At 42.8% G+C, this 247,641-nt stretch overlaps 1 protein-coding gene, 3 long non-coding RNA genes and 1 pseudogene across 5 annotated transcripts; 4 read left to right on the top strand and 1 right to left on the bottom strand.

The window, feature by feature from the left end:
- Nucleotides 1-41,429: 41,429 nt before the first annotated feature.
- On the top strand, nt 41,430-45,937 carry LOC309646614. Its single transcript, XR_014255470.1, has 3 exons — nt 41,430-42,788; nt 43,058-44,930; nt 45,242-45,937. It is a non-coding gene; the product is annotated as an uncharacterized lncRNA (long non-coding RNA).
- Nucleotides 45,938-62,435: 16,498 nt separating this feature from the next.
- On the top strand, nt 62,436-243,552 carry LOC309646605. The gene is made up of 3 exons (XR_014255460.1): nt 62,436-63,093; nt 79,090-80,843; nt 230,672-243,552. It is a non-coding gene; the product is annotated as an uncharacterized lncRNA (long non-coding RNA).
- On the bottom strand, nt 119,848-136,623 carry LOC309646517. The gene is made up of 3 exons (XR_014255415.1): nt 136,549-136,623; nt 135,683-135,907; nt 119,848-125,832 (listed from the first exon to the last, which is right to left on the bottom strand). It is a non-coding gene; the product is annotated as an uncharacterized lncRNA (long non-coding RNA).
- Nucleotides 136,846-172,616, top strand: OPRK1 (opioid receptor kappa 1). Its single transcript, XM_082433097.1, has 4 exons — nt 136,846-136,995; nt 137,315-137,617; nt 152,433-152,785; nt 157,516-172,616. The coding sequence occupies exons 2-4, from the start codon at nt 137,361-137,363 to the stop codon at nt 158,046-158,048; spliced, it is 1,143 nt and encodes a 380-aa protein (XP_082289223.1). The 5' UTR covers nt 136,846-136,995; nt 137,315-137,360; the 3' UTR covers nt 158,049-172,616.
- LOC309646584 (peroxiredoxin-1 pseudogene) lies at nt 184,960-188,796 on the top strand (annotated as a pseudogene). The gene has a single exon. The product of its transcript is annotated as a peroxiredoxin-1 pseudogene (transcript).
- Nucleotides 243,553-247,641: the final 4,089 nt, after the last annotated feature.

Genomic DNA, 247,641 nt, shown 5'->3' with positions numbered 1-247,641 from the left:
ACATATTCTCAGTTATGGAAATTCTTAACGTGATTCTCAACTCTAACATATAGTTTATAATTGATAAGTTTTACTTATAGCGTTATATTTTTAACTCTATAATAACCCCAGGGATGGTACAAATCCGAGAATAAAACATTATCAGAGAAAATGACTTGAAGTAGAGGTTACTACCCATATGAAAACAGAGAAGCGAGCAGAGATTGTTTTCCCTCCGGGGAGGCAGCTTTGCACCAGCATCAAACCATCCAGCCCTCCGGAGACCATATCGCTGCCCCTGTGCCCAGCCTGGTGCCTCAGGTTGCAGGGGGACCTTGCTGCTTTGACATCTCTGGGGCGCAGTACTTTTGTTCTTTCTCAGCTCAGCAAACTAGAAGTAGGTTTGAGTTTCTGTGTTCTCTGAGGTGTCAGCTTCTTCAAGGTAATAGGCATTTAAGCGGCTTATCAAGTTTAAAAATAAAAATTAAACTGTGCAGTTAAAAATAATTAAGATGGTAAATTTTACATTATATGTATTATCATAATAAGAAAAATATAGATTCTAATCCCTTCCTACACGATACAGTCAAGTCCTAGTTCTCTGTGTCAAGGCCGCAGAGCCCTGGTGTGGACTGCTCAATCTGTTTGTGAGGTTATAGCTCCTCCGCACTAGGAATAGTTGTGGCTCTGAGCCCAAAGGCCAGCAGCTGCAAGGGGTCCTGTAGGGCAGATAATCCACAGCATCAGAACTGAGCATGTGTCAGAATGGGCTTGACCGTAATGTAACTTTTGTTAATTAATTAATTAATTTTTGGCTGCGTTGGGTCTTTGTTGCTGCACGTGGGCTTTCTCTAGTTGTGGCGAGCGTGGGCTACTCTTCATTGTGGTGCACGGGCTTCTCATTGCGGTGGCTTCTCTTGTTGCGGAGCACGGGCTCTAGGCACGCAGGCTTCAGTAGTTATGGCTTGCGGGCTCAGTAGTTGTGGCACATGGGCTCAGTAGTTGTGGCTTGCGGGCTGTAGAGCGCAGGCTCAGTAGTTGTGGCTTGCGGGCTTCAGTAGTTGTGGCACATGGGCTCAGTAGTTGTGGCTTGCGGGCTCTACAGTGCAGGCTCAGTAGTTGTGGTACATGGGCTTAGTTGCTCCGCGGCATGTGGGATCTTCCCGGACCAGGACTCAAACCCGTATCCCCTGCATTGGCAGGCGGATTCTTAAGCACTGCACCACCCGGGAAGTCCCCGTAATGTAATTTCAGAAGCTCCAAATGAGGTCCCTTTGGGTCACTACGACAAAATGCCACATTTCTTATAAACAGTAGAAATGTATTGCTCACAGTTCTGGAGGCTGGCAGTCAAGGTCAGGGTGGCAGCATGGCCGGGTGAGAGCCCCCTTCTGGGTTGCCAACTCCTGATCTCTCGCTGTGTCCTCACCTGAAGGAAAGGGTGAGGGAGCTCTGTGGGGTCTCTTTTATAAGAACACTAATCCCGTTCATGGGGGCTCCACCCTCATGACCTAATAACCTCCCAAGGCCCCCCCTCCCAATATCATCGCCTCTGGGGCTTGGGATTCAACAGATGAATTTGGAGCAGGGGGGCACAAACATTCAGACCGTAGCAAGATGGAGCCCGGAGTGGGGCTTTCAGAAATAGACTGACCTGAGTCTCCCCGTGGCACCCCACAGGCTGTGTGACCTTGGGTTACGGAAATTTATTGGATATTTGTTTTCTCTCCTATAACTTGTGTCACGGTAATAGTACTTACCTCAGAGGGCGGTTGTGAGAATCAGTGTGCACGCTGCCGTAGTAAGTGGCCCACCACCATGACCTCAATACTGGAGCCCTTCTGACCGCTCTCTGGCATTTTGGAACTGCCACCACATTTGGAAATCAACCAGCTTGCAGTGTAGATTGACACTAAGATATCAGTGCCGTGTATGGGATTAAGGTCTGAGAAGAGGACAGTTATACTAAAGATAATATATGAAATGTATTCACTTATTCATTAAAACATTTAGTGAATGTCTGCTAAATGCCAGACTCTGATAGACAATCAAACCACAATCTGTAGATTGAACTTTTGTTAGGTTTTTGGTCTCGTTAACGATGCTGAGAGAAGCATGGTGTAATAAGGCGCATCTCTGAATGAGGAGATAGGATGTATTTGGCGTGCACCGGGGAGGGTATGAATTCTCTTGCAGAGAGCATGCGTTAGGCAATTATTTTTCCAGTTTTCTTGCTGTGTCATTAAACATACCTGGGGCAAATCATTTGACATTCTCAGGGTTCACCTTTCTCTCGCACGATGAGAAGCTGATTCAGATTTGGGTTGCTGATTGTTTAGCTGTGAGGATGGGATGGGGGTGGGTGGTAGGTGAAGAGCTGCACCACCTAAGGTCACTTGGAGGACACGAACTCAGGGTGCCAATTCTGCATTTTTGAAAGAACTTAGTTCCGGCTTGAGACCTTCTGCTGATGGCAGAAAGTTGAATGCAGGCTTAGTCAGTTGATTTAGGCTTTTCTCGGTCAGTTCCGGGTTTCTTTCCTCTTTTTCTCCTCGGAGCTGCAGCCGCCTGGGCAGAGCCCTGGTGTTGGTGTCGGCCCTTGGGCATCTCTGTCTGGCGTCTGCTGGAATGTCCTGTCTCTGTCCAGCATCTCAAACAGCCACGCCGTGTCCCCTTGGTCCTGATGAGAAGGCCGCCCCAGCCTCCGCCCTTGCTGAGTCCGGTGGTGGAGGCCCAGCTTTGGTGCTAATTTGTTCTTCACTGCTTCGCACACACCTCCCCTCTTGGGGTGAGAGGGGGGCTGTGAGAAGCTTAGGTGCTTTCCCTACCGCTCGGGGGCTGTGGACGTGGGGACAGGGACCCACTCTGGACTCAGCAGTGTCTCCCCTCTCCCCCCGCCCTGATTTTTCTTCCGCAAAGTATAGAATCTTTATTATTTAATCTCTCTTCATCTGTGATGCCTAAATCTGTTGTTTACCTGCCACACCTATTTAAGGCAAATCATCACATTTAGTAAAGACAAAGAATTTATGGCTCTAAATCAGAGCTTTTCAATGTTTTGTGGTTTCAGAGACCCCTGTAAGAATGTTATGAATTTCATGAATCTTCGGACCAGAAAAATGCAAAGAAAATGCACACACTCATGATTGGGTGTTTTGTGGACTTTCTGAAGCTGAGGTTTTCATGTCCTTGATGCCAGCTGCTGGCCTTGCATCAGGCAGAAATTCCATTACCCGAATTTCCAGAACAGACTCTCTGAAGTAGAATGTACTAAAAACAGTACATTAGAATCAGAGAGCTTAGAACAGAAAGTAATAGGAAAGCCTTCAGGTGCCTTTACTTCAACCATGAAGAAACCGGGGCCCCCAGACAATGGGCGATTGGCCCGGGTCACTCAGCCGCTGCGGGTGAGGATGCAGATGTGTGAGCTCCTGTCACTGTCACGTGTGCTGATGTGTGCTTCTGAGCCTCCAGTCGGGAGCAACCTGGTCTCTGGTCAGACAGTGGGGCTGGACTGTCACGAACTAGGTCACCTGGACTGGATATGAGCCTAGCCAGCCTGTAGGTTTTCTCTTCTGAGAGAAATACAACTGAAAACAAACTAACCAATCAACTAACCAACATAACTAACGAACCAAATAACTAGCCAACTAACCAACCAACCAACTAGCCAACCAGCTAACTAACTTCCTAACCAACCAAATAACTAGCCAACTAGCCAGCCAGCCAACTAACTAGCCAACTAGCCACCAGCTAACCAACCAACTAACCAAATAACTAGCCAACTAACCCACCAGCCAACTAACTAGCCAACCAACCAACCAAATAACTAGCCAACCAGCCAACTAACCAAATAACTAGCCAACCAGCCAACTAGCCACCAGCTAACTAACCAACCAACTAACCAAATAACTAGCCAATTAACCAACCAACTAGACAACTAACCAACCAACTAACCAAATAACTAGCCAACTAACCAACCAGCCAACTAGCCAGCTAGCCAACCAGCCAACTAACTAACTAACTGAGTCTTTCCTTTCCTCCCTCCTCCCTTTCTCTTAAGTCTCTCTTCCTGGTTTTCTTGCCCTCTTTTTGTTCCCTGCTTTCGGGTCTCCGCAGGCGGAGCGTGGCTCTGGCCGGGGTGATTTCCCACTGTTAGGGTGTCTGGGGGGAGGCAGAGTTGCTGAGACAGGCTTTGGGGTGAAGGACATTCACTATGAATCACCCGCTCTGGGAGCCGGCGGGAGGAGGCAGTTCGGGCGGAGACGGACGGCGAGCCGTGGCTCGGTGCCCCCAGGAGCCTGCAGCAAGCCTGCCCACGTGGCAGGGCCTCCTTCCTCCGCCTCGCCCTGTGTGTCCCGGGACGCTGTGACGCCGCTGGTCTCCGCAGCCCAGCCAGGCCCTGCAGGAGGACGTTGTCTGCCGAGCGCACTCCCCGAAGCCTGGCCGCGCACGGTCCCCAAAGGAGAACCGGGCAGGTCACCCTGCGCCCGCCGCAGGCTGCCCTGCGCCGCCCGGCTCCCCTGTCCCGCGCGTGTAGGGACCGGATTCCCCCGCTGGCTCTTGCCGAGCGGCGGCTGAACGAGGCGGGTCTCGGAGCACAGTTGTTACTTGTCACCCCCTCCTCAGTTACCCCTCCTAGAGGCTCCGCACGCTCGGAGGCCCCCTCTGCTGGCCTCAGCTGTGCGCCTGCTTACGTGGCTCAGACCCTCACCCGGGGGACCCCAGTCCCTCTCAGGTCCTTCTCCTGTCCGTTTGCGTCAAACCCCTCATCTGCCACTGAGAATAACGTGAGCTGGGCGGCGGCGGGTTTGCGGCCAGCGTATCGGGACGTTTTAGGACAAGATGAGGCCCGTGGACCAGTCGGCCTCAGAAACCTCTCCCCCCGTACCGTCTGTGCTGAGAACGGCTCCAGTGATGGGGGCGGGTGAGGGGCGCTCCTGGGAAGGCCCTCGCTGTTTGCGCAGGCGGGGCTGGTTTGGGACTTGGGCCGACTCCCGGGGTGCGGTGACGTCGTGCCCTGAGAGACTGTCCTGTAGGCCGTCAAGGGGCTACGGTGCTGGAGGGCTGGATGCAGGCTGCGCGGTGAGCGCTTTCAGCCACCCCAGAAACCACCGGCATCCCTGCCGCAGGGCACCTAATAATTGATTCCAGGGAGGTGCGGAGGGTTGGTGGGACGTCAGGAAAGAAGCCGAAGCCGGTGTGAGAAAAGGTAGCTAGATTTTACCACGTCTGAGCGCAGCTGTCAGGGGCCCTGGAAGGGGCAGACTGGCTGATCTGGACGCTGTTGGTATGGAGAGAGCAGTGCTGGCGAGCGATGGCGCCACTCAGGGTCCAGCTGGAGTAAAGAAAGCCTGAGACACAGGATGAAGAGCACGCCTCAGCCTTCTCAGGAACGGAAAGTGCTGGCCCGGCGGAGGAAGAAGCGAAGGCAAGAGGAAGGTGAACAGCTACTGACCGCCGGGGTGGGGTGGGGCTAATCAGTGACGCTTTTTAGAAGGCAGCGTAGCAATAAGTTTTCAAGATCTTTAAAAATACTCCCCTGGAGGCACAGTGGTTAAGCATCCGCCTGCCAATGCAGGGGACACGGGTTCAAGCCCTGGTCCGGGAAGATCCCACATGCCGCGGAGCAACTAAGCCCGTGCGCCACAACTACTGAGCCCACGAGCCACAACTTCTGAAGCCCACGCGCCTAGAGCCCGTGCTCCGCAACAAGAGAAGCCACCGCAATGAGAAGCCCGCACACTGCAACCAAGAGCAGCCCCCGCTCGCCGCAACTAGAGAAAGCCCGCATGCAGCAACAAAGACCCAACGCAGCCAAAAACAAACAAACAAGTAAATAAATATTTTTAAAAATACAGGGCTGAAAGTAAGATATAAAAGTAATACATATAATAATGTAAAAAAGAAGTATTAAAAAAAGAATACTGACACCCTTGGATTCTGTCACTCCATTTATAGGAGTCTATTTTAAGGAAATCATAACTGATGCTTGCAGAGATTCATCATAGCTATTCATGGAGTAGCTATTCTAATGGTTTAAAAAAATCTAAATCATTAATGGGGAAGTTAATACATCAGTCAGGAGACATCTATGCACTAGGATACCACATAGCCACTCATAACTTGTTGAAGAATTCTTAATGATACAAGGCAACTTTTCATGATATTTTAGGTAAAAAAATAAGAATAAAAATATAGATTATAATTTCAATTATGTGAGTTGATACATGCCTATATACATATATTTATTAAAAACAAGCTCAGATTTTGCATTGTATTTAAAATTTGGACCTGCTATGATCACAATTTATTTTTACTTATATAACTTATGTTACAAAGAAAGAAACCTTACAAATGATTTTTCATAACTCTAAGAAAGGTTTTACATTTTATACTGTTATTTGGGTCAATTAAAACAAAGCCCATTTTGTCAAAGTTGAATTAGCTACCACATGTTTGGTTAGAAACTTAAGTTTTGGTAACACCCATACAATAAATAAATAAAATTTCTCACAACAAGTAGAACAGTATTAGTCTCAGGACCAAAGGTTTTTATAACAATTAACCGTTTTGATTAGACTATAAGCTCACAGGAGTATTTATTGTCAGTGAGTTACTCTGTTTCATGGTAACTCAAAAATACAAAATAAACCTGGCTTCATAGAATCTTCACCTGTCTTGGCCCACCGTGGGAGGATCTACTGCTCTGTTCCCTGGAGTTCTTTCTCTCTTCTCTTTAAACCTGGTGGACTGCTCAGCCAGGAAATCCCTGAGGCTATAAAGCGCCCCCTTAATTGCTTCTGGAACTTGTGGCCCTTGGTTTGTTAAAACATAAACTGGGGCATAGTGGACGGGGAATTGGGCAGCACGGGGCAGGAGGTGCTGGAGGTCGGGGCCGGTAGAGCTGGGAGAGATGCACACGCAGGAGGTGGGAAAAGAGGCTGTTCATTGGCTGGGGCTCCACCTGCTTGGCGCTTTGTGGTGGGTGGTCCTTAGACGTTGAGGCGTTTACAGGCTGAGGTTTCGGTTCGCTTTCCTCTGCTGCTAAGGCGCTAGAGCCTCCTTAGTCCGCTGGCCTCCTTGTTGAGCTAATTTACAGCTTTTAATGACGGTTTTAATTAAGGCTGAAAAGAGTATTGGAGCGCACACCTCCCTCTGTAGACACATCTGCGTCCCTCCCAGCTTTACCTGCACACTGCCTCCTGGATCCGGGGCTTCTCTTGACGCCCGAGCCCACCGCCTCCGTCGCATGCAGGGTGAGGCCAGGTGGAGGGGCTGGGGCGCTCCCCCTGCACCTTAGGGTCCAGTCCCAAAGCCAACCTGGCCCCAGCCTGGCCCCCAGAGCTTCCTCCTGGTGCCCCTCTGGCTTCTCTCCAGGCACAATCCTGGTTCCCTCAGTTCTCCTACTAGACTCCTCAGAGCCGCAGCATTTCCTCCAAGAGGCCTCCCTGGCCCCAGTCTTGCTGGCCTCTCCCCAAGGCTGCGAGCTCTTGAAAGCAGAGAGGGTGTCTGACTCACTGCCCTGCACCCAGCCCCTCACGCAGCGCTGGGTAAACAGAGGTGCTCAATTTGCACATGAACGATTTACACCGGAAGTGGAATGACGGTCCCTAAAAGAAGCCTATGGACGAGTAGATGGCCACGTTCAACAGCATTTACTCTGTCGGTAGAGGGGGGAGGGATTCCTGGACCCAACTCCTGGCCGAACCTCAGGGAGGTCCTGGCGGGGGTGGTCCCTGTAGAGACGGGGGCTCCAATGTGCAGTGAGGGGCGCCAGGCTGTGCCGAGCTGCCTCGGTGGCCCCCAGCCCTTGGCCTTGGAGAACAGGCAGTGTTCAGCTGTCGAATGGCAGAGACTGAGCCATGAAAGGAAGGGACACTTGGGGATGAAATCGGCCTCGTTTTTAAGTGTCAAGAGGTCGGCAATGAATTGCTTTCTTCCTTCCTCAGGCAGGAGGGCTGGGAGGACCTGCGGTGGGTGAGCAGGAGACCTCCTACGAAGGATGATAATTGGCATTGTGCTTCCTGGGGCTGAACACTTTTTGGAGGTGCAGTTTTCCATCAATAGAATGGGGTCAATAATGCCTATTTGATAGCGTTGTTATGAAGATGAAATGAGATCGTGAATTTGGGTTATTACAGGTCCTGACACAGAGTTGGTGCTCAATTGCTAACTCCAATAAGCAATTGTCTTCTTGTAAGAGAGAGGCTCGCCAAGTTGGGTGACCCTTCACAACTATCACGTACAATTCAGTTTAGAATCAGGTTTGGGAACCATTATCTGAAGCACTCATGGGTCTGTAATTGTCCATCCTGTGCTTGCCCATGACCTACATTTTCAAGCCGAGTGACTGTTTTCCTAGCTACCTGCCAACATCCGCTTTTTCAATACCACTCGGCCATTACCGTGGCTACGCTAATTTAGGTGAATAAAACGTAGATGGATTCTTTTTAAAATTTCCATGAATGCAAATGGGTTTCTGGACTCGAATATCATGGCCTCGTTTTTGTCACTGATTTGTGGGTGGAGGTCGTGAGATGTCATTTCCAATAGCAGGTTTGTTTTTTTCTGGAACCTTTACCCCACAGACGAAGTCTCTGCTCTCCCTTTCAGGGAAGGGGACAATGGAAATGACACTCTGTACTCTTGCTTGCTGGCTTTTATGTGCGCATCTGGACAAATTGAAAGCAGAGCAGAAAGCAGCACTCTCTTACACGTTTCAAAGGTGTGGGGAAGATGAACATCATTTGAATTGTCAAGTCACTCTTCACAATAGAGGAAGAGAAATTGTGAGCAGCACAGAAGGAAAACTGGGGCAAACAGACAAAAGAGCGTGGTGAGGCTGAGTCGTGGCCCTGCCCTTCAGGTTTTCACGTGAGAGACGCGAGGACAGACAAAAGTGGAGGGAAAGGCCGCGGGTTCTGGGCTGAATTCTGTGGTTCTGGCTTGGGACTCTTGACTAATGATGACTCCCTGTTCTTCAGTTTCACAGATAAGCAAACTCATCAAGACAAATTATTTGTGCTGGTAAATTATACAGATAATTAAGGCCAATCAGTAAGCACACATTATATCTTAGTAATAATTTCTAGCGTAAATAAAATTGCGCCATCACACCCATGCTTGGCACTGGGGAGCGTTGATGGTGCATCACTGGTAGCTGGCGGTCCATTTACCGTCTCTCTTAAACAGGGGAAGGGGGTGACCCCAGGCCAGCGGTGGGAGGGCCGGAGGTGTGGATGGGTGTGTCCTACCCAGTTCGGTAGGTGCCACTGTAGTTAAGAGATTAGGTAAAGTTGGGGTGTGTGGGGGGCATGGGAGACGGATCACAAAAGCCAGGGAATGGAGTCTAAATGGATCTTAAAAAAAGGCCAGGGAACTGTGTAGAAAATTCAGCGTTTGAAGCTAAGAGTCTGAGAATCAGGGAAGAGAGACAGGACACCTGGGATCAGGAATTGCCCGTGGGGTTTGCTACGGGCTCCCAGCAGGGGGTGGTGAGTGGTTAAAAGGCCAGGATGGAGTCCGGGGCCCTTCCCAGGGCACAGCAGCCGGAAGGCCAAAAATTCTGCAGGCTCACGATCACGGTCTTCCTGGCCAGCTGAGTGAGGCTGACCGGCTGTGCCATCCGTGCCCTGTGTAGGGGTTTCCGTACTGGTAACCCGCCAGGGGGCACACTCTGGAGCATTCGTGGGCACCAGGGAGGCATTCTGCTCCCCCCTGCTCGTGGTCCTGCAGCGGCTGGCATTTTACTTGTATCAGCCCCAGTGACGTTGCCCAGAGAACTGGTTCCCCACCCTCCTCACCATGCATCATCACACTTTTTGTCCTTTGCCAAAGTGGGCTGTGGAGCAAGTCAGCTTGGGCCTGAGTCCTGGACCTGCCACTCGCGAGCTCTGTGACCTTGGGCAAGTGACTTAACATCACTGTGCCACTGTTTCTGCTTCTATAAAATGGTGAGAGTAAGGGTACCCAACTCATAGGGCTGTGATTAGGAACATGCGCCATAATATTTACATGACCTCGGATAAAGCTCGTGTTAAATAAATCCCATCCATTAGTGCTTGATGACTCTGCCAGTTTTCCGATTCTTTGAAGTGTAACCAAACACACAACATCCTCAGTAATCCGACACTTGCAGCGCGCATGGCGTGTGAGGGTCCAGGGCTGAAAAATCTGAGAACTTGAACTAGGAGGTAAGACTTTGTTCTTTTTTCATTCAGCCCCACATAACGCAGCGCTGAATTCCCATCAGCCATTGATTTGGTCCTCGGCTTTCTTTCTTTCTTTCTTTGTTTTTTTAAAGTAAGAAAACAATATTTATTCATTCATTCACTCACTCAATGAACATATAAGTGCCTACCATCTGAGGGATGGTATGATCTGGAATCTAAAATTAAATGATGTAGTCTGTGCCCTCAAGAGTTTTTAATATAGTCAATAAATAAGTGATTAAAATGCATTGTGGCAAAGGTTAGTACGAGGCACTACTAACCTTTGGCATGGAAGGGGTATAAGGCAGGGGATCGGAAGGGCCTCCGAGAGGAGATGCTGTCTGAATGGGATGCAGGAGAGGTACTGCAGGTACTTCACTATGGCTGCAGTGCCAGTGTGGAAAGATGGGGCGGAGCTGAGCATGGAGCATAGAGCAGAGGTCGTGTGAAAGAGCTCTGCCTCTGTTCTGAGACCCATGTCAACCTCCTGAAAGATTTAAGGAAGTTGGTCCCCTGCTTTCAAGCCCACAGCGACAATCTGTCTCCACGAGGGAGATGCCCTGCTTCCTCCCATGATCGTTCATTCTAATCTCATTGGCTGGCTTGGATTCTCCACTGCTAGGCAACACTTACTTTTCTGTGTCCTTTTTGTCCTTCCCATCCAGCGTGGTAAGGAGCTCAGGAGCTCCGCAGCCAGCAAAGTTCACAAAGGCAAATAAAAGAGAGAACAGGGAGGGCAAGGGGAGTGAGCTGTCCTGGCCCCTCTGGGAGGCCCTGAGCTTCTGGCCATCCAGGCAGCAACCCGCTGGGCCAGGCAGCTGCCCATGACCCTGGCGATGCCCAGGGCTGTCCAGAGCCCCGCTCTGTCCCCACTGCCACCTCCTCTCCTGTCCTGGGACTCACTGTGAGCCTTCCTGGTGGGGCAGCATGGGCTGGAAGTCCCTAGAATTTGCCCAGTAGAATGTGTGGTAAAGGTCATTTGAAGAGTGTGTAAAAAGCTTTTCGGCCCAGGAGCTGGTGTGGCCTCAGCTCAGATGCTTCGAGGCAATTGTTTTCTTCCAGTTCTGCCCAAGCTCTGAGCCAGCCCTGCTCCAGGCTGGGCTCCCCAGGCTTCTCCACCTGCAGGGGGGCCGGCTCCACCCACCTCCTTCCGCAGCATCCGTGGGACTGCTTTCTCTGCAGAAGGAGGCTGCTTGGAGGTTCTAATTGTTCTGACATTTGTCTTCTGTAAAGCACAGGGGAGGCCCCTCTCAGGAGCCACCCAAGGGCACTCACTCAGCACTGTGTTCCTGGCCAGATGGGTTTGCACCCCCAGGCTGACCTTGTTCACGGAGGGAGCACCGCCTGACCCATCCCACTCAGCTGTGAAGCCAGAGGCCGGAAAGGTCCACTGTCCCACAGCCAAGCGGAGGCACCGGTGTTCTCTGCCTTTCCAATCATGTGGCTGAAGTTCCGGGAACCAAGGGAGCCCCTGTACCTCCCTGGGTCTGGTGTCTGCCTCTCTGTCTCTCTCTTCTGTTTTTGAGCTGTAAACAGATTTGTTTCTCAAATATTAGATACTTAAAAAAAAACTTACACATACTTTAAAGATACAAGTACTATGGCAATAATGATAATAATCACACCACCCGGACCACCCGGCTACTCGCCACCCCCCCCCCCCACTTCCCCTCCAGCTAAGGAAGGTGCATCACCAGGCCCTTCCAGGACTCCTGAGTCTCCCCGTGGCCCCTCCCCTCCCTCGCCTTTGAGGTGACCAGGATCTTGAATAGTATGTTTAGCACCCCTTGCTTTTCTTCCTGGTTTACTTCAGGTGAATCCCTAATCGGTATATTCAGTTTTCCACGCTTTCACATTTTATATAAATAGAGTCACATGGTAAGAATTCTCCTGCAACGTATTTTTCAAATGTCAATCTTTTCCAAAGATTCACCCACGTTGATGGGTATAGCTGCTGCGTTCCTTCTTTTTTAGCCTCTGCTGTATAAGGACGCCCTGGGTGAGTGAACCACAATGTGCTTACCTTTTCTCATTGGTCTTTGGGTCTGGCTATGTTTTCTTGCCCCTTCAGCCAGTGTGGCCATAGACTTTACTTCCAGAACTCGGGTGCACAGGGCAGTAGTTTCCCCAAGGTGGCAGTTCTCAAACTTTCTGTTCTAGGACCCTTTACATTCTTAAAAACTGTTGATGAAAGGGCTTTTGTTTGGATGAGTTATATCTATCGATATTTAATATATCAAAAATTAACAGCGAGGACTTCCCTGGTGGTCCAGTGGTTAAGACTCCGCACTTCCACTGCAAGGGGGCACGGGTTCGATCCCTGGTTGGGGAACTAAGATCCCTCATGCCACATGGCGAGGCCAAAAAAAAAAAAAAAAACTTAACAGTAAATGATTTTTTAAAAAAATTTATTTATTTATTTATTTATTTTTGGCTGCGTTGGGTCTTTGTTGCTGCACGTGGGCTTTCTCTAGTTGCAGCGAGCGGGGGCTACTCTTCGTTGTGGTGCGCGGGCTTCTCATTGCGGTGGCTTCTCTTGTTGAGGAGCACGGCCTCTAGGTGCGCAGGCTTCAGTAGTTGTGGCTCGCGGGCTTCAGTAGTTGTGGCTTGCGGGCTTCAGTAGTTGTGGCTCGCGGGCTCAGTAGCTGTGGCTCGTGGGCTCTAGAGCGCAGGCTCAGTAGTTGTGGCATGCGGGCTTAGCTGCTCCACGGCATGTGGGATCTTCCCGGACCAGGGCTCGAACCCGTGTCCCCTGCATTGGCAGGCGGATTCTCAACCACTGCACCACCAGGGAAGCCCAGGAGGACAGTTTTTAAACAAGGGCTTGGGCCTTGACCACGTTTGTCTTAAACAGGGCAGACATGGATCTGGGGAAAACAGGAGAGCAGGAAACTTGGATATGATGTGAAGGGGCATCCAGCAGCAAATGAGAAAAACAGTGAAGCTGTCTCTTCCATTAAATCTGGGATCATTCATCCTCCAATACCTTGTCATGTCCTGTTTCAAAGACCTTCCCACATGAAGATTTATCACTTTTCTAGAAGCCGTATGAAGTGTTCCAAGTGATTGCATGGTAACACTGTGAGGAACATTTGCCTATTTACTCAGGCATGCAAGATATGCCCTCTGAAATGCAGGGTTTTGTTTCTAATCGTTTCTCTTTTTCTCTCCCTTTTCTGTACTTTCACACCCAGAACCTCCCAATTTAAAAGGACATTGGGTGAGCTGCCCATTATTTAAATCATCCTCTCCATGGCAAAGCCCTTGAGTGATTTGGGGTTGGGAGGAGATAAGACAAAGAGTCCATCAATTTCTTTGCACATAGTGTCTGGACACGTTAATAAACCAATCCAGAATGACTAATCATAATCTTTTCACGTTATAAAGTATATATCTCATAGCTGTAGTCATTAATGCCAAATGAAATGAAGGCTAAATGGGGATTTTAGCCGTAATCCCATTGTAGAGTTCCTCAGGGATATACATTATACTTTAATAAACCAGTAACTTATGAGAATTTGTCATTGTAGTCAATTTTGGTGTAGTATTATTTCTTTAGAGAAAATCCAATTCTAAAAATCTTATTTCCCATTCACACATCGGCAAATATGTTTAGACTTATTGCTTTTATTCTCAAATTTGGTTATCAGATTTTAATTATTACCTTTATTAGCCCTCTTGCTAAAAACATGTGCTTTATATGTATCTCAGTATCTCTGTCCTTGAATTCTTCAGCCCTTGGGAGTGACCTTCCCCTTTAATATCCAAACAAAATAATTGAGCCCTTATCTAACACGACTGCAGCAAGTTCCGTCCTCAGGTCCCAAAGTGTGTCTCTGAAGGTTCTGGGTTGTGGTTATGTTTTCTCCTGGTTGTTAGTTATTCCCTGTTACTGCAAGTGACTTCTAGCTGTTTGCCTTCCATCTCTGGCCACACGCCATGTCACTGTCTCTGTGAATCCCTCAATCCATTTTATCCCCGCCCCAAATGCTGAACTGGTCCCACCCCCTTAGTCCACAAAACAGAGCAGGTGAGTGTAAGGCTGGTGTGAAGGCTGGGAGGCGACAGAGCTCAGTTATAACCTGGAACAGGAGACGGTTTATACCTCTCAATCCCACAGTCATTTCCTCACCTCACAATCCTTCCCCACCAACTCCCCCTTCCCCCGAACACCTCCTCAGGGGTGGCAGGGGTGGGGGACAAGTCTCCTAACCATGTCATCACCCCACAGACCACCAGGACCCCAGACTCCCTGATCACGGGCCTGTCAGTGGGAACCCAAAATCTCTCACCTCATAGCCATCCCTGTGGAGATGCAGTCCACCACCACAGAGGTAATTTTTTCCATATTTAATCGTAATAAAATGAACACAGTTGGAAGCATCTGCATTTGGATTACTTCACCAACGTTCAAGACCAGCCTATACCTGTGTGAGCAAAACTGCTCATAAAAATGGTCCCTCTCGGGACAGAGATAAAGTCTCCCCAGGGATAAATTTCAGCTTCTAGCCTGGATACATAAATGACTGGTGTTTTAAAAGTAGCACATTTTGGAGGGTTATCTACCTGTTTATCTACCTACCTACCCGTCCACGTAGTGAAGCATAGCTGTATATAAGTAGTAAGGATATACCTATAATGGTAGACATCGTTGATGGCAGAGTGTCAGTATCCACTAAGTGTGGAATGTATCTTTTGCATATGCCAAGAAGTGTTGCATGAACTACATATGACTTGGGATTAAAGCTTAAATAGTGAACGTTGAAGTTAACTTGGATAGTAGTGATTTTTTTGATTAAATAAAAGTTTTGTTTTGTTTTTTTTAAATCTAAATCCTCCATTTTCTGCCTCTAAACTATGACTCATCTCACTACTAGACCTCAACAACCTAAAAGTTGACTTTCTTTTGGAGGCTATTTCTTAAGGAAATCAAATCTCCCTTCACAAGAGCTGCTAAATCTGGTGACTTGCAAAGAACAATGGGCCAACACTGAGGTGTCCTCATCTGCCAGGTCCATGCTCCCACCTGCTGAATGAACCCTGCAGCCTTGTGGCAATTTAAATCCATGCTTCAAGAAAGGTGACAGGTCTCCATTTTTGGATACTCAAGAAACTTTTTTTTTTTTAGTTAATTAATTAATTAATTAATTAATTTTTGGCTGTGTTGGGTCTTCGTTTCTGTGCGAGGGCTTTCTCCAGCTGCGGCGAGCAGGGGCCACTCTTCATCGCGGTGCGCGGGCCTCTCACTGTCGCGGCCTCTCCCGTTGCGGAGCACAGGCTCCAGACGCGCAGGCTCAGTAGATGTGGCTCATGGGCTTAGTTGCTCCGCGGCATGTGGGATCTTCCCAGACCAGGGCCCGAACCCGTGTCCCCTGCATTGGCAGGCAGATTCTTAACACTGCACCACCAGGGAAGCCCCGAAACTTTGTTAATAGTTACAGCTGCAAACTTTTCAAGGTGGAAGACCCTTAGTTATTTTTTTTTTTGCATATAAAATTTATATGAGAATAAAAGTGTAATTTGCTATTTTCTCTGGCTGCTTAGCACATTCTTCTAGAATCTTGGTGGGAGAATACGTATATACATACGTGTGTGTACACAGGGAGGAGAGAGAAAGAGAAAAACAAAGAGAGAGGGACGGAGAGTGAGAGGAAGTGACAGGGAGGTGGAGGGAGCCATTATTTTAAGGAATTGGCTCTGTGATTGCAGAGGTTGGCAAGCTCAAAATTCACAGACCGGCTAGAGATTCAGGTAAGAGTTGGTGTTACAGTCTGGAGCCCAAAGGCTACAAACTTCAGCAGGATTTCTCTGTTGCAGTCTGGAGACAGGATTCCCTCTTCCTTAGGGGACCGCTATCTTTTCGTTGAAGACCTTCAACTGATTGGATGAGGCGCACCGTTATGGAGGTTAATCTGCTTCACTCAACGTCTACTGATGTAAATGTTAATCACATCTAGGGACTTCCCTGGCGGTCCAGTGGTTAAGACTTCGCCTTCCAATGCAGGGGGCGTGGGTTCGATCCCTGGTTGGGGAGCTAAGATCCCACCTGCCTTGTGGCCAAAAAACCAAAACATAAAACAGAAGCAATGGGCTTCCCTGGTGGCGCAGTGGTTAAGAATCTGCCTGCCAATGCAGGGGACACGGGTTCGAGCCCTGGTCTGGGAAGATCCCACATGCCGCGGAGCAACTGGGCCCGTGAGCCACAATTACTGAGCCTGCGCGTCTGGAGCCTGTGCTCCGCAACAAGAGAGGCCGCGATAGTGAGAGGCCCGCGCACCGCGATGAAGAGCGGCCCCCGCTTGCCACAACTAGAGAAAGCCCTCGCACAGAAACGAAGATCCAACACAGCCATAAATAAATAAATTAATTAATTAAAAAAAAAAACAGAAGCAATATTGTAACAAATTCAATAAAGACTTTAAAAATGGTCCACATCAAAAAAAAATCTTTAAAAAAAATGTTAATCACATCTAAAAATACCTTCAAAGCAACAACTAGATTGACGTTTGACCAAACAACTTGGCACTGTTGCCTGGGCCAGGTTGACAAAATTAAGCATCACGATGACTTCAGCTCTCTCCATCACAAGCACATGGACCAATATTTGGTTCAGAATTTGGTGTCCCAAATAAGCAGGGTCAACAGGATCTCTTCCTGGTGAAGACAGCAGCATGGGCAGTGCCCACTGCCAAGGATAGACGTGGCGGGTTCCCAGCAGAGGGTCCCGAGCCTGTTGTGCAGATGGCAGCTGGGCAGGCAGTGGCCGTGGGGAGGTGTCCACAGGGACAGTTGGTGGCCTAATTTTGAACTGTTTAGCTGTGTAACCTCAGCCACTGGTTCTCCAGCCCCCAAGAGTAACTTTGAACAACTCAATATCATTTACTAAATTCCTGCTGAATTATCAAAGTTTATTTCTGTAATTTCCAACTGATTCAGGAGGTCATACAAAAGTGAGCCTGTAAATTGTGATGTACTGAATTTGCTTCTACGGGTGTCTCTGTATTGGGTAAGGAAGGCATTTCAGAGGCATTCTGGTGTCTTGGGGAAGAACGCATAGATAAAGACAGATGTGTGAGCTGACAGAGGTGTAGCCAGGGAGCCACACACGGGGGGTCTGTGCGCTCGGTCATGGGGCAGACAGCCCAGGCGCTGGGAGTGATTGATGATTGAAATGTAAAAGCAGGAGTCTGGTCTCTGATTGGAGGCACACTCGAGGGTTATACCTTCTCACGGCAACCTCTTCATGCGGACAGACCACCTCCTACCTTGAGAGTAAGTTTTGCATTTCAACAGAAGCAGTGGAGAGGAAATTCCAGCATGTAGCAGTTTATGTGGTACTGGCTTCTGCACAAAGCAGATGTGATTTCTGACTGAAAAATCCAGAGGGAGGGAGGGAGGGAGAGAGAGAAGGCTCTTTCAAAATCGATAAGCTGAATATTTTCAATGCCTTGAAGCATACAAGATCATCCTCTCTTCCTGCAGATATATTTTCTCTTTTGATTGCTCTAGTCACAATAGTCCTTTAGCTGCTTATCTTCAACTACTCACGTGGCCCTGATATTCTAGCTGTGAGCTTTTCCATCTTTTGTGAGTTTATCAGAGTTCACAAGGTTAATTATTTCTTCAGAGATCACAGAGAGGACAATGGGAGACGATAGCAGAAGAATAATTGTAATGCTCGCAACGGCTCGGTGCTTTGCATTTCATGTAACTCTGCAATAAATTTTGCTTGCTCTTCCTCCCAATTTCTGTAGTGAACTTCATTTTTCCCATGTGGAGTCAACCAGAGAAAGTGCTAGCTGTCTAGGTCTACGTGGTAACATAATCACATATTAAAATGAAAACTTGTCGACCCTGAGCTTGGCTGACGTGTGTCCTCTCTCACATAGGATTGATAATTGACTTAGACAGAATTTAGCTTGCTTCTGTTGGACACAGAAAACAGCAAGAAACAATAAACGCTGATAACCAGGTAAATCAAACTCTAAAGAATGAGAACAGGACTGAAACACAGTATATCAACAAGGAACCTCTGCGAGTAGATAACCAAGCCAGAGGACAGCGTTTGAACCAGTTACCATGAAAACAGCGGAATCATCACCGCCGTGCCAGGCCGTGTTTCAGGTCCAGGCGGGGCGGGAGGCCGGTGCTCTCCTGGCAGGTGGACGCAGGGGGCAGCTGTGCTTTTGCTGAGACGTGGTGAGGGATGGAAGGAGCGGGGGGCGCACAGCAGAGCGGCTGAAATAGGGACACAGAGGGATAAGAGGGAAGCAGAGCTGGGAGCGCATTCAGAGACTGGATTAAGTCAAGGGAAGGGGTCAGCAGCCTGGAGGTTGTAGTGAGGCAATCAAGTGGGCGGAGAGGAGATAACGGGAGGAATAGCGGTGCAGGTGAAGCCCACACACTCAGAGCCAGGTGTGGTCCAACTCAGGTTTCAAGCGGTGACAATCCTCAGGCATCTTCACGGGCGTGAGGGTGACGGGGAGGAAGGGCAAAGGGCGCGGGAAGTAGGAGGCTGGTGTTCTGAGGAGCAGCTTGTTGGGTGGCCGGCCTCATGCACACGTGCAGGGCAGCAGGATGACGGGTGGGGTAGGGCGTCTCAGCCTTTGGGGTGGAACCAGCAGTGGCATCGCCGAGGGGCAGGAACCTAAAAGAAACGGGGCTTTTCACTTGAGGGCAGGGAGCCAGAACCAGGAGAGGGATGGGGCCAGGAGGGACCCAGAGTCGCGCCTGCCCCTGAGGTTTACGGGGTCCTGGAGCCCAAGCAGGAGTGATTCAAGAGCTTCTCAGCTGGTGTGAAGCTCAGGATGGCTGGGTCCAGTAGAGACAAGGAGTGGGTGGGAGAATCTGGAGAACAGATTTGCTGGAGTTTATTTGCCATGGAGCAGGGAGAGGCTCAGTGGAAAGGTCTTGGAGAAAAGGGGGGAAGGCTGAGTTAAGAGCAAAAGATTCAGGATTTCCGAGACCTGTGGCAAACCGTAGGCCCAGCGAATGCCGCCAGGGATCACAGTGGTTGCTTACATCTGTACCACGCGGTGATGGTTAACTTTGTGTTTACTTAGCTAGGCTGTGGTTCCCAGTTCTTGGTCAAACATCAGTCTAGATGTCACGCGAACTTATTTTTGATGAGATTAACATTTAAAAAAAATTATTTATTTATTTATTTATGGCTGTGTTGGGTCTTCGTTTCTGTGCGAGGGCTTTCTCCAGTTGAGGAGAGCGGGGGCCACTCTTCATCGCGGTGCGCGGGCCTCTCACTATCGCGGCCTCTCTTGTTGCGGAGCACAGGCTCCAGACGCGCAGGCTCAGCAATTGTGGCTCACGGGCCCAGCTGCTCCGCGGCATGTGGGATCTTCCCAGACCAGGGCTCGAACCCGTGTCCCCTGCATTGGCAGGCGGATTCTCAACCACTGCGCCACCAGGGAAGCCCGAGATTAATATTTAAATCAGTAGCTTTTATGTAAAACGGATGACGCTGCATCGTGAGGGCAGGCGACATTCAGTCAGCTGAAGGCCTGAAGAGCCAAGACAGAGGTCCTGAGGAAGAGGGAGTTCTGCCAGCGAATGGCCTTCGGACTGAGCTGCAGCACCAACTCTTTCCTGCATCTCCAGCCAGCTGGCCTGCCTTACAGATTTCAGATTTAGATCTTGTGCTCTCCTGAATCAGTTCCTTAAAGCCTCTCTTGCTCTGTCTCTCTCTGTCCCTTTCTCTTCACACTCACACACACACACTCACCTCTCTCTACATGTAAACCTTTATTTATATATAAATACATCCTATAGTTTCTGTTTTTCTTTGAGACTAATACACATGCTTACTATTTTCCAGTCATTTTTTAAAAATAAACTTATTTTATTTATTTTTGGCTGCGTTGCGTCTTTGTTGCTGCACGTGGGCTTTCTCTAGTTGTGGCAAGCGGGGGCTACCCTTCGTTGCGGTGCACGGTCTTCTCATTGCAGTGGCTTCTCTTGTTGCGGAGCGCGGGCTCTAGGCACGGGCTTCAGTAGTTGTGGCGCGTGGGCTCAGTAGTTGTGGCTCGCAGGCTCTAGAGCACAGGCTCAGTAGTTGTGGTGCACGGGCTTAGCTGCTCCGCGGCATGTGGGATCTTCCTGGACTGGGGCTCCAACCCGTGTCCCCTGCATTGGCAGGCGGATTCTCAACCACTGCGCCACCAGGGAAGCCCTTTCCAGTCATTTTTCTAAGTGCTTTTCATTTACTAACTCATCTCACTTTCACAGGGACCTGAAATCTTCCGGGACGGGTGGTGAGTCGGAGGACACAGGCCTCCTTGGAAGGGGTTAGAGCATCCTGGGACAAGCTTGCCTCAGATGAAATCCTGGCCTGGCGTTTAGCCACTCAGATTAATCAGAGGTTCAAGTCCCTGGGCAAAAATCAGATTGTGCATCCAATTATCTGCATCTCCTTTCTCTTCTTTCAAAGAGCTGTGAGTCTGGCACTGTGATTAACATTTTATGTCTGAAGTCACAGAGGCTCAGAGTTTTCACATGGATGGATCCTGGTTTAGGTAACAAGGCAGACTGAACGGATGCTGATCAATTACGCTCTGCTCTCCTGCCCAGCTCCTTTTTTTCCCTTGTGGCAAACAACGCAAAATTTACCATTTTAACCATTTTTAAGTACACATTTCTCCATATGTACATATGGAGCGATATTGAATATATATATGGTGATGTTGAATTTTTTCTTTGGAAATATAAAAATGTCTCCTAACATTAAAAAGAACTTAATAACATAAAATAAGATTTGAAAGTCCAAGCAGTAATTGTATGAGAAATCAGTAATGTTCGGGACTATTATTAAGCAGTTAAACCAGATTATTAGTTAGAGCCTGTGTCTGGTGTTTAAACATTGCAGGTGAACATGTGACTATATTTATATTGTCTCTGCGTCTATAAATGTAATAAAGAGTTGATTTCCTCATGGCAAGCGAAATGAGGTAGACAAGCCACCTGCTCTTCTAGAAGACATTAATTCATCAGCATGTATACTATTCGGAAATACTTAAAAGACATGAATTCATGTCAGCCACAGTGAGTGTTGCCTTCTCGTTGACTTAGGCTTACTGATTGCTAGGTGGTGAAGAGATTTCAGCTCCTGCGTCAACTTTAATTGGTTGGTAAAGGCTGCCTGGAGTACTGTATTGAATGGGCCTTTGAGACTGGGACTGCCCATTCAACCTCACGTATTTAACTGAGCACCTACTGTGTGCAGACAGCGCGTTAGATACTGAGGATGGGACGGCAGATGAGACATCCCAGTTCCTGCCTCAGATAATTGAGGGCCTCGCAAGCAAGACAGTGAACCCAGTGGCTGCAATGGGGATGGCGAAACTGTGGGAGGACAGGTGTGGGCACAGGTGAAGCAGCCACCTGGGCGGGGGGTCTTGGGCAGCTCCCTGTAGGAGGCAGTGGTTGAAGGTTAGTGAGGGGTGGAGGGGAGACGGACAGAGGGTGTTTGCAGTGGGCAAGCAGGAGCAGGAATGTACCGTGTTCTCTACGTGGTTTAACTTCTTTAGAGGCAGCCTTCTAACCACTTAGGCGAGTTTTCAAGGTGTGTAACATGGTTTGGAGGCGTCTTGTAATGACCTCTATCAGTCAGCCCAAGTGGGAATCCGGGGTAATAAAAAATCAATAGCAGGAGAAACTGGATCACTCACACACTGCTGGTGGGAGTGTGAAATGGTGGAGCCCCCCCTGGAAAACACTTTGGCAGCTTCTTAACAAACTAAACATGCAACTGCCACCCGACCCAGCAATTGCACTCCTGGGCTTTTTTTGCAGAGACATGAAAACTTATTTTTACACCAGAGCCTGTACATAAATGTTTATAGCAGCTTTATTTGTAAGGGCCCGAACTGGAACTCGGCCTGGGTGCCCTTCAACAGGCGATTGGATAAAGGCACTGTGGTACAGTCACCCCGCGGAATACTACCCCGCGAGGAAAAGGAGCAAAGTACCGATGCACTCAGCACCCCGGAGGAACCTCCAGGGAATTACGGTGAGCGAAAAGTCCGATCTCCAAAGGTCACATACGGAACATTTTTGAAACGGCAGAATTTTAGAAATGGAAACCAGATTCGTGGTTGCCGCAGGAAGGGATTGTGGACGGCTAGAAAGGATAACATGAGGGTTGCTTGCAAAGTTGGAACCGTTTGGCATCTTGGCTATGGCAGTGGAAACACAAACTGACCTAGATGATACAGTTGTATGGGACTTCATACACACACAGCAAGCAGATAAAACTGGGGAAATCTGAATAAGGCTGCGGAGTCTATCAACGTCAAGATACTGGTTGTGATACTGTGCTGTAGTCTTATAAAATGTTACTGCTGAGGAAACGATAAGGGGGATGAAGGGTTCTGCATTATTGCTCACAACTGCACACAAATATATTCTCTAAAAAGAGGAAAGAAAAAGACACAAGACCTACAACTCAACAACACAACGTTCAGAAGTTAATAAATAGTATTCCACAAAGTCCAGACGGGTGAGAAAAATGTAGATGGAGCAAGGGAATCCACAAGGGGAGGGCTTGGAGGGAATCCCTCACGTGGTGAATAAAGGATCAGAGGGTTTGCTTCACAATTATTCTTTAAACTGTGATTCGGCTATGTGCTTGTCGGCATGTATGTCACATTCAACGACAAAAAGAAAAGGAAATAGAAGGGAAAGGTAGTCTTTCTTTTTGACTTATAGTTAGCAGTCAATATCTTCAGTATTGTCTTGCCCTGGTCTCTCCCCCTTCCTGTTAGGAGCATGGTATATTTAATTTCAATCCTCTCTTACTTTAAAGCCTGCTGGCGAATACAGAGAACGTGGGAGAAGACCATGCCGTGATCAGGCTAGTTTTAGAGGTGGTTAGTATTCTCATCAAGTTCTGGAACAATTGCGATGCCAGGTGAGTGCACGTTAAATTCAGAAATTGGCAAGCAGGCACATGGCCGTCTCACCGGACTTCTTGTCACAGCAAGTGTCACTTCTTGTCTCTGAACCCCACCGTTGCTACTGACAGTGGAGAGAATCAAGTGTCAAATAGCCTGGCGTCGCGGCCTGGGGCAGGACCGGTTCCGCACGGTCTGGGGTGTAGAATAGGAAACAGGCCTCCTTGGAGAAAGGTATGAGCCTCAGGTGTCTTCTCACATAGATTCCCTGGCTGTATGTTGTGTTTTAATTTTATTTTCCAAATTGATTACAAGTTCTTTCTATCTGATACCCAAATTTCATTCCCTCCAAATACGTAGCAAAAACACCAAATGCCACTGGTTCATTTATTTGATTAATAAATATGTGTTGAGTGCTCACTGTGCCGCGTAAGCAAAATAAACCTTTTGCTCAGTGGATACCCGGGCTTGACAGCAGGCGAGGAAACTGCTGGATGGGCAGGGAACTTTGGGACCATGGACGGATTCCCTGACATCTAAGGCTGCTTTGGGCGCTGAGCCTGCGTGGATGTACGTCCTGTTTCTTTATCTGGAACACTCTAGAACTAATGGCTCAGACCAATTTTTAACCCCCTCAGGAGCATCTGGGGCATCTTCCTGATGGCTGACTCTTCCGGGAACGGGGTAAGATAAAATCGCAGCAGCCCACGACAAACCGTTCCCACTTCTTCTCAGTGGCGCTCAGAGCCCCCCTCCTTCCTGGCTGTCCCCGCGACAGGCCCACCAAGCCTCAGCTAACCCGCCTTGAGCATCTTCTATGTCCCAGACTCCGTTCCAGCCACCTTCCACGTATCACAGTATTTAACGGACAGCGACCCAGTGAGGTAGGAATGTTAAGATTCCCGTTTCACGGATGGGGAAGCTGAGGCACACGGCTACACAGCCTCCCCAATGTCTGTAGCTGGTAAGGGACGAAGTGCGGACGCCTGGTTCCCTGGTGCCATCTGAGCCCGAGCAGGATCACTGCAGTCGTCTCGTCTTGGCGGTCAGCGGCCTGAGCAGCTTCTTGCTTGGACGTCGGGACTCTCTCCTGTTGCTCACCCGGCTGGCCCTGAGGCTTCTGTCGTGGCCCAGCTGGTATGGGTGGGTCCTGGGCTGGGGACTGGCTCTGTGTCGCTGGGGATCAGCAAGAGCCCGAGATTCCTCGTCCCTCACTGTCCGGGACACCTGGGGCTCCCAGGCCTTGAGGGGTTCAGTCTCGGGGGCCTTTTACTGTGAATGTTTCCAGAGCTGCAGTTGGGGGTTTGGGGGTTCAGGGTGGAGGTCCCCTCCCAGCTCCTTGGAGGTGGGGCCTGAGCTTCTCTCTGTGACACTAGGATTCTCCCTCAAGAGCAAATCGGTGATGTGTGCGTGTCACTGGTGCCGAGTCCCTTGGGGATGTACAGCAATGAGTGTCCACCACGTGCTAGAAACTTCTGGCACCCCCACTGCCCCATCCTTAAGCCCCCTCTTGTGTGGGTGATACCCAGGGCTGGCATCTCCTGATCTCCGGAGGGTTAGGAGTCTAGAGTCTGCTTGACTGGGCCCTTTCTTTGAATTCATACAATCGCATTTTACTAATTCTTGAGAAAAAACAATTCCAATTATTTGGAAGGACACAGCATTTCTGAAGAAAGGGCAAGCTTGTTTATTTCTTCCAGCCTGGAAGTGGGTATTATGCTTGTGTTTTCCAAGTCCTAACTGCCCGGAGGGAGTTAACCTCCAGCAAGTCACAAACGGTCTTATTTTTAAATGGTGAAATGGATTGAAAAGGATTGCAGAGGTTACTCAGTTTACCTGGTCTCCCAGCCTTCAAAGTCTGATTCTCTAGGAATTCCTTCCCCCATTGCTGGACCCCCAGGTTGGGAAGCCTGACACGGGGCTCAGAACCTTCACTCCAGTGGGTGGACTTACGTGGTGTAAGTGTTCTCTGGTTGGGAGTCACCCAGCCAGCAGTTATGGGATTTGATTTTATTGTGATTGCGCCCCTCCTGCCGTCTCCTTGCGGCTTCTCCTTTGTCTTGGATGTGGGGTGTCTTTTTTGCTGAGTTCCAGTGTCTTCCTGTCGATGATGGTTCAGCAGTTAGCTGTGATTCCGGTGCTCTCACAAGAGGGAGTTATCTGGTTAGATTTTATGCTTCCTTTTAAGTCATCTCAAATCCTTTCTGGCAAGGGATAATTTTTAAAATATACGTAGAGATCACCGTGTCCTGAATCATCACCTAATCTCTCTGTACTTGAATATCTTCTATTTCTTCTGTTTCTGAAGCTAATTTTATTGTCACACACTGTTGTTGCCATGGATATGTGTATCCCTCAGAGAGGGATTTCTGGTTTTATGAAGGCTCTTTCTAAGTTTCTTGGGGGGAAAAAAGATATTTCACTTGAGAAAAAGCTTGTTTCATGAAGACCATTTTTCCTTTGAGGTATACAGTATTTTAAAACACCTTACTCTAAACATATAATTTCTTTAGCCTCATCTTTTTTGACAGAAGCTATTGGCCATTCTCTTCCCCTGTTTATTTTCTGCTTGTAAGTTTTAAAAGTTTTTATTTGCAAAGCAGTTACCAGAGTAATTAGAATGCAGTGAACCCTTGGGCTTGAACACGTTTGAAGAGCTAAATGCTTTTTGAATGATTTTTTTTCCCCATGAGCCTTTTAAAATGTAACTTCAAATACCGCTGACTTGGAATGTCAGCCGGTGGAGCTGATGGGCTCTAACATTTTTACTGCTGTCAGGAAGCTGTGAGCTTCATCGGGAGAAAAGCATTTTCTGGAAGGAGAAGTTAATTGGGGAGTTAGCAGTTTAACAGAGATAAAAATAAGTTGTCATTCACAACTGACTGATTTTGGCTCTGAGTTACTTCCTGGACTCAATTTCCATCGGCCAGAAAAGTATGAACGCTGCCCTGGACATGGGAGCAGGGCCCCAGGGCACCGATGATCTTCCACGAATCTGGACAGTCTGCCTCCGGATGCCTAATCAGGTAAACCCAAAGTCAGAAAACACTCTCTCAGGAGGAGTGATTTTGTAAGTTCCTGTCACATATTTGAGAAAAATAAAGTAATATTCTGCTCCGTTGGAAGGAAAGGAAATCTGTAGAAATAAGTAACAACCCTCAGAAATTTCCCTGAGTCCAAGCTCCCCGACCCGAGGCTTGGATGAGCCTTGGGAAGAAGCAACCACAAGGCCAGAGGGGCTTCAGATGTTGGCTTGTCCGCCCAGGGCCAGGGGGGTGAGTGAGGCACTTACCTTGAGAGCAAAACCTAAGGAGACACCCCCCACCCCAAATGCTGTCATCAAGATAAATCCTATTTTAATGCAGTATTTAAAAAATCAAGTCAATGCAAAGAAACAGAACATTGAGTGTGCCAGTGGGGACTTACATGGACGAATGAATTGGTGAGGCCCCCCTGAGGTGGACTGCCACCTCATCACCCCCTGACTCGAGCCGGCAGAAGGGTGAGAGGAAATCCCCCACGTGACTGAGGTTTGTTTCTTTTGCCTATTTTGTAGGGATGGGGGTCAGAATAGAAATTAAATGCATTTATTGAAAAATGAATTTGTGTAATGTTTCCCACACACTTTAGTTTGTAAACTAAGGGTCTTAGTCATTAGGTTGCATAACTGTTATTTTGCCAATATAGAGTTTTACATAATTGTCTGTATTCTTTTTTAAAAAATTTATTTTGTTGAAGAATAGTTGATTTACAATGTTGTGTTAATTTCTGCTGGACAGCAAAGTGATTCAGTTATACATATATATATATTCTTTTTCATGTTCTTTTCCATTATGGTTAATTAGAGGATATTGAATATAGTCCCCTGTGCTATACAATAGGACCTTGTTGTTTATCCATTCTATATATACTAGTTTGCATCTCCTTAATTGTCTGTATTCTTATCACCAGAATACATGCTGTAGGTGGGCAGGGCTTTGTAGGTTTATGCACTGCTGTTCCCTCTTGCATCGAGTACCTGCTTAATCAATGACGTGAAAAACAAATAGCTCTATGTAAGGTAGAGGTTTAGACCCTTCTAAATAGCAGGAGAGATGGCAAGCTTCTGGTTTACATTTTTAAGAATTAAATAATGTCTAATATCAATATATTCCTCTATGTGTGCATATACCATAATTACAGTAATAATAGTATTTGCTATAATTTATTCAACGAGACAAGTTGCTGTGGACTGAATGTTCGTGTTCCCCCAAATTCATATGTTGAAGCCCCAGTGTGGTGGTGTTTGGAGGAGGGTGACAGGTCATGAGAATGGAGCCCCCCAGATGGGATTAGCATCCTTACAAGAAAAGGACAGGGGTGAGCCCTTTCTCTGTCTCTGGGCCATGTGAGGTGTCGGGCTGTACCCTGCAGGCCTGCAAGCCCTGTACTTGCCCAGCCCCAAGACCAAAGGAAGAGCCCAGAGTCAGTGACAGAGACATCAGTGGTTTAATGGGTGGGGCAGCTTACGTGTCTGAAACAAGGTCCTGGAGCGACACCCCATCGTGTGCGGCAGACAGCCGGCAGGACTTGGTGGCATACTTAGCTCCTGGGGGAAGGGGAAGGTTACCAGTTATAGGGGGAATTAACCTCAGGTTAGCCCATCGGTTACCAGGGAAACTAGCAGGGGGGCATGCCCCTCACCGCCCCTTTGATAAGCTATCATGGTGGAGATGTTCTGATCTAAAGAATAGACATGCCTTTATTGGATATAATACAATAACATTTTTCTTGAGTTTATACTGATATTTCCAACTCAGATTTAGAACTACACATTTTTATTCAACCTCATTGATCTTCAGTGTCTGTTTCTCTTCGCCTATACCAAAAATGTCAATTCCCAATGACGTTAATGGAATAGCACATTCGCTTTTTCTCACAATACACACAACACTGTCTCAGAAAAAGAATAACTTTATCACCAGCCATATGATTATCGGAAACAGTTGAAGATTTTGTTTGGCTAATCTTTTTTCTTTAGGATGTATCCTAAGGATAATGACTGTAAAGTCCCTTGAAATAAAATCTCTATGTGTGATTATGCCACTTACTTGCTACACAACTAGGTTCATTTATTTCATTTTAAGTTTTTAGGAATCCTCTTTTCCCCTTTAATTAAAAAAATCTTTTTATTTTGACATAATTATAGATTCACAGGAATTTACAAATATAGTATAAGGAGATTGCATATAGCCGTTACCCAGTTTCCTCCAGTGGTTTCGTCTTACATAATCATTGTACAATATCAAAGCCAAGAATATGACACTGGTAAAAAGTATGCATATAGGTTTATGTTATTCTATCTCATGGGTAGATTTGTGTAACCATCACCACAATCAAGATATAGAACTAGTCCATCCATAAAGATCTCCCTCACCCTACTCCTTTATAATTATACCCCTCCCCCTCCCCCTCCCACCATCCCTGGCAACCACTAATCTGCTTTCTACCTCTAGAAATTTTTTATTTTGAGAATGTTGTACAAACGGAATTAATTATACCTCTTACGACCTTTTGGATTAGCCTTTTTTCTTTAGCAACATAATGTTCTTGAAATACATCCAAATTGGGTATATCAGTAGTTGGTTTCTTTTTATTCCATGGTGTGGATATTCCTCAGTTTGTTTAACCATCCATTTACTGAGGGACATTTTGGTTATTTTCAGGTTTTGGTCACTACTAATAAAGCTTCTGTAAACAATTATGTACAGGTTTGTGTGGACCTAAGTTTCCGTTTCTCTGGGATAGATAACCAGGAGTGCAACTGACAGGTTGTCTGGTAAGCGTATTTTTAGTTTTTTAAGAAAGCAAAGTTGTTTTCCAGAATGTCTGTACCACTTTACATTGCCACCAGCAATTTGTGAGAAATCCAGTTTCTCTGCATCCTCCAGCATTTGGTATTGTCACTGCTTTTTATTTAACTGTTCTAATGTGTGTAGTGATAGTTCACTGTGGTCTTAATTTTCATTTCCCTAAGGGCTAGTGATGTTGAACATCTTTTTATGTGCCTATTTGCCATTTGTATACCATCTTTGGTGAGATGTCGTTTGCCCATTTTCTAATTGGATTATGGCTTTACTGTTGAGGTTTGAAGGTTCTAGATATGAGTCCTTTGTCAGCTACATAGTTTTCAAATATTTTTTCCCAGTAGCTAGCTTGGCTTTTCATGTTGTAACAGAACATTTCATAGAACAAATGTTTTTCAAGTCCAATTTACCAAGCTTTTGTTTTAGGGATCATGCTTTTGGTGTTATGTCTAAAAAACTCTTAACAAAGATCTAGGTCCTGAAGATTTTCTCCTATATTATCTTCTAAATTTTTTATAGTTTTATATACATTTAAATTTACGATCAATTTTGAGTTAATTTTTGTGTAAAGTGTGAAGTGTAGTTTGAAGTTCTTTTTTTTTTTTTTTTTGGTCTGTGGGTATCTAGTTACTCTAGCTCTGTTGGTTGAAAAGACTATCTTCTTCCATTGAATTGCTTTTACATCTTTGTCAAAAATTAGTTGATTGTATTTGTGTGGCTTTCTCTCTGGATTTTCTTTTCTATTCCGTTGATCTTTTTGTCTCCCCTCAGCCAGAACTACACTGTTTAATTTCCGTGGCTATACAAGTCTTGAAATCAAGGAGAGTGATTCCTCCAACTTTGTTTTCCAATTTTCAGAATTGTTTGAACGATTCTAGTTCAGTTGCCTTTCCATATAAGTTTGTCTACATCTCCATAAAAATCTTGCTGGCATTCTGAAAGAAAGGATGTTAAACCAGGATATCAATTTGGGGAAAATCGACATCTTTACTTTGTTGAGTCCTTCAATTAATCAATCTGGTAGGTCTCTCCATTTATTTAGATGTTCTCTTTCATTAGTTTTCAGCATAAAATCCCTGTTCGTGTTTTACTAGATTTCATTTTTCTTGAGCTATTATGAATGGTATTGTGCTTTTAATTTCCGTTCCCATATGGTCACTGATGGTGTATAGAGGTACAGTTGCTTTCAGTATATTGATGTTGTGTCCTCTGACACCGCCCTGCCTGGAGAGGGTGGGGAACCTCGTTCTCACTGGTGTGGCTTGAAGTCCAGGCTCCCCACCTGTCCTGCTCTAACGCCACCTGGAGGAGGGGGGACACGGGGCACTTTGCCTGCACTCAGCCTTGGCTGGGGGCGTGGGAGGCAGGTGGGTCTGCAGCTGTCTGTGGTGTTTGTCTGGAGTAGGGTGGTTATTGTCGAAACATTCTCTTTCTTGTTAGGCTGCCCTTTCCTGGTCCTCTGAGTTGAGAGAGCAGGTTTCTCTCGGGGATTTTTTTTTTTTTTTTGTCTGTGTCCATTGGCATTTCCGAGTAACCAGCTTTTCCAGTATTCATTCAGGGCATTTGAGGCAAAAAAGAAAACTCACCTTGTCATTCCTAAGGTCCTGAGGTCTCTTTCTAGTCTGTGTGCCTCTCTCTGTCTTTCAGAGTCTTTGTATGTTTGTTTTACATATACTGTCCGGGGTTTTCAGTTGCAGTTAGCAGGAGGAGTAGGGAAAAGCAGGTTTACTCTGTTTTCTTGGAAGCAGAATTCACTAATTCTGTTTTATAACTACATAAAACATTTACATATTTCTGAAGTTCAATCTTCAAAATATATTCAGAAATGTCTAGCCTTCATCCTAATTCTTTCATCCTCATGTCTCCTTCCCCTTTAGACAATGTTTTCAGTTTCTGGTTTATATTTTTGTTTTTAATGTAGGCAAATATAAATACATATTTTTCAAATATATACACACATATATATAAATATGTAAAGTATATATATTCATTGAGAGTGGAGATATATATATCTTCTATTTCTTGGAAAGTGATAGCCTACCATATGCACTTTTCTTCACCTTGCTTTTTTTCACCTCGTATACCCTGGGGGTAGCTTTATTTGAGTATATAAGGATATTCTTCATTCTTTTACAGCTGCCTGGTATACTCTGTATGGATGTGTAGAGTTTATTCAACTAGTCTCCTACTGATGGACTTTTGTGTGGTTTGCTGTCTTTTGCTAGTTTGGCACTTTTCCAAACTCAATAAATTGATTTAAAGAGAAAATAATATCACTATTATAAAATGGAAAACAAAGTATTCTTAATATGCAAATAAAGTAAATATACAAATGAAAGGGATAAAAACATAACATTTAAACTAAATTCTCTCCTGTTACTATTACCTGTTAATACTTTCACATATAGCTTGATCTTTGTTAAAAAAAGAGACCAACAAGTGATCGTGTTAAAAGTGAATGGTAACATTCTTTTTGGTCTGATTATATGAATGAAAAGATCATTAAAAGGGGACTAGCTCTTGCAGTTGTGATTCAGTGTTACTAACACTTGTCTTTGTACCATCAACATCCAACTTGTGTGCCACTAGTGACCCGAGCTTCCAATTTTGGGAGGCTCTGTTTTGCAGCAAAAAGAGTATATAAAATATTCGGTCACGTATATTGAGTCCCTTACTCTGTGCTTGGATGCTAGTGTATTATCTCATATGATGCTCCAAACAGTCCTGTAAGGTGGGTGCTTCTGTTTTTCTCATTTCACAGATGAGGAGTCTTAAGGCTTATCGCTCTAGATCCCATCACTCGTAAGTAGGGATTTGGGTCTTGATCAGAGTTTGTGCTGACACCAAAGTCCATCCGCATCACCACTCTGCTGCATGGCCTCTCTGAGCCAGGCTTTCTGATCTCTCTGTCTGCAATGCAGGACAATGGGATGCAGGGCAGACAGAACTGATTCTGGGGATAAAAGACCTGGTGTGACTCTCAAACCTACCAGTTACTAGTTGTTCTTAACTGTGTTGGCTTTTGAGGCTTGGTTTCCTCACCTGCAAAATTGGGGTGGTACTCCTTCTTTGTATATCCCAGGTGTGTTTTGAGAATTTCTATATTATATATTCCCACATAACTTTATCTTGCAAGCACTTTCTTATTCCTTCATTGATGCAATCAGACAGTATTCAGCTCCACTACTTGCTGGATACAGTACCCGTGGGTTGTGATACAAAGGTGGGTCACGCAGTTGCTCTACTTAAAGAGGCTTTCATCAGAGCTGTGATGAAAAAGTGTGAGCTCTGGAATCAGACAGGCATGAGTTCAAATCCTTATTCTACCACTTCTGGTGTTTGAACTTGGGGAAGTTCTCCAATCTCACTTGCCTTCCTTTTTATTTTCCATCTATAAAATGCAGATAATGACACTTAATCCTATAAGGGGTATTGCACGGTGATTAAGTGAAATAATGAATGTAGAACCTAACCAATAATAGTATAGTTATGTAGGGAGCAGATGAGACCTAAACAGCAACAAAAGGGAGCAGGGATATTTACGGAAATGTCTGCTATAGTCTTGAGGTGATGAATTTTAAGAAATCAGTATATGTACAACTGCCAAGTTAAGATTCATGGTAATTATAAATGCATTAGAAGTTCATAATTAAACAAACTCAGGAGAAAGTAAGCATCATGAAACTCACCCTGAATGATTAAGTGATAAACCCATCCAAAATTTAATTTGATGTTTCTGTAATAATCTGACTTCATGGAACAAATTCTTAATTTGTTAAAGCCCAGAATAATTTGTAAATGTCCTCCTATGAAGCAGACCTCCATAACATTCTTAATTAAATTCATTAAGTGATATATCTGAGAGGAAAAACACAGTCCTTACCCATACAATTAACAGTTCTTCATTAAATGTTGAACAATGAACTCTAGAAAGAAATAGATGTAAATGGAATAAAAGTAGAATATTTCCTATTCTAGAGGTCCAATATTATGGTAAAATAGTCAGTCTGTATAAGTAAATTTCTGACTCAAAGAAAATAGCTCTTTCAAAGTAAGCAGGCAGAATGAGTTGCATAACTTCAGAGCCCCAGGAAACCTTGTAATTTATATCCTCTCATAGAGTAGTTGACTTAAAAACTAGTTACTCACTGAGAGAATAACTACATTTTTAGAGAAGAAGCATGACGTGGTAGACTTGTTTTCAAAGGTGAGTTTTGATTATATCTATACATTTGCTGGAATAATAAGGCAAATGTCTTTATTACTGCATCAGATTCTAATCCTAGAAGATAGGCAAAATATTGCAGAGCTTAGAAACATTCTGAGAAAGTCTGATCATAAATTACTTTACTAAATAGAAAAGCTTGATGTCCATGTAAATGTAAGTACTTTTTACGAACTGGTTGCAGAAGGTTCCAGTAAGAAAGATGGGAAGGCAGATTTATGATGTGAGATTAAATGAGCTAACATAGTTAAAGCTCATACATAGCACAGTCACACAGCAAGTGGCAATAAATATTAGAGATGATCATGGTGTTCCCAGCGGTTCCATTCCTGGCTCGAAGCTCTCCTACTCACACAGACTCTCTTGGGATAATTCCAGTTGTTCTCATGGCTTGGAATTTCCTCTCACAAGTTAATGATTTCAAATCAGCCTGCTTCCCCAGGCCTAGCTCATATGTGTTCTGACTGCTAGATATCCCTTCCTGGCCATGAAGGATAATCCTCAAGTTCAACATGTCCACAAGTCACCTAAACTAGCTCCTTTTGTATTCTAGCTCTCAGATGGGTGGTTCCATCTTCTGTCTAGACAAGCCAACTAACAGCGTGGGGAATAGATTTGACGTTTTCATATAACAGTAATCAGTCGCTGAGTGGTGTTTACTTCATCTCTTAAATACATCTCAAAATAGTCCACTCTTCTCTATCTTCAGTACCAGGGTTTCTTATTTTGTCTGCCATCAGAGCAAATAACTGAAAACAAAAGTTAGCTTGTCACCATCCTACTTAAAACCTCTTTAGTGTTAAGTCTTGTTTCTGAAGCATCGTACACAAGACTTTGCATGACCTGATGGCGGCTTCATGTCTGTAACTCCATGCTGGACATTTATGTTCATTTATTTACTTATTACTGAACTACAGTTGATTTACAATGTTGTGTTAGTTTCAGGTATACAGCAAAGTGACTCAGTTATATCTATATCTATATCTATCTATCTACCTATCTATCTATATATTATTTTCCATTACAGGCTGTTACAAGATACTGAATAGGGTTTCCTGTGCTATACAGTAAATCCTTACTTATCTATTTCATATATAGTAGTGTGTATCTGTTAATCCCATACTCCTAATTTATTCCCTCTCCCCCCTTCCCCTTTGGTAACCATAAGTTTGGTTTCTGTGTCTGTGAGTCTGTTTCTGTTTTGTAAATAAGTTTATTTGTATTATTTTTTAGATTGCACATATTAGTGATACCATGTAGTATTTCTTTCTCTGTCTGGCTTGCTTCACTTAGTATGATAATCTCTAGGTCCAACCATGAAATTGCAAATGGCTAAATTTTCATCCTTTTTCATGGCTGAGTAATATTCCATTGCATATATATGTACCACATCTTCTTTATCCATTCATCTGTTGATGGACACTTAGGTTGCTTCCATGTCCTGGCTATTGTGAATAACGCTGCTGTGAACATTGGGGTGCACGTAACTTTTCAAATTAGAGTTTTCTTCTTTTTGGATGTATGTTCAGGGGAGGGACTGCTGGATCATATGGTAACTGTATTTTTAGTTTTTTAAGGAACCTCCATGCTGTTTTCCATAGTGGTCACATCCGTTTACATTCACGTTGGACATTTATTGCTTCCCAAATGCAGGCAATGCTTTTAGTCCCAGATATTCTCCAGGCTGATTTTCTTGTTCCTACCTCTGCTTATGCTCTTTCTACCTAAAATGGGCTCCTCACTCCCTCCCACCTCCACTGCTAACACAACGTAATAATCTCTCCAGACCCATCTCAGCGTAGACCTTCCCTAGACACTCCTCCAGGTGACGGTATAGACACTGGCACAAGTAGGACCAAGTGCTGCAAAGGATTAAACAGTGGTGGGTGGTTTAGGGGCCACTGCAGGTGGGATGAAGAGAAGGCTTCTCTGACAAATGGACATTTGAGCTAAGACTTGAACAATGAAAGGGGCAGAGTCAGGGGAAGAGTGTTCCAGGCAGAAGAAAATCAGATGCAAAAAAAAAAAGTGAGAATAAATTTGATCTATTGAATAATAGGAAGAAGACTCTTTTGTGGTTACAAAAGAGTGAACAAAGGGGAGTGTGGTGGGAGATGAGCTTTGAGGACCAGGGTGTGCCGTGCTTTATGGGCCAAGTGAGAGAGATCGGATTTTATTCTGAGTGTGATGGGATATCACTGTAGAGTTTATAAAACAGCCTTATTGAGGTATACTTGACATAAACAAACTGTACGTTTTTAGAGTTTACGAGGTGATATACCTTAACACGTGTATACACCTGTTATACCATCACCTTGATGCACAATCAAGATAGTGAACAAACCTACCACCCCCTCTGTAATCTCTTCCTCACCTGATTAGGTCAGGCCCACGCAGGATAATCTCCCTTTTTGATAACGTATTCAACGATCAGTGATTTTAAATATATCTGTGAAATCCCTTCACCTTTCCCATGCTCTTTTTTTTTTTAAATTAATTTATTTATTTATTTTTGGCTGTGTTGGGTCTTCGTTTCTGCGCGAGGGCTTTCTCTAGTTGCGGCAAGCGGGGGCCACTCTTCATCGCGTTGCGCGGGCCTCTCACTATCACGGCCTATCTTGTTGCGGAGCGCAGGCTCAGTAGTTGTGGCGTACAGGCGTAGTTGTGGCGTACAGGCTTAGTTGCTCCGCAGCATGGGGGATCTTCCCAGACCAGGGCTCGAACCCGTGTCCCCTGCATTGGCAGGCAGATTCTCAACCACTGCGCCACCAGGGAAGCCCCCCACCCCCATGCTCTATTTGTTAGAAGCAAGCTAAAGGCCCACCCCCCTCAACAACCTTAGATCTTTCTTGTGTGGAGTTCTCTGTGGATCAAAGGAACTTGGTTGTTCTCCATGTGGTGTTACACTGTAATCTTTTGTATTCTCTGCCAGTTCTCTTCCGGATCAATGACTCTACAAAGTATTGTCTTTTGTGCCCAGAGAGTTTAAAGCCTTTAGTCAAAACTTTTTCAGCTTTTTTTCTACTTTAGAAATGGACAGTGTATGTATATTTCTGTCTTACTTCTCTTGCTTTTTCTCTGTTCACGTTGGTCTCAGGAGAATGGCTTCATATGATACATTATCCAGAAGGCTTTGAGTTCATGAACTGATTGTAAAACAAATGATTAATCTACTATCTAATTACCTGGGCTTTCATCTTCACATCCGCCCAGTCGATTAACTCTATGCTATCAATTCAGAAGGATACATGATATCAAGAAGAAAGAAGTGTTTTATAATCAAATCAGATATTTCACTGGCGAAGGAGATTGTCCTAAGGAGGGTATCTGTATGTACAGACAAGGCGTATTTGAAGACCTGATAAATTGTGATGGACAAAGTGATGGGGAAAGACAAAACTACTCAGTAAGTGAAATATTGGAGAGACGATCTTTTGAACCATTTCATCAAGCAAATGCAAAATTTCAGAGGTAGCCAAGTTTGAGCTGTTAGAAGCACAAATTGAATCTTGTGGTTTTCCCTAAATTACCTTATATCACCTGTTTGTAAAGTTGACTTTATGAATTATTTGATTTTGATGGAAGGACGGTCATCTACAAATCATCAAAGACCTCTATCTTAAATTGGAAGAAGATATGAAAAATAAGTTACTGATGCCATGAAAATTCTCCCCAGATCTGTGCAGTGTGTTCTAGAGATGAAATCAGTAGCGAGGACGCTGCACTGTGGCAGAATTGTCACAGCACAGAGCGGACAACTCATCAGCAGGTGATGACATCCTTGGATGTCTCTCTGGGGTCTAGGGAGGGGAAAGCTGCCCTGAGCCTCTCAGTGTCTGGGCTGAACATTCCTGCTTGGTTACACAGATCCTCTAGCTGCACCAGAGCTACTGTTGTGATTACTGCAAAGTTCACGAGCAGGTCAAGAGACCGTGCACTTCGGGAATTCGCTCAAGATACTGTGGCAGGGGTGAGACGGCAAAACGAGTAATGGGAGGGCAATGCCTTTTATTTTATTTTTGTTTGAAAATAGTCAATACATTACTATACAGCTATTAAAAGAAAAGAATGATTTAAAGAGATATCAAGAATGTACCATTAAGCATGAAAAACATAGCAGGGTAATCCATTTATCATCATCTCTTTTTCTTTTTTCATAAAAGCAAATATCAAAAACAAAGCTTCCCTAAAATGTGACTCTAGGTGTGCATTGTTTGTGTAAACATGGACAAAGCCATGGAAGGGCTCCCACCTGGCTGTGTATTGTCACCTGGCTGGGGACATTGGGAAGGGTACTGTGTGCCACAGGTGTTGTACTAACCAGCAAGCATGTTCTATTCCCATAAGTTTTGAAGAGAAATGTAAAAAAGAAGAAAATTAAAAAGAAAAACCATTTATTGCTCAAATAGTACCAAAGCAACAGTCATGGACAATTTAAAAGAGCAAACAGGGGCTTCCCTGGTGGCACAGTGGTTAAGAATCCTCCTGCCAATGCAGAGGACACGGGTTCGAGCCCTGGTCCGGGAACATCCCACATGCTGCGGAGCAACTAAGCCCGAGTGCCACAACTGCTGAGCCCATGTGCCACAACTACTGAAGCCCGCGCACCTAGAGCCCGTGCTCCACAACAAGAGAAGCCACCGCAATGAGAAGCCCGTGCACCACAACAAAGAGTAGCGTCCACTCGCCGCAACTAGAGAAAGCCCACGCGCAGCAACGAAGACCCAACACAGCCAAAAATAAATAAATAAATTTATATATTAAAAAAAAAAGAGCAAACAGCATCATCAGAGTATCAGCCCCAGCCCTGTAACCATAGCCTCCTAGTTTTCTGTTTCTTCGCTACTTCTTGTCCTAACGGATATGTTATTTTTTCATACTTAAAATCATAGTAGAAGTAAAACTTTTATTCTGTTTTCCTGCCTTACCTTTGTATTAGGCATATTATTACATGTTTCTATATTCTTCATGCTTATAATTCTTGACATATTAATTAAAAAACCAGAGAGAGGCTACACCATAATTTACTTGGTCATCATTCAATTATGGGACATTTGTTTGCAATTTTTCTTGTTAAAAATATTAAAATAATATATAGGTACCTGTATAACACTTTTTCCACTTTTAAAATTAAGTAATCCCTTAAATTAAATCCCCAGATTTAGAGTTTTAGAAATGGATAAAAAAATTATGAATACCTTCACTGTAATACACTCTAAGGATTTCCTAATAATTTCTTTTACATATATATATATTTATTTATTTATTTTTGGCTGCATTGAGTCTTCATTGCTGTGTGCGGGCTTTCTCTAGTTGCGGCGAGCAGGGGCTACTCTTCGTTGCGATGCGTGGCCTTCTCATTGCGGTGGCTTCTCTTGTTGCGGAGCACAGGCTCTAGGCGCGCAGGCTTCAGTAGTTGTGGTGCACGGGCTCAGTAGTTGTGGCTCGCGGGCTCTAGAGCGCAGGCTCAGTAGTTGTGGTGCACGGGCTTAGTTGCTCTGCGGCATGTGGGATCTTCCCGGACCAGGGCTTGAACCCGTGTGCCCTGCATTGGCAGGCAGATTCTCAACCACTGCGCCACCAGGGAAGCCCCCTAATAATTTCTTACATTTCACATTCTCTGAAGCATTTGGCAGACTGTCTGAAGAAGATGCCACAGGGAAGTGCAGAGGTATCTCTTGGAAAAGTGTCTATTTATGGTGGAGTTAGTGGGCCCAGAGCCTTGACACTCCCAACTTGGGGAAGAATAATGGCGAATCACAGCCTCCCAGCACTTTGAGATACGGCCTAACAGTCATTGATTTTGCTTCCTGATGATGAATTAGCCCTTGAAATTCTGAGATCCAAACCTGTGAATGCAGTAGAAACAAATGTAGCTATTAAGAAATTGTCCTCAACTATGCATTAATTTTGGTACAAGCCATATTGTAACAAAAGACACATGAAAAAGTTGTTTCAATAATCTAGGAGTTTATTTCTCACTCGCATCCTAGTCCAGACCTAGCCAGATGGCCCTGCAAAAATGAAGTGGCATTGCTCCAGGAGGCCGTCTTGGTAGGCAGGCTCCTTAGGTAGCTCTGGCTTTTTTTAAAAAAAGCAGCAGTGATGAATTCAATGACGTCTGGTAGAGTTTGTTGTCGCTGCCTTGATTCATGCTAAGCACCAGCAATTTTACCCATCACTTTGCCCCATCACTGCCAATGTCCCTGCGGTGGGAAAGGTCTAAATGTTATCACGAAACATCTTGACCTTGCGCACACCTGGAAGGGCTCTGGGACCACTAAGTGTTTGTGAAGCATCTTTGAGAACCTCCACCCAGAGGAAGGGGTCCTGGGGGCAAGGAGCTGTGGGGAAGGTCAAGAGGAGGGCTCTGAACGCTGACCCAAGCCCAGGCACTGAACACACAAGCAGGCCGTGTGGTCCAGAGCCAGTGATACAGCTGAGGGGGGCCCCTGACAAGCTGATGCAAGAGGTTCCGGGAGAAAAACGGGAGGGTGTCAAGGAGGACAGAGGCCAGCGAGGAAGAGCTGGGTGGAGGCAGGCAGGATTAATTACGAAGCTGGCAAACGTCTGGCTTTACCAGGCTTAATTCAGATTGTGGACGGAGTGAGCCCGCGGCTAGAAGCAACAGGTCTGTACTGTGTTCCTGTTGATCTGTTGACCCCGATGCTCTTCCCTCCAGCTGGTAGCTTCTGGAGGGCAGGACCCATATCTACCCCGAGCCTGGCCCAAAGCAGCTGCTTGATCAATATTTTCAGAATGGATCAAGATAAATACAACATGGTTTATTATAAAACACGGCAAGACCAGAGTCCCAGGACTGGATATTAAAGAATAACGACATGGAGTAGGTTCAGGCAGAGATCAGAAACGTGACAACCTGCAAGGAGGTTGAGCAGAGCAGACTCCGTGTTCCTTTCCTTGGCCCTTTCCTTGGGCACCACCCTTAGTTTTCTCACCCTTTAGCTGACCTGGTATTTTACATGTGACCTTGGCAGTGAAAGGAGACTGTCAATACCAAATGAGGAGGCTGAGTTGATCCTTGTGGAACCAGAGGATGCTAGAAGACTTCGTGTTTGTGCTTCACATAGAAATCGGAAACTGAAAAATCCCATCGGCTCGCTTGGACAGGAGAACGGCATAGCCTCCGTGCAGGAACGTGTATCTGTAATCATACATTCAATCTCACAATCCGTTAGCCAAGGTAACGTTTATCGATAACCTATATGTGGCCTTTAGACATATCAATATTATCTCATAAATGCGCAGTATCCTGGTAAGATTGTTTTATTGATAAGAATAGAGGCTCAGAGAAGCTAGGAAGATCAAAGACGTACAAAGTCAAGCCCAGATGTTCTGAAAGTGCTGTGTGGGGAAGGAGATAAGGGAATTTGGGGGGACTACTTTAATTTGAAATATTGTCTTTGACACTAAAGAAACGGCAAGTTGTATTTAATCGCTGGGAAAGGTAAGGATTTCTCTCTGTAAATAATACTTAGCAATAACCTTAGGGCTTATTTCATGAGTCAATTGGGAAGAAACTAGCTGCCTTTTAGAGATGGATGAGTAGTCACAGAATATCAGGCTACTACTTAGCTGACTGCTTTTCTGATGTATTAAATGACAATTGATTCCCAAAGATGAGCAGCTCATTTCCTACAGACCAGTCAGATCAAACACGATATCTGAGATGATAATTACTATGAAATGTGTAGTCCTACTGGAGAGGGGCTTGTCCTGCTAGGAGGGTGAAAGGCAAGCGAGGATCACGAATAAGAGTGAACATCAGTCCTTTAGGAGACCCAGTGATTACATGGCAGAGGTAAGGGAGTTACTTAATGGATATTTTAATTTTTACAAGCTATGAGCTTGTAGCCTGAAAAATTATCTCCTGAATTAATAATGTGCACAGAATTGATGTGCTGAGTTACCATAGAAATCACTTTTAGTACGAGTAACACTGCTAATTATGTCACATCACCTTTAATGTGTTTCATAAGTAGAAATGTTTCCGAGCAGCTACATTAATCCATGTTGCTTCATAATTTGACTCTTTTTCTTCTTCGCGTGTTTGATAAAGTAAATTCTCTGAAAAACACTCAGCTTATACATTTAAGCGAACATAAAACAAAGCAGAACTCATGTATCCCAGTAGCAAATTTCAGATCAGAATTCTATTACTTGGGATCCATTTTTCATGTTTCTATCTTTTACCTCACATTTCTGAGACTGCTTGAAGCCGTCTGTTCGTCCATCCATCCATCCATCCATCCATCCATCCATCCATTCTTTAGCGCATTACATGAATTAAGCACCAACTACACACAAGGCTTTGTGCTAGATGGGTGCTATAAGAGCTTATAAAAATAAATTACACACCATATCTCCTGTCATCAAGTTTGCAATCTACCAATAAGAAGGAGATCACACATATACATTAAGTATAAATGAAAGTTTTTGGTAACTACCAGAAGGGTATGTGTATAAAATGTTATTGAGAGAAAGAAGTCACTTCTGGACAGAGGCCAGCAAGGCCACCTGGGTGTTTCATACTCAGTACTCAACAGTTTAAAGATACCTCGTTATATATTGTTAAAGCCGTCACAGCTGTCCTGCACTTAGTAACACGAGATAGCACTTCAGCAGGACACTTGGGGGACCATTTGAAACAGTGAAATCACCAATAAAAAACACAAAAATTTGAAAATATGGTACCAGACAGAGTGTGGAAAGGACACTTTTTACAGTGTGAGAGCTGAAATAGGAAGGCAGTGTCGCCTTGCTCATCCTCAGCTAGGTACCTGTACTTGCGGTGACACATTTTTCACCTCTCTGGGCGTGTCTGCAAACCACCATGAAGGCTCTGGGAGCACTGATGTTGGAGGGACAAATAAATGTTAGCAAGAAGGTGAATTTGCACATCCGGAATCCCTGAGTCTTGAGGGTCGACCATTTCTTGTAACTGTTTATGATGACTCCAAGTGTAGGTGGTGAATTTCGTGAAGCTATGTAGTTCAAAGCAGTCAAAATCTAATTAGAGCTGTGTGGCTCCTCGGATAAGCCCTTGACTATGACTCAGAGTCTAACCAAGTTCTGAGGCATTTCCAGCTTAAGTTAATATATATTTGTAGGAGGTAGTGAAGGACTCTGAATGTGACAGTTAACTAAACAAACTGAGGCATGGCGAGGTCGGCCAGCTGTTGGTCAACTTATGTCGTCTTGCACAGTAAGAGCAGCAGAAACATCCTGGGTTTCAAACCAACTCTGTCTCTTAATAGCTGTGTGACCTTTGGTGGAGAGATTAACCTCTCTGTGCATCAATTCACTTATCTGTAAAATTGGGACAGTAATGATACTGACATTATAGAGTCCTTGTAATAATTAAATGAATTACATATGTGAAGTACGTCTAAGTGATATAGTACAGACTATTAGTGTTGTTAATGTTAATATTACATGTGCAGCAACTTAATACATGAGTGCCAGAGATGTTTCTTGAGGAAATATGTATTCAGTGCTCATGTTCAGAGTCATGGAGTAGAAAACTTAGAAACTAACAGTTGAACTTTTTGTGCAGGCTATAGCAGCTCTGCCCCGTAGAACTTTCTGCACTGATGGAAATGTCCCACAGGTACACTGTCCAGTATGGTAGCCACTGGCCACATGCGGTCACTGAGCACTTGAAATGTGGTGAGTTGTGACTGAGGACCTGACTTTTAAATTTTACTTAATTTTAATTGACTTAAATTTCCTGTGATGGGAAAGGTGGGCAGATACAGAATTTGCTCACCGTGTGCTGTTCATTGGGGATTTTCTAGCTAGAGGACTTAATCGCTATGTCCTCAGCAGACATGGCCACATAATGAGTACGAGTGCATGAAGCAGTCAGAGCTGAGGACCATTCCAGCAGGCTCCTGCGATGTTCCTCTGTTCTGACTTTTAACGCCCTACAGGTCCTTCTTGTGGCCACTTTGGCTCTTCATGGAGCTTGACCGCAGGGCGAGTGTGCCCAGCAGGGACAGACCTCTACGTGTCCCAGGGCCTCTCCTGGTTTCTATACACCAGACTCTCTGAGCCCAGCCAACAGGGTCTGCTCCCGAGAGGGCTGCCCAGCCAGATTCTCAAGGTGACCAGGTGGGCAAGCCCTAGAACGTGTCTTGTGAAGGGGTCTGTCCCCTAGTCGCTCCTCTGGGGCAGGTAATGGGGGCCTCAGGACAGCCCGCCTCCCTCCACTGGTGAGGGGCTTTGTCACCACCCCCCAAGGAAGCCAAAACCCTGGGAGGCTAAGGGACTCGTCCAAGCTGACATCATAGTACGTGTCTGAGCTGGGACCAGACCCTCATCTTTTGAGTTTTAACCCCATTGCTCATGAACTATATATCATCCGTTACGGTGGCTGAATTGTGTCCCCCCATCCCCCAAATCCACGTTGAATCCCTAATCCCCAGTACCTCAGAATGTGGCTGTATTTGAAGATAGGACCTTTAAAGAGGTAGTTAAGTTAAAATGAGGTCATGAGGGTGGGCCCTAACCCAGTAGGACTGGTGTCCTTATAAGGGGAGGAACTAGGACACAGAGATACGCACAGAGGGAGGACCACATGGGGACACAGGGAGAAGATGGCCGTCTTCAAGCCAAAGGGAGAGGCCTCGGAAGAAACCAAGCCTGCCCGCTCTTGACCTCTGACTTCTAGCCTCCAGACTTGGGAGAAAATAAATATCTGCTGTTTAAACCACCCAGCCTGAGGTACTTAGTTGTGGCAGCCCTGAGAAACCAATACGACTTCCAACCTCCAAAAGGAATTGTAAGCTAAAGGAAATACTAAAATAATTCTGCTAAGTTGCTTATGGTTTTAATCGAATAGGTAGCGGCTGACATTTCAGTAGCGTGTATGGTGCTTACCAACGCTATGGAACAGATGGGAAGGTTGATCACACTTGTGGATCCATCTGAAATATTTTTACTTGAGAACGACAAGGAGTGACGAGGTGACGTCAGTGACCCTTCAAGAAACAGCAACGCTTTCAGATAAGCGAAGACCCGAAACATCGTTTTTGAGAGGGAAAGAAGGAAAATGACATAGATGGATGCATCCCAGTATTTGAAGTGATAGCCAAGTTTAGTCCTTTTTATAAATTGTACTTTAGAATATAGTGGTGTTATAACAATAAATTTGCAAAACCTATTGCATTTAAACTTGTGCTCTATTTTGCTAAGTCCTGGATTTCTTCATTCAAGTCTTCTTGAATGTAATAAGTTGGAATTTCTAAAATCCCATCAACTTGGTCACTTTCTAATTCTCTCTCCAGCAAACCCACCATGGTCCAAAGGACACAGAGGGGGTGATGGTGAGGTGATGCCCTTTATTCTAGTCTGAGACTACACAGATGGTGACAGCGCTTGGTCGGATTTTAGAACCAACAGATCACAGAGACAAATAGGAAACATCCTAAATGTGAATCAATAGGGGATTGGTTAAATAAGTAATAATTGACCTATACAAGGAAATGCTATGTGACTGTTAAAAGTGATGGTGTAAATTTATATTTACGGACCAATAAAGATGAAAGATGTCTGGGATACAGCTTTATTTAAAAGAAGACAGGCTAGCAAATAGCACAATAATTTTAAAAAGTCTTTTATATATATATATTATATTTACCTACCCACATGTGTATATACGCACATAGGAAATATGCAACAGGATATATCAATATATCAAAAGATTAACAGTGCTTATTTGCACGTGTGGGGAATTTTGCAGGTGCTTTTCACTTTATATCTTTTTTTTTTTAATTAATTAATTAATTAATTAATTTTTGGCTGTGTTGGGTCTTTGTTTCTGTGTGAGGGCTTTCTCTAGTTGTGGCAAGCGGGGGCCACTCTTCATTGCGGTGCGCGGGCTTCTCACTATCGCGGCCTCTCTTGTTGTGGAGCACAGGCTCCAGATGCGCAGGCTCAGTAGTTGTGGCTCACGGGCCCAGTTGCTCCGCGGCATGTGGGATCTTCCCAGACCAGGGCTCGAACCCGCGTCCCCTGCATTACCAGGCAGATTCGCAACCACTGCGCCACCAGGGAAGCCTCACTTTATATCTTTATGTATCTTTATGTATTATCTATAGCTTTGTCAAGATTCTGTTCTGCTTTCATTTCTAAAAAGAGAAGAGTCCAGGTGAGACCAGGAGCTGTCTTCCTGGTCTGTGCAGAGCGTGTGGGAATTGAGTCTCTGAGGGGGAGACCAGACAAGATGAGAACAAAGTTCTGCTGTTGTGATGAAAGGTTTAGCCCGAGATTCCAACCTTAAGTTTCCCAGGTCAGACTCAATTTTGAACAAAGGGCAGAGTTTTGTGACTAGAAACTATTTATTCCCTTTAGTATTCGTCAGTGTGTCTGGAAACCTCGGAGCTCCCAGCCTCAAGCTTTGAGGGCAGGGCGAAATTAGTTGGGGCTGAAACTTTGTGTGAGGCAGTTCTTGACATCCAGGGTTGGCAAAATTTTTCTGCTGATAAAAGGCATCATATGGCTTGTACGTTGTTAACCAATGAGCACAGAAGAGAGGGGAGAGAAACTATGGGTGAATTTGACATTGGAGAAGGCTTCCACCAGGGTATATGAAGTTATTTTACCCCAGATGAGTTGGAACCAGTTGCTTTTTCCTTTTAATCTTAAGAGAACAATTTTCTTTGTGTCCTCGTCATGACAGTCAAATCCTGAACTGCCAACTTTCAGTAGGTTTGTCTTAGGAATGACTATAAAGTAATCTATCTATCTATCTATCATCTATCTATCTATCTATCTATCTATCTATCTATCAATCATCTATTATCTATCTATCATCTATCTACACTTACGGATTTTTAACTTCTACCACCTACATAGTTTTACATTTTTATTTTAATTTAATGATAAATGATACATGCCTATGTAAAAAACTCAGACGAAATAGTGTAATTCAAGTAAGGAATAAAAGTTTTCTATTTTAATTTCATTTCCAATCTTTCACTCCCTGCAGGAAATCACAGTGAACTCATCTGTGTCTCTCCAGACACATATACCTACACCAGAATTTTTCTCCCACAAGATATTCAACATGATTAAAATAAAATCTCAATATTGTAGATATTCATGGCTGCATGAGATGGCCTAATGTGGGCACACCATCATTTATTTAGCCATTTCCATGACAACTGATGTTTAGGTTGTCTCCATCTTTTTCTGTCTTAATTAATACTTGAAGAACATTGTCCGCACTTGTATGCTTGTGTAAGTCTAGGATCCTGGGTGAAGAATTGTTGCACCTAAGATGTGGGTGTTTGCTAGACCCTAGTGATACTGTCAGGAATCAGCAGAATTTATGAGGGACTTTGGAGCACTTCACACACCTGGGGGAGAATGTTTCTTTCTCCTGACCACCCTCTTCTCTGCCTCTTCCAACATCTGGGGTCTGACAGATGAGGACATCAGGACCACATTTGTTTAAAACTGAGGTCTTGACAGAACTAGGAACATGCGGTGTGTATTCAGTCCCTCCCCAGGGAGTTCCCAGAGCACAGACAGGCCCTCCTGAGAGGCACCAATGTTCGTGTAAGGACTTGGGGATCTGGACAGTATTCAATAACTTATCATGAAACATCTAGACTCAAAGCGCTGCTAAAAACAGGAACAAAAGAACAATGAGCTTTATGGAACTGCCGCTTCCCCTAAAACTATTTGATACTTTAATTTCTGATATCTGTCTCAGAACGTCACATGAGAATTTTATTTTAAAATCCTGTGATAGAGAATCATTTGTCATTCAGGAGAAGTTCTCCTGGGTGTGGGCAGAGTTGAAATAGCAGTCCCCAAGTCGTGCAAACATCCGCCTAACGCAGAGTGTGTATTCCTGTCTTGATCACGCATCGGTGTTGGGGGTTTTGGGTAACAATCCCCTTTATGGCTTCGTCAAGATGAGCTGGGCTCCTCAGAGTTCAGTTTACAGTGTGTAGAGCTTCACAGACAATCTCACTTGCTGTACATAACGAGGACCTGTTCATTTCTGTTTTCCCTCTCCCTGGAATTGTCAACATCTTTTGGTGATGACAGTTTCAAAGCTCGGAAATGTGTTGAAACGGGATGGTGGATTCCAATTGTCTAACAAAGCCATGGATCGTGACATAGTTGTTTAATTTGTTCTGGAATAACAACATCATTGGGTAAAACCGAAAGTGCAGAAATTGTTAGAATCAGGCCATTTCAACACGGAGCCAGAGCGCTGAAGGCTGATGAGCAAATTCATTCATCTATAAATTTATTCACTCAAAAAAAAATATATATATATATCTAGTTCCCCAGCCAGGGATTGAACCCGGGCCATGGCAATGCAAGTGCCAAATCCTAACTGCTAGACCACCAGGGACCTCCCCAAAATATATTTACTGTGTACCTATTAGGCACTGCTCTACATGCTGGAGATAAGGAAACAAAGCCCCTGCTCTCGTGGATCTTCTGTTCCAGTGGATAGTGTGACAATTACACAAATACGTTTACATCAGAAGATAGAGAACCCCTCCTCTGCAGAGGTGCCTCTCTGATGATGTCTCTGGGAGGAGGTATGAATATTCAGGGCTGAGGCTGTGCATTTGTGCAGACCATGGAGGAGACTACAGGCATTCTAGGTACTTCCCTTGCTTTACAGGAAGATGAAACTTTTCTGACCTTTTTCAGAGTGAAAACGTGACAGTAGACAAGAAGCGGCATTTCTAGTTCCAGCTGTAGCTGAGATGTCAAAACTGGTGCCTCAAAAGGCACTGACCTTCCAGCGATGCTCTCACCGCCTTATTTCCCGAGAGGGCTATCAAGTGGCAGATGAGAATTCTTTTCTGGTCTCAGTGATTGAGATGTTTTCCTGTCCACACACTTTCCTGGTTTTTGCTGATAATGAAACTCATGGACACGGACGCTAGCTGGGCAATTTTATTCTTAAGTCTTAATTGTCTGGCTTCACTGGGGACCAAAACTCCCCTTGGATTTGCACAGAGGAACGCAAATCAGACATGGAGCTCTCACACCACAGCAGAGCATCTACACCGAATGGGAAATAATAGCTTCCAAACGGAAAGTGAACTGGATGCTCCTCAGGCCAAGGTAAATCAAAGACTTTTGGAAAATTAGTTTTCATCAGGTGCATGAAGCTTTTGTTTACCTACGTGTAAGTGTTGTTGCTACTTGGAAGAAGACATATTTTCCCCAAAATAAATTTCAGATTATTCCAAATAATAGATTAGAACTGGAACACAATAAATAAGTGTGTGTGTTAATTGATCCAACACACATCTATTGGCTCCACTGTGCTAGAGCTGGGATACAAGGAGAAAGATGGAAGAATCCCATATCAAGGGGTTTATCATCCAGTGTGATTAAAAAGCCTTGTTATAAGAAGACCTGCATGTGTCCCTGAGGAGTCCAGCTCCTAACTTAAGTCCTTCCTGCTCCAATCACATATGCTATCAATGGTGTCTTCATTTAAATTCAAAGCGGTCATAGATGAATGGTTAAAGAAGATGTGGTACAATGGAATATTACTCAGCCATAAAAAAGAATGAAATAATGCCATTTGCAGCAACATGGATGGACCTAGAGATTATCATACTAAGTGAAGTAAGTCAGTCAGAGAAAGACAAATACCATATGATATCATATATATGTGGAATCTAAAAAATGACACAAATGAACCTATTTACAAAACAGAAACAGACTCACAGATATAGAGAACAGGAGGGATAGGGATGGACTGGGAGTTTGGGGTTAGCAGATGCAAACTATTACATACAGGATGGGTAAACAACAAGGTCCTACTGTAGAGCACAGGGAACTATATTCAATGTACTGGGATAAACCGTAATGGAAAAGAACATAAAAAAGAATATATATATACACATATGTGTATATATATACACATATGTGTATATATATATATATATATATATATATATATATATATATATATATAAAACTGAGCCACTTTGCTGTACAGCAGAAGTTAACACAGCATTGTAAATCAACTATACTCCAATAAAAAAATTCAAAGCTGTCATGATAACTGATAGGAAAGGGCACTGGCCCAGGAATCACAAAATAAGCACCCAGACCTGGTACTGACTAGTCTGGTAACTGTATGAGTCAGGAGAGGCTAGCTGCTGTAACAAACAATCCCCAAATCTCACTGGCTCAACAATGCAAGATTTATTTTTTGTTCACACCGTAGTCCAGGGAGGGTCAGGTATGTACATGGTGAGGCTATGCTCTTTCACGCTCTGCCATCCTTTCAGGCCTTGAAGTTCACCCTGAATTCCCTGAATCCGGCAGGGGAAGATAAGGGAGAGTGTAGAGGACTAAGCAGGACTTTTATTGGCCAGCCCGGGGGACTTGAGTGTCTCTTGCCCACATTCTATGCAGAACTCAGTCACATTGTCACATCTAACTTCAAAGGAGTTGAGGAAGTATATGTGCTGTGTATCCAGGAAGAAAAAGAAATGGGTTTGTGGGCATATTGACAGCCATTGCTAGAGGAATCTTGGGTAAGTTGCCCGGATTCAGCACCTGACACCTGTGATAGCCTTTATGTTAGGTAGGTCCTATAAGGGTAACAAAAAGAATTTCACACTATTAATCCTATTGCCAAGTTTACAAACTAGTTAGAAGAATAAGACCCACACCGAGATCATCATAAAACCAGGCAGTATGTGTTAATTGCCTGAAGTGGGGAAATGGTATAAAAAGTATTTTAGGAATTGGTGGGAGAGAAAAACCCCTTCCAGATACAAGGGAGGCTGGCATCTCCAGCTGGAGGTGTCTAAGGTAGCTTGAATTTCACACGACCCAAGTGACACACTAACATCCCTCCACACTTGTCCCTCTCTGCTTCAATCACCATAGACAAGTGGCATCAAATCCCAGACCTCCGTGTTCTTAACTTTAGAACAGGGACGCTGTCTCAGAGGACTGTGGCAAGAATTCACTGAACACATTTATGGAGCACCTCCTCTTATGTTGGCTTCTGTTCTAGGCACTGGGGATTATAATATTGAAAAAAATAGATAAAAATTTCTGCCTGCATGGAGTTAATGGAGCTTGTGATGCTTTATGAGCTGTGAAATTCAATGCAAATGCTCATTTTCAGGTCTTCAGCAATACCCGTGTGGCCCTGGTGTGACGCTGCCACGCCAGCTGTCCTGGCTGGGTTGCTGGGAGATCATGGGCCGTCTGCCCACAGACAGGTGCCTCTGCTCCAAGGCAACGGAGCACGTCGCTGTGTGGTCAGTACGGAGAGCAAACTAACACCTGCAGCTCAGATCACCAGCTCTTGCGACTTTTGACTTGAGCTTTGTATTGAAAGCCACTGCGGCGTGTCTTGGCTGTAGCTTTTTAATCCATATGCCATGTTTCTCCTAATAGGTCTCACTTCTGCTGCTTTGGGGGGTAATGACCTCTCTGAGATGCCTCTGCCCCATCCACTTTGATGCAAAGGAACTCTCTGAATTTAGTTAAAAAATACCCACAAATCCCCAAAAACCATCTGGCTGTTTTTGTGTCTTGTAGTGATAGACAAACAGAAATTTCAGTTTATTTACATAGATGTCATTATCTTCTCACTTCAGGGTTGGGTTCTAAACTCTGCACATAAAGTTAGCCAAAGTCTCATGACGACAAAATTGCCCTTGAAAGTCCCTGAGGAAGGGCCATGTAGGGGACTGATGCTATCTCTCAGGGGGTCCAACCCTGCGGGTTTTTCTTTCTTCAGTGAGCATGTGATGGAACTGCCTCATGTTTATAGAGGATGCTGACCGAACGACGGGTCTTCAAGCAGTAGAACCACAGTGGAGCAGCTTAGGCTGTGAGAAGGGCTGGGGGTCTGTGTTCGTTGGGCAAGCAGGCAGCCCTTCTCTGGCACCGTTTCGCCGCCCCTACACCCAGGTGTGTGGTTGAACTTGTACCAGCTGCACCTGCACATAACCCAGTGCTCACCACTCCCCTCCGTCTCTACCTACTTGGAAGCTTCAGGGTTTTGTTGTTTGGCTCCCAGGACCCTTTCCAGAACTGAGTCTCAGTTCAGTCGCTGGGGTAAGGGGTGCAGATGCACATGGAGAAGCTCAGGCGGAACATGCGACTGACTTTATAAAGGGCAGGTATCGATTTTCATAAGAAAGCAGTGGACAGAGGACTGAACGTTTGTGGGGGTGATGAGAGACCTAGAAGCTGAGATTTAGAGAGCGAATCTGGTGAGGAGGATCTTAGGGTGCATTGCTCTGTGTCTTGCAATGGGAACAGCCCCTTTGATGTTGGTAGCAGATGGGACACTAGTTCCCATTTACTTGGGGTGGGGGGAGGGGGCCTATTGCAGTAGGGGGAGGGGCCTGTTGCAGTAGGGGGAGGGGGCCTGTTGCAGTAGGGGGAGGGGCCTGTTGCAGTAGGGGAGGGGCCTGTTGCAGTAGGGGGAGGGGCCTGTTGCAGTAGGGGGAGAAGGCCTGTTGCAGTAGGGGGAGAGGGCCTGTTGCAGTAGGGGGAGGGGGCCTGTTGCAGTAGGGGGAGGGGGCCTGTTGCAGTAGGGGGTGAGGACCTGTTGCAGTAGGGGGAGGGGCCTGTTGCAGTAGGGGGAGGGGGCCTATTGCAGTAGGGGGAGGGGGCCTGTTGCAGTAGGGGGAGGGGGCTGTTGCAGTAGGGGGAGGGGCCTGTTGCAGTAGGGGGAGGGGGCCTGTTGCAGTAGGGGGAGGGGGGCTGTTGCAGTAGGGGGAGAGGGTCTGTTACAGTAGGGGGAGGGGCCTGTTGCAGTAGGGGGAGGGGGCCTGTTGCAGTAGGGGGAGGGGGCCTGTTGCAGTAGGGGGTGAGGACCTGTTGCAGTAGGGGGAGGGGCCTGTTGCAGTAGGGGGAGGGGGCCTATTGCAGTAGGGGGAGGGGGCCTGTTGCAGTAGGGGGAGGGGGCTGTTGCAGTAGGGGGAGGGGGCCTGTTGCAGTAGGGGGAGGGGGCCTGTTGCAGTAGGGGGAGGGGGCCTGTTGCAGTAGGGGGTGAGGACCTGTTGCAGTAGGGGGAGGGGCCTGTTGCAGTAGGGGGAGGGGGCCTATTGCAGTAGGGGGAGGGGCCTGTTGCAGTAGGGGGAGGGGGCCTGTTGCAGTAGGGGGAGGGGCCTGTTGCAGTAGGGGGAGGGGGCCTGTTGCAGTAGGGGGAGGGGGCTGTTGCAGTAGGGGGAGGGGCCTGTTGCAGTAGGGGGAGGGGGCCTGTTGCAGTAGGGGGAGGGGGGCTGTTGCAGTAGGGGGAGAGGGCCTGTTGCAGTAGGGGGAGGGGCCTGTTGCAGTAGGGGGAGGGGGCCTGTTGCAGTAGGGGGAGAGGGGCTGTTGCAGTAGGGGGAGGGGGCCTGTTGCAGTAGGGGGAGGGGGGCTGTTGCAGTAGGGGGAGGGGGCCTATTGCAGTAGGGGGAGGGGGCCTGTTGCAGTAGGGGGAGGGGGCCTGTTGCAGTAGGGGGAGGGGGCCTGTTGCAGTAGGGGGTGAGGACCTGTTGCAGTAGGGGGAGGGGCCTGTTGCAGTAGGGGGAGGGGGCCTATTGCAGTAGGGGGAGGGGCCTGTTGCAGTAGGGGGAGGGGGCCTGTTGCAGTAGGGGGAGGGGCCTGTTGCAGTAGGGGGAGGGGGCCTGTTGCAGTAGGGGGAGGGGGCTGTTGCAGTAGGGGGAGGGGCCTGTTGCAGTAGGGGGAGGGGGCCTGTTGCAGTAGGGGGAGGGGGGCTGTTGCAGTAGGGGGAGAGGGCCTGTTGCAGTAGGGGGAGGGGCCTGTTGCAGTAGGGGGAGGGGGCCTGTTGCAGTAGGGGGAGAGGGGCTGTTGCAGTAGGGGGAGGGGGCCTGTTGCAGTAGGGGGAGGGGGGCTGTTGCAGTAGGGGGAGAGGGTCTGTTATAGTTGGGGGAGGGGCCTGTTGCAGTAGGGGGAGGGGCCTGTTGCAGTAGGGGGAGGGGCCTGTTGCAGTAGGGGGAGGGGACCTGCTGCAGTATCGAGAATGCTCTGAGCATGAGTTTGCAGGCGTCTCACGGTTTAGGCAGAAAGGATTTTTCCTTCCTAAGGAGAAGTAAACAAGGCTAGAATGAGCCAGTGGTGGGAAAAGTGGGATAAAGGGTGGCCTGGTTGGATAGGAGATTAGGGAAGGGCTTCTCTGGAGCCCAGCCGATTCTCATGGGGTCTGCCTGCGGCTCCAGCCGAGGATAAGCCAGAGTTCAGGGGAGAGGGTCTGAACCAAACTGTGGATAACAAGCTTTCGGTTCTGATTGATCAGGGAGGACAAACCTTCAGCTAATCATTTACGAGGCGGAGATGGGGACGTGCAGGGTCTGGTGTTGCCACAGGGAAACAAGGGCTGTGTCCGTGAATCCGTCTAAGTCACGTGGGGCGGGGTCTTGAGGGAAGCCTTTTCCCCAGGCCAAAAGACAGGTGTTCCTTAACTTTCTGTTTCCAGGATCCCAGGACTCAAGTAAAGTTCCACATTGTCATTAAAATATTTCCAGGCCTGAAAGGATTTTAGAATTTTGTTTAACCCCTTCATTTTACAAATGAAGAAACTGAGGCCCAGAAGGATTTTTTCCACCACATTCATACGAGTGGTTAAAGGCAAAAGGAAGCCCATGCTGGAGGGCTCCTGACACAGTACTATTCTTCGAAACTTTGTGAAGATACATACAGAGTTACTGCGAGATTCAAATGAGATACGTTTAAAGATTCTTTGGTAAGTTGAAAGCAAGACATGAAATAAGCCTGTAACATCTGACCTGGACACTCCCTCTCTATCTCGGCAACCGACCTCCCTCATTCTGCTTTTTCTTCCCGAGCGCTTATGTTCTAACATACTTTATTTACTTATTGTGTTAATTTATTGTCTGTCTCTCTGCACCAAAACACAAGTTCCATGAGAGAAGGGATTTTGCTTTTCTATTTTGTTTACTAACATATCTTTAGAGCCTAGAATGGTTCTTGGAGATTAGACACTCAATAAATATTTATTGAATAATCAATAAGCCCAGGGAGTCTTGAGATAAAAACCTCTTCAGCATCAGCTATTTGGTGGGTATATTCAATCATTCAGCAAATATTTCTGGGAAGGCTTCAGAGTTGCAGGTGTTCTTTCAGGAACTGGGAATCTAGTGACCCTGCTGACATTCCAGTGGGGAAGCTAGCTCACCAGCTAGTAACTGATGAACAAGTAAAATCTCTGAGAGTGACCCGAACGGTGCAGAGGATTAAATAAGGGGGTGTCCAGCTTGGATTGGGGGTCAGGGCAGAACCCTCTGCAGGTAACATTTAGGACAGGAAAGCAGCCACGTAAACCAGCAAGAGAAACACTCCAGGGAACAGCCCAGGAGAATTAGGTTTTCCTGGGATTTACATTTGCATAGTGCTTTGTCTATGCTCTTTCATCAATATCACCTTGATATTGAGCCTCTAAGGGTTAGGTTTTTGTTATACAGTGTCTGGCTTACTAGAAAGTTTGTCTCTAGTCTAGAGGCATTCTTTCTGTCTATCTGAGTAGGGAAGAGGGGAGGTAACCTTTGGAATTTCTGTTTTAAGTTTCATGAAAACCTAGGTTTCTAATGAATAACAATGAATGACAATGAACTGATAAAGGCAGACCTGATATATAAATGGTGTTTTCATTTATATATCTCTTCAGTATATGGTTAGAAAACATAACATATGATCTGTACTTACTGTGATGTTGGAGAGAGGTAGATTGGTCATATCTTATAGATTCAGAATAAACCTGGCTTAATGATGATATCTCTTTAAGTTTTTAAGTATATATTCTGTCTGTAGAGAAAGAAAGGGAGAATCGAAATTGGTTTTAATGACAATGTCAGGAAGAGGTTGAATCACTTGACACATAAATGAGACTGTCACTAAAAAAATGTTCAAAGGAACTTCAAGATAATAAAAATGTTCATTTTAAAAGCCTTTTTGTTTAGTGTCAAGATAGAACAGAATAATATCTTTTAAAAAGCTATACTTTATTTTCTGCCTGCATATTTGTCACATATAAACCTGGACCTTTTAATAAAACATAAATATATAAAACAGATTAATCGATACAGTGAAGCCTGATTCCTGTGGAATCCCTGAGTAGCCACTGACAGGTCTGAACAATGATTTTTTAAAATTTCATTTTATTTATGAATTAAAAAAATAAAATTTTTTTTACTTTAAAAATTTTTTGGCGACGCCCCACGGCATGGGCGATCTTAGTTCCCCGACTAGGATTCCTCTTGCGCAGTGGAATTCCTCTTGCGCAGTGGATTCCTCTTGCAGTGGAAGCGCAGAGTCTTAACCACTGGACCGCCAGGGAAGTCCCTGAACAATGATTTTTAAGTTAGGTTTGCAATGATGTATCTGAGACACTGTCAGAAAAATTCCTTTACCTGTTCATCAAGTATTTGTTGGGTGCCTACTGTGTACTGTACCTGGGGATACAGAAATCAAGGCTCCCATCCCTGGCCTAAGAAAGCTCACCTTTCTAGGTCAACAAATAACATGGGACTTGTTAAGTGCTATGCCATCATGAAAAGTAATCTGGAGTTATATTTGGTTGTATGCTTTACAAAGTGATGTGTGAGCATGTGATCCTATGAAAATGCCCAGCGGTGCTGCAAGCTGGACCTCTCTCTCCACACCGGGCGAAGCGCCAGGGCCCACCGACGGGGCCCGCGCTCAGCCCAAGACCTGGGCTATCCTCTCCCGCTGGTCCTGGGCTCACCTAGGACGAAAGCAATGGGATGCAGTGTGCGAAGACTTCTAACCATGTCAATGAAACAAGAAGAACTTGCAGGACTGCCAGAATTAATACAAACAATTAAAAATTGCATACACCTATTTATGGTTTTATTTATAATGAAAGTGTCTGTAGTTTTAAGAAGACACACAATCACTCTTTCCACCTCTCCTTTACCCTTTACCTCTTCCTCCATTACCCTTTTTTTCCCTGTATTTTTGCATAGTTCAGGCCTTTGTGGAGTTTGGATGACATTTGTTGTATGATTTTCATTCCACCCTACAATGAATTTTCTACATTTTGCAAAGAGTCAAAATCCGGATCCCTGGGAGTTTGCCTCTCCTGTTTCCTGTGGCCTCTTTCAGTGAATACTTGCTGGTGTTGAAAGCCTTAAATAAACAAAGCCAATCTTTTGAGATGAGCCCATTTCAGAAGATGTGCTTGCATATCTGTGACCTGCCCCTGGGCTCCGACAGACATCACTGGGTTCTTAAGGACATTTTCCAGCAGAAAGGAAACCAGTATTGAGTTGATCTACATCCTTTGTTTCATCAGATTAAAATGCAGTGCATGCTCACACAGCTTTAAACAAATTTGATGAATAAAAACCAAACTTCCCAAACAGATGTACTATGTTTGAATATTTCCTATACAGAGACTGCTCTAAAAGTTTGCATTTGCTTTCTCCTCCTTACGATCCGTGGCCCATATTATTCCTTGAAATGATCTTTCAAAACCCAGGTCTGATGCTTACAGTTCCCCAAGCCTCCCCTTTCGCTACCAACCGAACCTCTGAACTGGATCGGAAAGTTCCTTTCAGCCGAACCCCAGCTCAGTTCTTCAGTAGAATTCCTCTTTCCCCAGGTGACATCCACTCTTTCTGCCTCAGGAACCGGCCACGCCGGGTGGGTCACCCTCATCTCGCTGCAGCCCCTCCTCACTGAGTTTCCTGCGGGTCCTGCCCCAGGCTGCCTGTCTGGCTTGGTCAGGACCGGGCCGGGGACCGTGAGGTAAGGAGGGATCCCTGGGGGTCTGGGCAGCGAGTGCTCCCAGCACCTCTGGGGTGGGCCCAGCTAGAGCTGTGATGTTCACCCTGGCGTCGGCCTCACCTGGGGGCTGTCAGGGAAGCAACCCCGGGCCTGCGGCTCAGGAGCTCTGGGCTGGACCTGGGCCCGCGTTTTAACCTCCAGGCCGTTCTGGGGCCGGCTGTCTCAGGGAGGAAGGTGGGACCGTGTGCATCGTGCGGCTTACCGTCCTCCGCCGGGATTGCACGCACCCCGTCCGTGCTCGTGGAGCTGCCGAGTCCCTCTAGGTACGCAGGGCACGACCCTGACCAGAGTCCCTGTGTTCCTGGAGCCTGTATTCTAGGTGGGAGGCGGGGAGATGGGGGACCGGACACGAACATGTAAAAAAGCAGTTAAAACCGTTTCACAGTAATGCCAGTGCTCTGAATGAAATGAAACAGCATGAGAGCGACGGAGGAGGGAGAGGTGATGTGATTCTCTGAGGGGAAGCCTCTGAATGAACCTGAGGACCAGACCCCCTGCGTCCGCCTGCAGCAGCTGTCTCGCCTGGGGCTGCGGCTCAAGGTTGCTGGGTTTCCGACTCAGTAGGTCTGGGGTGGGACCCCAGCACGTGCTGCGTTGCTGACAAGTTCCCAGGAGGGGCGATTGCTGCCGGTTGGGGACATGTTTTGGAAACTTTTGGTCTAGAGAGAACATTCCAGAAAGAGGGCACCGCAGGCGTTAAGACTGGGACCTGGGGGGTGAGACAGGCCTAGCGGATGTGATGGTCGGGATAAAGGAAAGTTACTGGTGAGGCAGGGGAGGAACGTGGTCTCATCTGCACTCGTGAAATATCGGTTTGGTTGGGTTTGCTGTGGAGGAATGATCTGGGTGCAGAGGCGGAAGCAGGGAGGTGGTTCGGAGGCCAGGGTAGCGGCGGCCTGGACCGGGCGGCAGCGAAGGAGAGCGGAGAGCCGTGGGCGGATGGGTGATGCATTGGGCAGCGGCGCTGGCAGCACGTGCTGATGGGCTGGAGTGGGGACAGGTGACAGGAAGAGAGCAGCGAAGGTGACTCCTCGCTCAGCAGCTGGGCAGACGGTGACGTGACCTACTGACCCGGGAAGACTGGGGTTGCAGCAGGCCGGGGTGGGGTGCAGAACAGAGCGTCCTGTTCGGGGACATCATGGTCTAGAGGAGGCTGAGACGTGCCCGGCGGGGACGTCAAGGTGCCAGTGGGTAGGCGAGTCTGAAGCTCAGGGGGCTGGGCAGGGCTGAGGACACAGTCTGGGGAGTCATCAATCAAAAGGTGCTGTTTGGTTGAAATCCCCAAACTGGCTTGGATATCCGAGAAATCATTAGCGCTCCCGGGTGTGTCTCAGTTCCCAAATTCCCGGTCTCCTCCCTGCCCTGCTCTGGCTTCTTCCTCCCGAAGTGGGGCTGGGCTGCCCGCTCACCCGCTGCATCGCTGGCACCTGCTAGGAAAGAAGAAGCCCTCCGACACCTGCCTCCTTCTCTACCAGCTGCTGTGCTGGCCCGCCAAGGCCGGCAACCTCTCCTTCACCCCAGCCACTCTTCGGAACCCTCCATACTTGCCTGCTTGGGGTTTTGACCTGCCTGAGTATTGAACACTTGGCTTTTGGGCGTCTGTGCCCTCCTGGGTGCCCCACCGAGCTCTGGGCCACGCTCAGTCCTCCCCTCAGCACCAGGCGCCGGACAGGCCCCCGTGTCCCGCCCACTCCCATCCTGCCCAGCTCTCTTATCACCTGCTTTGACACTTTTCTAAAATAGTTGAGCTCGTCAGGATTTATAATAGGACGGGCCCTTTTTACTGAAAAAATACACTCTCTAAACGTAATTTTTAGATCAGCTCTTTCAACTTGATTTTCTTTTCCCTTTTGCTTCTCCATCCAGTTGGAGCTGTCTGCAGGCCTTTTGAGAACCGCTGTGTCATTGTGCTTGTTTTTTTCGGTCTGCACGTGACACCCCTCAGGACCGGTTTAGCCATTAGAGTCGCATTAAGATTGATGGGCCACGTGTTCCGCTCGCTGACTTTCTCTGGCAAACCAGAGCCTTCGAATTAGATGACTATCTGTGCTGTGCTGAAATATTCATTTGTAGGATTTGTGGTCCTGTCTTCCCTCAGAAGCACCTTGGATTTGATTTCACATTCTAGTTGTTCTTCCTATTTAATAAGATCAGTTCAATTCATCATAATCTGCTCCAGACAGCTGCAGATTTAACTGATGTCACCTGGTGAGTCACACCTGATGCGATGCCCAGTCGATCAACACGTTCTTTCTGCACAATCTACATTAAACTTTGGGGTCAGCTTGAACAGAGGAAATTCCGCCAGTGATGGAAATTTTAGAGACCAAGCTGTTCTTAGTTGATTGTACATAATAAAGCAAGTTATCCCAGCTCACAGGCAAATCCTGAAGAATGTCAGTGCCTTTTGGAAGCAGCACTGTGTTTCTCAGGGGCTGAGAAATACTCAGCAATGTAAAAGTTCTAAATAATATCTTAGTGGACTGAAAAAAATCAGACACTGTTTTTAGAGCATCTAAGAGATTATGCTCTCGAAGCGCCTGGTGCACTGGGAGACGTTTATTTTATGTTAATCAGGGAAAATATGGAACAAAGTCTGGCAGGGACAGTGGGACCTTGAACATTTCTAGGCTACATATGGTCAAATTACTAGCTGCCTTGTATAGGAATAATAAAGTGTTATTACTTGTGTTGGTGTCTTAGTGGAAACATAAGTTAGAGTTTACTGAGACAGCGATGATACCATTTCTGTTCAAGGTCCTTTTCCAAGATACCACTTTCCTCTTCTTTCAAGGCTCAGAAACAAATAATTGATTTTTTCCCCTTCATTTAATTAACGTTCATGGAGGGATTGCCACACAGAGGATGCTATTACAGACCCTGGAGGTACGAATGTGAGTAACACAATGCTCTCTGTCGACGAGAAGGTAAGAATTTGGAGGCAGAGATTGATGTGTAGTTAATGCAGTGTGATTAGTATAGGGGCACCTCGAATGCGGGTGAAGCCTGGGCAGTTCTGGGGCAGTGAGAATTCCTTGAAGCTGAGACTTTGAAAAGGGCGTCATCAAGAATGAGGCCAGAGATGTCGGTGGGTTGAGATGAGATGAGAAATTCCTTGTACGTTAGGCTGGAAGTTGGATTTGATCTTCTAGGCCATGGTTAGCCATTGAAAGATTTTAAGCAGAGGTGTAACAATCATCACATTTTGCTTTTGGGCTTCCCTGGTGGCGCACTGGCTGAGAATCTGCCTGCCGATGCAGGGAACACGGGTTCGAGCCCTGGTCTGGGAAGATCCCACATGCCGCGGAGCAACTGGGCCCGTGGGCCACAACTGCTGAGCCTGCACGTCTGGAGCCTGTGCTCCGCAACAAGAGAGGCCGCAACAGTGAGAGGCCCGCGCTCCGCGATGAAGAGTGGCCCCCGCTTGCCACAACTAGGAGAAAGCCCTCGCACAGAAACGAAGACCCAACACAGCCAAAAATACATAATAATAAATTAATTAATTTTTTAAAAAAGGGGATAAGTTTAAAAAAAAAATTTTTTTGCTTTTGAGAAATCATCCTGGCAGTAGTGTGGAGGATGGATTTAGGGCAGGGAGGAACTGCGGGTGGGAAGACCAGCAGGAAAGGTGCTGACAGACCCAGAAGAGAGACGGCGAGACTGTGGACGAGGCAGTGGTAGGGAGCAAGGGGGAGAGACTGGGGTCAAGGGTTAGAGGGAGTGTGAGAGCCGGTAGACACCTGGAGGGCAGAGTGCGTGTGAGGAGCGCCCTGGGCGCATCGAGTTGTTGGAAAGCCGTTAGAAGGGGTAGAGGTAAAATCTGAGGCCTCATCTGTGGAAGTGGATAGACTCTCCCTGGAAGAAAGCTTAGAGGAGGGAAGAGGAGCAGTAATAAGACAAGGGGATAAAGAGGGATTAAGAAACCATACTGAGAGCAGCAGAAACAGGAGAATAGAGCATTCAGATGCCCCCGATTTACCATGCTTTGACTCGGGATTTTTTGACATAGTGTGGAAGCGATGTGCATTTAGTAGAAACCATGCTTCGAATTTTTTTCTTAATAAAAATTATTCCATGGCTAGAGTCTAAAAGTGTGAAAACAATCCCAGGGCAGAAGCTGCAGCCCAGCAGGGCACAGGGACTTGCTGAAGTCCCAGGTGACCGAGTGGCCCAGCGAAGCCCGGACCCAAGTGCCCTTCACATCCTGGCTGCTCCTGGGCTGCGGCTTTCAGATGCGTGTCATCCTTTCTCTGTGACTTACCACAACGGTCTCTGGAAATAAACAGCGTTTTCACTCTCCACTTTCGTCTTGCTTTCTTTAAAAGTGTCAGTGCATGCTACTGTTTAAACTGTTTTGTGTGGTACGTGTGCAGAGTGAAGAACCAGCTTTGTGTACGGGTGCACCAGATCTTGGAGCCGGGGGGCACTTTGGGGCCCGCCTCCGTGCTGCGAAGGCAGGTGCCAGGGCTAATCCGTGAGACCTGCCAGGCGCAGAGCTTGCGCCACGCCCGGGAGCTCGTTTGGCTCTTATTTCTCTTTCTTGTAAGTCTCGGAGGTGGGAGGGGCGGGCCCCCGGCTCAAGGTCACGCAGGCGTGTGGCAAGGTGACCATTCCCGGTGACAGCCCATCTCCCTGGCCGGCTCCCTCCTTCCTTCCCCCACTGGCTCTGCTTCACTGCACTCACCGGCCTGCTCACGTGCACGTCCGTCCTGGGGCACCTGCGCGTGGCCGGTCCTTCCGGCACGCACCCACCTGCATTCCTGCCCCTCCTTTCACACGCCGCCTCCCATTCTCTCGGGTGACGGTGAAGCTGATTGTTCACCTCGGAGCGTCACGGCTCGGCTCGGCCCCGGCCCACAGCTGTCCGCAGAATGAGCGGGCCCGGAGCCCCCTCCCAGCACCCTGCTTTCCCGCTCCCCAGCGCTGCGATGGGAGAAAAACGTCCACACCTCAACCCTCGGGGTGGGGCGCCGCGCGGCTGCCCACCCTTCCCGCGGGGGCTGTCCTCCCCGCCTGGCGCCCTCTTCCCCTGCGCGTTCTGTGTTAGCGCCACGCGTGCCGATCATTCAGCCTCAACGAATGTGATGCGGGTTTTTCCAGATCCCAATACGAAAGTCACGAATCCTTTCTAACAACAACCAGGGCCCAGTGGTCCAGACGCATCCAGACCCTGTGATGACACCAGGTGACACTGAAGGCAAAGTGGATCCAGACCCAGGGTTTTCTGCTGCTAACTTCAGAGTCTTGTTGGTTTCCATGGTAACAGATGCTGGTTTGGCAAAAACATGATACACTAATTTTCTTTCTTTTTTTAATGGGAAAGATTGCTGAGCCCTGACACCAGGTGACACTGAAGGCAAAGTGGATCCAGACCCAGGGTTTTCTGCTACTAACTTCAGAGTCTTGTAGGTTTCCATGGTAACAGATGCTGGTTTGGCAAAAACATGATACACTAATTTTCTTTCTTTTTTTAATGGGAAAGATTGCTGAGCCCTGACACCAGGTGACACTGAAGGCAAAGTGGATCCAGACCCAGGGTTTTCTGCTACTAACTTCAGAGTCTTGTAGGTTTCCATGGTAACAGATGCTGGTTTGGCAAAAACATGATACACTAATTTTCTTTCTTTTTTTAATGCGAAAGATTGCTGAGCCCTGACCTGGACAGTTTTACTGGCGAAGGACACAAAAGAAGCTGCTGGCAGGCGAAGGAGCCGCCTGGGTTCTTCTTCTGGTGGGGCTTGCTCTGCTCTTCCAGCCTGCCCCCAGATTGCAGGTTGCTACCTTGTTTCCAAAAGCCAGTGGCAAGCAAGACTCACTTACAGAGAACAAACTAGTGGTTACCAGTGGTGGCGGGAGGGGCAATTTAGGGGAGGGGTGGGAGGAGCAAACTACTGGGTGTACGACCGGCTGCCAGGAGGTATTGTATAATACGGGGAGAAGCTCAAGCAGCAAACATGAAACAAAGCCCAAATAACGTAAGGAATCGCACACACTAAATTTTGTGATCCAGACTCCGGGTACTAAAAGCGTTTGAAGAAGGAAGAGATCTACAGGGGATATTAAAGAAGATGTACAGAAATTGTGACAAGCTGAGGCTGGATAAATGGGTACGATTTGGGAAATGGCTCAGGAGGAAGAAAGGTATTACCCGTGAAAGAAGTCACCTCAGAGAAAGCCCAGAAGTATAAATGAACATGGTGCACTTACGTGTGGGTAGAATATAGTTGGACCAGAAGGAAAGGCATATATTGGGGAATTTAGAAATTAAAGTGGGCAGTGGTGAAACAAAAAAAAGAGCTCATGAAACAAACAGTGGTTTAGTATGATGCTAGCTTTTATTTGGAGGAAATACTCTTTAAGGTTATAAAGCAAAGAAATGACTTGGTTAAAGGGATATTTATGAAAGAGTAGACTGACAGTAGCAAGGAGGTTGGATTTACACGGACATAGCCTAGAGTTAGGAAGGGCAGCTATTAGACAGCCCAGAAGATCCAGAATTGAGGGGATGAGGGCTTAGAGTAAGGCAGTGGCAGTGGTGATGGGCAGGAAGGGACACTAAGAGTGACATGGGTGGATGAGGTAACCAATTACATGGGGTAGAGTGGGAAATCTGCAGTGAAAATGATAAATTTTTGAGGGTTTCTGATGAAGGGCAGATGGTGTTTTTATGGTCAGAAGGCAGCTTGTTTGAGAAAAAGTTAATTTGAGGACATTAATTTTAAGGGGCTTAGCGTTCCCCTTCCTTGTTTAGTGATTTACGTCATAGAAGCAAAGAATTAATTTAGTACTTATTTTTGTGAGAAGCTATTCTAAGTGATAAGTTAAAATAACTGGCCCTTCTTCCCTAAAGGCTTACTTAAAGTTTGTATTATAATATATATATGCACAGAGATCATTAGTGAGAAGAGAGAATAATACAGAGGTAAAATACATAAATAAAATTTTATAACAAGTGCCAGTGAAGTTTTCAGTGTTTATATTGGGAGGGGAAGTGAGAAGACACTGAATTTCTGCTTCACATAGTATTATATCTAAATTTTGCCTAATTGTAAGCCTATTTTTTTTACTAATAGGTAATAAATATTCATTATAGAAACTTTAGAAAATACTTATGTATTTTATTTAATAAGGGATTATTCACTATACTATTTAGCAATCTAGTTTTCTGCTTGATAAAATGGAATTGATTATTTTTTAATTATTAAATAATCTTCTCTGGCATTTTTAGTGACTTTATAAGATCCTGTTATACTGATGCCTTATAATTTTTGCCAAGTATTGTATAGTTGGATGTTTAACTTACTGCTAATCTTTTGTCATTTCAAATAATGCAAAGAACATTCTGACAGCTTAATCTTTGAATATATGCATGAATATTCCCTTAGGATAAGTTTCTGGAAATGGAATGCTATACAAATTTTAAGAGTTATAGTGCCAAATTTCTCTCTTGAGAACTGGAATTATCTTTGCCAATGTAATAGGCAAAAATGTCATCTCATTTTTGAACTTGACTTTATCACATATTTAAAGGTACTTAGTATTTTTTTTTCTTTTTGAGTTATCTGTTCTTGTTTTTTGTCCATTTTGGGGGGATTTTTTTGTCCTTTTATTGTTTTGTAGAAGTTTTTTTTTTTTATCTATTAAGGGTATTAGGAGTATATATGTTGCAAACTTTTTTAAAAATTTTACCTCTAATTTTATTTTATTTTATTTTTTTCTAATTTTATTTTAAATATTTTTTTTTACCAAATTTCTCCACACAATAGTGCATGAGTTTCTGTGAATGAAAGGATAGAGGGAAGCAGGGATAGGAGACACGAAACTAAATGAGATTATTCTATATTTTTTTGGTAAAGGTTTTTATCTTGGTGGGAGAAAAGTTCCATGCAAATTGTGATAGGAAATCAACATGAGATGAAAATTTTACCTATTTCATTCACTAGCAAATATTGTTCTATTACACTTTAACAAGAAAATCACAAACATTTGTGATTCTGATGTTCCTAGTAGATTTCAGTCCCTTCTTAGTCTTTCCATGACATTTGTTTTTGCTTTTTTTCTTCAAAAGTATTTTGATCAATGTCTAGTCATGGGCTAGTTTAGTCTCACCTGAGTTTCATCTTTACTTGTTATATAATTTACCCTACTATCATTCATGCAAGATTAGTTAGCTATTCTAGGGTCTGTGGAAAGCGAAAGAAAAATGAGCTCATGAAATAAAATCTGGGAAATCCAAACTAACAATAATCAGTTGATGAGCAATACAAATTTAGCTAAATTTTACTTTTACTGTACATCAAAATAATATGAACAAAACTATACCCTTAATAATCAGAGATTAAAGTTTATCCCTAAACTTTCTTTCTTTTCTTCACTTCATTTTAATGAGATTAAACAAAATCTTCTTTAAACTTTAATCTTGCTCAGTTTAAGCCACTCCTGGTTAAGCAAATGTCATACATTTCATTTACAGGATTGCTTTTTCCCAGACACTTCACAGTTACACACTGAAATAGAAGCAGAAATGCTGTGTTGGTGCCTGCAATTTGTGTGCTGTCTGATGATCTTCTCTCCCTACTTTTAGTGGATTGTCTTTTTCCTAAACTCTTCTTAAAACCACTGTGGACTTATGTACCCCCAAACTCTTCCAGAAACAAGGAATGCTTCTAATAAAAACAAAATATGTGGTTTATAATCTCTTTTAAGAACATGAAATGCATAATCTTTGCCATAGGTTTATATTAAAGTTACGTGTTCAGAGTATTCCAACATCAAGTCCAAATACGGACTTGATTTTCCATACTCGGCCCTGAAGTGAGGGAAAATTGACCATTTCCTACTGTTCCACACTCACTGAGCCTTCTCCTGAACAACCTCTAAGCTAAGGTCACAAGAGGATGAGTTTTAGCAAAACTATTCTTTAGGATTGGATTGTTTGAGACTTGTGTGCGGTGTAAGAAAATATCTTTCCTTAGAACGATATACTCTCTTTGGTGGCCCTGGAAGTCCAGCTGCCCATGTAGGAATGAACAGGAACGAACAAATTTCATCTGGAGCAAATTATAGACACATTTATTTCTTAATTAGAAAATGCATAATTGCGACAAATCATGTGACTGTAGGCAGAGATTTTTTTTGCACCAGTAATTTTGCTTTAAATCATTCTTCAAATCTATTAGTCCAATAAATGTGACGAAAGTGTATGGAAATCCCAGGTGCTTAGACTGACTGTCAGCCCATTCCTCTCATGGAAAGGACGCTGCTTCCTAGCTCTACACATCAGAAGAACACATTTCCTGCAGAAGTTCAATATTCTAGTCTGAATACTGGCCCTTGTAATTTGACGAAAGATTATAAAACTAGATGTTGAGAGCTACTTAGAATGGTTCTCAGTGGTGTCTGGCTTTTAATCCTGTCTCCATGGATTCTATTCTGTGGTTATCCAAGGCACCCAATGTTATTGATAACTGGGATAATAGAGATAAAAGCTTGAAATTAAAAGACTGAAATCCAATTCTGTTACTAACTATGTAACCTTAAGCAAGTCCTTAATCTCTCAGAACTTCATTAATAAAATAAGGATAATTGTATTTAATTTTTAGATGGCTAGAATTGTTAGAAAAATTTTAAAGGTATTATCACACTTAGGGCAGTGTTTGATACCTAACAGAAATTCAGTCAATGCTTCACGAAGAAATTGGCTTCATTCATTCATTCAATAAATATTTATGGTGGGTCTACCTGGGGCCAGGATCTTATCTAATTATTTGGGATAAGTCAGTAAATAAAATAACAAAGTCCCTGCTCTGTTGAGGTTTATGTGTCTGAGTGTGTGTATGTGTGTTGTTTCCCTACATAATTAGCAAGTAAACATATGAGTAAGTTATTAGGTAGTGGTTTATGCTATTTTGAAAAAAACTGAAGAAATCTAAGAGAAGTAGAGAGTGACAAAAATAGGGTATATTTTTTAAGATACAGAGGAGTCCTCCAGGATAATGTGAGATTTTGGTAGAGGTCCAGATGAAATGAACCATATGTATATCGTAAGCGTGCTTGTTTGGGGAAAAGAAAGAGGCCAATGGGCCTGGGATGAAAAGACAAAGAAAGTCTCGGAAGGAAATGAGATCAAAGAGGATGTGGTGGGTAGGGTTAATACAGATTATAGAGTCTCACAGGTTGTTTTAAAGATTTTGGTTTTTACTTGAGCAATAATTTCAGGCAGTGGAGCGATGTGATATGATTTACGTTTTAAAAGGAACATTTTTGGGCTTCCCTGGTGGCGCAGTGGTTGGGAATTTGCCTGCCAATGCAGGGGACACGGGTTCGAGCCCTGGTCTGGGAAAATCCCACATGCCATGGAGCGGCTGGGCCCGTGAGCCACAATTACTGAGCCTGCGCGTCTGGAGCCTGTGCTCCGCAACAAGAGAGGCCGCGATAGTGAGAGGCCCGTGCACCGCGATGAAGAGTGGCCCCCGCTTGCCACAACTAGAGAAAGCCCTCACACAGAAACGAAGACCCAACACAGCCAAAAATAAATAAATAAATTAAAATTTAAAAAATAAATAAATAAAAGGAACATTTTTGCTGCTACATAGTAGACTGTACAAGAGTGGGAATTAAAATTCAACAGGTCAGTTAGGAGGCTGCTGTAATGGGGAAGGTAACATATAACTATGGCTTGGACCAGAATAGTAGCATTGTAGGTGGTGGTTAGTAATCAGATTCAGATATATTTCTAAAGGCGTGGTAAGGGTGACTCCTATGTTTTTAGCTTTGAGTAATTGTAAGAATGGGGATTCATATACTAATATGACAAAAACATAGTACGAACACATTTTGGAGGGAAAATAAATAATTTGATTTTATAATGTTACATTTGAAATGCCTTCATTAATTTGGCTAAGAGGAGGGTTCAGGACTAAAGATAGGAAATTGGGAGTAGTAAGCATATAGATGGATTGGGCAGACCAGAGAGGAGGTCGGAATTTTGAAGCCCTAAACTTCTCAGGATCTGGAAGATGAGAAAGAATCCAGCAAAGGAAGCAGAGACAGGATAAGAAATAAGAAATAGTCATGTCCTGGGTGCCAGGTGAAGATGTGTTTCAAGGAGAGAGTGGCTAAATGTATTGAACATTACTGATATGCCAAGTCAAATGAAGACTGATAATTGACCTCACCACCAACCAATCAGAATAATGTCCATGAGTTGATCATGCACCCTGAGACCCTGTCCCTCTCCTTGGCTTTAAAACCCCTTCCCCAAAAGCCATTGAGGAGTTTTGGGTCTTTCGAGCATTAGCTGCTGTAATCCTTGTTTGGTGCCTTGCAATAAATGCTGTACTTTCCTTCCCCACAATCTGGCATCAGTAGATTGGCTTTGCTGTGCATTGGTTGAGCAGACCCAGGTTTGTTCGGTAACGTAATGATGACTCGATATAAATGAAACATGGGTTTGTGTCCATAAACATGGAGACATTAACTTCTAAAACTCAACACCCGTCCTGAGACAGATAACAGAGACAGTCAGAACAGTAGTACGGCTTCTTACACAAAGCCAAGATTAAATGCAATGCTGCGTCCGTAGAGACCGTTAAAATTAGCATCAAATTAAGAAGGGTTGGTATCATCACTGTTTTTTAAACATTAGCTTGGATGTTCTGTCTTCTATAATAAGACATGGAACAGAAATAAGTACATATTGGCAAGGAAGAAAACTGACCACTTTGTAGTTAAAAGCATACTTAATTTTTTATGACTAAAATATCAAAGCAATCACTTGAAAATGAAAAAAATGAAACGTGAATAAAGTGATTAACATATAAAAATCAAAGGTATTATTGTATGTCAGGAATGACTAATGAGAAAATGTAACAAAAGTTTAAAAGATACACTTCAATGTAGCGACAACACATCAAGTATTTGCATATTGGTAACCACTTCCTGGATCCCTTGCAGAACACTGTGTGAGGTATATTGGAAAGTGATACCACTCTTTGCAATTTATATTGAGTCATTAAAATATTCATGCCCATTTATTATACTAATTCTACGTCTGGGAATTTGCCCTGAGGGAGTAATCCAAAATGTACGAAATGTTATATACAGAAAAGTTTCCAGTTCCCTAAGAATAAAGTAAGAAATTTTCAAAATTCTCAGAAGTCGGGGAATAATTAAGCAAATATGGTTCATTCTTATGATGGAATATAATCTGATTATTAAACACGATGCTTATAACGATTCTTGTGTAAAGTGAAAAAGCATGCTATATTTTTGTTACAGTTTTAGTAAAAGTATATAAAATATTATTGGGAAAGTATTGGAGGGGAAAAAAAGCTTTAGATGGGTAACTGATAATTCTATCATGCTAACACAATAAGCAGTTTTCTCCTAATTTCCAAAATGTCTATAATTGCTTTTATCTTAAAAAATGGAAACATACATATTTTTATTTATTTATCTGATTCATGTTTTAAAGTAACAGTACTGGAAATATTAACTTTTTTATTTTACTCTTTTTTATATCCTGCTACTACCTGAAAAATTTGGGTTAGAGTTTGTTATTTCTTTGTGTGTGTGTGTGTGTGTGTGTATGATATTTAAAAATATCTTCATTACGTTTTACACAAGTAATAGAGTAAAGCAATCTGCTTGTAAATATAGTGACCAGCACAGAAAATACAGTTTGTGAGGAGTGAGACCTCTCTTCATCATACCCTTCTCTTGCCTTTGGCAGTAGCATGTTTTGCCTCAGAAGTTAACCGATTAATGCATATCATTCCAAACATTTCTGTGAACTTATTTAAATTATTCCAGTGCATATAAAAATAAACTGCATTGTATTATGCTGTACGAATTTTTTCCCTCTCAATATTGCAATGTTTTCTGGATAGCTTTCTCTCTCAGCACCAGCCATTTGACCTCATTCCTCTAACTGCTAGACCTCGGGAGAAGCAACTTCAGCGAAACCCTGATTAATGAACTGGTGGCGAAGCAATTAAATTCTCCTTACCACTAGTGATTATGGTTAAATCTGCGGATTTCTTCCAGAATTTCTACCAGTTTTTCTGTCACGTATTGTTTCCTGACTCTCTTGTCTGCCTGATGGAGCGTGTCCTTTACTATGTGAAAGACCTCTTACAACTGCATTTCGCTGCTGTTTGATTTACCAGCCTTTCCTGGGTTCTGTGCCTTCCTCTCCTCCTCTTCCTCCTCTCTCTTGTCTATTCTTGATTTTGCACGTTCTAAACTGTTCAAATACTAGTTGAACTGAGCATACCTTTCTATTTTCAGAATGTTTTTCTTCTAACTTTTACTCATTCAACAAATCCTTACTGAGGCTTTAGTAAGTGCCTAGGTCATCATCAAACCCACTTTTGTTACTACAGTTACTCATCTTAAAGGAGTTCAGAGTTGCTGTTAGTAGGAAGGGCAATTAACCAGCATAGTATTTCTGGTTAGTTGAAATATATGCCTATTTTAGGATTAGGTGAAAACCAGTTTTTATTTCAAATTTTGCTATTGAAAAAAATTCCCTAAGTATGGTAGAGTTGGCATGGGTCTGGAATTATTGGAAGGCTTTGGATTCTGGCGAACTAAGGTTTATCATAAATAATAATTTCAAATCTTTTATTGTTAAGAGCCTCTTGAAACCACATAATTCAATACCTCTTCTTTCGTTCAGATATTCTTCTCTCATCTAGCAGTTGTGTTTACTGATACTGATGGTGAATTGTTTAACCTTTTGAAACCATTTTTTGTAATTCTAGGGTGATATTTGCACGTCCCTGGCTTTTTTAAAAAATAAACTATACAAAGCTTATTCCAGAATGTTAGTAAATGGGAAAAAGCAAGGAGCTGAGGGCAGACCAGCATTTTTACTAATTTGGGGGCCATTTAAAATTACAGTTTATACTGCAAACAGACTTCAAACCATTTGCTTATAAACACTGTAACATAAAAAAGTGAGCTTAACATTGCTTTAATATCTTATTTACTGCCATATTAGGAATGTCTTTCTAAAAGATCAATTTTACTGGCTTTGAACTAGACTAGAGACATTAAAGCCCATTGGGGAAAATAGCTTCCATTAAGAGCAACAAGAAAAACATCATGGAACACAGTGTAGTATAGAAATAATTCAGAAATTCGCAGCCAATTAAGATCCTTATGAGTTACTTCAAAGATTCAGTAGGGTTCCTGAAGAAGACAGATTTTAAACCTTTATTAGGAATCCTGGGCAGGTCTACTAGGGGGTTTATTATGTTTTCTAGTCTTCGGGGGAGTAGGAGAAAGAATATATCATTTACACGATTATGAAGTACTGACAGTGAAATCCATGCATCCTAACTCAAAATATCACCTTGAACAATTTGCTTCATTTTTCACTGTGGAGTTTTTTCTTCAGAAAGTAATGGGAAACGATGTGGTTTTGCCATAGAAAAGGAAAAGAATTGACGCAGCCTCTGCAAAGTCAGCACCACCTTTGAGCAGGCAGAGTGTGGAGAAGGCTCGGGCAGCAGCGGGGAAAGCTGCGCAGGCAGCTGGTCTTAGAGGAAGTAATTTCGGAAGTCTCTTCTGCCGCCGTGGTCCAGATGGGGTCCTCTGGCTACCTTTCACCAGAAAGAGGAGAAGGATACTTTTGGAGCATATGTTTGTTTGATTGCTGTGAAAAAGGCAAGACTCCCTTGAAATATTTCTTAACCGGTAACTGCGCATCTAGTTTCATAAAGGCCGTGTTGAAATGAGAAGAAAATGCTATTTAGAGCATCCACCAACTTGGCAATGAGGGGTGTGAAGTTGCTGCAGCCGTGGAGGGGAAGATGTGTCCCAGAGGCCCCAGCTCTGTCATGGGTGGTGCAGCACAGTTATTTATCCTAAGTCCACCATAGTTACCACATTGATAAAAGCCTGACAGTGTGAGCTGGTTTGGCCCCTTCATCAGAAACTGGGGTAAGAGTGCGACAGCAGAGCCATCAGTGTGTGAAGACTGCAGGAGGAGGGGACTGCCCTTTCGTGGACCTCCAGGGCCAGCACATGAGGACGTCGAGAGCTCAGGACTGGAGATGGGGATTTAGAAGTAGGTGGGACCCTGTTGGTTAGGGTCCCCATTTCACAGGTGAGAAAACTGAGGTTTATAACCTGCCCACTGTCACACAACCAGGAGGTGTCAGAAATAGATTCGTATTGTGACAGTCGGGTTGCAGGGCCTAAGCTCTTCACCAGTCTCAATGATTCCTGTCGGTCAAAGTATCCAGACTCTTGACAATACGAGGGCAGGAACTCTGTCATTTACTTTTTGTAAAGTACTAGTATACTGGGATGAACTATAGGATTCCTAAAGAGGTAATAAACATCTCTAACTGAAAAAAGATTAAGCTAACAGAAAGAAAAGAAAGAAAGAAAGGAAGGAAGGAAGGAAGAAAGGAGGAAAGGAAGGAAGGAAGGAAAGAAGGAAGGAAGGGAGAAAGGAAGGAAGGAAGGAAGGGAGGGAGGGAGAAAGGAAGAAAAAAAGAAAACAGAAAGGAGACAAAAGTCTGGTCAGTGCGCACGGTGGTGGAGAGACCACGCGCTTTGCTGAGTGCACGTGGGGTGCCGTGTCCTGCACCGCCTCCACCCATGGACCCCGAGGAAGGCGGACAGAGTCGAGCAGCTGTGAACTCTGACGGCTCCTGCCGGATAGGCTGGGTGAGCTGTAAAGCACATTGCGCGTTCGTGAGAGCCTTTCAAGCACAGGCTAAGCGGTTCCTAATCAAGAAAACAAATAATCATGCACATTATAAGTCCTAGCTTTTTAAAATAAAGAAGCCATTGCTAAAAGATGGCTTGGATGTGTTGGATACCAAAAGATGTATTGGATACAGATCCAATAAAACTCTGCTCAAATGATGTGAACAAGTCTTTTGTAGGAAGTCTGTGCCTACTTATATTTGTGAATCAGTTATCATGTGTCCCTCAGGAGACAAAACAATCATTCCGTGTGCTGAACGTCACCGTGGGGGGCCAGGTTTGCTGCCAGAGGCTGGTGTGTGCAGTTGATGGCACATTTGGCCATCCTCACAATCAAATAAAGATTCTCTGTTTCCAGGATCTCCTGATGCTCTGGGTAACCGTCTGAGGCATAATGACCGCTGAATGGTCACCTGTGATTTCAAGTAGACTCTGGGACCCTAAGTCCCACCTGATTTAGAGCAGGCATGGGACACACTTAACAAAAAAGCAAGTGAGCAGGAAACTCTTGGCACTTTTGCTTTAGGCAAAATTACAACCTCATTTTGATCCTGAGTCATTAAGCCAGTGGCATATGTCTTATTAAAATCATCCCTGTGGTTGCTTCCATGTCTTGGCTATTGTAAACAGTGCTTCAATGAACACTGGGGTGCACGTATACTTTTGGACCGTGTTTTTCTCCAGATATATGCCCAGGAGTGGGAGTGCTGGATCATACGGTAGTTCTACTTTTAGTTTTTTAAGGAGCCTCCATACTGTTCTCCATAGAGGCTGTACCAATTTACATTCCCACCCACAGTGTAGGAAGGTCCCCTTTTCTCCACACCCTCTCCAGCATTTATTGTTTGTGGAGTTTTTGATGATGGCCATTCTGACTGGTGTTCCCTACCCAGACCCTGGATTCAGAGGTATTTGAATGTGAAAACCCCAGGGCAGAAACATGCCTTTTTTGGTGTTTTGTACCCTCAGGACTAAGTGCTGTCTTGTTTCACCGTGGGTGTAAATGGAATGCAGATCCATGAATTTGAATGACTGGCTCACTCACTGGCAGAAGGAATGGATAGAACAGAGGGACATTGTTTCTGTCTCTAGCCATCCTTCCCACCTTCACAGCCCATTGGAGAGGAGCGGAGAAACTATTAATTCTCATGTAGGTCCCCAGAGAAAGGTAGCTAACAAAGAACCTTAGGCTTGTAGCGAAAGGAAGGTCTCATTTTCCACACTGTTTGCTGAAACAGTACAGTTTGTGAGAGTTCATTTTTCCCAGATGCCTCCCTTTACGCTGAAGCCAGCAATAGGAATATAAATGCCTTTCCCTAAGTCACTTAGCTTGTTAGGGGAGGGAGGGCCAAACCTCTCCCTGGGAGGAGAGCTCGAGGCTGCATTAGAGCAGAGCTAGAATTCAGCACCCAGGCTGCTCAGGTTAGAGGTCACAGACCGTGTTTCTTTCTTTTTCTTTTTCCTTTTTTTCAATTTTTATTGGGGTATAGTTGATTTACAACATTATATTAATTTCAGGTGTACAGCAAAGTGAATCAGTTATACATACATATATATCCACTTTTTTAGAGTCTTTCTCCAAATTGGGAGATTGGGATTGACATATACACACTACTATATATAAAATAGATAACTAATAAGGACCTACCGTATAGCACAGGGAACTCTACTCAATACTCTGTAATGGTCTATATGGGAACAGACCGTATTTCTTAGGATGGAAATCAAGTGTATCCATTTCACATTCTTAGCGTTTAAAATCAAGTCCTAATCTGGTGCTATCTCCACACTGCCAAAGTGAATTTAATATAACCCTTTTCTGTTTTTACTATACGCAACTGGTTAAATAGGGAAAAGTATATCTCCCCCATCCCCCAAATTACCTACAAACTGTTACCTTCTGTGGCCTCAGGACGGCACTAAGTACACGCCTGGATTATCGTCTTATGTTCCATACGTGACCCTCTTTGCTCCTCAACATGAGGAAATTAATTTACACTCGGTGAGCTAAGAATTGTGTCGTTGGCTTGGAATAATCCATTCCTAGCTCTCCCGTGTGCCATGGAGATCTAATTTCAATTAATCATTTCCTTATTTAGGGGAGTCTCATCTCTGGTTGAACTCATTCACTGAATTCTACATTTTGTTTGTTGTATTTTTCAATTTTAGTGTTTTTCTTTTCAAAATCTAGTGTGTCACTTTTTAGTTTCTGGTGCCATGTTAAATGTTCTGTTTTTAAAGTTTTTCTTTTAACATTTTGGCGTATCTGTTTTTTAGTCTGTGTATGGTAACTCCATATTTCAAGTATCGTGGATGTGTTTTTGTCTCTTGTTGCAGCTATTATGGTTCACGGTGCCTTGTTTATTTCTGGACCTGGTTGTCTTTGACTGTGGGCTGGTCCTTGTAATTTTAAAATGTTGTAGGGACAATTTTAGGTCAGGATTGTAGTATCTTCTTCCTGAAATTATTTTATTTGCTCTGCCATGCATTAGAGGTGCTACTATGTGAGATTCCAAATTTAAGGCTTGAGATTTTCTAGACCACAAAAGAGTTGACACGCTGCTCCCCAAATCCACAGTTTATCCTCCTATGAAGATGTAGCCCCTCCCTCAGGATTCCTGTTTAAATGCAGATTGCTTTATTAGCATCTTTATCTTTGGCAAAAGCCAGCCTTTGGCTTTTATCCCCTTATCTAATGAAGCCACTAAAATTGTGGTTCAGTTTCCTAATGGCTTCGTCAAATTGGCAAATTCTCCTAGGGCAAAACTGCCTAAGACAGCTGGACTCACCTTTGGGGGTTCTCACCTACTCTTCGATTTCTCAGATTAATTCCTCACTATCTTGTTAGTCTTCTGATGATTTTAAGAACATTTTTCATACTTCATTAATCATTTTTTGTTGTTTCCAGTGGGAGGGTTCATCCTAATTACTTACATTGCCATTTCTGAAATCAAAAGCCCAGGACTGAGTTTCTTAAAAGTACTTGAAAATGGAATGATTTACATTTTGAGCTAATTTTGAGCTACATTCGGTAGAATGATTTGATTATTTCTATAAGAAGATTTCTCCCTCTTTCCATTCTTTTTATTTTTCTCTTCTTTTGTATTTGTGACGGTGATTTCTGAAAATTAATGTTCACATTTAACTCCGTTACTTTCTTCATTTATTTTAAAGCTATACCCGTGTTTGTGTAATACCAAACAATTCTGCTTATTTTAACAAATAACAAAATGTGCATTTAAAAATAGCAACAAATGATCTTAAGTATCAGTATAACCTTTGAAAAAGAGCTCCTTCTTCCTAATGATGAGCACTTCATTCCAAAAGAATCTAAAACGAAGTATTAGGAAACAATTTATCTTAGTTTCAAAGAATTTCATATTTTCTTGTATCGACTTGACCCAACATTTATCATGGACATTTTCTTATTGCTGGTGTTGATCAATCTTTTTTGTTGCGGTTTAAAGACTTATTGCACCTGTCTGGTTGTGTTGCAATGTCTTCGCCACCATGTTCACTGTCTCTGTTGAGGTGTGTGAGCAGTTTGTTGTTTATGAGGAAACAAGACATAACTCTCTGCATTCTCTGGAAAAATACTTCTCTGGTCATGAGTTGAAGAGGAAAGTAAGACCAAAGGCTCTAGGCAGAGAGGAGACTGACATCAGAAAAAAGGGGCAGCAGTTTTAGTATAGGTGGAAATAGATGGAAATCACGAAGATCAGAAGATGTAAACTTCTTGGTCAGTTTTGATTAAGAACAGTTACTATTTGAACTAAAAAGCTAATGTAGTGTTCTTGGAAAAGCAAGTTGGGAAATAGCTCAGACTTACACACTAACCTGGTTAGATGTACAAACTGTTAAGTTCTGAATATGCTTTCTGTACTTGTAACCGCTTACCTGAATATAATTTTACCCTAATGATATATATTTTGTAAATTTGTTTCTGTTGCCTTCAAGATGGTTCAGCCATGTGTGTGTGTGTGTGTCTGTGTGTGTGTGTGTGTGTGTGTGTGTGTGTGTGTGTGTGTTACTTTCAGAAGGACTTATCACCAGGTGGAGTTAAGAAGATGAGCAGGAAGAAGCATGGTCCCAGAAGAGGCCCTAAACTCTGAAACATGTTCCCAAACCCCACTTCCCCAGAAATAATTGTGAACAGATAGATATAATATTCCTTTCTTTTCTTGCCCATTTTAAATGTGGGACAGTCTGGAAGTATCTGAACAGAACAAAATTTATCAAGAATAAATTGGAGCCTTATAACTGGAACAGAAATCATGTGGATAATACACAAAATAAGATGTGTGACGTATCAGCAGTATGTGTGAAAACACTGAGGGAAAAACTGAAGTCATTTAAATATCCACATAGTAGTAGTTAAATAAATCCTGGCATATACACACAGAGCAATACAAAGTGCACAAATAAGCATGTTTTCAAAGAATATGACGTGGGGACCTGAGAGCCTGTGCTAACACAGAACTCAGAAAATGTTCAGGATGGTCATCTTTATGAGGCTAGAGATGATTTTCATTTTCTTCATAATGCTTATGTTTACTAAGTTTTCTGTCATGATCATATACGTCTGTAATTATAGTGAATATTAAGCATTTGATATTGCTTATAAAGAACTTCCAGTGTTAACTGAGGGACCCACCCAGCTGTGGCAGAGGAGACAGCAGTGAGGGACAGATCCTGGGGCAGATGCCACTAACCATGATTCCGGCGCCCCATCCCAAATTCTTTCCACCTTCCTGTGGAGCCAAGAACTTCACTCTCTGCCTCCTGGGATTGTGCAGGGTTTCTGCCTTTTTTTTTTTTTTAACCATGCAGTGCCGTCCTGACTTGCTGTCTCTCCACCAAACTGCCCACTCTTAGCTTGTGCGTGTTGACCATGGCACACTTTGCTCTTCCCTCCCCAGGCTCCTAACCCGCACCGCCCGTATTTTCGGTCCTTGCTCACTTCTGCAACTTGTTCAAACCACCGAATGTGCACAGCACCCGCCTGAGTGTATTCAACCCCGCGCCCACCCTCCACCTGATGCTTGGCCAGCCTGCTTGGGTACAGACTCCACCATGCAGACGAAGGAAAAACAGACTGATGTGCGGGGAATTTTGTGGTCCTATTTAAACGGATAAGGGAAACTTACAAATAGCAGGCATGAACTGTCCAAGGCATAGAAGAAAGTCTCTTGAGAAACCACAGAGTGTAGCTGAGAAAATGCCGATCTGCTTTGGGTGAGCTGGCTTGGGCTTCGGAACTGTTGTGCAAGAGCCACGACATGTAAAAAAAGGTGCAGGAGAACTGACAGAGTTGGAGAAAACAAACTTATCATCAACCCCTCCTGACATTTGGGAGAAAATAAAAGAGCTAAGCGCGGAGCCTGCGGAGAGAAGGGACCACAGCTGCCGCTGATGTCTCTGCATCCCCTGCGCACGTTCCTGCTGGTCCCAGAAAAGCACTCTCTAGGGACTTCTGGGCACACGGGCCTTCTTCCCGTGGCCTCCTCAGGGCGGGGATTTTTACCTTTGAACATTTCTTTCATTTTTCCATGACATCGAAGCACAAGGATTGTCTTCAAGCCGGCACTTTAAATGCAAAACAAATTCTCATCCATCTTCAAAGGCCCAAAACCTTTGACGGGAGGTGACCATGGTCAAGTGCGAGGTTGCTCTGTGCAGGCCCCGGGCAGGAAGTCAGATGGCTGGGTTCTGTTGAAATGTCTACACCCACCACTAGCTTTGGTTATACCTCTTCAAATGCATTACATATGAATATATATATATATATATATATATATATATATATATATATATATAAAATGCAGATATATACATATAATATTTATGAATATATATTTACACTACATATATACCTGCATTATATATATCTACATTATATACTATATATTGATGTTATTATGAATTATTTTAAAAGGCACGCTATTGATAGGGGAGCGTAATATAGAACTGATTTTGGCAGTCTTTTTTTAATGACACAAGCTCTCTGAAGAAGATAAAAAGTTCACTAATGTTTCTTTGTGGATGAAAAATAAGCATTACAAATGGACATTAGTTGCATTGCCATTATAAACAAATTAAGGGCCGTAAATTAACTAGATAGTTTTCCTTGCACTGTGAAGCCTTCCACTCAATCTTTCTGCAAATCTCTTCATATTTAGCAAATACCATTACCTAATACAAACCTTTGCTGAGAGCTTGTTTGTTTGTTTGTTTTGAGTTCGTTTTAGAGTAATTAAGTGGATGAGCTGTATGGAACACTTCAGGGGGAAAAGCAGGCCAGTCAGGTTCTTAAGGATGCCCTCAAAGTAGAGCATCGTTTCAGTGCAGAATCCTAACGGGATTTTGTTTTCCTGTAGACGTACCGGAAGAAACCACCTGGAAATGACCCCTGGAGCGGTGCTCAGTTTTGACTTCCATTTGGTGAGTACCTAATTGATTATTAGATGCCAATTTCACTACCTGAAGGAAGTATAGAGCACGCAGTTTTTAAAAAAATTTAAATTGCAAAATATGTCACAATAAAGAAGAGTTTATAAACTGAAATAAAGCCAACACCTGGGTGCCCACTGCCCAGGGTAGATGTGGCAGCACCAGTGGCTCAGAAATCTCCTCTGGGTTCCTCCTCACTGCATTCCCATCTGGCCCCCCGGCACGTTAACCACTACCTGTCTCTGGTTTTAATGAATCCCTTGCTTTTTAAAACACATTTTAAACCCTATGTATGATCTCCAAACAACATGTTTGTAATAATCACAAATCTGGCTTTGTAAGCAAGAGGCAGTTTGGCCAGGATCAGATGCCAATGGGAGGAGAAATGAACTGTGGCAAGCACGTGGGGCCACAGGGCCTCCGTGTCTGGAGGGTGAGAGGGACGCTGGCCCAGGAAGCCCGCAGGCAGATCCTAGGTGTGTCCTGGGAGCTCTGGGCAGATCCTAGGTGTGTCCTGGGAGCTCTGGGCTCCTGCAGTGGAACAGCGTGCCCACTGCGGGGACGGGCAGCGGGCAGGACGCTGAGGAGGGGGGGCTGCTGGGTGTGTCCTGCTCGTCGTGGCCTCCTCCACCGATCTGGTGCCATCACAGCAGAGCCTGGGCGAGTAAAAGGAGGGCCGGCAGGTGCCCCGGCAGCCGGGCGTGACGGCAGAGCACCCGTGCCCCCTGGCGCCCCAGCCTCCATCAGGCTGGGTGGACTCTATGTCGGGCACAAGCTCCCATTCCGGACTTCCTCCCCGTCCTCCTGGGGATGCCTTGGCTTCTCTCCTGTGTTCAGTCTCCGGTTTCCTCCATCCCACATCTTTCTCTCTTGGTTTTTGCTCCCATTTTGTTGAACCACATCCTCTTTTCAAGAGAAGGTCCAAAGGTGAGGAAATGTTTGAGGGCTTGCAGGTTTGAAAATGTCTCTACTCAATCCTTATACTTCATTGATAGCTTGGATGTGGATTTCTAGGCTAGAATCTGTTCTCCTTCAGTGTTTTGATGGATCGCTCCACTGTATTCTTGTTTCCAGGCTTGCTGTTGGGGAATCCAAAGGGATTCTAACTCCTCATTCTTTCTGTATAAGTTGTTCCCCCAACCGCTGCTGGAAAATTGAAGAATTTTCTACTTGGCTCCAATATTGTGAAATTTCTTAATAATGTTTTTATGTGCTTGCTTTACCCATTTTGCTGGACATTTGGTTGGCCCTTTCAGTTACAGAAAAATTTCTTGAATTATTTCATCCATGATTTCTTCCAATGTATAGTCTCTGTTCTCTCTTTCTGGAACAACTCGTGTTTGAACATTGGACTGCCTGATCTGGTCCTCTGGTTTTCTCGTTTTTTCCTTTTTTTCAATTTTTCGTCTCTTTGTTCTACTTTATGGGAGAGTACTTCACGTTTATCCTCCAACTCTTTTATTGCCTTTTCATTTCGTGCTTTTACTTTTCAAGTGTTTTTCAAAATGCTCTTTACTGGTCTCTGAACAGTTCTCTGTATAATATCCTGGTCATGAGTGCTCTATCTTATTTTGCATCTCCGAGGATATCATCATTCTTTTCTTTTTTTTAATTAATTAATTTATTTTTATTTATTTTTGGCTGCGTTGGGTCTTCGTTGCTGTGCGTGGGCTTTTCTCTAGTTGCAGCGAGCTACTCTTGGTTGCGGTGTGCGGGCTTCTCATTGCGGTGGCTTCTCTTGTTGCGGAGCACGGGCTCTAGGCACACGGGCTTCAGTAGCTGTGGCACGTGGGCTCAGTAGTTGTGGCTCACAGGCCCTAGAGTGCAGGCTCAGTAGTTGTGGTGCACGGGCTTAGTTGCTCCGTGGCATGTGGGATGTTCCCGGACCAGGGCTCGAACCTATGTCCCCTGCATTGGCAGGCAGATTCCTAACCACTGCACCACCAGGGAAGCCCCGATATTCGTCATTCTTGGTGGTGTTTTCTTTCCCCTGCACCCTCTCTATTTCACCCAGCTGCTTTTCTCTGCTTGTTTCCATCTCCATTTTTCATGTAATAAGGTTTTTTTTTCTCATGAATTTGGTAGCTTTTGCCTTTCTGCTCGTGACTAAGAGGGAACTGAAAACTCACCAGCAGCTTTGCCTGTATGGCAGTGACTTACTAATTTTGAGCTGATTACAAGGCAATTTGGGTGGGCCATTGGCTAGATCTTTCCTGTTAAGAGTCTGCGGAAAAGACTCTTCAACTCTGGTGTCTAAAGCCTAAAAGCCTAGTGTCCTAGGAACCGAAGAGGGAAGAGAACTGGGCATTTTAATTCAGCTTTCAATACACAGATGATCCTTTAATCTCCTTGTTTCATCTGTTAGACTCAACCCGTTGTATTTGTGAAGCTTCACAATGTCAGATAGTCTTGGTTTAACCCTCGCTAGGGAATGAAGCTCTACAATCTTGCTTGGGTGAGGTTAGGGTGGTCTCCACAGGCACTGAGTGCTAGGCAATCCGGGGGCTGTCTGGACCACCTGGCACCAGAGAGCTGCACCCCCTACTCCTTATCCTAGTTCCAGAGGGAGCAGGTGTCATCAATTCCTGTATCTTTTCAGGGTTCTGATACATAAGTTGGATTCGATCTGGAGAGCTTGCATTAAGTTCTCCCGGGCTGCTAAGCCAGTTGCTGTGTGTCTATCTCTCTGTTGCTACCGGCTCTTACTGTGTCCTCCCCACCTTCACCATGCACGTCCTAAGTTGTGTGTGAATGTAGTTTAAAGGGGTTTCAGGAGGAAGCAAAATTGTGTGCATATGTTCAATTAACTATCTTAGCGTGGAAACTGCAGTCTTTATAATACCATTCACTTTATTTATGTCCTATATAAAATCATAGAATTTAGAGTAGGAAAACAATTTTAACTTTATATACTCTTTACAATGCCCTCATTTTATAGATGAGAACATTGCCTCTGACAAATGCCTAGCTTGTCCAAAACCATACGGCTGGTTTGTGTTAGGGCTCAGACTTAAAGAAGAAATCAAGCTGAAATGTTAGATACTCCTCAATATCCAAAGCTGCTAACATAGCAAAAGTTAGCAATTACTATAAATTGCCTGCACATAGTATTTAAAAGGTGATCTGCAGGTCATGAGTTACAGAGACCCAGCCTTGGTCCTACAGGAAATTATGATATTTGTGAGACCACAGTACTGTGAGCAGATGATAAGACCTCTCCAAAATCAAGCAACTATTGGCTGTAATCCAGGAACAAATAATTAGTTTGGATTATGAAAACATGGAAGTAAGTCTGTATCTAAATCAATGAGCAAAGAATCAGTGAGCAGGAAAAACAGGGTCTGTGTTCTTAAAATGTTGGCAAAAACATGGTGTGTGTGTGGAATACCTCTATCTGTTCTTTCCTGCTGTTCCTCTGAGTTTTGGGGCCTCCCTTGCCCGCCCTCCCAGGCCTCAGTATCCCTCTGTTCTTCAAGACTCCCTCCACTCTTAAGGTGCTGGGTTTCCTTTACCAGCTGCATCCTCTCCCCAGATGCCCTGCCTTTCATTCCATCAACAAAACAAAACCCAAACCAAAACACCTTACTTGTGCTGACTTGCCTCCCATTGTAGCAATTCTGCATGACTGACTCACTCTCTTTTGAAAAACTTGTTACAGTTCTCAGTGCCTGAAGGCCGGAGCACTGGATAAACAGGAAGGGAATAGGATTCTTGTTCTTGCCCATCAGGAGCTGTGGGACTTGGCCCAGCCATATCATGCCCCTTCCTTTCCTGATTTGCAAAAAGATTCTTGCATCAGAATTCCTCAATTATTTTAAACAAAAAATGACGGATGGTGTAGAACTCGTAACCAGAGTAACGCCTTTCTCAGTTGGAATTTCCGACTCCATTGTGGAGACGGGGTTTGATTTGGGACCATGCAAGAGGAACTACAGAAGCACACCATTTAGATGACCGTCTTTCCTCCAAAAATGGACACCATCTGAAAATTTGAGGTGCGAGGAAAAAAAGTGCGATTTTGTGGCTGGAAAACCCATGAGACGCAGTTTTAATCTTCACGTATTGGTGAAAGGTGTTTATTTCACAGCTGTACACCTGATGATCTAAAATTAAGCTTAGGCCCTCACTTGTTTTCTTTTGAATTCAGAATCTAAAAATGTACGTGGAAAATAACTTACAATTGAATTCTGTCTTCCAAAGGGAAATGCCATTTAAACTGTCATAGCTGACAAATATCTGTATGCGTATGTGTCTATAACTTCCCAACCAATGGGTAATAAATCAGTTATTTGTCTTTTACGGAGACTGCTTTGAAATTTACAGCCATTTGGTTTTGAATTAGCCTAATGGTTCATCATGCTAAGAAGGCATCACATAATTTAAAAAGAGGAACTTAAAAAATTTTCTTGTGCTGATAGGGTTTAATACCTGAGTTATGATTATTATCATTTTATGCTCGTTTGTCTTGTTTTGATGCGGGACGGGTGACTGGGAGTTTTATTCAAGCTTTGTTTTTGCTTTTTTTTTTACTTTTAGAACACTCATTTTCAATTATTATTGAATTGTTATTAAAAATAATTTATCATAAACATTGAAGTGAGTGAAAGAGACTCTAGAAGTCGTTTAAAAAATAAGTCTATTTCCCGGTCTGCTCCACGTGATTTTCCTTCTTGTTCACTGGGCCATCTTCTCTGTTTCCACTTCTCACAGCCTGAGCCCTCGCCCGCAGGTGAACTGTGGAAACACACGCGCTCACACACACACACGCGCGTGCACGGCTCCGAGCTCGCAAAGTGGCGGCTCACGTGACTGTCCCTGAGGACCTCCGACGGAAGCACTCAGGTGCGGGTTCAGTGGGGTGACGGGAAGGGGGAGACATGCGTTTTCCCATACATCTGCTAACCGTCAACGAAGCCCAGTATTTGTCGCGAAGACTTCTGTGGATTACCGGTATCAAGTCACGGTGTCCTGGTGACACTGGGCTGGGTACCTGCCCCCGGAAGTGGCCTTATCTCCCCACATCGGGTTCACACCATAACCATGTTCCTTCGTCAGCCTAATAGTAATGATGCTATTCACTGTGACTTTCTTGCCAGTCTCATAACCTCTGCTGTTGAAACCCAGAAGAAGGCGGGCAGGCAGGAAAATTGAAGACCAAGGAGAAGCAAGACTTCCCTGCACCACAAACAAAATTGGAGTAAATGATAGAAGATGTTAACAGGGACTCTTTAGCTTGCTGTGTCTCCTGTTGCAGATAAATGATTTAATTTCAAGAAGATAAAATGTGAAGTCGAGAAATAAATTTGAATACATGGAACATTTTATATATGGATTGATTATTTAAATGAAAACACTTTTGGACACTAACCGTGGTTTTATTGCGTGATTCATACATTGAAGTTCTTTATGTTTTGTCAGGTTGGATGATGTCTAATAAAATGGGAAGAGTTAGTTGTTTAACTTTGCTACTTAAATTGGCTTCAAAAATGCCAGTTCCCAAGGACAAAAGCATTTGCCAGTTTCTCTTTGGTGCTTTAATTTTCTAGCTATAAGCCATAGCTGCCAGATGTTTTTCTCCTGTGAATATAAATGATATAGGTTTACTTAGATTTCCCTGTGTCTTTTTAACTATTGGCCTTTTACATAACTGGATGATTGCAGACTTAACAATTGGGGCGTGAAAAGGAAAACCTTCTTTAGTGTTAATGTTAATCTTCCCCTTCACCGCTTTCTCCTCTTCCCTCTCCCTCCTCCTTCTCCTCCCCTTTCTCCTCCTTATTCTTCCTGATTATGGTCAGTCTTCTAGGTGTTCGTAGTATTCTCTAATAATACTCTTTATTTCTGGAAGGTCAGTAATAGTAGCGTCCCCAGTTTCTTTTCTGATTTTTAGTTATTTGCATCTTTTCTCTTTTTTCGTTTATCAGTCTAGCTAATGGTTTGCCAACTTCGCTGATTTTTTTTTCAAAGAACCAACTTCTGGTTTCACTGAGTCTTTTGTGCTCTATTCTTTATTTATTGATCTCTAATCTTTTTTTTTTTAAACATCTTTATTGGAGTATAATTGCTTTACAATGGTGTGTTAGTTTCTGCTTTATAACAAAGTGAACCAGTTATACATATACATATATCCCCATATCTCTTCCCTCTTGCATCTCCCTCCCTCCCACCCTCCCTATCCCACCCCTCTAGGTGGTCATAAAGCACCGAGCTGATCTCCCTGTGCTATGCGGCTGCTTCCCACTAGCTAGCTATTTTACATTTGGTAGTGTATATATGTCCATGCCACTCTCTTCTTTGTGCCAGCTTACCCTTCCCCCTCCCCATATCCTCAAGTCCATTCTCTAGTAGGTCTGCGTCTTTATTCCTGTCTTGCCCCTAGGTTCTTCATGACCATTTTTTTTGTTGTTTTTTAGATTCCATATATATGTGTTAGCATACAGTATTTGTTTTTCTCTTTCTGACTTACTTCACTCTGTATGACAGACTCTAGGTCCATCCACCTCACCACAAGTAACTCAATTTCGTTTCTTTTTATGGCTGAGTAATAGTCCATTGTATATATGTGCCACATCTTCTTTATCCATTCATCTGTCGATGGACACTTAGGTTGCTTCCATGTCCTGGCTATTGTAAATAGAGCTGCAATGAACATTGTGGTACATGACTCTTTTTGAATTATGGTTTTCTCAGGGTATATGCCCAGTAGTGGGATTGCTGGGTCGTATGGTAGTTCTATTTTTAGTTTTTTAAGGAACCTCCATACTGTTCTCCATAGTGGCTGTATCAATTTACATTCCCACCAACAGTGCAGGAGGGTTCCCTTTTCTCCACACCCTCTCCAGCATTTATTGTTTGTAGATTTTTTGATGATGACCATTCTGACCAGTGTGAGATGATATCTCATTGTAGTTTTGATTTGCATTTCTCTAATGATTAATGATGTTGAGCATTCTTTCATGTGTTTGTTGGCAATCTGTGTATCTTCTTTGGAGAAATGTCTGTTTAGGTCTTCTGCCCATTTTTGGATTGGGTTTTTTGTTTTTTTGTTATTGAGCTGCATGAGCTGCTTGTAAATCTTGGAGATTAATCCTTTGTCAGTTGCTTCACTTGCAAATATTTTCTCCAGGTCTGAGGGTTGTCTTTTCATCTTGTTTATGGTTTCCTTTGCTGTGCAAAAGCTTTTAAGTTTCATTAGGTCCCATTTGTTTATTTTTGTTTTTATTTCCATTTCTCTAGGAGGTGGGTCAGAAAGGATCTTGCTGTGATTTATGTCATAGAGTGCTCTGCCTATGTTTTCCTCTAAGAGTTTGATAGTGTCTGGCTTTACATTTAGGTCTTTAATCCATTTGGAGTTTATTTTTGTGTATGGTGTTAGGGAGTGTTCTAATTTCATTCTTTTACATGTAGTTGTCCAGTTTTCCCAGCACCACTTATTGAAGAGACTGTCTTTTCTCCACTGTATATTCTTGCCTCTTTTATCAAAGATAAGGTGACCATATGTGTGTGGGTTTACCTCTGGGCTTTCTATCTTGTTCCATTGATCTGTGTTTCTGTTTTTGCGCCAGTACCATATTGTCTTGATTACCGTACGTTTGTAGTATAATCTGAAGTCAGGGAGCCTGATTCCTCCAGCTCCGTTTTTCTTTATTAAGATTGCTTTGGCTATCGGGGTCTTTTGTGTTTCCATACAAATTGTGAAATTTTTTGTTATAGTTCTGTGAAAAATGCCAGTGGTCGTTTGATAGGGATTGCACTGAATCTGTAGATTGCTTTGGGTAGTATAGTCATTTTCCCAATGTTGATTCTTCCAATCCAAGAACATGGTATATCTCTCCATCTGTTTGTATCATCTTTAATTTCTTTATCAGTGTCTTATAATTTTCTGCATACAGGTCTTTTGTCTCCTTAGGTAGGTTTATTCCTAGATATTTTATTCTTTTTGTTGCAATGGTAAATGGGAGTGTTTTCTTAATTTCACTTTCAGATTTTTCATCATTACTGTATAGGAATGCAAGAGATTTCTGTGCATTAATGTTGTATCCTGCTACTTTACCAAATTCATTGATTAGCTCTAGTAGTTTTCTGGTAGCATCTTTAGGATTCTCTATGTATAGTATCATGTCATCTGCAAACAGTAACAGTTTTATTTCTTCTTTTCCGATTTGGATTCCTTTTATTTCTTTTTCTTCTCTGACTGCTGTGACTAAAACTTCCAAAACTATGTTGAATAATAGTGGTGAGAGTGGGCAACCTTGCCTTGCTCCTGACCTTAGTGGAAATGGTTTCAGTTTTTCACCATTGAGGATGGTGTTGGCTGTGGGTTTGTCATTTATGGCCTTTATTATGTTGAGGTAGGTTCCCTCTATGCCTACTTTCTGGAGGGTTTTTATCATAAATGGTGTTGAATTTTGTCGAAAGTTTTCTCTGCATCTATTGAGATGATCATATGGTTTTTCTCCTTCAATTTGTTAATATGGTGTATCACACTGATTGACTTGCGTATATTGAAGAATCCTTGCATTCCTGGGATAAACCCCACTTGATCATGGTGTATGTCAAATGATTATTCTTTGTACTATTTAAACATGTCTTATCTTGTAATTCTTTTGTAAATCTTTCTACCTAATGACAGGGTTATACTTGTTATTGTATTTATGTAATTATCCCACAACTTGATGTGTCTTCTGGGGATATTTAATACTATCCTGATTTTTTAAATTTCATAACTCGTTTTGACAAGACTTAAAGCACAATTATTGTTATCTTTCATTTCTGTAAATGCTCTCCCAAATCCCCAAATACAGAGTCCTAATTGCACCATGGTTACTTTCTACCATCAACGAGTCCTTTCAGATTTGAGTCTCATTTCCTGAACACCTATAATGGTTCAGTTGCTGTGATAAATGCTTTGTATGTGCTTAACCCTCACACAAACTCTGTGATGTTGTCTCATTTTGTTGGTAATATTAACTCGTTTTGGTGGTAACTTTATCTCATTTTGATGGGTGGAGAAACAAAGGTGCAAAGAATTTCTGTTTTCCATAATCAGATGCATAGTAAGCAGTAAGATTTAGACAAATTAAAGTGGACTTAAAGAAGTAGAATTTTAAAAAGCGTTTAACAATAAAAAATCAAACAGCCCAATTAAAAAATGGAAAAAAATTTGAATAGGTATTTTTCCAAAGAAGATATACAAATTGCCAATAAGCACATGAAAAGATGTTCAACATCAGTAGTCGTTAAGAAAGTGCAAATCAAAACCATAGGATATTAATCCACACTCACTAGGATGGCTAGAATCAGCCACTAAGATGGCTATAATCAACACTTGTTGGTGAAGATGTAGAGAAATTGGAATCCTTACACATTGCTGGTGGAAATGTAAAGTGGTACAGCTATTGTGGAAAAGAATTTGACAATTCCTCAAAAGTTAAATATAGCATTACCATATGACCCAGAACCTCCACTCCTAAGTATATACCCAAGGGAATTGAAAACGTACATCCACACAAAAACTGGTACACAAATGCTTATAGTAGCATTATTCATAATAGCCAAAAGGTGGAAAGAATCCAGTGCTTGTGAACTGATGAATAAATAAGCAAAATGTGGAACATCCAAGCAATGGAATATTGCTATTACTATAATGTTGAATAATATTATTCAGCAATAAACATGGATACATGGCTAGACCTTGAGAACTAAGCGAAAAAAGTTAGTCACAAGACCACATATTGTATGATTCCATTTACATGAAATGTCCAGAGTAGGGAAATAATTCACAGAGACAGTAGATTAGTGGTTGCAGGGGACAGGGGTATTAGAGAGGAAATAGGGAGTGACTTTTTTAAAAGGATGAGTTTGATGGTATGTGAATCATATCTTAATGAAAACATTTACAAATAATTAGGAGTCCTTAAACCATGTCATGTGAGAAACAATTGAAGCATTTGGAGTACCATTAGTTTAGGATGGCAAAGATTAAGTATCTCCCATTACTTGAAGGCAGTGCTGTTACTCAGTTTCACCCCATGAGTTTCACAGTATTGAAGCTTCTTTTGCAGAGTTGCATGACCAGATAACAGCTGTTCAAAAAACATTGAATTCCCAGTGGAAAAATTGTCGTTTTTAGGAACTTTAAGGTACCAGGCAGTCCTAGGCTGCCGGCCGTTGTTCTGAGTGCTGAAATGTTGCCTGGAACTACCCAGTACAAAAGCAGCAATGGGATTAGCTGATCCTTGCAGATTTGGTTGATATTCCCCAAAACCATCTGAGTCATATGCTTTTTCATATTATTTGTGTTTTGTAGAGTTTTAATCTCTCAGTTGGGGGTCTCTCAGTTACCACTTATGTGATTCAATTCTGCCTCTCATAGGAAAAACAATGTTTCCCCTGGTCCAGGGGACTCTACAGAAAACACAAAGAAAGATTATTGCTGGTTCACCATCAAGAATATCTGATCCTGGTAACCATCTTCCAGTGTTTTTTTTTCTCTATTGTTCTCTGGTCCTTTGACAGAATTCCTTTTCTGGACTCCAAGTGCCCAGTAAAAGGAGTTCCAACTCCCTGCTCCTATTTTTCAAGATTGCTTCCTTCCTTCTTGCCAACCTTCCAATTGACTTAAAGCCCTTACGTGCATGTTATTTTATGATAGATTTCTAAAAGTCTTGCATTGCATTACTCTTTAATCTCTGCTGCTTTATTGTGTGCTGCTTGGGTCTTCACCTAGCCCCTGACCTCTCTTTGTTTGACCAAGTGTCTTGTGTCCTAGAATCAGGTATCTTTACCTCATTAATTGATCTTCTGATTGCAGGCATGAAATAGGGAATTGTACTCACATTCCCATGTTTGCACCTCTAGGATAACTCATTTTAACTTTATATCCAGTTCTAGCCTCTGACTGACGCTACAAATTTGTTTCATCCTGAGTTTCCAAAGCCTTGCATATTCTGATGCCACTGAAGTGCTAATCCTGAAGAGCCTATGTAATTCAATGGCTGTGTAATTTACATACTGTAATTAATTTTATAAATTTTATTTCAATTGATTGCTTTCTTCAAAGGGTTTAATCTGAAGGTAACATGCTAGTAAAATATGTTGAAGTAACTACTAAGAACCTATCTTATTTTGGAATCTTACATTTCTTTGTAGCCATAGATTTTACAGCTCTGTCCACTAATTACACTCTCTTGCATAACTGTTAAGACGATTTTCAGGCTATTTTATTGTTATATTAATTCAAGTACCACTTCTTCATAAATAGTTGGAAGTCATTTATGTAGATACATGTGAGTTGTGTTACAGGTGAACATATTGTATATTCTAATTCAAAACTACTTCAAGCAACCCTACAGCTTTACTAGTAAGTACTAAATCTCTAGGGTCATATGAGTGAAGTTTTTCAGAAAATGTGGTTGATTCTATTTCTTCCAATTTACAGCTTGTGGAGTTGAAAACATAAACAGCATTTTTTGCCAAAATGTTCCATCAAAGTTATAGAATAATTTATTACTTCTATATCAAATATTTATTGAGTAGCTAACATGCACCCAAGTACTGTTCTATGGGCTTGGGAAATATCAGTGAACAAATAAAAATCTCATGAAAATAAAAATTTTCCTCATGACGCTAATGTTCTCATGGCAGAGAGAAAGGCAATAAACAGGCAATATAATACAACAAATAAATTATATGTGTCACTTAGAAAATGATCAAAATCATGGAACAAACCAAAAAAATACCGAAGGTGTATGAAAATTGTGGATGCTATGGGAAGGAGGAAGCCAGGTTGCAATTTTAAAAAGAGCGGTTGGGAATTCCCTGGCTGTCCAGTGGTTAGGACTCCATGCTTCCACTGTAGGGGGCCTGGGTTTGATCCCTGGTCAGGGAACGAAGATCCCACAAGCTGTGCAGCAGGGCAAAAGAAAAAACAAAAGAGTGGTCACAGTGGGCCTCATTGAGCAGGTGAAATACAAAGACTTGAAGGACGCAAGGGAGTTGGACCTTCAAATATCTGGAGAAAGGATATTCAGCCAGAAGAAAGAGCCAGTGAAGATGCCCTCGGGTGGGATTATCCGACTTATTCCAGGAACAGCAAGCAGGCAATGTGGTTGAACTGCAATGATCCAGAGGGCAGGAGTAGATGAAGTCAGAGAGGTGATGGCAGACCTGACACTGTCGGGTTTTGTAGGCAGTAGTGAGAACTCTCTCTTGTGTTCTAAAGGAAACTGGGGGATCCTGAACAGAGCGGTAATGTGGTAGGACATCCTGCAAGGGGATTACTCTGGGCGCTGTGTAGGGAAGTGAGGTCAGGGGTTGATTTCAGTTATTCAGCCTAGAGGTGGCGGTGGCTTGAATGAGGGGTGATTACCATGGACGGGTGGGCAGAGTCAGATCTGGATGTCCTTCGGAGGTAGAGCCGAGGGATTTGCTGAAGTAGCGGATGTGGAGTGTGAAAGAAAGTGTGGGATCTAGGATGATGCCCGAGTTTCAGCTGCAACTGGCAGAATAGAGTTGTCATCGACTGGAATGGGCTGGAGTAGGGCTTGGGAGAAAGATCAGTGTTCATCTTGAAATCATAAGTTTGAGATTGCTGTTACACACCCGAGGGCAGGTCTACTTGGACAGATGAGACTGGAGTTTTAGGGAGTGGTCTGGTTTAAAGACATAAATTTTGGAATTCTCAGTCCATGTATGATCCCTAGGCACAGTGCAATCCTGGCTGAGTTGAAGGAGGGCCCAGGCACGGAGACAATTTGCAAAGACTGGGAGAGCTCCCGTCAAAACATAAGCTGAACAAAATTGAAAGAATAGATACTTCATCGACCACATCAATATGGGATACAGTATTTTCAATAATAGTTTGGGAAAGTTACTAAACAATTGGACTACCACAGCTTTCAACAGCAACAACAAAAAGGCAAACTCTGGGGAAGGGGAGAATCTGATTTCCAGATTCACCACATTATAATAGTCAAGTGGTCAAATGTCCAGTTTAAAAAAGATAAAAAAATAAAAAACAAAAACAAAGCACAAAAAAACAAAAAAACTGGAAAGAATGGCTCAGTCAAAGGAACAAGATAAGATGACAGACACTATCCCTGAGGGAGGCCAGACATTGGACTTACCAGACAAAGACTTTATAACTACTCTCTTAAATATGCTCTAAGAGCTAATGGAAAAACAGACAAATAACAAATGAAGGAAATCAGGAAAACAATGTATGAACAAAATGAGACTATCACTGAAGAGACAGAAATTATACAAAGGAAATTTCCAACAGAAATTCTGGAGCTGAAAATTACAATAACAGGAATAAAAAATTTACTCTAGAGGGTTCAATATCAGATTTGAGCCGGCAAAAGAAAGAATCAATCAGTCAACTTGAAGACAGGAAAATTAAAATGATTGAATCTGAAGAATGGAAAGAAAGAAGAATGAAGAAAGTAAACAGGCCTAAGTGACCTGCGAGACACCATTAAGTAGACCAACATAAGCATTGTGAGTGTCTCAGAAGGAGAAGAGAGAGAGAAAGATGCAGTTGGAATATTTGAAGAAATAATGGCCAAAAGCTTCCCTAATTTGATTAAAGACATGAACCGACAATTCCAAACCTCAACAAACTTTGAGCAGGTTAAACTCAGAGAGAACAACATGGAGACATATTATAATTAAGCTGTTAAAAGCCAAAGACAAAGAGAAACTTGAAAGCAGCAAGAGTGAATACAATGGATCCTCAGTAAGATTAACAGAAAATTTCTTATCAGAGACCTTGTAGGCCAGAAGATGGTGGGATGACATAGCAAAACTGTCCTTCAAAAATGAGGGGTAAATTAAGACATTCCCTGGTAAGCAAAAGCAGGGGGAGTTTGTTACCACTAGAGCTGCCCTGTGAGAAATGCTGAGGGAAGTCCTTCAGGTTTAAATAAAAGGACAGTGAACTGTAACAAAGTGGTAAAAAAAATAAAAGTCTCTGTTAAAGGTAAATACATGGGCAAATGTAAAATCAAACATTATTGTATTTTTGGTTTTTTATGCCACTTTTTATTTTCAATAAGATTTAAAACACAAATATGTAAATGAATATAAATATGTACTTTGGACACACAGCCTAAAAATATATGTAATTTATTCAAGTCCTCAATTCCCTTCCTGATCTTCTGCCTATATATTCTACCCATTATTGAAAGTGGTGTATTGCAAACTCCGACTATTGTAGAATTGTCTATTTCTCCTAATTCTTTCAATACTTGCTTCGTATATTTTGTGGTTCTGTTGTTTGGTGTATATACATTTACAGATGTTATATCTTCTTGATGAATTGATCTCTTTATTAATATATAATGTCCTTCTTTGTCTCTTTTAGTGTCTTTTGATTTACAATTTGTCTGATATTAGTATAGCCACCCCAGCTCTCTTTTTGCTACTCCTTGTATAGACTGTCTTTTCCCATTCTTTCAATTTTAATCTATTTGTGTCTTTGGATCTAAAGTGAGTCTGTTGTAAAAAGCACATAATTGATTCCTTCTTAAAAAATCCATTCTGCCAATCTCTGTCTTTTGATTAAAGTGTTTAAGTAATTTAAATTTGAAGATAATTACTTAGAAGGATTTACTTCTACCATTTAGCTATTTGCTTTCTATATGTCTTACATATTTGTATCTCTCATTTTTTTCCATTACTGTCTCTTTTATGTTTAGTTAACTTTTTTGCAGTGGACCATTTTTATTCCTTTCCCATTTTCTTTTGTAACTCTTTTAAAGGTATTTTATTTGCGGTTATCATTGGGATTACATTTAACATTCTAAATTTGGAACAACCTATTGGAGGTGATACCAACTTATCTGGCAAGCATGCATCTCACTCTCTGTTTATGATAACATATATCTTCCTCTCACTATTTATGTAGTTATAACATAATATTATATCTTTATATGATTTAAATGACACTATAAACCAACTAGACCTGAAATATATAATTTATGTATATATACATACATACATATATAGTTCTGATAATGATAGTATTGATAATTATTGTCACTGAAGCAATCTACATCAAGAATTTCAGAAAGACCCGAGAAAGTGATTGCAATACTTTAAACTGCTTTTCTTAGAGGAAGAATTCAAATATTCATAAAATTTAATAATATTCATTTAAAATATTAGAGACCCTTGATTTTAAAATAATGAGTTTAGAAAACAACATATTAGATTTAAGCTACTTATAAGTCATCAAAAAGTCTTCAGAAGTAGCAACAAATTCCTCCAAAGGAAAATAATCCCCCTGCCCCCTTAGGAGCCCTAGGCAACCTCCCTCACTTAACGATTTTTGATTGTGGCATTCTTTAATCCGGCTCTGTTTCTTGCTTGATCTAACACATATGCTTGTAAAGGAGGAAAATGGGAGAGGCAAGTTAAAAATCTGTTTTAAATGTTAACAGAACTTTGCAATTTCTGTTAATAGTACATGTTCATTAGGGAAGATTGCTTAAAATCTTTATGTATTCATTCAAGAGCTGCTCTGTATTTCAAGCCAATGAAAAGGTACAGTAATTTCCTCTTAATGATATCACTGCTTGAGTATTTCAGCTTGTGTGTTCCCCGAATTAACTCACCTTCCATTTCTAGGGGTCTTTTCTTCATGAATCTGACTTGTACTGATGTTTAATGGACACACGGACACACACACAGGCACACATGTCACACAAACACACACACAGGTGGAAGTAGGGTTGAGCTTAGCTGATCTCCACCAGTTCAGTATGTCTGAGGTGGGAGCCGAGATTCTTCATTTCCAGCTATCCCTGGGTGATGCCTTTGCTGCTGGTTCCACAGAGCACACTTTGAGCCACAGGGAAATATTTGATGTTGCTTCTTTGCTGGCTACCTGGTATACCTGCCTGAGAGGTACCAATGTCACCAGGCCACCAATTAGTGGGGTCAGTGGAAACTGTAGGACATTATAGGGTAATTGTACATGAAATATGGCAGGAACGTAGAGACTGAACAGCCCTCAACAGTCTGAATAATGCTTGACACTCTTACCATGGTATGTAAATCTACAATTTATTTAATTGTTCAGCCATGCTTTTAAATGTTTAAGTAAGCTCTCTTGGTAGTAATGGGCTAAAAAATACTAATAAAAATCCATGTTGAAGGAAAAATGAAACAATGAATATGGAAGGTAGTGAGCATGTGAGACATTCAAACTGCATAACTGCTTTACCTTCCCCTATGGTGGGGTGGTGTCACAGACCACATGGAAACCAGAAGCTACACATCACAGAGGAGGCGCTGTCCCAAAGCTCAGTGCGCCAGTTAGGAAGGAGGTAACATGTGCAGCTGCAGAAGGCAAGCTGACATAGCACGCCGTAAAAGCAAGATTCATTTAGATGCATGTGTTCTAAGTCAATTTCATTTATTGTCTATTTCAAGCATTTTTTAATGAATGTACAAAAGTGCAACACAAACTGTTAACGTGTTGGCTCCATTAGCTGGAGAAGAACTTTGCAAGAGTCAAATGAAGCTAGTTTTGTATCAGTGTTGTAAGAAGCCTTGCAAAGAAAGTCAGTTAATTCTAAAGGTTTGATTTGTTTCATCCTATTAATGAAATCAGAGTAGAGCACTTGGAAATTCACTCTAGTGAAGGTTAAAAATGTGACTTTTTTTGTGAGAGAGAGCTGTTATAAATTCAGTTTAGAATTTCAACACAACAAGTTCTTGTCATGATAACACAAAGACAAGTTTTGGTGAAGCACAACTTCATGGTAAAGCAATATCCTTACTGGATTAAGACCTGTGGAACAGAAATTATACTTAGAATTGATAGCGGTGAACATATAATGTATAATTACATTCATAAAATATGAGATAGTCTACCTACTACAAAAGATATTGTAGTTGTCTAAGATTATAACTATTTTGTATGAGCAGCAAGCAGTCCAGCCACAACATTGCGATGACCTAGCTAATGCTGAACACAGGTAACACTTCAGGTTGGCGCTATGGGTTTTAACCTCTTCGCTGCCCTTGATCAGTCATAGTTTAGGAAAGTGAGTCACTGGAATACTACTTTGCACATTTACAAGGATGTCCTGCAATATGTCTTACTGGAAAAGTGAATTTATTGTGAGTGAGTCCTATAAATTATGGTTATAATATTTTTCAAAACGTCACAAAAATTTTAATCAACGTGTTCAACTCATGGAGCACCAAAAACTAAGCCTTTGAGGCTTTTAGCAATTTGCAGTTATTGAAAACAAAACCCGCAGACAGGAAGAGATTATGTATTTTCTGTACAAAAGCAAGGGAAGAATTTTAAAAATTAAACAATAAGTCCTCAAATGTATACAAAATTAACTTGGAGTCCTATAATTTGTGCTTAATATTTTAGCTTGTGGCAAGAAAAAAATTTTGATTTAACTTTTATTTCTAATTGGATAAGCTTATTAGCTCTACCAGAGTGAAATGAAATTAAGAAGTCTTACACTTTCACAGCATCTAAAATTGTCAGAATATTGAAAAGGGTCATAAGTAGAGAAAACTATTTGAAATGTTTAGTCTTACAAAACTTTTTTTGTCAAAGTAAGTCACTCTGAATGGAGGTAAAAAGGCAGCATCTATGAAAATTACTGGGCTGAAATATTTTTTACTCTTCAACAAGAAAGAAATAAAATTAGAAACTTTTTAAAATTTTTATTTATTTATTTAATTTATTTATCTTTGGCTGTGTTGGGTCTTCGTTGCTGCACACAGGCTTTCTCTAGTTGTAGCGAGCGGGGGCTACTCTTTGTTGTGGTGCACGGGCTTTTCATTGTGGTGGCTTCTCTTGTTGAGGAGCAGAGGCTCTAGTGTGCGGGCTTCTCTAGTTGTGGCAGTTGGGCTCAGTAGTTGTGGCGCACGGGCTTAGTTGCTCCGTGGCATGTGGGATCTTCCCGGACCAGGTCTCGAACCCATGTCCCCTGCATTGGCAGGCGGAGTCTTAACCACTGTGCCACCTGGGAAGCCTGAAACTTTCTTTTTTTAACAGACTTTGCTCTGAGCCTCGCATGTACCTCTACTCCTTGGTAAAGAGTATTTTCTCATTTAAAAATGTTCTGGGGCTTCCCTGGTAGCGCAGTGGTTAAGAATCCGCCTGCCAATGCAGGGCATACGGGTTCGAGCCCTGGTCCGGGAAGATCCCACATGCCGTGGAGCAACTAAGTCCGTGCGCCATAACTACTGAGCTTGCGCTTTAGAGCTGGTGAGCCACAACTACTGAGCCCACGTGCCACAACTATTGAAGCCCACGCGCCTAGAGCCCGTGTTCCACAGCAAGAGAAGCCACCGCAATGAGAAGCCTGTGCACCTCAACCAAGAGTAGCCCCTGATCACCACAACTAGAGAAAGCCCATGCACAGCAACGAAGACCCAACACAGCCAAAATAAATTTAAAAAATAAAATAAATAAATTAAAAAAAAAAAGTTCTGGTTTACAAACAGAGGAGAGATGGTATCAATGATGAGAAATTCCTTAACCGAAATATAACCTTAAAAATTGCAGTTAATTTTATGAAAAAGGTAAAAATATTAGGAGCATGCTGAAAAAATACCAGAGACACAGTGTTACAGGCAGATGATACCAAGAAACTGATGGACACACCTGAACATAACACAGGAATAGCTATTTTCCTTATATTACTTTTTGATATTTAGCTAATAAACATAAAGCTTTTGAAAATTTCCTTTATTGCATGCAGGTGTTATCTTTTTCAGAATTTTATTTTTGAGAGTAGATTCTGAATAGAATCACAGTTGTACTAGTAAACTAAACACTTGGCTCCTATACTTGGTGGAATTGTGTCTGTTGTCGTAGAAAAGGCAGGGCATTTATTACAGCAAAGAAACAGTCAGACCTTCTATATGTTAGACATAGGATGAAGCAGAGACTTGAAAACACTTCATGAACGTTTCATTTTCATAAGCCACCTTTGCAGCTATTATTTGTGTATTTCAAACAAGTATTTATATCTGAATGGTTTGATTAGAAACCTAAACTCCATGCCACCTACTGTGCAAGAATGTTACCTTAATGCCCAGAATTTTCCTCCGTAATCTGCCCCTCTTCCTATATACCTGGAATTTAAAAAATCTTATCATCCAACCATACAAATTAGACACCTTGACTTTTTTCTCTCATTTAACTCCAGGGTTTATTGAGTTTTTAAACCTATGACTATCTTCTAAATTCTTTACCTTATGTTAGCTGTGTGATTTTGGACAAGTTGAAAGTCTTCTAACTGACCTTTTTGTGACTACTTTCTTGTTTTAATCTGTTCTCTTCCTTGTGGTCAAAATTATTATCCCCTGTCGACTACAAAAAATATATTCACAAGCTAAAAGTTGACAGTTATGTTTTATTCAGCGGGAATTTTTAGGACCTCAAGCCCAGGAGGCAGCATCTCGAGTAACCCTGAGAAAACTGCTCCCAGGAGGCGAGGGGGGAGCCTGGTTTTATAGGAGTTTTGCAACAAAGGGAAGGTAGTCTGAACATCAAAAGAGTATTGTTAACTAAAGGAAACCAGATATCCCAAGTTAAGGTATTTAATGCCTTACCATACATGGGAAGATGCAAGATTCTGGGCTCACTGAAATCATTCCTTTGATATGCACCTCAGCTATCTGGGGCCAGTATCCCTCCCATGTTTTCACATCCTTTCCTTAGGGTTTTCACATCCTGAGTTCCCTCAGGGCTCACTGCGGGGAGTGGCTGCAGTCTGATGGTTGCTAGATGGCAGGTATTCTTTGTTTCCTTCCTGAGTTCCCTCAAGGCTCACCAGTTCACCATAATCACTGATGATTGTGAAGTCCTTTGTTTACTGCTATGGCAGGAAATATTCCATTCGCACCCCCAAATAGAAATATGATCATGCTTCTCCCTAAGCTTACGGCAGCCCCAAATGTCTAGGATGGTTCAGATAAGCAATTGTTACTTAAAAGCTACCTGTGCCATTCACTGAGCTGGTCACTAAGAATACAAAGGTGATTATGTCCAATTCTTGCCTTGAAACAGTCTTTAGAATAGTGGGGGTGATGGATCCATAAACAAAACCCTCCACATCCAATGAAAATGGTGCACGGAAGATACAGAAGTTGTGTGCAAGGGATTTGATGGGAAAATATCCTTTGGACCCAATCTTGTAGGCAGTGAGGGGTGACTGAAGGATGTGAAGAAGTGGCTTGTCATGTTCAGATTCTCATTTTGGAGAAGACACTTTGGTTTTGTGGAGGATGGATTTGAGGGGCCAGATAGTCAGGTTCACAGGGAGAATACACAGGAGAAAACCCAGGGAAAATGGCAGATGGTTGGTCCTCTTGATACCAAACAGGACCCTGTAGGCCTTCTGGGCACAAAAGCCTTTCTGTGTCCCCCGATTCCTGATTACAGGAAATAGGCTTCATTCAGCCTCCACGACCTTCCCTGAGTTCCAATGGGCAGGTTCAAACAGTTGCTAATCAGGGAAGGGAGGGGATGCGGAGACAAGGGAGGGGCCGTCAGGAAACAATAGTGCAGCCTGGGGGCAGGGGCCCGGACCCCCCTCGAGGGATACACATCACAGTATATTTGAGCTGTTCTGCAGACACTGAAACCCACACCGGGTGGGAGAAGTTAGCTGTGTGCTGACCGCAAGCACGGAGACCCAGACCAGCTGGAGCCAGGTTGGTGATGCCGACGCCCACTTACCTCACCACCAACCAATCAGAAGAACGGCCACGAGCTGACCACGCCCTCTTTGAACCATGACTATAAAACTCCTCACTACCCGCTCCAGGCAGGACACACAGTTTTGAGGGCATTAGCTTACTGTGCCCTCTTTACCTGGCAAAGTAATAAAGCTATTCTTTTGTACTTCACCCAAAACTCTGTCTCCAAGAATTAATTCAGGGTCGGGGGGACAGAGGCCGGATTCGGTTTCACTCTGGCTCCAAAGGGAGCAGACAGGGTGGCCTTGGTTTCTGACCAAGATGTGAACGTAGGTCTCTCCCCAGACCTCACCCCTCGGTGGCTCAGCTTGACCTTCTGGCCATTTCCTAATAAACTCCTTTTTTCTGGCCTCCCCTTTTGTTTGGATGGGCTCGACATCACCTAAAACGAAACCCAAAGCAAACAGCCTATTGAGAAAGAATGTACAGAAGACATACCCTGGGGAGCACTGAGCCTCCGGGCAGAACTAACATTTATTGAGCCGCGTAGCTCAAGCGGGGCCGCAGTCCTGTTGCCCACAAGGGCTCTGATGGCCTCATTTTAAGAGGAGCAAACTGCGGGTAGAGGTTGCGCTGGCAGTCAGTGGTGGTGTCAGGACTCGGGTCCCACTCAGCGGGGGATGCTCATAGCCACGCCTGCCCCCTGCTTACCACCTGCCCCTCTGCCTTCCTTCTACAGTAAAATCCTGCTCCCCGAACCCGCCATATTGCTTGGTCTCCCTGCAACTCTTTCCCCTGAATTTCCACTGGTAAAGCTCCCCTCGCCCTTTCAGACACGGCCTGAGTATCAACTCCTCTGAGGTCTCCGCCCTTCCCTCCTCCTAACCCCCTCCCGACACAGCAGGACGAACTTCTCCCCTTAGGTCCTCCCCTTAGGACCTTCTCCTTAGGTCCTGGGGACCCTCTTGCGTTCCTGCATTTTGATGCATGGTCTTCATTAGGTAACGTGTTTATTTCCCCACTACATGTTGATTTTTTGCCACGAAGCAGCATAGCGTCTGGCACATAGTAGGTGAATGCCTGGGATGAATAATCTTGCGAATAAATACTGAATAATGTGAATCAATAACGCTGGCAAGCATTGGAAGACTCTGCCTTGAGCCATGATTTTTCAGGAGCAGGATGGAGTGTTTTTCAGATACCCGCTGGACCCTAAATCTCAGGAAGAGAGGAACTTCAGCACTGCAAACAGGGACGATTTAAAGACATTTCTCTTATGCCATGTTCCCTATTTTCCAAGACACGTTTATTCTACTGCAGTGGATGGGCTATGATGATCTATTTATGATTTTCCACAAATCAGAGATGCCTCTCTACGCCTCTGATTTGCACAAAGGCGACAGCATCTGCCTGCCACTTCCTCTAGTTGCCTAGCAGACTGTTTGCATCCCAGAGCCCTCCCTCCTCTCCTGGGTGCACCGTGGCTTTCATGCCCATGTCTTTCCTGCAGCGAGCTGCCTGCGTGACACCTGTGCCCCCTGCCCCCCAATCTCGTCGCCGCGGTGTTGCTTCTGTGGCAGCATCACCGTGGACAGCCCTATACACTCTTGTTAAAGGGGGCAGCTTGGAGCACTGCTCTTTATCTAAAGCCTGGGTTCTCTGAGGCCAGGAAGTTGTGTGAGGTATAGCAGTGTGTATTGAATGTTTCTAACTAAAATGTTGTGAATAGATCAGCATTCTTGTATGTCTCTACATGCGCACACGGAATGAGAGAGAGAAATATGCTTTTTTTTAATCCTTAAATCGCTTTTCTTCTTTCCTGCTAATGAGTGATGGAATAGTGTCTCCGACCTGGTTGCCAAGAGGCTGATGGAAATGCCTTCTGTTCTGTTGCTTTTGGAAAGTAAGTGGTGTCATTACAGTAACAAATTTGATTTTCAGTTTAAGTTGTCATTTTAGCATCTTGGCATCTTTCTTGCCAAAGACCAATCCTTGTTTATTCTCTTGCATTACAATAAAAAATGGAGATCTACTCACCGGGGAAAAGATGCCAGCGAGGCAAGACTGGGGGCAGAAACGCTCAAGGATTAAGAGAGATTTCAGGAGCTTGTAGTGCTTGTACATGGTAGCGATTGATAAATGTATTGGATACAAAATAAGCTTGAAAAACCAAAGAGCACAACCGAGGGAACTGAGAAGAATCTAGACAGAGCTAGGATTTCCATGTGATACATGAAAGAATATACTGGCTTCCTAGTGAAGTTCAAGGCTCATGTCCCTCCAGCTCAATTCCCCTACGCACACAGCGAGGTTCAGCTCAGTGCCCTGGGACTGTTAACTGGCAGGACGCTGGGTGGGCAGCACGTGGGGGGTGGGTAAGTGGATGAGAAAATGGAGACAGACTCACGGTCCTCTGTTAGATGTCTTACGTGTACGTGGAAGCATGTACAAAATATCTTGTGCCTTAAAATATTTTATGTTACAATATGAACTATGGATGTATATGTGTAAACTGTTGGAATTAGCTGGCACGTGGATGTTATGGGGACATCTGTAAAGTAAGAAATGGCAACACTGTTGGAAAGATGTTTTCCCCGTCTTTGAAGGTAGCAGGGGGATGGCTTTTTAATGTGTCTGTTTTGTTTAATTGGGAGATTCATAGAAATCACGAGCAGGTCCATAAGATGAAGAAAGACACTGTCTCTTTCATGGGAAACATGCTACAGTAGTGAGGAAAAACTGTTTTTAAGGTGTGCTAAATAATCAGACTTCACTGTCTCAAAGGAAGGGTAAAGTCTTGGTTATCGTTAATTCAACCAGGGGAGGTCTGGTTGCTTTCTTTCATTTATTTATTTATTTATTTATTTATTTATTTATTTATTTATTTTTGGCTGCATTGGGTCTTCATTGCTGTGCGTGGGCTTTCTCTAGTTGTGGCGAGCGGGGGCTACTCTTGGTTGCGGTGTGTGGGCTTCTCACTGCGGTGGCTTCTCTTGTTGTGGAGCACAGGCTCTAGGCACCTGGGCTTCAGTAGCTGCAGCACACAGGCTCAGTAGTTGTGGCTCGCGGGCTCTAGAGCACAGGCTTAGTAGTTGTGGCGCACGGGCTTAGTTGCTCTGTGGCATGTGGGATCATCCGGACCAGGGTTTGAACCCATGTCCCCTGCATTAGCAGGTGGATTCTAAACCACTGCGCCACCAGGGAAGTCCCTGTCTGGTTGCTTTCAAGTGTCAAAGCTTTGCAGTTGTTGTATTTATTATAGGAGTTCTTAAGGCATTTAAAACACACACTTCACAGAGACTTGGATAAAATACTTATTTCTCATACATGCTGAAATGCGCAAAGGTTTATTTAAAAGTTGTGTCCATTCACTAGGGAGCGTGTACATGTATGAGAACTCGTGAGTAGGTGGAGGGCAGGGATCCAAGCCGGCGGAGGTTGGAAGTAGGACAGATCTACTGAGCAGAGGTACATGGAAGACAGAGATGAATTTTTTGGAGGTGGTAATAGAGCAATTTAAACAACCAAATAATCTCTTGCCTACACTTTGCAGAAAATAGCATAAAGATTCTTTTACCTGAGCGATACACACAATTTGCCTTTTCTCTCCTTCATTTGTTTTCATGAACGCAAATCAAGAGCTCAACTCAGCCACTCTAGACACATGCTAGAAAGAGAACATGGATTTAAAAGCAGTTTTTAAAAGTTAAAAAAGACTGTTCGACTGCAAAGCGTTTTCATTGCTCCCTCTCTGAGAAGAGCTCAGCTGCCATCCAACGTGGGATCGTACCCAAATGCTAAGCCCATCAGATTCCAGTGGGAGCAGCTCTAGGATAATGTGGCCCGAGCATCCTGGCCCAGCTTCGGCGCTCCTAGAGGTGCTGCAGAAGAGCAGGAGGACCGCCGCTACACTGACCAGCGTTTGCTCTTCCCGGACGCACCCCGTGTTCACAACCTTGGCTTTGAACGTGGTTTGAGCTCCTTGTTTTGGCCCTGCAAACTTCTTTCAAGGTCCACCTCAAATGTGACTTAGTCCCGGAAGGCTTCCTGGACCACCTGGTGAACTTGATCTCTCTCTGTTGTGTGTTCATAGCCCTCTGCTCACACTGTTTAAGCCTCTTATCAGTTCCCACCTTGGGGTCTCTCTCTACTCTGAGCACTGAGTCAAGAGCAGAGATGATGACTTGCTCCTAGTTGACATTCTCAGCCTTTATTCCAGTGCCTGGCAAGTACGACCTGCTCAGGGCTTCCTCACTAGCTGGACTTTTATATACCTTTGACTTCCAGTTTGCTTTGACAACCAGGACGAGACCATGCCAACTTTGACCTGGATGGTTTGAGTCAAGATAGCACAAATGACCTGAAAGAATGAAGGTTTGTCTTGAGAACACTGAGATTTTTCCTGCTCTATTTGTTATCCAAATCACCTACTTCTATCTATTTCACTCAAAAGATGTTATATTCTCTATAATAAATCATGTTTTGAGAAAAATGTCTAGACAGAACCTGCAGATTTATTCTGCGGGTTAATATATTCTTAATATATTGTGTCTTTTTTTCCCCCCCAAACACTACAAATTACTCCCTCTTCTAACCAAGCAGGACCCTATGGGGCCTTCCAGGGACAGACCCCTTCTGCTGTAACACCTCTCTGAAGTACCCGGATAACAGTATCTCATGCACATTTCCTGAGTTGTTTTACAGGTATCAAAACCCCCCAGCAAATGGAAGACGTTAATTACTTGACGACCATGAGCACATAGTCCCAGGTCTCCTGGAGCCTAAGGACTGATAATGTTAAAGCCTGTGACATCACCCTGTGACCTCACCATCAGCCAATCAGAGAACTGTGCACAAGCGATCTCGTACCCTGCGACGCTCCCTCCCTCACCTGGCTTTTAAAAGTGCTTTGCCGAAACGCTTCGGGGAGCTCAGGGCTTTTTAGGGCATGAGCCACCCATCTCCCTGCATGGGCTTGCAATAAACCTTTCTCTGCTCCAAACTCTGACGTTCCGGTTTGTTTGGCCTCGCCGTGCATTGGGCACACGGACTTGCGCTCACACTCTGATTCTTTGATGGTACACTTGGGTGTAAATGTGAACTGGAAACACACTTTCTGTAATTAGAGTCTAGAAATGAAGGGACACTACCTGAGTTATGGTATTTGCATTTCAAATAGCATTTATTTGGCTTCTTCAACACACAAACTGTGTGACCTTCGTATTGTTAATTACCTGAAAGGTCAGGAGGAAGAAGGATGGCTGTCATTCAACTTGACCAACATGTGGAGTCAAGAGGGCAGTTTGGGGTCCATAGTGGAGTTTTAGTCCGTAATTAAAAGAGAGTGAAGTCGGTCTTCACAGTATTAAGCAGTCAGATCAGACAGTTCAGGTCTGAAAATATCACACTGGGAACTGATTCAATGAGAGTGATTACTTCCTTAAATATAGAATCCGTCTTCAAATATGGCCATTGGTTTATGGTGTTCTGTAAAATGAAGATTTGAAAATCAAAGCAAATCACAGAATGCTTCCTTTCTATGTTACGCTCCATTCTTCCCTATTCATCCCCCTGTAGACAAAGCTGGTTTTTCATCTCTTTGCAGTTAATTTGGAATTTAAAGAATTAAACTCACGGTGCTTTAAGAAGACTCATCTTTTCCCTGTCCTAGGCCTTCACTTCTCCACCTGTACACAGCACACATCTGCACATGCACGCGCGCACGCACACACACATACACACACACACACTGCACTTTGATAGAACAGCATGGGATTTGAGTAAAATTTTTAGGGTTTATTTTAAGGTAGATTGTTTTAAAACATTTTAGAGAAGTTCACGCACTCAAACTTTCAGGGTTATATTTTATTCTGGTGCCACATTCTTGCAAAAATTAGGGTAAATTTGTAGCTCATTTTATATTCATCCCTAAATTATAGCAAACAGGGACTTGACCAAAAATACAAGCGAACCCGGGGGTGGGGTGAGGTGGGCGGGGTCGGCACCGTCCTGGGTACCCTTTCCCGCGCTCTCAGTCCAAGGTTCTCACTAGGCTTCTCTTTCCACATCGTTCCTACTAGAAACTATTTAATTAAAATCACACTCACTGCTTCTGATCCTGGTGGTTTTGTACTAGGTGGACATCCATTTTAGTTGTTAAAATAAGCAATTTTTACTTAGAACTGTTGTTTATGTATCGTTAATGTCACACATCGTAAAATTTTTCCATTGACTTATTTCCATCAGTAACTTCATTTCTAAAAGCAGAAGCAAATCACAGAGCGCTGCCTTTGCACTCAAGCAGGGTGCTGCTGTTCCACCCATTCTAAGGGATTTATGTCTTCTATGGCGTTAGATGCCTCAGCTTTACAATGTCCATCGGTCTTCATTACATTGACACTGTTTCAAGTTTAACAAAACGTTCTTTTTAAGAACTACAAAAGTCAATTTGATGAGCAGTTGAACCACCGAGGTAAAAAAAAAATCACAAACAATATGTAGATGGCACCTGTAGAATGTATACAGATGTGGGAAAAAGTGCACAGAATTGAGGCTCTCTGAAAGTAATAATAAAAAATGGAGGCTCCTTTTGATTTTATACCAACTTTATCTCTATTGCTTACTACTTATGTAAATGATCAGTTCTACAGAAGAAAAGGACTTCTTAGGAATTTTATTCAATTTGGGCAAAAATAGGAGACAATAAAACTGAAAAAGAGAACACACTGGAAACCAGGCTGGGGAATGTTAATTTGTTAAAAAGTGTCAGGTTACTCAAAACTGAAATAAAAATGGAAAAAGTCAAATGGGAGAAAAAAGCTTAGAAAAAAAATCCCAGTGTTCAATACATCATATGAAGAATGATTTTGTGTGTGTGTGTATATACTCAGGCACATTTTAATGCAGAACTGGATAAACTACTGGCGCTGTGGTTTGTTTGGGGTAAAATGTCAACTTGTCAAGTTTGTTTTCATTTCCAAGTAATTCATCTTCTCGTCTTGTGCTTTTTCTGTGGTGGCGTTCTCCCTAGAGACGTGTTAAAATGAAATGCCTTTAAATATTTATTAGAGAATCCTATACAATTTTGAAATTTCATTTCCTTTAAATCATCTTTGTTTCCTTTGGTGGAGTTTATGGTATTGTAACTTTAAAAATTCCCTTGTTATGATAGCTTTCACTTAGCAAAGAACTTGGATAAAGTCAACTTTATTATTTTTCATTTTTTAATTAGTTATGGTCAATAATTTCATTGTTTCCTCCTATAAATATTGCCATTATTTCCAGAGACATTTTTGTCTCTAGGGGAAGAAATACTGAGCTTAGAGAAGTTCTTTGTGGCATTTTGTATGCCTATAGGCTGTCCAGCCAGGTGGACTAAGCCACAGGTTATAATGGGTGAGCCTTGCCTTGGGATCACACGTGCAGAGGTTCTATCTATTATCAGAGCCTAGCAACTGGAATGAAGGTCAACTTCATACAAAATTCAGTTATTATCTCCAGGTCCTATAAAAATACTGGCTTCTCGATAAAGCATGCTCCATGTTCTGGACTTTCTGAACATCTTTGGCTAACTTCCTATGTTACTTTGCCTTTGTCACCTGGAATTTGGTATACAGTCATCCCTTGGTATCCACGGGAGATTTGTTCCAGGAATTCCAGCGGATACCAAAATCCACAGATGCTCAAGTCCCTTATGTAAAAGGGTGTAGTGTAGTCTGGCCCTCTGTACCCTCCGGTTCTGCATCCCCAGATCTGCGGATTCACGTATGCGGAACCCATGGGCACTGAGGACCGGGCAGTACTACAAAAGGATGTCATCACCATAGTTGTCAAAAGGATGTCATCACCATAGTTGTGAAAAATCAGTGTGTAACTTTGTCCAGTGCTTCGAAACAGAAGGGACAGCCAATAGGAGTTTTTGGAATGCCATGCTTTCTTTGGTTGAGTGAGACCTAACTTGTGTAGATATATCTTTGTAAGGTGAAGGTTAAGGGTGATGAAGGTATTCTGTATCCTGCACAAGAGGCCAGAGCAAAAGCCGAGTGCATTTTCATTTCACAATGGCAAAGATACCTCAAAAAGAAAAAAGAGTTTTCAAATCCACTCTGCACTGGCAAACTGTCCTCAAAGGTGCTGCTTTTGTGCATAATTTAGACATCAGGGACAGGTGCGTTCCAGAGACTTTCCTGGTGGGTGAAGTGACAAATCCCAGGGCAAAAGGAGATTTAAGAGGTTGTATGGAGATCTGAGGGGTGGAGGGTGGATTTAGGAGGGGTGGAGAGGAGGAAATACCCCAGTTCAGGAGACTAAAGCTAACAGTCAAGTTCATCCTTATGCAGATCCCGTGTGAAGGATGTAAGGTTTCTTTGTCTTTCCCTTGAACTCAGCACTCAGTCATATTAGGCATCTGGTTTAAAAGTTTTATTTTACATTGCAATTCTCCATAGATGTCTCTGAAACTCCAGTAAAATCTGTTCTCTTACACAGGCAGTGGGGTCACAGAGCTTTGAGCACAGGTACATAAAGGAAGGTGTGGCCTCCCTGCTGGAGCCTCTGTAAGACCCAGGATGGGGCAGCCAGATGGGGAAGGGGGAAGGATTACTCCCACTGCCCAGGCTGCTCTCTACAGGACCAGACGCTCAAGGCAGCGGGAAGAAGAGGGCAGAGAAGCTACCACAGGGAGAGACTCAGTGGACATGAGATAATCTTCCTCTGTTTCCCCAAACGTCAAAGGGATGCCAAGGAGGGAGGAGGGTACACTGAGGCGTAATGAGCAGGCAGGCACCTGGGAGACAGGCAGATGAAGAGACAGAGGTGTGTATAGGTAGATGAACATGGACGCGTATATACAGGCAGAGCTATGAATTTATGTGTGGTTACGTAAAGATGGATAGATAGCGATAAAGATACGTATAGATAGATATGGAGATGTATTTATAGATATGCATAGATAGGTACAGATAGATAGATGCCTTCCACACCAGTTGCGACGACACCAATGACTGATACCCTCCCACCGCCCTGGGAGAGCGGATACATGTGTAAGTATGGCCGGGTCGCTTTGCTGTGTACCTGAAACTATCACAACGTTGGTAATCGGCTCTACTCCAACATAAAATGAAAAGTTAAAAAAAAAAAACTTTCCCACTGCCTTTAATCTCCCATTCCCCAAAGCATCCCCTGGAGAAAGCAGAAGCAGAGGGAAAAAGGGAAGTGTTAAAGGACAAACCTGTCACAGGCTGGGCTTTCCGGAAGCAGACGCTGAGATGGAGTGTGGGAGGCAGGCTTTTTGGGGGGATCGTCCGCTCTGAAAAGAGGAGGAAGCAGCGCCAGGCAGAGCTCGAGGCCGGCCCAGGGAAGGCTCTGCCCACCTGAGGGGAGATCCCGCTGGCGCCGGCCGGGTTTGGGGCCGCTGGGCCTCTACGCCCTGGGCGGACCAGCGGCCTCCGGAAGGGCGAGGCCCCGGGCGGCCCCCTGCTGCCCACACCCCGCAGCTGGGCAGCGCGTCCCCCCATCCCGGCTTCCCTGCAGGTCTCGGGACCGAGAATCCTGACAACGGGGTACCTCCGAACCGGGTGTGAGACCGAAGTTTGCCTGTGGTTGTTCGGAACAGAGTCTTGCCTGAAAGTGAGACTTCATTACCCAAGTGAGATGTAGGTAGAACTAAAAGTAGAGATACGGGGAAGGGACGGGGGACGGAGATTCCACAGAACATATTTTAAGGTAATATTGGGAGAAAAATAAAACTGCTTCCTGTCTGGACTCTTCAAAAGTTTGACCCACGCGATAGATCGAATCAATGGCCTCAATTCCCTTCCCCACCGCCCTTCTTGCTCTTTTCCCTGTGACTTTCCATTCTTTCCATTGTAGATTTGGACTGTCTCTCTCCATCCTTTGCCCGCATGGCTTGCTTTGGGCACTAGAATGAGGCAGAGGTGACGGTGGGGTTCTTCCAACCTAGATCCTAGGAGTCCTCAAAGCTCCTGCTTGGCTTTGCCCGTTTGCCATCGCCGTGAGCAGGACCCACTGGTGTTTGCCCACTGGTCCCAGCAGGAAAATGGAGCAGAGGCTAAGCTGCCCCAGCCAATCCCAGCAAAGAATAATCTACAGTCCCTGCAGACACGTAACTGCAGGTAATTTCCACCAGTCTCTAGCCGACCCACAGATGCACAATCTATTATAATAAACTATTATTGTATTAAGCCACTTAGTTTTGGGGTGGTTTCTTATATAGTGACAGATAACTGGATACAGCTCATTAGAATAAATATATTCCTGTTATATTTCTATATAACACATCAGGGTTGGTGCTAGGAGTGGAAATGTTATTTACTCTTTTTTTGTTGTATTGAGTAGTTCATTCACATCTGTGAATTTGTTAGAGCTCTGTGTATGGAGATTGGCTTTGCATTTTGTAATGATAGGGAACAATCTCAAAGATACAGAATCCAAACATTAAGAAGCCCAGACATTTTCCACTTATTTTTACGTTGACTAATTTATTATTCCAATAAAATATTTACACAAATTTTAGTTATTCCCACAGTCATATCCACTTTGCACGACTTCCTGAAATAATCACAGAAATGTCAGTGTTAGAAGGGAAGTGGAGGGTCGTCTAGGTCAGTGATGATGAATATTTTCTTAGTTCCTTTGACAATTTAATGGAAGCTCTGCACTCTCTTCTCAGAAGGAAAATACATGCAGAAAATACTTTGCACACAATTTAAGGGGAAGGATTTCATGGAGCTCCTGAAGCTCGTATGTGCACCTGGGTTCAAACACTATGATGCCTGACCAAAAGCACAGAGCTCCTTTTTACAGATGGAGCCAACATTAGCCTGAAGTAAGGAGATTAAACTTAGGCTGTCTTAACAAGCAAAAAACCAGAGCAGGTGATGAATTTGAACTAAATAGATTATTGTTTTTTGATCACTTGGGCTAAACTCTTCTTTCAGTCTGAGCTGAGTATAATTTCTTCGACTCCCTACAGCACTTTGGTGGTGTAGATAGAGGTTCATTTTAATTCTCTTGGCAAAGGATCAGCTCATAAAATCAAGTGATTCTTCACTCTCTTCAGGACACTTTCTCTGGCCCAAATTTTTCTTTCTGACAATTTCCCGGGCAGCAACTTTACGAACACATAGGGCACCACAGACGTGAATGTGGGTGAGAATCCATGCATGGAAATCACCATTTGTGGCCAGAGGAACAAGCTCCAGAGGACCTGGAACATTCCAGGCATATTTTATTGAATTTTGTTTTCATAGTCCAACCTGACATAATAAAATATCAAAGATCTGTTATTTTAATAAAGCTTTTTACTTTGAGATCTTTGATAATATTGCCTTGAATGACTTTTACGTCTTCTTTTATATTTTTAATATCTTGTGGTAAAAAAAGAGCCTGTAAAAATAGAAATGTTCTTCTTAGAGGGGAAAAGACAATCTCTAGATAATCATTTCCCAGGGCCACAGCAGCGGTTCACAGATTTATTACGATTGTTCTCAACATTAGAATCACCTGGGAACATTGAGCCATATGTTCAAACTCAGCCCCACATAAACTAAGCTCTAAAGAGCGAGGAAAAAGACCCAGATACTCTTTCCAGAACATCGTGTTCTAGTTCAGAGGCAATAAAGTTAGCAGCCTGTGGTCCAATTTGGCCTTAAGATGAACAATATGTTTAGCCCATACAGAGTTGGTCTCCCAAATTCTAAATGGCAGCAAATGCTGCTATTCCATTTCACTCCATTACATTGAACTAATGTATACTATCCAGCATTAAAAAAACAGATATACAGCAACACTGAGCCCATATTACATATGACAACCGTGGGCTGGGCAATGCCGCTCCTTTAGAAGCTGCAGACTCTCAGCTACTTCCACCTGGTCTAGACATTCATGCTGCTTGTGGGACCTTGTCAGCACTTGAGTCTGAGACATGCAGTCAAGTTGAAGGAGAAAAAAGGTAGACCAAGTCAGTAAAGACGCCGTGTGAGAAAGGCTATGATAGATGCATGTGCATGAAGCCATGGAACGTGTGAGCCTTTGTGTGTGTGCGTGTGTGTGTGTGTGTGTGTGTGTGTGAGTGTGGTGTGCTTTAGAGGAGTATTTCTGAAAATTTTTTATTAATATCATACGTTAAGTGACATTTGTTATGAGACTGACTTGTTGGTCATCAAACAACACCTCAAGAACAAAGCCTCACCGCACACTGTGAAGTTGATCAAGCCTGACTTAGGCACCTGCCCCTTCACGTTGTCAGGCTACAATTCCACTCGCTGCCCAGAGTTCCTGCCATGTGCCATGCACTCCTGCACACGTTGGGGGTTTGAGGTATCCCAGGGACTGGCCGCAGTGCCAGTCTCTTCCTAGCCCAGGTATCTCTCCAGTTCTCCCATTGATAGCCTTGCTCAGCTAGGCTCACGCTTAAAGTGCTGGTAATGATGTTAGCTGTTGTTACCATCTCAGAGGTCTATGGATTTTACTAGGGGATCCTTCAAGACTGAAACCCCTATGCAACTGACAAGAATGAAGTCCTAACCATAAGATTCTCTTTATTATGACAAGTCAGGGTTTGAAAGCAGGTGCCCATCAAATTATGTCCTATAGACTTGCATATCCATCTAACTTTTGAGATGAGTCTTGGCTGAGTGCTTGGAAAGCAATATCGATGAACTGAGGAAGAGAGTAAGGGAAGGGGTAGAATAATTAGAGTATACAGAGCTTTAGGATGCCCTGGGCCACCTGCCCTAGGTATGTGTCTGTGCAGCTATGATCGTGGGGAGAGGAACATACAGGAAAAGGAATTCACAATTCGTATTGGAATTTTAACTAAATCTGACCTTGTTCCCTTATATTCTCACTTAACAAAAGTGATCATCTCTGTACATTAGAGCAGTACAGTGACAAACAGGGTGTTTGCTTGTCAACAAGCTCCATGCATGTTTGTGTTCTCCAAAAACCCAAGTAGTTAACACTGTTGCTTCAATCCAGAAGCATCGTTTAAATGACTTGATATTCATCACTATGAAATGTGATGTTGATGATTCACATAAAATGTAAAAGGTCTAAGGAAAATAAAAGCCAAAGCATTTTCTTATTTTTCTTTGACACCAACCAGATTAATGAAAGCAAAATGAAATGACTATTGAAAGTAATAAATTCTACGGTTTAAGTTTATTTCCATTAAAGAAAAAAGCAATGTCTCAGAAACCTGAGAGCTGCAGATTGATTGCCCGTTTGAATAAAAATCATTACATTATTGCTTAATCCTTCATTTCATCATGCCTGGTTGAAAAAAGCAGTGTAGTCACAAAGAGCTACACATTTAATCCCATTTTTCTTTTCTTTGTAATTTATTTTTTCTCTGCAATTACTTGATTTATACCACCACTAAAAGAAAACGTTCATAGTCAAGGAAAGGACAGTACTTAATTTCCTGCATATACAGGTGGTATTAAGTGCCGAAGATGAATGGCCCTGCAGGAATCAGCTCTAGACTTGAATTTAACATCCCTATCGATTTACTCGTTATCTTGAAAAAGCGGTATATTACCTGCTAATATTAAAACTGCAATTACAAAGGATAGTCGATTGGCAATGGAACAACAGAGTTGAGAGCAGCTAAAATGCAGAAGTGCCAAGAATTTCTAGGCATGTCCAGAGAGAAAAAAGTTTATACAGCATAAAAAGGTGCAAATTAATTATAGATCTCCATTGCTTAGAAAAATTGAAGAAAAAAATATAAATTTACTTTGTTCATTGTAATGTCCCCAAATAATGATAACTATAATTTACTAATAAGAAAGAAAAAATCCCACCTACTGAGACGTGTGTCCTTGCCACTGCCCTTCATCTACCCAATAACAAATTGGGATGCTTTAGTTATTAGTCCTGATTTCCCTCTTAAAAAATATTCTCTCTTTTGTTACGATTGATTCTTATAGCAAAGGGACTGTAATTAAAACCTTGAGAAAATACTGCCGAAAGTAAGTGATCATCAACTCCCCACCAACACACACACACACACACAGACCCACACACACACCCCCATGGAGTGGGAGAGAGAGAGAGAAAGAGAATGAGAGCTCAAGGCAATTGTCTTAGCTTGGTTATCTCCCCAAACAAAGGCTGGGCCAAGAGCTGCGTCTTTGGAAACTTGCATGCAGAGAGTTTGGATGTAGATTTGAGGTGAGCAGGTTTAACAGTAGGTTGGTCTCCGTATCACCGTGTAAGGGAAGGAAGAAATGGCTTCGGACAAACGTAGGAGTTGAACTGTAATGCATTTGCAGCAGAGGAAACATCAGTCCCTCAGTGAGCTCTGAGTCTGAGATGGCCTTGCAGAGTGGTTCCAAACTGGGGCAAGGGGAGAAGCCTTCATACTCCAGGACTGGCCAGTCATTGAGTAATAACTGGCCCCAAGAAAGTAGTATACCCTCGAGTAATGCGGCGCCTCAGTCACAAGCAATTATCAGAGTCAGCAACGAACAGTAACTGCAGCCCTGGAACCTGAGGGCCTTCCTTCTCTTGGGTGGGCTGGGCAGAGAGCCCCGACATCCACTGCAGCTTGCACGAGAGTGATCACAAGGACAAAGGTGGGGTTGGGAGGACTGGGAAGAATCAGATGGAGAGGAGGAGGGAGCCAACTGAAGCATTAGTTCACAACGAGCTGGCCGCTGCTCTGGGCACCCGGGGCTCTTGTTGAGAACCCCCTAGAGAACTTTGCAGAATGCACAAAAGCGTGCATCTCCGACATGGAAAATGGAGCCCTTATGGATTGGCTTCATTCCCCGGCGGACAAGAGTTGCTCCAGGGATGTTCACTCCCTCGCACTTGTAGATCTGTGCTTGTGCTGGAAGAGCTGAGCGACTCCTGCAGGACCCCATGTACCAGCAGCTAAAGCATTAGAGCAGAAAGCAAGAGCCACGCGGTTAATGTGCTCTCAGGCTACACCTCTTGCCAGAGCAGGGGCCAGAGCAAAGCTGTGGGCCGGGATGGTATCAGATAAGAAGTAAATCATAGTAGCTTTGCCTTTTCCATTCTGAATAACTACCTGACATAAGACCTTCATTCTTTCTTGCTTGATTGGCAAACTCATAACTGGGAATTCAATATTTATTGGCTTTATGCCCCGTTGTGTTTTCCCACATCTATTGCCACCAAGAATAATCTGTCATATTTGGGCAAGCATGATGAAAACCTTTGAAACAATGTTGAACAGAGTCTAAGAACTTTACCCTTTATCTCCTTTAGATCAAAAGAGATTTAGTAAGAGGTATTCAAGCTCTTATATTGGTCTCTATAATGAAGAGTTTGGTAGTGCGTGCTTTCTCATTTATTCAGCAGCCTCGGGGAAGTATCTAGTGTACATACGTAAGTTTTCCAAGTAACTAAACTTTACAGAATTTTAGAAAGGAATGTGGTACTCGAGAACATCTAATGAGATTCTCCTTTTCAGTTGGGTGAACTGACGCCAACGCAGACGAAATCACCTTGACGATGGCACACTGTTGATCAGTGACTGGAAAAAGAGTAGAGCTCAGGTTGCATGACTGCAGGTCAGTATTTTTTCCACCCAAGACTTTTATTCCCTTCCACACTACATTTCCCCCCATATTTTCCTCCTAATCATGACTAAACGCATACATGATTCCCTAGACTTTTAAAGCAGAGTACACTAAACATAATTTATCAGTTATGTTCAATATTCTTTTAGTTGCAAGATGGTAAACTGAGCGTCAGCTGGTCTTCCCTCTCTAAACAAAACTATAGAAACAATTCTTGTTTTGCAGAAAGTAGATGCAAGCTTTGCTCAAAAAGAGGCGTTTTTCACGTGAAAGACAGAAAGAGACTTTCATCTCTGGAACACTGATGTGGGTGGGACTGGGTAGGAGAGGAGAGTGTAGCCAGAGGGGGGGCGGGTGTCACCGGGAGAGAGCCCGGGTCACAGAACAGAGAGGAGAAGGGCCAAGGGACCCTGACGGGGTGACGGGTTGGGACACAAAGCCAGAGCAGCCAGATCGCTCAGCCCCTGCGCACTCACTCAGCCCCGCTTCCCAGCAGAACCGCTGTCTTCCAGGAAGGATATCAGTCCTCAGGGTGGAGGCAGATGGCGGCCCTTGGGTCCGAAGAAACCTGCCGTCTGGCAAAGGAACGGACAGAACAACTTGCCCGTCCAGCCCACGGCTCTAGATGGAAACATACTTCTTTCTCTGGAGAATTTGTAACCCTGAACAAGCCCTTATATAGGTTTAGAATTTAAATTATGTTACCTTTGTAGTCCAATTACAAGCTAAGGATTAAATGAAAATACCCTCACAATAAGAGTGTCCTGGGTTCTTGTGGAAAAATAAATGACACAGTGAAATACTCTCAATTCAGCCTCCTTCAGAATTACCCTCAGTAAGGTTCTGCTGGGTGTGGCCTCCCAGTCAAAATTACTAAACACCTGCAGTGGAGACAATGGCTGAGTGAGACTCTGAGGAGGACAGACATTGGAATAGCCAGACAGAGAACTTAAAAAAAAAGCAGTACTTAAAATCTTTAATGAAATGAAGGAGGAAATTAAAATATTAGCAAGAAACAAGATATTCTCAAATAAGAAAAGGCAGATTTGAAATATGACAGAATAGAAGCTTGAAAAACGAAAAACATAATCTTTGAAATTAAATACTCAGTGGATCATTCAAACAGCAGATTAGACACATGTTAGAGGAAATTAGTAAACCAGAAAAATGGCTTGAAAGTACCTACAATACAGCACTAAGAGATGAGGAAATGGAAAGTATGTCAGAGAAGTTAAGAGACCTAGAGAATGATGGTCTAATAGACACTCAACGTTTGAGAAGCAAAGAATACAGAAAGTGAAGATGGAATATTTAAGGAAAGAATGGCTGAGAAATTAAAAAATTGTTGGAAGACATACAAACTCATAGTCAAGAGGAACACAATATTCTCAGCAGGATACTTTTTTTCCAAAAAAAAAAAAAAAAAAAAAAGCCTTAGATAATTGTAGTTAAAGAGCTGAAAGAGGAAAGACAAAGATCTTAAAAGCAGATGAAGAGCAAAGACAGATTTCTACAAAGCAATGATACTTGGACCAATAGCTGATGTGATTCAAAGATGATGGAACCCAGAAACAAGCGTGATAACATCCACAAGGGCTCAGGGAAAAGAACGGTCACTCGAAAATGATGTAGTCAGTCTCTCATTACAAATAATTACAAAATGAAGACGTTGTCAGACAAACAAAACCTGAGACTACTCATAACCATCAGGCTCTCAGTGAAAGAACTTTGGAAGGAACTTGAGGAAAAAAGACAGTGGTTCACAAGAGAAGGTCTGGGTGCAAAAAGATACCTTTAAAACCAACAGCAGAGTAAGAAATAAACAATGTGTATTTGGGGGGATTAAAATGCACCTAGAACGCAGACCTACTGCATAAGTTACAGTGGTTGTATTGAATGTGCTCCAGGGTCCCTGTCTCATCTGAGAGAGTAAAGATGTGAGTTTACTTTGGAATGCAAACGTGTTTGTGTGCTAGACATCTTCCGCTGAGCTCTCTCTCCATCACCCGACTCTGGGCGTGACCCCCGGGCGCTGCTCCACGCCCTCCTTGCCCTTTAGATTTCCGTTGGCTTGCTTGTGAGAGGCACAGAAGGGGAAGAAGAGTGAATAGAGGTACCTATTCCCTGGCTCCCCCCCAAGCTGGGTCGCCACAGGTGGGCTGCTTCCCTTTTCCAAAGACAGCATTGATTGGACAGCCCTCTTTCAAAGCTCCTAGAGCCACATGTGTTCTTTCTGGGCTTGTAAACCACTCTCCCTACCTTGCCCTTTAAAGCCTCCATGTGCTAACGACCACTCACTGTTCCTCTGCTAAACCCTGACTATACCTCAGGAAAAATCCCTTATTAAAATGTTCTCATTTGAGCAGTTAATTTCCTGAGAGCACCTTACTTATACAGCATGTTAACACTGAGGATACCTACTCAGTAAATGAGAAAAGAGTGTATACTTTGTGAAAGGGTAGAGGCTGAGGAATGAAATTTTAAACTCCAAGTCAATCTAAAAGAAGAAAGGAAGGCGAAGTACAGACAAAGCTGGAAATATAGAAAGAAAAAGAAAATGATAGAAATAAATTCAAACATATCAATAATCACAAAATATAAATGGTAAACAGTGAGAAGACACAGAATTTCATTTGGATCGAAAAACAAAATCCACCTCTTAATACGTCCATACAAGGCATGCACCTAAAATGAAAGCTCACAAAAATGTTTAACGTAAAAGGATTAAAAAAAGAAAGATGGCATTGCTAAATTATTAAAAGACAGAGTGGGCTTTCAATCAGAAAGTATTACTGGGGTTACAAAGAGTCACTAAGAATAACTAAAGGATCAAATACACGTGGTAAGAAAACAATTCTAAACTTGTATAGTGACTTCCCTGGTGGTCCAGTGGGTAAGACTCCACGCTCCCAGCGCAGGGGCCTGGGTTCGATCCCTGGTTGGGGAACTAGATCCCAAATGCATGCTGCAACTAAGAGCCCGCATGCCACAACAAAAGATCCTGCGTGCCACAACTAACACCTGGCACAGCCAAATTAATTAATTAATTAATTAATATTTTTAAAAAATAAACTTGTATAAATGTACAGTATTACCTCAAAAGACATAAAGTGAAGATGAACAGAAGCTCAAAGAGAAAATGACAAATTTAACGTGACTCAGAAATTGATAGATTAAGCAAACAAAAACTTTGCAATGATATTGAAGATAAGAACAGCACAATTAGGGAGCTTCATATCATTGGTACACGTAGAATCCTATATTCACTTAAGAACACGTATTTTCTAGCACACATGGCTACTTATAAAAACTGACTACGTACTAAATCTTAAAAAAACTTTCAGAAAATTTCAAAGGTTTGATATCAGAGAGACCGAATTATGAAATCAAAGTAGATTAAGTTGGAAATAAATTATAAAACTATAACTAGGTTGTTAGCCATAAGAAAGAAGATGAAATCAGACTTACCATCCTGTCACAAACAACTATAAAATCTGGAAATATATATTTAAAAAAACAACGGTTTGCGGGCACTGGAAAGCAACCAGTACAGACTTGCAATGCTGGAAACATAGGAGCACACAAGGTGAGCCCCAAATTCACCCAGGCTTCACCCTGGGGACGTGCTTCCAGGCCATTGCTCAGGGAATGTGAGTGCAGAGGTCTTGCTGGGTAGAAGAGACAGAAGAGAGTCCAAGGTACTAAGGGGACTGAGATTTGGGGGCCAGAGTGACAGATTGGGTGAGCCACAGAGAGGGGACCTCAAAATGTGAGTGGAAACTCATCTCGGGTCCTTGGGTGGCTTGTAGCCGTGTGAGCATAGAGCAGAAAGCAGCTGCTAGGAGGCTGAGCGCTAAGTGGAGATTGTGGAGAGCATACATTTCCAGGGAGACGTTCAAATTCAAGCTTAGAGTGAAGAGATTTGATGGGGAGATATCCCATACCTTCAGTTGAAACCCTAGAAAGACCACACCTTAGGAGAAAGGATCACACAGTAGGAGTAAGGGCTGTGCCTTAGGAAGAAACACAAAAGCACACTTGAACTGTCTTAGCCTGACAGGGTAGAGGTGATCTGCCAGCAATTTGTCTGCCTGTCGGAACAAAGGCCAACACTCTTTAGGAGACGATCACATAATCCACAGCTTCAGAAGGTATCACCCACACCACCCAGCATCTGATGACCAGATATTTAAATAAACAGGAAAATGTGATCAATAATCGAAAGACAATTTGGTTAGTAGAACACCAAAGATGATTCAGATCTTTGAAATAATAGATGAGGCTCTAATATAACTGTCATTTCCATGTTAAAGAAAGTAGAGAAAAGGCTGGACAAAAATGGATTAAAAAGGAATATTTCAACAAAGAATTAGAATCTATTAAAAGAATCAAATGAGCATTATGGAACTTAGAAAATATCTTAAATAAGAACATAATGAATGGTTTCATAACATCATACTGAACAGAGCAGAGGATAGTGCTGGTAAACAAGGACAGATGTATTGAATATATCCAAAGGGAAAAACCCCCAAAAAACAAAAAAACAGGACAGAGTGTGCAAGAGCTATAGTGGGATATGGTCAAAAGATGTAACCTACGTGTCATTGGAGTTCTAGAAGGAGAGGGAGGGGAAATGGAGGAGAAGTGAATTTGAAGAAATAATGGATGAAACATTTCCAAATCTAATGAAAATCTCGAGAAAGACAGAAAGATCTGAAAATAGGACAGAAGGAGTGTCTAAGCAGCAAGTTTTGAGTGTAGTTTTTCATGTGACAAAAGCTCAACGTGCCCTTCAATTAGTGCTCTGCAATGTGCCCACAGAGAGGACCTCAGATATGGGAGTATCTGTCCCGAGAGGTGCTCCATGAACCCCTCAACCAAAAAGTTTTTATGCTGAATTTTCCTTGTAAGCCACTCATGCTCCTGTCAGAGTGACACAGTCTCTACATTTTCTCTTTTGTCTAGTCCTACGGCTTTACATGACTATTTAAACATCAATGACTCCCAGACTTATCTCTCTGGTTCTAGCTCCCTCCTCTGTTAACAGGACTCTATTTCCAACTGAATACAATACTTTCATTTGGAAGGTGAGGAATAACCTACAAGTTAACATGGCCAAAGCATTATGATGTTTCAGCTCTGAAGCTTTAAAAGATCCCACCCTCCTCATCTTAGTAAATGGGACCCCCATCTTCCCAGTTACTCGAAACAAAGATCTGGAGGCTACCCTTGATTTCTTCCCTTCCTTCATTCCCCACATTCATTCCACCAGCATTTTTTGTTAACTTCTAAATCATGTTAAAATTCATGTATTTCTAACACTAGCCCAGACTCCGTACCACTATCCTCTCTGCCTTGACGACATAAATGTATTCTCAACTGGCTTTCCTGCATTCCCTCTTGCCCCCCACCCCCTTAGTATTTTGCAAATACAGCAGTATGAGTAATATCTTTGGAATAAAAATCAGATCATGCCACTCCTCGGTTTACACTGTGTTTGGGTTTCTCATTCTACTTCAGATAAGATTCCTTAACAAGACCTCTGAGTCCCTGGGTCCTCAGGCCCCTGCTTTCTCTGCAGCTGCATCATTCATCCTTCATCTCCTTCATTCACTGAAATCACTCCAGCTACTTCCTCCTTCCTGTTCCTTGAAAGAATGAGGCTGTCACGTGTTTGTGCTCAGTTCTCTGGGGAACAAATGAACAGACATGCAGAAGCATCGAAATAAGTCTTGTTTTCAAAGTTCTACCCAAAGAGGTGGCAAACCTGTGCTGCTCTGTTCTCAGCCGCATTCTACACTCTCTCCTCCTCCAAGTTGCAAGGAATGCCTTTCCATGCTTCACCACTTTCTAGTTCCCAGGCAGTTCAACCAACAGGGCGTCCTGGACAAGTCTGGGTTCGAGAGGGGTGAAGAAGACAAGACATCCCTTCCCCCGGCTCCCTGTTTTGAACGGCATCTCTGGCAGTACCTACACCTCCCTGTCGCCCCAGCTCCTTTGAGCAGCCCTTCCCTCTGGGGTCTGAACTGCTTCAGGGCAGCCCTTCCTGTGGTTTTATCTCTTGCCATATATATGTATGTTCTCAGACCGTTTCCCCAGAGTCTTCCAGCCCTGGAGCTGGTACAGATCCCTCTGTTCTCTGGCCCCCTTTCTGTCTGTATCCTGTTTCTCTCTTCAGCTCTTCTATCCTCAATGTAATAAGTTTCCTGGATTAAATGTTCCTGTTTGAAATACCTAGAGTGGTGTCTGTTTTTTGACCGGACTCTGACTGATCCAAACATGTATTTCCAAGTGTTGTCATTGCTAAAAGCATTTTTGGACTTGTCTTTTATAAATGTCATCATAACACGTTTTAAGAACCATCCAAAACAACAGTCTGATTAACTTGATTGACTACACAGGCATACCTCGTTTTATTGCACTTTGCAGATATTGTGTTTTTTTTTTTTCTTTTTTTTCTACAAACTGAAAGTTTGTGGCAACCTTGCATCAAGCAAGTCTATCAGGACCATTTTCCTAACAGCATTTCTCTCTTCCTGTCTCTGTGTCACATTTTGGTAATCATCACAATATTTCAGACCCTCCACCAGCAAAAGGATTACAACTCACTGAAGGTTCTGATGATGGTTAGCATTTCTTAGCAATAAAGTATCTTTTAATTAATATATATATATATACACACATTGTTTCTTGGATATAATGCTATTGCACACTTAATAGACTACATAACTTTATATGCAGTAGGAAATGAAAAAATTTGTGTGACTTGCTGTACTGTGATATTCGCTTTATTGTGGTGGTCTGGAACAAAACCTGCAATATCTTCAAGGTATGCCTGTACAAGCCTAAAAGTGATTTATTTCCAAATACCAAAAGAACATTTAAATTTTTAAACATCCATGATTTTTACATGTACAAAGTTTCTGAATGAAATTATAAAAGGAACACTATTCTAATATTTTTTGAGAAATAGCTATTTTGTTGGTATAAGCATAATCCTTCTACGTATCTATGTATTCTCTTTCTTCCTTCCTCCTTCCCTCTTTCTTTCCTCCTTACTTCCTTTTTTTTCTTTCTTAGATCAATGACTTTAAGGTTATAGCAACTCACTTGTGCCTCATAGATCCAAAAAAGTACGGTCTGTGATTAGACACTTGTATGCGTATGATAATTTAAAAAGTTGATTTGTCAGCAATTCTAGACAGAGAAATGAAGAGAGATAGGAAATTTCAGTATCACCCTATAAACTATATATCTATCACACTTTTATATTGCATATTGGGAATCAATTTCATACTTTTGCTTCATTCTAAGAGCTGTATATATGGAATTAATTCTGTACAGGACATTCTATCTTCTCATCAAACAAGCATAACTCGAGAAATTTTGCATATTTAAAAGAGAAACTAAAGTTATTCCATAACTAAATTTATATTAGTGCCAAGAAAAAAGAAAAAAAAAAAGCCAAGATCATAAGCAAATGTGCCTAAAATGAGCGTCAGTCATTTGACTCTCAGAATATGAGCTGAATGTGTTTCATAGCAGGACTGATGCCTTGTCTCCGACGAGACTCCTTTGGAACTTTTGTACAACAGGCTTCTCAAAGGCCAGAGAGTGACAGTCTCACTGAATCACTTGTGAGAGAAGCACTCACTTACATGCCATACCGTTCCTGACATCGAATGCTGGAACGAGCAATGTAATACTTTTCTTCCCCAGAGAAACTAATCATCAGATCAAAATTTGATATAGTATTGTTTATAATTTCTATAAAAATGTAAAACCAACCAACTGTTGACTTGGTTTATTACCTGTGCACCCACCGTATGGTGTAAACAAACTAAAATGTAATCTTTTGCTTCAGAGCTAAATGGTGCTACTTTCATGGAAGAAATCCCTGAATTCTGATTTGAAATAATTTTCTCCAAACTCTGTCTTAGGGGAGAGCTTTAGAAAATCTGTTTTCTAGCATATATATCAATGAAATTTAACGCTTACAATATATTTATTTGTATATCAGTTCACAATACAACTGGAGTTGTGTGTGTCTCCGAATCTCTTTTCTGGTCATCCTCTCTTACTTCTGGACCTCACATAAGGCTGGTCACAGTCAACACTAGTGATAAAGTGCTCAGAGAGAGAAAGAAGAGAGAAAAGTGGACTTAATCCTAACATTCATTGTATTTTAAATATATTAGAGTCATGATACTCTGTAGCTAAATGGCATCTCTAAAGTATGAAACCCTGCTTGATTCTGGTTTCTGTGAGGGTAGATGAGGATGGTGAGAAGATAAGGGAATTAAGTATGATTTCTTATTAGACTTGAAGGACTGCATCTTTTTTTCATTTCTTTGGCTACATTTGTCACATGACAAATTAGTTATTCTCTGGAAGTGCCCTAGTCATATAGATTACAAGTGTAGGATCACTTAATTGTGATTCTAAAATGCAAAAAGCTCTGAAAATCAATTTTTTTCCCCAGAAATTAGCAGCAAATTCGTAGGGAGGCAAAATATGGTCTGAAGTGAAGTGAGATGTCTTGTGGTCTTTATCCCACTCTGTTTCACTTCAGAGATATTAATGTTTGATTACAAGAGGGCTGCCTCAGACCTACTGAAGAAGTTATGTAAAACATGGTGTATATACCAGATAATTTTTAAAAAATATTTATTTATTTAATTTATTTATTTAGGCTGCGCTGGGTCTTAGCTGCGGCACATGGGATCCTTTAGTTGTGCCATGCAGACTTCTCAGTTGCGGCATACAGACACTTAGTTGCGGCATGCAGGATCTAGTTCCCCAACCAGGGTTCGAACCGGGGCCCCTGCATCGGGAGCATGGAGTCTTATGCACTGGACCACCAGGCAAGTCCCCAGATAATTTTTTGAAAATGTGAAAAATGTTAAATTCTAAAGTACGTGAGAGCTCAAGGGCTTGATATGTGGGGTTGTGGGCCTATAATTATAAAATTTGGGCTTATGGTAAGAGGCGGTTTTATGTTACAAATTATATCTACATTCATAAGAGATATTGGTTTGTAGTTTTATTTTCCTGTGATATCTTTAACTACTTTGACATTAGTTAATATTGGCTTCATAGAATGGTTTGGTTTTCTTTCTTCTTGTATTTTTGGAAGAGTTTGTAAAGGATTGGTCATTAAGATGTCTCTAGAGATTTCTCTTGTTCTTTTGTTTTAGAATATATTACTCTGTTTCTTCATTTTCCTTGACTTTCTGTGTTGGTTTCTTCACGTTAAATAAAACAACTGCCTCTCCCAGTCTTTACAGAGTTGTCTCATTTAGCAGATAAACCTGCCCAGCCCAGCTCCGAGCTGCTCTCAAACCTTTGTGACAATCCAACCCATCTTCTTTGTGCTTAGTGGCTCCCAGTGTCCGAGATGGTGCCAAGATCTATCAGTGTCCCAAAGGGGTGGATCGCAGTCAGCACCTAGTTGTACACTGATTAGAAGCTGGACCCTCAGGCAGCAGCTGGGAAAGTATTTAGTTGAACCCTTTCCAGGGAGAACCTGGGAGATGAACGTTTTTGCTCCCTGTGTGCTGAGCCCAGATGTACCGCCATGGCAGAGTGCTTCTGCGTCCGTTTAAAAACTGCTTCTTTATTTGCTATAGACCTGTGGGATTCATGAACGCAAACCCCACTGGCTATTAGAGCCAGGCGATTTAGGTGTTTATCCTTGGTCAGCAGCCGCAAAAGCTGGGCCGTCAGATGTATGTAGGAGCTTGTTCCAGGAGATACTGGTGCCTTGGCTTTACTGTTGGAGCAGACCAGAGGGGAAGATGGGGAAGGTGTCTGCAGGCTTCCCCAGTCTCCAGGGAGGGTTGCAGGCAGCCCTTAGGTGCATGCTGACGTTAGAGGCTGGATGATCAGGCAGCATCTTGTAGGAGCAGTTAGACCCCTTTGCGCGAAAGATGGGCAGATGGGCGTTTTTGCCTGTTCCTTCCACACTGAGCCCTGGGGGGACATTCTCAGTGAGTGCTCGTGCGTCCGTTAAGAAATGCTTCTTTGTTTGCTGCGGTCTTGTGGGTCTCATGGACGCAAGCCTGTTGGCTTTTAGGGCTAGGTGTTTTGGGGGCCCGTCCCTCAGGAGGGAGTCTGCGTGGTTGGGGTGCTAGCTGTGTCTTCTAAATGCTTCAGTCCTCAGGGAGAAGCTGGAATTAGGAGTCTCCTTCCAATTGTAAGGAGCTGTGCTGGGAGTGGGGGGCACGGTGAGTGTGTCTCAGCGTTTCCTGTCTGTTTCAGCATGGGCATTTTCTCTTTCACCTGATGTGTGGAGTCACTTAGTTTCTCGATTTCTTTCAAAGGGAATTTCTCTGTGTGTAGTTGTATTGATAGAATTGGTGCATCCGTAGGAGAGAAGTTCATTAGCCTTCTTTGTTATCATTTTGGTCACTGCTGCAGGCAAGATTTTGATCTCAGTGTCACAGGAATAGAAATTAATTTTAAAAATCAGAAAACAAAAAAGATTTTTTCATATGAACATTTAAGAAAAATCAATCTCATTTAAACAACTCTTCTATCAAAGAGAAAATATGAATCAAAATTAGAGAATCTCCTGAAAGCACAATAACGAAAACATTTTATTTAAGATCATTTGGAATAAAGAGAAAAGGGCGCTCAGAGGAAAATTTATAGCCCTAAATACTCTTACTTATTTAAAAAAGGGAAGAAATAAATTATCCACCAAACGGAAAAGTAAGAAGAAAAACGGGTTAACTGAAACAAAACAAAAGGAATTAGTAAAGTTAAAAGCCAAAATTATGGAATTAAAAAAGAAAAAAACAATAGAGTGAATTCAAGTTCATATTGCAAAACAATAACGATAAATATTAAAGTAGGTAAGACACTTGCTAACCTATTTTTGAAGAGGGGAGAAATTTCAAATATAAAAGATAAGAAATCGTAAGGAGCAAAATGAGAAATTATAGGAAAGTACAGTTTACCAAAACTGACACGTGAAAAGACACTAATTTTTCCAATTATATCCTGGTAAAAATAAGGCCAAATTCTTATTGAACTTATGCAAATAACTGTATTGCCATGAAAGGTAAAGAGACTCAATAAAAGAAGTGAATTCTTGGGAAGTGAGAATCCCATATCAGTTAAAAATATTTAATTTCATTTCATCAAAATAAAGTCTACAGCACTGTTATGGATTATAAATAGCTTAAAGTCATCAATGAGTGGTATGCCAGTAAATGTTTCACAACTGGCTCTCTGGAAAAAACAGAACAAAAGCCTGGTTTGAGGCATTTGCCAGTTGCAGAGGTGTAGACACCCCATCAGTACTGATTTCAGCTACTAACCCGTTTCGGGATTCCTCCACACTGATGCAACAGTCACAACCTCCAAAGCAGAGGTTATAGTAAAACATAGTACAGTAAGTGGCAGGGATTCATTTTTAAGTATTTATTACCTTTATTTATAATATAATTTATTTAATTGTAAGTTTATGTAATTTAACTTTTAGTAGTATCTGTTTTTAACAGCTGGTCAAAAGATTCCCCAAATTCTAACAGCTGATCTCAGTACACCATTCTACCTACTCTCTGATCAAATTGTCCCACCTCTGGGAACTTATCCTACAGATGTACCTGCACACACGCCCGAGGACATGTAAACACAATTGCAGCATTGTTTGTGATAGCAGGAGATTAAAACAATCCACATTTCTATTTGAGAAGGACTGGTTACATAAACTCTGCTATTTCCACAAAATGAAATGCTCTGAAGAAGTTTAATTATTTTAAAGAGAATGAGAAAACTATGTATTGATATAGAACTATCTCCAGTAGTCATTGTTACATGAAAAACACATAATGCAGAACAATGAATATTTTTGTGTAAAAATGTAGATAAAGCAATTTAATTGTATTTGCATAAAGAAACACCCCCCAGGGACTTCCCTGGTGGCGCAGTGGTTAAGAATCCACCTGCCAATGCAGGGGACCTGGGTTCGAGCCCTGGTCCAGGAAGATCCCACATGCCGCGGAGCAACTAAGCCCATGAGCCACAACTACTGAGCCTGTGCCCTACAGCCCGCGAGCCACAACTACTGAGCCCGCATGCCGCAACTACTGAAGCCCACATGCCACAGGTACTGAAGCCCGTGCACCTAAAGCCCGTGCTCCGCAACAAGAGAAGCTACCGCAAAGAGAAGCCCGCGCACCGCAATGAAGAGTAGCTCCCGCTCGCCGCAACTAGAGAAAGCCCGTGCACAGCAACGAACACCCAACACAGCCAAAAATAAATAAATAAATAAATAAAATTTTTAAAAAAACAAAACACCCCCCAAATACAAAGGAAAGTAAAAAAATAGTTTTCTTATATGAGATGGGGGTTGGATGTGGAAAACAGAGATAAGGCTACTTACAATACCTTTGTAAATAGTTCTGATTTTTGGCCCATGTGAATGTATGAGCAAGTAACAATCTTTTTAAACCAATGAAAAGAAATCATTGTCCATTTTGAACTATAAATGATATTTTCTTAATGTTTACCAACTAAACTTGATAAATTGTACTATATTACTTTCACATGTGCTACATAATCTTGTTCATATCAATTATTTTTCCCAGAATTAACATATTTTCAGTATTCACTTATTTAATATCTTTCTTTGACTTGACTGTAGAATTGATCTGTCTTCCCTTCTTGCTTTAGTTGTCTGAACATACCACCTTTATAGGGGAGTTTAACATACTAACATTGACGTAATTTTTCAAAATAATTGCCACTGCATTTGTCTCTGTTTCATAAAATAGATTAACCACCTCTTGCACAGTAGACAATGAAGCCACGGCTCACGCTTCAGCGTCAAAGAGAACACTTGACATTCTTCTCACATTTTAACTTTACTTGTGTGACTCACCTCTGCTTTCATTCAAGCTACAGTTTTTGTGCAAACTGGGAAGGTGAGAAGATCACTGGGTAGGATTCAAAGGAACAATTCTATTCCTAGCTCCTCCACTTATTAAATGATCATGGTTATGCAACTTAACCCCTCAAAGCCTGTTTTTAATTATAAAGTAGAGATAGGGTTATTCTGCATAAAGCACAAGGAAGTTAATGTGACCAAATGAGATGTTATCGTAGGAAGTACTTTGACAAAATCAAAGGCTCGTGCACATTTTTATATTATTGCCATCAGCACAAAGCGATCTTTTAACATGCTGCATAGATTTTGAAATCAGAAGAAAAACTGTACCTTCGAAATGAAGCTGGTTTCAAACTTTGCTGTTTTATTGAAAATATTTGTGTGTCGGTTCTAATTTTATTTACTTTTATCTCTTTACCTACTCCCTCTGCTGTTCAACTGTCCTGGTTTTCATATTCTGTTAAACTGGGGGGTGAGGGGTAGGGGTCAGGAATAAAATCAAAGAGGATTCACCTCTGTGCCTCCTGAAATATTCTTGTATTGAAATTATCTATTTCTAAGGGTAGATTATTCAATCATTCTGTATTTTTTTGGGTAGTTTATAGAACAAGGCTTTGATGTTCTTTTAAAACCTCACTCTTTGGGTGCAGTCTAAAAGCTTTTCATTTTAATGGCACATGCTTTAAAAACGCTAGAAATTGAAGGAAGTCTTATAAAACAAAGGAGTCAGTCAGAGATGGTGGTACTAGATTCAGGTTGTATTGTGGCTTCTCCACTCAGGGGATGTTTGTTTCTAGACTCTGAGTGTTAACTGAATAATCATGAAATTTATTGCAAAACAAGAAACATTTTTGGCAAGCACTGCCTCCAAATCCAAAGCTTGTTCTGAGTCTGAACCGTTTGGAGCCATGAACTGCTAAGTTTTGTTAAGCTCAGTGACTATATTGATCTTAAAAGTGCACGGTGCTACGTAGTATTCAAAGGAATCCACCAGCTCTAGGTTTATTATACCTTGAGTGCTGTCACTTTGCTCATAATTTTGCTTTAAGAAGTATGTGAGATTAAAGGGAAAGAAAATGCTTTTAAAGTCGATATATCAAATATAACTACTGTCTCAAGTCAATGCTACCTTTCAAACACATGCTAACATTCTATCAGCATCTTTTCTGGTCCCAAGCCCGCCCGTCCGCATCTGCTTCTTTACTGTGAAATGTGCCTTATTCTTAATTCACTCAGCCAATATATGTGTTGTAGATGCTGGATACTATATGGGGAATATCAGCAATAATGTCATTATATTTATTAAGTCAAAATGCTTTTCACTCTTTGCACACAGGAGGGTGCCTTTGGTGAGGTCGAGTGAGTGAGGGGGTGACAGGGGTCTGTGTCTGTGAGAGGCCCTGGCCACACTCTGGGGTCCTGCAAGGCCTCTTCTGGGCCATTTGAAGACACGGCAGAAAGCCATTCAGGGACCAGGAGTCCCTCAGTCCCTGGGAAACCAGTTATCCCCCAAACCAGGAGTCCATCAATTCCTCAATGGACAGTGCCTTTGTAAACCTGCCCTAAATGTCCTTGCGTGCTAAGTTGTGCATCAGTGGTCATGGTTATTCCTGAGGATTAAAAGCTCCTGGCTTTTTCGTTCTCCGTTGAAACTCATGTTTTTATATATAAAGTGAAATCCTGTGAACTCTAAGCAATACTTCACACGTCCTCATGTTTTTAAAATGGCTTTTCCGATGCAGTTCTCAGAGGCTGGGGACCTGCCGTCCTTCCGCTTCACTCCAAGCCAGTGTTTTCAAGGAGCAAAGACAGGCGTGGAGAGAGGCACGTTCCTCTCCTCCAGACCCACTCGGGGTGCGGCGTCTCAGAGACGGAGGGATGGGTTTAGAAAATGTCTATGAAAAGGATCCCCAGGGGGATGGGGATCCCCTTCTTACTGTGCCTTTGCTAAGCCACACGAGGAGGATACAAACACTGGGGGAGAGACGAAAATTCCCAGAGACTCCGTCTTAGTAGCGATGAAGATGTAAGGCATTGAATGTCTGAGACCCCACTGGTTGGACAGAAAGAAAGAAACAGAAAGAAAGAAAAAATAAATAAAAGAATCCCTTGACATTTTCATATGTTTCTGCAAAAGACTTTCGACAAATGCAATCATGCGAGCTACGATACCACTAGGAACCGCGTGGAAAGTTTTGACTCTCCTCTCTCATGGGCTGAGACACAATGCGTGTGGTGTGTGTGACCCCCCGGACCGGCAGGATTGGGTCCGCCGGCCGTCTCTCCCCACAGCCAGTGAGGATACGCCTTGGACACTATCCGGTCTAGTCATGACCTCCGGTGTGTGGAGCTGTTTGTTTTAACCTCACTGGAAACCTCCTAAGGGCGATGATTGAAAGGGAGCAGGCCCCCTGCTTGGGGTGCCTGTGTGTGGATATTGTTCTAGGCACTAATGTTTCACCAGGACACCCCACAGGCAAGCTCTTCCCTCGGACACCAAGGCCGGGCAAGACAGCAACTTTTCAGGTTCAATCCAGGTGCCGGGAAGACAAAGGATCAAACCCAAACGTGTCATCTTCCAAAATGAGCTTAAAGGAAGTCACAACCGCCTTCCTTCTCTGTGGATGCGGGTTAAACGCGCCCCGGGGGACAGAGGAGCAGGTCCTGCCCAGAGCCGCCTTGCAGCCGGCTGAGCTCACCTAGCAGAGACCCCCCGTGGATCAGGCATGGGGGTCCTGAGACGAGACAGACCAGCACCTTGAACTCCGGAACTGAGAGATTTAGTAAAAGTCTGTCGATAAGGTGTGGGGAGAGCTGAGTGAACCAGCAAAGGATGAGTTCAGTACCGCAGTGAGGGACGCAGGAGAGAGGGGTTCTGTCACCCCTTGACCTGAAGGGAAGAGGGAGGAGGGAGCTCTGTCATTCTGGGAGGACGGCCGCGCAGAGAGGGCCTAGGTGGGAGCTGCCCCTTCGGCGGGGGTCGCAGGCCGACCGCGGTGCCCAGGCTGGAGAGCGCTGGGTAACATCGGGACCTCACTCTCCACCTGCCCTCCGATCTGTCCCATGTGCCTTCCAGACCTGGACCCAGCCGAACTCTCCCTACTCAGAGCGGGTGGAGAGTGACGTGCAGGGGGAAACAGAGAGCATCCACATGGGGTGGGAAGACCGGAAAGCTGGTGTCCTTGTGCCCCTGGGCTGAGTCTTTTACCTTCAAACATCACAGGAGCTGAAAGCCTGGGACCTTGGCTAGTACAGATGGACCCTCACCTTCAGAGCACGCACGTCTCCCACCCAGCAGCCGGCCCAGACGGGTGGGCCACTCTGTTCCCTGCAGTGCTATACAAAGGGACTTCCCTGGGGTGCAGTGGTTAAGACTTTGGACTTCCAATGCAGGCGGCACGAGTTGGATCCCTGGTGGGGGAACTAAGATCCCGCATGCCACCTGGCACAGCCAAAAAATGAAATGAAATGAAGTGAAATAAAACAAAATAAAATGTGAGAAATAGCCTTGCCACCAGCCACCTGACATAGCCCTGTCTCCCGGGTAAGACGTCCTTCAACAGAGAACTCAGTATCAACTTTCGTGATGCTGTATTACCTGTTTATTTCAGTTCTGACGTTCAGCTATAAATCACGATCTTAATCCTATATAACGCCCGGACCCCAGTGACGTTCTCCTTGTCAAATGTCCTATTTCACATTCTGTGCCATGTGGACACTGTTGATTACCTCTCCTTCCTAAATTCTCTGTTCTCTTGATTTCTCTGAGTCTGATTCTCCTTCTCCTCCTTCCTCTATGCCTGTCATCAGTCCCCTTTGCTGAGCCCCTATTAAATGGTGTGGTTTCTGCAGCGTTTTCTCATTAGCTTGGTGTTCTCCCATGCTCACCTTGGTGCCCTTATTCCCGCCCCTGGCTCTACCTGCCCCTTATCTCTCCAACACGGACGCTCCCAGCAGCAGAGAGTCCTACACCACACACACACACACACACACACTCACACACGCCTCACCGGCGCCTCAAACACAGCCTCGCAGAACCTGAGCTCATTACGTTCTCCCCACGTTGCTGTGATCGCTCCTGTAGTTCCTATTTCAGTTAATGGAACCGCCCTGCACCTGGTCACCCAAGCACAAGCCTAAAGTACTTCTAGGCTCATCCTTCTCCCTAGCTTCCATGTTTATTCAAACCACAGGTCTTGCCAATCTAATCTCCTAAGTGGTCCTCAAAACGATCATCTCCTCGCTGCTCTCTCAGCAATCGCCTTGCTTTCGGGTTGGATCATCCCTCACCTAGACCACGACGACCGCTCTAGCACTGCTCTCCCCCCAACACGGCCCCCCCCCCCCGGTCCCACCCATCTCCATCCTGCAGGCCACTCAAGCCCCAGCCCAGCCCCGCCGTCCGGGCACCGGCGGCCTCTTTGCGTCCGTCTCCCTCCAACCTCCCCCCTGGTTCTCACCTCAGCACCATCGCCCTGGTAACACTACAGACACACGAGCACCACGGCTCAGCTTTCACACCTCTGCACAAGTGCTCCCGTGCCTTTTCTTCCCGGTAAATCTTGTTCAAACGCCGGTCCCTACGTGGACGCCCACTTTTCCTCTACGACCGGAGATAATCCTGACTCCTTTGCACTGATTCTGTCCAATTAGTCCTTTGGACTAATCAGTCTTTTATGCCACGTGTTGCTTTGTACTGCCGTACTTCCTCTCACTTCATAACCTAGGGCCTGACATGGGAGTGGCACTGAATTTACAAATCCATGGATTCAGTTTGATCAAGAATTTCAGTGCAGGAAGTTTCAGGTTTAAGTCCCTGCCCTGTGACCATGGGAAAGTCCTCACTTGCATAACACGCAGGTATGGGGCGCATTAAGATGCCCTTTGTTTATAACAGTGCGTGGTGCTGATTCAGTGTGAAGCTCCCACATCTGCTCTTGTCTCTCCAATGCATTCTACTCATTAAAGATGAGTGATGTCTCAAAACTCCCAGATCTGAGTATGCCACCAGCCCCCGCCTGATATCCTCCAGTGTCTGTTGCTCTTAGGCTGAAATACAAGCGTTTGTGAGAGCCCAGTGTGATCTGGGCCTCGGCTGCCCCTTTATCTGGTGTCACACATCCCCGGTCCCCAGACTCAGGTTCCCTGACCTCCCCCAGGCCCACGTATGTGTCCTCTCCTGCCCATCACGGCCGTCACATGTGTGGTTCCTGCTGAGGACGGTCCCTTTCCTCCTCTTCACCTGGAGAACTCCCACACAGTCTTCAAATGTCAGCTTCAATGCCACTTCGTACTGAGCCGGGGTCCCTGACGCCTGGTCTTCAGGGCCCCTACAGACATGTGCAGCGTGTACACCTGCAATAGCTCACAGGCTTCCTTCACGCCAAAGACAGAAGGGGACCTGAATCTTTAACATGGCAATTTGCTGACAGACATTAATTAGTAAAGTGTCTGGAAGAAGGGGCACCATTTTCCATCTCGCACAAACTTGCTGCCTTGGCTGTCGGCTTGTCTGTTTTATTAAACACTTTTCCTCTATAACACTTACCAGGGTTAGCTGTGTTTGTTATTAATTAATTACCCATAAAGGTAAAAAAATTAGATCTGTCTCTCACACCAGATTGCACATCCTCTTTGGGAAGGGACTGCCTTTGCCTTGTTCATTTTTGGACCCTCAAAATCCTGCCTCTTCATCTTCCGCTTGGGGACATTGAGCAACGTCTGAGGAGTGAAGTGATCTGGGGGGGCTGCCTTCTGGCTTTCTCGAGGCTGCACTGGCCGCACCCAGGGTCTACGCAAATGAAACTGCTCCCTTCAGCTCTACACCCACTGCAGGTTTCTGTCTACCGCTGGAGACATGAGAAAGCAAACTGACACAGTTTGCCGGTGGGTTCTCTAGTCTATGTGACAGAAATGCCAAAGCATCCATCACCCAAGATGCTCGTAGCACTAATCAATAAAAATCACTGAACACATGCTCAGCTTTACAAGAGCTTTACTTGTAGTTATAAGCGTAGTGTTTGCATTGAGCAGAATGGCAGGTGGGGATAAAGTGCTAGTAAGTTTAATAACCTGTCTTACATCAGTGTGTAACAGTGTACAGAATGTCAACAGCTTATTTTTCCTTCCTATTTTATAAGCTTTACTCCAATAGCATGATAACATTTCATGACAACCTGACTCCACGTAGGTAGCTTTCCTCTCCAGATTCTCCTGGCAACCAGAGCTGCCTAAAGGCTTCTTAATGCTCTGCCCATTTTGGCTTCACTTTATTTTGGCCATTAATTTGGTAAAAAATAGGAGTACTCAGATGAAACAAAACTACTTTTATCATAATTAGTAATTTTTTGCCTTCAAAGACTGTCCCAACTAGTAGAGGTTTTTTACCGACGATCAGAATTAGAACATCATTTTGCAGTCTAAAAGATACGTGCAGCGTGTACACCTGCAAGAGCTCATAGGCTTCCTTCACCAAAGACAGAAGGGTCTGAGTCCTTCATTCTGTTTCCATTAGAGAGGTATTTTTCCAGCAAAATCCCTCCTAACACACTATATATATAGTGTGTATATATATATGTGAAAGGGCAATCAAGAATTTGAATTATTGGAATTGTACCAACTTTTGGACACTTCTTTCAAGTTTTTCACTTTAAAACTTTCCTTAAATCTTTTCAAGTAATGCCCTTCCCTTTCTTCTTTTTTGCTCTTGCTAAATATCCCCGCCTATATTGTTTTGTCTTTTGGGGAAGAGATGCTCTGCTTTTGTTCCTTTACATGAAATCATTCTGTTCAATCAACATGTGGCAAGAGACAGAAACACCTGTGTTTGAACCCAGCTCTAACATTACCAGCTGTGCAAGCCACCTGTGTGCACAAAAAACAAAAACAAAAACAAAACAAACAAACAAAACCCCTATGTGATAAATACGTGCAAGAGGAGGACAGATATTGTCAACATCCTTTCAAAAGTGTGCAGCACAGAGGCAGCTGTAACTCAGTGCTGAATTCACAGATAAATAGACAGATAGGTAGTAGGTTGATACATAGATAATCATGCCCTTCTCAGTTATTTTCCTTTAATGTATTATTTCGACTTTCTTTCTGACTTGGATACTGCTCAGTTTTTGTGAACTTCAAACAAACGTCTTGCTGGGCTGCTCTGGTGGCAGCCTGGGATCCCATCGTCAGGAAGTGAGCCCCCAGACATCTGCAGAAGATTCGACATTTGTCTGCCATCTTCCTGACAGACAGGGACCCTCAGACCCATGGAGGTCACGGCATTCCGATGTTTTTGTGAAAGCAGATGTCATTTTCTAATGAAAATCTGCAGTCAGACTTAAAAGAAATATAAGATTTATCAAAACTTACTTTCAAGACTCCTAGGGCACCGGGGTTGAAGGGATGCTGCTGGACCCATATTACGCTTCTCAGAAGAGCCGCACATTTCCAGGCTGGGGTTAGACGCTGGTGGGCACGTCCCTCTTTGGGGGTCACAGTGTCTTGGAAGAGGTAGGGGTTCCCTTCTGCTATCAGCCAGCGGATGGAATGACTGTATGGGCCATGATGGTGCCCAGGTGTGGGCACCAATGTGATCTGTGGGAAGCAAGGGAGGGCCCGTGTTTGTCTCCAAAAGTCAGTCAGTCTTAGACAGGAGACCGCTCAGGAAACTCAGGCATCTTGCCTCCAATACCCACTGGGAAAGGGGAACCCCGCCAGGCTCCTCGAGGACCTCATCTCAGTGGCTGGGTCCTGCTGCCTTCCGCCAGCTGACCTCGGCTTTCCTACCTTTTGGTCGCTGTGCTGAGGGCTTCTTTCACCAGCAGCACCTGCTCCTGGCGCTGGCAGAGTTAGCCGAAGGAAGTAAGGCTGATCGAATTTCCTTGCGGGGCTCAGGCCCTCGGAGGTTTTAGAGAAAAGGTGCCGTAGTGAGGGACCGTGAGGGCTGCAGAGATAATTAACGCGGGAGAAAGAGACACGGTCACCTACCTGCACCTACACCGAGGCCTGGGTAAGGCGGGGGTCTTGCTTTTCCGCAGGTAGCACCACGAAACATAGGTGCTGCCTTAAGGTGCATTCTGTGCGTGGTCTCCGACAGAGGAGACTGAAGGGGACGGAATATTCTATTTCTGTATATTCAGTCATTTAAATGTTGTGATTTGGTCTTATTCCAACTGGATAATTTCGCTACTGTATTTGGACGGGCCCCTCAAATAGAATTACGATTTCCCCCTCACCTGAAGGCAGACGTGTCCTGAGAGCTGGGCCGGCAGCAGCTCTAGACACACGGCGAGTTCCCCAGCGGCGGACTCGTGCTGGACCGGCGCGCCCTTCCCGACGCCCAGCGGCTCAGGTCAGGCGGCGGTCAGGCGGCGGGGCGGCGGGGGCCGTCGGAGCGAGGCTGCGCGCGGGCACGGGGGCGCCGCGGGCCCAGGTGGGCGGGCCGGCCGGCCGGGGCGGGGTCCCTGGCGCCCGCGCGTCCTCGCGGCGTCCCGGGGGCTCAGCCGCCTCCGCTCGTGGGAGCCGCGCGCGGAGCGGCGGGGACGCGCTCGGGGGGGAGGCGTCCGCGGCCGGAGCGCGGGGCTGCGTGAGCGCGGCGACCCGAGGGCCGAGCGGACCCGGGGACGCGAGGACCCGCGCGGGCCGGCATCACTGCATCGCCCCGCGCGTCTCCGGGCCCAGAGGTGAGCTCCGGGCGTTCGAGGCGCCGTGCTTGGGAGCGAGGACGGTGCTCCTGGGATCTCGTGTCCCTGGGGGCTCCGGGCCGCAGTCCGGGGACGGTTCCAAGGGGGGCGGATTTCGGGAACCGGGGGAAAGGCGGGCGTGCTCTCCGCCCCTCCTGGCACCCGCGGCGCGTCTGCCGGCGCGGGCGGCAGCCAGAGGCCCGTCCCCCGGGGCGGGCATCAGCGGGCCCTGGGCCCTCGGCGCCGCCGGCCTCGCGCGCTGGCTCGGGCGCGGCCAAAGTTTGCCTCCGGGGCCCAGCCGGTTCTCTCGCCCCCGCAGCCCGCAGGTGTCGCCTGTCCTCGCCCCGCAGCTGCAGCCGCCCGACATGGAGCCGCCGGTCCAGATCTTCCGCGGCGAGCCGGGCTCCACCTGCGCCCCGAGCACCTGCCTGCCCCCCAACGGCAGCGGCCGGGTCCCGGGCTGGGCCGAGCCGGACCGCAACAGCAGCGCGGGCGCCGAGGACGCGCCGCCGGAGCCCGAGCACATCTCGCCGGTCATCCCGGTCATCATCACGGCGGTCTATTCCGTGGTGTTCGTCGTGGGCCTGGTGGGCAACTCGCTGGTCATGTTCGTCATCGTCCGGTGAGCGCGGGGTCCGGGCGCCGCAGTGGCCGCAGCAGGGAGGGAAGGTCGGGCTGGCCACCAGGACGCGCGGAGGGACGCCCGCCCGGTAACGGGGACCCCGTTCCGTCGGGCTCCGCAAAGTCTCAGAGCGTGGCCTCCTAGAAGTGAGATTTCCTGCGAGAGTTTTTGGTGCGGGACTTCGAGGTTCGCAGAGTGCGAATCCGAGCAGCCGGAGGTGTCTTGAGGATTTAGGAGTGACCCTCCCTGCCCCCCAAACCCCTACTGAAAACCCTACGGACAGGGAGAATGCAGGGGGTGTCCCTGCAAGGGGCAAAGCCAGTGTCTCGTGGGAACGAAACTGGTCCATCCGCCTGGCCTTTTGCCTGGTTGCCTGCGCCCGTTTGGAGCACTTCGTTTTCCCCTTTGCAAATGTTTCTTTAGATAAAATTCATGCCCACCTAATGCACTGGAGATAATTCAGAATTTCCTGTGGCTCGTCAGACTGGTGGTATGGTTTATGAAGCAAAGCCAGCATACTATTCAGGGTTGCTGGTATCCATACACGAGCCTTTTTAGTACTGATATGCCATCTTATTTGTTTAGAATACCAGTGATTTTTGTACATAAGCCACCTAATATTTATCTGTTAAAGTACAGCTGCTGGAGGTTTCCAAAAATTGTTTTGCTTTTTATCTCCCACGGTGAGAACTGAAAGTTTGATTTTATTGTTCTTTTGTGGATACATTGACGTCAACTTCCAGTAATAAATATCCAAATATCCGCGTATATGCTAATTTTCTGGTAAGTGAAGTGATTTCTCTTTTGGCGTCTTGCAACAAAGGAAACAAGAGAAAAAAAAAATCCTAACATTGTCTGGATGCTCTTTGAGAAGTTTCCGTTTCTGGCAGACTTAATGCTCTGCAGTTGCACCTTTGAGAGTGACTACGAAGCTGAGATTCCTTTGAGAAGTTCCTGTGAAATAAAGGAAGGCTGCAAGTCACGCTGTTTAGGGACATAGAAAGGGTGAAGACCTAATTTCTCTTTATTATGAACTTTAAGAACAATATCTGCAGTAGCATGAATCTTTCAAACACCCCTTTCTCTCTGCCTCTCTCTCTCTCTCTCTCTCTCTCTCTCTCTCTCTCTATTGGAAATGTCGGGTCTTTTATCCTCATCTGTGCTCTGGAACTGAAAACCATCATTTAAGCTTCCAAATACATATTATAAAGCTCTTTTCACCTACAATTAGCGTCTCTAGCTTGGTAACCTTGCTTTTCATAATTGCTTATTGCATTTTACAGGACTTCTATCAGTGATTAGTACAAGATACAGAAGGAGGAATATTTTATTTATTTATTTATTTATTTATGGCTGTGTTGGGTCTTCGTTTCTGTGCGAGGGCTTTCTCCAATTGTGGCAAGTGGGGACCACCCCTCATCGCGGTGCGCGGGCCTCTCACCATCGCGGCCCCTCCCGTTGCGGAGCACAGGCTCCAGACGCGCAGGCTCAGCAATTGTGGCTCACGGGCCCAGCCGCTCCGAGGCACGTGGGATCCTCCCAGACCAGGGCCCGAACCCGCGTCCCCTGCACTGGCAGGCAGACTCTCAACCACTGCGCCACCAGGGAAGCCCCAGGAGGAATATTTTTAAAGCACATTGTTTTCCTAGGTCATTAGTAATTTTAGGGCTGCTCTCCATTAGAGGGAAGATTATAGTAACCAAAGGAAAAGAAAAGACAGCTGTATTCTAGACTATAATTAAATTTTTTAGAAGATCTTTGCTACAGCGGCCGTTGTCTTATAATAAAACATTGTTACAGAAAAAGAGGGTGCTAAGAACAAACCCACTCTGTTCCTTCTCCTATCATATTTCAGTGCTTGAGTGAAACAGATACATCTTACTGTCACTTGAATGAGAACTTGAAGCTTTGAGTTTGAGAAGGGCTTCTTAGTGGCTCTACAACTTTTTATATAGCCCTGCAGTCTAGGATTAAAAAGAATAAAGAATCTTAAAATATATGCAAAGGGAACTCCACGGGGAGCATTAGACATGTCAGAAAGAATCATTGTAGATTGACTAGGATTTTTAATGATAAATATAAAAAAGTATAATTATAAATTGAATATATCTATTCCAAAGATATCCAAGATTAAAATTTGTGTGAAAGGGATAAATTCAGCTAAAAATACAATAGGAGTTAGAGAGTTCACGTAACATCATCCATCCTCCCACCCCACTTGATAGTAAATGAAGACGGAAGAGTTCTATTCTCATCCTGGAAAGCCAACCTACTGAAACAATAGTTGGCTTAAACCTATGGCTGAGAGCATTACGGAGCATTTTGTTCAAGCTGATACAGGGTCAAAGAATTGAAAAATGAAACCTCAGAAGGAAACTTGATGGACTTGGGTTTATTTTGCTCAGGAGAAAAAAGGGCTGAAGATGGTTTGCAGCAGGCGGTGGTTTGCTCATCAGAACTCAGAACAGAACCAGAGTGTGGAATTCAAGTGCAGCTTCTGTGATTGACGTCGAGGGCTGACCAGCATCACTTGAAAAGATGGGGGATCACTTTTGAGAGGGACATTATTTTTCTTAACGTCTTTATTGGAGTATAATTGCTTTACAATGTTGTGTTAGCTTCTGCTGTATAACAAAGTGAATCAGCTATACTATACCTACATCCCCATATCCCCTCCCCCTTACGTCTCCCTCCTACCCTCCCTATCCCACTCCTCTAGGTGGTCACAAAGCACCGAGCTGGTCTCCCCTTGCTATGCGGCTGCTTCCCACTAGCTATCTGTTTTACATTTGGTAGTGTATATAGGTCAGTGCCACTCTCTCACTTTGTCTCAGCTTACCCTTCCCCCTCCCCGTGTCAAGAAGGACGTTATTTTAAAATATTGTACGTGCAAAAGAGTCCTGGTTGAGTTCTCTAGGAAGTCACTCTGGAGATGGAATTTGGACGCTTGGATGGCAGGGCAGGTGCAGGTCTGGGATGGCCAGCTCAGACCTGGGGAGAAAGTGAGGGTTGTGGAAAAAGCTTTGAATGTTTTTAGACCTGCCTTACACATAGCTTTTCCCACCCTGAACACCTGGAATGCTGTCCAGTATCTTCTGAAGATAATCTAGCATTTCAAGGATTTTCATCATTTAATGTGTAGCAACTGCTATAATTGCCTAATGTTAGGGTACTTTAACCTTTCACTTTGAAAACCTTACAATTTAAGCACTCCAGCCTCCCTCTCCAGGCTTTGGGGTTTGTGGTCCTGGCATAGGATGTTCTTACCTCAGCCCTTGATCCATGTCCTTAGTCCTACCAGCACCTTGGGGGTGCCCATGGTGTGACACTCCTCTCCCGGAGCTGAAGCTCCCACAGTCCGGATGCTCATTTAGGCCTGGATGTCCCTTGACTCCCATGGGCATTCAGCATGCTGGACCAGTCTCACCTTCTCCTTGACTTCCTTCCACATCTGCTGGGTTTCAGCCTCCATCACAGCCCCCTCTTCCCTGATGTTCCCTAAATGCTCCTCTTTTCCAGAGCCTTCTCAGCTCTCTTTGTCCTCACTTTGCACACCCTCCGTATTAGTCCGGATTCAACCAGAGGAGCAGAACCAGTAGGGGATGTGTGTGTTGAGGGTTCATTCCAAGGCATTGGCGTACGTGATCGTGGGGCTGCCTAGGCAGGTCTGCAGCCCCGAGCGCAGGCGTCAGGAGAGGCAGGCTACCCTCCCCAGGCAGAATCTCTTCTTTCTCAGGGAAGCCGCAGCCCTGTATTTAAGGCCTTTCAACTGATTGGACCAGGCCCACCAGATCATCTAGGGTCATCTTCTTTGCTTAAGGTCAACTGATTATGGACTTTAACCACATCTACAAAACACCTCCACAGCGGCAGCTTGGTAAGTGACTGAGTATGCAGAGACTGTAGCCTGGCCAAGGTGGCTTGTCAAACTGACCATCACTCTCAGTGGTGTCGTCCATTCTTGTGGCTGTAACTGTCAGGGAAATTCTGACCGGTCCTAGGTCTGTGTATCTCTCTCCCACTTACTCATCCCCAGCTGCGGACGCAGCTGGCCTCCTTCCTTCTGGATGGCTCTATGCGATTATCTTGCAGGTAGCTCAGATTTCTAGACATCTGCCTGTATTAGTTTGCTAGGGCTGCCGTAACAAAGTACCACAGACCGGGTGGCTTAAACAACAAAAATGTGTTTTCTCACAGTTCTAGAAGCTGGAAGTTCAAGATCAAGGTGTTGGCAGGTTTGGTTTCTCCTGAGGCCTCTCTCCTTGGCTTGCAGACGGCTGCCTTCTCCCTGTGTCCTCACATGGTTGTCTGTGTGGACGGCATCCCTACTCTCTGTGCCCTAATGTCCTCTTCTTATAAGGACACCAGTCATGTTGGATTAGAGCCCACTCTAATGACCCCATTTTACCTTAATTTTACCTCATTTCACCTCTTTAAAGACTCTACTTTCAAATACAGTCACATTCTGAAGTACTGGGCGGGTAGAACTTGAACATATGAATTGGAGGGACACAATTCAACTCTAAACACCACTTATCCATTTTCTGTTCTCTTTAAGAAGACACTCTTCAAGCTTCAGTCTTTATGAAGTTACGTATATATATTTTTTCTTTTGTTTAATTTAAAGAAAAGCTTTACTCTTATAAAGGTATGTTTCTTTTTAAATTGAGTGTAGGGATAAACAAGGAAAAATTATTAGGAAAAAAATAACAGAAATCGGAAAATTATTTGGTCCTTGGTCTTAAGGTTTGCCTTTTCCTTTTCTCATTAGTTTTCATTAATACTTTGCTACCATAATAAAGATCTCTAGGGTTCAGCGTTCTGCTGACTTTGCCCTTGGAGTAGAAGACTTTGGCTTCCCTATAATTCAGCTTGGGCGGTGTTGGAATTTGCCAAAAGAGGTCACTTTGTAAGGGGCTTAGAAAAACCAGAACTACAAAAATACTCTGGAAATTGTTCCATTTCCTGAACTCAGATTTCTTCTCCAAAGGCAAATAACCCACCCAAGCTTGCTGGGCCTGGAAGTTGTTCCTCACGAAGGTACCTGTTCTCTGGCTCACAAATTAGGGGGCAGGGTGTTTCTTCCCCAGGCATGACGGAAGTCCCACACTCTACCCTTCTGAGACCATCTGACTCACTCAGGCCACCTCTGAGTCAGTGGGGACCCCATGCGTGAGCTTATGCCCGTCCCGCCAAAGCTGTGTGGCATAACCAATTCGGGGAAGGATGGGAGGGGGGATGGGGTGAGCCAGTCACAGTGTCTGCTACACTGCCTGCCTCTTCTCCATGCCAGGTGACCCAGTCCTCCTGCTGCAAGTGTTGCTGTAATCACTGCAGGTGTGTGTGCAACGTGTCCCAGGTTCTCTCAAATGTCACGGGAGCCGACCTTAGACAGTGTCACCAAGTGTCACCTCGGGAGGTGTGGGAGGGAAGGCGAGGTGTGCGGCTGTCCAACAGCAGTCTTACCTTAGGCTTTGGGTTAAAAAAAATATGTTGTAATTTATCCTGAATCCTCTCTTTGAATCAACACCCAACATTTCCATTAAAGCAACATAGTAAAATAACTTCAGAAATTATTTTCAGAAGAGCCTATCATGAATTTCTGGAAGTAATTTTACTGTTTGACAAGCTCTTAAAAGAGAGAATTGGGGCTTCCCTGGTGGCGCAGCGGTTGAGAATCTGCCTGCCAATGCAGGGGACACGGGTTCGAGCCCTGGTCTGGGAGGATCCCACATGCCGCGGAGCAACTGGGCCCGTGAGCCACAACTGCTGAGCTTGCGCATCTGGAGCCTGTGCCCCGCAACGGGAGGGGCCGCGATAGTGAGAGGCCCGCGCACCGCGATGAAGAGTGGCCCCCGCTCGCCGCAACTAGAGGAAGCCCTCGCACAGAAACGAAGACCCAACACAGCCAAAAATAAATATAAAAATAAATAAATAAAAAATGCAATAAAATTAAAAAAAAAAAGAGAGAATTGGCTTCACTGCAACTGTTTATATGGATTAGCTAAATGGAATTATTTTCTTTGCTGTGGGACATCGATCACAGAAGTCCAAATCCTCACGGAGCTGTTTCAGAGAGCAGAGACTAAACGGCTGCTTAAAAAGAAAGAAAGAAAGAAAGAAAACAAAGCAGGAAAAAAGAAAAGGAAAGAAAGAGAAAAAAAAAAAACCAAGGTGGTGATCAGGTATAGAGCTCTTAAGCTTTAACAGACTTGGTCAAAATTGTAGTCCTCAACATCCCTTTTGGATTGTGTTGCCTTTACAGTTTTTCCCAGTGCCTGTCTTAGAGTTTTAGTTTCAGGAGGGACTGACTTCTCACTGGGAGAAGGTAGCACCTCTCCATTTACCGTGTCTCCAGCTGTGTCTCTGGGGCAGCCAGCAGTGTCTTTGGGAGAACTGGGCAGTAGACGCCTCCTTTACTCCAGATTAACCTGTGGACACACTCAGTTGTCGCTGCAGGGGGTTGGGGGTTGAGGGTGGGAGGGTGACGGGGTGTTCTGTGCTCAGCTGAAACTAAAATTCTACGTCCGCAGGACGGTTTCCTTTCTAAGATTTGGCTTAACATGGTTTCAGTGGTGCAAGTTTTACAGGCTTAACAAGATACCTTGTTAACAAAAGATAGTTTCAGAATAACATTCATTTATTCCTTAACAGAAAATCAGCTAATGGTTTTTTGTTTGTTTCTTTCTTTCTTTGGAGGGGATGCTGGCTTTTGTCTTAGATAAGGAAAACTAACGTAAGAAGAATAGGTTTTAGGAGTGAGGCTAATATTATAAAAGGCTTATGTCTTGTTTTTTTTTTTAACCCACTTCACTGGCCAAGCAAGTCAGAAATTAAATGAAAAATGAGAAAAACGTAAAACGTGATGAATTGAGATACCCCAAAGGAACTGGTCTGGAGTTGAGCAGGGCAGCCTTCAGACTAAGAATGGCTGGAGTTATGAGGCTTTAACGATCGGCTGTAGCAATAGGAGCGATTTTCCAAGGTTCTGTTGAGTATTAACTCTTTTAACTTCACAACGCAACTCTAAACTGTTTCTGCTTTGCTGTGTTGCTTTCCACCTACTGTAGGGGCACTTCCTTCCCGTGAAAGAGAGAGCAGGAGGGTGGTTCACCTTAGCTAGGTCAGTTTTCTGTATAAAAATGGAAAAATAACTTAAGAATTCTGTGTACTTCTAGGTATGCAGATAGTTGTACACTAGGAAGCAACATGTCAGTCATTTGAGATTTGTAGTTTTCTACCAGGTGTGGTTGGGCGTGATAAACACTCACCCAGCGTGCACCACCGAACGCACTAGAACATTTCTTCTGGGTCTCAGGGCCGTGACTGCAGGGAGAATGAGTAGCTTCTGGGGCCCTGGCTATTGCAGTAAAAGCATTACTTCTGCATGCGCCTTCCTCCCCTTCTCCTGCTACCCTGCAAGGACCACCTGCCAGGACCCGGTGAGATGCCTGTCCGCCCTTCTGGCTGTCCATCACTACCAGCCTGGTACCTGCAGTCACAAGAGTCAGGACTGGGAGACACGCCCCACTCCTCTGTTCTCAGGAAAGCTTTTGCTCTTTGCATGTGGGAGAGTATCAGCGACCTGATACCTACGTGAATATGACTCCTTTAAAATACTATAGATTGAGGCAATTTCAAAGTCAGATCACTGGAGAAACAATGGCTGAATTTCCCTTCTTTAAAAAAAAAAAAATTAATAAGCTACTGCCCTTGAGTAAAGAACCATAATTTCAGTAGTAAGTAATCTAAAAGGATGTATAGCAAATTCATTTCATTGAGGTGAACTGGAAATATCTGGAGAATTTAATGAAGCAAACCTACTATGTTTTCAAATAAGCTCTCCTGAGAATTCACATCAGTACAGCCATCATGTCTAGTTATTTTAAATGTAAAATCTAGAATGCTGTGTGTCTGGAAAGCATCCCCAGGAGTATGAATAAATCATGCAGGGAAAAGAGTGCTGAAACCCATCTCTCACTGTGCTGTTCTCCCACCGCTGGTTAAAAAGGGTTGCATCTTCCCAGGTGCTGTAGAACTGTCCTACTGAGTTTGGTGTTTGGGGCCTTCGGACTCCTGGTGCAGCTCCAGGCTTGTGGGGTAGTGGCCAGGTTCCCGTGGGGCGGGAGCCTTCGATCACACTTGTTTTTTTCACCAGACCAGTGTTTGTTCAGGAGCTTTCTATTGGCCGTTAGCTATTTGCTGTATTAAAGGAGTCTCTTCAGAAAAATGGCCAGTAGGGTGTTTGTTTTTTCATTACGTTGGAGCAGTAGTTTGATAACTACTCAGAAGGCTCAGATTTTACTTCTCACTGTCTCTCAAATTTGAGGAAATCACTTACTTCTTCACTGAGTTTCCTCACCTGAAAAAAAATGGGTATTGCTTGTGGAAAACCTGAAACACCATGACGTGCTGACGGCATTTGTCCATCGAGGGGTAAAATGCTAATATTTTATATTTGCATTCCCTGGACCAGGCCCCGTTTCATCACGTCACATGTTTTCTGCCCTCATGATTCACACTAAACCACACTTATCAGAATGTTTTTCAACCTTTAGCTGCTAGAAGTAGCAGAATTCACAGAATCCCATTAGTCCTCTGATAAAATTTCTGACTCCTTAAGAATCTTTGGACTATGGTCCTGAATTCCTTTACGTATTAGCGATGGATTCCAAGAAGCACTGAGAATCATCTCTAAGGCTGCCTCCTCTTCAGAAAGAGTGGGGCTGCTGTATCTTGCAGGATTGCAGTACAGTTACTAGGACTGCGGTAGGTGATGAACGGTAACACCAACAACATAATAAGAGGGGCGGCAGCAGGATGATGGCCAGGAGGGCTGGCGCCCACTGCGTGGTTATCAGGTACCAGGTCCTGTGCTGAGTAATTTGAGGCACCGGGTAAGGTAATCATCGTGACATTATTGCCAGATGACATAAAGTTCCTAAAACAGTGTCTGTCACGTGAGTCCTCAGGCAATACTTAAAATGGTTTTTCTTCCTGGTGTTCAAGGTTCTCTGTGGCCTGACCCCCCCCCTTTTCCCATCCCAAGCAGCCTCCCATCACCCCCAGCAGGACCCGTGGCCCTGAATGAGACTCCAGCCAGCAAACCTCCGTGTCCAAATCCTTCTCAAAGTGCACGAGCCTATCCAGGTTCTGCCTTCCTTGAAATATGTCCTGATCTCTTCACTACACAGCGAACTTCCCCTCTGTCTACTTCTCTAGTTCACATCATGACTTTGGCTCGATTAGTTTGAAAGACCCTGGGGGCAGGGTCCGTATAAACTTCTTGTTCAGTGGGCTCAGTGCCCAGTGTATTGCTGTGCATGGAGCAGGCATTGAGACGTGCGGAGATGATGACAAGTTGAGTCTGGGGCAGGCGCAGGAGCGTGACTGAAGAGGGGGAGAGGATGTCAGCCTGGCGGACCAGGATGGGTAAGAGCCGCAAGTAACCGGAATCCGCAGAACCGAACCGCCTCTGTGTTTAAAGATGTATGGTGATTAGCCGTCAAGATTATGGCTTTATTATGCTGCCCCGAAGCTAAAAAGCAGCTCCTGATTAAAGAAGCTTCATTTAAATTAAAAGAGAAACACTGGGGAATGCACCCCAGTAGCAAGGGACGGTAATGATCCAAGAGTGACGTCTCCACCTGCATTGTCTGCGCCCAGCAGGTTCGGCTGCAGGGTCACAGGGTCAATGCTCCTCCTGCCGTCGCCTCACTTCTCTCGTGCAAGTGCCACGCTGTCCCAGAATCTCCACCTGGTGACGCTGGTTCCCAAGAGCCCTGCAGGTAACTTTGTTCCCCTCGCTGTCACACGAGTGTGTACGGCTGCCAGTTCAGAAGCCACGCCACCCCCAAGTCCCTGTGAAGAGAACCACGCTAGGAAGGTCTTGAGTCTGCGTGCGATGGGGAGCGCTGTCCGCTCGCGGGGACACCATCCGTGACGTTGCCCCGCGATGACGTCCTCACGGCTGGCGCCCTGGGCTCCCTGCTGAGCCCTTTTCCTGGCCGGCGCTCCACCTCCCACCGTCGTTTGCAGGCTTGCAACATTGACAAGTTCAGCGGGGACAGCGCGCAGACTTTGCTCTTTTAATGCCACGTGCTCCTGGGGCCTGGACGCTGAAAAGTGCGGCCACGCGCCGCCAGCCCACCTCCAGCCGCTGCACACGAGCCAAGAATTCCCACTCACATGGGGCCATTTTACTTGAAATACTTGCAACTTCTTAGAAAGCGGTGTGGATGGAACGGAGAATAATTTCCTATCTGATCGCAGTGAGAAAGCTTACTTGTTTGTTTTCACCAGCATACACACAGTGACTGAAAGAACTCACTGCTATTTTGCTTTGGTTCAATGCAAACAATACCCAGGGGGGCTCAACCAGACTGTCTTTGGGGGTGGGGTCTTTTAATCCCGTGGCCACTGGATGCAGTCCAGTGTAGAGCATAAAAGACTGTCAATAGCTATGCGGGGAGCCCATAGTCTGCTACTTTTAATTATACCTGTTTAGTTCTCCCTTTCAGTGTTGTAGGCTTGGAAGCATGTGTCTTCCAGAACCCTGGAGGAGGGGCCGTGCCCTGCTGCCTCCTCCACATCCTCCCACTGAGCCCTTGCCTCTGCTGACACTAGAAAAATCACTTTACTCACTTGAGCCTACTTTCTTCAGCGATATTAGAGAAAAAACCTAAATCTCCTGGGCAACTCGAAGGGCAGTTGTGAGAATCAAATAGGATACATGGAAGTCAAAATTCGGAGCTTTGTAAATTATCAAGTGCTGGAGAGATGTAAAAATGCAGGGATGAAGTCAAACCCCTGGGTTTGAATTCCTGCAGTCCCTTTTATAACCGTATTACTTTGAGAAAAGTACAGAACTCCAGCGATTCTCAGTGGCCTCATTTCTAGAGTAGAAATGCTGGTACCCACCACACAGAGTCACCGTGAGGACTACGTGGGATAAAGCACGTGGAATGTACAGCAGAGTCTGACACAGGGAGTGTTTTGAAGTAAATGGTTATTACCATTATTGTCATTAACGCGATCCACCTCAGTGCTGTGACGTTGGATGTTGGTGGATGCAGGGGGTACAGGAGGAGGGTGCAGGCATCTCTCTACGTCTCTGGCAGATGCCTGTAGCCCTTGGGGTGGTAACAGCGGTAGCTCCAGCATGAAGAATCTGGGCAGAGCTTGTTTCTCGGGGAGCATGGACTTTTGCTACAGTTGGTATAATTACAATCTGTGTAATTCGTAGACATCTCTGTTGTAGCTAGTCATCTCTCTTTTTCTGAGATTTGATGACAAGATTTGAACTCTTTATAAGTTCAGGCCTGAAGCAGTTTCACACATCTAATTATTAAAAATATTTTTGAAAAGCTCAGAGCAAGTTATTATTCAGCATTTTATTGCTACTTAAAAGATGCATATTCTGTTTTATTGTAACTCATGTATCATTCCATTCATGGTCTTCTAGCAGTTAAGGTCCCAAGCTTCATTTTTACTATTATCTTTGATATTCAAGCTGAAATGGGTAAGTACAACCAGGGGTGTTAACTAGAAACTATGTTCCCCTCTGCTTCCTGTGGTAACTGGTGGCTTCCACCCACACAAGAGCAGGGGACAGGGTTGGAGACATGAAGTAAATTACACCTAGTCTCCAAATCAGGTGCTTTCCCTTAGTTGTCTCAGGAACTCCATGAGATAAGTGTTATGTTTCCTATTCTATAGTTGGGAAACGGAAGCTCAGGGTTTTCAGTGATCTCTCCAAAGTCTGTCAGTTGGAGGGAAAACTAAGGATTAGAACCCAGGTCCACCTAAATGTATGAGGCAGAGAACATCATCAGCCTAACTTCGTAAAGAAAGAGGAGAATATCAGGTCACAAAACACGAGAGCAGAAGTCAAAGCTGTTGCCAACTCAAGTCTTTGCTAGTGTCAGGGATTGAAAGAGTAGGAGCCTGGTTTGTAAGATGCATTTTTCAAACATAAAACCATATTTTTAAGAAGACTGTATTTGAACAGATAGCATTTATTCATTAGAAACATTTGACTCTACTCTCCTACACCATTGGTAGGAATGTAAATTGGTGCAGCCACTATGGAGAACAGTATGGAGGTTCCCTAAAAAACTAAAAATAGAACTACCATATGACCCAGCAATCCCACTCCTGGACATATATCCAGAGAAAACTCTAATTTGAAAAGATACATTCACCCTAATGTTCATAGCAGCACTATTTACAATAACCAGGACGTGGAAGCAACCTAAGTGTCCATTGACAGATGAATGGATAAAGAAGATGTGGTGTATATTTACAATGGAATTTACCCAGCCATAAAAAAAATGAAATAATGCCAAAGTGAGAGAGTGGCATGGACATACCTACACTACCAAATGTAAAATAGATAGCTAGTGGGAAGCAGCCGCATAGCATGGGGAGATCAGCTCGGTGCTTTGTGACCACCTAGAGGGGTGGGATAGGGAGGGTGGGAGGGAGACGCAAGAGGGAGGGGATATGGGGATATATGTATACGTATAGCTGATTTACTTTGCAATACAGCAGAAACTAACGCACCATTGTAAAGCAATTATACTCCAATAAAGATGTTAAAAAAAATGAAATAATGCCATTTACAGCAACACGGATGGACCTAGAGATTATCATACTAAGCAGAGTAAGTCAGAAAGAGAAAGACATATATCATATGATATCACTTATATGTGGAATCTAAAAAAATGATATAAGCAAACTTATTTACAAAACAGAAATAGAGTCACAGACATAGAAAACAAATGTATGGTTACCAAAGGGGAAGTGGGAGGAGGGATAAATTAGGAGTTTGGGATTAACAGATACACACTACTGTATATAAAATAGGTAATCAACAAGGACCTACTGTATAGCACAGAGAACTATACTCAATATTTTGTAATAACCTATAATGGCAAAGAATCTGAAAAAGAATACATATATATATGTGTATTGATATATAGGTGTAACTGAATCACTTTGCTGTACACCTGAAACTAAGACAATATTGTAAATTAACTATACTTCAATTTAAAACATGGTTTAAAAAAAACAGAAACATTTGGCTCTGTCTCAGGAAATGCACTTGCTTAGTTATCTGTGCCTTTAAAAGCCTGTGCTCAGAGTCTTGGGCATATACATTCAATCACTTTCTAAAACTTATGGGCCATTTAATAATATTTGAGTAAAAAATGTAAAAGCAAAACATATTTTAGAATAAACTCCTCGCTCTCCAGATTAAAGCACTGTTTAGTTAACAGAGCATCAAAACGGAGGCCAAGAGATACTGACTTGGGTACAAGTGTTCACAATGCCTTCATCTAAGCACAGGCAGGGAGAGGAAACAGGCAAGGAGACTGGTGCCGGGGTGGGACCCTGAGTGCAGTGTGATCCTGTGTGTCGGGTATTTTGAGTCAGGTTGTCTCCTGCCTTTATCTTGTGTCCTGTCAGTTCGGTTTTATTGTCCTTGTTTCATGGGACCTGAAACTCAGAAAAGTCGTACACTGAGTTCAGACTCAGGACTGTCTGACTTCAGACCACAGTGCCTGCAAAAGGGGAGACAAGGCTGTTCTGTCACCACCTGTCACAGAAGTGTCATGTGGAAGTTTATGTATTGAACAGCACACAGTGATCAATAAATACCACTGATACTGACTTTATAGCCAAAGTAGAAGTAGTTTTCCATAACTGGCTCCTTACAAAGAACCTTTAATTAAAGTCAAGGCCCTAACATTGAAGTCTGGCTCCTTGTAGGTACATGGGACATGGCTGAATTAATTGTGATTAGGTTCACAAATGTGAGGTGTGTAGAAAGTAATTAATATATGGATTTTCCCAACATATTTTAGCATTTGGCCTCAGAAAACCCGCTGATGTAGTTTGGTATATTTCATGCCCTGTAGCTCTCTAAGGAAGCATTCTCTAAGTAAAACAATCTTCTTAATTCAGTTTTAGTAGAAAATGGAATTGTTCTAAGCTTCATGTTAAAACTGAAAGAAATAATTTGGGCTTAAAGGCAATATTTCTGACCTATTTTGAAATTTTCTGTTCCCTCAGTTGGAAAATGAAACACATTGTGTGCTTTACAAATCTCTCAAGATGAAAGTAAAGGAAAACAGATTTCTTTCTCACCTACCATACCAGATTATGTTTTATGCTATACTGTGTATAAGGGAAGAACTCAGCCTGCTTTCTTTACATAATGCATTTAAAATGAAAAGCTAGTGGGACACTGGTAGACAAAAATCAACACTTAGTTGTGTTGTAGTCATTGAAATTGAACGTATTTAAAACTAAAAACCATTTAAAAAGACATAATTACAAAGAGTGATTTCTCAAAGTAAAGTTGGGTAAACCTTCCTCGAGGAAAAGTTGGGTAGGTTTTATCTTTGTTTTACACAGTGAAAAACAATAAAGCATTAAAAAATGAACAAAGCCAAGCAGTCCTGGGTAGGATTAAAATGAATTGTCAGTCACAAAATAAAGACCTGTATCACACGCAAGTCTGTTGAAAAGATCTATATGTATGTTCATCTGTCTGTCTATACTCGTTTCTTTACCCTTTTAAAATTAAATAGATTTTGGAACAAAGCACTAGAATAAAAGCTAAATAAAGTCAGAAATGTTTGCCCATTTTTCTACTACCCCTAATGTCTAGAACAGTCCTTTTACATATTAGATGATAAATACGTAAAGAATAAGTGAATGAAAAACAAATTCAGTAACCCAGCGGCACATTTACATCATGGGTATGACATGAAGATGGAGGGAAATAATCTTGTTTCTTGCCTTTTAGATACACAAAGATGAAGACAGCAACCAACATCTATATATTTAACCTGGCTTTGGCAGATGCTTTGGTTACCACGACCATGCCCTTCCAGAGCACGGTCTATCTGATGAACTCCTGGCCCTTTGGGGATGTGCTATGCAAGATCGTCATCTCCATCGACTACTACAACATGTTCACCAGCATCTTCACCTTGACCATGATGAGCGTGGACCGATACATCGCGGTGTGCCACCCGGTCAAGGCTCTCGACTTCCGCACGCCCCTGAAGGCAAAGATCATCAACATCTGTATTTGGATCCTGTCTTCGTCTGTTGGCATCTCTGCCATAGTCCTTGGAGGAACCAAAGTCAGGGAAGGTAAGGGCAGCTTTTTAAATTTCATTTAAAAAATGTTTATTTTATCATTGTTCGTAAGAGAAATAATTTTTTATTGAAGTAGAGTTGATTTACAATGTTGTGTCAGTTTCAGCAAAGTGATTCGGTTAAATCATTTCATTTTTTAGAATGTAACTTCTAATCACACAAACTCTTAATTTGGGAGTGAGTAGGACACATATCTAGAAGAAAAGACAAATGCCAATTGAAATATAATGCTAAATCCACGGAAGATGAGAAATAAAACAGTTTTGTGTTCCTTTCCACATCTACGCACAGGATAGGATAATGGCATGACCGGAACACAGACACCCAAGCTATCCCCTATTCAGAAAGTGCTTATTGGAATCTGGAGGGGTGGGGATGAAATACGGAACCACAGTCGTGTGGATATTTAAAATACAATTTGTTGCGTCCTGGCGATTCTAAGATACACCTCCTCGCTCCTCTCCTTTCGCCCTAAAAAGCACCCTAAGTCACTAGAGTCATGCTGACTATTTACTCTTTTTCCTCAGGGGTTAACCTCCAGGCCACTATCCTGGCAGCTTCATTTGGGTGTAGCCCATTCAAAATTAGGTTCACAGATGGATGGCAGTATAGAGAAGCAAAACCATCAGATTTTGGACTCGTTACCTTTTACCCCATGCAAACAGGACATTTGATGTTTTCCCTGTATTTTTAGGACAGTGGTTCTGACCCTGGGACGTGTGTTGGAATCACCTGGGTACGTTAGAAAATACTGCCGCCTGGTCCCACTCTGGAGGGTCCAGTTTAATTGACCTGAGGCACAGTTGGGGTGTCAAGATTTTTAAGATCTCCCCAGGTGACTCTGACCTGTAGCCAAGGTGAGAACTACTGCTCTAGGAGCTTAGCTTTACTTGTAGAAGATAAAGCTGTGAAAATATCTTTGGTCTTAGTAGAAATTCACTGGGGGTAGAGGAGCAGAGCAATCACTTCGGACTTTATAAATGCTATTTATTGCTTTAGCCGTTGTCTAAATGCTCCAGTTTATTTTGGAGGTTCAGGACGCCTGTGAGTACAGACAAGTAGGGACTTTCCAGGTCGCAGTGAAAAGGCAGGTGCTAAAATCATAGCTTATCCTGCATAGTACACATTTTTAAATCAAACATAATCTTTTTCCTCTTAAACTACAAAATGAGTTTACAGCATAAGCACTGCAAGTGTTAAGCTATAATACTTGGTACATTTTAAGAAAAGCCAAACTTTACCAGAGAAGCACTTTCAAATATGATTAATTACACACAGGATTTTGTTTCTTCATACACACAACACATGAAATAAAATTGCAGGAAACTCTTCTGAGCCCTAGGGGTTGGTGCGTAATAACTTAGGTTCAAGAGGAGATGCCGCGTATGTACTGTGAGGGTGAGAACAATGGGCTAAATAACAAAAGAAGATGGATGATTTTTTCCCAGGGCAAACAAAGAATTGATTTTTACAGTTATACTTGTGAACAGTTATGTTATACTTGTTGACGTAACCACTACTCCTGTAATCATTGTCAGAAAATGACATTCTAGAAGAAATGGATTTCAGTTAGGTTTTTGAAAGGAAATGAAGATAGATGTGGGTTTTCCAGGAAGAAGCTGCTGTAGACGGACGAGTGCAGATGCAATGGAAGAAAAGAGCCCCCAGTGTCAGCAGAAGATTAGTGTGTGTGGCAAAACTAATAGAGGAAGAAATGAGAGAAGAGTAGTCTTGTAGGAGGGCTCCATCCTTTCCGTGTGTCTTTTATTTTGTGGAGCATGCTTTGTTTATGTGATGAAAGATTGTCTCCAGACCGGCTAGCGTGCTCAATTTGGAGCGTGCATCACACTGCATGTCAAGACCCCTGGGTGACCAAGAAGAGAAATTTAGGTGATGTCCGCACACTGTATCAGAGCTGATTGGCATTGGCATTTTTTTTTTTTTTTTGGCTGCGTTGGGTCTTCATTGCTGCATGCAGGCTTTCTCTAGTTGCAGCGAGTAGGGGCTACTCTTCGTTGCAGTGCGTGGGCTTCTCATCTCAGTGGCTTCTCTTGTTGTGGAGCACGGGCTCTAGGCGCACTGGCTCAGTAGTTGTGGCTCGCGGGCTCAGCAGTTGTGGCACACGGGCTTAGTTGCTCTGCGGCATGTGGGATCTTCCCAGACCAGGGCTCGAACCCGTGTCCCCTGCACTGGCAGGTGAATTCTTAACCACTGCGCCACCAGGGAAGCCCCTGTTCTGCTGCTCTCGAGTGAAATGTTTTGTGTATATCTGTTGAGTTCATTTTATTTTTAATGTTTTCAAGTCTGCCATTTCTTTACTGATTTTCTATGTGGATAATCTACCCGTTGTTGAAAGTGGGATATTGTAGTCCCCTACTATTATTATATTGCCGTCTATGCCTCCCTTCAGTTCTGTTTATATATACTTTATATATTTAGGTGCTCCAATGTTGGGTGCATATATATTTACAATTGTTTATCATCTTGATGAATTGACCCTTTTATCATATAAAATCGCCTCTTGTGACAGCTTTTAACTCAAAATCTGTTTTGTCTTATGTAAGTATAGCTAGCTACTCCTGCTCTCTTTTGGTTTCCATTTTCACTGAATATCTTTTTCTGTCCCTTCACTTTCAGCCTATATATGTCTTTAAAGATAAAGATGCACTCTTTTTCCTGAAGTCAAACATTTAATAAAAATGGGTGCTTGGACTTGAATTTCCTTGGTGGTTGCCTCAGTACTCTCCTTTCCCCTTGTAGGTATAAGTTCAGCTTCATGGACATTCCCGAGGATATTTACAACTCTATCACTGGATGTTTTCCAAAGTCTTGTAAAAGTCTTGTAGTTGATTATTTCACCCATTCATTTAATGTTTTTTGAGCTCCTACTACATGCAAGAGGAAGTTGATCCTCAGAGTTAAAAGATGTCTCCAAATTATAAACATCAGCCCTTACGTTGCCTTGCTTATCTTAACAGGTTACTCTTCCATAATAACTACTGTACTGAGTCCATATTTTCAAGGGTTTCCTTGTGGTATTAATTTGTTTATTTAGCAAATTATTCTCCTCAAACACCATATATTCCTGCCTCCCTATGTGGCAGGGACTGAATATTATTCAAGGTGGATTGAGTACCTACCCTAAGGTAGTTTACATTCTGGATGGAGAGAAAAACGTTAGGAAAGGCAACACATTATTACAGAAGAGCTTCTGTCTGGTTTCTGTCTAGTGGTCTTATTTCCATAAACACTAAAGCAAAAAATAAGAGAGATGCTTGTTTGTTTCTTGGAATCTTCCTAGTAATGGTACTTTGGACAATGGCTTTTTTAGGGAATCAGAAATTACAAGTTATTCTGGGAGCTTTCATTTACTATTGAAAGGTTTGATATGGTATTTAGTTGATAGGAAATGACTCTAAGATAGTCATCTCTATTAATTGGCCAAAATGATTATACTCTTTGTGTTTTAAATTATGTCTAATCGAAATTCTAAGATTTTGTTTTACTAAGGGATATATGATTAAGGGCACATGAAGATGTTTTAGAAAACACTACTAATAGAGCCGTTTCACTATTTGAAAAATATTCTTATACTGTTTTTGAAGCGGATTTTCCAGTGTCAGAAGAAAATATTTTCATTCTAAAAATTATAACTTAGTATTGTTCATGATTCCTTTACCTGTAAAGAAGAATCAGGACAAAGAGAGTTTAGCCTGCTCTGTGCTCAGTGGCTGATGCTTGGGGAAAAGGGAGCCTGGGAGTGGTGAGCGGGTCCCCAGTGGAAGTTCTGTATTATAAAATGTTCTCATCCTGGGTCTCTGCTCTTTCTAATATTATGGTCACTCCAAAGAGAATACTGTCCAGCAAAGAGAAGCAGAGCAAATAAAGCCATTTTCTAAGTAATCCTATAAACATAGTCGTTTTACCTGTTACATAGTCAATGTTGGCAAAAGTAAAAAAACGTGTCTGATTTATGAATTTCCTTGATGATGACGATGACGGTGATTCTCTTCCTCCTTTCCCTCCCCCCCTCTTCTATTTTCTTCTCCTCCTTTTCGTCCTCCTCCTCCTCTTTCTTCTTCAAAAGTTTACTCATGTTTCAACAATGCTCTCAGTCACAATGACCACCATCGGTTCCATTAAATCACAACAGCTGGGTCATATTTAGACAAATTTTGTTTAAATTTTTATCGACCCACATAGTGATTTCTTGTAAACCACTTAATGTTTTTTGGACAAGTTGGCTTTTGTTCAATTGAATGGGTAGATTTGAAACATTGAATATTTATTACAAATAGATACTAGCTTTTATTGTCAGAGCCTTTGATCTGGGAGAATTGTTAATGTATGGAAATGCAAATAAGTACTCATGCTATAAATGAACAGTTAGCTCTTCTGAAAGTCATCCGTGTCAAAATCATCTGCGTCAAACCATTCCACAACGAGATAATGCGTATCGCTGGCTAATCGTATTTATTCTGTAGCATTGTGTTTGTTAGCAGTGAATGGTGACCCTCTGGCTTATTTGTTCTATGTGCAAAGATAGCATGGTTGATATGCATGGCATTCATTCCTAACTGGTGATCTGCTTCAGGTAACAGCGTCTCACCATAATTGGACCTTTGCAACCGAAGGCATTAAAACTCACATATTTAAAACCCTTGGCAGCCACGGCGCTAACGATCGTTGTTGCTTTTGTGGTTTTGCTTTGTCACCTCCTCCAGACATGGATGTCGTCGAGTGCTTCTTGCAGTTCCCGGACGACGACTACTCCTGGTGGGACCTCTTCATGAAGATCTGTGTCTTCGTCTTTGCCTTTGTGATCCCCGTCCTCATCATCATCGTCTGCTACACCCTCATGATCCTGCGCTTAAAAAGCGTCCGGCTCCTTTCCGGCTCCCGAGAGAAAGACCGCAACCTCCGTCGCATCACCAGGCTTGTCCTGGTGGTGGTGGCGGTCTTCGTCATCTGCTGGACCCCCATCCACATTTTCATCCTTGTGGAGGCTCTGGGGAGCAGCTCCTACAGCACGGCGGCGCTCTCCAGCTATTACTTCTGTATCGCCTTAGGCTACACCAACAGCAGCCTGAACCCCATTCTCTATGCCTTTCTCGATGAAAACTTCAAGCGCTGTTTCAGGGACTTCTGCTTTCCAATTAAGATGAGGATGGAGCGCCAGAACACTGACAGAGTCAGAAATACCGTTCAGGATGCCGCTCACCTGAGGGATGCTGATGGGGTAAATAAACCAGTATGACTAGTCGTGGAGATGTCTTCCCGTAGTTCTCCAGGTAGAGAGGAGTTCAACGATCTAGGTTTAACTCAGATTTCTACTGCAGTCTGAGATGGAAGGGTAGCAGTTTTAACAAACTTTCAGAAATCTCATGGTCCGAGGTGGTGAGATGCAGGCTGCATTAGCGACCCAGGTCAGTGGAGACATCAAGGCTGTGGGGACAGAGCGCAGGAGGTCTGAGCGAGCAGGTGCAGCCCCTGTCCAGGGAGGGGAAGCGAGGCTGACTCCCAGTTCCTTTGAGGGACAAAGAAACGAGCCTTTTCCTTCTGGTTGCCTAGATTTAGTTCAGGACCCATCTGCTGTGACCTTCCTATGCAACGTGGTGTCAAAAGTTCTGTTTAGGAAAAAAGAAAAGAAAAATAAAGTGGTTTCAGAGCTTGGCGGGCATCCAATCCAGACACAACACTGACTGCAGCAACCTCATTAAGAAGGAAAACCGTGTCCAGGGCCCGTGCCCAGCTCGCTTAACGCCGTGTGGACACATATCTCCTGTGGCTGCGTGGTGAGGAGTTCGGCTTAAGACACCCACACCCGGGGTGCCTGCTGTTCACGTGTAGTAGAAAATTGTCCTGATGTTTACAAAGTCATTTAAACCTGCAAAAGGTGGTTGTCGTCTAACCTCTTGAAAACTATGGTTTGTTTGTTTGTAGCATGCTATTCAGATAAATAACCTCATGATAAAGCATGTCCTGATGTCAAGAGACACAAAGTGGTTTAAATACCACCAACTATACATATAGTTTCATCTGTAAATAATAGTGTACGTACAAATAAGGAATGGGCTTGCCTCCCCGCCAAGTGGTTTCCCGAGGGCACGCTGATGAGATCCCAAGTTGTTCAGGGTTGATGCCGAGATATTTTGCTGCTGCAGAAGCTTCTGTCTGGGAATCAGTCACGGCGCCATGACTCCCTGAGCGCCCGTTAGCCCTGTAATGGGTGTTCTGAGCCCAGAACTCATGTGTTAATGAATCAGGAAATATTTAACTCGCTCCCAGGTTGTAGCCTTGGCAGAATCTAGCTTATAAGCAGCATCTCTTTATGAATATATCGCTGTTACCAGATTCTCTCTATTCATGGAAGGAGGACGTCTTGCTCATGTAAATCTTGAGGTACTATTTTGTGGCTTCCAGCGAGAAGTAAAATTGATCGTAATTGTGGGCTGAATGAGGACATCATGTCGCTCGCGGTGCTTGGGCATACCTGGCACCATGTTGCATTGCATGAGGAGCACACCTGCTGAGGATAATGCCAACGGGCAGCACATTTAGGGTAATTTTGCTAAAACTTCCAGATGACATATAAATTCCTCTTTCTTTCCCCTGAAACGTATGGTTTCAAGGTAATGGCTTTTTCTGCAATTTGCCTGGGCAGAAGAAAGGGCTAATTTAGAAATAACACCCATCTCTTCTTTAAGCCTGTATGTTATTAGGGCAGCATCCTGTGGAATTTATAGGAAAATCAAATGTATACACTATATAGCTACCGACATCACTACATCGATAAGTTCTGTTCACTGATTCTCTCTTGTGTGTGTACTCTCTCCTTTTGGAAACATACCTTGCATGGAAGAGTTTGTACGTGGTTTCAGAATTTTACTGTGATGATGTCTGTCTACTTTGCAGATTTTCATGGCACCTAGCACAGCTGAGTGAAGGCAGGGGGGCAAGGCTTTCCCTGATGAAAATGAAGTGCTCTTTTGAGCATTTCTTACATTTCATTGATTTTCTTAGGTGTCCTTGTATTCTTATAACTAAAAGTACATAGGAATGGCTTAAATACTGATGGTTAAAAATTTTGGCCATCATACGGGGGAGGTATTTAAATGGAGGGTTCCAGGAACAAACCCTGCTGATGTGGGAAATATGACAATCTCTTTAAATTCACACTCCACATGCCCTCATAGCATCTTGCCATTACTGCAGCTAAAGGTTAGCCTGAGCGTCCTGCACCTCTTCGTGTCTAAGTTTGCAGCCCCAGGAGAGAGAGAAGCAGCTCTCAGTGCCCTTGAGGCCATGGTGCTCCAAGCTTCTCCATTGTTGGAAGCACCAGAGTCCCCAAACCAGAAGAGGAGAGGATGGCTATGGCATTTTAGGGTCATTTTAGGGCAGTACTTTATAGGATGTTAAAGTGAATCATGTATGTTAGGAAAAATCTCTCTTACACAAATAAATTTCTTTGTCAAAGGTGTGTGTGAGAGTTGAGTGCATGTGTGCGTGCGCATTGTGTGTGTGTGTGTGTGTGCGTGTGTGGATACTGTGTACATGCACAGTGTGTGAGAGTGTGTGTCTGTGTCCCATCTTGTCATGTCCCTGTTCTCCAATCACGACAAGGAGTGTACTGTCCACTGTGTCTCTTTGGGACCAGAACTGCACGTATCTAACCTTGAATTCAGCTTCCTCCATGAGCCCCTTCTCCCCTCCCTGGCAAGAACTGGAAGACAGGACCTAGTGAGGGGTCAGAAAAACGCAGAGAAATAAAACTGTGCAGGAGGCGGCAATGAGGATGAAACACCGTAATTCCGACTGGAAGAAGAGTAGAACCACCGTTAGCGTCTTGTATTACCCTTATCAATCTGGATGCATCCCCTATGCAGAGTTTTAAGTCGAAACTCCAGGCTTAATACTAAAAAGGAAGCATAGTTTGGAAAGATAGTTTTGAAAAAATCAAGAAAAATTCACACAAGTCTTAAGAAAATGGTTTCATTCTATGATGCATTACTGAGAAATAAAGTTCTTAAATCTGTATAACTGTTATCAGGCAATTTATAGGTGTTTCATCTAGTACTGGGACATAAGAAGAATAACTGGAATAAAAGGAATGCATTGGCTGGCTTTAAATTAGAGCTATTTAAGGAGAAAACTGTGACAAGATTATATGTCCACTCAGTGAGATTTATTTTCTAAGCAAGAGCTGCCTGGAAGATTCAGCATAAATATGAAAATCTCTTCCCAAAAGGGCATGAACCTGCTTGCCCTAAAGCAGTTTTCTTCTCTGAAACAGAAGCATATCCATATAGTCTTTACTCTAATGTATAGTCTTTATATCTTGTACTTAAAGGTGATAATTATGCATTGTATATATGATTGTGTGCCTTGCAACAAAATAAAAACTGTACCTAAAATCACATCCGTCCATTACTGTGCTCAATCAGTCATTTATTCTTTAATGGCTTCGGTGATGCCGCACTTCGGCAAGAATGATGCTCACTGTTTCTCAAAAATCTAAACCGTTGCTTTAATTTTCCATCCACGACAATGTTGTAGATGATTAATGGAAAGGAACGGAACATGTAGGAATCTAAACCGTGTATGATTTAAATTCCCAAACCTATCAATCACTTAGGAAAATGCACTTGTTTCCAGAGTGATGCTACCAAGATCCCAGAACCAATGGTACATACTGCCTTCCCTATGAAAAGCTACTTTTTCACTATTAAAAATATGCAAAACTCAAAATCAAACTGTCCCACCAATAAAAACATGAAAAAATCAAACTCTTCTGGAAACACAAGCAGCCTTCCGCCCTGCTCCCAATAAAATATAACCACATCACTGCCATGAATTGTTTCTAAACCTCAGGGTATTTGAACACACATAGAACAATTTAAAAATCAGTATCTTGACAAAAGAAAGATTTTTTGTAAATAAAAACAAAAATTTAGGAAAGGGAAGTGAAAAGGGGAACTCCTTTTACTAATTGGGGAGAACACACTAGCAAGTCCTATTCTCATTTAAAACTGCAAATTTCTTACTACTATTTATCTTTAATTGCTAACTCAATTTTTCATTAGTGATTGGAGCTCAAGTATGTTTTAAGGTTCCATTTTTGGTGGATCCTTCCAAATTGAATTGGAAAAAGCCTAAGGAAGCAAATAGTTTTTCATTTGAAACAAGGTCCTTTCCTTGGGCTGGATGCTATATATGTGGTTGTAAAAATGTTGGAATGTGCTGAACATGATTAGAAATTTATTTTTAAAGGAAATTGCTAATATACTTGACTGGAGGGAAAACTCAATATGCAGCAAGTTGTAGGCATTATGACATCTTTTCCTCTCAGTAATTAATTTACAGCAAAACACATTTTAGCAGGCAGTCTCCACGTTTGTGGAAACTAGTGATAACAATAACAAATGAACATTATAATTATATAATTTTTTTCAATAACTGGTGCTTGAAAGGATGTTCATTCAGATTTATGCCAGGAGTCATATTAGATTCTGGATAGACAGGTAAACAAAACAGATACACTCTTGAGGCTTACAGTGTAAGAAAAACAAGCAGCTAAAGAATTAATCATGATGTATTGCACTGGAGGCACAAATTAGTGGAATGTAGCCTATTCTGAAAAGTCTATCTATCCGTCATCCTAGATGTATTTTAAAAATTGCTCTATCCATGTCTTTATGCTACACTTAAAACTATTAGAAAATTTAAAATAACAGTATTCCAATAATTGGAGATAACTAACATGGCAACTACTAAATAATATGTGACTTGAGTTTCAAATAGTCAAGGAAGCCAATATGTTGGAAATCAAATAATTTAGGAACAATATAGTCTTGGGATTATACCAGAGAATGAGACGTTGATAATTATGAGGTATGCTATAAAGATGTATATAAAACACAGACCAAACTACAGGGTCTAATGTAGTTGCTTTTACTATCTTTAGTGGAACTGGAGAGTACAGAGTTGAAATAGCTGGTCTGCAGTCAATTCACTGCCCATGTGGAGGGGGTGGGGAGAATGAAGCCAGGTGACTGCCTAATGTCCTTCTTCTCAGCGGGACCTCTGGACCTCTGCTAACTAATGATTTTTGCTCCGTGGAAGAGACCTTATCTACAGAATGCTCTTAGCAGGATGTCCCTGGCTAGAGGATTACTTGGAATAAACCTATAATCCATAGGTTTATGGTTTGTGGTGGGGTATATAATGGATATATTTCATAATTTATACACTTTCCATGCTGTTCGAGGTGATCTAAGTAATAATATTATTTAGGGGAAGAGAGTTCACGTCTGATGTAAAAAGAAGGACCAGGGAAGCACACTGAAGTCTCAGCTGTCTCTCTATCAAAGTTGTAGATTTCCTATATTCTTGAAATTACCAATAAAACTTGATATTTCTATGTCATAACGCACTTCAATCTGAAATTCATATAAAAATATGCAGTTTAAGCCTGAGATATGGGGAGTTCCCTGGCGGTCCAGTGGTCAGTGGCGCTTTCACTGCCGGGGTTTCATCCCTGGTCAGGGAGCTAAGATCCTACAAGCTTCATGTCAAAAAAAAAAAGCCTGAGAGTTACTAAAGGAAAAGATCAGTTAATTTTTGATTTAAAAAGAACAATGCTTCTATGGCAATATATAGTATTAATCATTATAAAACCCTACATTTTTTGCTATACTAAGTGCTTTACAGGTCCTGAGTTGATACTCTCAACAAGCCTATGAGTTAGTTGTGTGAAACAGAGATGTCACGAAAATTTACCAATGTCACATGTTAGTAAGTGGCAGAGGTGGGAAAAAATGTGATTATTACATGCAAAGTGATGGGCTCTTTTAGGGTCAGAGTTCACGGGAGGTTGGTAAGTTGCAACAGACGCAAGTGGGAGGATAAAAACTAGTACAGACTTGGGAACTGGATTGCCTGGCTTTAAATCCCAGCTCCAGGTGAGATTTGTGTGGTCTTGGGCAAGATATTATCTTTTCTGCACTGCAGAATCCTCTATAAGACATGGACAAAAAGAATATCTACCACCTGGAATTATTGGGCTCATACAATACTACAGTCAATACTCAGCAAGTGTTAGTTAATATAATAATTATCATTCTCCATTAGCTTCACTGCAAACACATTGTATTCCATTATTTCTATGGTTTCTTCCAATTCTAAAGTCGTACAACTCTGAGATCCCCGTGGGCTGCATCACATCACCACGTGACAAATCTGGACACGTGGTATCTAGCAGGTAGTGAGAACACGACTCACATCTACTGTCACCTCCTTCCCATCAGTCGTTGCAAAATAAAATGTGGACACAACTATGTCCTGGGAAGGGGTCTGAGTATTCCAGCATGATGAAAACAGGGCTTTGTCTTCCAGCATCACGAGAGGCCCAGTGCAAGGGCTTTGTTTCCTTCTCCAAACATAGAAGGTATTCATTCCTGAGAAACGAACTGCCTTATCCTCATTGGTTGATCCCTCCTGTAAGTGAGGGTTTGTACTGGGAACAGGAAAGGACTGACCTGGTTACTTTCTAACCTGAAGGGACCACCGCAGCTGGTGCATAAGGCACAGGGGGCTTTGTTTGCCTTGTAGCTCAGGGATGCTGAGTGTCTCAGATGATAGACATGCATGGATTCAGCACTCAAATGATGATGTCAGGGCTTTGTTTTGCTCCTCATATCTTTGTTCTTTCGTGTTGCCTTCATTTTCGGGAAATCTCTCTCTGTGGTACTGGCATCTCCAGGCTCACATGGTCCTTATCACTCATGATACCCAAGGAACAGAGGGACCCTCTCTTTTCCAGCACCCGCACATCCGAGGAAGGGATTCCAACTGCCCCATCCCTGCATCAATCACTGTTACTGGGGGATGCAGTACTCCAGCTGGCCAGACCTCATTTATGTGCCCCCCATCCAGCCCCATGTGTGTACTAGCAGGGAGGAGCTGGGGAAGGGTAGTTTGCCTTGAACCTCAGAGAGTGGATTTCCATTAGAAGGAGGAATCTATTACCAGAGACAGGAAATGGACCCTGGGAAGAGAAATACAACAGCTATCCACCAGTGTATCCATCTGGTCAAACTTTCGCCCTTTCCTCAAGGGCTCTACAGGAAGAAAGGGGAAGAAACTGGCGGGAAGAGAAAAATGGAGACAGCAGCTTTGAAAGGAATGTACCTGTAAAAGGTATCTGCAGGTGGGGAGCAGCAGTATAGTACAGGGGTATAGTATATACCACAGGATCCAGGGACATGGCACTCTGACAAACTACCTCACTTCTCTCCTTCTGTTCTGGGAACTGGGCTCCGGATTTATGGTTAACCAAGAAGAAAACCCACACTAAAAATATTTATATTCCTGAGTGTTAATAGCAATTAGTATTCAAGTTTACAAATTTTGGATTAATAAAATAGAATAGGGTATTCTTAAAATTAGTAAGTAAAATTTAGCACATAAGCCACAGAACAATTAATACTTTTGAAGAGTTCTAACACTGACATTATTTTATAAATATACAAAGTGACATTTGTTAGGAAAAAAATTAATATTTTCAGATGTTGGAATAACACTAAAAATGGCACTGCTAATACAGAACATGGTGTACAGTTGCTTATCACTGCCGACTAAATTAATGCTTTCTTGCACCTGCCATACCTTCCGTGTCTTACAACTTTTTATATCTTCCATAAAGATGACACTTTGTCATATGGTGGCTATTTATACTTACGTTTATCCTGCAATTATCAGGTCTAAATGAGACATCATTTCAAGGAGGATGGAGCCAGGCATTACATTGCCATGGAGAAGAGATTATGATACAGGGACAGTGGGGGTAAAATTCATAAAATGATGTGTTTTCCATCAGTATCCAGAGAAGAGGGCTCTGCCATTCTTCCTGTAACTGCACACAAAACTGTGACACATGCCAGCTGGAGCATGTTTCCATTTGACTGAAAATTAAGAGTATTTGTATTCTGAGATAATTTGATGAATAATGCACCAATAAATACTGAATTGATTTTTTTTTAGTGCTGACTTCTTTTTTTGTAAACTAAAATATTTTTTTTCCGTAGCCTGTTTTCATTTTTGAGTTCTGCTTACATGAACAAACTGTGATAAGATGACCCTCTCAAGGTCATTTGTTTTTCTCTTTCTGACTTACTTCACTCTGTATGACAGACTCTAGGTCCATCCCCCTCACTACAAATAACTCAATTTCATTTCTTTTTATGGGTGAGTAATATTCCATTGTATACATGTGCCACGTCTGCTTTATCCATTCATATGATGCTGATCTTAAACTGTCCTCTTTTAGAAACATTTGGGAACATGTCCCAATCCCCTTCCCATCAGCCACCTCCAAACAGCTACAAGCTCTCTGAATCCAGCTGCAGAATCTTACAGGTAATTTGTATTTCCTCAGAGGCTAGCACAGTGCTTTGTATATGGTAAGATCAACTAAGTATCTGGAACAGATGTGTAAATGTTTCCATTTTCTACATATAAGCTACAGAATCCTGAACAGTATGCAGTGATCTTAAATTAGGAACTTGGAACCCTGGCTCTGATGTTAACTAGCTGTGTATCCTTGTCTTACCTTCCAAAGCTCTTAATTTCCACTGTAAACAAGAAGGTGTGCACAAAAGTCACAAATATTTTATTCTTCGAGTAAGCCTAATCCTTGCCTCTAACTTCATTCCTGTCGGATTTACTGTGACCAAGTTGGTTGGGGGTAGGGGGGTGTTGAAGGGCAGCGGGGAGAAAGAAGGGTCGTCATTGAAAGGGTTTCTCCTTGAGGCATTAGTCCTCATGATAACAGGTATGTTTGTCACTCCAGAGCTTAGCTGAAAATGGTGCAGCAGGAAATGGTGTTATGGCCTTGATTGGGAGAAATGGTGGTTGTCCTGCTGGGCCCTTCTGAGTGCTTTCTTAAAAAGAAAAATCATCTCCTGAGAGTTACTTTTTTTTTATAAAGCTTTTCTCCTTCATTCCTGTGTATGGCCTATACTGAATTCGTGATAAATGTTTTTTTTTTTTTTTAAGAAACTATAGATGAGTGATTCTTTTTTTTTTTAATAAGCAGATAGTCATTTTTAAATTTATTTATTTATTTATTTATTTATTTTTGGCTGTGTTGGGTCTTCGTTTCTGTGCGAGGGCTTTCTCTAGTTGTGGCAAGCGGGGGCCACTCTTCATCACGGTGCGCGGGCCTCTCACTATCGCGGCCTCTCTTATTGCGGAGCACAGGTTCCAGATGCGCAGGCTCAGTAATTGTGGCTCACGGGCCTAGTTGCTCCGCGGCATGTGGGATCTTCCCAGACCAGGGCTCGAACCCGTGTCCCCTGCATTGGCAGGCAGATTCTCAACCACTGCGCCACCAGGGAAGCCCCGTGATAAATGTTAATTTGAAAATTGAGAGTAAAATATTAACGCACATATTATGAGCTAAACTGTGTCCCCCCCAAAAGTTCATATGGTGAAGTCCTAGCCCCCAGAACTTCAGGATATGACTGTATTTGGAGATAAGGCCTTTAAAGAGGTACTCGAGTTAGAATGAAGTCATTAGGGTGGGTCTTAATCCAATGGAACTGGTATCCTTATAAAAAGAGATTAGGACACAGACACACACAGAGGAAAGACCAAGTGAGGACACAGGGAGAAGGTGGCGATCTGCAAGCCAAGGAGACAGCCAACTCTGGTGACACCTGATCTCGGACTTCTAGCCTGCAAAATTGTGAGAAAATAAATTTCTGTTGTTTAAGCCACTCAATCCGTGGTACTTTGTTATGGCTGCCCTAGCAAACTAATTCTACATAATAGATCTCAAAACATTTAACTTGTAGACAGCACCCTTTAATTAGAATTTAATTAGGAACAAGACTAGACAATCAAACTGAGGGACTTCTGGAAAATTCCAAATTTCATTAGGTTTCTTTTCAACATAGGGTCTTCATTTTTTTGCAATTTTATTGAGATGTAATGACATATAACAATGTATAACTTTAAGGTGTGCAGGTGTTGACTTGATACACATATATTGCGATATTATTGCCACTGTGGTGTTAGCTAACACCTCCATCATATTACATAATTATCACTTTTTTTTGTGGTGAGAACAATTAAGATCTACTACTCTCTATATAATGAGGTATCTTTAAACTGTTGCCTATTAAGAATGAGACATCCAGGTGGCCTCTGTCCAGAAGTGACTTCTTTCTCTCAATAACATTGTGCACACATACCCTTCTGGTAGTTACCAAAAACTTTCATATATACACAATGTATATGTGTGATCTTTTTAGTGCTAGATTGCAAACTTGATGACAGGAGGTATGGTGTGTACTATCTTCTCAATTTTACTGTAAATCTAAATGTGTCCTAAAACATAAAGTCTATTTAAAAAAATAAGAATCCTTCCACTGTTCTTGCATATTCAGTTATGGTTTTTCCCCCATTGTTTTTTCTCTTTTCTTCGTGGTTTGGGAAGTGTCTTTTGGTATGCCTTAAAGTTCACTGATTTTTTTCCCCTTCGCTGTGTCCACCCACTAAGGACATTCTTCATTTCCATTACAGTGCTTCTGTTTCTAGCATTTCCTTTTGATTTTTTTCTTAGAGTTTCCATCTCTCTGCTTACACTACCCATCTATTCTTGCTCTTTGTCCACTCTTCTGTTTTTCTGTCCACTTAGCATATTATTCATAGTTATTTTAAATTCCTGGTCGGACAATTCCAAAACCTCTGGCCTATCTGAGTCTGGTCGGGTACTTGGTTTCCTATCTGGTCTGTGTTTTTTGCTTTTTAGCCTTGGGTTTTGCTGTTGTCGTTGAAAGCCACACATGATGTCCTGGGTGAGAAGAGCTAAGGTGAATGTGCTTTCAGGGTGAGACTTGATGTTGATCTGGCTGGGAGTTAGGCTGTGTTTACTACCTGCTCAGCTGTAGGCATCAGAGACCAACATTTCCTCCTGTGACCTATCCTAGTTTTGTCTCCCCTGCTGTCTTCAGGGTTTTCTTGGAGAGCCTAAAATAGAGTCTGAGCCGTGCAGTTCTTTTCAGCTGTAATCCTCTGTTATCACAAAGGAGTCTTTGCTAGAGTGGTAAACTGGGGGAGGGAGAGCCATTCCATATTCCTACATGAAGTATCAGCCCATGTCCTTGGGCTCTGACCTTCACAGGTGCCTCTCAGCTGTTTTTCACCCTCTTTGGTGGGATAAGAAGACTAGGGGCGCTGAAGTTGGGTGTTTCCTTTCCCTCTTGTTGACTAGACTCTGGTAAAACCCAAGCTGGTTAGGCTCTGGTGAAATAGTTTCCTCTGATGGCAGGCCTCTGTTAATGAGAGCAGATGTTCTGGGTACATTTCAGAATGGTTACTTTCCCCTCCTCCGGCTTGAAGCAAGCATGGATTATTCCCTGATCTTCATCTTGAGAGCCTGGTGGGGTTCCTGGGGGAAAAAACTCACACAAATGTGCCCCCGCCCCCGCCAAGACTGGGCCCACAGGGGTGTTGGTTTTCTCTCGAGCTGGTCCACACTCAGCTCACAGGAATTAGTCACTTCTCCTTCCATTGTTCCCGCCAGCTGCAGCTTCGGCTCCAGCAAGCTCTGGTTCCCTGTTCCCCCCTCTTCAGCTTTCAGGCTGGTAGTCTGCCCTGTGACCTCAGTTCTCTGATGGATCCCAAAAAGCCATTGGTTCTCAGTTTTCCTCCGTCTTTTTCTTGTTGTGAGGCGGGGAGTGATCACTTCTGAGCTCGTCACATGTCAGACCAGAAACCGGAAGTCTCTGGAAATAAAGCAGAGTCACGCTACGTTGCTCATTTGTGCCCTGAATGCAGGGACCTGCAAGGACTTGGAATAGAGAATGGCTCTTCACAAACTTTGAAGTTTGGCCACAAAAAATATTGGCTACCAAGCCCTGTCCAGAATCAGCACTGAGGGAGGGGCACAGTGGAAGGTCCTTGCATTTCTAAAGGACCACAGGAAAGTCTGGAATTTGGTTGGTGTTAACAGCCACGGATCTGGGTCTCAATGAGCTTAATGACAAAGGGAGGATTTACTTACCTGCTCTCCTCAAGGACTAGCATAGTGTGGAAACCATCGAATTCGGGCCACAACTGTTTGTAGAACTGAGATGTTAAACACTGTGGCTTGAGTATTAAATGTCCTTACTTTGCCCTAAGGAATACATCAAATATCATGTACAGAAATCTAAATGCTCAAGTAATTTCAATTAAAAGTCCTGTGTTACACAAGTACATCACATTTATATTTTCAGGGTTCACAAACCACAGTTGAGGTCATTTTCATCTTTATTTTCTCCATAAAACCTGGCAAAGCGTCTTACACTTAGCAGGTGCTTAAAAAAGACTTGTCTAATAATTAAACGAACAGAATAAAATGGAGTGGTTCTTATTACAATCATTGTAGTATGGAGAATGCACACGAAAATTTTGAGAACCCACAGTTCTTGTAGACCATTAGCATGGTTTTAATTCTAAACATATTAAAATCACAGGCTTCATTATATTAATTCCCATGAGTCTAAAGACCGTGGAGAACTTCTAAAGGTCTGTCCAAAAAGAAGTCCACGGGTTCAATGTTTAATTCAGCTCTGGAGAGTCGACCACAAGTCTATGTCAACCACGTGTCCTGAATATTTCCGTGATGGTCTCCGTTTTAAACTTCAGATTAGTTATCAATTTTATAGATTCAGAGAAGGTGCTCACTCTTTTCCTGACCAGACATAGATCCAGGCAGAAAAGAAATCACAGTGAAACCGCAGAGCTTTAGATTCTCTCTGCCAGCCCGTCTCCTGCTTTTCCCTTCGTGCTCTCTTCCCTACAAATTTCTCAGTCCCTGCGACTTTTTGATTCCATCATCTACCCTAAATCACCTTAGAAACCCAGAAAATATTACATAGCATAGACTGTATTTATTTCCATTCTGTTTCTTAGTAAACCAGCCCTGGAATTATCCTGCCACTGTTAACAGGCTATCATTTATTTTGCTGGAGATGGGAGGGGTCACTTTTGGAGGGCTATGACCAAGAAAATTCAAACTCCTTATATGGAAGGAGCTCATATAGTTGTGGTCAAGACATGCCTTTTAGCATTCCCCTTTTTCGCACTCCACAAACGTCTGTGGAATAAATGAATGGACAAGTGAACGAATTATGAGGCGTGGAAAACGCATGGCGCCGTGGCAGCAGTACACTTGTATTCTGAATCACTCGCTAATTGAACAACCTTATGTTAGCCATGTTTTTCTCACCTAGAAAATGAGGGTAATAACTCCCTCTCTGGATGATTCGAAAGGGGTAAAGACATGACTTCTGTTGAAATGATTTGTAAGTGATCAGAGCTCTGTACAAAAATGGTTATCATACGAAATAATGATCTTGGTTCGCAACCAAGAAACTTTCCTGGGTTCCAAAATTCAGACTTCCTATTGTCTTTGTTTTATAGTGAAAGAAGGAGTCTGCCTAGGGCCAGCTATTGCCTTTTGGATGGAAACTAAGCTTAAACTGAAGTCTGTGTGACCTAAGGGAAGAAGCAAATTCAGAAACTCTATGATATTGAGCTACGTCTGGCCAGCTCTGTGGGTCAGATATGCTCAGTAAATGTTCCATCAAAATGCAGTCAGACTTTCTGGGCTAGAATCCAAAGGGTTTTTGTTAAGTCCAAGGTTTTCATTCTTGAACACAAAACATTTTGTTAATACCACCATCATCCATGAAAAAGCAATTATCTTTTCCTGAGAAAGCTTTCTTTGGAGAAATTTTCTGTTCGTTGTGAAAGGCCCAAGCCCACTAAATGATCTGAATGATTATCTGAGAAGAGATTTTTCTAAACCGTTGTCCTTTAAATGTGCTTCCATAAATTGCCGGGCCCTTAGGCGAAGCTCAGTTTTGCCTGGAGCAATTTTTCAGTGAAGTAGATCCTGAAAATAAAGAAACGGTGAATTTTGATCACTGCCAGCACACCACAACCGTTCCAGGCTTTTTTTTTTTTTTTTGGCTCAGTTAAACTTCATTTTTCCTAAGCTCCCTGAATATGGAGCCTCAAGTGCACTTCGCATATGGGAACAGTTGCACACCAGGCCCCTCGGAGTGAGGAGCAAACCGAACGAGTAAAGTGCAAGGTTAATACATGGACGTGAGAATGTAATTTTGTGACCAGACCATGGGAAGTCACAAGCAGTTAACCAAAATCCCCAAGATATTTAAATGTATATTTATACTCTCCAAAAAGGACTTGCTTGGTTTCCATGGCACCCAGGGTCCTGGCTCTCTGACCTCTCTGGCTTTGGTGGATTCAGCTCCGTTTCTAAGAAGCAGAACGTTTCCCGCAGAGACACCTGAGGGAAAGGACCCCTCGTCCATCCATCGTCCATCCATCGTCTTCCTCTGCTAATTCTGCTCTCTCATGCCCGTTGCCTTAGGCTGCTCTGTTTTTCCACTACCTGTGGTTAGGGATCACCTTTCTGTGATTTTGCTAGTCCTTGACACTGTTACACAAATTCCTTTCCCCTTAAATATTCTGAAAAACACCGTGTTCTTCGCTCACTGTCTCCTTTTAAAATTGTCTGCAATTCCCCAGCCTGGTTTCCACCCTACCTCTCTGATTCTGCACGGCTTTTCACAGGAGCAGAGGGCCTGAGAAATCCATCACCTGTCAACCCTCTGTTCACCAAGGAGGAGAGTTCAGACCTCAGGGGCTCTTGCCTTCGCAGACGCCGCGCGCGGGGCGCGATCAGCTCCTGGGCGCCCGCCTACCGCCTGGGAACCCTTCCAGCCGCCTTCTTAGCCTCTGGATAGCGCTGCCCTTTGTCCCTTCCCTGGACCCCCAGCCCTCTGGGCGCCCCCCGCTTGCTGTCTCTCCCCTCCCCTCCCCACCCGGCCCTTCCCCTCGCTGCTCCCTCATGACCCCATCCTCTCTCTCACTCTTCTTGTTTGATCCCAAAGCTCCACCTGGGCGACTGACCCCGTCTCTCATTTTAGCTCCAAATCCCAGCATCTCTGACTCCTCTTCTCCGCCCCCCCTCTCCTCCCCCTTGTGTCCTTGTTTCCACAGCTGTCCCGGTCAGGAGGCCTTGGTCCCTCTGGGCAGCTTCCACAGCCCGTCCCCAGCACCCACTTGCCTGTGCTCTGCTGTGTGACCTGCGGTCCTCTCTCCCTTCTTCCCTGCAGTTCCAGGTCTCGTTTCCTGTCTCACCTTGCATCTCTCCTGCCCCCCTCCCTTAAAAATAATTCTCCATCCTCGGCCAGGCTAGTCTTCATCTCCAGCTCAGGGTAACAACAACAAAGTTAGTCCTTCGGAGCCTCTTCTAAGCCCTCTGAGCACTTCTTCATTATAGGTACACACACCTTACCTGTGAGCCCTAAAAAAGCCCTATGAGGTAGACACTATCATTTTTTAAAAATTCTTTTCCATCATAGTTTATTACGAGTTATTGAGTATAGTTCTCTGTGCTATACAGTAGGACCTTGTTGATTATCTATTTCATATATGGTAGTGTGTATCTGTTAATTCCAAACTCCTAATTCATCCCTCCCCCCCCTTTCCCCTTTGGTGACCATAAGTTTGTTTTCTATGTCTGTGAGTCCGTTTCTTTTTCATAAATAAGTTCATTTGTATCGTATTTTAGATTCCACATGTAAGTGATATCATATGATATTTGTCTTTTTCTGTCTGACTTACTTTGCTTAGTATGATAATCTCTAGGTCCATCCATGTTGCTGCAGATGGCATTATTTCATTCTTTTTATGGCTGAGTAATATTCCATTGTATATATGGACCACATCTTCTTTATCCATTCATCTGTCGATGGACATGTAGGTTGCTTCCATGTCTTGGCTATTGCAAATAGTGCTGCTATGGCGATGCTATTATTTTGATTCCCATCAGGATAGGTCACCCAAGAGTGGCCTGGGGCCTGGGGTCCTGTGTGGACCCCTGGCTGTGCTACTAGACCTCGGCTTCCCTCCACCTCACTGCCCTTCCCTTCCGAGGAGGCCCTGAGCCCACGTAGGCGCAAAAAACTGTGAGAGCCGCTGAGTTCTGGACCCCGCCCTCTCGACCGGGACCTGTTGGCTGGCCTGATTGTCACTTGCATATCTTCTCCTCCCGCCGACACACACCTCAGAACTGCCCTGCACTGCCCAGCTGCCGCAGTACCTGCGTGCTGCCTGCTCTCACACCTGGTAGACGCGTGGACCACACCTGGATGCAGCGTTTGGCCTATTGTAACTTGCTTGTAGGGTGACTCTCCGAAGTCCCTTAAACCCTCTGGCTCCAATTCTGATATGACCCTGACCAGTAGTTAAACCAGTCTATTATGACGTTATCTTCTTCTCTAGTCTTATCCTAATTAAAATCCACACTGTCTAGCCTGGCTTCCTGAGCAGGCCACGTCTGGTCCAGCCCCGGGACTGCTTTTGTCTCTCCTCTCCTTTCTGTTTTCTAGCTCTTCCAGGGGTCTCCCCACATCTCCACAGCCTTGCCTGTCTTGTGCACAGTTACAGCAATGCATCGTTTCACCAACTGAGCGTAAACTTCCCAAGGCAAAGGGTGTGCCTGAGATCAGCGATCTTCCAGATTGGCTGTGCAAGGAAGTCACCTGAGAGCGTTCAAAATGCAGATGATTAGGCTGTGCTGAAACCCTACCGAATTCAGACCACCACCCGAGATGACTTTGGATGCTCAATGCCTGTGCATAATAGACAGTCATTATTCATGGTGGTCCTCGTTTCTTTTAATTCTCCAATGAACTTGTAAATTACATAGGCTATAACTGCCTGGCCCACGCCTGACAAGTAATAGGTATTCAGTAAATGCTAATTATTTCCCTTACTCCTTCTTTTAGTTATCTCAAGTTTTATAGCCTTCATTTCTTTAAATAAGCATTTTCATGGATTTATATGCCCCATATTTCTTCCTGTTCTGTATCTTTACGGCTTCTTCAGTTGGAGGTTCTCTGGCTTACTCTGGACCTTCAATTACCCCTTTCAGACTCTTTCTTTGGACATTTTCATATTAAACTTGTTCTTTAGTCTGCATATTCTCAAACCTTCTGTACAATTATATATTCTGCCACCTACTCTTTTTTCTTTTTTAGCCTTGATCTTTGCTTCTTTATTTTTCACTGTAACTTTCTTCCAGCAATTAGTGAAGTCGACCTTGAAATCTCAGAGCCATTCAGTTTTACATGTGTTTTTACTGTATCTTATTTTATTTAAATTCCCTTCATTGAACATTATTGGAAGACTTTGGAACTTAAAATTTAAGTTTTCTGTCTGATTGCAATGGCCTGTATAGGTGGAAAAGGTAGAAGAGAATTTCAAAGCTAAAAGAGATCTTAGATATTATCAGTTCACCTGCTTTGTTTTACACATGAAGCATCTGAGACACAGAGATAAAGTGAATTACCAGGGGTTACATTGCTAATTAGTGGCAGACTCACTTTCTTGGTGGAGGCAGAGGAGGGAGAGTAGCTCCCACGTTTAATTGTGACATTTTAAATTGTACAATTGTTTTGAGCTCTGCATCTTCCGCCCCCATATTTAGTCTCTTAAAATGACAAAAGCGCCTAACAATCAGAGGTTTGGGGTTTAATAATTTACTTCCAGCTCCTATTTGCAGCTCGCAATATTCCTTTGAAACACCAGACAGACCCAGCAGTGGCCAACAATAAATTTCCCATCTCCAGTTGGAGAAGTTCAGGTTTTCTTAGGATCCTGTGTTGCAGTGACTCTTGTCCAGAACTGGTACCTCCCCTGAGATGGGGAACTTTAAATGTGCCAGCGAGAAAAGCTTTTTCTCCTTCAAGGAGAAGAGAGAAAATCACTCCTCAAAAGCCAACAACCTGTCTGTGAGGTCTTTCTTTCTTCCTGTCTCGTCTCTTTGAGCTGTTTGGTTCGTCCCCACGCCCGCCCCGCCCAGTGGGGCAAAAGAGACTATAATCCAACCTGAGTTACGAGATGCCAGATAGTGGAGGCCTTGCAGACGAGTCAGCACAGGACGGGACGGTGCCGGGAGTCACCAGAAGCCACGGAGATACTCCTTCACCCCCAACATCCAGTGTATGTGCCTCACAGAAGAACAACAAACCTGACGCGTCTACACAACAGGACAGCTAGAACTACAAAATCCATCCATCCAAGGGTGGTGGAGGGCAGTGGGAGGAGGAGGCGAGAAGGTCAACGGCACAGGGAGAAAGACAAAGCATCAAGTCCGTCCAGGGAGCGGGGCTGGCAAATGCTGGGGAGCAGCTGCAGGGGAACCTGTGGTCCTTGCAGTCTCATCGGAGTTAAAACCCCACATCTTGGTTTCAGGAAGATGCTGCCTTACCTGCACCAGAGACAAAACTCCCAGCTCCTCAGAGAGGAGGGAATATGCAGAGGGCCCTTGGCGGGAGTGGGTCCCGCCTCCCGGGTGGGGAGGTGAATGGGGGCTAAGAGCGGCCCCGGGGTCTTTCCAATCCCACCCCTGCCCTCAGCCCTCAGCTCGCAGGGACGGATGCGGCGAAGGGGTCTCCTCTGAGGAGGCTGAGCCCTCAGGACCCACTGCAGGCAGCCGGCCTGGGGAGGCGTCTACTACGTCAGGAGGCCACCAGAAGAGGCGCGGCTCTTTGCTGCCCATTCAGCTGGTGTGCGCAAAGGAGAGGAGACAGGGACGGTGAATGAGGACTGCACGGAGTGAGGAAAGCCAAGGGCGATCCAGCCCGAGCCGGCAAGGCCAGTCCTTGTACGTCTGGCAACCGCTGGTGCGCTTCGAGTCCTTTATTGAGCCAGCGACATTCGAAGCAGTGCAGTGAGTGGGGAGGGACCCGTGCCGAAGCCTCAGCAGCTGGCCAGCGAGGTGGGGGGAAGGACACTTACCCACACCCCCTGGACGAAGCAAAGCGGCCGCAGCAAACAGATGAAAAGCGTGTGAGCAATTTTTTGCTGACACCAAGGATGGAATGCAGCTCCTCCCGGATGCCTCAAATGCCAGGTCGGCTGCGTCCTGAAAGCAAAGGGCACTGATGACTTTGCTAAGCTGCGGAGCCTCCAATGAGCCCTGAAAACTGATGTAAGGAGGAGTCCCAGCTGCGACCAAACGTCTCCACGTAGCGATGGGTCACCAGTACCGCGTGCGGTCCCTGCCTGGAGCTCAGGAACAGACACTCGATGAAGCACGAGGAGACTGAACAGAATGCTCTGCCACTCCCAGGCAGCTCTGGAACGTTCTGGGGACAACATGAGCCTTGTACTCCGGCCTCTGCTCCGCGTACCCCGCTCTGTCTACCGCGCCAGAACACGGCTTGCCCTTCTTCAGTGCTGCTCGTCCCCTTGTTCCTGGATCCAAGCATCCAGCTCTGAGATGGTCCACACGCCCCACACGGAGCCTCTGGTTCCCTTGGCAGGTCCTGGAGAAAGACTGGCACTGTCGGCCATCGCGTCCACCCAAACCACCAACAACACGGAGGAGAGAGGGGAGCCCCCAAATCCTTCACCATGAAGGCCTGGCCGCCCTGCCTCCCTGGCTGCAGCCCCCGCCTGGCCACGCGCCCACCACAGGCCACTTATCTTCTCCACACCTGGTCGCCCCTCCGGCCAGGGCGTCCCCAGGGCCACATTCCTTTTCCATGACGGAGCATCTTGGGCCCTTCCATTGGGCTTCCTCCCTTTTCTCTCTACTCTGGTCCCCCAGGGATCACAGAGTTCTGTAGAGCACATTACTACCATATATACCGGGAGCCCCCGATTATATCTTCAGCCCAGACCTCTCACCTGAACCCCAGAGAATATACATCTAACTGCCTACTCAACATCTCCATTTGACTAGGTATAGATGTGTCATAATTAACATATCCAAAATGAGATTTCCCCCCCCCAAACCTTCTTCTCCCACAAACTCCCCTCAGTTGGGGATATCTGCATCCCTCTAGCTTCTCAGCATACAACTGTAAGTGACATACTTGCTCTTCTTTTTCTCTCGTGCATTACATCCATCAGGAAATAATGCTGATTTTGGCTTTCAAATATTCCTAAAATTCAACTTCTGCTAGAGTGACTAGGACTAGATTTATCTCTCCACTACAGATAACTAGAAACCTGGCCAAAATATGGGAAACAATGATTTCAGGACATGGGAAAGCAGGCAGCACCGGACTGTGACCCCTGAGAGGAGAGAAACCAATGGGGTGAGCCCTGCAATGGGTGATTCCTGCAAACGTCTGGACCACAGATGAGGAGGGGAATCCCAAGCAAGCACAGTCACTGGGCTGATTCGAGGAGACAGATGGAGCTCCGGGAGATGGATGTGCCTGGAACGATCAGGTAAAACCACCGGACAAGGTCCAGAAACTTGCTGTGATGGCCCCTTCAGCCTCTGGCAGAAAGTTAATCCTCTAACGTGAAAAGTGAAACTCTACACATCCACGCAAAGAGCAAGTGCCAGGAGCTATGAGCGGAAAAATTCCTACAGCTCACACAGTCATTTGAATTCTGTCCAGCAGAGTATAAAGAACTTGTTGAAAACTCGGGGAAATCAGTAGATATTAAAAGGGCTAAAATAGCTCTAGAGATAAGGATACAGCAGGACTGCCCTAACAAAGCTTTAAAATAATCCCCCAAAGTATCAACACAATCCAGAGGAAACTTACTTGATGTCCCCAAAGAAAACTAACATTTTTAAAGCAAAATTACAAAATCTAAACATTTAACCGTGTAACATACACAACATCTGGCATCCAATCAAAAAAATACTAGGCATGCAAAGAATCAGCAAATTATGATCCATAAGCAGTAAGAAAATTAGTCAGAAATGATGGAAGTATCCGGCAAGAACTTCTAAACTGCAATTATACATCTTACAGATGTGCTCAAGGATTTATGGTGAAACACCAACGTACTGAGGATATGTGTACGTGTGTATAAATGAAACTTCTAGAAATAAAATATGGAATATATGAAATAAAATAATCACTGGGCGAGGTTAACATATTCAACACTGCAGAAGGAATAAAATCACTGAATTTGAGAACAGAGCTATAGAAACTATAACATTAAGCTCAGAAGGATGAACCTCAAAACAGACTGGAATAAAGTAAGCCAGTAGGCGAGGCTGAAGTTCAGAAAAAAACCCTCCAGCAGAGGTACCATGGAGAGAGACCATCACCAGGTGGGAGGGGTGATGCAGGAAGGGAGGCTGGAAGGCACAGCCATGCTTCCACCGTGAACAGCATCCTGTGGGACCCTCAGAGGTGCGCCCAGACCACGCAGCTCTTAGCATTACACCTCAGAGGCAGACAGAGAATCGACAGTGCAGACAGAGAGTGAGCGGAATAACTTCCTAAGCACCTTGACCCAAAAGCCAGGATTTAAGCCTGGATCATCTGTTTCCAAATCCAATGCTCTTTGCACAATAAGAACTCCCTTCCTTTTTATTTTGAGGGTCTTTTAAAATCTAGGGTTTAGGGGACTTGCCTGCAAGTCCCGCGGCTAAGACTCCACACTTAGCCCGCATGCTGCATGGCGTGCCCCTGCCCCCCAAAAAAACAAAAAAGAAATTAGTGTTTTTGTAGTTACTTAGAAATCTTTTCATGGGAAAACGTTTATAACAACTTGCATTATCTTGAAATAATTTGTAGAAAGTTATATATTATATTGGAGTAATGCTTCATTAAAATTTGCCTGGGCCAAACAAAGTGAATGCTGCAAACTAAATATTTATATATGATGATGATAAAAATAATTGTCCCAAAGTCTGTAACCCTGAAAAATTACAGGCACTTGCAAATATCTCCACTGAAATACAGTTTTCTTTAGAACATGGTGAGATGGCTGTTCAAGTTGAAAGTTTATGATCAAATTAGTTCTAAATAAGCCATCTATTTACATCAATTATTTCAATATCTCCTCTTTACTAAGCCATAATTAATAAATGCAGATACTCTTCAAGGTTAATAATAATACTTCAAAATTGCCAGATAAACAAGGAAAAGATCTCTTTGTTAGTTTACATTTGTACCTATTTATAAAGGAAGTATATATTACTTCTATAAATATGTCACCAGTTTTCAGTGGAGTGGATTTCCCTTCAAATCATTTTGCGTATGAGAAGTTATCTTTTTTGGTTAAAAAAAAAAGCCTCAATTTTCAGATATGAATGTTTAGTTATAAAAACTTTCCTGAGCCATTTGCTTACAAATCTTCCAGTAACATCATTTCCTTAGATTCTTTATTCCTCACAGTTATAATAGATGTAGGATTACTTCTAACATGTCTATGTCACTTTTTTGCTAAGGCTGCTAATTATTATGGGAAATGATCCAACAGTACTGGAACTCATATTTGAAAAACTCACTGATACCAATGAACGTTTAAATAATGTAGAGAAAAACATAGTTGCTAATTACATTTTAATTTTCTAGTTGAGGTAACAGCACATTTTTCTTGCTCTGTTCAAGGTTGGTGACAAAGAAGGACAGTATCTTGTACCAGCAGGAGGTACTTCCTAAGTAGGGTGGCATTGTCTTGCTGCTGCCAAATCTGAGACCAGGAGTCTGCAAACGCTACTTAACAGAGCATCCAACATACCTGCACATTCTGGTTAAGTGTGGTGTAGACTCGGAAAGGAAATACCTTGCTCACTGCACTGTAAAACATGAGACCAATGCCACAGAGGACCAAAGCGTGGGCCCTGGACAATGCAGCTCTGAGCCCGTGGCTCTCTGGACCTTAATTTAGAAGGTCATCTCCATGCCCTGCTTTAATTAGGTTTCTAAAGCTAAAGTCATTTACTTACAACATTAACTATTAGACTTCACATCTCAGTTGATATAGTCATTTTGGAAAGTATCTTTCTGGAATTCCAACTTTGATATTAATCAAATCAAGTAAATATGCTACTTTTTGTCTTAAAAACCTATTTGAATGAAGAACCCATCACTCACTTTGGATGCTGAAGAAAGGAAACTGTGCTGTGACATTGAATAGTCACAAATTAATCTGTTCGCATCAAACACACTCTCAAGCAAGACTACATCTCTGATGATTCTAGATTATTAGTAGTTTGGCTTTCTTTAGGCTCTTCTTCAATAACCTTTTTCATAATTTCATTCAGATTAAAAGTATACAAGATGAGATTCTTATAATGTCGCCTCTACAGCAATCATATTGTCTGCGAATAGGAAAATAAAGAGGACGAGTGGAGTACTGAAAAATCAAAACTATATCAACTCAACTCTTATGCTTTGAAGCTTCAGAAATTGTTCAGTTTTAGAATCATCTTCATTTCTACTTAACTTATTCATCTCTCTATTCACAATAATGACATTATGATATACTTCCAGTTGTTTTAAAGAATTCCCACTGAAGTCACTGGAGTAGATACTACTGTCAAATTTGATAACAACATTCAAAGGAAATTGTAGGACATTTTCTTTGCTAAAAGACTCTCATATTGCAAGGGGTGAATGCTCAAGAAATTCTACATTTCTACAGTTTGAAAAAAATTGATCTTGAAAGTTTGAAAAAAGACGTTTTAATACAGCCAGAAGGGCAAAATACATGCTTTTATAAGCAATGCATAATTCCTATTAGCTGCTATTTTTAAAATGAAAACCGTAAAATATTTTTGAGAGAAATTGTAGAAAGCCTAATTATATCACATTCATGGATTGAAAGGTTCAATGTGAAGACATTTTTCCCTTCAAAATTGATCTACAGATTCAATGTAATGCCAAACAAATTCTAAGCAGGTATTCTGGAGAAATAGACAAGTTTTTCTAAAATAAATATGAAAATGCAGATAATCTAGAAGACTCAAATTTTTTTCAGCAGTACAAACTTGAAGAACATACACTACCTGATATCAATGGCTGCTACAGTAAAGAATGTGCGTCTGGCGTAAAGATAGAAAAATAGATTAATGGAACCGATTAGAGAGTTCAGTATATAACCCACAGATACTCGGTCGATTGAAGTTTAGCCAAGGCACTCTGTCTATTAAATGGGCAAAAAGAGCATATTCTTCAACAAGTATTTTTTAACAAAAGGTGCTGAAAACCCAGATATCTGTATTGAGAAAAGAACCTCCACAATTGACATATATAAAACCCCCAAAGACAACAGCATACAAATTATTTTCAAGTGTAAATGGACTATTTACCAGGATAATCTTTATTCTAGATCTTTACCTCTCAATGAACTTAAAAGGATTAAAACTGTATAAAACATGTTTTCTGACTATGGCAGGATTTAACTAGATAGAAATCAATAATCAAAAAGTGGAGAGGGGATATCTATAAACATTTAGAAATTCAGCAACAATTAATAATCCATAGGGCAAAGAAGAAATCACAAGGGGAATTAGAAAACACTTTTGTCTGAATGAAGAAGAAAACTTAATGTAACAAAGTTGTGGGACGCTACTAAAGCAGTGATTTAAGGGAATTTTTTAGCTTTAAGTGCTCATATTTAAAAAGGCCAAAAAAATCTCACATCAATGATCTAAGCCAGGAATTGGTAAACTTTAAAAATAAATGACCAGATAGTAAACATTTTGGGCTATGTGGATCATATACGGTCTCTGTTGAATGTATTTTGGTTTTTTACAACACTTTAAAATATAAAAACCATTCTTAGCTCAGAGGCTGTATAAAAGTAGGCATGAGCTGTAATTTGCCAACCTCTGACCTACGCTATTGCCTTAAGAAACTAGAAAAAAATGAGCAAATTAAAGTAAGCAGAAAAGAGGGGAAAAAAAAAGTGAAATAGAAAAGTAAAAAAGAAAATCAATAAGATAAAATGTTTATTTGAAGTGATCAATAAAATTGTAAACCTCTAGCCAACAAGAAAGAGAAAAGAATCAAATTACCATATGTAGAAGGAAGAAACCTGACTTCAGATCCTGTAAACACTAAAAAGATAATAAAGGAATCTTATGAACAACTTTATGTCAATATATTCTATAGCTTAGATGAAAAGGATACCTTTTTTTTTTTTGGCTGCATTGGGTCTTCGTTGCTGCGTGCAGGCTTTCTCTAGTTGGAGCGAGCCAGGGCTACTCTTTGTTGCAGTGCATGGGTTTCTCATTGCGGTGGCTTCTCTTGTTGCGGAGCACAGACTCTAGGCACGCAGGCTTCAGTAGTTGTGGCACGCGGGCTCAGTAGTTGTGGTGTGCAGGCTCTAGAGCGTAGGCTCAGTAGCTGTGGCACACGGGCTTAGTTCCTCCGTGGCATGTGGGATCTTCCCAGCCCAGGGCTCGAACCCGTGTCTCCTGCATTGGCAGGCAGGTTCTTAACCACTGAGCCACCAGGGAAGTCCAAAGGATACATTTTTTGAAAGGCACAAGGTACTAAAGTTTATTCACTGTGAAAAAATAAGTAACCTGAATAACCATTACTATTAAAGAAATTTAATTCATAATTATAAACATACTTACACATACAAAAAACACTCCTGCCCAGAAGGTTTTGTTGATGAATTTTATCAAACTTTTTAGGAGGAAATAATACCAATCCTACACAAACTCTTCCAGAAAAGAGAACAGAAATGAATACCTCCAAAATTATTTTATGAAGGTAACATATGTTGATATCAAAACCAGAAAAAAAACTGTACAAGAAAAAAAACTACAGACCAATAGCCTTCGTGGACATAGATGTAAAAATATTTATCAAAATTCTAGCAAAGAGAATCCAGCAATATGCAAAGGCAATACATAATTATCAAGTGAGGTTTATCCCAGGAATTCAAAATTTGCTTAATATTAAAAAATCAAACAAGATAAATTATCATTTCAGCAGGCTATAAAGGGAAAACAATAAAATTATTTTAATAAATGCATAAAAGCATTTGACAGACTTCAACATGCATTCATAATAACACACATACAGATTGGAAGAAAATATTTGCAAAACACATAACTGCTAAAAGACGTGTCCATTTTTTTTGACATGTCCATATTATGTAAAGAATTCTTATAACTCAAAAACAGGAAGACAAACAATTCAATTTAATTTAAAAAATAATATTGTACAAAGATTTCACTAAAGGAGATATCTAAGTAACCAAAAACACATGAGAAGATATTCATTGTCATTAGTCATCATGGAAATGCAAATTACAGCCACAATGAGACATCACTACATACCCATTACAATGGCCTAAATTTAAAAAGACGGAAAATACCAAGTACTGGGGATGCTGTGAGCAATCAAACCCTCCCATACAGTGCTGGTGGGAAGGCAAAATGATACAGTCACTTTTGGAAAACAGACTGACAGTTTCTTACTAATTTAAACTTACAGTTTCCATATGATTCAATTTCACATCTATAGAAATGGATACATATATCCACACAAATACCTGTACACAAATGTTCATAGATGCTTTATTAGCCCAAAATTGGAAACACCCCAAGTAAGTGTCCATCAACTGGTGAATGAATAAACAGACTGTAGTAAATCCATGCATTCAAATTCTAATCAGCAGTGAAAAGAATGAACTGCTGATACCTGCTAAAATATGGATGAATGGCCAAAGTACGGTGCTTTGTAAAAGAATTCAGACAGGAAAGACTGCACGCTGCATGATTCCATTTATATGACATTCTAGAAAGGGTATAGCTAAAAGGACAGAAAAAGTATCATCAGTTGCCAGGGGTTCAGGGTAAGAGAAAGGGAAAGAGTTCACTGTAAAGGGGGTCTAAAAAACTTTGAGTTGATAAATATGTTCTGCACCTCAATTGTGGCAGAGGTTAAGTGATTATATGCATTTGTTAAAACTCGTCAAGTGCACTTGATAAAGGTGAATTTTATTGCATGTAAGTTATACCTCAATAAATCTGATTTAAGTATGTATATACCTTGAGCCTTGCTTTATTCCATTCATAAAAATTTAGATGTATCATAGATTTAATGATAAAAATTAGAACCATACAGCTTCTAGAAAAATCACAGAGAACATCTTCTTTGCCTCAGAGTAGACAAAGATTATTTACACCAATTGAATGCACTAATAATATAAGAAATAATTGATAAGTTGGGCTTCATAAAAATTTAAAATTTGTGGTTATCAAAATATGCCATCAGGATAATGAATACACAGGCTACTGATGGTGAAAATATATTCAGAATGCTTCTATCTGATAAACGGTTTACATCCAAAATGTGTAAACAACGCCTATAAATTAACAGTAAAAAGACAAATGACCCAACAAAATAAATGAAAAAAGCCTTAAGAATTCACTCCACCAAAGAAAAATATTCAAATAAGCTAATAAGCAATAAAAAGGAATAGACTGCAGATTCCAGAAGTGATATGGATTAATTTTTAAAATATTCTGTGGAGTGAAAAAATGAGTTCCACACAAAGAGTATGTATTGGATTATTCTATATTATGAATATCAAAACACAGGCAAAACAAGTCTATGGGAATAGACACACACACATGCCTGCCATGGACAAGGGAAGCAGAATCACTGTTCCATAGCTTTCTGAAAGTCCATTCAGCAAGCCTAAGTGTAGAGCCTTCCCTTAGAAGGAATTGGTAGGCAATTTATTAGCATATCCAACAAAGGAAGTTTTACTAGTAGATACAAATATTAGTCTTGTGGACTAATAGGCAGTATGTTCTCATGAAGCCCCCCTCCTCAGTTAATCATTGCATATTGATGGAAAAAACTCATTACAATCTGGTAAAAACTTTTGATAAGGGCTCTGTCTAAACTACATGATCAATAAAGAGAAAATAAGGAAAGGCAATAAAATACATTGATTTTCAGACTCTCTACAAACGCTCTACAATAAAAAACATGTTCTCAGACTCTCTCAAAACCTTTCCATTTTTAAGTGAAGTTGAATTTTCCGGGAACTGAAAGGATGAAACAAGCCCATCATCTTTTCCAGATTGCTCATAGTTTCTGTAAGAGCAAAGTGTTTTACCCTGATGTGAACACCAAAAAAAGACTTTTTGAACAAAAAACCTCCAAAAATATTTTTGCTGAAGAAAGACTTTAAAAAGGTGTTTATCTTGACAGGTCCCTTTGGCTTTATGGATATATAAACTGCAAATTAAACAACTTTACTAGACACCAAAGGTATGTCTATATTTGTCCTCACGTTTCTGTATACTTGGCCTGGCCTGGTGTATAAGTTTCTTATTACATATGCATTACTATACGTATTATTATTATTATGTATTTGCTGCTTATAAGGGATCAGCTCTTTTGCTAAAAATTTTCATGTGAAACCTCATGCATGCTTCATAGCAAATTGATGGTGATAAATATTATTATTCCTATTTCACAAGTAAGAAAAATAAAACAGAGATTAAGTAATATTCTCAAGGCCATCTAGCTCAATGATGGAGTCAAGATTTGATCCCAAGTGTATCTTCTTGATGTGTCTGCCTATGTGCCCATTATGTTCTGCTTTCTCTTCTGTTACGGTGGGCAGACAATATTTCAAGTCCAATCTACTCAATGTCTTGGCTTCTCTAATTACCATTCTCCCTCCCACATTTTACTACATTACCCATTGTCCTACTTGTTTGTTTGTAGCATTTACCAACTCTGAGCTCACTTTCTGTGTGTGTCTACTTGTTCATTTTTCTGTCTTCCTCTGCCTGTATGTGAGCTCCAAGGAAGCTGGGCCCTGCCTCTCTTCATTTGTCCCCAAGTTCTCAGCGCCTAAGGCAGCCAAGTCAGAAAACATTGGCTGAAGGAATGACTGACTTTGAAGCCCACCCTCTTAATGACTGCACTAAACTGATTTCTTTAGGAAGATCCTCGTATTAGTATCCTAGTTCTGCTGTACAAAGCTGTGTGGCTTAAAACAACAGAAGCTTGTTGTCTCATGGTTCTGGAGGCTAGAAGTCTGAAATCAAGCTGGCGGCAGGGCCGTGCTCCCCCTGAAACTGTGAGGGAAGGATATTTTCTTGCCTCTTCCAGCTTCTGGTAGCCCCAGGCTTTTCTTGGCTTGTGACAACATAACTCTAATCTGCACACAGTTCTCCCTATATGCCTGTCTCTGTGACCAAATTTCCCCTTTATATAAGGACATCAGTCATATTGAATTAGGGCCGACCTTAATGACCTTATTTTAACTTATCTACCTCTGTAGAAACTCTATGTCCAAAGAAGGTCCCATTGTTAAGTCCTGGGGGTTAGGACTTCCAGTTGTCTTTATGAGGGAGACAATTCAACCCATAAGAATCCTATAGCAGGTAATGCCAGCTATTATGTTTCGATTCCTATCTGATACACAGAGAATGTTTGCTTTCTCAGCTGCTCACTCTTTGAGTTCCAAAGAGGCATTGGAAAATGGAGCGCAAATACAAATGAGACTCCATAATCACAATAGTATGGGTGACTGACTAACTCCTTTACTGTCACTTTGTTCCTTTGTTCTCTGGCCAGATTTCCGGAACTTCATGCAGAGGCCTGAAATATTTTGAAAACAGTACGTTCTGCCTCTTTAATGAAGTTTTGTCCTGATGATAACATCGTCTATAACTCAAGGCTGTTTACCCATTTTCTGTGCTTAGTGATAGCTCTTGTCAATATAAAAGACAAGAAAAAGTAGTTTAAAAAACTATAAAACTAGAAATAGGTATCCAGATTTAACTTTTTCCAAGAGATCTATACGTTATCATAAAAGGATTTAACTAGATTGTTGAATACTAAAAATAATATATTTCCATACATACTAACAACTTGTAATCCTTGACTTGTCATTCTATACTAACAAGAAGAATTATATCAATCACAAAAGTAATTTAGCGTGTCTCCTTCCTGACTGTCCTCTGTGGTTTGTCTGTGAGAACTGCTGATATCAATATGTCTTCAGGAAATGCCAAAATTGGGCACCGTACCCCCTAGTTCAAAGCAACTGCTGTAATGTCAGATGGTCAGTTCAAAGATATCAGCCTATCTGACTACAAAGGAAAATATGTTGTGTTCTTCTTTTACCCTCTTGACTTCACCTTTGTGTGCCCCATGGAGATCACTGCTTTCAGTGATGGGGCAGAGGAACTTAAGAAACTCAACTGCCAAGTGACTGGTGCTTCTGTGGATTGTCACTTCTGTCACCTGGCATGGATCAACACACCCCAGAGACAAGGAGGACTGGGACCCAAGAACATTCCGTTGATATCAGACCCCAAGCGCACCATTGCTCAGGACCATGGGGTTTTAAAGGCCGATGAAGGCATCTCATTCAGGGGCCTTTTTATTATTGATGATAAAGGTATCCTTCGACAGATCACCGTAAATGACCTTCCTGTTGGCTGTTCTGTGAATGAGACACTGAGACTAGTTCAGGCCTTCCAGTTTACTGACAAACATGGGCAAGTGTGCCCAGCTGGCTGGAAGCCTGGCAGCGATACCATCAAGCCTGATGTCCAGAAGAGCCAAGAATGTTTCTCTAAGCAGAAGGGAGCGCTGGGCCATTTTAGGGCCAGGCTGCCGTAGGTGACCATGAGAACAAAACCTCTTCTGTACCACTGTCATGCTTCAAACACAAGACCTTACACTCAGCCCAGATGTGCTGTGGGACAGGACAGGCCTTTCCGGCAGGAGTTAGGGAGGCCAGCCTCTCTTCCTCTGGAGGGAATGGCCTGAGCAGTATTATGGGGCAGGCAGACTGATGTGTATAGTAGTAGGGTATCACTTTTGGTCTTTTGTAGTTTTATTAAACTTGAGCTGAGACAAAAAAAAAAAAGAAAAAAGTAATTTAAACTACAAAATGCACAGAACAAATCTAACAAAGATGTACAAGAAAGTTAGACTGATATACCTGACACCAATAAATCTGGAAATCACAAAACTACCTATCGTAAGTCAGTCAGTTTTCCCAAAATTAAGCTATAAATCCCATACAATACCAATCAAAATTTCAACAAATTTCTTGTAGAAAGTGATAATTGTTTACAGAACAATATGGAAGATCAAAGGGTTAAGAAAAGTCAAGAGAATTGAAACAACAACAACAAGAATAATAACAAAGGCTCGCCTTACCCGATAGCCAGACCCTACTAATGTTGCCGTAAAAGTTGTTGGGATAGTGCAGTATCAGTGCAAAGATACACAAATAATCAACGTTGCAAACCACAGAAACAGAAAGAGGCCCATATCGGGAAACTTGATCTAGGATGGAGGAGGAATTACAAGTCAATGAACCACACCTACATAGAAGCATTGTAGATGGATTATAGTTCTAAATGGAAAAAGTAAAACTTTAAAACTTTTGGAAGAAAATATAGGAGAATCTCTTTATGAAGTTAGAGTGAGGCAGGCTTTCTTAAGCAAGACACAAAAAGGCCAAATAATAAAGTAAAACATGAATAAGTTAGATTATTAAAACGTTAAATTTCTATACAACAAAAGCCTTTACAAAATATTTTCAACAAACACAATGGTCGCTGCGTATACATCTGAAGCACTTTTGCAAATCAATATAAAAATAAACTAAGAAAATGAATAGAAGAAAGAACTCAAACAGCCAATAAACCTGTGGAAAAAATGCAGTTTAGGGAAATACAAATGTAAACCTCAATGAAATAACAATTGACATGCATCTTTTTGACAAACATTTTTTAAAGTCCGATAGTCTCAAACATTGAAGAGTATGTAAAAGAATGGAAACTCCCAACACTTAGGTATTAACCGTGTTCTAGGGTGCATATATGTCCTAAGACCCAGTCATTCTAAGTCTGGGCACATTTTCAAGAGAAACTCTGGCACGTGTCAAGGATACTTGTACAAAAGTGTGCATTGCAGCACTGTTTGTAATACTTCAAAACAGCCTAAATGTCCACGAACAGGAGAATGGATAAATATTCATTCACTGACATACTAATCAGAAATTAAACCAACAAACCCAAACTACAAATATCAATGTGGATAATTCTCCAAAAACATAGCGTAAAAAATGCAGCTTGCAGGAGGATAGGTACAAAAGATACAATTTCTAGTGTTTACTTCTGGGATAGAAACGCAGGAATGCATCCCAGGTGAGCTACTATAACCTCAATCGTTATGTAAAGTAGGCTTCAATTTTACTGCTGGTTTTAAAGTAGATTATTCACCTCTTGAATATATTTACTCAAGTAAGAAATCATTCTAAAGTTTTATTGGACTAATTGCTTCAGTTTCTTTGATAGGTAATACGTTGCTATAATGAGCACTATTTGGGAAAAATACAACAGGCTTGGTGATTATATTAAAAGTACTAAGACAAAATTTTTGACTTGCATTTTCCACATAAATTTATTCCCAGAAAGACACTAAAAACAGCACAGGAGGGAAGAATCAATGCTTCATAAAATTCTAATTTCTTAACTGGCATAAAAATTGAGATATCAGGTGGGTGGTTAGAGAGTCCACAATTTCTAATTTCTTTGTTTTGAAGAATAAATATTTTTAAACTGACAGTAATATTCTCCTAGAAAGTACCATATATATATATATATATATATATATATATATATATATATATATAAAACATTTGCTCAGAAATATTTTAAGATGTTTTAAGAAAACAATTTCTAATTTATGAGCATAATTTGATTTCACAAGAGAAAACTGTTAACTGAATAAAAAGAACTTTCTGAAACATTAAGAGCAATATCTTGCCTCTAATGGTAAGGTGCTGTATTTATCCAGGGTTACATAATGGGCAAGAAGAAATATGTAGAAGTACCCTGGAGGGAAGGGGCCTTTTTCATATGGTGGTGTACCTGGGGAGTGTTGGGGAGAGGTCACTACATTTTTTGTCACGACATTTTTGCCTAAATTCTCAGGTCCTAAACTTAATTTGATCAGTTTGAAAATGCTTTCGGGACTTACTTCCATGGCCTTAGCACAGAGACTATGTGCTCAGGTGTGGGTTTTATTATTACTATGAGGCACCCAAATTCATGAAAGTTTGATGCATAAATAAGAATAAATAAGAATGAATGTTATTAACTTACAGTTGTTAGATACAGAGGCTCTTATCCACTATCTAAGACACTTCCTTTCCTTGAATAGTTGGGAAACTGAATTTATTATCTAAGAGTGCTAAATGGGCAAGAATATAGAGCAAAAAGAATGGGATTGTCTTAAAGATTTGTCCATTCAGGGCATGGAAAGAGTATGGTGAATGATGCTTTTCTCATCACAGAATGAACTTGTGGCCAGAAAGTTCATGCTACCCAGATCTGGATTTTTCCTGCAGATAGTATTTATGACGTATTATCTAGGTAATTTACAAAGACATTTTCCTGAATTCTCACAATGACACTGTAAAAAGCTAGCTATCTTAAATGCCCAGGTTACAGATGAGCAAATCGAGATTCTGAGATGTTAAATAATTGGCCCAAGGCTATGTTCCCAGCAGGTGGTACAAGGATTCAAACCCTGCTGTTCTGGTAACAACAGTGGTTCTCAAACCATTTTGATCTCAAGACCCCTTTACATTATTAAAAACGATCAAGAACTCCAAAGAGCTTTTATTTATGTGAATTATATCTCTTGATATTTACCATATTAGAGAAAGTGAGACTCTTAAAAATATTTGTTAATTTGTTTTAAAATAACAATAAATTCATTACATGATAACATAAATGATATATTTTTTTAAGAAAAAAACCTCTTTTTCCAAAACAAAAAAAAAATTAGTAAAAAGACAGGCACTGTTTTGCATTCATGCCAGTCTCTTTAACGACTGTTCTGTCTGCAGCAATATGTTGTTTTGGTTGAAGTACAGGAAGCAAACAGGAGAACTGTAGAACATAGAGACACCAAGAGCTTATTAGTTTTTAAGACTGCTTTCCTTTGGGATGTATCCAAGCACCCGAATCTAAGTATCTCTATGGGGAAAACCAAGGAAAGAAGGGAAAATGAGCCTGACTCAAGAAAAGTGAATCCTGTCACATACTATCTTTCTCACAGTTCTTCTCTGAGATTGCCCTCCTCAAATGCCGCCAGCATCTATTTCTTCTTATTTGTTGAATTTCCCGGGTCTTGTGCCCCTTACACTTTGCAGTAACCCTGTCATAACACGTCACCTTCCAGTGGAAGTTCTGTTGGCTCTTGTTGCCCAACCCAGTCCCATTAGACTGTAAAGCGGACAAGAACAGGAACTCCGTCAAAACTCCGATAGAACCCCAACTCCGAGCACGTGCCAAGCACTGAAAATATACTCTGCAAGCATCTATCTTAACAAAGAACTAAATGAATAAATGGATACCTAACTCAAATCAATCTTATCTCTACTAAAACACAACCCACTTCACATCACCAGCTTCTCAATTACTCAATGCTACCCCATCCTCCTCCTTCTTTTTTTTTATTAATTAATTAATTAATTTTTTTTTGGCTGTGTTGGGTCTTCGTTGCTGCGCGCGGGCTTTCTCTAGTTGCGGCGAGCGGGGGCTACTCTTCGTTGCGGTGCACGGGCTTCTCATTGCAGTGGCTTCTCTTGTTGTGGAGCACAGGCTCTAGGTGCGCTGGCTTCCGTAGTTGTGGCACATGGGCTCAGTAGTTGTGGCTCACGGGCTCTAGAGCGCAGGCTCAGTAGTTGTGGTGCACGGGTTTAGTTGCTCCGCGGCATGTGGGATCTTCCCGGACCAGGGCTTGAACCCGTGTCCCCTGCATTGGCAGGGGGATTCTTAACCACTGTGCCACCAGGGAGTCCTCCCCACACTGTCCTCCTTCTGCGATTCTCTAAATGGCCATGGTCCGATGTGGCCACTGCCTTCATCTCTTCCTGTGATACCCAAAGGGCCCTCTGAGGGACCCTTAGAGGCCCTCAATCTATTCTCCTCCATAAACAAATCCACCATCATCCACTTAAAAAATAAGACAATTCTCAAAAGTGATTCAAGTAATAATATGATACAAAGCAGAATCTTCTGATTTGAGTTTGCATTTTCTCCACAAATGAGAGACTGTAATCTTGTGAGAACATCTATAAACAAAATGTGTTTTCTTTAAAATAGGATTGCCTTAAAATAATCCAATTTGATGCCAGATCCTCAGTGAGTCAGGAGCACGTTTCATCTCCAGGGCAGCTCAGTGTCTCTGAGATTGGAGAGCTGCCCAGTGAGGTCCCATCAGCCCCAGCTCTACCTGAAGTTTTTCCAGAACACTTTGCCATCGCCAGCATAAAGCAGTCAGCTTTTCCAAGATTCTGCGTGTGTGATTTATAGACGTGTGAAATATAAACACATTTACAATCACACTCTTGAAAAGCTCAACTCTAGAAAATTCAAAAGTACCTGTGCAAGTAAAACTATAAAATAAAACCAAACCACTTTCACCCAAACTACTTTGATACTTAATGGAAAACTTAGGTTTCTCCTTTTGTTTTGTTTTTTTTCCTGTATCTGTCCTCTACTTTTGTGATCAACGTCTAATCACTAAGATAAAAAGTAAAGGCTAGAACTGGCAGTGAGCTAGGAGTCCTGGGTGGTATACATGCCAATTTGAAGAAGTCAAACCAATTATAAGTAGTTTTGCTTCGAGTTTTCCATCCTGGTTATTTCTCCTCTTCAGAGAGCAGTGACAAAAATAATGGGAAGTATTTCTATCTGGTAGTGGCTCTCAAGATAATTTTCACTTGTCTCTAAGAGCTATGAAACATACAAAGCATGAAAGGTTAAAAGGGCGAATATTCGGTTCTTCCATCAATCTCATCAGTGGGCAGCTGGTTTGAAGAATCTCCGTCCAGTTGTCTGGAACTCTTCTATTAGGCCTCAGGCTGTGGCCTTCGGCTCCTCTTGAATGTTGCTTTGAAAGCGTGTTTTTGTCCCTACGTCACCTGGTTAAAGACTTCGATTTTCTGCTTCCCTTTCCCAGCAGAACCTGACCCCCTCTCAGGAGCATAGCAGGCTGCGGTCCTGTGTGTGTTTGCCTCCTGTCCTGGGCTAGCCTGGAGTGCAGAGTGCTGAGCAATTACACGGTCTTTTCAGACCTCAGTGTGCCTGATCGGAGGGCAGGAAAGGTTGCTTGCTTCCTACAGCTTAGCTTGTTAATGTGACTCGGACAAGCTAGACAACAGGGTAGCATTTTGTAAAATGAGCATAGATAGCAAAAATAATAATGAGAAAATAATTTTTGAAAGCCAACAAACATGTTAACCTCAATCAGGATTATTATCGCACGAAAAGCCACATCAGAAATAAGATGACGGGAAAATGCTTCAGTGCTCCTTGCTGAGTGAAGTTATGAAAGTAAGAAAAATCTGACTTTTTGGCTGCCATGTCTGCATTCCTGAGTACATTACATGGTAGGACTCTCTGGAGGGCTGTGTTTCTTAGTCACTACGAAGGTGAGTTATAGCGAAGCCATATGAAGCAAAGAAAAAAGAAATCAGGTAACTCGGAAGCCAGGTTTTCCTGGAAAAAGCAATGTAATTCCATTGATGTAATCAGAGCCGTTCTGCAGAGAGCACAATGCAGGAGTCCTGGAAGGTCTTTCACGAGCACAAGAACAGCGGTTTTGGAGAAGAAAGAGCGAAAATCCCGATTCACAAGCGAGGATGCATCACACCATGACGACGGGACAATGTGTTCAAAGACACACCATTATTTTGCTCACACAACATGCCAAGTTGAGGGTGTTTTAAGGTACCGGTGAGGAGGACGATTAGAGAGAGTGCTTTGTCTTTGACTGAGTTCCGTTTACCTCCTGCTGTTTATTATCCTTTAGATTTCACCTAAGTATCGTTCCTTCCCTGAAGACTTTTCTGATGCCTGATAATCTGTCTCGACATCTTTTCTCATACAAAACATACAAAACTTACATCTATTTTTCATTATATATCAAATAATGTGTTTATTTATTTACTATCTCTCGCACTGATCTGCAAATTACACGCGAGCATGGAAATCAGTAAATATTTACTGATTGAAAGAAATGATGAATGAATAAGTAGTGAGAAAATGCTTTACCTGGTATTTGAGAAAATAATTGCTCTCAAAATCTCTGTACAGCTTCCCTTTCCCTCAGTCTTCAGATGAGTGACCGTAAAGGGTCCTGGGAATTCCCAGAAAAAATTATTCCCCGAAAAATTGCCACATGGTTTATAATGAGTGTTGGACTTTGCAGAGCCATTGGCTCCTGTGACCTTAGGTCCCAACCGCCTCTCTGGGTCTTTGCGATCTCTTCTATGACTCTGGTCAATAATTTTGCCAAAAAAGGCTTAACTCAATACCTTAGATTAATAACTTGTATAATCATGTTTTAGGTCTAACATATCCTCCTTTCTGTGTCACCATGTTAATGTGAACGGGTGGGTTTCTTGCCAGGGTTCAGCTATTAATTCCCTAAAAGCCGCCTGTTTATTTAATTCTCGTAATGTGAATTCTATCTCCCTATGATATTACGTTATGTTTCAGAGAAACTGTACACGATTATATGTCTTCAATTAGCTGGAGTTGTTTATGCTGAAGTTTTCATTTTTTTGCCCAAATTCCTGACATTCCATTTCAAGTAATTCATAATCAACTACAGATTGAAAAGGAAAGAAAAAAGAAAGAAAAAGAAAAGCACAAGGGGGGGCTGCATTTAAAGGAATTCTACATTGCAATGGGTATATTGATAAGGTAAATTTTGTACTATGAATGATGTTTAATTCATTGATTTGGAAGCTTAGGCTTTTGAGGTTTTTAGTCTATCCTCCATTAGTGTTTATTAGGTATTATCTCTATAACCTGCCTATTTTCTACCTCAACCTCATGTTTCATCCCCTACCTCTGGTACCATCTTCTTAGAGAGGCTCACTCCACTGCTGGCCCCCCATCTGTCAGCTCCATCCCTCCGCACATGAGTCCGCTTACTGAGCCCTGTATTTTCGCCTAGCATTTATCACTGTCTTATATGCTAGTGACTCTATTAGGTTTATTTTCTTTCTTCCTCTACTAGAATGTAAGCTCTGCAAAAATATGAATTATTCATTTTTTGCCTCATGAGGTATCTTAGTTTCTCGAAAAAAATACCTGGCACATAGTAGGCATGTGAGAAATATTTGTTAAATGAATACATCTTAACTTCTAAAAGAAACATGTTCTTTTTTTAATCATGTAGCCATTTGGGGGTGGGGGGAAGTACAAGAATTTTGTAAGTGTTCAGTTATGAGAACAACAGATTAGATGAAGGTGAGTCTCATTTTAATAAATTGCTCAATTAGTCAATCAGCAAGCATTGATTGAATCCACTTTGGAATAATCACTCTTCCAAGCCTTTTATAAGGGGTACAGAGGAATTTTTAAATAAGCTACTTATAATCTAGTTGAGGACACAAAAGCAACAAATTTAAGATGATTAGTACACATTGTCAACTATTATACAATTGTCTGGATCAGACGAGTGTATTGATTGATTTCAGAGAACAGGCTGGTAACTGAGGACTAGAGTAGCAGGTGTAAGATTTGACTTGAGCCTTGGAATATGGGTAAAATTTAGATGGGCCTTTAATCTTCACTATGATGTTACAGGGTAGGAATTGTTCACCTTTATGAACAATGTTATATGGAGACCCAAAGAGGTTAAGTAATGAGTTCAAGGCTACAAAAATAGTCAGTGGTGAAGCTAAGGTTTGAATCTGTCTCCTTAATATGAGATTGTAGACTTGAGCTAAATCAGAGAGACTCTGTTGAGAAATAGAGACCCAAAGAAAGTTTCCAAGTGGATGAGTTCCATGACAAAAGAGATATTTAAGGAGAAATCAGATTAGAGTGAGAGAGATTTCCAATATGAAGTTATAAGGTAATTACTTTAAATAATTAAATTGTTTATTTCTATGCATTACATTTATTTATTCAATTTAAGTGTTTATTTTATGGTAAATGATAACACTGGAAATAGACAAGACTGAGGAGGTATCGGGAGACCCTTTTGACTGCTTGGATATAGGGGATGAACAGGGATCATTCAGAGATGACCCTATGTTTTGAGCCTAGGTTCCTAGAATAATGATGCTACAGTTGCCAGAGACAGGAAGATATAGAGAAACAGCTAGGTGTGTGTGTGTTGCGGGGGGAAGGGGCGGCAGTGTCAACAGGATAAATTCAGTTAATATTACGGAACTAAAAAACTTAATAAATTCTAGTTCATGGGAATTGGAGTCAGAGGCTTCTGTATCAACTTGCCATGACAGGATAGTTGAGGCCATGTTTGTGACAGGGTTTGCTAGACCACAGGTAGCTGAGGTAGCAGAGTCATGCAGAAATGATAAGAAAGGCAGCTGTCTCTATTAAGCCCTCACCAGCTTAGCTGCTGGTAGTTCATGAGCCCCCTCCATGGGATGTCTGATCGTCCTGTGTTGAGGATGGGCTGCTGAGCGGGGGTGGGTGTGCTGGCCACCGACATGAGACACCAGTACAGTCACAACAGCCCCCAGAGCTCCTTGGAGCACTACGCCTGATGCTGTGCTCTGGTGGCACCACTTGGTCCACTGTCCTGCTGCCATAGCCGGTCTCTCCCTCTCTCTGTCCGTATCTTTATCCAGCTCCCTCTGGCACCTGGATATGAAGCAGGCCCATTGCGACTGCGTGTTTTGTCTTTGTGCACAATCTTGCTGCTGCTGCAAATAACTGCCACGCAGTTCTCAGGACCACAGATGGGTAGCAGCACTAATGCAAATGATTCTGGTTTTCCATAATGAGGAAAGGGCTGCTCCCTGTCACAGTGAGGAAAGGGAGCTCAGTTTGGGACATCTTCATTCTACCCTAGCAAGCTCGTGTCTGTTCCAGAGAAAATGAAGAGGCTCCTCTCAAACTGCACCTCCTTCCTTCTACTCACATCTCCATTAACACTTGCTATCTCTTGTCTTTTTGACAATAGCCATTATAACAGGTGATATCTAATTGTGGTTTTGATTTGCATTTCCCTGATGATTAGCAATGTTGAGCATCTTTTCATGTACCTATTGGCCGTCTGTATGCCTTCGTTGGAAAAATGTCTAGGAAGACTAGGGAACAAAGCCGTTTACTCGTTCAAAAATTATCACAAACATTTATTGAGCATTTTCTATGGTAAGTGCCTGTTGGAACCTACATTGGAATCATGAGTCTTTAGACTTCTAAAGAATTTGTCACTTAGTCTGGTAAAGAGAGCCCAGAAAAAAGGTCACTAAACAAGTTATCCAAGGGTCAAAGGAGAAGTGCAGTAAGAGAGCCATGAATCTGCACAAAAGACCCTAACAAGAATAGTCTGTGTTGGAGGAAGTGGGCTCTGATGCCATGAAGGTTGTACAGCAGGGGTCGCCAGCCCCTAGGCCACGGACTGGTACCGGTCCTGCGACCTGTTAGGAACCGGGCCGCACAGCAGGAGGTGAGCGGCGGGCGAGCGAGTGAAGCCTCATCTACCGCTCCCCATCACTCCCCATCACTCGCATTACCGCCTGAGCCATCCCCCCCACCCCGCCCAGTCCCTGGAAAAATCCTCTTCCACGAAACCGGTCCCTGGTGCCAAAAAGATTGGGGACCGCTGGTGTGGAGAATGCAGGCAGAAGAGAGAAGCTGCAGGTGAGGGTGAGATTTCCAAGGCAAGGATAGTTTCTTAGAAGCTAGAAAGAGGTCAGTCTTGGTGTTAAAAATGAGTTGACCAATTTTATTAACGCAGTCAATTTAGATTTCAATACAGAATTTTAGAAACATGAGTGAATGAGATATTATTGTCAACTTTAATTTCCTGGATATTTAATTAACTCTCTTTATTCTATGCTGTATAGACAGTGTCACTACCTAACAACAAGGTTTAATAAGCCTTTCGTTTGATAATCAATAACGATCTACTTAAAACTAAATGTTACCAGGATTGCTGCTTTGGGAAGAAATGAATAGTAGAAAAAAGCAAGACATTTGTCATAAGGCATTATAATAATACGCACTGATGTGCATTCATAATTTTAATATTCCTAGAGTACTATAAGTCACACCTTTAAACAAATTCAAAAGTGAATTTTGTGTTCAAAAATGTCTTCTGTATGTTGTCGCATCACTTCCCCACAGACTTGTCATGGCAAATGGATGGTTTATATCAAACTTCAAAAATGTTTTTGGTTGACTGACAACCTCCATGACTGAGGACTGTCAGCGACCTCAGTGTTGGTCACCACTCGTGCAGATGGAGTAACTGCACTACTTTTGTATTTTCTACACTGACTTGCACAGGTGAGTACTTGCCACGTTGACTGATTTTATAATGTGACTCCATGCACGGCACGTGGAGAAGGGCCAAGCAAGGAGACGTTGTGGATGGGAAACTGGTCACGTCTTGTAGGTAGGAGTTTGACATTTTATGTGGAGTTCACAAGTATTTCTGTTGTTATAAATCTAGCTCTTAATTTTTTTTCTTTTATATTGGCAAACTCCATGCAGGAGCCTTCAGAATAGATGTATTTGTATGCTTCCCCACAAGAGGGAGTCTATGGAAGTGGGAATTTGTTAGTGGAAATAAATAGCAGACAAACATGATGACTGAAGGGGACTCTTCAGAGAGCAGACTCGAGGGAAGCAAGCGAGCAATCCTGGGAGGCTGTCATCCCTGGGAGGGCTTCAGCTGTGGGAGGGGCAAGCAGTGGCTGAAGAGAGAGCTGCAGCGGCTGCTCTGGTCCACCGGAGAGGACCCGTGGCCTCCAGGGGAGGGACAGTCACCACCAAACCACCACCAGTGGGAAGGCACCAGGGGAGCAAACACCTCGATGGTTCTCCACTTCTGACCTCTGACTACTAGTGCCTCCCATTGACAAAACCCAACCAGGAGCCAGAAGGCAAGGATTCCAAGTGATGTACTTCAGGGAACTTCTAGAGGAGCAGAGACAGATGCAGAATGGTGGTCAGTAAATAGGGAATGGCCAAACAGAACATTCAGGACAGTCCACTCCTTTGTATCTCAGTGGTCACTCTTCTCTTTAGGATGGATGCCCAGAGTGCTTTATATGGATTAAAAAAAAACTGTGTCCCCAGCACGGGGGTCCATATCATCTGAAGTACTGTCGTGGGTTGACATCAATTCAGTCATACTCCCTTCTGAAACCTGAGACGTCCACAGCCACTAATGACGTTCACTATATAAGGCGGGGAGAAGGGAGAAAAGAGTCCACTGACATAAGATTTTACTGCTCTAGTCCCCGGTTTTGTAGTTGGTCACGAGATCTGAACTCGCCAGCATGACTGCCATTTTCCACAGCTCATTTTATCTTCCTGTTACTCTCTGCCGGCACCTCGGCTGAAGAGTTCTTTAGTTACTGAGGTGACCCAAACCTTTACGCATGTGGGTCTGAGTCCGTAGAGGTACTGTTTTTACAGCTTTTATTGAATATAATTCTTTGACAAGAGACTGCCCAAGAGGCACCCCTGAGAATCCTCTGGATTCCTTATATAGTTAGCCTTTCATTGTTTTGCTGCGGCAATGCACTTTCCTGTGCAGGTAACTGGGATCAAAATGCCTGTGCACTTCGGTTGCACAGTAGGAAGAGCTCCCGAGAACTAAGAAGCAGTCTCAGCTTCCAGCTTAACTGAACCGGGATTGCGTTTCCTGGTGGAAGCGTTCCTTCTTGGATATTTGAACCTTCAAACCTACTTAATGGAAACCAGTGGGGAAAGAAAACAAAATTTTCTTACATAGGCTATTGGGTAAAATGGCAATAGAGGCCACTGTCATTTCCTCCCTGCCTTGGTTCTCAGACCAGAGTATTCTGGCTGTAGGAGGGATGAAACCATGGATTAGCCTCGGATTTAAGGCACACAGTTCATCCTATAAACAGTGTCCCAAACTCCCCAGTGTCATGTCCCCGATGATAAAATAACTGAACCCTCCACTGGCAGTTTTCCCCTCCTATCCAGCCAGCTACTTCTGGGTGATGGATAAGATATGTTAATTCTGTGGGCATGACCCCTTTTCCAAAAAATAAAAAAGAAGATGATGTGATCTGAGGCAATTTTGACTGAGATATGTTGAGAACAACGGCCCTCTGTAAGTTCACTAATAGTGCTGTAGACAAAGAAGGTAACTCCCTTTCTTAACTGGGCACCTCATCAGCTGCTGTCCATAAATCATGTAGGCCCATACCACAGACCATCTCTTCTACGTTAGACTGGCCAACCAGATGTCCTGCCCAAAGCTCTGCCCACTGTCATGACTTCCTATCAGAGCCACGTTTCAGGTGCCGTAAAAAGACGGAGATGCCCTTCTGGCTGGGGCCAGTGTATGCGGTCGATTCAGCCAGAGATAGGCATGTTCTTTTCCATTAATCGGTCCTAGGAAACTTTCCTGGAGGGAGGAACTGTGAAGCAGTAGGAGAGGACCACTCAGTGGGTGCTGTGGCCCAACCGTATACAAGCAGGGAGGGAGCCAGGCCATAGAGGCTCTGTTATGTCTCTTCCAGCACCTGCAATCCATCAATGCTGGACACTGGCTGACTCAGCTGACAGCCAGTCAGAGCAGTTCAAGTTAACACCTGGGTTATAGAACAATGTCCAGGGGGATGGAAAGTGGATCTGCAGGGACCAGTGAAGGACATTCCAGAAGGGGGAGGGGTTCGCATCTTCACGCCTTGCCTCTGCTGCTTCTCCTCCTGCTTTCCCTGCCTTCTTCTTCTCTCTGCCTCCGTCTCTCTCATCCACGACACACACGTGCACACACACAGTCACATTCACACATGCATCATCTTGCTAGTTTACAAGATAAATGTCATTTGTTGCCTTCTGTGCTTGCAAATGGGCTTTTAAAGGTTATTAACAGTGCCCTAAAACATGGCTCTTCTGAAAATTTTGTGGAGCTTCTGGCTGTCTGAAAAGGAAGCTTGCTTTTCCAAAACATTGCACTTCGGAATAGTCAGAGTCTGAAATGCACTGCCTCAGCCTAGCGATTTGAAGCCCTCGTGGGGAAACATTTATTTTAGGTGGCAGTCATTTCTTTGACAGCTTGTCTCATGGGGAGCCATTATCATCAACATATTTTAAAATTCTGGAGCCATTTACATTTGTTTCAGAACCCTTTAATTGAATAATAAATAATTTTGACGTATTGGGTTAAGGGCTGAGTTGACTTCAGAGGCGATTGATTTTCTACAGAACTAATCAAGGAGTGTTTAAAAATCTATTCTGGGTTAACATAAATCATAAGACAGAAGAATAATTTTAAAGGGTGGTTTAAAAGAGTATAATGAAACAGTGGTATATGAGCTGTAAATTTTAAGAAATTGAAATTAGGAAAAAAGATGAACCCTTACATATTAAGTCAACACTTTGATCACTATTCATAGAAAGCAAATGTAACTGAAGTGGGTGCAAACTTGGACGAAACATACTCTTTCCTTCTGCTTTTCCCCTGAGTTCATGGGTTCTAATCAAATACTTTTCTCAGAAGTAATACGTGAAGTATTCAAATAAACAGATGCAAATTGTGCTTATTTTGATATTGTTGACAATATCAAGGTAACTCAAGGGCATTCATGCCATTCAAAAATAAGGAGCTTAGATTTACAATACTGTAGAAAGCTTTTTTTTTAAAAAAAGGGTTTACCATTGTGAATCCTTCCTCTGTGCCCTTGAGATGTGTATGTATCTCCTACAACTCAGGAGTGCCTTTCTCAAGGACCTGAAAGCCACTCTTTGAAAGACTCAGGAAGCATAGGGCCTCTGTCTTCCAGTCTCTGTGGGAGAATAAAATCCTAACTTTCTTAGCTGTCAGCCAGCAGACACAGCTGCCCGGCTGCATTTACACTGACCAGGACTTTGTGGTTTTTCCTTCCCTGGCTCTGCTGAGGCCCTGCTTGGCCCTCTCACTCCCTCACCCTCCCTTTAAAATATCCAGTCATTCAGCACAAATCGGAATGGGGCTCCAGTCTCCCAACTGTCCGTAGTGACAATAAAGTATTCTCACCACCTTAACGAACGTCCGCTTTGTTTGTCTTTGATAAAACCACCTCTGGGCTCCAGAGAGATCCCTTCTGTAACCGTAAGTCATGAAACCTCCCCCAGCAAGAGCTTTTTCAACAGTTTTCTTGTGCTGCTTCCGGTTCATCCAATTTCAGAGCAAGATGTAAAACTAAGAGTCGAAAATCAGCCCCGAGAGATCCAGGTTGGGCTTATAATGATTTGCACGTTAAGATTATGCAGCCAGTTTGCAAAACAAATGTTATTTGCAAGCAGTCATGCAGTCAATTTGAAAGGAAAGAAGGAGAAGCTGTCTAGGGTCTTTGGGATTTTTCCTTGAACAGCAGGTTAATTGGAGGGAAAAAGACTGAGAGCAAAGCCCTCTTAACATCTCGACCTTGCACTTGCCAGAGTGCAGCGTTCCCACGAGCTTGTAAGCTGAGTTTTCCATCCCAGGCAAATGTAGAAAAGCATCCCACTCATCAGGAATGAAGTGAGATATTATGAAAATGGAAAAGGGTGATAAAGAACTGGATTTAAAGTAACATTTAAAGCTTTTAAAAAGCTTTTGTCAAATACAACCCAACGGGTTTCCTTGGTGGTGCAGTGGTTAAGAATCCGCCTGTCAATGCAGAGGACATGGGTTCGAGCCCTGGTCCGGGAAGATCCCACGTGCCGCGGAGCAACTAAGCCCGTGCGCCACAACTACTGAGCCTGCGCTCTAGAGCCCATGAGCCACAACTACTGAGCCTGTGTGCCACAACTACTGAAGCCTGTGCTCTAGAGCCCACGAGCCACAACTACTGAGCCCACGTGCCACAACTACTGAAGCCCACCTGACTAGAGCCTGAGTTCCGCAACAAGAGAGCCCGTGCACCGCAACGAAGAGTAGCCCCCACTCGCCATAACTAGAGAAAGCCCGCGCGCAGCAACAAAGACCCAACGTAGCCAAAAAAAAAAAAAAATATATATATATATATACACAACCCAACATTTTGAAACTTTTCTCCTTTCCATCTGCTAAATGTGTATGAAATCTACAGTATGGGACTAAGAAAATATCTTCTAACAGAGTAAATTTTCATTTATCCACAAAAGTTTAAAAGCTGACACAACCAGGTATTTATTTACAATAGTATATGTTGGTAAAAGACATTTAAAAAGCCAACTCATATGAACTCAATGAGACTGGGTCTGTTATCACTCAGGACGTGCACAAGGCAGCCCAGATCACGTGTCCCTCAGCAGTTCTTTCTTTCTGGTTTGGAGAGGAGCCTGAGAGGGAAAAACAACCTTGCCCTCCTGTGAGTTCACTCCTGCTCGGCCCTGTCTACTCCCTGGGTTATGAAGCTTCTCTAGACCCTCTGTTCCCATGAGGTTAGCATTTTCCAGAAGGAACCTTGAAAATGTAAGCAAAGGAAAATGAATAAAATTCCATGAGTGCAAAGACATGGACGTGTTTGTACAGTACAGGCAATTGGGACGGCAGAGCAGGTGGAGAACACAGCCCTTATTATCTTTTCCTCAACACTATCTGGCTGAGCTGAGCTACAATCTTTCAGTTTAAATTGATTCGAACTTTGAGTCTGAGCTGATAGCATCTTAAAACCAAGTGGAATCCTTGACCCTTCCTGAATCGGTTTATCTTTAGTTATGGATAAACTAGCTGTCCCTCTGGGCCCCTGGCTGTTTTGCTCTTCTGTCCTGGAACCTTTTTGTTCTCTTTAGCCTAGCTCTCGCCACTCCAGTAATAAAAGTAACGTAAAAATAATAACATCAAGTATGTAGTGCTGACTTTGTGCCATCCTTTGAATCATCCTCACTTTCCGGATGAAGAAAGGAAGACTTACTTAACTTGCTTCAGGTCAAAATCTGCCGAGTGGTAGAATGAGATGCAACCTAGATCTGACTGCAAACAAAGTGCATGCACTTAACTCACTAGAGAACCCCAACTTCCTTGGCTTGGAGGTTGTCCTGGCAGCCCCTCTCCCTCCTAGCAGTCTCTACGGTTCTCCGCAGGAGGCCTCACCCTAACCCCTGCCCTGCGCTGCTGACTTAGCCGCTGCGAAGGCCAGCAGTGTCTAATTACGGAGGGCGCTCAGCAAGGTCCCTGTTACAAGGTAGACTCTTGCCCTTAAAAGGGGGGCGTAGAAGTGATCTCAGAGGTCTTGCTACCTAGAGCTCTTCAAGGAGGCTCAGCTGAACCTAACAGAGAAAAACCTTCTTTCTGCTTTGAAAGCAGCTCTGTCTGGGCCACCACTAAGATACTCTTGCTGGAATGTTTCCAGCACTTGTTCATTTCCAGAGTAAGGAATAAGCAGACAAGTCTTTCCCTTGCTTGCCACTGGCAGCTCCTCTCACTCAAATCCTTTCTCTCATCTGAAGGCATCCTTTACTTTTATTCTTACAACACGTGAAATTTTAAATACATCTCCCTATAACACCACGTGCACACACGAGCCCCTCAAATTATCCTACCCTACCATAAGGTGAAAGTTATTTCATTTACAATATTTAAACAACATTTGATATATACCAGGTACCATATTCTAGGTGTCAGAAATATAATAATGAATAAGAAACATAGCTACATTTGAGGAATTAATAGTCTAATGGTGAAGTAGGTCTGAAAACAGCTTGATATGATTTAAGATAGAGTGACAGCAATGCTATAATAGAGACAAAAATAAAAGTCTTTTGTGGTGCGCAGAAAGGGGGATTTACTTCTATGAAATGCAATGCAGAGTGAAAATGCAGTGTGTTTTAGGCCAATTATTTGGGAAACTAGCTGGCTTCACTTAGCTGGCAGCTTCCAGCACAAGTAAAGTACAATTACTTGTGTAGATGGCGGGCAAGTTGGGCAGAGTGCCTGGTGAAAGACCAACAGCCATCACCGGCAATTCATGATTAAAGACCACCAAGCGCCACTGAAGCTTCAGTTCCAAGGAAAAAGCACTTCTATTGATCGCATGTAAAAGCATTACTTGAAAATATTCTAGAATCTGTGGGTCAGGGCTTTGAAATGTCGATCCTCAGATAAATAACCAAGAGAGAAAACTATTACTCCTGTCTGGGACTTGTCAAATCACCTCTTGAGAGGTAAATTTTGTGTTCCAAAAAAGAACATGTTCATTTTGCAAACAATATTCGGGGGCAAAGTGGGAAGGTGACAACTGTGGCATAATTTGAGCAGTCCTCCTAAAAGTCCTCTGCCTCGCCGGGCCTCTCTTGCAGGGAAGTACCCTCTCTACCTGCTGAAACCCCACTGAAATTGAGGGCAGGGCTACACTGGCGTATTCTGAAGTACATGCCGGTGCCTGAGGGGCAGCGGGAGGAACACGTGGAGAGGAAACATTTTTGGAGCATTGTGAAAAGTCTCAATTCCCCCAAATGTCTACCCTTTATACCAGAGTACCAAAACTCCTTCCAATGAATGTGTACTTGACCACAAGCGTGGCTGCAGCATTTGGAGGATGTAACGCCAGAAGATTTTGTAAGCCACACGTTATTGTAGAGTACTTCTATTCTTAAGCTCTTTTGGTTGAATAAGTATTTTTCATAAAACTTTTAAGATGCCCCCTACATAGACACATTTCTTCACCTCTGGGGAGAAATAGGAAAGTAAGCAAACACGAAAGGAAGCATAATAATAGGTAAATGTCATTTCATAGAGTTAGGATTAATGTCAGGCTAAGGGTAGGTATTATGATCAATGTTAAGGTCCAAACTAATTTAAATGCATTTTTATGAAATCAAAATATGCCACCCCAAAATACACCACTTTGGCATAAGGACTATTTTTAGCTGAAGACATTTGAGAGTCAATAGATGCAGAAAGATACCTTTTTTGAGCTTCCCTTATTCGACCAAAAGCAGAAACTTCTGAGAAATCAGGACTGCCATAAATCCCCTCTACAGGGATTTTTTTTTTTATAGCCAAATTGAGGACAGATTAGGTACAGAGATGCACCTGCACAAACATACTTTACTCTGTAATTTCCCCCATGTTTACCTACCCACAGTTTGCCACCCTTGGAAGCCTAAAACCTTTTCCTTTGTCTTGTCCCTTCTCTACAAATTTATAGGTCTTTGGTTAGATGCTATAGATAGAAGCTCAAGTTCTAACCACCCTTTTGAGTTACTGATCACTCACCTGTACGTATGCACGCTGCACATGTTAATAAACTTCTGTTTGCTTCTCTCTGATTAATGTGTCTTTTGTCAGTCTGATTTGCAGGGCCCCGGCTGAAGAACCTAGGAGGGTAAAAGGAAAAAGCTTTTCTTCCCCCGCACATTCTAATCATATAAGAATTAATTTTTCCCTAGGTTTCAAGTCTGTAAGTTCATTGTTTGGCTTGATTATTTTTAAAAATTTATTATTTTTCCTTTGAATTTTAAAATTGAATCCTTCAGTATACTTATCAAGCAGATTTGTGTGCATTTAAAAACAGTAGTTTTCTTATGCTATTCTGAAAATATTTATTGACTAAAATCCTGACATCTAAATATATTTTACTGCTTTCATATTTATTTTAATGTTTTATGCTATGCCAGCCAGCATGTCCTGACACGGAAATTACACTGTCTTAAAGTTTTTTCCTCCCCTTGTATTTATTAACCCATCTGAGAGAAAGCCTCACAGCAACCTTGGTTGAGATGAGAGCCAGCTCCAGAAAGATGATCTTTCAAACTAAAATATGTTTAAATGCTGTATAAATATCAATTTTACAAACTGATAAATTGAAAAGAAGATCTGAATAATGCATGTGAACGTATTATATATCTTGCATTGAAATGTTCAAGTACTAATTTATTAAATGCTACATACAGTAAAAGGAGAAGGACACAGAATAAATTTTTTTTCTCTGACGTTGTTCAAAAAGAGCTTTTTCAATAAATTCTTAAAGTAAGCTGTAAATTTCCACTTTTGTGGAAAAACCATTTTTAGATAATGATCTTAACTCTAATTCATTCTGCAAAGCAATGAATTCACTGCTTTTAAACATTTAGTCATTAAGAAATATCTAAAATGTTCCATACTTACAAGAATTACAGTCTAATGGTCAAAATTCAAGCACTGAAAATCGGGGATATTTAGGTCTTGTTTTGATCTAATCTATTACATCAAGATGAGTCACCAATTCACCCAAATAATTTTGCTTAACAACAACACCAACAAAAATAATAACAAAATTACCTCTTCCCTGAAATATTCTTTCTCTTCTAAACCTACTTCTCTATGCCCCCAACTATTAAACTTATCTTTTTTTATAAGTTTATTTATTTATTTTTGGCTGCGTTGGGTCTTCGTTGCTGTGTGTGGGCTTTCTCTAGTTGCAGCGAGTGGGGACTGCTTTTTGTTGCGGTGCGCGGACTTCTCATTGCAGTGGCTTCTCTTGTTGCGGAGCACGGGCTCTAGGCACGTGGGCTTCAGTAGTTGTGGCTCGTGGGCTCTAGAGTGCAGGCTCAGTAGTTGTGGCACACAGGCTTAGTTGCTCCACGTCATGTGGGATCTTCCCAGACCAGGGCTCGAACCCGTGTCCCCTGCATTGGCAGGTGGATTCTTAACCACTGTCCCACCAGGGAAGCCCTAACCTAATAACATTTTTACATTGATTTTATATATAACTTTTGAGTGTTTCTGATTAGAATCAAAAAATATTACATTTTACCTTTTTTTGTTTTAACTTGGTAGGTTGTTATTTGCAAGGAGAGGACAGAGAAAGGAGACACTGGAATTCCTGTAACAACCAGGTCAGTTTTTTAACTTATTTTTTATTTTTTCTTTTTTAAAATGATTTTTTTGGCTGCGTTGGGTCTTCGTTGCTGCATGCGGGGTTTCTCCAGTTGCGGCGAGCAGGGGGCTACTCTTCCTTGCGGTGCGTGGGCTTCTCATTGCGGTGGCTTCTCTTTGTTGTGGAGCCCAGGCTTTAGGCACGTGGGCTCAGTAGTTGTGGCACGTGGCCTCAGTAGTTGTGGCTTACAGGATCTAGAGCTCAGGCTCAGTAGTTGTGGTGCATGGGCTTAGTTGCTCTGCGGCATGTGGGATCTTCCCAGACCAGGGCTCAAAACCGTGTGCCCTGCATTGGCAGGCAGATTCTTAACCATTGTGCCACCAGGGAAGTTCCTAAACTTATCTTTTAGAATTCTCCCAGGGCTTTTCTATTCTAGTGAGCAGGTGCTTCAAATTCATCACTCTTACCTAGACCCACCACTCTCCTCATCTCCCTTGGGACAGAGAACAGAAACACAAAGGGGGTTTTGGATTCAAGTGTGCATATTAAAAGGAAGAATCTATTAACTTCTAACTGGAATAAGCACTTATTGAAGCTTGGAATGAAGGAAATATTAACTAGGAAGTTTTGCAGGAGAGAAAGGTATAATGATGTTGGATAATTTAGTGTTTGGGCATGAGCCCAAACATTTATTTTATTAGGAGTATACTTTTCAGATATATAGAAATATAATATAATATATATTAAATTATACACACCCAGACTTAACATTTTACCATATTTGACTTCAATTTTTAAGATATAAATAATATCTAAATAATCAAATCCCAACCCTATATCTCTTTCCTCTCCCTACCTATAGTTTACCACTATCCTAAAGTTAGTTTGTATCTTTTTTATGTATGTTTTTAAACCTTTGTACTATATTTATATATATTCATATTGTATACACCTTACATTTTTCTAAATAATTGGTGTCAGACTGTGCATCCTTGCATTACTAAGTTTTATTCACATAATATTATGTTTTTAAGATTCATACCTGTTGATAAGAGTAAATCTAGCACATTCACACCAAATGCAATGACTATATTTGTTTATCCATTTCCCTCTTGATGGGCATGTTTATTATTTCTAATTTTGAACAACTGCAAATGATGTCACAATGAACATGTAGTATTTGCCATCCCTTTACTTTCATCTTTTCTGTGTAATTACGTTTTTGTGATTTTCTTGTAAAAAGTATATAGCTGGATTCTCCAATTTATCCAATATGAGAATCTCTTTTATTTAGTTAGTTTTATCTCTTTACATTAGTGTACTTAGAGATGCATTCTGATTTTTTTCTACCATTTTAGTTTGTGTTTTCCACTTAGCATGCACTAACTCCTTTTAATTGGCTTGATCAAATTTTCCCTAGTCCTACTTCTCCCCCTGTGATTTGGGAGTTATAAACTATATTTCTGTATCTATCATTGATGCCCTTAACATTTAACATGGATATTTGATTTAACAAGTTCTAATATCATAACTCTTGTTCTTAGTGAATGTCCACTTCAGACGTGACCAAGAAAGATGATGGAGACGGAAGAACTTCCCAGAGGCTGGACCCAGGGGACACATTAGACAAGAGAAAGTACCCCAGAGAGCAGACCCCAGCCAGGGCACAGGAGAGACCTGACACTCATCCAGGAGAATCCCGTTACTGTTGTGAACCTGGGACTGCCCTGCGATACTATTTGTCCTCTTACTGCATAGAGTTTTTGCTTCACTTATCTTGTCCTTGCTCTACCATCATATATTATGGGATGGGGGATAGCAGGTGGAGCACAGACCACCTGCCTTTTAGTTCATAAGTGCCAGGCTATGGGAAACTACATCAGGACCTAACAAAGAAGACGGCACAGAGATCCAGAATTGAGCTGAGTGCAGTAGTCGGATGGGATTTGAGTTGTCTCTTACAGAGGAGGGTGAGGGTTTCACATATGTGCAGTGGCAGGCATGATGGATATTGGGGGATCTCTGGAGTGGAAACCATTAGCTGCTCACCAAAAGCCACACAAATAGTTCTGCAGTTAAACATGGTCCAGTGACTGCGTTCTGTATATTGGACTATGACCTCAAGGAATGTGTGCAAACTCTAACGGTGGCCCAGAAGATTCTTCTTTCTATGCTCCCCCCACTTTTCCCCTTCTACCTGTCTGGGGAGCGGCTGAGCCCCTGGTCACTGCATGGGAGAAAGTCGTTCCTGGCTATGGAAAGGCCATGTGAGGCCACAGCAAGAAGGTGACCATCTGTGAGCCAGGAAGAGAGCTCTCGCCAGAAGCCAGGCCTTGTCGAGTCTTGATCTCGGACTCCCAGCCTCCAGAGTTGTGAGAATATTCATTTCTGTTGTTGAGGCCGCCCGATCTCCGGTATTTGTTATGCAGCGTGAGCTAACTCATCGACTCAGGGAACACCCAAGCATTCTGCTCGGTGCCCGTGTTTTACAAAGTTTATTCCCTGCAGCTGGTGTGAACATGAACTACATCCAGTCCAGCGTGAGCTCCGCGTGCTCTCCGACTGTCATTATTGGGTAGTTCCTGCGATACTTGCCAAAGACTCTGGGGGGCCCGTCGGCAGCTCTCAGAGCCTCCCCCCACCCCAGGCTGCTCCCCTCAAAGTCTAGCTGCCTCAGCCTCTTTCAGCTCTGGTCTCTTTCTCCTCAATGCTAAGACCTCCGGCTCTGCCTGGGTTTCCTCCCCAGGCACGGAGGCCTGAAAGCTGCCCCCAGGCAGGAATCTGGAGCATCTCAGCCTTGCCTTGCTTGCTGCCCTTTTCTCTGTTCTGTGCAGCCTCTTGTCCGAAGTCCGGAAGCACTTATTTGATGTTTTTTGAATGGCTTTCTAGTTGTTTGTGGACAGAAGGCAAGTTCTATAGCATTTAATTTTTCATGGGTAAAATTAAATTTTTAAAAATTTTAAAAATGGGATGAATTGGGAGATTGGGGTTGACATATATACACTAATACATATCAAATAGATAACAAATAAGAATCTGCTGTATAAAAAAATAAATAAAATTAAAACAAAAACAAAGTCCCCATTAAATTATTGAGCATTTTTAGTTAATTAATAGTTTTTGTTGCTGACATCAACAGTATCCTACTTATTATTGTATTGAATAGTTAGTTATAAATATATGGTTTGATTATAGGGCTTCCAATCTTTACCAATCAATTAGAATCAAGGATTTAACTTGGGACAATCTGTGAATTTTACTCTGGAATAGAGAGAGGATAAATAATGTAATTAAAACAGAAGCCTTTCAAGACTTTTCTAAATATTGAGAAATGAAAAAATGTGCTAATGGTCAAAGTCTAAAAGGACCTATTTGTTATGAAATAAAATTCATTATAAAATGGGATGTTTATTTCTAATTGCCGTGGAATAATACTAAGCGAAAAAGTGTATTCTTTGTTTTCTATAACCCTCTTAGAATTTTCGGTTTATTAACAACTACTTGATTAAACAATATTAAACATAAATGTATAAGACTATTTTTATGCAATGTGTAAGTACCTTAGTATAGTCAATGTCTGGATCAATTCTGTAGCAGCGTTCAGCTCATAAAATTCTTTCCTGGTCTATGGCTCCTCAGTGCCATAGTCTTATAATTACCGTTTCCTCTATTACTTTAAGTCCCTATCAAGCACTCTTTCCAGCAAGGGTGAATATGCTCAGAAATGTGCATTAGATTGTTCTCGAGTTTAATCCTATTATCACATGTCTCTCCCAACTCAGGAAACCAATGTCCTGGAGCTTTGGTTGAGTACTTGCCTGTAATGCTTTTCCATTTAGAAAGATCATTTCAAAAATGGGAGTTGATTAGAAAGTTAGCACCTTTTGGTCCAGTGGTTTTGTCAGGAAGGAGGGTCCTATGAGTGGCCCTCAGACCATGTCCTTATTCTAAGCGTCCAGAAGGAGATGGAGAAGCAGCTCAGCGAAGCCCCCGCCAGCCACGGGCAGCGTGGAGAGTGCTTCTCGGCTGCGGTCCAGAGGCACTGGTGTGGGAGTGCTGGGGAGACCCCAGGATGGTCTAGAAACCACCCTCAGCCTCTGTACAGCAAAGAGCCACCTATCTGTACAACAGCCCTCAGCAAGTGGTGACACTGACCAGAGCGTGGGCCCGGAGGCTCACGCATGCTCTACTAGCCCTCAGGCGTGGGAAAGGCAAAACAGGAACCACACCCTCGCTCTACCACGTGGCTGCCGGAAGTCGCCTTTGCGTCCATCAGTGTCCCCTGCTCTAAATCACCTGCTAGGCTACCGTCTGAGTGGAACCTATTGTTGGCATGTCATAATTATATGATTTTAAAAGTACGAAACAGAAATGCCACTTAAAAACAAAAACATATTACAAAATTGAGATATCCATTATTTGCATTATACAGATAAAATAACAAAAAGATGAAACAAATTCTCCCCTTTTTATAATGTTTCTGCCGTTAATTTTTCCTGGTCACTTAAAAGGCAGAGGTGTGCCGTAATAAGACACAGGCTCTCATCCTCCTTCTCCATCACCTAGTAGATGACCTCAGGCAAGTCACACTCCTGGCAGCAATGAGGAAACTTAACCAGAATATCCCTAAGGCCCTTCCTGTCTTAATTAACATTTGATGATTTCATGACAGCCACAATGTATAATATGTGTTTATCCATTTGTGTATTTAATGGACAACTAAGAGATTCTAGGTGTATCAGTTGTGTCTGATCTTGAAATTCAGATTGATTTTCCTGCTAATCAGTACCAAATTCAGGGAGAAATAAATTTTCCAATTCAAATTATCTGCCCACCCATAAGCCAAGGTGGCTCAGTCCGCTTAATTATCTATGACTCACATCCAGTGTTGCCTGATAAAACATCTCTACTGTGATATTGCACACGCCAAGAGCCTGAACATTTTAAAGTATCTCAGGCCAACAATTCTCCTGTCCTCAGTTCTAAATGGTGACGTCCCATCGGATGGTTGTGAGGAAGGAGGCCACATCAGTACAAATACCTCTTATGTGCTTCTCGTGGTAGTTGCACCATGGAATTTACGGCATGCGTGCACCATTAATCTGAGTTCCTTAGTCTCTTCCCTTCAGTGAAATCAGCATTTTGTATCTGGCATTCCAGTTTTAGAGTAAACAAGGAAGACCAGATTCAGTTGAGGATTTCCACAAGTCACTGAGCTGCTTGCAAGTTCCAGAACTGTGGGAAGTCAAGAGCCCACCAGGAACTAGCCCAGATTCCTCCTGGGTGTGGGCAGAAGATTATGTTTCAAGGACAAGAAAGCTTGTAGAAGTATTCCACTTACCTTCAGCCGTCAGGAGGAAAGCAACTGACACTCAGAGTTTAGGCTACTTACTTCAGAAATAATAGGCATTTATAAGGGATTTCCCTGGTGGTCCAGTGGTTAAGGCTCTGCACTTCCACTGCAGAGCTCCATCCCTGGTCAGGGAACTAAGACCCCACATGGTGCGCTGAGCGGCCAAAGAGAAAATAATGATCATTATAGTAATAATAATAGGCATTTATAAGCCACAAGGACACTGCATTCCCTTGGTAACTGTAAGATTTATACTCCTGAAAACTTAACATAAAAATCACCACTATAGGAGAAGAATTAGTGGTTTGGGGAAAAATAAGCCTCAAGTGGATGTAAGAAATGAGGCAAAGCGATAAATGCAACACACGGAACAAAAAGGACATCAACAGCATTTTGCACCTTTGAAAACAATAATGATGGATGCAGTGTAGTTAATTTCCACTGACCTTCTCTTGTTAATTAGAAATTTGAAGGATCACTGGTCCCCAGAGGGTCATCTGGAGGCAGACAACAGGAACGGTAAGAACGTCCTTGACTGTCAATCGAGTGCGTTAAAGCATCACGACTCAGCTGTCGACTTCCACTTTCCAAATCTCCCTGTGAGTCCAAGGATGCACAATAACTTGAGTGAGAAGGCTGGAACTTTGGGTCCTTTTTATTTAACAAACACCACCGAGTCCCAGGGGGATAAACCGCTCCTCTGCCCCCTCCCAGTACATTCGTCCCCGGCTCCATCTTTGACCCATTTGTGCCAGAGGACTTGGACATAAACCCCCAGACCTCTCAGTACCTCCTTCCTCTCTAATGCATGGAGAACACAATTCAAATGTTACCTCCTTCTTCCCCAAAGCCAAATTTAGAAAAACCCTCTACTTCTGCTCTGCCATTCACCAGATTTATCTTTTAAAAAATTTCTCAGCTGTTCCCTGGCGGCCCAGTGGTTAGGACTCGGTGCTCTCACTGCTGAGGCCCGGGTTTTGTCAAGCCCTGGTTGGGGAGCTAAGATCCTGCGAGCCGTGCGGTGTGGCAGCAAAAATAGAAATGAAGTCTCCCTCCCCTGAGAACAAGGAAAACAAAGGGAACAGCGAACAGGCTGGAGAAGAAACATAACCTGGCCTGAAAGGGTTCATCACTCCTCGTTTTACTTTGTCACTCATTTGTAGTAACTAGATGTGTACTTCACAAAGCGAACCTCACTCCCTGACACTATGTAATTTACATTCGGCACCCATCACCCCTAACTCTGCGTGAGTTACATCCGGTGCCTCTCACTCCCTAACCTTATTATGTCCCCGGCACTTACATTCTATACACCCCTCGTAACAAGTCACCCCCTATAGTTTTTGCATTTCAGAAACAAGGTCACCGGCCGATAAACCAGAGGCAAACGGACGCAATTACCAGACTGCCGGACCCCAATTACCGGGCGGCCTGGCGCCAGCTATGACTGTTTTGAAATAACACAAAGGAAAGGAGGAATGCAAGGCTTTGGATCACTGCTTTGATCTTTATCATATACCCTGGACTGCGGGCCCCATGTATAAAATCTTCTCTGATTCCCGAGGAGGGGGTGGGCACAGTTCTTGAGGCGCTAGCCTGCTGTGTCTTCCCTCCTGCCTGGCAGAAAAATAAAGCCATCTCTCTCTTCCTCTAAAATCCCTGTCTCCGTATGTCTGTTCGGCCTCGGTGCACAGGGAAGCTGATATTTCGGCAACAGCAGCACAGCCAAAAAAATAAAACATAAAGTAAAATAAATAAAATTTGTTTTTCCAACATAGTTTTCTTTTAATTTTATTTTAAAATTATTTTTATCATTCTTTTTAAAATTTATTTATTTTATTTTTGGCTGTGTTGGGTCTTTGTTGCTGTGCGCGGGTTTTCTCTAGTTGTGGCGAGTGGGGGCTACTCTTTGTTGCGGTGCACGGGCTTCTCATTGCGGCGGCTTCTCTTGTGGAGGACGGGCTCTACGCATGTGGGCTTCAGTAGTTGCAGCATGTGGGCCCAGTAGTTGTGGCTCGCGGGTTCTAGAGCACAGGATCAGTAGTTGTGGCGCACGGGCTTAGTTGCTCTGCGGCATGTGGGATCTTCCCAGCCCAGGGCTCGAACCCGTGACCCTGCCATGGCAGGTGGATTCTTAACCACTGCGCCACCAGGGAAGCCCAATTTTCTTCTAATTTTAATTAGGCCAAGATCAGTATACCAAAAAAGGCACATTTAAATTGAGATTCTCATGACTGTAAGAAAGAGAATATATCCTTGTACATAAGAAGAGAGATGGAGGGAGTTTGAGGCTTGAGAGAAATCGCTGAGCTCATGAAAATCTCAATCTGGATTCCCGGTGGCAGTGGGACACCTCACAGGGGTTAGACGGCCCCTCTATAGATTTCTTAAAGGAAGTCACTTCTACAACCACGTAACTCTCGGGTGCTAATGACACTTAGCTTTTTTTGATAGTTTAAGTTCTCCAAACCCATTTAGTCAACAGATACTTATGAGCAACCACTCTGCGCCCAGAACTGCATTGTGCTTTACTAAACGATAAAGTACAAGAAAGAGATGGGATCCATGCTTTGAGAACATTTCAGCCTACCACCAAGGACTCTCAAAATCTACACTACCAAAAAAATCGGAAAGTAAGTACTAAAACGGACCATATAATCGGGTGCATGCCATAGAATCACAGAGTCTGGAGAGCAGAGCAGCTCATGGCAATCAGTGGGTACCCCGCCCCCTCTGCACACTGATGCTGACACACAGGGTGCAAACAACTTGCTCAAAAACCTAGTTAGTGGCAGAATCCAGACTCAAAGTGACCTCGCGATTTTCATTCCAATGCTCGCTTCATCACGGAAAAATTCTAAACCGTTTAAGCTGTATTTCCTGGATTTACCAGTTGGGAAAAATAGCTTTAAGGGATCGAAGCCACGTGGAACTTTGTGGACGTCAGAGTGCCCTTGTTCATTCTTTAAGCGAAAACTATAAACCAAGCACACAAAATAAAACACTTTAAAACAACAATTAACCAGCACCACATAACTGATTTGTGCCTCAAGAAATGGGCATTTCTCACGGCCCTGATATAAAATTTCATTCTAGCAGTTAGAGTTGACACCAGTGCTAACTAGATCAACCAAACTCTATTGCAGCTCTGGTTAGGCTGCATAGCTAGATAGTCGTTTGCTACTCCTGATGTTCAGAGAGGACAATAGATCTCTTCCTTATGGACCACTAAAAAATATAGTGACTCATAGGTGTAAATAAAGCTCTGCCCTCCCATTCATTATTCTGAGGGAGAATATGAAATGGGAAACCACATGGGGCTATGAGGATTGATACATAATTAACCAGAATTGTTCACAAGCTAGATTTTTTTACTCCCTCACCCAATGAGCCAGCAAATAAATCTGGTGGGCACAGAAGTGCATATGAAATAATGCATATTGAGATCACTGCGGAGAATCAGAGGAGCCCTCTTGGAGGAGATATTCAAGGGAATTTATATTCTGGGGATCACAAAAGAAGAAAGTTTACCAAAATATTTGCAAGAGAAAATATTTGCAAAGCATATAACTGATAAGGGTCTAGGATCCAGAATATATAAGAAACTTTTGCAACTCAACAACCAAAAAGACAAGCAACCCTATTAAAAATAGGCAAAGATTTTAATGTTCATTGGGCGTTTCTCCAATGAAGATATACAAATGGCCAACAAGCACATGAAAAGATGATCAAAATCCCCCCGCCTCACTTTCCCCCCTTGGTGTTCATACTTTTGTTCTCTACATCTGTGTCTCTATTTCTGCCTTGCAAACCCGTTAGTCTGTATCATCGTTCTAGATTCCATATATATGCGTTAATATACGGTATTTGTTTTTCTCTTTCTGACTTACTTCTCTCTGTATGACAGACTCTAGGTCCAGCCACCTCACTACAAATAACTTAATTTCATTTCTTTTTATGGCTGAGTAATATTCCGTTGTATATATGTGCCATATCTTCTTTATCCATTCATCAGTCCATGGACACTGAGGTTGCTTCCACGTCCTGCCTATTGTAAATAGCGCTGAAATGAACATTGTGGTACATGACTCTTTCTGAATTATGGTTTTCTCAGGGTATATGCCCAGTAGTGGGATTGCTGGGTCATATGGTAGTTCTATTTTTAGTGTTTTGAGGAACCTCCGTACTGTTCTCCATAGTGGCTGTATCAATTTACATTCCCACCAACAGTGCAAGAGGGTTCCCTTTTCTCCACACCCTCTCCAGCATTTGTTGTTTGTAGATTTTCTGATGATGCCCATTCTAACTGGTGTGAGGTGATACCTCACTGTAGTTTTGATTTGCATTTCTCTAATAATTAGTGATGTTGAGCAGCTTTTCATGTGCCCCTTGGCCATCTGTATGTCTTCTTTGGAGAAATGTCTATTTAGGCCTTCTGCTCACTTTTTATTGGGTTGTTTGTTTTTTTAATATTGATTACATGAGCTGTTTATATATTTTGGAGATTAATCCTTTGTCCGTTGATTCGTTTGCAAATATTTTCTCCCATTCTGAGGGCTGTCTTTTCATCTTGTTTATAGTTTCCAATGACTATGCTACCAAAAGCAATCTACAGATTCAATGCAGTACCTATCAAATTACCAGTGGAATTTTTTACAGAACTAGAACAAAAAAATCTTAAAATTTGTATGGAGACACAAAAGACCTCGAATCGCCAAAGCAATCTTGAGGGAAAAAAATGGAGCTGGAGGAATCAGACTCCTTGACTTCAGACTCTAGTAATCAAGACAGTATGGTGCTGGCACAAAAACAGAAATATAGATCAATGGAACAGGATAGAAAGCCCAGAGATAAACCCATGCACATATGGTCACCTTATTTTTGATAAAGGAGGCAAGAATATACAATGGAGAAAAGACAGTCTCTTCAATAAGTGGTGCTGGGAAAACTGGACAGCTACATGTAAAAGAATGAAATTAGAACACTCCCTAACACCATACACAAAAATAAACTCAAAATGAATTAAAGACCTAAATGTAAGACCAGACGCTATAAAACTCTTAGAGGAAAACATAGGAAGAACACTCTTTGGCATAAATCACAACAAGATCTTTTTTGATCCACCTCCTAGAGTAATGGAAATAAAAACAAAAATGAACAAATGGGACTTAATGAAACTTAAAAGTTTTTGCACAGCAAAGGAAAAATTGAAAATTCTAATGCAGTGTAAGTATACACAAATATATTTAAATTTATATTAACAGCCACATGATCTTTCAAGTTAAGCGAGCTATCCTATCTAAAGCAGCTGGATGGTGAATACATGTAAAATTTTGTTTCCTTAAGGTTGTTTTTCATTCATTTGCATAAATGCAAAATGCAATTGCTCTTCCCAAGAAAAACCCAAAATTTATGGTTTATAAAATTCACCTCTGACAGACAGTGGGCTGACAGAATGAAGTTTTTTCCATAATAGATTGATAGCCTTACCTTGTTTCCTAAAGGTGCTCATTTATATTAGATAGATAGTCAATAGATAAGAAAATTTCCAGTATTTACAGAAATATTTTTCTAGAAACTTTACCTAACAAAATTACTTGCTTACATAATTCTCCAAATATGTATTGCTTACCTGTGGAAGAATTTAATTTTTGTACTGATAGTTGAGTCATTTTCCCAAAATGGCTAGACATGAACCAGATTCATAAATAAATTCTTTACCAAGAATGTGTAATATTACTGTAATTAATAATCAGTGCAAAAAATGGGAATTTCTGTTAAACTATATTTGCCATTACTGTTTTTGGCAGAGAAGTGGAGTAAGGCTGGATAAGGTGACCACTCATTACTGGAAAGAGAGATGTAAAAATCAGGCTGCCCTCAAGGTGGCTTCCCCATCTTCTCTTCGTTTCCTCCCCACCCCCCGAGTTTTGTCTTAAGACTTAAGAAAACGTGGGTCAACCTCATTGGTTGCAGGCTAGAGAAATACACAGATCGATGCTTGAGCAGAGCAGAATTTTATGCGTTTGCAAGCTGGCCTCTGACTTAGATTGAGTCTCCTGGGAAACTGATTCTGAGAAGGAGATTTGTGCAGAAGAGGTTTACTGGGGATTCGCCTGGTGATCAGCACCTCTGGGGGTGAGGAAAGTATGACTGGGCAGAGGGAGAAGTTGAAGCGTGATGCAGCTGCAACAGAGGCTTCAGCCACCCCTGGGCAGTGGAGACAGGGGTGAAGCTCTTAACTGAGGTCCTAGCACCTGACTGATAACCCCTGCTCTGTTTCCTGACAGTCTAGGACTTAACAGCATGCACCGCCTAGTCTTGGCGGTCTCACTTTCTCGCCCGTAAAATAGGGACAAGATTAGTAGTTCAAAACTGATTTACCCTTCAGATCATCCGAGGGTGTTTATTCAAGCCACACATACCCTGAGTGACATGTAGATTCTGACTTGATAGATTTAAGGAGGGAGTAGAGCAGGGGGAAGGGGGGCACCTAGAGTAGATATTTTTGACAAATGCCTTGGGTGAATCTGACGCATTCTTCCAAGCTAACATCCTAATACTCTCCAACTCCCAGTAATTTAACGCACAAAGAAGCATCACAGGCATATAGGAAAATAAGTGTTTCATCAGGTATCAGTGGGCGGGGCTGTCTTTGAAGTTTCAACATCCACTCGCTCCACATATCAGCATAACTATGGGTGAGAAATGAAAGATTACCTTCTTGCTGTACACATCCATCAGATTCACGCAAACATAGCTATCTTACGACAGTCATTTAAAAATAAGAAGAAGAGCTTTTGTTTCTGTGAAAGTTAGATGAAAATTCTAAGATCTTCAGTGAAAGACAATCAATAATTTCTCAGTCCAATTTGGGAACGTGAACAATTTTTGTGTATCCTATCTGTTTCTTATTATAATGGGAAATTGTCAGAATTACAGCATTTTATTTCTGAACTTGCAAAGAGATTCAAATAAGAATAGCAGGTTTCCTCCATCTCTGTCACTGTGATTTTACAATTACCTACCAATTTCAAAAAATAATTTGTCAAGAGATGGAAGAATCTTAGGCTTCAGCAACATTGCTCTAACAGATATTTCAGTTATGTAGGGGAATAGCTGAGACTATTTCCCATTCAAAACAGTCACTGTCACGAGCTAAACCAATTATTCTCTGAAAAAGAGATAATTCTCAAAACAATTACACTTTTAAATTGAGATACCTTGTAAAGGCAGACTACAAAACATTAAAAAAAACAAAACCAAAAACCTAATACCTACTTTTTTTTGGGCAGGGGGCAGTGAATCTCTGAAGAATATTTGAACTAACTTACAAGTAACTTCTAACAAACTGTACAAACTAACTTACCCTGAGGCAGGTAATTATCTTCACGGGCAAGCAGACCTATCCATCAAAACAACTCATTAAAACCTTTTCTTCATTTTCAATCTGTGTTCTTCCTTGTTAGGTAAGAGGTCTGTAACCATTGAGATTTTTTTTACTATATGTTGCTAATTATTTTCTACCTAAAGACTTCACTCACAAAGACCCTCATTCTCTGCTCTGTTATCGGGTCCGCTAACCGTTGTGCTCTGTATTGGCTCCCACACAGGATGCCCTCAGAGACCACATCTTCTTGGTACCACTCAGTGGATGCTCGGCGTCTAGCTGCGCCTGGAAGACGGGCGGAGGATGCCTGCGAAGGAAGGCCTGAACTGCCAGGGAAGCTCTGAACCCCAGCGTTCGTGCTGGAAGCTGTCTGGACCTGCTTTGTTCTCACCTGGTATCCAGTGACTTCTAGTCTCATTAATTCCTGTCAAAACTGATGCTGCACTTTCTCTTGAACTATCTTTTGTTCCTCACTCAGATTTGGCATCTTCTCCTGTGCTAACCCTGACTGTATCTGACCCTGGCCTTGCCAAAGCTTTGTTTCTTAAACCGGCTAGAGCAGCGATACACTGACCAGTCCAGTGTCATATTTTGCTGATTTCACTTCTTGGTTTCAGTTGCTTAATTTTAAAATTAACTGAAAGAGAGGTTTTGCTTTAAACAAATTTTACTTATCAACAGGCTTTTAAAATACTCTATTACAGGGACTTCCCTGGAGGTCCAGTGGTTAAGAGTCCACGCTTCCACTGCAGGGGGCCCGGGTTCAATCCCTGGTCAGGGAACTAAGATGCCACAAGCCGAGCAGCTTGGGCAAAAAAAAAAAAGAAAACTCTAATACACTAAAAAGGAAAAGAGGAAAGAAAAACAAAAGCCAGAGTAAAACCAAAACAAATTCAACCCCCCATGCATAATGAAAGTTTACCCGATATGTACTACAGAGTTTATTTCCTCATTCAGAATTATTCCTTAAGAGGAATCACTATTAGGTTTGCGTTATGGTGGGAGAGCATGACAGGCTGCGTCTGCAGAGTAGGGTGAATTTACCTTCCTTCCACGGCATCAAGGACAGGTCTGGGCGTCCTAACTGTACTCTCAGCATTTGAGCCCCTCAGGCCCAGTTCTGGTTCCCCTTCCCCATGCCTGCCCTGGAGGCCCTGGAGACCACCTGAGTCTCTAGGTGGCCCCTGTGCCCCTACCTGCTGCTATTTACATACACAGACTTCACAGTTCTTCAACCTCCTCCCCCACTATTTCAAGCAGCCTTGCGGAATTTTGGTGAGAAGCAACCTGTTGTAAATATGGGGGACCAGAATCATTCCCTCACCATTTATATAAATTTTAAGAACTAAAGCTTAAATAAACACAGTGACATTGTTCATTCTCCATTAACATTTGAAGACTACACTCAGCAAACGAGAAATAGAAGGGAACTTCCTCAACCTGATAAAAGGCATCAGTAAAAAACTCAAAGCTATTATCATCCTTAATGGTGGGAGATTATGTTCTTTCCCCCTTATTATCAGGGATGAGACAGACATTTGCTCAAGCCATTTCTATTCAACATTGTACTGGAAGTTGTAACCAGAGCAATTAGGCAAAAAATGAAATAAAAGGCATCCAGATTGGAAAGGAAGAAGTTAACCTATCTCTATTTGCAGATGACATAATCTTGTACATAGAAAATCCTAACATACTTACTGAGAAACTATTAGAACTAGGAAATGAGTTCAGCAGGGTTGTAGGATACATGGTCATTACACAAAAATCAATTGTCTTTCCATACAGTAGCAAAGTACAAACCCAAACTAAAATTACGGGAAAAAATCATTTAAGATAGCATCTAGACTAAAATACTTAAGAATAATTTTTTAAAAGAAGTGCAAAAGTTATACTCTGAAAACTGCAAAACATTGTTGAAAGAAATTAAAGCAGTGGAGGGATATCCCAAGTTAATGCATCAAAAGACTTCATGTTGTTAAGATGACAAATTGATCTGTAGATTTAATGCAATCCCTATCAAAATTCCAACTGGCTTCTTTCCAGAAATTGACAAACTGATCATAAAATTCATACAGGAATTTAAGGGACCCCAAGTAGTCAAAAAGATGTTGAAAAAGAAGAACAAAGTTCTTAGAAGCCTTAGAAGAAAACATAGACTTAAATCTCAGTGACCTTGAAGTAAGCAATGATTTCTTGGATATGACACTAAAAACACAAGCAACAAAAGAAAAATATAGACAAATTGGATATTATCAAAATTGCAACCTTTGAAATACAAATAACACTGTCAAAAAAATGAGATGATAGCCCATAAAATGGGAGAACATTTTGCAAATTACGTATCTGATAAGGGACTTGTATCTAGAATATATAAAGAAATCCTACAACTCAATTTAAAAAGACAAATAATCCAATTTTAAAATGAGGAATAGATCTGAAGAGGCATTTCTCCAAAGTAGATGAATCAATGGCTAATAATCACAAGAAAAGATGCTCGATATCATTAGTCATCAGGGAAACACAAATCAAAATCACAGTGAGATATCATTTCACCTCTACTCAGATGGGTATCATCAAAAAGGCAGAGGATAACAAGTGATAATAAGGACGTGGAGAAATTGGGACCCTCATAGGAAACTGGTGGGAATGTAAAATGGTGCATCCACTTTGGAAAAAAGTCTGGCAGCTCTTCAAAAAGTTAAACATAAAGTTATCAGGCTTCCCTGGTGGCACAGTGGTTAAGAATCCGTCTGCCAATGCAGGGGACACAGGTTCGATCCCTGGTCCGGGAAGATCTCACATGCCGAGGAGCAACTAAGCCCATGCGCCACAACTACTGAGCCTATGCTCTAGAGCCTGCGAGCCACAACTACTGAAGCCCGCACACTTAGAGCCCATGATCCGCAACAAAGAGAAGCCACTGCAATGAGAAGCCTGTGCACCACAACGAAGAGTAGCCCCTGCTCACCACAACTAGAGAAAGCCCGAACACAGCAACAAAGACCCAACTCAGCAAAGTTATCATATGACCCAGTAATTCAATTCTTAGGAATATACCCGAAAGAAATGAAAACATGTCCACACAAAAACTAGTACACATACACACACACAAACTAGTACACAAATATTCATAGCAGCATTATGCATAATTGCCAAAAAATGGAAACAACCTAAATGTCCATAAACAGATGAATGGCTGAATAAAATGTAGTGCATCCATTTAATGAACTATTATTCTGCAATAAAAAGAAAAGTACTGATACTGAAATATGGATAAATCTTGAAACAATAAACTAAATGAAAGAGCCAGTCACAAAAGACCAGATATCATATGATTCTATTTATATGAAATACTCAGAACAGACAAATCTTTTGAGCCAGAGCATAGATTGGTTGTCACCTAGGGCTGGCGGAAATAAGGGAACTGAGGTGATGGCTAAAGAGTATGGGGTTTCTTTTGGGGCTGGTGAAAGTGTTCTAAAATTTATTGAATTGTATTATATGTGAATTATGTGTGAATAAAGCTGTTATTCAGAAGAAGATTTTAAGTGTAGAGAGACAAGGTAAGAAAACTGGTTAAATGATTCAATGAAGTATTAAACTCCTGAGCCCTGTAATGCATTAAGGTAGGTTTCTCCCATCTCTTTTATGAATTTTAAAGACTCGGTGTTGAAAATAATTAAAGATATTGAGGGTAGGAAAAGATGTGGAAGAGATAAACTAGGTCTTGCTTTTCTTCAGTTATAACAAGAAACCAATAATACCAAAAGAAAAGAATATTTTTTCTCTACATAAAAATAAAAAAGTGACTAACGATCTTGTTGTTTTTAACTTTTGCATGATGCCAGTATTCTCTGATCAAAATGCAGTTTATACGTAAATCGTCTCAGTATGTTAGAGGAGAATATTACTTAATTTTTTACAAATGCAATAATGTTCTAAAATAAATTCTTGAAATGAGGTTAACAGAGCTTATTTCTATGTTACCATTTTGCTAACATCACACTTTTACAGTTATTATTTAACTTCCTGGATTATCACTAGAAATAAGTTTGCTTCCTGTAAGTCTGACTGTAGGAGAGAAAAAATCTTTTCCTCTACCCTCTTAAGTTCAGTGACTGGGGCATAAAAATTAAACAACAACGACAAAAAGGCAGATTAACAGAAGAAAAGTTTAGTTTGCATGCATAAAGAGGCTTCACAGAAAAGAAGTGAAAAGCCAAAGAGATGGTTAGAATGTGAATTTATATGCAGTTTTAACAAAGGGAGACACAACTGTGGAGATTTGAGTCGACAAAGGCGAAGAAGAGGGTTTAGGCTCTGGGGGCAGCAAACTGTGGGAAGGGAACTATATGGGAGAAACTATTGAAAGATGAGGGTTATTTTAGTAAGGTTGATTTATGCAGACTCAAGTCAGTGCCATCTCTAGTAAGAAGAGTCGTTTCTCTTAAGGGAAAAGAGAAAAGGGGTTCTTTATATCCTGAATATAGAACATTAAAAGAATCTGCAAAGTTTTAAACAAAAGCCATACAATGATAGTCATCCTTATCCATTAATTCAATCCCATATAATTATTTCCTGCTTTGCTTCATCCTGGGTTAGCAGTTTCATGAACCCAGCAGCTTCTCCACTAGAGTCCTGGAAATCCTGCCTTTTTTGTTGAAGATGAAGCACTTTGGCCTGTACTTGATTGAAAAGCTTTCAAGAAATCATCAGAGTGAAACAATAAGTGTCTGTGAATGATGAAAGACTTAAAATGGCCACAGTTAAAGATTTGATGAGAGTTCATTATAATGCAACTGACAATAAGATTTTTTTTTGTTTCTGTGACATACAGCTTTTTAAGATACTAACTGGAATTATGACAGATAATATTATAACAGGATGTATCATGGACAGCAAAAAACATTGACAAATTTTTAGGAGCTTTATACGATTGCTGAAATACTTGTGTTAATAACATACATCATACAAATATAACCTAAGGGAGGTTTAAGCATGCTTCTTATGCAATTTAACATATCAAAGCCAATTTGGTTTAACACATCTCTTTTGACAAGGTAAGAGAACACATCCTTTGAGACTCTCCAGGTGGCTTCTGGGAAATCTCAAAGTCAGTTTGAGGTCAAGGACACTTCATTTAGAATTTGATTTGGGGAAGTTGTCAAAAATGTCAAGAGATTTGAACACTTGATTACATAAGATCACAAGTCACTGTGAAACATTGCTTAGTTATCCATGTAACCAAAATGACAATGAAAAATTTTTAGAGTCATCAGAAAAATGCCATCATAGGAGAAACCAATCATCCAACCTCCCCATCCCTCCACAAAGATCAACAATTGGACAGAGCTGGGGAGGAAGAAATTTCCTCTATCCTTAGGCTTCCTCTGGGTGGGCTAAGAATTAAATTGACATGAGACAGATGAACAGGAGAAAATCAAACAAAATTTTATAACACGTATACATGGGAGAGGCCCGGGTAAACTGAGTAACCTGCCAAAACAGCCAAAGACCTCACCTTAAATACCACCTTCTGAGGAAAAAACACAAGAGGAAGTTGGGGGTGGGGAGGTTACCAGGAAAAGCACAGTAAACAAGGGTGATTGTGATGCAGATTTAAGTCCTTGTCTTCTCCACTGATAAGAATTTCTAGAGATTTGGTCATCCTCTGCTTCCTGGTAAGAGAGAAAGAGACACCCTTATAACTGGAGACTTGCCTTACACATGTAGATGTTTCTGCAAAAGGGCGACTCCTACTTGGTTTTCAGAGTCCTTTCCATGCCTGCTGTTTCTCAGAAAACAGCCAGCTTAAAACAATATGCCAAAGAGGTGTACTTTAGGGTGGAAAATTCTGCTCCCCTACAACAGCTATCCAACAAAACAGCTGGGAGCAAAACAGCTCTGGGAGAGGGCTGGAGTTCACTTAGGAAGTTTAAGCAATGCGGTGGAAGAGAAACCCTGAGAATAACTGCACGAGAAGGAAAACAGCTTCTTTTTGCTATTTCACAGCAGAAAAGAGCCAATTTAACATTGTAATTGTTCTCTGATGCGTATAAGTGCATTGACAATGAATCTGAAGTTTAAACATTTTTCTCTACGACAGTAGAGGGAAGTTTAAAGGAAGCCAAAAGGAGGGTTTTCTGAGGATAAGAGGGTATTCCCTATGGAGAGAACGTGATGTCCCAAGTAGTCCCAACTTTCTCCGTATTTATCCTATACAGTCTCTTTACTAGAGTGGTCATTTTCCCATGATGTACAGACATGATAGGGCTATAGAAACAAAGACCAATCACGTGAGAATGAGTAAAGGTTATTGATTCAGAGCTTGCTGTAAGCACACCACCGCCACCGGCGTTTGGCAGAGACTTGAACTTTGAGGCGGGGAAAGCTCTACGGTGGAGGAAAGAGAGGGCTTCAGGTGTGCCCTGACTGCAGGTTCTTGCAGAGACTTGAACTTTGAGGCGGGGAAAGCTCTACGGTGGAGGAAAGAGAGGGCTTCAGGTGTGCCCTGACTGCAGGTTCTTGGTTTCGGGGAAGCTGCAGGTACGCTAATTAGAAGCGGGATCCTATGTGATTGGATAAGGGTGTATGTTAGACTTTCTCCGGTTGGTCCTAAGTTGGACATGGAGGCAAAAATTAGGAAAACCACCAGTTATTAATCAAGTCCTGGCCACTTGGGACTTATTGTTTGGCTTTCTGGGCTGTAACTAAAGATAATGGTCTCATCTCCTGCCAGTCTGACTTACAGACGGCAGGCTGGCTTCCTCGACTGTTTGCTGCAGACTGTGGGTCAGAGCTCTGTCTTTATATGTGGGCTGGCCACTGTCCATTTTTGTTGTTGTTGTTTTTTGGCCACGCCGTGCGGCTTGTGGGATCTTAGCTCCCCGACCAGGGATTGAACCCACATCCTCTGCATTGGAAGGCGAAGTCTTAACCGCTGGACCACCAGAGAATTCCCTGTCCATTTGTTTATTCAGTCCCTCAGGGACTTGAAAAACCACCTTTGTAATCTTGATCGATCAAACCACTTTGGCAAAATTCATTTCTCTAGGTAACTATTTGCTAGTGACTCCCAATTCTGTATTCCCTCCACTCCAGACACACGGCCAAGCTCCTGCCCTGTACTTTCACTCAGATGTCTCAGTAATCTACATACATTACATATTATCATGTAATGGTAATATAATATGTATATTATTCATTAGCATATACCTAGGATTCGTATACATATGATAATGGAGCTTCTAAGATTCCCACAGAACCTAGGTCCTTTTGCAACTTTCCCGAAATCAATCAAAAGCATCTTCATGAATCTTGACTTTTCTTCTTCTTAGACTCTCTCTGGAGTCTATCAGCAGATGCTGTGAGCTTGACCTTCAGGACATATCAGGGATTTAGACACTTCTCATAACCGCCCCCCCCTGCTCCCACCCTGGTGCCAGCACCATAACCTGAGCCCAGGACCATTTTTACACCTGCCAAACTGGTCTCCTTACCTCCCGAATTTCTGTCCAACTTAATATCAGAAGATGCACATCTTGTCACTCCTCTGCTCAAAACCCTCCCACGATGCCCCCTTTCGCTCTTAGTAGAAGCCAAAGAACTCTGTTTCCCACCAGCTCTACAGGCCCTGGCTTCCCATCTCTGCTCCAGCCACGCTGGTCTCCACATGATTCCACATCATTCAAGCCCACTCTTGCCTCAGGACTCTTGCACCTCCTGTCTTTTCTTCCTGGAGCCCTGTGCCTAGATATCTGCATACACACTCCTTCACCCCCTTCCAGTCTGGCCCAGCCACAGCCTGTCCTGACACCTTATCTAAAATCTCAACGTGCTTTTTCATCATTTTATATCCCCATTTTCTCCTTTATTTTTTTCTCCTCACCACTCATGACTATCAACACTATATATTTTACTGACTTACTGTGTTTCTTTTCCATTCCCTCAACTATGATGGCAGGCCACTTGATTTGTTTTATTGACTGCTGGACCTCCGGAATCTAGAACAGTGTGTATAGTGCTTTAGAATTTATTATAAAGGCCTCCTTATAGTATATGCATAACTGATTCACTTTGCTGTACACCTGAAACTGACACAACATTGTAAATCAACTATACTCCAATAAAAATTAATTTTAAAAGCCAGCATCCTCATAAAACATCTCTAATAAGGTAGATGTTACCTCCATTTTACAAATGAGAAAACTGATATTGGCAGCTTAAGACACTTAACCGCTGGGAAGTGGCAGAATCTAGGTCTCCCGGGTCCCACGCCCAGAGCTCTTTCTACCAACGTCAGTGCCTTTCTGAAGACCATGCTTGCATCCACTCTTAGTGCCGTGTTCTTTCCCACACAACTTCTCACCCAGACGATCAACAGTAATGACCTCCTTACTGGTCTTCTGCTTCTTGTCTTTCTCTTCTGCAATCCATCCTTCCTTGATCAAAAACCTTTACTGGGATTCCCACCTCTGCTCTGCCAGGCAGTCAAACTCCACAAAGCCCAGATGTAACCCATCTTTCCAGCCTTAGTCTCAACTGCACGCCCAGATGGGCCTCCAGCCAGACCCGGCTGTTCCAATCCCAGAGCTAATCAGGCACCTCTGGCCCTCTTGTGTTTCTTCACTCCCTTTGTCTACAGACCGTTCCCTTCCCTGCCATCCCACCCACCAGGGCCCTTCCTGGAAGCCTCCTGCAAATCCCTCATCAGGAGAACATTAGCTCTAAGATGACACATCCCACCTGCTTCCTCACGGGGAGGGTCCCTGTGTCTGTCCTGCAGCAACGTCTGTGTCCTTCAGCCCAGAGACCACCTCTCTCTCGCTCCTCTCACCTGTCACGCTGCATCTCACGTACAGTGTGCTAAGTAAACATTCATTTAAATAACGTGAGTAATGGTCCGTAATAGGAAAAGGAGGCATGAAGAGCGCAGGCGAACCAGGGCAAGTGGATTTGGGAGACCCATGATCAGCCTACAACTCTCCTCTGAGCACAAGACGAGAGCAATTTATACCCACCTCAGTCTGCCTTGTTGCTGGGTGTGAAGATGCAGGCTGTCAGGTGATACAAGATTCTCAAGGGAAAGAGCTCATTACACCTGGGGTGGAGGTGGGGCATTTATCCCCGAGGCTTCTCACTACCTGCCCTGTCTCTTCCCTGCGACGGCAAAGGGCAGTGAGGGAGCAGCCCGGCACGGCACGGCTCTCCTCTTCTCCTTCCCGTTCCCACCACTTCTCACACGCCTCTTTCTTCGAGATTATTTTTCCTCCTTGGCTTTTGCAGGTAAAACTCAACATAATTAATCAGATGTATATTAAAGAAAAAAGGCTGACCTTATTTTCCACACTTACAAAAGCTAAGGCCTTACTATGCTAGCTATGAACAATAATAACCTCCTACCTATACAAGAAAAAAAGCAAAAGCAATAACCTACCTACACGGTGATTTTTTTAATATACATTTATTTTTATTTATTTGTTTATTTATTTTTGGCTGCGTTGGGTCTTCATTGCTGCACGCGGGCTTTCCCTAGTTGCAGCGAGCGGGGGCTACTCTTCGTTGTGGTGCGTGGGCTTCTCATTGCGGTGGCTTCTCTTGTTGCGGAGCACGGGCTCTAGGCGTGTGGGCTTCAGTAGTTGTGGCTCGTGGGCTCAGTAGTTGTGGCACGTGGGCTATAGAGCGCAGGCTCAGTAGTTGTGACACATGGGCTTAGTTGCTCTGTGGCATGTGGGATCTTCTCGGACCAGGGCTCAAACCCATGTCCCCTGCATTGGCAGGTGGATTCTCAACCACTGCGCCACCAGGGAAGTCCATACATGGTGATATTTTAATGATGCGTTTCTATGCCAACCAAGTCCACATTTTGAGAAACTATGAGACATTTTTCTTTCAAGGTGACCTTAAGCTTAACTTTTTCATAACAAACTGTGGGGAAACTAATTACCGACAAAGGAGAAGATTCAAATTTCTACCGCATGTTGTCAGTTGAGTATGTGTTAGACTCTGTCAGTCTGATTAAGGGCTGACTTTCTGGGTCCAGAGGTGGAACAAGGCAGAAGTTATTTTTGTTCTGAATGAGAGGCTTTGCATTGAGACATAAATTCATGAAGTGTGATTAAATGCTATCAAGCTTCACTACCACCTCTTGTCCTATTCCTGGTGGGGTTAAGCGTTACAGATCCTCACCTTTCCACCATCCTACAGGAGGCAGGTGCTGGTGGCAGGGAGAGGAAGTGACTGTCCTGCAAGTCTGGGCCTCCAAATTTCCACCCGACTTCCACCGACTTGTCAGAAGGTCAGGCTCTGCAGAGCTAAGCAGCCCAGCACTGGCCCGAGTGTGCTTGCGGCCTCGGCCCGGCCTCTGGGCTCGATCTCAGGTACCTGACTCTTCTCTAGAGTTGGGTTGGGCTGCTTAGACCCAAACACCCCTCCAATCCTTTGTGACTAGATCGCTAAAACCAATCACATTCTTATTTTCAAACATTTCAAATATAGCTGCATAAATTCAAAGTGCGTGTTATAATCAAGTTGCATCAGTCAGCTTTATACCTAAGGCCTCTGAGCTTGACGTAAGAGACACTCTGGTGATGAAAGACCAAGTCTCGTCAGAGAGAGAACGCATCTGAGAGCGCCGCCTCCAGAAGCCGCCGGCCTTGCACGCACATCGACCCGAGGACCCCGTGCAATTAGAACTCGATGGGACGAGGCCTCCTGGAGCCTCAGCCTTGCTCTCTGCTGCCTGCCCTGCAGGGGAAGCAGACAGCTGTGTGAAAGAAGGGCGTGAGGGGGTCAGAACATGCTACTACCATGCTACGCGCCACTTTGGCATAAGGACTATCTTGGGCTGAAGGCAGCTGAGAAAGAGCAGACTCAGGAGGAGTTTCCTGCCCCCGACCCACACCTAAAATCAGGGGGTAAATTTCCGCTGTGAAGGGGGGGGTGTCTCCTCTCCTCTTCCACACCTGGAGCAGGAGAGCTCCTATCACAGGACATGGAAAGTCAGAGCCAACTTGGATGTGCATAAACAAACCTTACTAAAATAATCCTTCTCTTTCCTTATGTTTACCTTCCCACAATTTACTACCCCCAGAACCCCAAACCCCTTTCCTTTGTCTTGCCGCTTCTCACAATTTATCGTCCTTCGTTAAAATGGTATATAAGCTCTCAAGCCCAGACACTTCTTTGGGTTTGCGTTTCTTTTTGTGACGCTCTTGTGTGTGAGAAATAAACCTTTTCTCCTGGTAATCTGCCTTTTTTGTTTTTTTTTTCAGACTAATTTGCAGGCCCCAATTTCTGAACTGAAGAGTGTAGAGAAAAAATATTTTTCCTTCTCTACAAAAAGAAGGCAGACAGAAGGGGAATAAGGAAGGAAGGAAGGAAGGGAGGAGAGAGGGAAGAAAGAAGGAGAGGTTTCCAGTGAATTAAACTTTCATATTCTCCTAATAACCAAAAATGGAAATAGTTATTAATATAGAGACAAACAGGAGAAGATGCGTGAAACACAGTGAACTGAAAATGACATTTATGAGAAAGAGCCCCATGATCGGGTAGACTATGTCACTGTAGGTGTTCCCAATTTACCCTTTTCCCAAAGTTCCGTTCTACTGAGATTGTATGGAGCTTTAAATGCATTTTCCCATAGAAACAATGTCATAAATGAACTTGGATATGCAGGCTGGCTGTAGTAAATGTAGCTGTTTCTAAGAATGAGAATATTCTGGTTTTCTATCTCAACACTGGAGAGCTACCTGTCTGGGAAAAAAAATAAAGACACTCTCTACTTCCTCTGAATAGGGGGAAAAAAAGCACACCCCAAATCCCAAAAGAGGAAGTTAAAAATACCAGCCTCAGATTCACCTGTCACTGAAGGATCATTCAAAGGTAGAGTTACAAGTCAGGAGTTGCCTGGTCCTCACCTCAGAATAAGGGAAAACTTACACAGTGAAGAAAGAGCTGCACTGTATCATAACCCGGATGTGGTCAAACTACGAATGCAGGTGACACAGCACACCACCTCTCAGGATCGCATCTTGTTCTCGGGTGCCTTCTCAGCTCTTGCTTATTTTTTCCCCACAAACTCCCACTGAGCCTGGTGGCAGAGGGGTGGTAAGCAGGCATTAAAAGTTGCATTGGGACTTTTGGTGGTGATGGATATGTTCATTACCATGATTGTGGTGATTGTTTCAGCTGTATGTGATTACTAGAAATTGAGAAATACTTTACACATGTGTCAAAGACGGTCACGTGGAACACTTTAAATATATGCAGTTTATTGTGTACCACACACAATAAAGTTTTAAAAATTCTGCATAACTTGACAGATTCTAAAATTTCGTGGAAAAATTAAGTTAGAAGAATATCTAAGATAACTGAAAAGAAAAACAAAAATTAAAAAACTGTCGTATTTGACATTGAGAATTATGTATATATATATTTAATCCTAAGTAATGAAACAACACTGTATAGGCACAGAAATAGACAAAAAGATCAGTAAATTGAAATGGAAAATTTAGGGTAAGTATTGTTGTAGATAGATAGAAAGATAGGTAAGTAGATAGATAGATATAAAGGGAGATAGATAGATAGGCAGACAAATGAGGATAGATTTGAAGGAGTCCTGTTAATTCACTTAAATGTTCCATGCAGTCGAGAAGGAATGGCTTGGGAATTACAAGACAATTTCAGGTTTTTTAAGAATTTTCATTTTTTTCTCTAAAAAGCTAAAGAATATGACAAAACCGTTGATATTCACTAATTTTCTGTGTTGAGTAAATTGGTGTTTTAATAATAGACTTCCCAAAGTAAAAAGAAAAAAAAAATAGACTTTACAGAATTTCAAAATATTTTCCAACAAAAAAGCTGTAGTCACAGCAGTGAAAAAAGAAATGCATCAAGTGATTTTACGTAGTTTTAATAGCCGTAGAAAAGAGGGCAATTGGGTTTTCTTCTTGAAGAGCATGAGTGAACGGAAGCACTCAAATATTAGGAAAGTTAGGGGAAAAGAAATCAGAAGTAGCAAATGCTAAGATAATCTATCAATAGATTGGCAAGATACCTGGATGGACGGAATGATAAACTAGAGAGAAAAAGTCCCTCCATGAAGACAAGAAACGGCAACCTCGGTGACTTAGGCTATTTTGACGTCAAGCAGACAAATGGTCCTTGTCAACTAGGGCAGCTCTAGGTGTTTTAATGGTCCACACGCCATCCACTAAGCTGCCTTTGGGTCCTAAGCACTGACATCTTCCACAACCCAGAGGACCCCCGCTACGCTGCGACCCAGGACATTGCCTGAGCAGGTGAAGATGTGAAAGGCTCATTTGGAAGAAAACCATTTCGCCCTGCTAGGGAGAACGGACTGGCTGAGCTTGCGGGGAATTTGCATCTCCTTCTCAAAACTCCTGTGGATGAGAATTCGTAAACACAGTCCCATCCTGACACAAACTGGGAACCCACGCACCGCCTCAGCCAACCTCTGGGACTTGCGCTGAAACTGTTTTAAATTTACTTTGTCACTGAAGGGCAATGTTGTTGAACCTTAAAGTATGAATACGAATGATTTTCTTAAATTTAAAGTGAACTTTAAGAATTTGTTCTATGAAAGAGTTAGATTACCATAGGAAATCATTTAAGTAGGAAAATAAACACAGCACATAAAAATGGCAAATGCCACAAGTCCTAACATATTTAATAGACAGAGGAAGTGGTACGAGAGTGTTTTATTAATTGCTGCACACTTGGTTTTCCAGATTGAGAAACTGACAGTGTGAGACTCAGATGGGGAAAAAGGATGAGGCAGAGATACCGTGACACAGCCACTGTCATCGTCCAAGAAGAGGCGATGGTGGTTGTCATCAGGATGGTAGCAGTGGAGGGGACGAGAAAAGGACAGGTCGTAGGTATATTTTGAAGCTAGAATCAACAGAGGTGATAGGCTTTGTGAGGAACTGGATGTAGAATACAAGTGAAAAATAGAAGTCAAGGATGACACCAAGTTTTTTTGGCCTGAGCAGCTGGAGAGACAGAGTGTCACCATTTACCAAGAAAAGAACAGGTGTGAAGGAAACCACATTAAAGTTGAGATGCTGACTAGATATCTCATGTCTGAAATGTCAGCTAAGCATTGCATAATTAAGTCTGGCATTTTAAAGGGAGTCAAAGTCCAAATATACGTTTAGAAATCGTAAGCATGCATTTAGCTGTCGGCGGCGTGTAAAGCCATGAGACGGACTGAGCTTCGCTAAGAGAAATCACAACCTTGAGAAGAGATGAGATCTGAGAACAGAGCTCTGGACGTGCCAGTGCTTTCAGATTGTAGAAATGAGGAGGATTTAGCAAAGGATTCGAAAAGTTAGTGGTCAGAGCAGTAGGAGAACAATCAAGGGAAAGTGGTGTCCTTCAGCCAAACCAAGAGTGTCTCAGAAAGGCGTGATCACCTGTGCCAGACGCTGCGCACGGCCCAGGTGAGATGGGAATGAGAAGCCATCATTGGCTTTAGCTCAGGAAGCCATGATTGACTTTAGCAAAAGTGCTTTTCGTGGAGATTGAGGGATAAAAGCCTTGTTCATGTGGGTTGAAAGAGAATATCACTTATATGTGGAATCTAAAATATGACACAAATGAATTTATCTATGAAACAGAAACAGACCCACAGACATGGAGAACAGACTTGTGTTTGCCAAGGGGGAAGGAGGTTGGGGAGGGATGGATTGGGAGTTTGGGATTAGCAGAGGCAAACTAGTATATAGAAGATGGATAAACAACAGGTCCTACTGTAGAGCACAGGGAACTCTATTCAATATCCTGTGATAAACCATAATGGAAAAGAATATGAAAAAGAATATATAAATATATGTATAACTGAATCACTTTGCCGTGCAGCAGAAATTAACACAACATTGTAAATCAACTATACTTCAGTAAAATAAAATTTAAGAAAATGAAATAAAAATAAAGAAAAATTTTTTAAAAAAGAAAAAATTAAAAGAAAAAGGGGATTTCTAGTTCTGGCAAAGACCCTATTCCTACCAGTTCCTCCCCTTTCCAACTAAAAAACCCAGATATAATAAACAAACAAGCATAGGAAGACTCTGGAAGGCAGAAAGAAGGAGGGCAGCCCAGGGACCTTGGATTGAGGAACGGCACAGCAGTGGGTCCCCTGGGTTCCTTATCACCCAGACACGGCGCTCCAGAGCCTCTCATCCAGAACCGCCCACAGCACAGACTAAAAAGGCTCTGAGAAAAGCCTGCTCCCCTGGCCAAAGGACTGGGATGGTCTAACACTGGAAAACCTTTCTGGCAATACCCACCCTACTTCGGGCAAACATCGGCAGGAAAACTGCACCCCTTCCAAACTGCTCCATCGCTGTGGTTCCTGCAGGGCTGAGCAGGGAGCTGATCTTCCATCCCACACGAAGCCCATGGAAGCCGAGGGCAGCACCCTATCCTTTCACGGTGCTGTCTGTACCGCCAAGAGAGCTCCTCCTCCATCCTTGACTCCCCTGCCAGGGCGTCATCAGCGGGGCTGCACGGGAACAGGCGTTTCACACTGAAATTGTATGGCTCCTGCCACATTTACCAACCACAAACTGAAAGACGTAAGGCATATTTTACAGACTCTCTCGCTAAGCCTTAAACTAGAGTCATAACAATGCAATCATGTAGATAAGACAGTCTATTTCTAATTAAGTGGGCAATCCTCGTCAAGGATCTCCCATGTACTTAAAACCTGGAGGTACCCTGTAAATGCTAGTATCTTGCACAAGACCCTCTTCTAGTATGTAGCTGTTAGAATTAGGATTTTGCCATTTGGTGTGGGAAAACATCCACAGTATTTCCTAAGAAAAGATATAAAATGCAGACTTCCAGCAAACAGCCTTGTGATCATAAACAAGCAATTTGCACTTTATCCTTGAGGATAGATCTCAGCCTCTTGAAATAAAAGTGCTCTTTCTGATGAGTGGCAAGTTCTCAGAAAAATTTATCATTTATAAACATTAAAAGGCCTCTGTTGTCTGTTCCTCACGCTCGTAAACAGTGAGAGCAAGTGCCGTCCACAACTCATCATTCCCTCCCCTGTAAGTGTTTTGAAGGCAGTCAAATAGCACTGAGCCAGAGAGACGCTTTTTAACTCTTCATCTTTTCTTTGATTTAAAATTTAAAACTTAACACTAAAAGCATGAGCGACAAAGAAAAAAGAAATAAACTACTTCATCAAAATTTTAAACTTTTGTGCATTAAGGGCCACTATCAGGAAAATTAAAAGACAACCCACAGAAGGGAAACCATTTTTGCAAATCACGTACCTGATAAGGGTCTAGGATCCAGAATATATAATGTTTACAACTCAACAACAAAAAGACAAATGATCCAATTTAGAAATGGGCACACTTTTAGATCCATGGTGCATTCTATTTCTATGACCACCTTCTTTCAAGGAAAATCTTTCTATTAATCTGCTACTCAGCTTCAGAATTCCCACATAAACGCAAATTTAGTAAATTATTCAATGCAAGTTTTAGAACTTCAAAAATGTACGTCACCATTGAGCCTGACAGTGGCATTAGGTGTAAATAGTACATACATACATACATAAAAGTGGGCAAAGGACTTGAACAGACATTTCTCCAAAGAAGATGTGCAAACGGCCAACAAGCACATGAAATTGGGCTCAATGTCATTAGTCGTTAGGGAAACACAAATCGAAACTGCAATGTGATACCACTTCATCCCCACTAGGAGGCTATGATTTTTTAAAAAGAGATAATAACAAGTGTTGGTGAGAAGGTGGATAAATTAGAACTGTTAGACTCTACCGTTAGGATGTAAAATGGTACCGCCACTTTGGAAGAGTCTGACAATTCCTCAAAAGGTTAAATGTAGACTCACCATATGATCCAGTAACTCCATTCATTTTCACTCAAGAGAAATGAAAGCATGTCCACATAAAAACTTGTACCTGAATGTTCATAGTAGCATTATTCATAATAGCCAAATGTAGCAAGTGTAGAAATCAAACGTCCATTAACTGATGAATGCAACATGGAACAACATGGAACAAATACAACATGGAACAGTGGAATATTTCTCAACCATAGAAAGGAATAGAGTACTAATACATATTACAATGTGGGTGAACCTTGAAAACATTATATTCAGTGAAATACGTTACATATTGTATGATTCCCTTTGTATGTGACCCAAAAGTCACATATTGTATGATTCCCTTTATATGAAATATCCAGAATAGTTAACTCGTTAGAGACAGAAAAAGACTGATGGTGGCCAGGAGCTGGGGAGGAGGGGTGGAGGGAGACTGCTTAGTGGGGACAGAGTTTACTTTGGGTGATGAAAATGTTTGCAACTGGATGGAAGTGGTGTTTGCACAACTTTGTGAATGTACTAAATATCACCAAATTGTTCATTTTTAGGTTACATTTTTGTTATGAGAATTTCACCTCAATTTTAAAAAAGAATTATAAATTAAATTGAGGCTAAATTACAGTGAATCTTGAATGACATGATAAAGGTTTTAGATTGGATCCCGTAAATAATATAGACCATTTCTTAAAATATTTTTTAAATCAAAGTTCACATTTTAGGATGATTAATTTCTTATTTCTGTACTGTTTATCAAGACCAAAACATCCAGTTCAGAAGCAGAGCATTCAGTCAGCTTGCTGTTCTGTCTAAACGAGGCTTCCCAGTTGTCAAGACTGATTTTTCTCTCATTTTTTCCCCCCATTAATGAAACTGATAAACAGGGAGGCTAGTTCTGTATTCAGTTATATGTGATCACAGAGGCTCTTTCAATCTTTAGAAGAGAATCATTTCATGAGCACCTGAGATAAAAATGGGGTTTGGAAATGGTAATTTGTGATGACCTGGAGAGAGGGTGAAGAAATAGATGCAATTAGTGAGAAGCATAAAACTCAGGCCAGTGAGTCCACAGAGACGTGTGGGAACAAAGAGGGGAGCTGGCTGGAATCAGAGAAATGAGTCAGAGGGACCCAGGGGACAGCCTGTAAGTCCTGACAGCTGCAGCCTGCAGGGAAGTGGGCGGGGCTCTGCCCCTTGAACATCCAACTGAGGGACCTTGCTTCCTTCAGACTCAGGCAATCGTAGCCAGAACTCAAGACAAAAGCAGGTTTCTGGATACCCAGCCAACAGTAGGCTCTGAATCTTTTAGGTAGGTTTTCCTGGGTTTATACAGTTCTCTACAGTTGTGCAGTTTATGCCTCAAATTATTCATGTTCTTGTCCTCAAACTGAGCAGAGGAAAAGGAAAAAAATTCCAAGGTGAGGTCCCGAGGGTGGCTGGTGACCATGGTAAAACCCCAGCCTCCAACAGTGGCCCGGGGACGTGATGGGCTCCAATGTAGGGAACCTGTTTTCTTTACCTCAAACTCTTGTTTTTGAGTCAGAAGTCACATCCATTGTCATTTATTTCTGTATTTGTTTCTCTTATCATTTTCTTTAACGTATTCATTTATATAAAGCCCCATAGGATCTCAGTGGTAAACTCTCGTCTCCAAGACAAATGGTGATGTGTGCTGTAAACCAACAGATCGATAATAAATACCCAGCTTAATGCTATAAAGTGGCTTCTTTGTGATTGAGTGACACAGCGTTTTAGCAGCTACTGAGATAAAACATGGTTACAGGTCTATTTCCTAATCATCTCCACGGCACCTCTTGCTTATCTCGGTGACATGGCATTTCATCTGCACTGGGTGTGGCCATCTCCACCATTAGACCATGAGCTCTCTGGAAGTAGGAAACTTTTCCTATATTTCTTCCTATATTGGTCAGCCTGGTGCAGAGAGGCAGAGGATGCTCAGTCAGAGAGTGTGAACTCCACGTGCGGTTCATGCGGACGGGGACCCTTCCTGCCTTCCTGCCTGCTGTATCTTCCATACGAGTGCAGACCTAGCACACAGCAAGACCTCAGATACGTATTTGTTGAATGAATGAATATGTTAATTAAGAGATGCATACATTCAGCTTTTTTCACTCATTTAAGCTTATTGCCAGTATTAAAATATTCAAATAGAAACCTAACAAAATAGATGGTCCCTTGGATATTTTGCCTACAGATTGCCAAATATCTGCCTGGTGGATATATCTAGATCTATCTATCTATCTATATATATAGATATATATAGGTCAATATAAGCACTATAAAGCTATAAATCTCTCTCTCTCTCTATATATATATATGTCAATATAAGCACTATAAAGCAATGACAGATATTCAAACCTGTAATAGACTAGAGACATTAAGAAATTTAAAGTACCTTAGAATCATAGAAAAATATGTTATTATAAAATTGTTCGGGCAAACACTGTTTTAGCCAAAGTGTCAAGTTTTTCAAATGATTTATAGTAAACACTACTGTGTATGTGTATATAAAGCCAACCAGATATATCATGGTAGATATATCTATGCAGATATTTGCAATTATGAATGGGAATGACTGAATGGTAGACTTCCCTAGCTATCTTGATGTGGGTAGGTACACTCTTTTCCTTTGTGAGCAGTATTTGTTAGTCCTCCTCTACATAAAACTAAAAAAAAAAAAAAAAAAGGATTTCTAATCTAGCTCCTTTCTAGATAAGAGCTCTTCTGTGCTGGGGAAATCAGCATGATGAATGCACATGATTTCTCTGCTTTCCTTTCTTAGCTAAAATATCCTTCTACTCTGGGAAATGACCTGAAATTTCAGCTCATAATTCACCTCTCACAACTTTGTGTCATCATGGGTGACTATGGCCTGGTTTCATGCCTTTAAAGTACTTTTGATCAGAAATGTTCATATGCCCTTTTGTACCTCTGCAACAGCAACGTGCTTTCACCCTTGGGAAACAATAACAAAAGTAAGTGGGAAAAAGTAGAGTCTCTTCAGCTATCAAAACATGCATTTTTACATTTTCATATAGTAAAAACTTGCTTATTAGATACTGTAGCAGGTATATTTTATTAACCAGCAGGTAAATATAAGCACTATAAAGCAATGACAGATATTCAAACCTGTAATAGACTAGAGACATTAAGAAATTTAAAGTACCTTAGAATCATAGAAAAATATGTTATTATAAAATTGTTCGGGCAAACACTGTTTTAGCCAAAGTCTCAAGTTTTTCAAATGATTTATAGTAAACACTACTATGTATGTGTATATAATGCCAACCAAAACGCTTCTGTCTTATGCCAGAAATCTGTTTTCTGGTCTGCCAGAACGTTCTGATGAATAAAGTATATAATACTAGTATATACAGATAATCAAAATTGTTTTTATGTGTGGTAAATGCTAAACTGTTTGGGTTCTGGTGAAAAAAAATCCTGTGTTCATCTTGCCAAGAAGTTCTTTACCCATCAGGAATGTTTCAGGAAAATCTAGAGCCTAGATCTCTTATTCCTTTGCATTTAGTTACTGACTATTTTTGATAAGAGCCTTTTGACTCTGAGCTTGCTTTATGGAACTGTTCCAAAACTGTTCTCTTTAAAAGGGAACTTTTCCTTTGCCAACATTAAACCAAATCTAGACTTTAGCTTGGTTACTATCTTATATATTTGGACAGAGGATTATAATTGGGACCAAAAGCAAAGGCATCTACAGATACTGTTTCCAAATATACAGTTTCCAACATCAGTACTGTGAGCTAAATGGGGCAAAGAAGCAGTGGTTGCTTCATTGCTAGGGCAAAGGGGTTGTAACAACCTTGTGGGTTTGTTACTGTTGTTGTTTTTTTCTCCTAAAGCTCCTTCCATGAGAATTAAACAAAAAAACACTTATGTCATCAGGGTTGTTCAAATGTCAATAAATGTTTAACATGTCATATCTTCATATTTAACTTCCAATTGTTAAGTATAAGTCATCAAAGAAAATCAAATGGTTATATAGATGTTACAGATTAGAGTCCTAGGTATACAACCCGGCTCAGATTCATGGGGAAATTTCTTGACTCCTTAACTGTCAGAGTTCAGATTCACAGCTTACTAAAATATTGTTAAACTGCGCTGCATTAGAGTATAATTTTCAAAAATATAAAATCATTACTCTGGTGCAGATATAAAATGAACATGTGTGATCAATGAAGGAGCCAGTAATCAATGAAGGAGCCAGTAAGATGGTAAGTCAAGTCCAAAGCACTTGAGCACTTATGTGTATATAGGCTACTGGATAAGAAAATGTTAGAATAAGATTGCTACATTACATATAAAACTGATTTCAGTCCAGTGAAACCATAGACCACAACCTCTGAGTTAACTGAATGAACAGAAATTACTTGTGTCTCTACCAGGAAAAATCTACAAGCTAACCTTTGCTTCTGCAGAGGAAAATTGTCCAGACGATAAAATCAAGCCCAGCACTGCACTGAAAGAGTAGCCAGTGATCTTTCGTTTATTCCCAAGTTTCAGATAAGTTTTCTGACTACTTATTTATAGAGATTGTGTGTCTGGGTTTTTTACATATTCAACTAACTTATTTTACCAGGTTCCTAATCCTGTACATCAAAGGATGAGACATGTCCACATCACAGCAACATCAATAACCCAAAATGATAAGTATTGGTTTCAGAGAATTTCATTAAGATTCATTCATTCAAAAAAAAAGAGATTCATTCATTCAACAAATGTTTCTTTAATAATAATAATAACAATAATAGTAATAGGTAACTTTTTTAAGCTTTATTTTATATCCGAGTACAGTTGATTTACAATGTTGTGTTGGTTTCAGCTGTACAGCCAAGTCGTTCAGATCCTCCTGTGTTCCAGATACTGTGCTTCACCTCTGTTATCTCGTCTGCAAAACTCTGTGGAAGAGCTACTGTTGTGATCTTCACTGATTTTATTCATTATTAACCCCAGACTTATACAGCCTAAGTAAGTTGTCCAAAATTTTACCTGGTAAGCGGTGGAGCTGAAACACAAACCAACATCTGTGGGGGGAACAGAATCCACATCCCTAAAACCCGCAGAGTGTCTCCGACGTGCAAGGATGGTGATTGATAGGACACAGCTCCTGCCTTCAAGGAGCTGCAAGTCAAGCGCAGGAGGTGAACGAACTGTTAATAGAAGATGCAAGCGCCATGATGTGCTGAGTACAGATAAGAGGGTGCAAGCGTATATTGGAAGGACACTGAACCCAATTTGGGGGCCATGAGAGGCTTTGTAAAGGGATGTCATTATCAGTATCATTTAGTTTGGTACTGTGACTTGATTGTATTGCTGTTTGTTTTCTACATTCATCAAGCCCACCGTAACTAAACCCAAAATTGCAACCCATTACCAGCTTATCTCCTTTATTTATCCCTTAACTGGAAAAGAAGATAAGAGGGACTTCTCTGGCGGTCCAGTGGTTAAGACTCCACGCTCCCAATGCAGGGGGCACAGGTTCCATCCCTGGTGGGGAACTAAGATCCTGCATGCCGCGAGGCTTGGCCAAAAAAAAAAAAAAAAAAATGTGAATAAGCACCCCGGTCTTGTAAAGGACCATTATTCTCATGTTATAATATAAAACCTTTTTATTTTTCAAATAAAAATTGATCATTGTAATACTTTGAATTTTAACCCCTAACAAGATTTGGAAATTGATTATTAGACATTCCGTTTATATACTAATATCATCTTAAATTTCATAATATGGACCAGTATATCTTAGATTTTTAAAAGGAGAGAGATATCAGTTCAGAAATCACATTCAGCCCAAATGTGCATCTAAGGGGCACACCTAGCAAGACTTTCTAATCTTTCTAGATCCTAATACTTTCAATTCAGAGTTTTCCTTGAGATTCTTTTCACGGAACCTTCATGATAACACTTAAGCCTTCCCAGAATCTGTTAAAGTACTGGTCTCTCTGCATTTCTACTGGTCTCTCTGTATTGCTGGCCTCTTTGTGCCATCTAGTGAACATTTACAAAGTTTTCATAGAGAACGAAATCCAGGAAGCTTCTGCTGAAGATATGAAATTTAATAATATTTAAGGCATATAATCTTTTTAAAAAACCATTTATCTTTGCTATTACTGAATAAATATGCCCTCTCCATAAAATTCATAGTCTCGCAAATAAAGGTTTTATGAAACCTAAATAAACAGAAAATAATGTTGAAGTATTACAAAGGGGTTTTACTTTTATGAAAGAGCATTTCCATTACTTTTTACTTTTCTTCTTAAAGAGTTTCCTTAATATTCACACTCCATGTTTTTGTCTGTCATTCCCTTTACATGAATGCATAGCAATTTCAAATAAAATAAATTTCAGTTCTTTGCTTAACTGGGGAAGAATTTCTCATTTAGATTTTTCTCACGTTCCTAGTATTTACCCAAATGAGTTGAAAACCTTTACTCACACAAAAACCTGCGCACAGATATTTACAGCAGTTTTTTTTTTTTTTAATTTATTTATTTTTATATTTATGGCTGTGTTGGGTCTTCGTTTCTGTGCGAGGGCTTTCTCCAGTTGCGGCAAGTGGGGGCCACTCTTCATCGCGGTGCGCGGGCCTCTCACTATCGCGGCCTCTCTTGTTGCGGAGCACAGGCCCAGACGCGCAGGCTCAGTAGTTGTGGCTCACGGGCCTAGTCGCTCCGCGGCATGTGGGATCTTCCCAGACCAGGGCTCGAACCCGTGTGCCCTGCATTGGCAGGCAGATTCTCAACCACTGCGCCACCAGGGAAGCCCCATTTACAGCAGTTTTATTCATAATTGCTAAAACCTGGAAGCAACCAAGATGTCCTTCAGCAGGTGAATGGATTAACAAACTATGGTACATCTAGGCACTGGAATATCATTCAGCACGAAAAGAAATCGGCTTTCGGGGGAAATCGTGGTGGTCCAGTGTTTAGAACTCGGCAGTTTCACTGTTGGAACCAGGGTTCAATCTCTGGTCAGGGAATTAAGATCCCGCAAGCCATGTGGCACGGCCATGGAGGAAACTTAAATGCACATTACTAACTGAAAGAAGCCGGTATAAAAAGGCGACACACTGTATGATTTTACCTATATGACATTCTAAAAAGGCAACACTGTGGAGACAGTAGAAAGATCAGTGTTTGGGGGAAGAGGGAATGAACCGGTGGAGCACGGGGAACGTGGCGGGGGTGGGGATGAAGCTATTCAGTAGGATTCTACAGTGGTGGATACGTGTCATTGCACATCTGTCCGAACCCATAAAATGCACACCACCAAGGGTGAACCATATGTAATGTCAGTGATGTGTACGTAAGTGCAGATCCTTCGGGGATCTCCAGGGAAATTGTTGCTTTCTCAGTACAGGTGTGACCTCTTCCTCTTTCTCTTTTCTTTCTTCCTGAAAGGAAGAAAGAAAAGAGGATGGCGTTGGGGCAGCCATCTTGTGACGATGAAGTGGCAAGACAACAGCATATGCTAGGAATGGTGCAGGGAAGGGTTTAAAGGACCCTGGGACATTCACAGCATCATGGAACCATTCCATTGACTCTGAACTGCTGACTCCAGACTTATCAGAAAAATGGCCATCCATAAAAGGAGTTATATGGAGACAAATGTTACTCACTTAGTTATCACTTATTAATTACTGATAGGCTAATCTATCTTATGGTTAATTACCAGGTTTATCAACATTCACATAGCAGAACTAAGAAGGTTATGTTTAAATTGATTGTATTTGGAAAAATCCAAATGTTTGAAATAACATAAAAATAACATCCAAGTATAGCTATTGTTAAATAAAAATCCTGATGTTTAAATCCTGTAGACATAAGTATAGAATTAAAATTTAAATTCCCTAGTAATTGTATCCGAACATATTCTCAAACTCCAAAAAATACAGAGGATTAACATAATTACTTGAATTTTTCAAGCCAGAGTTATCTTAATTGTGGATATCTAAGAATAACTCTATGACTATCAACATTTTTAATTTGGGGGGTTGAACTTTGTAATTTTTGATTTACTGTATCAGACATAGTTACATAGTCATAAGAAAATTTTCTGTTCTGAAAGAAACGTGGTGAAATTTCTTACATAAAAGATCCAATGGACTTGAATAATTCTTATTTTTTTCATACAAAAATTATCTCAGTGCTCCCTCTGGTGGCTTTTCTCAAAAATAGACTTTCATATACTCTGAATTTAAATAGTTTTCAGGACTCAAAATTTCAAAGAAAATTTACCAAAACTGTAAACGATTGATATGAAAATTGGTATGAATGATAAAAGATGCAGTGAATCTCCCCGAACCCTAACTGCCTGGATTTAAAGATACTCAGTCATTTATCCCTCCATTCAAAAACATGCATTGCGTACCTGCTGTTAAGGATAAACTGAGGCATATTAACAAATTTAAGAGTTTATTTGAGAAAAAATCCACTAGAATCAGGCAGCACCAAACCAGGAGTGGTTAGGAGCCTTCCACCCACAGGAGCTGGGTAAAGACTTTCATAGAAAAGACACGGAAACAAAGCAAGGAAGTTACTTGTTTGGTTGTATAAGAGGTTACCTTATTGGGAAAGGTTAGCTGTGATTGTTTGTCCTTAGGGTTTGATTTCAAAACCTTGAGGCATTTACAGGCTTAGGTTTGGGTTTGCTTCCTTAGGACGCTAAGGTACCAGAGCCATCCCAGTCTCATGGCCTCGTTTGTTTAATTAAACCCCATTATGTGACAGATTCCGTTTTACGTGTATCACAGACTCAGGTAACCGGGAAGCACAAGCCTGCCCTCAGGGTGCTTTCATTCCAGTGGGGATGGCAGACAAAAGTCAGGGAAATAAAGAAATAAAATACCTAGGAACTGTAACAGAAACAAACAGGGAGTCGAAATAGAGAAGAGCAGTAAGTAGTAGGGCAAGATCTTCTGAGGGGACAAAGTCTGAGGACGAGAAGGAATTGGCCAGGTGAGAGCTGGCTGACATCGCTGGCGAGCAAAACTCAGGTGCAAAGGCCCCGCACAGAGAAGGGCTGGGGGGTGAGGGCAGCGCTGCAGGGCTGGGTGATCACAGTGGAACCATGTGGTCCCCCGGATCACAGCAAGGAATCTGGATTTCATCCAAACTGTGATGAAAATCTACTTAAGAGACATATTGAGGGCAGCGAACGGAACAATTTACATTTTCATAGAATCAGTCTTGCTGCTACGTGGATGGAAAGTGAATCAGAGAGAAGTCAGAATGAATTCAGGACATTGGTTACAGGGTGTTTCAGGAAAGGTTAGTGGCTTGTGCTAGGGTGACTTCAGGGAGGAGGGGGAGAGAGTGGGAGGGAGAGAGGAAGATGGAAAAGGAGAGGGAGAGACACAGGGGGCAAGCACAGAGCCCTGAGTCCTTATTCAAGATCTACTTTAAAGGCAGAACCAAAGCTGATAAACTGGACACAGACGCAGGAAAAGGGAAAGAAACTGAGAACAAACCTCCAGAAGGGGCGAGGTGTCAACTGGGGGGGAGGGGCAGAGGTTTGGGTGAAGCACAAATGTTCTCCTGGGGCTTGTTCACATAAGGCTGCTTTGAGACATCTGAGTACAGACGA

This window comes from Balaenoptera physalus (assembly GCF_965194825.1).
Source record: "Balaenoptera physalus genome assembly, chromosome: 17".
Lineage (NCBI taxonomy): Eukaryota > Metazoa > Chordata > Mammalia > Artiodactyla > Balaenopteridae > Balaenoptera > Balaenoptera physalus.
Note: the sequence above shows the minus strand (reverse complement) of the source record. Positions and strands in the feature narration are given on the sequence as shown.

Bases quoted from the DNA above. Each gene is read 5' to 3' on its own strand.
- OPRK1 (XM_082433097.1), top strand. From the start codon at position 137,361: ATGGAGCCGCCGGTCCAGATCTTCCGCGGCGAGCCGGGCTCCACCTGC. The intron at 137,618-152,432 runs GTGAGCGCGGGG...CTTGCCTTTTAG, and splicing joins GTCATGTTCGTCATCGTCCG to ATACACAAAGATGAAGACAG. The intron at 152,786-157,515 runs GTAAGGGCAGCT...CACCTCCTCCAG, and splicing joins AGGAACCAAAGTCAGGGAAG to ACATGGATGTCGTCGAGTGC.